This window comes from Tasmannia lanceolata, unplaced genomic scaffold (genome assembly GCF_043159265.1).
Source record: "Tasmannia lanceolata isolate RefF3 unplaced genomic scaffold, GAP_Taslan_0.1 ptg000008l, whole genome shotgun sequence".
Lineage (NCBI taxonomy): Eukaryota > Viridiplantae > Streptophyta > Magnoliopsida > Canellales > Winteraceae > Tasmannia > Tasmannia lanceolata.
In genome coordinates, this window is record NW_027518685.1 from 17,118,838 (window position 1) to 17,407,195 (window position 288,358).

The 288,358-nt window shown below is 38.4% G+C and overlaps 14 protein-coding genes, 1 long non-coding RNA gene and 3 pseudogenes across 32 annotated transcripts; 9 read left to right on the forward strand and 9 right to left on the reverse strand.

Moving 5' to 3' along the window:
* Positions 1–325: 325 nt before the first annotated feature.
* LOC143884615 (E3 ubiquitin-protein ligase RGLG4-like) lies at positions 326–19,940 on the reverse strand. Of its 2 annotated transcripts, XM_077388268.1 has the most exons (11): positions 19,443–19,939; positions 9,482–9,566; positions 9,194–9,334; positions 8,888–9,001; positions 7,805–7,902; positions 7,641–7,720; positions 1,471–1,576; positions 1,247–1,374; positions 984–1,143; positions 848–904; positions 326–745 (listed from the first exon to the last, which is right to left on the reverse strand). In XM_077388268.1, the coding sequence occupies exons 1-11, from the start codon at positions 19,611–19,613 to the stop codon at positions 659–661; spliced, it is 1,227 nt and encodes a 408-aa protein (XP_077244383.1). In that variant the 5' UTR covers positions 19,614–19,939; the 3' UTR covers positions 326–658. The 2 variants fall into 2 exon arrangements, with proteins under 2 accessions (XP_077244383.1, XP_077244384.1); XM_077388269.1 differs by lacking the exon at positions 9,194–9,334 and having other exon boundaries at positions 19,443–19,940.
* A 7,659-nt stretch (positions 19,941–27,599) lies between these two features.
* On the reverse strand, positions 27,600–29,993 carry LOC143883323 (transcription factor MYB26-like). The gene is made up of 3 exons (XM_077386673.1): positions 29,694–29,993; positions 29,480–29,609; positions 27,600–29,326 (listed from the first exon to the last, which is right to left on the reverse strand). The coding sequence occupies exons 1-3, from the start codon at positions 29,821–29,823 to the stop codon at positions 28,582–28,584; spliced, it is 1,005 nt and encodes a 334-aa protein (XP_077242788.1). The 5' UTR covers positions 29,824–29,993; the 3' UTR covers positions 27,600–28,581.
* A 6,493-nt stretch (positions 29,994–36,486) lies between these two features.
* Positions 36,487–39,857, forward strand: LOC143883324 (pentatricopeptide repeat-containing protein At1g33350 pseudogene; annotated as a pseudogene). The gene is made up of 2 exons (XR_013252362.1): positions 36,487–38,633; positions 39,444–39,857. The product of XR_013252362.1 is annotated as a pentatricopeptide repeat-containing protein At1g33350 pseudogene (transcript).
* Positions 39,858–41,304: 1,447 nt separating this feature from the next.
* Positions 41,305–69,570, forward strand: PNG1 (peptide-N-glycanase 1). The gene is made up of 17 exons (XM_077388270.1): positions 41,305–41,466; positions 41,553–41,606; positions 41,682–41,837; positions 41,928–42,026; positions 42,160–42,246; positions 46,691–46,773; positions 51,424–51,537; positions 57,236–57,290; positions 57,392–57,478; positions 60,512–60,567; positions 60,692–60,751; positions 62,740–62,827; positions 62,919–63,671; positions 63,780–63,840; positions 66,506–66,608; positions 69,056–69,190; positions 69,281–69,570. The coding sequence occupies exons 1-17, from the start codon at positions 41,389–41,391 to the stop codon at positions 69,363–69,365; spliced, it is 2,154 nt and encodes a 717-aa protein (XP_077244385.1). The 5' UTR covers positions 41,305–41,388; the 3' UTR covers positions 69,366–69,570.
* Positions 69,571–76,023: 6,453 nt separating this feature from the next.
* Positions 76,024–78,055, forward strand: LOC143883325 (AAA-type ATPase family protein). The gene has a single exon (XM_077386674.1). It carries the CDS (start codon positions 76,161–76,163, stop codon positions 77,829–77,831), a length of 1,671 nt encoding a protein of 556 aa, XP_077242789.1. The 5' UTR covers positions 76,024–76,160; the 3' UTR covers positions 77,832–78,055.
* A 5,963-nt stretch (positions 78,056–84,018) lies between these two features.
* LOC143882765 (disease resistance protein At4g27190-like) lies at positions 84,019–86,538 on the forward strand. The gene has a single exon (XM_077386192.1). The coding sequence runs from the start codon at positions 84,019–84,021 to the stop codon at positions 86,536–86,538; it is 2,520 nt and encodes an 839-aa protein (XP_077242307.1).
* Positions 86,539–90,074: 3,536 nt separating this feature from the next.
* LOC143884617 (pentatricopeptide repeat-containing protein ELI1, chloroplastic pseudogene) lies at positions 90,075–92,668 on the forward strand (annotated as a pseudogene).
* A 9,614-nt stretch (positions 92,669–102,282) lies between these two features.
* LOC143884618 (vacuolar-sorting receptor 6-like) lies at positions 102,283–109,822 on the forward strand. 2 transcript variants are annotated; one of them, XM_077388272.1, is made up of 13 exons: positions 102,283–102,776; positions 103,930–104,619; positions 104,735–104,823; positions 105,026–105,095; positions 106,552–106,635; positions 106,733–106,809; positions 106,928–107,009; positions 108,085–108,167; positions 108,358–108,421; positions 108,586–108,714; positions 109,071–109,174; positions 109,311–109,413; positions 109,543–109,822. In XM_077388272.1, exons 1-12 carry the CDS (start codon positions 102,485–102,487, stop codon positions 109,407–109,409), a joined length of 1,863 nt encoding a protein of 620 aa, XP_077244387.1. In that variant the 5' UTR covers positions 102,283–102,484; the 3' UTR covers positions 109,410–109,413; positions 109,543–109,822. The 2 variants fall into 2 exon arrangements, with proteins under 2 accessions (XP_077244387.1, XP_077244388.1); XM_077388273.1 differs by having other exon boundaries at positions 109,546–109,822.
* Positions 109,823–111,924: 2,102 nt separating this feature from the next.
* Positions 111,925–125,042, forward strand: LOC143882767 (uncharacterized). The gene is made up of 5 exons (XM_077386193.1): positions 111,925–113,554; positions 113,673–114,327; positions 114,494–115,044; positions 121,644–121,707; positions 122,177–125,042. Exons 1-5 carry the CDS (start codon positions 112,377–112,379, stop codon positions 125,027–125,029), a joined length of 5,301 nt encoding a protein of 1,766 aa, XP_077242308.1. The 5' UTR covers positions 111,925–112,376; the 3' UTR covers positions 125,030–125,042.
* Positions 125,043–126,841: 1,799 nt separating this feature from the next.
* Positions 126,842–129,911, forward strand: LOC143882768 (disease resistance protein At4g27190-like). Its single transcript, XM_077386194.1, has 3 exons — positions 126,842–126,871; positions 127,029–128,235; positions 128,425–129,911. The coding sequence occupies exons 1-3, from the start codon at positions 126,842–126,844 to the stop codon at positions 129,909–129,911; spliced, it is 2,724 nt and encodes a 907-aa protein (XP_077242309.1).
* A 7,381-nt stretch (positions 129,912–137,292) lies between these two features.
* On the reverse strand, positions 137,293–171,639 carry LOC143884619 (nucleotide/nucleic acid binding protein). Its single transcript, XM_077388274.1, has 15 exons — positions 171,451–171,639; positions 171,250–171,357; positions 171,032–171,146; positions 169,596–170,341; positions 169,340–169,471; positions 168,302–168,394; positions 168,024–168,147; positions 163,070–163,393; positions 161,458–161,522; positions 151,032–151,206; positions 149,325–149,429; positions 149,135–149,236; positions 148,871–149,044; positions 138,123–138,254; positions 137,293–137,557 (listed from the first exon to the last, which is right to left on the reverse strand). Coding segments are annotated over exons 1-15 (2,574 nt in total). The 5' UTR covers positions 171,453–171,639; the 3' UTR covers positions 137,293–137,380.
* A 5,001-nt stretch (positions 171,640–176,640) lies between these two features.
* On the reverse strand, positions 176,641–180,347 carry LOC143883326 (disease resistance protein At4g27190-like). The gene is made up of 3 exons (XM_077386675.1): positions 178,714–180,347; positions 178,403–178,468; positions 176,641–176,885 (listed from the first exon to the last, which is right to left on the reverse strand). Exons 1-2 carry the CDS (start codon positions 180,183–180,185, stop codon positions 178,444–178,446), a joined length of 1,497 nt encoding a protein of 498 aa, XP_077242790.1. The 5' UTR covers positions 180,186–180,347; the 3' UTR covers positions 176,641–176,885; positions 178,403–178,443.
* LOC143882769 (disease resistance protein At4g27190-like) lies at positions 180,256–181,305 on the reverse strand. The gene is made up of 3 exons (XM_077386195.1): positions 180,820–181,305; positions 180,398–180,664; positions 180,256–180,309 (listed from the first exon to the last, which is right to left on the reverse strand). Exons 1-3 carry the CDS (start codon positions 181,303–181,305, stop codon positions 180,256–180,258), a joined length of 807 nt encoding a protein of 268 aa, XP_077242310.1.
* A 2,675-nt stretch (positions 181,306–183,980) lies between these two features.
* LOC143883327 (uncharacterized) lies at positions 183,981–190,124 on the reverse strand. The gene is made up of 3 exons (XR_013252363.1): positions 190,007–190,124; positions 184,338–184,441; positions 183,981–184,245 (listed from the first exon to the last, which is right to left on the reverse strand). It is a non-coding gene; the product is annotated as an uncharacterized LOC143883327 (long non-coding RNA).
* Positions 190,125–194,272: 4,148 nt separating this feature from the next.
* Positions 194,273–196,207, forward strand: APL (Homeodomain-like superfamily protein). 11 transcript variants are annotated; one of them, XM_077386677.1, is made up of 6 exons: positions 194,273–194,573; positions 194,685–194,761; positions 194,867–194,933; positions 195,045–195,108; positions 195,260–195,350; positions 195,442–196,207. In XM_077386677.1, exons 1-6 carry the CDS (start codon positions 194,405–194,407, stop codon positions 196,087–196,089), a joined length of 1,116 nt encoding a protein of 371 aa, XP_077242792.1. In that variant the 5' UTR covers positions 194,273–194,404; the 3' UTR covers positions 196,090–196,207. The 11 variants fall into 11 exon arrangements, with proteins under 11 accessions (XP_077242792.1, XP_077242799.1, XP_077242793.1 ...); XM_077386684.1 differs by having other exon boundaries at positions 195,260–195,329; XM_077386678.1 differs by having other exon boundaries at positions 195,051–195,108; positions 195,257–195,350.
* A 5,676-nt stretch (positions 196,208–201,883) lies between these two features.
* On the reverse strand, positions 201,884–213,846 carry RUG3 (Regulator of chromosome condensation (RCC1) family protein). 3 transcript variants are annotated; one of them, XR_013253001.1, is made up of 7 exons: positions 213,282–213,846; positions 212,428–212,567; positions 205,483–205,677; positions 204,431–204,559; positions 204,063–204,218; positions 202,563–202,697; positions 202,361–202,496 (listed from the first exon to the last, which is right to left on the reverse strand). XR_013253001.1 is itself a non-coding variant. In XM_077388278.1 (6 exons), exons 1-6 carry the CDS (start codon positions 213,770–213,772, stop codon positions 202,303–202,305), a joined length of 1,305 nt encoding a protein of 434 aa, XP_077244393.1. In that variant the 5' UTR covers positions 213,773–213,844; the 3' UTR covers positions 201,884–202,302. The 3 variants fall into 3 exon arrangements, 2 of the variants coding, with proteins under 2 accessions (XP_077244393.1, XP_077244394.1); XM_077388278.1 differs by lacking the exon at positions 202,563–202,697 and having other exon boundaries at positions 201,884–202,496; positions 213,282–213,844; XM_077388279.1 differs by lacking the exon at positions 202,563–202,697 and having other exon boundaries at positions 201,884–202,496; positions 212,428–212,574; positions 213,282–213,433.
* ALDH5F1 (aldehyde dehydrogenase 5F1) lies at positions 212,448–282,744 on the reverse strand. 3 transcript variants are annotated; one of them, XM_077388276.1, is made up of 21 exons: positions 282,539–282,744; positions 280,662–280,775; positions 278,180–278,279; positions 274,454–274,502; positions 269,890–269,977; positions 269,657–269,767; positions 255,286–255,348; positions 255,084–255,194; positions 248,871–248,936; positions 248,637–248,714; positions 243,398–243,475; positions 240,542–240,608; positions 229,732–229,817; positions 229,342–229,374; positions 229,128–229,160; positions 226,315–226,415; positions 218,547–218,632; positions 217,381–217,487; positions 217,184–217,261; positions 216,722–216,826; positions 212,448–212,574 (listed from the first exon to the last, which is right to left on the reverse strand). In XM_077388276.1, the coding sequence occupies exons 1-20, from the start codon at positions 282,641–282,643 to the stop codon at positions 216,788–216,790; spliced, it is 1,593 nt and encodes a 530-aa protein (XP_077244391.1). In that variant the 5' UTR covers positions 282,644–282,744; the 3' UTR covers positions 212,448–212,574; positions 216,722–216,787. The 3 variants fall into 3 exon arrangements, with proteins under 3 accessions (XP_077244391.1, XP_077244390.1, XP_077244392.1); XM_077388275.1 differs by lacking the exon at positions 212,448–212,574 and adding an exon at positions 216,346–216,631; XM_077388277.1 differs by lacking the exons at positions 212,448–212,574; positions 248,637–248,714; positions 248,871–248,936 and adding an exon at positions 216,346–216,631.
* A 1,950-nt stretch (positions 282,745–284,694) lies between these two features.
* Positions 284,695–286,424, reverse strand: LOC143882770 (NADPH-dependent aldo-keto reductase, chloroplastic-like; annotated as a pseudogene).
* Positions 286,425–288,358: the final 1,934 nt, after the last annotated feature.

Sequence of the window (288,358 nt, forward strand, 5' to 3'; positions counted from 1 at the left end):
TTTTTCTGTAATGGCTAAGCACAGCTCCATGAGACTTTTTATGCTCGTTACCAACTGGGTTGTACCTAATCTTCAACATTACCACTTCTATGGGCTTGAATTACAATACCACATTCATGTCCATATGAACAAGAAATGACATTCCATATGAAAGGTTTTGTGGAGACGTAAATACTTTTTGTTTGTGGATGGTTCTCATTGTTCCGGATGTAAGTACACTGATAGAAATGATTATTGCACCAGTGAAGCCAATTTCCAGGTTCTGATTATCAGTTGCGGTTGTTTTAAATTACAAGGTGGAGAATGGTCAGCGTAACCAACCAAGGAGAAATCAAAGGCCAAACAAAGTTTATTTGAACCAATAAATAATTACATGACAGAGTTCTTGATATACATATGAACTCAACGACTTAACAGTACATAGACAAATTTTTGAGAGATACCTCCTTTTGTGAGGAATACAATAGTGCAATAGGAAAACCTTTCTAATGATGGCAATATTATTCTTTTCTTACATATGCTAATGTACAAAGCTGTTACCAATACAATCATCTAAAGGAGGAGCTAATGTACAAAGCTGTTAGCAATACAATCATCTGAAAGAAGGAAGAAAGGGATATGGAAAGTATGAGCAAGGTTAAGGGAATGCACGGACATGTCACCCTGTGTATAACCTCAAACGTGACCTAATGGTTTCACGGCATATGGGACATCTGGATAAGCTTTGCCCACATTCTCTACAAGTCTGCAATTGGGCAAGTGTTTCACAAAGTCACTAAACCAAGTACCAGAACAACTGGAAGCCATTCGTAGCTATGATGCAGTTAAAGATGCTAGGGTATCTTACCATATGCCCACACCCAAAGGCCAAATCTTTTGTATTTGTCAGGCAAATTGGGCACACCTATTTGGACAAAAAAGGCATCAGAAACAGAACCCAGACATTGAAAGCTACAGCACTTGTTAAATTTTATTTTCTTTACATGATTTTGTTCATCTGAGGTCGATGGTGGAATGTTGCTTGGTCCATTCGATGGTTGTCGTTGTGGCTGCGTTAAAGGAATTGGAGGAGGGCGTTGTTGCTGCGAGTAAGAAATTGGGGGAGGACGCCAATTTGCACTTTTAGCCTTCCCTGTCACATGTCTTTTAACCAATAAATGCATTAACATACACAATACATCCAAGTTTCAAGCTTAAAGAACATGAAATCCAAGCCAAGCCAAGGAAATGAATTTACGCTTCCTACCCAAGGAGACCGAGTTCCATGGTTGCTTTGTACTGAATAGGAATCTCCATGAGTGCAGCAAGAGCAAATGCTGCTTCTTTTTCGGAAGGGGTCAAATTTTTAGACATGAGAGCAGTGAAATTAACGAACTGCATAAGTAAATTTCATCAGCATTCATTAAAAACGCATGGTTAAAAAATCTCACAAACTTCCAAAAACAATCACATAAGGTGCTTCTGTGTTACCTGAAAATTATCAAATACACGAGCAGGGATCTTATCATCGAATTTCTGCATGTCTTCCCAAGGTCCATCGCCGACTCCGATGAGTACAATTGATAGAGGATAGGAACTGTCAATCAAAAAAGCTTTTCAAGGTCTTCCATGATTGGATCACACTAACAGAGCTCTCACAAGGAAGAAGCATAAAAAGGACTATAAGCTACAATAGCAGCTAGTTATATGAAAAGGACCTTTATTTTCCAAAAATATTGTCATATCGAATAAATATCGACTTTAAGCCACCTTGTCAGTAGTGAAGTATTGAGCTAAACCAAGTTAGCGTGATTATATAAGTTAACAATCCAAGTTGTCGTTATTTGATATCATGACAAAAGTGCATCATCAAGTGTACTGCACAATGTTTTTGTAAGTCTCCATCATGCTCAAATACAAAGCCCAACAGCAACCACAAAAGACCATGTTCAGGTGGATGAAGTGTTAGTCTCATAGTTTCGAATAATACAAGTTATGAGAACGACATATGCCTACAATGCAGTTAAAGGATTTCTTTGAGTAAGATTAGGAAAATTATGGCCAGGAAAGGATTACATTTGTGAACATTCAGGTCTTTATGAATAGGACACCCTGATTAGTACTAAGATTTACATTTATTCCGAGGTTCTCTATCTGGGTATATATGTGGTTGATCATGTTTCTGTTTATGTTTACATCAGATCTCAATTTGAGAAGAACTAAGTTTGTACCTACAGCTCTTCTAAAGTCTGAAACAAAGGACCTCTAAATTTTGGTAAATGGAATTCTATTTGACCAATAATTAGTGTCGAATGAGTTTGGGATCTCTGCTCCAAGAACTTTCATCCTTCCTGTCCAATTCATCTAAATGTTGTTCTTGTTCTATTATTCAGTTGCGATTATTTTAGCAGTAATGTTTATATTTCTTTCCGCAGGTAGTCGTTAAGGGTACACTTATTGACTTAGACAATTCAACAATGAAACATTCGTCCGCAACACGACTAATTAGTCATCAATACCGAAGCTTGGAAGCTGACCAAAATCTAGGTCTCATAGAATTGTGTCGTTTAAGACAAATACTGTAAAAAGTCATCTAGTCAATAGCCACATCATTTTAATGTCATTAACTGTGGTTTTGTATATAAACCATTAAGTTGATTACTAATATAAATCAAATTTTTATGGGTTGGGTTATACAAATTCGTTTTTTATTTGCCCCTTTTACTTTCACTTACCTGGTGGGATTCACATTTCTTAAGAAATTTAAGATACTCTGTTCACCATTAGGAAACAGTATAAGACTATAAGTCTAAAGCTTCGTTATGGTGTACCATCACTATACTTTGATTACAGAGGTAGACTTTTGTGACCATGGTTTTAAATTTCGACCAAAATCCGGATTTGGTCAATACCGAAATCGAAATCGGTAATACCCGAAACCTTACTTTATTTCGACCGAAATTTCGTTTTCCCGAAATTTAAGGAATTTCACCAAAAAATCACGATTTTATTCATTATTTAATATTTCAGCCGAAATTATTGAAATTTTGGCCGAAATTTTGTACGGGATAAAATAATTGTTTTTTTTCATTGGATTTTGGCCGAAATTTGGTTTCGGTGAGGAGAGAAATGCATTCTGAAACCGAAATTTGAAACCATGTAGGTGACGTCGTTGATGTAAACCCTCTTTGGTTAATCTAGGAAGAAAAAGAATTAACGAGAGAGAGAATTTCTATACACAGAGTTGAAAAATTATGATAAACACAACTTCAAAACCATACAAGCATTGTGAAGAAACGTTGAACCACTCTAATCTTATTCATATGATTGTAACTTCTTTATATTTACACCATATAATGATTTAGACGAAATCAAATTCTAGCCATCCTAGATAAACAGTAACACCTCCAAGCTAATCTATTAAGGACTCTTATGAGTCAGTGGTGATAATACTTCACAATTCCCCCCCTCAACACCGACTCGCCAAACTATTCAAACCTGTCGGCCCGGCCCCTCCAACGCCGTGCATGAATCAGTGATGACTCTTGCACTCCCCTTCAGCGTTAACTCTCGACAAGCAACCCTAAGTTCCTTCCGAGAACATTTTCGCGATCTATCAATTCGCCACTCCTTGACATGTTTTGTATCTTCAAAAAATACCAAATCCTCTACCTCAAGCCAAATTTGTGTACTTCGGATTCATCTTTGGAATACGCGTCGATCTCCGTGGCTTAGACGCACTAAATTCACGCTCTTCAAAATCTTCAAGTTGCGATGGTCGCAACTCTTCTGGTGAAGCTGGAACATCTTTTTCACACAACGGATTTTTCCAGTCTTCCATGGATTACAGCTCTTGCTCGTCGAAGTACCATTCTGTGGGGTTGCCGTCAAACCTTGATGTGGCGCCTCCTGTTCCGACTCTGACACATCTCCATCCCTCTATGAGAGATCAATTGTACTTTTCACCCATTGGATCGAATTCGGGTTTGCTACACCATGATTTTCCAGTGGTAGCACAATTGAATCCAATCTCTCTTTCAAACTGCCAATCAAATCTGTTGAGTCCGGCATTGCGGTGTTTTCTACGGACCACCGAGATGACGCTTCATCGAACACCACATCTCTTGACACATAGACCCTTTTCGTACATGGATCCAAGCATCTCCACCCTTTCCTTTGTTCATCATAACCAACGAACATAGCTCGAACCGTCGCTTTCTCCATCTTTGTCCTCATTTGCTTTGGCACAAGCACATAGCAAACACAACCAAACACTTTAAAGTGTCTAACTGACGGCCTTTTTCCGATGAGCTTTTGGTAAGGCGACTCATAACCAAGTCGTTGTTGTGGAAGACGACTAGTTACATATACAACTGCGCATATACACTCCGCCCAATATTGATGACGAACATTCCTCCCATGTAACATACTCCGGCACGTCTCAACTAAGTGCCTGTTCTTTCTTTCCGCAACTCCGTTCTGTTGTGGAGTTTCAGGACAAGTGAATTGCCTTTTGATCTTATGATCTCTTAGATAGGTAGAAAGAAATTGAGAAGTGTATTCTCCACCATTATCGGTTCTCAAACAACCAATCTTAAATCTTGTTTCAGCTTCTACATGTGCACATAAATCTTTGATCTTTTCAAAGACTTCAGATTTCTCCTGTAGAAAATACACCCAAACATATCTCGAAAAATCATCAATGAATATAAGAAAATAACGGTTTCCACTTACAGATTTCTGCTTCATTGGACAGCATACATCGGAGTGAACCAACTCCAATGGTCGTTTTGAGTAAAACTCTGATCGAGGAAAAGGTTGATGGTGTGCTTTTCCAAACTGACACCCAGCACAAACCGTATTTTCCCCGTTCTCGAGAAGTGGTAAGCCTCTCACAAGGTTTCATTTCGCCATAATTTTTAACTTATCATATGCGACATGCGCAAGGTGCGCATGCCACAACTCTGGAGTTTCATTACGGCGAGCTTTATCAACATAAGCCGTTCCTGCTGATAATACGTACATTGTCTCCATCCGTTTCCCACACATGATCGGATTGCCAGAAATTTCCACTTTCTCGAACACCTTTACATCTTCTGGTCCAAATAGCACATATCTGCCCCCTGATGTGATCTGCGCTACCGATATTAGATTCTTCGCTATACCCGGTACGTGATACACATCTTTGATAATGCTATTTCCCCCACGACGCCGTGAGGTAACCGTCACATCACCCACATCCTTTACAGCATGAATAGAATTATCCGCCGTGACAACCGCATGATTTCTGTTATATTTCCGCAACCACATAAACTTGTTTCGGTTTCCAGTCATGTGGTGCGAACATCCAGAATCAATCAACCAATCGTTCTCATAGTCAATAGTCTTCTTTCCTGAAGAACTACTTGCACACACTTGACTCTTCACAATAGGGGATTCTGCAACATTCAGTGCAAAAGAAACCTCCCCCTCAAAGTCATATTCCGTAGCAGTCTCTTCCACTGCCACATCACAAGCAAAAGAAGCTTGTATATCCCATTCACCATCGTCATCATCCTCTTTGTCTTTGGATTTGACGATAAAATTCCCATCATCGGTCTCAATCCTAGCCCGACAATTTCTTCTAATATGACCAGGTTTTCCACATCGATAACAATAAAAGTCATGTTTTTCTTGTGATTTTTCATCGTTATTAGCCCGATCATCTCTCTTATAGCCATCCCTTGGCTTCTTATTTTTCTGCCACTTCCGCTTGCTATTCACCGCAAGTGCTTCCTCACTTTCTTTCACAGACAATCCGACCATCTGTCTTGCCAACATCTCTTGATTAATCAAGAGATTCTTCAACTCCAGGAGAGACGGTTGCGTTGGCCAACCACGAATAGCAGTAATAAAACCGCTAAACTCAGGCCTCAAACCGCGGATAATCATTCTCCGCATCCGGCTTTCACTAATCCTAGACTCCTCGTCTAATTGAGATATCTCATTACACAAGTTTTTAACTTTCATAAAATAATCAGAAACAGATAAATTACCTTGTGTTAATGAGCCGATCTCGTTCTCTAAGAACTGCAACCGTGCATCGTTCGCCCGTGAAAAGAGAGATGAGAGTACCTCCCACGCTTCTTTTGGAGTTTTCGCATCTCTAATATGCTCAATCAACTCCTTTTGTAATGACGCCTTCAATACGTACAACGCTTTTCCAACACAGATCTTCCACTTCCGTAGTGTATTCACTCCTCCCTCTACTGGTGTTTCGGTGTCGTTGCCATTCACTATCTCCCATAGATCCTGGCCTTGAAGATATGACTCCAAGCACGACTTCCAATAGATGTAATTGGTATTGTTGAGCTTTTCGATCCCCACCAACATACCAACACTTTCAGTCATCTCTTCTTCCAACCTCGATATCACCTCGAAGCAACCAAAGAACAAACCGGTATTCCCACTTTGATATCCCCCTTGAAGCAAATCCAAGAACAAACCGGTAATCCGATCGAACATCTGCTCTGATATTACTTGTAAACCCTCTTTGGTTAATCTAGGAAGAAAAAGAATTAACGAGAGAGAGTTTCTATACATAGAGTTGAAAAATTATGATAAACACAACTTCAAAACCGTACAAGCATTGTGAAGAAATGTTGAACCACTCTAATCTTATTCATACGATTGTAACTTCTTTATATTTACACCATATAATGATTTAGACGAAATCAAATTCTAGCCATCCTAGATAAACAGTAACACCTCCAAGCTAATCTATTAAAAGCCCTAAACTAATAAAACTCTAAAAGAAAACAAAAGATAAGGACTCTTATGAGTCGGTGGTGATAATACTTCACGGTTGATGGGCTAAACAAATAAGATTACATTCTGTGGAGAATAGTCATGTCATCAATGGAGATACAAATTTTTTTTTTTTTTGAAATGGCGAGATATATTTGATTAAAAGGAACCGAGTTGGTCCTCAGCATACAAAGGGAAAACATAAAGAAGATAAAAACATATCAGCTATACAAAATACAATTAAGTTGGGAGATCATCAAACCACTCTAAACCCTTATTGATAAAAACATATCAATGAAGATACAAAATTTGATTGTAAGGATGGGAAGGATTTAGATTGTATACTCTTAGGCAAATATATTGGTAAATACATTGGCTAACTTAAGGCATGAGCATCACAGTTATTGTAATGGGAATCATCACTTCATATGGAAGGAGTCCAAGTAGTAGTATTTTTATACAACAGTGAATTTTGAAATTGCCAAGAAATAAAATGGGTCTAAAAATATAGTATTTTTCCTTCTTTATTTATGTTTGAGTTCCAAATCTCACTTAATTTTTTTTACCATTTTTTTACCTCAATAAATTCGAATAAGCTGATTTATCATCAACTTAACCAAGTACACTAGCCCAAATTGGTTTGCAAGATACCATTTATTGCATTCACACAAAAGATGATGAATTTAGGCAGAAACCACATGTTAAATCTGGAAAACAACCTTCTAAGCTGTTGATTCAGAAAGAAAAAATAGTAAGTTCCTAAAAATGATGAGTCATTTTCAAATTTACAGTCACTCAAAATGGCTAGAGAACTATAACATCGGGGATCCTAACAATCTCTAAGATATTAAATCCAACAGTTTACTAGGCTATACCTTGCAGCGACTATTGACTTGATTGTTTTCTCTTCTTGGGGGCTTAGATCTCCAATCTTTGTATCGACACTTCTTGTAACCTACATAATACAAGAGAAGTCTACATCTAGTTCTTTGTAAAGGGTAAAAGAAATAGAAAAAGGATAAGTATACATCCACACAACCTGACCATCTGCAATGATAACTAGCACATGATATTGTCCACCAGTTCTCTCAACAATGTCTATTGCAGCCTCAACTACTGGTGCGAAAGAAGTTGGTCCTTCCAAACAATGAAACAAACTATCATTCTGCGATCCTTACGATCAAACATATTGAATATAAAGGAAATCATGGCAAAAAATTTGGAGATAAGTTGAAAGTTGATACTAATTAACGGTCACTGAAAAAAAGAATAATCATGTCACAATTCAAGAACAACATTGTACAAACTTAACTGTGTGAGAAAGCTACTTAGAAAAAAAATGGAGAAAAAGAAAATGCCCAATGCATCCCATTTAGGTAGAATAAACAACAGTTACGTTAAAAGAAGAGTTCAATTTGTTATAATGATGGAAAATTACTAGGTGGGTTGTAACTTCTAAGTTGAAATTATACAACTAATAAAAGTCCTAAATAAATTCAATACAACCTTTAGCCTGGAAAAATTATCATGTACTTAAATTTATTCCTCCTAAAGTAGAACTTCAACAACAAGGATGTATCGACACATTGGACATGGTTTTGATATAACATCTTTTTTCTGAAATTAATGTATTTCAATATATAACCCCTTATAGCTGCTATGAGGAGTTTGGACTATTCAATTCCTTTCAAAAAATCTACTAATTAATATATAATAAACCAGGCAGAAGTTAATCCAAGTTGTTTCGTTCCTCTTGCTTCTACTTGATTGGATAAAATATGTTCAATTTAAGCATAATTTAGGAACAACAAAAGTGTCATAACATTTTGTACATATAGAGCAATTCCTATAGTTTTATGCAAGGATCCTGTCCTATCATTGTGATAATAAATGTCAAGTATCCATTGGAGTCTCAATAAAATTGTAGAATTCTAGAATTTTATCAGGAACAATACTCGGACCAAAACAATTTCAGAAAATGTTACATAACTTGATGAATAAAAATAATAATAATAATAATAATAAACTCTATTCAGTGACGCCGTTCAAAAAAGAAAAAAAAACCTCTATTCAGCGACGCATATGATGAAACAAACTGGAAACAAAAAAATAAAGAACCAACCTGACAATCTCAGGTTTGGAACAATCTTCCGATAGCAGGCGAGAACTTCTTCAAAGCCATGACAAGGTGTATGATCACTGTGGAAGCTGAACACTGTGTCATCATGAGTGGTTGCTGCCATGTGCAAATGAATTAAGTCAAACGGAAAAAGGTTCATATAACAAAATATAAATCATGCCTCCAAGTGAGTAATGACTTTGTTTTAAATTAAAAATTCTTATTGATAAAAAAGATAGAAGGAAACAAAACAATTTGTAGCAGAGGAACTAGTTAAATACATCCCACTAAAGAAGAGCACAGACTGACCATCACCAAACCCAAAACAAGGAATTAAATTGTCTTCATCAAAAGGAGACAAAGTCTTCCCAACAATAGAAATGGCTTTCTCGTATGGATTAGGTGTGGCACCAATTGCGTGCAGGCTCTGGCTGTTGAATGAGTGTTTTCCTTCAAGAAGAAGAACACAATAATTTCCAAAGATAATTTATTCGTGGAAAACAACAAACCCGATTATTAAAAAATATGCTAATGGAAAAAAAAGAAAATAAATCGCAGGTCCCCATTAAATCAGAATATTAGTTCACTTCAGCAAACCTGTCCATTCATTGCTTTTAGTGAAATCAATTCCAACTATAAGGTTTGATGACTCTAGACCAGCTTCCCTCAAGGCAGTTGTAACCTGTAAAAGGAAAACATTCAGTCAGGACTTGCTGACGAGGATATGATTTCTTGGTTTTAACCCTACGCATAAAAGGAATAGGAAAGGCACATAGAGAAATATTTAGAAGAATAAAGAGGCAAGCATTTATCAAGACAGTGTAATTGAAATAATTATATAACCAAAGCATTATGTAATGGTAAAATCATGAAAGCATAAAGTTTGACAGAGTCAATGCAGAAATGAAAATGTAGAAAAGAACTTGAACTAATTCAGTTGGAAGAAATGCTATTGTTTCCAAATGATTCTATTTTGATTCAAATTGAAGACGTTCAATGACAAGAAATAGTTGGTTTAAGAAATTTTAAATCGCTACAGATTAGGTGAATTTTAACTCTTAAGTAGTTACCTACAAGCCTAAAAGAATGGTGTTATTTCTAAATTTTGCAACTCCTCGCAATGAGCTCCCTTCTTTCTCGAACAGGTCAGTCAACCACTTCAAAATAATGATATGGCCATCCAAGTAATCAATTTTAAAGTTAGATTTATAAAGAATGCAAATTAAAAATTTTATAGTTACTTATCTTCTCCGTCCAATATTTCTTTTATTCACAACTTGGGGCATGAAAATGACCGTTCAACCCTCATTATCAGAGCTTGAAATCTAGTACAAAACTGTTGTGTTGAATTTGCTGCAAGTTCAATAACTTTCAGCATACTATTTGACCTGTGATGGCAAGTAGAAAGTGTATCTTCAACACAGCTCATCAATAAATGCTTCATGTTTACTGAAGGAAAGGGAATTGACAAATTGATTATTGAATTCTTCTCAAATATTTATGACACTGAATGAGGAGTTGACCCCTTGATCGAGGGGGATTTTTCAATTTTAATATCTTAGGGGAGCTCCACTTGGACGTTTCATTCCCCTAGGAGATTAAGTGTTCATTATTTTCAACCATTGTAGGTGCAGAGCCTCTGGCCCTGATGGTTTCTCTATGGTATTTCTGCAAGAGTTTGAGATGATTTAGAACCTAAGAATATTTGCATCTTACAAATGAAATGTTCTTACAATATTAGTTAGCTAATGCTTCTTTCATTGTCACATCTACGAGAGTGCTAACTACCGGTCACGATTACGCTCTTCGCCTATTAGAAACTTTGAGCATTCATCTTAAGATTACTCTCTCATAGATGTAGATCCAATAATAGAACACTCCTAGTCTTGACAAAAGACTTAGAAAGGTTGTAATATGTTTACGTCTCAAATTCTACCCTACGTATCTTCCTATGGCCCCCTATGATTACAATGGGGCCCTAAAAACTCAATTGGGGGCCGCACCCTAATAACTCGGTTCTCCCTCCCCTAACACCCCTGGCTGAGTTGCCTGAGAGTCTTTGTAAAATCCTTTTCCTCGTCCTAAACTTCCACTCGACCATTCTATCTGGCCAAGCTGCCTGAAGTCTCCACTTCCTCTCCACACATGATCAGGTCCAAGAAAAGCTTGAACTTGTTCACTAGAAGATGCCTTGTCATCATGTGCATTGGATATTATTTTGTACTTACCTTCTCCAAAGAAATGACGTCCTCATATGATTTCGTGAATGAAATGGTATCTGACATCAATATGCTCCGTCTTCATTCACAATACTTGGTTCTTTTCCAAATTAATAGTGCTTTGGACAAAACCATGCAACATAGGCATATCCTCCCATAAGCCAAGTCACCCACCAGCTCTATCAACCATATAGCTTTGTTCACTCCCCCAGATAATGCCATGTAGTATAATTTTGTCATAGACAATGCAACCGTTGACTATAAAGTTGACTTCCAACTAACAATACCATCTGCAAGAGTGAATAAATAGCTCATAGCAGACCTCCTTCTCTCCAAGTTCCCAATATAATCAGAATACAAACTCGATACATCTTGTAGTGCCACTATCCCTATCAAAGTCCAGACCACCACTTGGTGTACCTTTAAATAATCGAGTATCCATTTCATTGCCTACCAATGTCTGCTCCTTGCGTTCTCCCTATATCTACCAACCATATCGGCTACTTGTGAGACTGGGCAAGTATGAACCATGGCATACATGATGCTCCCAACTTCATTCATATATGAGACACGAGAGATGTCATATCTCTCATCATCCTTCCTCAATAGAGCCATAAAAAATCAGACGTGAGGTGCTACAAGAGTATTTAGTGGCTTAAAATATTTCATTCTAAACTGCTCGGAAGAATTTTATTGATGTGCTTTTGGGAGAAATTCACCTTGCCCAACTTCCTAATCCTCTGAATATCCATACCCAAAATCTTTTTTGCAGCACCCAAGTCTTTCATATAAAATTTCTTTGCGAAGCTGATTCTGCAATGAGGCTAAAAGCTCATCCCCCTAATCATCCACTCAACTGAAGATATATGTCCCTCTTATCATGTTTGACTCTTATGTATGTGGAAACACAGGTTGTTGGAGGTTTTAGCAATCCTCTACCACCATTTCTTGAGGTGATCTTCGCTAAAAATTTGCAGGTTCCAAATATTGAGAACCCATCTCTTTAGATTTCAAGATGGTATTTTTGTAAACTCAATGACCTTATCAACTTGGTCATACAAGGAGATCCAAGGGCTTCCACTTTGTTGAAGATTTCAATGTACATGATACCCGAAAGGTCTACGATTGAGACCTTATATAGATTCCCAACTCTAATCCTTATACAACAATTTCGATCAATCGAAGGTAGAGACCACTATAAGTAACAGTGTGTGTACCTCATCGTAATTCAATAAGATCCCACCTAGTGTTTCAAACTCAGAGAGATTTGGCCAAAAGAGAGTTGACTTGGATAAATAAATGGTTGACAAGGTCAGTTTTTCCATAATTAGGATGAGTCAACGGAGTTTTGATTGAGATTTTATAGGACAAAACTCTTAACATAATGAGAAAACAACCAACATAAGACCTAATTGACTTGACTCATGATTTGACTGAGGGAGTTCAACTCCGGTTGAGCTCTGAACTGTAAACCTTCTTTGGTGTCTTTAGAAGAAAGAAATTGGAGTAATAAGGGATATGAAACAAAAGTATATATTTGAGATGTGCAAAACCCGTGAAAAAGCACTCTACTTTTATTCCCATGTTCAACTTCCTTTATATACATAACAGCTGTGGTGTGAATCGGTAACCACAAAAGAAACCCACCTAAAACAAACTCTTCCAATACCTATCTAATATACTACCCATAAAACCAAACTCTAAAAACAAAACAAATATTAAAAAAAAAGGACTCTTAGAAAAGGATAGAGTCGGTGGTGAAAGACACGTTCACAATTCTCCCCCTCAACACCGACTCACAAAACTAACTACGATTCAAACCCGTCGGCCCGGCCCCTCCGACACCGTGCATGAGACATCAGTGACTCTAGCACTCCCCTTCAGCGTTAACTCTTCACAAGCCACGCGAAGTTCCTTCTGAGAAAATTTTCGCGATCTATCAATTCGCCACTCCTTGACGCCCTTTGCATCTTCAAAAAAATGGCAAATCCACCACCTCAAAAAAAAAGCCAAATTTACATACTTTGGATTTGCCTTTGTTACACGCATCGATTTCCGTGGCTTACATGCACTAAACTCACGCTCTTCAAAATTTTCAAGTTGCGACGGTCCCAACTCTTCTGGTGAACCTAGAATATCTTTTTCATGTGACAGATTTTTTCCAGTCTTCCATGGACTAGAGCTCTTGCTCGTCGAACTACCATTTTGTGGGGTTGCCGTCGAACTTTGACGTGGCACCTCCTGTTCTGACTCTAACACATCTTCATCCATCTGTGAGAGATCAATTGTACTTTTCATCCTTTGGATCGAATTCGAATTTGCTACACCATGATTTTCTTGTGGTAGCACAATCAAATCCTATCTCTCTTTTAAAATACCAATCAAATCTGTTGAATCTGGCATTGCGGTGTTTTCCACGGATGATTGGATTGCTAGAAACATCCACTTTCTCGAACACCTTTACATCATCTGGTCCAAACAGCACATATCTGCCCGCTGATGTGATCTGCGCTACCGATACTAGATTCTTCGCCATACCCGGTATGTGATACCATAGTTACCAGGGTGGGAAACGGAAACGGGAAACGAAACGGGAAACGCATGAAAAAAAAATATAGGGGAAACGAGAAACGTGAAACAATAGAAAATGGTACGAAAAACGTCTTAGGAAATTATGTGTGTTTTCGAAAATGATTTTCGTATGTTCCACACATGTTTCCTATACGTTTATCACGCGTTTACACATTATTTACATAAGTTTTCCATATGTTTCCCATGTGTTTTAGAAATATTTCTCCAATTTTGTATCATATTTTGAAAACGTTTCAGAAACGTGTTTCCCTCATTTTAGGGGCAATGAGTTTCCCAACCGCGAGAAACACATGTTAAGGGAAACAGGTTTCCCACCCGCCCAAGGAGTTTCCAGCAACTATGCGTGATACACATCTTTGAGGATGCTATTTTCCTCACCACACCGTGAGGTAACTGTCACATCGCCCGCATTCTTCATAGCATGTATAGAATTATCCGCCGTGACAACTGCATGATTTCCATTATATTTCCGCAACCACATAAACTTATTTTGATTTCCAGTCATGTGATGCGAACATCCAGAATCAATCAACCAATCGTTCTCGTAGTCAATAATCTTCTTTCCAAAAGAGCTTGTTACACACACTTGACTTTTCACAACAGGAGATTCTGCAACATTCAGTGCAAAAGGAATCTCCTCCTCAAAGTCAAATTTCGTAGCAGTCTCTTCCACTGCCACATCACAAGTAAAAGAAGCTTGCATATCTCATTCACCATCATCCTCCTCCTCCTTGTCTTTGGATTCGACGACAAAATTCTCATCATCTGTCTCAATCCTAGCCCGACAATTTCTTCTAACATGACCAGGCTTGCCACATCGATAACAATAAAAGTCACGTTTTTCTTGTGATTTGTCATTGTTATTAGCCAGATCATCTATCTTATAGCCATCCTTTGGCTTCTTATTTTTCTGCCACTTCCGCTTGCTATTCACCGCAAGCGCTTCCTCACTTTCTTTTACAGACAATCCGGCCATTTGCCTTGCCAACATCTCTTGATTAATCAAGAGATTCTCCAACTCCAGGAGAGACGGCTATGTTGGCCAGCCACATATAGTGGTGATAAATCGACTAAACTAGGGCCTCAAGCCGCAGATAATCATTCTCCGCATCCGGCTCTCACTAATCTTAGACTCGTTTAATTGAGATATCTCATTACACAAGTTTTAAACTTTCATAAAATAATCAGAAACTGATAAATTACCTTGTGTTAATGAGCCAATCTCATTCTCCAAGAACTGCAACCGTGCATCGTTCGAGAGATGAGAGTGCCTCCCACGCTTCTTTCGGAGTTTTTGCATCTCTAATATGCTCGATCAACTCCTTTTGTATTGACGCCTTCAATACGTACAACGCTTTTCCGGCACGAATCTTCCACTTCCTTAACGTATCCGCTCCCTCTTCTGGTACCTCAGTATCGTTGCCATTCACTATCTCCCATAGATCTTGGCCTTGAAGATACGACTCCAAGCACGACTTCCAATAGATGTAATTGGTATTGTTGAGCTTTTCAATCCCCGCCAACATACCTACACTTTCCGCCATCTCTTCTTCCAACCTTGATATCACCTCGAAGCAACCAAAGAACAAACTGGTATTCCCACTTCGATATCCCCTCGAAATAAATCCAAGAACAATCTGGTATTCCGATCGAACAACTTGCTCTGATACAACTTGTAAACCTTCTTTGGTGTCTTTAGAAGAAAGAATATTGGAGTAATAAGGGAGACGAGACAAATTATATATTTGAGATGTGCAAAACCCGTGAAAAAGCACTCTACTTTTATTCCCATGTTCAACTTCCTTTATATACATAACAGCTGTGGTGTGAATCGGTAACCACAAAAGAAACCCACCTAAAACAAACTCTTCCAATACCTATCTAATATACTACTTATAAAACCAAACTCTAAAAACAAAACAAATATAAAAAACAAGGACTCTTAGAAAAGGATAGAGTCGGTGGTGAAAGACACGTTCACAATTCTTCCACCGACTCTCTCATAGGAGTCCTTTTTCTTTTTGGTTTTGGTTTACCCAGTTGAATAGATAGCTATTAGAAAGTTTATTTATAGTAGGACTTTTAGATGATTGGTTTAGAAGAGAGTTTGTTTTTATGTGGAAGTAGGTAGCCTGATTGATAGCAAAAACAAATTACTCGATGGTCAATAAATAGAAGAAGAAAGTGGAAGAGATTGAGCTTCTAAGTTTTTAATCTTTATATAGTGTAATCACGTTTATATCAGTGCTATTCCTTTCTCTCTCTTTTCAATAGTGTATTTTTTCTTCTTCCAAAGATTACCAAAGAGGGTCCACATGAACTCCTCTTAAAAAAATAAATTATCCACAATTGAAACAAAAATGTTTACGGTGAAGACAGTTTTCCGCAAAATCTTTCCCTTTACAGCGGAATGTGGGTAAAGGCGTTTTAAGTGAAATGCATGAAAACTGAAAAGGTGTCGATGGAGGAAAGGGAGAAAATATATCCCTTACGTCGTAATTGGATACGTAGAAAAGTTTGCGCCCTTTTTACGTTAAAGCAGGAAACACATAAAAGGAAAGGTGTTGAATAAAGATTTGCATGGAAAATGGATATTTTGGGTGGAAAGTGTAAAAAAGAGTGGAAACGGGAATTTTATACGGGAATGCTGATACGCATCTTTTTGGCGTGGAAAATGAATGAAGCTTTGTAGTCCATTTCTCTTGGAGGAGCTAGGGTTTTGCTAGTGGTTTCTTTCTATGTTACTCCTTTCTCTTCCGCTGGATTTCTACGTTTACCTGCAACTGTCATCTCCGCTATTGGGGTTGTTTTAGTCCAACATTTGGTATCAGAGCTGCAGGTTTTGTAGGTCGGTGGAGAGGAGTGTTTATCTTGTTGTAGATTTGTCCCTAATGGCTGAAAAAGTGCAACTAAATTTGAGATTCCAAGGTTTTATGGCACAAACTTTGCATTTTGGAAACTAAAAATGCATGCTGTGTTAGTCAATGATGGTTGTGCTGTTGCGCTTTTGGGGAAAAAGAAGAAACCAAAAGAGAAGAAAGATGAGGAGTTTGATGATAACGATCAAATAACATGTGCATATTTGCTTCTTGCCTTGGACGACATCATATTGTTCAATGTTTCAACTGAGACAACTGCAAGGGGGTTGTGGGAGGAGTTTAAGAGTATATACAATGGAAGGTCATTGGCAAACAAGATCTTCTAAAAAATGTGTTGAAGAGTATGTAAGGGTGGTTTAGATATTATGTGTATGATGATAGGTATTGTAGTCTTTGTACAAGGTTGCCCTAATTTAGGCTTATATATACATAATTTACATGGGAGGACTCCTTAGTGGAGAATCCTCACCTTCTCCCTCACTCTTCTCCTTCTTCTCCTCTCATCCTCATCTCCTAACATGGTATCAGAGCAAACATCCTAAGAAAGGAAGAAAGGAAGAGTTCCCATCATCATCTCCCATTCACGTGCCTCTCTTCTCTACTCTTCTTCTCCTTCTTTCCTTATCCTTATCTATTCTAACATGGTAACAGAGCAAAGATCCTAGGAAGAAGAAAAGAAGAAGAAGAGTTCCTCTTTCACACGCCAGTCTCTCTCTCTTTCTCTCTATTCTCCCAAACTCCTTTTTTTCCTTTATTTTTCTGTAACCCCGCAACCTAGTTGTGCACTCCCTGAAATCTCTCTCAAAAACCCTATTTCCTCTCCCACTAAAATCCCTAAAATCCCTCCAACTCTCTGTTTTTGGCACATCAGCGCCAATCCACTCCCATATTCTTTCTTTTTTTTTGTCTTTTCCGTAACCCCAAACCCTAAAATCTCTCTTGTATTCCTTCTCTCTTGCCTATCCCTTGCCAACCCGCTCTGTAATCTCTCTCTCTCTCTCTCTCTCTCTCTCTCTCTCTCTCTCTCTCTCTCTCTCTCTCTCTCGTGGCTCCCCTAACTCATATGGTTTTGCCATAAACCATCATCTCCCCCTGTTTTTAGTAGATCTACAACCCCAAACCCTAAACCTCAACCCAAAATCCAAAACCTAAATCTTTCCTTTCTTTTTCTTCTGAATTCCCATTTGAGAAGAAATACTCTTCCCAAATCCCTTTTGGCATCCTCAAAACCCTAAATATCCATCCAAAATCCCAAATCCATCCATCCAAACCCTTTCTTTTGGGTCCCTAAACCCCAAATATTTTCTTGTAAGTACCACTTGTAGATTCATCCATCTTCCAAAACACCCAAAAAAAAAATCCCAAAAGATCTATTATTGTACATTCTTTTCCCTCTTTTCTCCATCCAAATCTTTCTTTTCTTGTTCATTCTCCTAAATCCATTCTTTTTCTTCTTGTTCCTTTTTTGTTATTCTTGTTTGAAATCCCTAAATACGTTTCTTTTCTAAATCTTAATACATTGTTGTGTTCTTTCTAGTTCTTCCTAGCTCTTTAAACCCCTCTCATTATGGTCTAAATCCTTTCTTCTTTCTCTTTTGAGTCTTATCCCCCATCCACTCCATCTTGCTCTTTGTTTTTCCTACTCTCTATCCGTAGTGTTTAATGGCCTTTATGTTGTTCTCCAAGGTGCACACCAAGTGTTTGGTAAAATGTCCGAGAGAGGTGTTGTGCCTTGAGAGTAATCTTTTCATTGCAAGTTGAAGGCCTTCGGTTGTTGTCTTGTTGTTGTCGTGTTGTATTGTTGTCATTTCCGCATGATATAGTTTCGTCTTTTTTTGTTGGTATGATTCCTTATGTGATTTGTTGGTCGGTTGGTTTCTTCTTTGTGTTGCTCGTTGTTTCCTTCCGCTTAGCATTTGTTGTTGTCTCGTTGGCTGCTCCGGGTTGATGTAGGTGACCCCTTTTGTTGGTAGTTCTTTGGTGACTTATTTGTGTATTGATGGTAGTCTGTTGTTGTTGGCATATGTGGTTGTTATTGGTGATGATTGTTCGTTGGCGGCGTTTATAGTGGGTTTGTAGTTGGTATTGCTGGTGGTGCATTGTCGGTGGATGATTCATTGCATTGTTGGTTGTTGTCGGTGCTGTTTTGTTGGTTGTATTGGGTAGAGCTTCTCTTAGACTTGAAATTGCTTGATGATGACAGCTTGTGGAGCTTCTCTTAGGCTATTGACAAACCACGCGTTGTCTAATGTGTGGTTTGCTTTTGGTTTCTTTTGTTACAAACCCAAATCAGTTCGCAACGTGATTGATCTTCTTAAGGGAAAGATCAGCCTCTCGACCCACTTCAAGGGAAGGGTCAAAGTCCTCTGTGTGCAAAAAACACACAATTTCCAGGATAAATTTCTTTAGTGATTTGAAAAAAGCTAATTAAGATTATTTATACCAAATAGAAAATCCACTCGCAGCCACTTAACCACTTCCTCTAAAACACCTACCACCCAAGCTAATCTAGAAACCCTAACCCTTATCTCTAATAATCTCCCCATACCAAACAACTAATAAATCAAACTCGAAAACCCACAAAATCTAAACTAATTTATTCCACCCCAAATAGGACCCATCTAGGCATGTAACATCTTCTTTGCTCGACTGTTTTAGCCAAGCAAGAAATGGTCAATAAATAGGAAAAAATTATAGAAGTTTTTGTTTTTTTACCATGGGTAATACGATTTAAACCTCATAAGACATCTATATAGTAAGAACCCATAACTTAACTAGCCCCAACCACTCCCAATGTGCCATATGAACAACAGATAAGAGCAGAGGCAAAAACAAACCACATTTTCGAAAGAAAGAAAAAAAACCCACCTGTTCAAGAGAAGTGTAGTTGTCTGGAATGAATTCATATTTCCTAGAGAGTTTCCTCTGTGGAGGGAGATGCCTTTGTGAGAGTGAGGACTGAGACATGGTACTTGTGGGGCTCAAATCCCTCTCTACACTACGAGGCTGATGCCTTAGTAAGCGTAAGAAATTGCCCATCTTATTATCTTCTTCTCAGAGATTTAAGAATCCAACGAAAGGGAGAGAGAGAGAGATGATATTATAAGAGAGCATCATCTTGATTGCGTGAGACAGAGAAACGTAAGTGGGATATGAGAGAATACGATTCTTTGATGAAAAATATCTGAAACTGAACCTTCCTCTTCTTTTCCTCGCCCATTTGCTCTTCCCCTTTTTATTTTCTTGGCCTGAGATTGGTTCTTTTCGTTCATTTATCGAATCAGATACAAAGATGAGGTTTAGGCTGTGTGTCTTTTCTTTTTGTAAAGTTTTGATGACGATTTAGGGCACTCTGGGCTGTTTTTATCCTTTCCTTTTTCTTCTGGTAGGAAAGGTAGTGTTAATAAGACCCCACTTGAAAATGGAAGGAGTCCCGTTTTTAAACGGCTTCTTTTTGGGGGAAAAAAAACACGTTTTTTCGGTTTGCCATTTAACACTCGGTTTAAAACTTTTACAGTAAAAATAACTCGGTTTTGTATTTTTTTTTTTTTCGAAACGTATAAAGAACAGATATATTAAAACAGGAAGACCAAGGAGGTTACCCTGGGAAGAAACAAGAGAAAAAGAACAAGAAAAAGATAAAATAACTCGGTTTTGTTAAGGAAAACGTTTTAAACAAGTTCTTTTTGGCCAAATTTCCAATTTTACCCCGCCATATTTTGTAAATGACAAAATTTTAAACGGATTTTTTGTGTGTTGGTGTTTTTTTTCTTTTTTCTGAGTTTCTTTTTGAACCAGTACCGTATTAAACTCGATTTTCCCCCCCATCCCGGTTTTTTTGTTGAATCACGTTTTTCTAACTATGGTCTTCGACTCTTAGTCACGATCTGCTCAATCCAAGCTTTTCAAGATGCTTTTCGGATCTACTTTGTACGTCTTGGGTCACGGATCCATTTTGAATTCTCTAGAGTGAAAAGAGGAGAGAATAGTCATTGCAACGAAAAGACATGAAACCCTCTTTGTTGTTTGAGTAGGTTTTTTAATTTACAAAAAATGACCCCAGACATAAGCAAACAAAAAAATAAAGGAGATTTTGTACACTCGTGCCTAGACCTGGCAAGAAGTGACCTGGACACGCGGGTCGACCCGGCCCACCTATAATTTCCGGGTCCGGGTCCCAAAGTAGTGACCCGTTTCAGTTTGATCCGCGGGTCCACCCGGCCCATCAAAACTGATCCAGGCTGAGTGGGCCCGCGGGTGCCCGCTAAAGAGTAGAATACTTTTGGGGGGAGAGGATGTGACGAAAATACGTGAAATTTGTGAGGGTATTTTCATTACATCACTTAAATCCCAGTTCCCAAATGCTTTTTCTTCCTATAGATGGTCATCTCATGTAGATAAGGATTACCTTGTCCCGGGGCAAAAATGGAAGCAACATGCGTGGGTATCGAGAAAAACACAAGAAAAGAAAGAATAGAGTGAAAGCTATTAAAGAGGGAGAAAGAAAAGAATGAAGAGACTGAAGGTTTTCAAATTTCAAAGGATGTGACACGTGCCAAAAAGTTTTTTTTATTTTTATAAATAACAACCAAAATTCTTTAAAAAAAAAAAAACAGGTGAACCGCAGGTCAACCCGGCCTGTGCGGGTGGGGTACGGGTCCACCAAGTACTGAACCGTAAAATTCCGGGTCATTTCTTACCCGGCCCGTATGACCTGGACCAGTACGATTCGGGTGAAACCCGGCTCGGCCCACCCGTTTGCCAGGTCAACTCGTGCCCTCCACTCTGATCTAGGAATAACCTTCACGATCCAAAATGCCCAAATTCTATTGGTTAACATTCGGATTATTTGGATCCATCGGACCATCTGGGTCCATTGATCCCTTGATGTGTAGAAACTCCTTTTTTTTGCCCACTTGGCTGACTCTCCTTTTATATTGGGAAATGATAAATGTGCCCCTTTTCATCACATGGGACACCCAACTGCAGTGTATGTGGGAATCAAATCCGTTGAATCCTTCCGACCTGAAGTACATCAGCCCCTATGCAGTCATTGATACGCTGATGGTGGGTGTCTCAACTGATGAAAAGGGACGCATTTATCATTTTCCTTTGTATTTTGTAACCCCGGCACACCACATAATGTCACCACTTATCTTCTCATTTATTATACATGGGTGACAAATGATGGCCCCACCCATCAAAAGAGGAGGTGCAAATAAGAGAGCCCCATATGAGGTGTGAAACGACGGAACCTACCCCATAAAAATATGACGTATGGAAATGGGGGCCCATCATATGCACGGGTTTGGGTGGAGATGGTGGGGCCACACCCATCAAAACATGATGAGTAAAATAGTGGCCCCGCCCAAGCTATGCATGAAATGGTGCTCCCTACGCCATTTATGGGTTTGGGTAAAGATTGTGGCCCCACCCCATCAAACCATGAGTTACAAAAATAGGGGGTCCTAGCACATTAAAACATGTGTAAAACAGTGGGCACCACACCATCAGAACATGTGTAAAACGGTGGGCTAGCTGCAAACCATAAAAGAATATGATGTGTAAAATGGTGGGCCCCACACATGCATACACGTGAGTATAAAATGGTATGCCCCACCACATCAGAACATGTGTAAAAGTGTGGGCCCCACCCATGCTTTGCATGAGTTTTAAATTCTATGGAATTTAATAAAGAGAAATGAGGCGGGTGGTTTTGGGTGTTAGACTGTTAGTTTTGATTTTCCCTGCCTAAGACAGGAAACCCAAGAATAAGGATAAAGTTTTTGGGGATGATATTCACGTTCCCATATTTGATAATGGCACTCCTTCCAATATATTAGGACTTATGAGTACTCTACTAACTCTATAGGCTGTGTGATAGTTCAAAAAACTCTTATCAACATTCAGTCAGATAAGTGTTAGAGAAAGATCGAGTGACATTATCAAAACATCAGAGTGCAAATATTGTTCTCCAAAATTTATCGGCGATAAATGTGAATTCACCAAAACCCGATCTATCAATAGGTTTATCTTGGATTTATTGGTTATATCAGTCAACAAATATTCAAATTTACAAATATCACTGCTACTGATAGTCGCGGACGGCCGACTATGGTAAAATGACCCGAAGAAAATTGTATCAGTCTGTTTTTCCGATTTATCAGCTGAATTCTTGGATTTATTAGGCCATAATTTCTGTAAAAATCTCTAATTATTAACAAAAAACTTGCCATTCAATAACTTGGACTCATATCAAATTTATATGTCTTGGCCAGGGTCCTAAATGTCCTACATACTGGGCCCAGGGGCGGAGGCACATAGAATATGAGGGGGGCCATGGCCCCCCCAATGACTTGGAAAACCTTTGTTGTGGGTTTTGGCAGTACAAGCATTATAAGCTAGTTTAGTGGCCATGCCCCCCCCTCCAAATGACCATTGCAGGCAAGTATAAATTAGTTTGGCCCCCCAGGTGTAAATTCCTGGCTCCGTCCCTGACTGGGCCCATTCAAACCTTTGAATGATCGTATTCTCCCATTTATGCCCAAATTGACTCCATGAACTAGATAACAATTTTACATTCATGTAGGGGGAATTTGCTCGATTTATTCCTGAAATGCATCATCTTCTTAAGTTGTAGTACCATTCTAGACATAAATTTAGGAGATTAATAAACTTATGAGTATATTACCCATGCAACCCTCAACGGGCGAATGCATATTGTATTGCCATGCTTCCTAATTTCTATTTTCTATAACTCTATATTGAGCCTTTCTATTATAACATAATGATTCGGATGGGTGATGATATCACCTGTCACGGGCTTTTACTTTTTTTTTCTCTTCATATGATAAACTTGTATGGCAGCATATGCATATGCCAAAGCCAATGCCTCGAAGGTCCTACTCGCTTGACACCATTTGTTTCTTTGCTTATGCTCACGATCTCCAACCCATATGACCGGTTCATATAAATCAAGGTGACCCATGTGCATGTTAGATGAAATCCCGCAGATCGTGAATTATGAATTTCTTAAGGGTATTTTTGTCAAAAATCCTACATTCTGGATTAGGGCTAATGAGCACTTATAAAGACTAATGTTTAGGTATTCTTTAACAGAGAAAACCATAGATCTAAGAGGAGATGGTGATATGGGAACTCAAGAGCCGCCGGAAAATATTTTGGGCATTGAAGAAGGCGATCCAAGGTAAGGAACACATTTAAGTTAGAGTTCTTGTATTAACTTCTCCGATTATGTTGATTTCATAAAGATTACAATATAATTCTCCTTTATTTTCTCTTTCCGGAAAAGTTCCGGCGAGGTTTCAGTGACTTTTATTTTCTCTTTCCAACGAGTTTAGCCATGCTCAATTTCGATGTAAAACGAGTGAGATAGAGCCTTTTAAAGTGCCAAATCAGTGAAAAATGTGTTGCAGGGAAAAACCCAATCCCCGGTGAGTGGACGACTAGCCAGGGGCAGACGTCCACCCGAACCAAACTAGAATCGTGCTGGTTATTTGTCAGACATCTGGCTCAGCGCAGATGTCTGCATGCCAGTTTTTCCTGACGGTAGTTGAAACTTCGAAAAATCATAATTTCTTCGTTTCTCATATGATTTTGGAGTTCTTGGGCTCTCCAGAAAGCTAGAGAGGTCTAGTTTCCATTAAAAATGATTCCAAAAATGTTTAAGGACTTTATAATGTGATTAATTTAATGATACTAAGAGGTACCCTAGGACGACCTACCATCTTCTTCCCGATTAGGCATTATATAAAGAGTGTTTCATACCTCTTTGACATAATGTATACCATTATTAGACATTTTTATGATTATCTAAATGGTTATTGGATAATAGGTGATTGAATATTCAGAGTTCGAAATGCGTTGGGTCTTCGTCCGAGGTACGTAGTACCTTATTACTTTAGTGCTTTGACCCTCAAAACTTCTTAGATTGTGATTCCCTCATTCCCTCGTACTCAGGATCATGGTTTTAAATTTCGGTTTTGGATAAAATTTTGAACTTATCTAAAACCGAAATTTCAGCCAAAATCCCAAAATTTCGGCCGAAATTTGGTACTAGCACACGGAATGCCTTTTTTTAGGACAAAATTTCGACTGAGAAATTTTGGTCGAAACTCCTAAACGGAATAAAAAATAATATTTTATAACAAATTTCGATGAAATTCTCGAAATTAACAAAATTTGGTAAATTTCGGGGATTTCAGTTTCGGAACGCTTGGGTTTCGGTCCTCATCGAAATTCCAAAATTTAGAATTTCGGTCGAAATTTCAAACTATGCCCAAGATCTGGTTGTATTTGGATAAGTTGTACAACCCTGTGAATTGCTGATTTTCTCTTGGGATTCGAGTCTAGCATGCTTGTGTTACCGTGTTGCACGTTCTTTGAACCCTATTCTTGACTTCTTGATATTGAATATCATACTGATAAGAGTATTTTTGTAGGAAAAAGTACAGATACACCCCCTCAAATTTCTGACATATCCAATGATAAACCTGACATTTTGAAGTCATCAACGACACCCCCTTAGTTTTCAATAATGCTTGTTACATAACGGGGTGGACGGGAATGAAGAAATTGCCAGGGGTGTCTTCGATGAATTTTGAACTATAGGGTGAAAAGTCAGGGGGTCTACTTCATGGACGGTGAAAAGTCGTGGTGTCGCTCATGACTTCAAAAGTCAGGGTTATCGTTGAAAATGTCGGAAAGTTGAGGGGGTGTGTTTGTATTTTTCCCTTTTTTTATCATATTTTATTCGGTTATGATTGTGATGAACATATGTTTCTCTTGCAATTTCATATTTATTGCATGCCTTGTGAACACTTCTTGTGGAGGCTTATATTTTTTAACTGTGAACCGCCCCGCCAATGAGGCAATAATGCGTTGGCAATTATGTGAATTGTGATCCTGCCAATGGGGGATATACGTTGGCCTTGTCGACATGTATATGTATAGGAACGAGTTCCGACATCGTTGACCGCCGGATATACGTTGGCCTTGTCGACAGGTATATGTATAGGAACGAGTTCCAACATCGTTGACCGCCGGTGAAAAATAGTGTCTTGTGAACCACAGTCCTTTGTGGTATTATGTGACTATGCCGATGATCCTGAAGTGTTATTGATACTCATTGTGTGATCCATTTGACTATTTGATATTCTTTGAACTTCGAAATGTGAACCTTTGGTCACCTTTGTATTAAGTAACTTACTTTGACTGTGCTTGTGACATCTTTGATCTCTGATTCATGAATTATGAAACTGTATTTCTTGATTATCCGTGGCATGCTTAGACCTAATGTACTGGGTGTTAGCTCAATTTTCACATTTCAGATTTTAACCCCCGATTAGACAACGAGGGAGTGGAAACCTAACTCTTTCAGTTTCGATTTTATTTCATTCGAGTTTATTGAGCTGTGAGTATTGATTCAGATACTGTAGAAACTTGAGAGATACATTTATTATTTAAGTTTTGGTAGAGAGAGAGAGAGAGCTTGACTTTATTTATGTGTTACCTTTTTTGCTTTGGAATAATGATATTGATGGTTCTCAATATTTTCTGCTTAGCCTTGCATGCTTGTAGTGGTTACTTTGCAGTTATGTGGTGCTGTCATATCCCAGGCCATAATTACGGTTCGAAGAGTGACAATAGAGCTAGGAAGCACAATAATAAAATGCATCCAGTAAACATTGGATGCATTGTCGAGGAAACGTTGAGTGCATTGTATTGCTCGATGTATCATATTCCCATGCTTCATAGTCTATCACGGGTTCTTACACGATAGTGCTCCAATATTTTTCCAAGGAAATATGAACGGGTAAATGAAAAAGTGGGGGCCACTTTTTCAATGGTTGAAACCATTTATTTCCTAGGCCTTGCTATATGGATGACCATTGGAACCCTCCAATTTGTGGAGGTATTCTGCTGGCAGTTGATTTTTTTTTTTTGTTTTTTGCACCGTTCATCTAGTGTCCACAAATTGGAGTGTTAGAATTGTACAATGGGGTGGGTTTTCCTCCTGGATCCCACTTATAAGAATCCATTTGTCATATATTTAGCGGCCCACATTGATTAATATGTACCTTTCTCATAGTGGGCTCACATCCTCAATCTCCTTTTGATCGTACATGTTTATATTAGTTTTTTTTTTTAATTTTATGGATCTTGATCAGACAGCAAACCACTCAATGTGGGTCTACCCATAGTTGCATGTGCGAGAAGCAAAAGTGAGAAGCAAAGGCCCACGGGAAGGCGAGAAGCGTGAAGGACTACGGAAGCGATGGGGAAGGTTGAAGGGAGGCAATGAGGAAGCGTGAAATAAATGAAAAAATTTACAAAATTTAAAAATAAGTATTACGGTTTCCAACTAACATTAGCAATTTGAATCCAACCATCAGAAATTACATGCAACATGTACTTGAAGGAAAATCACGTTGTCAGCTGAAATGCCTGTGTTGACAAGTGCCTGATTACATGAAAATTTATGTGACCAAATTATGAATTTTTGAAATTAGCAATATACCTCATCGTTTAGAAGTTAAGATTTTTACTCCGCAATAAATGACCTAAAAATGTTGGATTATGTAATATAATTGTAAAATTAATTTTGTGTCATTTTAGATTTGTGTCTTGAAACTATTTTTAATAAATCCAAATTGTGGTATTTCCTTATTCATATGTAAATCTTAAGTAGACAAGCATTAAAATAAACACTAAAGATATTGACTCACCTTGGTCCCTATATTTCTCTGTAATTCTGCATCCCTGAAATTTTGTAAATGATACAGAACAAAGATTGGGGAAACTCGGTTCTCAAATTTTTTGGGAAACGCGGCATTCCTGCTTCTGACACGTGCTTCCCACCATTCGGGGCGTTTCTGGTAACTTTGGGTCTACTACATGATGGTTTAGATCAATCATGATCAACACAAATGTATGGATCGAAAAAACTATGAAACACAATATAGTGTATCTATGATAGATCGAATCATTCCCACGAGAGAGGGAGAGCCTAATTGCACTTTTATTAGCGAAAGATAATCGTATTAAATGAATACATGTGTAAGTCAGAGGGCAAAGTTTTCCCAGTATACAAGTAATCCTGCAAATTGATCTTTTGGCACTCCTGGGAATATGAGACACTCCTATGAATATGGACAAAAGAAATAAATCGTTCATCATAGATTGCATAAATTTCATCCAAAAACCTAGCTAACCTCCGATGACCTACACTCTTACCTTGATCCCAAGAAATAACATTAGACGAATCACCCTCCACCTACAATTTACCTTCCGTCAGCTTCCTAAATATGCTCAGCAGCTCAGGCCATGATCGATGGACAGTCCGAACCTCAGCATCCGTGGAGTATATTAAGCCAATCGGGCCTGAAAATGCATAAATGATGACCTCATTGCCAACTCTAAGTACACCCCCAATTCTCTTCTGGCCAGGTTTGCCAATGGAGTAGTCAACATTGAGTTTTCGTGTGTTGGGAAAGGATGTTTCCACAAAGCTGATGTCTTTTTCTTCGCAGCGGTGTCCGACGAGATCGTCTTCCAATTCCTAGTAATGCCCTTGACGTAATATTTGTGATTAAGAACCCAGAATAAATACCCATGCCTGAGCCCGGCCCAAGCTGTACATCACATCAACAGCTCAATGATCTATAAATCCTCACATATTTGTAATTGTACAAGCTTGGGTTCTTAAACACGTGAAGCCCATATTAGCATTAGGAAAACAAAGTGGAAAGAACAAGGAAAAAAAAATAAAAATCCCCTGGCTATCCTCAATTTATTGAGCATGAATGCCTTGAGAAGAAGCTTGTCATGAAAAGATTGCAAAGGGGAGGGAAGGAAATCTAGAACTAGTAAAATGCAAATCACTATAAACCTATGTGAAGTGAGTCAAATACAACAAAGTCTCCTACCATAATAAACCATGTATATGCCTAGCGATTAATGTTAAATGAACCCAAATACAAATGACCTAGCAATCCCATGCCAACTGTTCCATAGAACTTATATTGCAGTAGATTCCAGAAGTCATCAATGTAGAGTCCATGAATTCAAGGTCGAAATTCGGTCGGTTGTATGCGTTTTCCATGTCTAGTCTCTTCTCATCATTGCTTTCATTGAAATCCATTTCATACATCTTGGGCTGTTGTTGTTGATCTTGTTGTGGATGCTTTTGTTGTTGCTCCACTAAATCCAGTTTTTGCGTTTCCAAGGGTTCAACACAACTAGCCCACAAACAATTCTCATCTAGAAAACCAAACCCAGATGGATTGAATGAAGAGGAGATGGGTGGATTCTCCAAGGAAGATGTGTGAGAAAGATCCATTGTTGCATGTGGGTTTTGATCTTTGATACTCCATAAGAGAGTGGAATTGGGGTCTGTAATTCTTGGATCTTCATATTGAAAAGTAGTGGGGATCTCAATGGGTTCATGCAATGAAGGATGAGAAAGAGGAGGAGGCAATGTGATAAAAGGTGGGTTCATCTGTGCAGAGACATTTCTCATAGTTTCTCCAACTCTCATGTGGGAATTAATGGTGAAAGGAGTACAAGTCTGAGCAAGATTGCATGCATTGTTTTTAGTGTAAGAAGGGATGAGATTGTGAGTCTTTGGATCCAACCCTTGAGCAATCAGTTTCTTCTTTATGCATGAATTCCAAAAGTTCTTCACCTCATTGTCAGTTCGCCCTGGCAGATGCTTTGCTATCTGAGCCCATCTGCAAACAAAAACAAAAAAAAACAAAAGAGAGCATTAAATGGAGATGTAAAATAGTAAAAGAGCTTTAAATGGAAAATGTAGAAAGACAAAAGTTGGTTTTTGCATGAATGTTTTTAGGGTTTTCTTTTTCTTCTGGATGTTGTGAAGGCACCTGTTGCCTAGAATCCTATGCACATCTATGATGGTTCTTTCTTCTTGAGCTGAAAAAGTACCCCTCTTGAGGTCAGGCCTCAAGTAATTAATCCATCTCAGTCTACAGCTCTTTCCACACCTCTGTAGCCCTGTAATCACAAATCAAAACCCGTCCATAGATGAATAGAGGAATAAAAAAGAAAGAAAAGAGAGAGAGAGAGAAAGATAAAAACCTGCATGTTTGGGAACTGAACTCCAACAACCATGGCCATGGGTGGTGATGTATTTTACCAGCTTCTCATCTTCTTCAGGAGACCACAACCCTCTCTTAACTTTCTGCTTGCTGCAGCAGTGATGGCCCATCTCATACACTACCCTTTAGCAGTAGAATTGATTCTCTCTCTAAATATTGATGTCAGGTATACAAGGGTGGTATACTCTATTTATATGTATGAGATGTGTATGTATAAGAGTAGAGCATAGAGCATGTTTGAGAAGTGTTGGATTTAACTTTGTCTTTACTCATGGATGACCACTCTCATGAGTGTTTCAGTAGGCTTCTTCCAAGTCTTTTCTTTGCTCTTCAATTTAAAATATCAATTTCACTATATTTAATTGAGAAAAAACATGAATGTTCAAAAAAGTGAAAAACTGCATAGATAATAACCTACCAAAAAAAAAAAACAGCATAGATAACCATAGGAAGGGTGCATCAATTAATATAATAAAAATGAAATACATACTCTAGAAGAGTTAAATTTCAAGGATTTGGGGACCATTGTTTTTTTTTTGAAATTTTAGATGTAGAAAATAACCCATAATATAAAAGAAAAGTGTCATCTATGCATGCTTTGGACAGAAGGATTACTAAAGGAAGGAAAGGACATGATTTTCTTGTAACCATATGAAGGGTGCATTAATGAATATAATAAAAATGAAATAAATACTATAGAAGAGTTATATTTCAAGGATTAGGGGACCATTTTTTATTTTATTTTTGAAATTTTAGATGTACAAAAATTACCCATAAGATATAAGAAAAGTGTCATCTATGCATGCTGACAAAAACAGGACTAGTAAATGAATGAAAGCCATGATTTTCATGTGGCCGGCCTAGTGAATGATTATGAGGCCATTAGAGGAAGGGCTAAAGATTTTGGAGAGAACCCACATCATTTCTTGCATTCAAATTTAGCATGCAAGATCTCAAAACATAGATCACTAGAAAGAGTTCATGGGTACATCTCTTTTTTTTCTTTTTCTTTTTTTCTAATTTTAGGCGTGAAATGAATGAATAATCCATCTGGGTATTTCTTTTCTTCACTCAACCGTTGCTTGGCAGTGTCAATTTCTTGGTGTCAACGTTGTGGGTGATGATTGGGATATGTTTCATCCATGATGATTTCCTTCCCTTTCTCTTTTTTATTATTTTACCATCTAAGAAGAAATGCTTTTTACAAGGAGTGTGAGGAAATCACGTGGAAAAGCAGCTGCCAAAAGTCAGATACAAAGTGTCACTTGTTCTTAAACTAATGTCATTTGATTACACATTAACATCTTTGACAGAAGGGGGGTGAAAATTTCTATGTTGTTTATTCCTTTTTCTTGTCTAAGGATAGAAGGTAGAGGCCACGGGGCGTCGAGAAGGAGAAGGCGATATCTTACAAGGCAGAGGGATTATATTCAGTCCTCACAACTAAATTTAAAATTACTCACATGTTCCATGTTTGGATAGCTCCAATATCTGGAAAAGAGAAAAATATTTCTAAAGTTTACTAATATTTTTAAACACACAAAAAGATAATTAGAACCAACCCTGTACAATTTTTACTTAAAGGGACCTTTAATTTATGATAATATCTCACTAAACTAGCCATAAGCATATCATTTCCCTCTAAATCTGGGAGTGAAAAAAATTTCCAAGAAAAGATTTTCCATCAGAAATGTTTTTCTTGCAATCAAAATAGGTAGGGAAATGTTATTGTAAGACGCATGCACTCATATGAGACTCTTGTAAGTGGGCCCAATGGGGGTCTTCCAAAAATACCCCCCAGCTTTTCATGAGAGCTTGGAGAATAGAGAGGGTGTCCTCGTGCTATGTTATTACATAGCATACCGAAATTACCGCTCATGTTTAGCTGGTACATACTAAAATATGAAAGGCATTTTGATTTTTTTTTATCTCAAAATTAAAAAAAAAAAAGAATATATATTTATTGATCGATATATCCTACACATTTCAAATTTCTCCTTTTTCGCCAAAGTCTAGGTGAGAAATATCAGATATAAACCACTTCAAATTAACCTTGAGTAAAACTCACTACTTAGAAAATGATCCTAACCATGCATCTAACCAATGGTCTATAAACAAGTTCTAGAGTTTAGGGTTTAGGGGATTTAATTAGGAATTAGTGTTTAAGGTTTTCAGTTAGGGTTTAGCCTGGTTATGTTTAATTTAAATATTTTTAACATATTTACTTCAACTAAAAATCACGATTTATTAGAATTGTACTGCAATAACAACTTATTGGTTGCATGAGTGTCTACTTGTCATTCCAGTTCTTACTACTTGATCTAAAATTATAGGAGCAATTATTCTAACTGAAGAAATGATCAAATAAACAATAAAAATAAGTAGCTCACTAAAATAACTGCGTAGGTCTCATGGTTTGGAATTAATAGTAAAAATAGATACATAAGTAAGAATAAGCATACAAATATAGATCTAGGTCAAATTTCTAAAATATCAAACACAAACAATTTAATTATTAAAACTAAAAAATATAAATACATGTAAAAAGTAAAGATTATTTTAAAAAAAAAACCATATAAACCTATATATATATATATATATATATATATATATATATAAAAACCTATATATATATATATATATATATATATATATATATATATATATATATATATATATATATATATATATATTCATAACATGTGGATCTGACTATATAAGAATTAAAAAAATTGCATATGCTAAATAAATTAAAAATCAGGAAACAAAAGCAGGCATAACTTGATAGATCCAGTTCAATAGATGTACAAAACAACCAAACAGTACATTCCATTACGAGAATTTATATGATGCCCGATCGTCAAAGCAACAAGGGCTAGCCCTTGATTTTTCATCTGGTCAAAACTCAAAACAGATGAAAAATCAAGGGGTAGGTGGTTTGCCACCTAGCCCTTGTGATTCTCACAGTCGGGCATCATATAAAAACTCTTCCGGCCAGAACATACTAGCAAAAAATTAATTAAAGCACGTGAAATTGCGTTCCACATCGATAGAGAGGGAGAGAGAAGAGGTATTAAGATAGTTTTTTAATATTTTATTAGGAGGTAAGAGGGTTCTCGGTCCTCCTCCACCCCAAACTTAGGAAATCAGTTTTAGTAAGACCCCCTCTCAAAAAAGAAAAGAAAAGGTAGGACGTATCTATAGTAAAAAGTCTATCATTAAAAGATGAATAATTATGAAATGATAGAAAATATAGAAAAAGATAAACAGTAAAAATCACATAACATATATCTTCAAATCTTTTTCCACACATGCATATCAAATGAATCATGCATGATTTTGATGTATTACAGCTAATTCATAAATAAAAAAAGGATTTATCTTGAACCAATAATACCAAGGCTTGTTAATATGACATTGATCCATTTGATTTAAACTTCAAATTTTATTTTTTCTCTTGATTCTAGTATATCAATATTGATTTTGGGAAATTTTATTTCCCCCCCTCTGACGGTTAAAATTAATCCCCCCTTTAACGTTAATCGTTAAGTTTTAAAGGGAAAGAAAAACGTTAAAGGGGGTGAATTTATCCTCAAGCAGTGAACCGTTCTCACAGAAACCGTTAAAGGGGGGGAGGGGGGGATTTTATCCGTTTAGGGGGGTTGGGGGCGGGGGATATCATTTCCCTATTGATTTTGGTCTTAATTATAACATGCAATTAAGCAAAACCCCTTTTAAAAAATTTAAAATTAAAACTAAAGTTCAATATATTCACATGACCATGATACAATATGAACCCCATATTAGCCTTATATCCGTGCATAGGCCCCATATTGATAGTGTATCAATATTGACACTCTTAGCTGATATGCTTGCGATTTTTTATGAGCACAGATATTGTGGTCTCCATAGTTCGGACCCGCCTATATAAGCATGTATCAGCTGATATGTATCGGTATGAGCCCATACTCGCATTTCCCCCAAAACACAAAACAAAAGCGGAGTGAGGTTAAACAGTATAAGTTAAAAGTGCTCCAGTAGAGAAGAGTAATTATGTACTTAGATTTTCATCGTTAGTGTACAAAGCTTCCATTTTAAGAAAGTATAATCAAAAGAAACCAGGTATTAAATCAAAGTAAAGTAATGAAATCCCTTAAAAAGGAAGAATTTTCAATCTCTCTCTCTTTAGTACACATGAAAATTATCGTTTACTCAATACTTATAAATTAATGTAATTCTCTTTAACATGAGGATCATGACCCCAGGCCATTCCCTCAAAGTTTCTTTCTTCCCCCACCACAAAAAAACAAATAAAAAACAGGTTTTGATAGTATGAATTAGTGCACTTATGAAAAGAGTTTTTATATGCTGCCCAACCGACAAGTACTGTCAAAACGGTACCGCCCTTGATATTTAATCCAATAGCAGCGCACTTTTTAAAATGCATGCTGTTGTTGGATCAAATATCAAGGGTGGTACGTTTGATGTACCACCTTGACGGGACTTCACAGTCGGCCACCATATAAATTCTCCTTATGAAAATTATCATTGCTTTTCTACTGGAGCACCAACCAAAGTCCTTCAATTCATATTGTTTGAGTCAACACTTCAACATGTTCTTATCTCGTACAAAGGCAAGATTATTCAATATTTTTTCTAGAGAAAGGATGAATCTCTAGGAGATTACTTCAGCAGTTGGCTTTTCTCTAGCTGTATAAACTTTCTTTCTTTTTCTCTTACTTTGTCCATCTGTTACTCGCTCTTTTGTTATTCTATTGGTTGTCTACGTATTTTAACTTAAGTATAACTAAATTCTTACCCCCAAAATAATAATAGCATATAACTAAAAGGAAAAGAAAGAAATTCTCTTGGTCGATAAAGTGACACGCATACTCAAAATATAGATTATCGACGTGTCCTTTTATATGAAAAAATATTAAAAATAAAACTAGATATATTGTACGCATAGGGCAGAGAGAAGAAGAAGAAGAAGAAATGTCAAAGTGGATTATTTAACAATGTTGGTATTGTAATTTTCTGTCGGGCCTATGCATGATCTTCACGACATATACACCATGAAAATGGTAAACCTAGCACAAGTCGCACAATGAAATCGAGTTTACATGGTTCGGGAAGATTGCTTACATCCACCGGAGAGAAAACGTCTTACATTATGAGCAACAAGCACAAACGATTACATAATGATAATTGTCAATCCCATAACTCAATCCTTACACGCTCAACACTCGTAAACTGGAAGATAAAATGTAAACTATCCTCATATCTAATTGAAAACTCACACGTCTCTCTTCTCCGCGTGAAGAACTCTCTTTTTCTTTCTCTGTCTCTCTCTATCTATAGTATATACTAAACTTGTCTCTTTCATCTGTCATTCATCTTCTTTCAATGTAAATTTTTACAAGATTTTTCTATTGTGGATATTTTCTACGACTCATGCATAGCATGGGTGGGACACATCATTTTAAAACACATGTTTTTGATAAGGTGAGGCCCATCAATTTACAACACATGTTTTTGATAAGGTGAGGCCCATCAATTTACAACACATGTTTTCGATAAGGTGAGGCCCATAATTTACACCCATGGATACCGTGGGTGGGACCACCATCTCTACACAAACCCAAGCATATTGTGGGACCAACCACTATACACCCGTGAGTGGGCCACCATCTCCACCCAAATCCATGCATTCATGCATAGAGGTGGGGCCCACCATTGTACCCCTCAAGTTTTTTATGGGGTTGGGCTCATTATTTTACACCCATGCATAGCATGGGCCAAGAATGCTGGTCTCTTTGTATAAGGTATAGCACTACCACGGATTGATTTAGGTTTCCGGCCTAATCATAAATTAATCTTATTCTCTCCATGTCTCCAGGTCTAACTAGGAAACAATCAAGTGACAACTCCTCCGCGCTCACTCTGAAACTTAAAGAGATCGCACAAAGACAGCCTCTCTCTCTCTCTCTCTCTCTCTCTCTCTGTGTGTGTGTTCTATTGGAAAAATAATACTCGAGAAGACTCTCCACTAGCATAGAAGCAAGAAACCAATCCCAATAATCTCTACCTTGACTTGTTTTCTAGCCACCCTGAGAATTTTTTGTTGACCTCTCCACCTATTTGTCATTATTGCAAATAATTATTGGCCTAGCCACACATGTAATTGAATAATCCTGGTCAGTGGTCATGGCTCTACTTGACCCGATCAATATATACGACCAATGCACATGTGTAGCTTGCCCCAAGTAAGCTCTCATTTTGTTGACTCTATAGAGAGGCCTCAACCCATTCTGTTGACGTTATAAGTTGACTCATCACCTAAGGACACAAGCTTGCCTACTCTTCTAAACAACGCATGCAATTCAAATCTAGGATCATATCATCTTGAAAAGTGAACACAAGCTTGCATACACAATTAAAATAGTAAACAGACTACAAGCCACACGATGAACACAAGATTGCATGATTCGGCAAGAGTTAATTTTTTTTTTAAAAAGAAGATTTGCTAGACAATTTTACGGAAAACCACTTTGCGGCCCACTTTTGCAGTAGAGATCAGCCACAGAGGCATACCTTTTAGAAGATTTAGTCTTATTCATTTAATTCATTTGAGGTGGCTATTCTCTACTGCAAAAGTGAGCCCCAAAATGACTTTCGGCAAGACCATGTGGGTCACCACTGTGTGTTTTACATATTTTTTTGGGCTAGGTCCCATCCAAGACCATCTGGGTCACCTCCTGATATTGTACAAGATCAATGGTCTCAATCACACATCCATCCCCCAAATCATGCCCAAAAATAGTGATTTCAGATTAGAACCACAATTTTGCCCTTCACCATTGATAGTAAAAATGTACTCTTTTGTATGTAGACTTGGAATGGAATAAAGGTTGAGACAGGCCAAAAAATAATGCATGGTTTGTGATTCTAATCCGTGGGATAGATGGGAGCAATAAAAAAACATGCTACTCCTTTTCTATTATCCAGAGGCCATAAATTTTGCTCGTTTTTAAAACTGCACAACTCCTCCTTTGCACGGGCTTCTTTTGATGCCATAAAAAACGCCTCTTCTCCACAAGAAGCCTTACGTCTCTACGCCCAAAGGCTATCCCTACGCATCCCAGTCGATAGTTATACCGCTTTGTATACACTCAAAGCATGCTCTCGCCTCCCTAACCCTTCTCTCATTCGCCACCTCCACACCCATCTCTTCAAAATTGGTCTCCATTCTCACCTCTACGTCGCAACCGCTATCCTAAATGGTTATGTTATCTCTTCTTTCAATGATGCCTGCCTCATGTTTGATGAAATGCCTCAGAGAAACATAGTTACTTGGAATGTCATGATTACTGGTTATTCAAAATCTGGGGATGTTAAAAATGCACGCTTACTCTTTGATGGAATGCCTAGAAGAGACCTAGTATCTTGGTCTGCCATGATTTCTGGCTTCATGGGGATTGGCCAGTGGAACCAAGGACTAGCATTGTTTAGAGAAATGACGAATAATGAAGGGTTGAAACCTGATAAAGTGACCTTGGTGACACTAATTTCAGGATGTGCACACATGGGTTCTGTTAGTCTACTCGGCAAATCAATTCATGCCTATGCGAAGAAGAACCAGTGGGAACTTAATGTGGCAGTTGGGACAGCTCTGGTTGACATGTATGCCAAATGTGGATTCATGGAAAGTGCTTACCGAATTTTCGAGCGAATGACCGAGAGGAATGTCATGACTTGGAGCTCCATGATATGTGGATTGGCCTCGCATGGCCGCGGGGCAGAGGTGCTCTCTGTGTTTGAGAAGATGATCAAAGCGAACGTTAGACCCAATGAGTTCACCTTCACAGGAGTCCTCAATGCTTGTAGTAATGCGGGCCTGGTTGATGAGGGCCGCAAGAATTTTTACAGAATGGTTGAAGAGTTTGGGTTAGAGCCTAGGATCCATCACTATGGGTGCATGGTTGATCTATTGGGAAAAGCAGGGCTGTTGGAAGAAGCTTATGAGCTAATTAAGACAATGAGAATTGAACCCAATATTGTGGTTTGGGGTTCTCTATTGGCAGCTTGTAAGTTGCATAGACAATTCGAGATTGCTGAGAGAGTGATCGAACGGGTTCTGAATGTGGCGAAGCCAGAGGAAGATGGTGGAGTGTATACTCTTATATCTGATTTGTATGCTTCAAGTGGGAAATGGGAGAATGTGGAACAGGTGAGGAAGTTAATGGCTGACAGAAATGTGAGGAAGGTTTGTGGGTCTAGTTTCATAGAGGTGGAACAGCCAGGACGTTGCGCTAGCTCTTTCTCTTGATGCCTTTAACTGTTCTGCCTTATGGCGTTCAGTTCTAGCCAGCAACAATTACATTGATCTAAATGCATAGCACTTCAAGCTTCGAATTGAATTATTGATGGTTCAATCAATCTTTCTTGGGTGAAACAGAGGATATCTTGATCAGGGGGAGAATGGGGAAATCCCATAGGACCCACTGATTGGTATTCTGCACCCTTTGATTGATTTACCTGAACAACAAAACAAATGTGGATCGCTTCCACCTATTTTAGCATTTCCAATCGAACATCCTTCGTTATCTTACTGAAGAAGGATTGGAAGCCAATCCAACATGAGAGGGGGGAAGATGGGAGTAGATGAACTTACTTCAGTTCGTGAAATTCAGCAACCTCCAACCCAACATGAGAGGAAGGAGGAAGAAGATGAACGTACTCTTCCAACATGAAGGAGGAAGGAGGAGGAAGATGAACTTACTCTTTTAAGCATGTTGACTCTATCTTGCAGTCCATCTTACTATTGTCATGGTCAGATATTTCCATGAGTGGTGTAGGAAGAAGTGGCCCAAAATCCGCCTTCCTCAATTCTATCAAACAGCACAGTTCTATTGCTATGGTAATCTCTGCAAACAAAATGATTTCATCATAAGTAAAAAAAAGGAATATATGATTGAAAAAAAAAAATAGGGATTCCACCAGTGACAAGAAATTTCTCCTTCTCAATACCATCTAAGATATATAGTATTCCAGAGGATATGCAAGAGTTTCTTTTAGCTATATCTGAGAAGAAGAAAAATCTTCAGAAAGAAACAAAATAACAGGAGACAAAAACTGATCCAAGCATGATATAATTCCTATTACATCCTCTCTCCCTAACAGATCCAAAGCCTAATTAGCTTCTCACAAGACATGAAACAAGGAAAGATCAGCTCCTTTAGTAAGCATCCAAAATGCTGTAATGTGAGCTGAGGACCCAAACTTTGATGGAGTTCCCTGGATATTACATCTGAAGAATCCTCCTCAACCCATAGGCTAGCACCCATCCCATTAAGCAAGGAAGGCCAGCAAGTGCAGATCTTTCTTTTGATTCGGTGGCCTATCAGCCTACCTTTCACAGAACACATTTTTTTATCCCCTAACATGTCTTTCTGAAAAAGGGCTCTTCATTACTAGTCACCCAATTAAAAGTAACATCAATATTCATCTTACCACAATCATCTCTTCCATGTTTGACAATGGGAGTACATTGATCGACCCTTCGTTCTTTGGTCCACCGTTCAACTTTTCACTGCTATGTGACTTTGGTTTCTAGCTCCATCACCAACTTTCAACTGGTTCGGATGGTTATTTAGTCAACTTTAACTAGATTAGGTCCATTCCCAATATGATCTTGATGCAAGGGATCAATAATTTGTATTTTGTGCAGTGGCCCCTAGCAGAAAAATCGTCAACACAGAAAAAAGAGAGCAACAGAAAAATCAACAAAGCGTCAAGAATGGGCTCTACAAATGGCAGCACCACAACAAGCTCAGTCCTCTCCACGCCCTCCCTACAAGTGAATCTACCATGAAGCTGGGGACGTGTTTGATGCCCAAGCAACCATATTGTTTTGTTGAGTCTCAATATAAGGCAAACCTAAAAGGTGTTCATTGAGAATCCAAAAGGCGGTTAGTAAGGCCAAGGTTTCAGCTTCACTAGTCTAATCTGGCATAAAATCTCCTATGGTATTACTCTCAATGTGCACTACTTATCTGCAAGCATGTAAGCTTCTGAATTCTTTGATATGAGCACATGGAGGAACCAAATGCAATACTCAAATCTTCTAAAACCTCTTCAAATATCTCTGGTAGTCGCCATGGATAACCCATTCCCTCTCTACCCTATCTAATCACAATTAATGAGTAGCCTTCACCAAAGGATTCTTTACTTTGGAAAGGAATTAGCAGTTCAACCCGTGCCTAATTGCTACAAGCTTCTCTTCAGTCGAGGAAGGTGAATATTCTTGTAGTACCCCTTGTTGGTCCCAGGGACGGAGGAGGCTAGGTTAGCCGGAAGACGGTTATCGGTTCAAGGACGCAAGTCCTTTTCACCCACCAGACTAGCATAGATTAATCTAATGACACCACTTTCGTCTAGGGTGACAATGGATCCAATTTGGATCCACCTATGTCTTGGTCACGATCCATTCAGATCCCTTATCAGCCCGACTCTTTTTCAAAGTGCTTTTTGAAACTTGCTAAGTCTAGATCACAATCCATTTTGAAACAGTCTAGGTCACAATCCATTTTGAATCAGTCTGCCCATCGAAGATTCTTCGGAGTGTTACATGCCCTTACATTTTATAGAGGTAGGGCTTTGGGTTAGTGAAGGAAAGAGGGAAGAAACTTGCGAGAGAGTAGATTCGTAATCGAAAAAAGCGGTAAAAATGAATTATTTATTGTAGTTTTGAGTGGAGTTTTTAATATTATATAGGCATTTGCTGGGACCAGAAAGGCATTTCGCGGAACGGCTATCGCATGACAGAGCAGCCATGTAGGCTCACTTTTCAACAGATTTTGTCCTTATTCATTTAATTGATCTGAGGTGGCTGCGCTCTCATCCAACAGCCGTTCCGCGAAATGCCTTCTGCAATGGTCCCTAGCAAAGTACCTCTCATATTATAAAGGGTATTTTTGTACATAGGTGCTCTCCCTTCGGACATAGGACCGATGCTCCATCAAATTTTGTGGTCACCTCTGGGTAAAGATCTGAAATAATTTCAGATCTTATGAGATGGATCCAGGTGACACAATCGGATTCAACAGTTGTGCCCACATCCTATACGTTAACATTCGGATCCCTTTGGAGCCATTGAAGGATCCATCGGACCGTCTGAGTGCCTTGACGCTTCTACTCTCGCCTCTACGATGTGGCCTAGATGCTCAGGAATTTCTTTGCTAGATCCCTCAAAATTGAAAACGGGATTCCGTTTGGAAAATAAAAATAGGACTGATGTGGCCGTTGATTTGTTCCTTTTAAATGTATACTTATTGCTTTATGGGGATTGAGCTCTCTCCATTTGTCCGTTAGTGAACGTGGCTCAAATGTTTGAAACCCCTTTTTCCCCAAAACGGAATCCCGTTTTCCTAGCAGTGCTCTCCTTTTTTTATGTTGCCCAAAGGGGAATCTTCAATTTAGGGACCCAACCATGCATGGTTCCAAAGAATTTTTTAACCCTAGAACTAAAGTCCAACCCCCATTAAAATATGAATAATATATGTGGCGATTTATCACAACGGAAGAAGGAACAGAGGTAAAACATTAGAAGACTAAAGAAGCGAGTGCGAATACCTTTCCCCTCTGCAAACAAAAAAGCTCCAAAACCTCCAAAAATGGTGGCTCGCAAATTCCTGGTTCACCACAGCGACTCTCAATTTCATCTCGATTACGATACTGAAGACGGCCTCGATGTCTCTCTCTGCAAAATTCTCTCTCCTTTTGTTCTTATTCTTTGTTTTTTATTCTTCTAATCTTCTTCTCAATCCACTTTCTTCAGGTTCTCAAACTCCAGCTCTTCTCTCTCACATCTATCCTCCCTGACGAACAAAAGGTCTCTCTCTCTCTCTCTCTCTATTTATGTATATATTTTTCATACTCATTGATGATCTCTTTACTGTTACAAAAGATATTGGGGGAGGATAATCAGCCTGTTCTAGAAGATTCAGATCTCGAACGAGTCGCAGAGAAACTCCGATTGGTATCGATCGAGGATCAAGATTCTGTCGATCCTTCCAATGCTGAATTGGCCATATCTGATGAAGAATTGGCTCGGATTTTGCAGGTAGAGTTATCCAAACCAGAAAAAGAAAATTAGGGTTTATGATATTGGAGCTGTTGTTGAATTTTATTCTTTGTTTTTCTTCATTGTTAGGCTGAAGAGGAGGCGCTTTTCTTCCACCAATTCCGTGCCGGAGAAAATAGACAAGAGTTCGCGCAGAGGATTCAACCCTATGTCAAACAAGTTCTCCTGGTAAATTGTAACTCTTTTTCTTGTAATTCTTATTTTATCTTTCTTTTTTATTTTGTGAGGAAAATAAGGTAAACAAAAAATTAAATGAGAGGAATGAATGTGATGTTTTTGGGATGTGTACTTGTTGATGTAGTATGAAGACCCAGTTCACCAGGAGGCGGCCCGCAAGACGGTTCCCGTGGATGAACTTGAAGAAAAGGCATTGGTTTCTTTGGCCAAGGTATGTTTGGGGTTTTTGCAATGTGGGAATTTGCGTTGTTGTTTGTTTAATGTTGCTTTGAATCACTGGCATTGGGTTCAGATCACTATGCTGCCACTCTTATTTTGCACTAGAATGCATAGTTTCAAAACTCCTGTGTCATCATGGGCTCCCCGAGTCGGTTCTCTTTTACTTTGGCCGCGTTCTTGTTAAGGGAACACCCCAGAGCCAGAACACAGGCGCCGTCCTCTCCCCCACCAGCACAAGTGAATATGAGAAGATCACGTCTCGTTAGGTGGCAGTATCAGGCGCCGTCCTCTCCCCCACCAGCACAAGTGAATATGAGAACATCACGTCTCGTTAGGTGGCAGTATCACCGTCTACACGTCGAGTCACGAGATCTCAAGTGCAAGTACTCGACGCCGTGAATCAACAAATTCGGGTGATAGACGAAAGCGCGTTGGTCCAAGTCCGTGTTTTGCCCTACAAAACACGGACTTTCGATCAGAAACACTTTCCCCGCTAGGGACTTTCGCAAAAGGAATTTCGCGGATGAGTGTTGCATGTGAGAATAGCCACGCAGGCTCACTTTTCAGCAGATTTTGTCTTATTCATTTAATTTTATCTGAGGTGCGTGGCTGCTTTCACATGCAACAGCCAGCCACGAAATGTCTTTTCTGCGAAAGTCCCTAGCAAATCCCTATATATATATATATATATATATATATATATATATATATATATATATATAGAGGAATAAGATTGTGCGGTCGACCGCAGAGGGCCCAAAAACATGGGTCCCACATTTTTTGTGCTGATCAAAACTATTCATTTGCAAGGCCCCATCATAGATAGGGTGTCTACAAAAATCAGGTCCGTTGGACATTCCTAACCCCTCTAACAATGGAGGGAAAAAATGGGCAGATTTGTGGCAAACGGTGTCTGTCCATTTTGACCTCCACAAATGGATGGGTTAGGATGATCCTAAGGAGCTGATTTTTTGTACATACCCCATCTATGTAAGGGCCTTTCAAATGAATGCTTTGTCGGCCCGTGCATTGCACGGGATTTTTTACTAGTGTATATATATAGCAGAAGAAAAAAAGATAGAATTATTTGAATTTCTCCCAAAATTCTAATAGAATTACACATCACTTTTTTTTAACGAAGGCACCTACTCAACCCTCATATTTTCAATCCTACCCCCTCCTTTATTCTTTTTAACAAAGGCACCCATTAAAGCCACATAATTTCAATCCTACCCCACTCCTTTATGCTTTTCTAATAAAAAAAGTGGACAAAGTCAACATAGTGACGTTTTTTCTTTGCAAAATTGCAGGTTGGGTACATATGTTACATAATACTACGGATTTTTATGAACATATTACATAATACTACGGATTCAGGACACCTTTCAAAATATTGACGAATTCCGGGCACCTTAAGAGGAACCACATATTATGGAAACCTCTATAGATTGGAGGGCTAAGATCAGCCTATGGAAATATTTTACGGGCACAACCTATTTCTGTTGTGTTCCATCGCATGGACGGTTTGGATCAATCTATGATGTGGTCCGTACAGTTCTTTGTCGGCCCGTGCATCGGACGGGGTTTCTTTACTAGTATATATATATATATATATATATATATATATATATAGAAAACATTTCCTACACACTTGTGTAGGTAAGTTACCTACACACTAGCTTAAAATACAGTGGGGGCCCACATTGTTTGGGTGATCCAAACCATTCATTTGAATGGTCCTCACAGAGATAGGGTGTCCACAAAAAATCAGATTCATAGGATCATCCCAACCCCACAATTTGTGGAGGTAAAATGGACGTGTATACCTTCACAAATTAGTCCATTTTTTGCCTCCATAGTTTGAATGGTTGGGATGATCCTATGGATCTGATTTTTTGTGGACATCCTATCTATGTGAGGACCATTCAAATGAATGGTTTGGATCACCCAAACAATGTGGGCGCCCACTGTATTTTAAGCTAGTGTGTAGGTAACTTACCTACACAAGTGTGTAGGAAATGTTTTCTCATATATATATATATATATATATATGAAAATGATTGTGAGCTTGAAGCTCATATAGCTTATATGAGCTTGAGGGCCCAAACACATATGGGCCCACATTGTTAGGATGATCCAAAGCATTCATTTGAAAGGCCCTTACATAGATAAGGTGTGTACAAAAAATCAGCTCCATAGGATCATCCTAACCCATCCAAAAGTGGAGGGCAAAATGGACAGACACCGTTTGCCACAAATCTGCCCATTTTTGCCCTCTGCTTTTGGAGGGGTTAGGATGATCCAATGGAGCTGATTTTTGGTACACACCCTATCTATGATGGGGCCTTGCAAATGAATGGTTTAGATCACCACAAAAATGTGGGACCCATCTGTTTGGGCCCTCAAGCTCACAATCATTTTCCTCTCTCTCTCTCTCTCTATATATATATATATATAGAGAGAGAGAGAGAGAGAAAACGGTTCCTACACATATGTGTAGAGAGTTCTCTACACACTAGCTTAAAATACAGTGGGGGCCCACATTGTTTGGGTGATCCAAGCCATCCATTTTAAAGGCCCTCACATAGATAGGGTGTCCACAAAAAATCAGATCCATAGGATCATCCCAACCCTACGATTTGTGGAGGTAAAATGGACGTGTATAAACCTTCACAAATTAGTCCATTTTTTGCCTCCACAGTTCGAATGGTTAGGATGATCCTATGGATCTGATTTTTTGTGGACACTCTATCTATGTGAGGGCCTTAAAAATGAATGGTTTGGATCACCCAAATAATGTGGCCCCCACTGTATTTTAAGCTAGTGTGTAGATAACTTATCTACACATATGTGTAGGAACCGTTTTCTCATATATATATATATATATATATATATATATATATATATATATATATATATATATATATATATATATATATATATATATATATATATATATATATATATATATATAGGATAGAGTTGCTGCGCTCGAGCACAGAAACAGGGTGGGGCCACATTTTGGGTGGGATTCAAAGCATTCATTTGATGGGCCCTTTCATGGGTAGGGTGTCTACAAAAAATCAGCTCTATTGGATTACCTTAGGGTGTCCATTTGTGGGGCAAAAAATGGACAGATTTGTGAAGAAACAGTATCTGTCCATTTTTGGCCCCACAAATGGACACTCATTGGTGATCCAATGGAGTTGATTTTTGGTAGGCCCCCCATCCATGATGGGGCCTTCCAAATGAATGGTTAGGATCTCCCCCCAATGGCTCCACCCCCTGTTTTTGTGATCGAGCGCAGCAACCCTTTTCTCATATATATATATTATATATATATATATATATATATATATATATATATATAGTAGAAGAGAAATAAGAGAATTATTTGAATTTCTCCCAAAATTCTAATAGAATTACACATCACTTTTTTTGACTTTTTTTAACAAAGGCACCCATTAAAGCCACATAATTTCAATCATACCTCCCTCCTTTATGCTTTTTTAATAAAAAATCTATAGGGTGATCTTAACCATCCGATTTAAGAGGAACAACATATTATGGAAACCTCTATAGATTAGAGGGCTAGGATCAGCCAATGGAAATGATTTTTGGGGCACAACCTATTTATGTTGTGTTCCATCACATGGATGGTTTGGATCAACCTATGATGTGGTCCGTACAGTTCTTTGTCGGCCCGTGCATCGCACGGGGTTTTTTACTAGTATATATATATCTTTGGTCCACCACATTTTACCCTTGTCTCCTTGGGTGTCTTCATTGATTTTTGTTGTGCTGTGTGGACTCACTGACTACATCTAGTGATTCTGCCTGCCTCTTTTTAAAATGATGATTCGGACTACCTTTTTTGTAACACGTTATCTGTTTTCGCATGAGAACCCTAGGCCTTGGTGCTCCATTGATGGACGTTAATGCAATGTCATGTCATGTGATCTATTTAACTCTATCTCATATAAAAGGCAACTCTGTTGTTTAAAGCACCAGCAATGTTCTCCTTCAATCTTGGGAAAAGCTTCATCCTTCCACTTGAAGAAATGTTGGGGAACTAAAATGGATTTTAATGTTTCTTATCTAATAGGCTGTTTTATTTTGCTTCTAAATCTGTATTTTAAACCATAATATTGTGCCCATGAGGTTTACTCAAAGCTGAGTTATGATTATAGGAGAATTATTTCCAAAGTTTATACATTTTGAATCGTCTGTACTCTTCTTGGGCGTTCATATCTGTAATGTTGTGCTTGCATTTAATGCCATTTTGTTATTATGGGGGCTACTCGTGGCTTAATTCATATTTGATGAATCAAACTAGTGTGTAGGTAAGATGCAAATGGGCACCCTTCCAGAATTTCTATTGCATATATGCTTAAGCAACCAATTTGCTGAAACCTCATTTTGATTTCTTTTAACAGGAGGGAAAGTTCAAACCTTCTAAGGTTGAGGAAGATCATGCCTTCTTGCTGCAATTGCTTTTCTGGTTCAAAGAATCATTCAGGTGTCATTCTTTACTTGGATGTTTTCTACTACAAACTTGGTAACAAATTTAGGAGGTTATGGTAAACAATTTTCAAGCCCTTTTTTTTCAAGTTTCCCAATGGAACAGGATTGGGTCTGTCCACGCTTGATCCTATTATTAACATGCCTGGAAATCCAGCCCTGTGGGTATGATTGCCCGGCTTGAACCTGTCTCGGGGCAGAAGTATTTGGGTCCAGTAACCACAATGGGTTGGGCCAGTTCAGGCCAAAAGACTACCGATACAGGTCAGGCCTGTCCAGTTCACTAAATGGATAAATCGAACCCATAAGAGTCCAGACCTTGGAAGGCCTGTCAGACAGTCCAACCTATTTGCTACCTTATTAATATGAAAAAAATTTGTTAAGAATTTCACGTAGTGATAATTCACTCAACTGGAAGCGCTCTATCATTGATGTTGGTTATTGGTAAAACTGAAGTAGACAAGTGAGAAATGTGATTTACGGAGATGAAATTAGACAGCATTATTCATTAGATGGGAAAGCAAGGAATGCGTTTACGTGGTTTAACCAGTTATTAATCATTAAATATTTAAGGAGGGTTGCTAGGAAAAAGGGATCCCGTGCTGAAAAAAAAGCAGGGGATCCTCTGTTGTGACACGTGCGCATAAGTCAAAAGAAAGAGAGCGCATATCCCCACAAAATAAAAATCACGTGAAAATCGCCAAATCGTTGGGCCATTTTCACCCCTTCTTTATTTTCAATACGGGATCCCGTTTTAGAAGTCGTTTTCCATATTTAAGGATTATTGCTTTAAGTGGAAGGCCCATGTCGAAAGCCCTCACAAGATGGTCACCTCCTCCCCAAAATGTAATCTAGTTGAACTTTAAGTGGAAGGCCCACGTCGAAAATGTATCCATGGAAGGGCCTTCCAAATGAATGCTTTGGATGCCCCAAAAAATGTGGGGCCACATGTGTTTTTGAGCTCGAGCTCAGATAAGCTTATCCAAGCTCGAGCTCAAGATCACTTTCCTCATATATATATATATATATATATATATATATATATAGAGAGAGAGAGAGAGAGAGAGAGAGAGAGAGAGAGGTTGCTGCTAATGAGTGCGTAAAACAAGGTCAGGCCCACATGTTTTGGGTGATCCTAAGCATTCATCTCAGAGGCCCCATCATGGATGGGGTGTGTGCTAAAAATCAGCTCCATTGGATCATCCTAACCCTTCCATTTGTAGGGTGAAAAAAACGATTAGATTTGTGGAAAAACAGTATCTGTCCATTTCCCCACCCACAAATGGACACCCTAAGATGATCCAATGGAGCTGATTTTTGGTACACACCCTATCCATGATGGGGCCTTTGAGATGAATGCTTAGGATCACCCAAAACATGTGGGCCCAACCTTGTTTTATGTACTCGTTAACAGCTATCTTAGCTGCTAACGTTAGCAGCAACCCTTCTCTCTCTCTCTCTCTCACACACACACACACACACAGATATATATATATATATATATATATATATATATATATATGAGGAAATAATTTGTGAGTAATTGCTCAGATAAGCTTATATGAGCAGAGCTCACAAACCATAGGGGGCCCAAATTTTGGGGGTGACCCTAAGCATTCATTTGGAAGGCCTCATCATGTATGGGGTGTGTACCAAAAATCAGTTCCATTAGATCATCCTAACCCTTCCATTTGTGGAGGGAAAAAATGAGCAGATTTGTGGACAAACGGTATCTATCCCTTTTTCCCTCAACAAATGGACACCCTAAGATGATCCAATGGAGCTGATTTTTGGTACACACCCCATCCATCATGGGGCCTTCCAAATAAATGCTTAGGATCACCCCCAAAATATGGGCCCCCCTATGGTTTGTCAGCTCTGCTCAGATAAGCTTATTTGAGCAGCTGCTCACAAACCATTTCTCTCTCTCTCTCTCTCTCTATATATATATATATATATTCGCGTGCGCGTCTCATGTCTCACTCAAAAACAAAAGAGAACAAAAAAACACCGACTTCACTTGTTTTGTCGGTCTAATGGCGAAGAAGGTCCAGATGTGATGCCCACTATCTAGGAAGCACGGGTACTCTCCCGGGGCTCCCGCACCCGACATGTATGGGGTGCGTACCCCATTTAAAAAAAAAAAAAAAAAAACTAGTTTTGGTGGTTGGGTGCGTGTCGAGTGCGCACCACGCGTACTCGACACGTCCTGCTTCTCATGTAAACCATTTAAGTAAATGTCTTTACTATTTTATTGTCCATTTACTTAAGATTTACATGTAAATAACGGAATACCCCCCTTTTGGATTTATTAAAAATAGTTTTAACACCCAAATCTAAAAGGAAAAAAAGTCAACTCTCCAGTTCTAGTACAAAATTCAAAAAAAAAAAGGGTCGGGTCAAAATTTTAACTTTCTTAACTTCCAAACGGTGGGGTATTTTTCAAATTTTAAAAATTCATAAAATCTATCGTGTCCAAACATTATTAAATCCTAAAAGTCCGGTAAAAAAAATCTCATAATTTGGTCTCTAAAAATTATTCATCTTGCCAGGCACTGGTCAACACACTGGTGATAGACTTTTTTTCTAATGAATGATGTATTGATGCCTCATGTTATGAAATATGGAACTTAATCACTTATGGAATGAAGAGTAATATTATTTAATTGCTCTACAATTATTATTTTTAATTTTTATAAATATATAATAAAATATTAAAATATATTATTATATTCGGCGTACCCGAACGTACCCGCACCCAGTTTTTTTGGCAAATCACGTACCCACGTACCCGTGTCGTGTCGTACCCGCACCCCGTACCCGTACCCGTGCTTCATAGCCCACTATTCCTATCATCTTTTATTTTTATGGACGTATAGGAATGATTTCTAACTTGGTAGTCATGCACGTTATTAACTGAGTACCATTTTCCCTATTTTGACCATCTAATAATGTTTATCCTCAGTTCATTATTTATGTTTTCAAACATGTAAGGTGCCTCTATTCAGATGATCTTTTGCATGTTCAATTTTGACTCACCTTATCCGTAAACTGAAACTCAAATGCCAATGTTTTATGTTAGGTCATATCATTTGCTTAACTTCATCGTTCAAGTAGAATCATGTGATTTTAAGTCTCTATCACTTTATGCCTTTATCTAGCACACTTTCTGATGCAGTTCCAACTTCATCTCCATATTCAACTCCCAAAAGCCCTCTGATGGGGATTGTAGACGTCCCTTACGGGTTTATTCTAGGCGGGCCGCACTCATAGGGCTTCGTAGGGATTTTTTATTGTTCGTTGGAATATTTTAGGCATTTTTTATTTTGTTAGGGTTATTTTGGTCTTTTAATTGATTTTAGGGACATTTGTTGGTTCCCTGTATATATGTATATAGGCCAGTTGTAGACTTTATAGTCACTTTTGATACTCTTTGATTGATTGACTGACAGCTTCTGAGATTTCTCCCTACTTGTGGTTTTACTCTATTCTTCCCCTTCTCTTCTTCTCCTCGTCTATTATTCTCCTTTTCTCTTATTCTTCTCTCCCGACCCTCCATCACCCTCAAGTGTCTCCATCATCATCACAAGGAGGGCAATTGAAGGAGTCGAAATAAGGGTTGAGATTGACCCTTACCGTGGAGGTCTAGTGATATCAGCAAGTCCAAAGACCCCAGTTGGGTTTGAACTTGCAACAAGATGCCATTTTTAATTTTAAAGGGGATATCATGAATTTTGTTTGAATTTTTGGACTTGTTTGTATGAGTTTCCAAAGTCCATATTTAGAAACTCTGGGAGTGGTTTAGGGACAAAAACTTCTACTTTTTATTGTAAGACTTCAATTTAGATTAGGAAAGTGCTTTTTGAAAGGAATGGGTTTGGAAGTGGATATCTTTTATATATAACGTTGTTATTGATAAATTTTCTCTGTTTTTGGAAATTATTCCTAAATCGAGAATGGTTTTTTGAAGAAAAGGTATTCAAAGAAGAAATTTTTATTCCTTTCATGATTTTTGATTATTCAGGATTAGAGGAGTTTGATCTAATCTCGAAAGCATTCTTTGGAAAATCAAATTGTTCGAATTGGAGTGTTTCTCCAATAATGATGGGAGATATTTCAAATACTTGGAAAAAATAATGAGTCGAAGTAATTTTGTACTGTTAGGTAGCAAAGAATGAAGGAAAATTCAAGATCATTAAGTTCCTAGTTATGCTTGGGCGATGCTAGCTTGAGTCACAAAGGAACTCTTAACTATCTATGACTAGAAAATGTTCTTTTGATTTTATTGTTGGCTCCAACTTGTGCAGTTTGTTTGGAGTTCATCTTGATAATAGAATTATATCCATATGGATGATCTCTACAGCCTCTTTTAATTATTTCCATATGGCTGATCTCTACACCATCTTTTAATTTTACTAATTTGTTAGTGCTATATGGCAATCCCAAGTCAGCATCAAATTGGTGATCAAGTGGGTTACGTCAAATAAATTTTTATTTGTACTGTTTCGTCTTATCATTGTTTGTAGTGTTTGTACTTAGATTTTACTTCATAAATTTTTTCATTTAATTAAATATCTTATCAGTATTTTTAGCTCTTAATGAAACAATAATTACTGTGAGCCTTTGTCTGCTATTTTTAATATCACAGGTGGGTTAATTCACCTCCCTGTGATGGTTGTGGTAGTGGAACCAGCCACTCTGGCATGGGTGTTGCACTTCCTCATGAGATTCAATTTGGAGGTGCTCGAGTTGAACTTTATAGGTATGCCGATATGATATATACCCATTTCCATTTTCTGGTCTCTTAGTAGTAAATTGGTATATGGTTCCATTTAAGACATTTTGATTATATCTTGACGCTACTTCTGTTTTTTCCTTCCATGCACGAAGAAATTGTAGGAATTTTGGCTGGGAAGGCATGCTTCCATTTCTTTTTTTCTTTTTGCTTTGCGACCATCTATGTTGGCCGTACTCCGTAGGCTAGATGTAATTTTGTATTATTCTTTTTTGTTCACTAAGTGATACGTGTAGGTTTCTTTTATTCTTGCTTAATAGCTAACACTACATTGAGCACTGGTTAGTGCATTGTAGGCTTTGGCCTGTTTTAGTCATCACTGGTTTGTGTTTTGGTTACTACTGGAGTTATGTAGTTGACAGCTTGCCACATTTGATTCATCACATAATTGTGTGCCTTTTCTAGACACAAGTAATCCTTCAATGTTAGTCTACAGACGGCTTTATCACATGATGTGTTACTCTGCACTTGTAACCCTATGACTGTAAGACTAAGTACTTTTCACAAACATATTTGACACATACACTATTTTCGCATGAGCCTTAGTATAGTATTGTGTCTTTATCTTTTTCCTACGTTTGTAGTTTCTGGGTGTCAATCGTTCCTTAATTGAATAGTATTAGAACGTTAATTCCTTCTGATTTTCTGTAATCCCTTGATCTACATCTTATGTACCAGCGTTATCATTGGAATGGTTTTTATACTTGTACTTCAAATAATTTTTTCCTTCATTTAATTTTTGGCATATATTAGTATCTGGCATATATTAGTATCCATTGGCAAGCTCATGAACGTTTGATACATGTTGATTTGGAACATGAGATAGTGCTTATTTCACTTCATTCATGTTTTTTGTAAATACACATTTGGTTTCTTGATTCTTCAATGATTTTTTTATCCGTTCATCATGAAACTTCACGGGCTGAATCTTTCTAATTTGGAAAGTTTTTAAATTGAGGAAGTGATATATTTGGGCTGTGATAAGTAATTTAGAGTAATGGAAGAAGTTCATTGAATTTAGCCAGTCGAGATTCTACTTTTAAAATTTGATTTTTTTTGTTTTCTTGAGGAGCAACATGTAATATACTTCATATTTATTTTGGGCTGCTTTAAAATAGCAATTAGGTTTTATTTTCGTTGATCTTTTAGGATCCCCTTCAATTGTAATAAGTCATAGAGATAGAAGAAGAGAGAAACCACTGAGTCTCAACTCAGTTCCTTGCATTATATTATAATGTCAAATATAGAATATGCTCATACACACACACACACACACACACACACACACACACATATATATATATATATATATATAGGTTGGTCGAAATGAGCAAAATACCTCTGACATGAATTTTGACTAATTCTAACACTCCCTGCCAACATGGGTCCTCTAGACATGTTAAGCTTGTTTACAAAGTGATGATGATCAGCTGTAAGCCCCTCAATGAAAAATCCGTAATTTATTCATGGCACGTTAGCTAGCGTCGTGGGTTTGCTCCCCATAGATGCGAGTTCAAGTCCCCTCGGAGTTACCTGATGTACGTGGTTTACAGGTTATTCCGTGCATTCATAGGGATTAGTCCCGCCCTAAAATGGGGTGGGGAGACCCTATGTCATCAAAAACAAAAAAAATGTAACATACCAATTGAATACTTCACTTCCACTCTCTACAAATGCAGTGGTAGTCAATATCAATATGTTTGGTTCTAGCATGGAAGACCAGGTTTTGTGATGGTTTGATGTCTCTCTGGTTGTCATAAAACAGCACATCAGTATCTGACCTGAGATGGAGTTCTGCATAACATGTCTCAGCCATGTGAGCTCTGCACTAGTGGTGGCCATCGCTCCATACTCAGCTTTCACACTTGATCAGGATACATCTTCTGCTTTTTGCTGCTCCAAGAGATCAAGCAATCATTCATCAATATTCAATACACAATATTCTGTAATAGTTCTTCGTGTGTCTCGGGGTCACTAGCCGAATTTGCATGTGGGTAACCACATATCCTTACTCATATCTTGACCAAGGTTTCAAGTTTCAATTTCAATATGCGCGTTTTAAGTCATGATAGAAATGGAAACATATTAGTTTCGGATGGAAATTTTGGTGGAAAACCTATAAACTTATGGAAACGTATGGAAATGTATGCAAATGATGCACATTAAAGATGAAACTTCAGAAAATACCAGAATAAGCACAAATACACACGAAAATATCTTTCTGGATGTAAGTGGTGTTCACTGCATCTTCTCAAAGATATCTTTCCAGATGTATTCTTGGAAGCAGAGAACAAGGAGGCTTTTCTTAAAGATTATATGGACCATGGTTTTAAATTTCGGCCGAAACGAAATATTTCGGTTTCGGTGGAAAACGAAACCAAATTCACAGTGAGTCGGAAAAGTACCAAACTTCGCTGAAATGTTTCGGAAATTTCGGCCGAAACGAGCGAAACGTTTCGTTTCCGTAAAATTTCGGTGAAACGTTTCTGTGAAGTACAAAATTTCACTCGAAATTTCGGTGAAACGTTTCGGAAATTTCCGAAATTTCACCGAAAGTGAAATTTTTACAAGATTTCATCGGAAATTTCGTACCGAAACCGAAACCGAGATTTAAAACCTTGATATGGACAAGAGTGGAGATTTTATAGAATGGAGACCATTGTTTAGAAGGATTTTTTTTTGAGAGAGATTGAGTCTACTGCCGGGCTTTTCCAATTGGTAGAAGAGCTTTATGTCAAAAGGACTGGCGAGGATAAAGGGTTTTGAATTTGGAATTCATCGGGAGAATTCTTTGTGAAATCTTTCTACTTTCACCTTGTGACCGGCCCCGCTTCTACCGATATAGCCAGGATTTGGACGGTCCAAGCCCCTACCAGCGTATGTCTCTTCGGCTGGGTGGTTCTTTGAAAAAGAATTCAGACTATTGATTTCCTACGAAAGAAGGAAATGTTGATTATAGATCACTGTCCCCTTTGCATTGAGGCAGGGGAGTCAGTGGACCATCTATTTATCCATTGTCGTTTAGCAATGGAAGTATGGAGAATTATTACGCTGGTTTGGTATTTCTTGGGTATTTCCTGCTACCTCATGGATCTCTATTTGGGTTGGCCTCTTGTTCCTTGGAGAAAGAAAGGTAAATCCTTTGGAACGTATCCATTTTAGCTACTTTATGGGTGTTATGAAAAGAAAGGAATGCTAGAGTCTTCAAAATCACGCAAAGAGGTCAAACTAAGGAAGCAGGAAACACATACCTCGAAGGGGAATCACGTTTCCCACGTTCTGAAGCGGGAAGTGTCTTGCTTCCCCAAAAAATGGGAAACGTGTTTCTAAGTCGTGGGAAACGCGCTTCCCCAAAATGGGAACTCGCTTCCCCGTTGCTTTCCATCGTTTTAATTTTATGGGAATCACAAAAATGGGAAACACGCTTCCCCGCACTTCCCTGACCCTTCACGCTCCCCGCTTCCAACCATCTTGGAGAGCCTTCGTTTCCCGCTTTCGCTTCCTGCCCTGGCAACCTTGGATCAAATTATCTTTTCATCAAGTTGGTAGCCTTGACGATTTCCTGGGTTACAGCTATCCCTTGCTTCATATTTGTATTGGCTTTCTATCTAAGGAAAGCGTGGAAAGAAATCTATCTCAGTGTGGAGAGGAAATAGAAGATCGTGCAGGATTGGATTCCTCTTGTTCCAGGCTTCTTAAAGCTTAATTTTGATGGTCTAGCTTGGGGAGTCCAGGTCCAGCAGGTATTGGGGGCGTTCTAAGGAACGAGGCTGGAGAAGTTATATGGACCTTCGTTGGCCCTATGGCATAGCCGATGCTAGTGAGTCGGAGGTGCGTGCTGTCCACCAAGGATTAAAGTTATTGGTCAAAGACAGGCTTGACGATCTAGTGGTGGAGGGGATGCTTTAAATGTGCTGGATTAGCGGGGTCCATCCCATCCTTTTTTTTTTGAATGGTAACGGATTTCATTAAAAAAGGGAAGACTGAGAAGGTCCGCCCAAAGATTACAAAGAGAACACAGATAAGAAAAACATAAAGAAATACATGTAGTCCGGCATCGCCAATCAAGGAGGCAAAAAACAAAAAAGCTCCAAAGCCTGCTTGTGTACCCATCCCTAGCAAGTTTGTCTGCAACCCCATTAGCAGATCTTCTCACATGCTTAAAAATGATGGAAGAGCCTGCTGTTTTATCCTTTATCTCATCAAAGAACTGAGCAAATCTCCTAGGAGGAACTAAAGAGCCTTTGAGCCACCTTATGACATTAAGCCAATCGCCTTTCACTATTGTAAGGTTCAAACTATCTTTTTCCACAAGCAAAAGGCCTTGACGAGCCGCTCTAAGTTGAACTAGAGCGGAGGAAGCCACTGTTGAAGCACCAAAGGGCGATTTTCCCTGCTGTTACAAATCACTCTCCAACCCTCCCAAAGCTCGAAAGCTGTGACAAAGCAGAAAAGAGGGAGGGACTAGGGTCTCCCCATCCTTGGAGATTTGATTGGTTCTTTGACGAGATTTTTGATTGGACGGAATCCTCTTCTATTGTCTTCCATCATGTAGGTCGCTCAACAAATGTTGTTGCATACAGGTTGGCCAGGGAGGGGGTGGGCAAGGCATCGTTAGAAGTGTTTGATTCATTGCCTTCCTGATCTCTGTTTTCCTTTATCCTTTGGTTTGTACTTTCTTAAGTTAATGTTCCGTTCTCTTCTCTTCCTTTTTTCCTTTTGGTGTATTGACCATCTCGGTCCCCGCTTTTATTAATGAAGCTGTTGCCATTCTAAAAAGAATAAGAAGAAGAGAGAAATCATAGTCTCATCTCAATTCAATGCATTCACTAAAAGGTAAAATACCATATACCTTGATATTTATATGAGATTGGTCAAAATGATCAAAGTACCCCTGACATGAATTTTGACCTGTACTAACACAGAAATGGGGGTTGAAGCTGATCTTTTTTTTTTGTTTGAATGGTGAAGAATTCATTATATAAAGGGGACCGAGATGGTCATATACAAAAGATCGAAAAGAAAACGGAGGATTCAAATCCGACCAAATACAAAAAATATCGAGAGAGGAAATCACATTGCTCTAGAGCTTCCAGATAGAACCCCCCGCCCCCCTAGCTAACCCGCCCGTTTGTCGATCTTCTAACATGACGAAAGCTAATAGAAGAGGAACCAACTATGTCCAGTATTCCCTCAAAAATCATGAGCGAAGCGCCAAGGATAGTCTTAGAGACACACAACCATCGGATAACATTATAAGAATCGCCCTCAACCACCACCACCTTGTTAAGGTCCGCTCCCTCCAATAATTTAATACCATGGAATACCTATGTTTAGGATTAAATTAGGGTTTTAAGGTGTTTTGGACCTCAATATAAGACGTATTGATGAGGTTAATTAATAGTTACATCTTTTCTCTATTGGGTTTTGGATTTTACCATATTTTGATAATTTGTATCAAACTTGTTATTGTTTTATCTCACTTTTGCATTGTTGTGGAGATATATTGGATTGCTTATATTATTGTTCAATTTTCTAGCATATTTCTATTTTTGGCAGATTCCTAGTAGTTTACTTGAATCACGTTTTTTCTGTCCACATTACTTCACCTCCCCATTGTTTGTGTACCCCATTTTTCTGAATCAGATTTTATAACAATCTCTAGGTGTATTACCTGCGCAAGAATTATTCGCTTTCCACGGTACAATGATCCACTAAAGGTATCAATGCGTCTTTATTTGGTAGTGGATAAATTTCAGATCTTTTTTTTCAGTAGTTGACTGTTTAGTTCATTAGCTGGATCTTTTCCTTCTGTGTGTAGCTTCTGGAGACAAGAAGGGGACGTTGTGGAGAATGGGCCAATTGCTTTACACTTTATTGTAGAGCTTTTGGTTATGAATCCCGTCTGGTTAGTCATTGACCTAGAGTTTATTATATTGTTGATATGACTACGGCTACTGCTACTTCCACTACCGACTTTTCGAACTTAAGGTTAATCTGAATTTGTTGCCCTTGCTGGGTGTGCGTGCTTGCTGCAATAATTTTACAGTTCTTTTTTTTTTTTTGAAATGGAATTTTACAGTTCTTATTACATAGAAAAAGATACACATTACATAGCATAGAGAAAGGAAAGCCGAATTGCAAACCAGGGATCCACCCAATCAAAAACAGAAAACCAGTGTCGTTGAAAAAATAGAAAAACCAGATTTTATCTAGGTGAGAGGGAGACCGTGACTCACTACCAATATTTCTCTATTCACTCCCTCATTATCAAGGTCGTCTGCCAATTCATTTGTGCTCCTTGCCTTGTAAGTCTAACCTCAACAGTTTCCTTGCATAATTTGTTTTCCTTCTGCCACAACTCTAGTATAATCTTTCCAAGGGTGCATTTCATTGGGAAAAGATGCAAATTATCCCCCAATTAGTTGCTACTTTCTTGGTGTTCGGTTCAATAACATGCTTCTTGGAGGAACAACTCCCAGCATCTTGCTTTAGTGTTTCATGTTCTATGTAATATAAAGAATAACATGGAAGAGTAGATTCAGAAAGTTTGAAATATTTTTAGCACATAAATTAATAGCATTATATGTGATAACTCTTTTTGTTTTAATAGATCCATGCATGTATTATGATATGAAGTGATGTACTGCAGCATATCGACCATTTGTGAAAATCCTGCCCAAAAAAAGAACCAAATCCATATGCTAGGACTCATCTAAACACTGATTTTCAAAAGAAAAGGAGAAAAAGAAGAAAAAACTGTTTCTACATCAGACTTTGAACTCTCAAACCATTGGTCAGTGGTTTTTCCATCATTTCTTAAGGAACTTTTTCCCCCAAAAGAGTGCAAATCAGTATAAATGTGGATAGTAAGATCAAATGTCATGGAGAGTAATTGTCAGTATGAAGTGCTAACGCAAACATAGCTATGCTAGCAACACATGACGTGGAAGTTGGAAATACCCCATGGGTTTGTGTCTTAGGAACTTAGAACTCGTCCAAGACTAAGTCTCACTTGTTTTGAACTTGGAACTAATCCAAGGCTATGTCAACTTGTTTTTGTTTCATTGAACATGACTCGCCTGGATTGTCACTGATAGCTCACATGAGTCTATCTGTTTTCAATTTATTCTGACTCAGCTAGTTAAAGCAGAATGAACTTGAATGACTGACCAACATGGTAAGTCCAAATTCCCTATTAAATACCCCATGTATTTTTCGCAGGATTTCAGAACTCATCCAAGACCGTAGTCACAAATATCTCTGACTTTTTCAAAATATTGCGATTTTATCTCGACATTTTAATAAAACTATAAAAGCTCGAAATAATCTTTAATCATTTTTTTGAATAACTTTATTTTTATCAACTACTGGGGAAAATCATGATAATATCACGATAATTTTTTTGTATTTTTTATTTTATATTTTTCTTAAATACTACATTTTCATTTATTTTTAAACATTCTGTTTTTTTCCAATTCCCCCCCCCCCCCCCCCCCCTCCCCAATATAAACTTGAAAGTAACAAAAAGAAATTTCAATCTCCGAGGCAAAGAAATTGCTCATTTCTTTGATGAGATTTTTGATTGCGTGCGTGGATCGTCTGTAGTCTTCAAGCAAGTCAGAAGAATGCTAATGAAGTTGCTGATAGGTTAGCTAAAGATGGTGTGGGAAAGTTGAGTTTGGAGTTGTTTGACTTCCTTCCTCGTTGACCATCCCTTCTTTATTTTCTTTTTTCCTTCTAGTTCTTTGTATTTTTCTTCGTTTTCTACTTTATGGTGGACCATCTCAGTCTTCCTTTTCTTGGAATGAAATTGCTACCATTCAAAAAAATAAAAAATCTCCCAAGAGATACACTTTCCGAGAAATTCCCGAGGCAAATAGTTGTGACTATCTCCAAGACTAAGTCAACTTGTTTTGAACTAGAACTCATCCGAGGTTAAGTCAACTTGTTTTGTGTCATTGAACATGACTCGGCTGAGTTGTCTCTGATAGTTCAGGTGAGTCTATCTGTTATCATTTTTCTTTTTTCAATTTAGTCAACTTGTTTTTTTTGTCATAGAACATGACTCGGCTGAGTTGTCTTTGATAGTTCAGCTGAGTCTATCTGTTATCATTTTTCTTTTCAATTTATTCTGACGTAGCTAGTTCAAGCAGAATGAACTTGCGACCACCATTACCCGATGCGCGTGGACTCCGGGTGCCTGCGCGCATCCCTAGGTAATAGTCCTGCACTCCTGCCCTACAAAGTGGGGTGGGGATACCCTATGGAAACAAAAAAAAAAACTTGCGACCATCATGGTAAGTCTATTTTCTATATAGAGCTGAAATTTGAATCAAAGTTCTCCAATATAATTGAAGGCTATTAAAATTTGTGTTGTCTATATTCAAGGAACAATAATGTTCTTTGATAGATTTCATTTGCTATTTTCTTTTTTCTTTTTAATTTCATTTAATAATGTATGCTAGGTAGGTTTGGTCATCATAACAGTTCCATATATCAACATCCAAGCAACGCATATCTAATACTCTCCTAGAGTATATTAAATAACGTGAAAGCAGATGTGTCACTTGCAATGAATTTGATTGCACAAATGTCATTTTTATGCCAATTGGTGATCTAATAGCAAGCTTTTGAAAATATCTATAGAAATTAATATGCTCTCATTAAATAGCCTTGATGATTATTGTTTGAACATCTCTTTCAAGAGAAATTAAGCTTAAAGTAATAAGTTTATTTAGGGGCCTCTATGTTCTGTTTTTTCTGTAATTTCTTATGATACAATGCAGCTCTTTCCAATAACTTTCCTTTTTCTACATTATGTCAATAGATGGAAAGAGACGGTTTGATATAAACCATGAATCAATGATGTGGAAGAATCTATGAGGTCTGAGGGTAGCAGTCGTTGTCTTTGTTTACTTACACATTCTTCATTTTTCAGATCTTGGATTTCACTGATCACGTCTGGACAGAGTGTTTTTCTCATTTTCTTGGAAGGTAATGTTTCATTTATCATTGTCAGTTGATTTGTTGTCTTGTTTCTAAAATTACATATCAAAATTTGTCTCCCTTATTTTACTAATTTTTTTATACATGCTAATTGACATATTTGACAACATAGATGGATGCATCTTGATCCTTGTGACGGAGTATATGACAACCCATTGCTATATGAAGCGGGGTACTTTCTCTTCCCCTATTTTAATCGTTATGTTCTGCTAATATCTCACTCTATTTATCTTTTAGAATTTTTTTACTTTGAGGTGAAAAACTGATGGAACTCTTAGCAAGAATAATGCTCAGAAGTTGATGGGTATCTTTTGGATCCAAATTTGTAACAATATAATCAAAGCTTTCTTCGAGAACTTTTCTTGAAGAGAAAAAAGACTACAAAAATTGCCTGCGCTGAAATAAAAAACTACTTCCTTCTATTATTTCAACATCAAGTGTCTCCGAAAGTAAAGAAAACAATATATATAACCCCTCACATAGTTGTCAAACTCTTACGAGTCGTACGAGTCAACTCTCGAGTCGAGTCGAGTCGCCCATGCGAGTCGCCTCAGTTGAAGACTCTTACGAGTCGTTTGGTGTCTTACGAGTCACTGCGAGTCGAGTCGAAAAGTAAGACTCTTACGAGTCAAATCGAGTCGCTGGGCCTAGGCTTTCTTGATTTGATGGTTGAAAACTTGGAAGTTCGAACTTAGAACTTAATTATTTTTGTGCATGCAAGTTACACGCATATTGTTATTTACTAGTATAGTAGTATTCAATGCTATGCTATGTGTGGGTGTAAAATGGTGGGCCCCACACCATCAAAACATGAGATGTAAAATGGTGGGCCCCACACCATCAAAACATGAGATGTAAAATGGTGGGCTCCAGTCAAATGCATAGGTTTGCTTAGGGGTGATGGACACCACCTCGTCAATAAAATTAGGGTTAAAATGGTGGGCCCCACCTTCAGCATTGGTTTGGGTAGAGACGGTGGGCCCCACTCATCCTAGGCATGGATGTTAAATATTGGGCCCCACTATGAGGTGTAAAATAGTTGGTCCCACGATAAATGCATGGGCTTGGATAGAGTTGGTATGCTCACCGGATCAAGTGTAAAATGGTAAACCCTACCCATGCTATTCTTGGTTATAGAATATGGGCCCCACCCCATCAAAAGTTCAAAACATGGTGTCGGGGAAATTACTTTCCAGGAAAAACTTTTCCCGAAAAAGGCGAATGACATTTGGATTGTTACGTGCTTAGTAAATATTATAGATAGATAGATAGATAGATACATATTTTTGGCTTAGTGCTTTATCTATGTGCAATTGGGTTATATTTTTTACATGCTTCGTCTTTTGAGATATAATGATATTTTTTTCAACTAAATTTCTGTTTTTGTCAAAAACTCTTATGAGTCATGAGTCGAGTCGAGTCGAGTCACAAGTCATAAAATTAAGAAATCGAGTCACGAGTCGAGTCACGGGTTGACAACTATGACCCCTCAAGTGTTCCAACCAGTTAAAAATTTAAATAGAATGGACTTAGCTAAAGAAACACTAACAGTCCTGTTTATTCAAACTTTTAAATTCAAATGGCATAAAGGACCACTTTAAACCCGTGACTTAAACAAGATGAGCCCCATCTGAGTCAGAACTCTTCGTCCTCATCTCCAAACTCACGAGCACAGCAATGGGTTCCATTTATGTTAGAAAAACCTTCAGGACGAACAGCAATAATCCCCTTCTTTCCCTGGTGCTTTTGCTCTAGTTCCGGGTCACGAGCATCCCTTTCTTTTTCTCTTATTTTGTATGTTTTGATTACCTTTGGGTGTTCTAGTTGTTGTACAAGGTGTTTCACTTCATCTCAAACCTCAACATGAGGTTGTATACTTGTATTACATCAGTCAACATCCGTTGAAAAGAACTCACCCTCGAGTTCTCTCTTTTTCTCTTATATGATATGATTACCTTTGGGTGCTCTAGTTGTTGTACCTAATGTTCCGCTTCATCTTCAACCTCAACATGATGTTGTACTACATTAAGAACCTGGACTGATTTGACATTTCATTCCAATTCAAAACTTTTCTGACTTTGTGAATCTTAAATGGAGCTGCTACTGAGTTTTGTGTTATGCTGTATTTTGTTTAACTTCTACATAATGTTTTTATTGCAGCTGGAATAAGAATTTGACGTACACAATTGCTATTGCAAAAGATGGAGTTCACGATGTCACTAAACGTTATACTAGGAAATGGCATGAGGTGAACATCAATTAGTAATGATTCCAGTATCTCCATTACTCCCAGAAAGAAGTAGTTTGTCATTTCTGCTTATAGGATTTTCCCATTGCAGGTTCTTTCTAGGCGTAATATTACAACAGAGGCCATTGCCTCCTCTGTTCTTTCTGACATAACTAAAGAATGCCGGAAAGCTCATTCTTCTCAAGCACTTGCCATGCTCGATAATCATGACAGGAAAGAAGCAGAACAACTTGAAAGAGAGCTCCATTTCCAAGATGTTGCTTCAATCTCATTACCAGGAAGGCAAAGTGGATCTAAGGAATGGCGCATAGGGCGATGTGAATTTGGTTCTGACTCTTTGAGCTGTTCATCGTGCCCTGTCCGTGTGTGTATAGATGAACATGTTGGATGCATTTACACTGCCTTTGCTCTTCTCTTGTCTCAATTTGTTGATAGTAGTTTTTCCAAAGATGAAATTGTTGGAAGTTTAGAGATACTCAAAAGGTTACTGGTGGATCTTAGGAGTACCTCTTTTAGAGTGCGCAAAGCTTTTGTAGATTCAAATGCAACCGACTCACACTTTCCTATGCTTCAAATGGTTCCTTCTCTAGATGGGTTACTTTCTGCCCTTTCCCTGAAGAGAGAACCGGAGAACGAGGGAAGGCTGTACATTTGTTTGGCCGGCATTCCTGTCAATACCTCTTTAGCTTTGCCAGTGGCTTTGGATGCCCTTGATGATGTCATTGATAACCTTAACAATAGTTACAACTTTGGTAGAGAATCCCTCTTTCTACCTCTCTTGAAATGGAACAGACTATCTTCTGGGTCAGTCCTTGCAAGTGGCGAAGAGCTTCCTTTTGGAATTGTAAGTAATGTTTGATTGAAGGCTTTTGTTTATTTTATGCTCAGTTATCAATACAAGGAGTGGTGCAAAGGTTTTGCTATGATACCATCTTCGACAATGAATTTTCAGGCTACTTCAGCATTTGATGGTCTTCGTATGTCAAAATGGGAAGAACCAAATGGAGCCAAAGGTATTACTAATTGAAGAATGGGAAAATGTTGCTTTCCTAGAACAGAATTATCATTCATTGAATGCTATTCTTTTCCTGTTCTTCTCTTTTTTTTTGTGTGGTAAAGTGTTCATTATTTGCACATATTTTTTATTGGCTTATCTATTCATAATGCATATGAAGCGTTGAAGTCTTGGTACCCCCATGGGAAATCTTGAACAGTATTACTGAGCTTAAATCTAGAGAAATGATGTTCACACCCCTTGTTTCATTGTGGCACTCCTCACTTTGTTAAATTCTTTCCTTTTTTAAACAAATTTACTTAACCACCATGCCACATCCTTTAACTTATTAATTTCACACTTCTATTAAAAAAAATTCTGATTGGTTGTTGATAGCTTTTTGGGAATTATAAATGTCTTTTAACAGTCTGCCCCTCTTGTTATTTGCTGTTCATCTGTTTTGTTGCTCTTTCTTAATAAATTTCATCATGTTTTGAAAAAGGAAAGTGTAAAATAAGGTCATGAGTGCCATTACTAAACAAGGGGGTGTGGATATCATTTTCCTGAATTTATTTTCACTTCAACTTTAGTAAGTCTCTGAATGGTTGTTGGAAACTTGGAATTACAATTTATAAGGGGAAATGATTTTAGCACTCCACTGTTTTGATACATCAAGAAAGTAGTCTGTTTTTGTGTCTCTAGTTGGTTACTGGGTGTTGTCAGAGCTTTTTGAGAACTGTAAATAACCTTTAAACACTAAAAGACAAGAAGCTTTCACTGCCTATCAAAATAGTGGAGTGCTAAAATCATTTCCCTTTTTTGTTTTCCCTTTGAAACAATAACAATACCTTCATTTACTGAAGGGAATCACAATGTAAATTAAATACAATGGAGTATTACAGAGTTTCTTGCATGGATTCTTTGCCCTCCTATGCCGAATCGTGTGTCGACATATTTCGACCCTTACAATTTTTTTTTGTTTTCCCTTTGAAACAATAACAACAGCTTCATTTACTAGAGGGAATTACAATCTAAAGTAAAATACAATGGCGTACTAGTGACTGTGGTGCTTGGATTCTTTGTTCCCCTATGCCGAATCGTGCGTCGACCCGTTTCGACACATATTCCTACATGGTTTTCACGTGGGGCGTGGCTGGATTTTGACTCTAGCTGTGTCCCGTACGAATACTGTTTTTTCGGGCGAATTCGACACATCATTGTCTCTCTCTCTCTCTCTCTCTCTCTCTCTCTGAAAATGTACATCATTGTCTCTTTTAAAATGCAAATCCTATATATTTCTCCTTTAAACATTTTTTCTTAGCTTTTTTTAAAAGCACAACCCATCCTCAATAAAAAACCTAACACCTCGACCTTCCACCCTCGAACATCGATCCTCTCCTTCCACGACTCTTGATTGCCCCTTTCCCCCCTCCCTCCTCTTCCTATCCCTACTCTGTGCTCGACCCTTGACCCTCAACCACCGACCACCTTCTCCTAATGCCCCTCTAACAAAAATTCCTAGCTTCGTCGTCATGACGGAAAATCCCACGCCTTGTTCTAGTATGTTAAATGGAATTGCTTATTGTATTTTTTTTTCTTTTTTTATGTACAATTTTTGTTGCTCAAATTTTGCATTATATATCTATATACTATATAGCAGAAGAGAAAAGAGAAGGATTTTTTGAATTATTTGAAAATTCTATGAGAATTACACATCACTTTTTTTGACTTTTTTTAACAAAGGCACCCATTCAACCCACATATTTTCAATCCTACCCCCTCCTTTATACTTTTTAATAAAGGCACCCATTAAAGCCACATAATTTCAATCTTACCCCCCCTCCTTTATGCTATTTCAATAAAAAATCTATAGGGTGACCTTAACCATCCGATTTAAGAGGAACAACATATTATGGAAACCTCTATAGATTGGAGGGCTAGGATCAGCCTATGGAAATGATTTTTGGGGCACAACCTATTTATGTTGAGTTCCATCACATGGACGGTTTGGATCAACCTATGATGTGGTCCGTACAGTTCTTTGTCGGCCCGTGCATCGCACGGGGTTTTTTACTAGTGTGTGTGTGTGTTTATATATATATATATATAATTTTTCAAATTTATTTATTTTTATTTAATTTAATAAAAATTTCCAAATCCATGAATCCTACTTTTTGGGATTTGCCAAATCTGACACCTTGAATCCTGTCGATCCCAACACACGAATCCGAATCCATGCAACACAGATTACAAACCTGAAATTTTTCTTAAACTTCAACTTCAATAACACACAATGGTTGTTACAATTACAAATTTTTATGATCAATATATTTCATTGAAACAACAACAGCTTTATTAAAAGAAAATAAATTTACCAAAGGTAATTTAAAATGGAAATAAAATATATTGAGGATTGAGTATTTGTTAATTGTTAACTAATACGAAGCCTTGAATTCACCAAAGAGATTATGATTTGTGTATGTGTTTCGATTTGAATATCTCGGTTTATCATTGTATAAAAGGTGATTTAGTTCTAATCAAATGCGAACCTTGAATTTTCTCTATGATCCCATATAAAATGCAATCACAATTCTTAGAAGTTTAAATTTATTAGTCTATTATAGCCATGATTTTCACTACAATTTTCTCCTTTATACACCCTCTAACCTGTTTTAATCTCACAGGTTGTTGGATCATATACAGAGTGACGAATGACCAGATGCATGATCTTGAGGCATATGAATTGATGTCAGCCAATGATGCTCCAGAGAGAGATCCTATGGATTGGTAAGATACTATGTTAGAATATTTAACCACTAATTTTGAGCTCAATTTGATTATGAAATATGAATCAGATATGAAATTTTGCATATTTCTGTATTTGCTATAAATACAATTTAAATCTTAACATTGTTATTACTTTTCTACATTAATATCATTCTTTGCCATTAAAAAAGCATAGTTGTTATTGAAGAGTTTATGTATTGGGCTTAGCACCATGATATAGGTCCTTAATAAGCTGCAATTATTCCATGATTCGAAATTTTAACTCCTGCAATTTATTGCAAAATATTAGCTCTTAGTTTGGGAAAACGAGTGACATTTCTATGTCAATGAAAAACTCTCAATAGGTGTGTGTATATATGTAGATCTTCAGGTAAACCTGAATATTTGAAATGTCAGTTGACTAAAACAGTAATTTGGTAATAAATTAGGGAGTAGAACTGATTAAAGTAGGTAAAAGTGATGGTTTGCTAAAAAGTAACTAACATAATGGAAATGCCAGAGGTTCTTTGATAACAAAGTTTTCTGGTTGGTTTCTGTCTATTTCCTAGCTGTCATCTTATATTACACCTCCAATATGATAATGATTTTGACTGATTTCTTAGACATAATGATTTCTTATAATTAACTTATATGCGATCAAATTATTAAAACATAAGAGGACGTTATCAGATGGGAATGCGATTACTGAAAGCTTGGATTCCTTTTCTATAATGCGTTTTTCCAGAAGAAAATCTCCCATTGGAACATGTCAACATTCTTATGTTGGGAATTGTTTGGAGAATTAGAAAAGACTAGCCTGTTGGAGGGGTGGAACCGTCCCCAAAACAAATTAGGCTGCCATGACCGATGTTGCACCTTCTGCAATGCTGATATATCTCATGATGTATTTTATACTAGGGTAAAATTGCAGATTGGTCCAAGTTTGAAGACGTGTAGCCCTTCATTCAGTTTTTCATCTAAGTGGCATTAACAAAACAAGGGTAAATGGGACTCCCTTAAAGATTTTTTTTATTTTATTTTTTAATTAGCAACGGTCTAAATGAGTGGCAAGGGAACTTCTTTGGAAACATCCAAGCTGAAATTTCAGACATGAGGATAGATAATGCAGAACAAATGAAGAGAACTGATTCAGTCGACAGAAAGAAAGAAAAAGACACTAATGCGGAAATGCACCGTGATACTGCATCGTTTGGGTGCTCCCTAGCTCCTCTCACTTTCTGGTGGAGTGGTCTTTCCGTCACTTCGTTACAAAAAGCCACATTTGGGGTATGGTTTCTTTTGTGTTGTCATCAAATGTTTGGAAGGAAAATAATCATTGAACATTTCATGGCAAAGAAGTTCAGTATGGGAGGTTAAAAGTTCAATTTCTATCGGGCCGTGGAAGATGAAGAGATGCACGGGTACTCTCTCCAAGAGCTTGCCTAGAGTTGGGAGGTCATCATGGTGGATAGAAGATCTGGTGGTGTGAGAATGGCAAGATGGTCCCTCCCCCACCTCAGGTTCTCAAACTTAATTTTGATGCCATCTTTTGCGAAGTTGAGCAGCTTTTAAACTTTATCCTTCTGATAATATCTAAAAAACAGATTATTTGAAAGTGACAAGTAGGACACAAGTAGTGACATAACAATCCAATGCTTCAATTATTTAATCGGCATAATTTTTCTCTACCCTGGGAACATAAAAAGCATGGGACAAATTAGGTGCATGTGGTAGACACATTTCCTACTCCACCTACCATCGAAAAACATAGGAGGGGATTTGAAACCTGCAGTTGATCCATACATTTGGTTCTTGTCTCCAGCCACATACCCATGGGAGATAATCTGGAGAAGGCAAGATAGTTATCTTGTTACAATTTGTGGCCTGGAAATACATTTTCCCTTCTGCTTATGCTTTGCTACACACGCACACGCGTCCGCATTTTCTAGTGTGTCGGATCAGATAACTTATCTGGTTTGTGGTGGTTTAAACCCGTCCATTTTAACTTCCACAAATCAAAGGGTTAGGATGATCCTATGGAGATGATTTTTTAGCACACCCTATCTCTGTCTGGGTTGATCAAATGAATGGTTGCATCACCCAAAAATGTTGGGCCCCACTCGTTTCTGGTCGACAAACCAGATAAGTTATCTGGTCTGATGGACCAGAAACACTTTTCCATATTTAGATTTGGGTGATGATATTTTCAACCCCCCCTGCAGTACGCATGTGCCCCCCTTATGACGTGATTTGACATCAAAAAGCGTTAAAGTTGCCCACTGTTCATGCCAAATCACGTTATTAGGAGAGAGAGAGAGAGAGGGGGGGGGGGGGGGGGGGGTGGGGGGTGGGGAGGATATCATCTCCCTTAGATTTTCCTGCATGTAATTTGTAATTCTTAATTGATTTGTATTTACTAAAATGAATGTCGCTATACAGTGTTTGAACAATCAAAAATCTTGTTTCAGGATTGTTGAGGGAAGCGATGATGGGGGCTCCAGCTGGAATATTCTGGACAAACAAACTTCTCAGATGTTTGAAAAGCGCTTCCAGCGGAAAACATTTAAGATAGAGTCAGTGAGGCGTATGTCAAATGCATTCAGGTAAGTATGTTATTAAGTATTAACAACCATGTCATAGGCTTTCACATTGTTCTGTTTCAATCTGATTTTGATCACGAGGAGGATTGGCAGGTTGAGGTTTCTGAAGGTTCGAGATAGTAACACAACATCAAGATTCCAAATAGGTAGCATTGATCTTTATGCAAAAACCAGTTAGTTTCATTTGTAAGTATTTCTTAAAGTGAGGTCTTAATTGTCATGGCTTTAATATTATTGTAAACTGGTAGAAGGTGTGGTGTAATTTATGTACCCAGTTAGGGGTATTTTTTATTTTTTCATATGCAACCCTAGCCACTCATATATAATATACTTTTGTGTGTGAGAGAGAGAGAGCTATTCTTCTCTCTTCTCTTTTCCTTCTCTCTTCCGCTTCTCTTCTCTTCCTCTTCTTCTTCATCTTTCCAATGGAACCTAGTTCGGAGCTATATTGATCGATTCTTCTAGAAGTGAAGCATCAACAAAAAAAGGAATAAAGCAAAAGAAAATGGTTAGAAAAAGCCTGGCTTGCCTACACTGACACTGGGAAAGAAAATCAGTGGCTTCTTCCCCCTGCAATAAACAATATAACAGAACACCTCAGATAAACATTAGATTACCCTGGTTGATTGCCAAAAACCCAACACTGCATTGCATTATTGAGTGGATTGACACAGATGTACCTTGAACTGATTCAAGATGATTGCTACAAATTTAGGTAAATTTTCTCAGTTTTCACAGATGAACCTTGAACTGATTCAAGATGATTGCTACAAATTTAGGTGAATTTTCTCAGTTTTCCTTTGCAAATAACTAATTAACTAATAAGATTTCATTATGAAAGTAAACCGAAACATAAACAAGGATGGAAATTGATTTTGCAAGCTTTAGTCCAACCCTGAGTCAGTGTTGGGCATCAAGGATTACAATGCAGGAGATGATTTGGTGAAAGATTCTAGGTCTGTTCTGTTGCCATTTCTAAAACCTCTGCTGCTCTTCCTGCAATGAAGTTGAAGCCAGTGGCCATTGGCGGCTGTGGTCGCTCGTGAAAGAAAGATATGAGGGGATTCTTGGGTGGGGGAGACCCTGGACCAAGAGATGAAGCCTCTGAGAACCAATTTTCCGAAGAACCCAGTATATTGACTTAGAGATAACCGACTTCAATCATCAGAGTTACCACTGCCTCTCTTTTATGTTCCATGAAGCACTACATGATTTCTCTAATCAAATCAGATATTCAGACATACAGTTGTGGTAAAACAGGTGCTATGGTTCATTGGCTACAGGCTACTGCATTTCAGATCTACTAAAGAAATACCAACACGCACTTCTGCATCCGTCTATAAATCATCATTCAGTATCACCTCTGTTACATGGATTCTTCTGAATGGGTGACGTACGCTTGTCGGATTCTAATATTTCAGGATTCTCTGCAGCACTACACAATCACTTATATCTGTTTTTATGAATATTATTATCACATTTTTTTCAATTTATCACATGTTTTCACTTTATCCATCCTAATAGTAAGTTGTTTATATGGAGATAAAACATTATATTTACTTATCCGATTAAAATTGTAAATATATTATTTATTATATTCATATTATTGTGTTAAAAATTAAATTTTGATAATTGATTTAAATATTTTAGTGAATATGTGAATCTTTCTTTTTGAAGTTTTGTCGAATCGACACTCATACCGATGCAAAATAGAACATCACCATTATCAGGTAAAGTTAGAGATAACGGGAAGCAATTATATAGAGGAGGCAGAACATAAGAAAAGAAACAGCATACTCAACTGCTCTTAAACTTTTAAGAAGAGTAACTTCACCTCCTTTCGACCCCGCACTTCTCACACCATATCCAAGCACTGGAGGAAGCTTTAATTTACGTTTCCCACCTAAAAAAAAGTTTGTTCGCTGACAGATTATATAAAAGGGATAAAGCATCTTCATATTTGCATGGCAGAAAGCATGTGTGGAATTCTATCACCACCTAGAAGACCCTGATCTCACCCCTTGATGACCTGCAAGCATTGTTGACAAGAGAAAGGAAACCAATCAGTTCTGAGAAAACTCACTGAGAAACATAAATACAGAAGCCAGCTAAAAGTGAGTGCTAACACTACCCCACATACAAAAAATCTCCATAGGATGATACTACCCCTTCGAGATCAGTAGACGATGGAATTTTCAGTCCCTGGTGATTGGATTTTAGCCGATTGAGAAGAAGAGCGGAAAATCACTTCTTCATTGGGCTCTAATGTCTTTCTCAGATAGAAAAGGCTTTTCTAGAATGACATGATGCCAAATTATAACTCTGACACGCAGAATGTGAATGACTTTCACTAAACGCCGATGCGCGCACAACGCAAACGACATTGTCGATGCACCTAGAATGCAAACAACTCTCAGGATCAACGGGTATCTTATTAACCCTCTAACACAGCAACACAAACAAACACCGGTGCGAGAGATATGGAATTAAAGAAAAATGGTCACTTAAAAAGATGAATCAATTATGTCGTGTCTTTAATTCAAGAGGACAAGCTGTAGGTACGAAAAGTAGGGCTGCAACTTGGGCCGGGTTCCACCCGACCCGACCTGAAAATAGCTTAGGTTGGGTTCATGTTTCTCAGGTTTTGGGTCGAGCCGGGTCTACGATCCAAAAGCCTGCATGAATCTCGGGTCGAGCCAGGTTTGAAGAGGCCCGACCCGACCCAAGTTACTTAAGTTATAGTATGTATATATTTTTTTCTGAAACTTTGTTACTTTAAAAGTGAAAACTTAAAAGTAAAACTCACGCACGCACGCAATCACAGGGGCTCTTTCCATCTTCTGTTCGTTTCCCCCCTTTTGCTCTCTAGGGTTTCAAGTTTCAACTAAATGGTTAATGCACTAAATAGTTTGTTGTTTATCTCATATGAGTATAATCGTTTTCATTTGGTAATGCATCAATTTATTCTCCTTGGACTAGTTATTAGTTAATGCACTAAAGAGTTTGACATGCTTGAGTTTTTCTACTTCTATGAGTTGAGTTGCCTTGCCAAACAAGAGTTTTCCTTTAAAAATTGCGTCAACGTAAAAAAAAACCCGAGGCGACCTGAGATTTATCATGGGTAGGGCCGGGTTTGGGAATCATGGGTTTTCCTGAAAAAAAACCTGACCCGAGATATTTCTCAGGCAGGGTTGGGTTCTGCAAAACCCGACCTGCCCAACCCGAGTTGCAGCCCTAACGAAAAGTAACTGACAGTGCAGAAAAAGTAAAGATGAATAATAAAATGTGGACAGCGATAACCGCCCACACCACCCCCCCCCCCCCCCCCCCCCCCCCCCCACGCCCGTTTGGATATACTAATGGGTGGAGGAGCAACCATTAATTCCAAAAGCATTAAAAGTGAACGATTGCTTTCTTCTTTGTGTGTGTGTGTGTGTGTGTGGGGGGGGGGGGGGGGGGGCGGGGGCACACACTTTAGCCTTCAACTTTTATGCGTTCCCTTGTTGGAGAATAATTGTTGCCTTCATCTTCTAGAAAAGTGATAGCTGGCGTGTTACTGCTTTGACTCCAAAGAAAAAATAAAAAAAAATGGGTGCAAATAGAAAGGTGTATGTAATGGGAGTCTTAGACAGTAAGAATTTGAGGTGAGCTAGAGGAATCCTAAGGGGTTTAAAGAATCCTAATTTACTTGTAATAGGAGTTTAATGTCAACGACGATTTAGTAGTTAGATATAATAGGAGTCGTAATTAGATTAAGAGTTATTTTGCAACAAAGATTTTATTTTGTTTTCAATTTTCATATAGCTTGCATTGCCTATAAATATAAAAAGTTTAGCGGCTAAGAAAACAAATGAATATGAATAAAAATTGATGATTTTTTATGTTAATAGACTGTGATGGCTTTTTAAAGTGTGATGCTTCGCATCAGGTCAATAGTCTTATATTGATAGATTGTAATAGGCCACATTAGTCCTTGTTGGATTGCTTGTGGACCAAAAACATTGATCTAATTAAATGATCATAACCATCCCATCTAGGTTATAATATACTTACCAAAGTGTAAAAAGAAAAGATAGATAAATACATAGGAGATAGATAATCTAAAGGTACATTGGTGCCCACTTCAGACGATGATCTAAACAGTTCATTTGTTGGGACACAATGTAAATAGTTGTGCCCCGTAAATCATCTTCATAGAATGATCCTAACCCTCCAATCTAGAGGTTTCTATAATACTAGTATTCTGGTCCCATGCTATGCATGTGTGTAAAATGGTAGGGGCCGACCCTAATGCATAAGTTTGGATAGAGTTGGTGGATCCCATATCATCAACAATATTAGAGGTAATTTGATGGGCTCCACCCTATGCATAGGTTTGGGTAGAGATGTTGTGGGCCCTACCCACCAAAACCTGAGCTGTAACATGGCTGGCCCCGTCCCATACAAAATATTGGGTGGAGATGGTGGGCCTGTCACATCAAAACATGAGGTGTAGAATTAGACCCGGCAAACGAGCGGGCCGGGCTGGGTCAAAATCACCCGTAAAATTTTACGGGTCACTAAGTGTGGGCCTGCAACCGACCTGTACGGGCGGGTAGACACGCGGGTCACCCTATTTTTAAAGAATTTTTGTATTCTAAATGCCCTGAACCGAAAATGATATTTCCACCCTTCTTGCTTTTCTGATTTAGAAGAGGGAAAAAGGGAACTTACGTTTTGTGATGGACTGATGGCTGGGTTTAAAAACAATTTTTTATTGCACAGTTTTCCACCTCCAATTAAGTCCTTTTTTTTAATTTTTTGATGAGTGAGCTGGGGTTAGGCAGGACCCCTACCAGATTCATTAGAAGAAAAAAGGAAAAAGATTACAGCTAGGAGGGCTCAGAAGCCAACAACTTGGGAACAATAACCCAGCAGCCACAAAGAAGAAGCAAAATACAAATGGGTCTCATGGGAAACGCAATAAACCGAAACAATCTATAATCTAGGGTATAAACAATCTTCATTTATGTGAGCGAAAGAGATGTTGTCTCCTTTGATCGGGAATGATCTCTTGGAGAGGATGTCTGCAGCTGCATTAGCCTCCCTCCACGAGTGACTAATCTTCCAGGATATGAAGCCATCCAAGGCTGTTCTGATAGCTCTGATTCTATTCGATTGCTTCCAGGGATATTTGGTTTTCCCTGCTACTGATTTAACTACAAATAGGGAGTCTGATTCGATCCAAAGGTGTTGGGTACCGAGAGCTAATGCTAATTTGACGCCATTTTCAATAGCAAGAATTTCCAGAGCAAATATTTCCTCTCGATCAGTAAGCTTGGAGAACATAGCAATGCAGGATCCGTCACGACGGCGGAGAAGGCCTCCAATTCCACCACCAAATTCTTCCAGCGAAGCATCCACATTGACTTTAATTTCATTTGCCGATGGTAGGCCCAGGAACAGATTCTAGGAGCAGAAGATTTGGTATTGAATATGAATCCCATATTATCTGCAATGGTTGACCAGTTTGACAGAAACACCTCCAATTAAGTCTAGTTGAGAGAGAAAGGACTGACAAAAACAATTTTTTATTGCACAGGTTTCAAAAACAATTTTTTATTGCATAGTTTTCCACTTTCTCGTTCAGGAATTTATGATGGAAAAACACTTTTAAAAAAAAAGTTCCTCTTTTTCACGGGCACCTGCGGCCACCTGTGGGTCAAACTTAAACGGGTCACTTCTATTGGACCCAGACCCGGAAATTACGGGCCGTCCGGGTCACTTTTTGCCAGGTCTATGTAGAATGTTCGGCCCCACCCGTCATAGCATGAGGTGTAAAATAGTGGGCTCACCAGAGCAAGTGTTAAATGGTGGCTCCTCCCATGGTGTGCCCAGGTCTAAGTGTTAAGCTCCACCATATGAAAACAAATCAAGAGTATAAAGAAAGGGAAATGATGCTCCAATGTTTTGATAAACATGCGCTCACTTGTTTGTCGTATTTAAAGGGCTTTAAGAGCTTTTTGAGAACCGTAATATCCTCTGACATCTCTTTAAACACTACACGACAAACAAGTGGAGCGCATGTTTATCAAAACACTTGAGCGCAGAAATCATTTCCACAGAGAAAAGCTTTTGCAATAAAATTTTTCTTGGGAAGAAAGCATATGACAATAGAAAGAAACATAGTTAGTATATAAGGATTTGCTAGAGACCATAGCAGATAATTAAATGAATAAGACAAAATCTGTTGAAAAGTGAGCCTATGTGGCTGCTCTCTTGCAACAGCAAGCCTGTGGAATGCCTTTTGTTATGGTCCCTCGCAAGGCCCTAGTATAATTTAAGGAATAATACACTTAACCCCTAATGTTTAAAAAGTAACAAGTAGACCCCCTGTGGTTTCAATTTGTATAAGGTAGGCCCCGTCGACGGTTCGTCCACAGATTGAAGGGTTAGGATGATCCGATGGAGCTGATTTTTTGGGCACATCCTATGGGAAAGTTAGGGTGATGGAGATGATTTCAAGAATTGAACTGTTTAGATAATCCTCTGAAGTGGTCACACTCTGATTTCCGAAAAATTTCTACTCCACGTGCACGCACGCATCATAAAAAATCTCTCGTAACATATAAATGACAAGAATTTAGTTTCCCAAGAAACCCCACTTCTTCCTGTACAGATCGAAAGGTCAGAAGATCCCAAGGAGATGATTTATGGAGTAAAACCTATTTACAATGTGGCCCAACAAATCAACAGTTTGGATGATCCTCTGAAATGAACCACACTCTACTTTCAGAAAAATTTGGGACTTCACGTGCCCGCACGCATTACACATAAGATATAACCCCGCCATTTCTTAACGCACCACAGTACACATTTCTCCATTTTCCCGCGAACCCCACGAGAATAACAACCACCTCACTGCAAACATAAATTTGCAAGGCTCTCTCCACTTTCAATACAAAATAATCTCTCTCTCTCTTTCTCTCTCTAAATGCACGAAATGGAGCAGCTTTTGAACATGGGTTTTCCCCATGAACTGGCAACCAAAGCTTTATCAGCCACAGGAGGCAAATCCACCCTCAAAGCCACCGAATGGATCCTCAACAACAACAACAACAACAGACCCCCTTCTCCCTCTCCCTCTTCCCCTTCCCCATTCCAAAACCGTCTCGACCTGTACTTTCACAAAAACCCATCCGATCCCCAAAACCCCAAAACCCAAATCCCCTCCTCACCCCCCAAATCCTCCTCACAAGCCCCCCTCTTCAAACGCCCAAAACCCTCCCCCAAATCCTCTCCTCCTTCCCAACCTTTATCTGAACGAATGCGCCCTCACACCATCGACGAAGTCCTCGGCCAAGACCACCTCCTCGCCCAAAATTCAGTACTCCGCTCCGCCCTAAATTTAAATCACTTGCCTTCTATCATCTTGTGGGGCCCGCCCGGTACTGGTAAGACCTCAATCGCCCGTGCCCTAATCAATTCAGCTCCTACATCGTATCGATTCGTTTCTTTATCAGCTGTTACAGCTGGGGTTAAAGATGTTAGGGAAGTTGTAGATGAGGCCAGGAGATTGAAAAAACAAAGTAGTACTAATGGTTCTGTAACGCGGACTGTGCTTTTTATAGATGAGGTCCATCGATTTAACAAGTCTCAACAGGATTCTTTCTTACCTGTGATTGAAGATGGGACTGTGGTTTTTATTGGGGCCACGACGGAGAACCCATCGTTCCATCTCATCACGCCGTTGCTCTCTAGGTGTAGGGTACTCACCCTGAACAGATTGCAGCCTACCCATGTCGCGAATTTGCTCGAACGTGCGGGGAGAGATGAGGATAATGGGTTAGGGTTAGGGTTGAATTTTAGGGTTAGGGTTAATCCTGATGCTATTGAATTCCTCTCCTTACATTGTGAGGGAGATGCCCGAGTCGCGTTAAATGCTTTGGAGATTGCTGTGACCACGGCCGCTGCGAGAATTGCCAATCCCCAATTGAATTTTGTTGGTGGGAGTGATGGAACTTCTATAGAGAATAGTGAGATTGTTGCCATTGTTACACTGGATGATGCTAAGGAAGCACTGCAATGTAAGCATTTGGCCTATGATAGGGCAGGGGAAGAACACTATAATCTTATCAGTGCGCTACACAAATCGATGCGGGGAAGTGACCCGGACGCTGCAATCTATTGGCTGGTGAGGATGTTGGAAGGAGGGGAAGAACCTCTTTACATTGCACGGAGATTGGTTAGGTTTGCGAGTGAGGATGTTGGATTAGCTGACCCGGCGGCTCTTGGGCATGCTGTGGCTTGCTACCAGGCTTGCCATTTCTTGGGCATGCCAGAGTGCAATGTGAATTTAGCACAGTGTGTTGCGTACTTGGCATTGGCGCCGAAGTCAGTTTCAGTGTATCGGGCGATGGAGATGGCACAGAAGGTGGTGAGGGAGTCGGTTGGGCAGAATGAGGCAGTGCCTCTGCATTTGAGGAATGCACCAACGAAGTTGATGAAAGGGATTGGGTATGGGAAAGGATATGTTTATACTCCTGATCACCCTTCTTCGTCGCAGAAGTACTTGCCACCCTCATTGGAGGGTTACAAGTTTCTCGACTGGCCACCTTTGACGTCACCCGATGATAAGCTATTCCCTTTCAGCCAACGGAACTGAAGTTACAATCCTGAATTTGGAGGCCATTTTTGTCTATATTTTGATGCCAATTTACACTTTTTTGTGAAGTCGTCTATGGAGAAAAAAGAAGAAAAAGATGTCACCATCAAATAGTGAAAATCCCCATTGGGGGCATGCTTGGTTTGGATCTATCTGTACTAGCACTTTGAAAAGGCTTGGGCTCATCTTATATTAAGAAGTGAATATATCAGTTTTAACTGAAAGGGTCTTTTACAAAAGCCATCTTGTTAATCCCTTGTTGGCATTTTCTCAGGAGAAAAAAAATCATCTTTCTTTGGAAAAATCCTCTTTTTTGCCCCTTTCAGAATGGTGCTTGCTTAGCCTTTTCATTATGGATTGCCTTTTAGAACCATATCTAACAATTGAAAACAGGAATTCGTTTTCCATTATTTACAGATTGCAACAGAAGAGAAAGATGGCAACAAAATTTGCTGGTATGTTTGCATCTCTTGATTTTATAGTTGGGATTTATGATTCTTGATTGCTAGGGTCCATATCTCAAATGCTGTAGCTAATGAAATCATTTGTGTGTGTGTTTGGAGCATGTGCATGGAATTTCTTCTATTTATTTAAGGTTTTACATGCTTTAATTGTAGATATCAGTTATTAAGGATAGCAGCATAAAGTAGTTACTGCCAATACATTCAGTTAGAGTAAGGGCCTATGCCGCCACCCAACTAGCATTAGATTTTGCATATTATGGTAGAACCAAGTGTTATTAGTAGTCAAATGAGTTCATATGAGCAACCACTTCAGCAAAATAATGTAATAATAGTTTGTTTCTTGTGAGAGAGCGAAGATGCTAATTCAGGGAGCAGCTGAGGCTGTTACCTGCTTCTTTGTTATTCTTTCTCACAGTAAGGAATTTTGCTTGGATACCATCTTTTATGGTTCAGTATGTTTTGTATACCAAGCATCGAAGGAACTCATACATTTCTTTGGGACATAAGTATCCAAAATATTTGGTAGGTGTAATAATGGTGTAGTTATCAAGTCTCATGATGTTGTACATTTATGCATGTCCTTATGGTTGGATGCCTCTATGGGATAGCCTACATGAACAAAGTCATATGCAGTAGCTGCTCATGTGAGCTTCAAGGTCTTGGACATGGTAAAGCACACTAGTCACTGGCATGTAGTTAGATAATGTGATTGTTGATCACCAGTGAAATCATTTTTCCCTAGAATAATTAGTAGTATGACTAAGGCAGGTGCATATGTTTATACAGTCTTAAACCAGGGATAAGTTCATTGCTGAGTCAAATACAGTGGATTAGCTATGGGATCCAGAGCAGTACGGTCACACAAGAATGACAAACATCCATGTCCCCTACTAGATACAACTCTAGCAGAACTGATACTGAAAATAGTGCAGCATTACTTATTTTATTATTTCTTATTACTGCGTGTATCCTAATCTCTGAATTATGTTGCATGATAATCAGAATATGAACTCATTACGGACTCATTCAAAAAATCAGCATCCATATTTTTAATTCCAGCTAGTGTTTGTTCTAATACATGGTTTTTAATTGAGTATCATCATAGATACAAAAATAGTGTTATAGTCCATATTTAAGGACTGCTTAATCTAGAAAAACATGAGACACGGGATTTTGGTCTTGTGTGAGTTTAGTAAATAATTCAAGTGTTGTGGCTTGAAGAGGAGTCACATTTGTGGTAGTTTGAGTTTCACATTGCCTGGGTAAGCCCATGGAGACTGATATAACTTTGAGATCCTTTGCTGTGTCAGGGACTCTACAGTGTAAAGGGTTGAGGTTTGTAACGTAATTGAGGTTCCCATTCCTGAACTAGAAAGTTTGTTTAGTCTCTGTGAACAGAACCCATTTGAAATGCCTACCTGGGACTGGGTTTGGATTTTTTTTTTCTTCAAAATATGACAATTTATGAATAAAGATATGAGTGATACAGAGGTTGGGGACCAAAGTAGCCCTCCTAAACTAAACTGCAGAGAGTACATAACTGTCAAAAGTGCTAACCGCTACCAAAATGGGAATGAAAACAGTCTATAAGTAGAGATAAATAGATACAAGGGTATAGGGGCCAAAGTTGCCCAAACTGAAATACCCGAGTACGTAACAGTCAAAAGAAGTAATCTCTACTAAAGTCAGAAAGAGCCTCCAATGCATAAGGATGGCCGCTGATTCTCTCTGTTCTTGACAAAAAAGAGGGTGATAATTCTATTAAGATCAATAACTTCTGATAGTATATTGGCTAGCTTTCAAGGGTCAGGGCTCAATCTTTGTAGCCCAACTGCCCAAAGCAATCATATTAGAACAGTCGCCTTACTATCGATAACCTCCTAAGTGCTCCTTAAAAATATGCAACCCAGTGAGGAGAGGAGAGCCCATCCTTCTACATTAGAATCTTTAACATGGGACTAAGAGCGGATGGAATCCCAGAAGTGGTTGCCCAGTCTAATCAGATGATCCATTTGTATTACCTTAATTTTTTTTGACAATTTTGTAGTACCTTAATTTAGGCCTGCTATATTGCAAAACAGGCCTCTAAGGTGAGATCAAATTGTAACTGTTTTGAAGATGCATTGTCCATCATAACTGTGATTGTGAATTATTTTGTAAATGACAATAATCACATGGAGCCCGTCCAGGTTTCTGAAACAGGAAGCGGATTAAATATCTACACTTTCCTAGTCCAAAGTATCAAACCATTTTTTCTCTATTTTTGAATTTCCTTGTATAACCATCTTTACTATTTATGAGTTTTTTTTACTTCTCAATGAAAGTTTAATCGTTCCCTTTTCATAAATTCTTCCTGTGTGATCATTGAAAGGATTTGGCTGGTGTGAACCCCACCCTTTTTTTGTTTTGCAAGTCCACATTGAAGTCAGTGAGGTTTCACCCTTAGTAGCCCTCTAAGCATCACATCACAGTTGGCTTTTAGTCGTAGAAAGGATATTAAGTTGAATCAAAAGATAGAATTTGCTTCAGACTCTTCAAACCCTGTAGCCCTGCTTGAGGGCTTCCAAGTCTGTAGGCCATATGTAGGACCTCTCATTGGATGTGTGGAAGCCAGAAGGCCCTTACATACCTCCAAATGGAAAGTTTCACCTAAGCGGATGGACCATGAATAAGTAGGATAGTGGTGTCATCTATTGTATTTATGCAGGGCAATTCATGGTCTCTGTATTCTTCATAAATTTACCTTCTTTCAGAAGAATTCAAGATCATTATACAAGTTTACGTTACTGTTGTTCTTGTGGGTACCTTCCTTGGAATCAGCAATGTGATCTGGATGCTTGAGGTACTTTTCAAAGGGATATTTCTAACAAATTGCAATGTGTTTCTTGTATACAAATTAACATTTCTTGGATGTTCTTCTTAGTATTCAGTTTTAGTTCGTCACTTAAAAGATGTTATAAAGTTAATTCATATTATGTGCCTATGATGGTTTTTATATGATAATTGTAGGCTATCTTGCTTCTTTTTTTTCTTGTTCCATTTGTAAATTGTCAAACTAGAGGGACTGCTTTTGCAAAAATCTACGATGGGTAATTTGATCACAAATTGATGGCAAGACCGGTTTGCAAAACCCATTCAAATGTGATGACTCTGTTTGTAAATTGTAAAACTAGAAGACTGCTTTTGCAAATGAAGGAGACTTCGTTGTTGAAGGTTGAAACCCATTTATTTGTTGCGCTCTAACATAAATAGGTTGTACCCCAAAAATCATCTCCATAGGATGATACTCTCTGAGATTGGTAGAGGGATGTCACCATATATAGAAGCAATCACCATAGAAAGGTATTACGTGGCTGGGTGTTGCATGAGAGTGCAGCCACCTCAGATGAATTAAATGAATAAAGACCCAATCTGCTGAAAAGTGGGCCTGCGTGGCTGCTCTCTCATGCAACAGCCAGCCCCAAAATACCTTTTTGCGAAAGTCCCTACCAAGTCCCAAAGAAACAACTATTGATAGAAGCTTTTCGTTTTAGAGGGTGATCCTTGGCGCAACGGCAAGGTTGCTCCATTGTGAACTAGTGGCCACGAGTTCGAGTCGCGGAAACAACCTCTCTGTGAAAGCAGGAGTAAGGCTGCGACGCTGCGAACATCTAGCCCTCTCTAGACCCCACAATGGCGGGAGCCTCGTGCATTGGGGTGCTCTTTTTTAGAAGCCTTTGTTTATGCCATGTGGCGCATGGATGGTTGGGCTCCCATATTGGCCATATTCCCGTTTCCATAAATTATTTTCTCCAATAATCCAATGTTGAGGATAAGGTTGATTTCAAGGGGGGGAGGAATGTTATGTGTCCCACTTGGGATGGAATAAATTAGTCTGGATATTTGTTATTTTAGATTTTGACCACTAGTTGTTTAGTATAGACAGGAGTCTTAGAGATTAGGGTTTTCTAGATTAGGGTTTTTCTATAAATAGCGTGTACCTAGCCTTTATTAAATTATGGAAGAAATTTATCCAGAAATTGTGTTTGTGCACAAAGGGGACTGATCCTTCCCTCGAAGTGGATCAAGAGGCCGATCTTCCATATAAGAAGATCAAAACCGTTCGTAACAAGAAATCAGTCCCCTTCTCATGCAATTATATTATGTAAAGAAGAGGAATGCTAAAGTCAGGGGTGCCCTTGCAAAAATCAGATAAAAGGGCACCCCCATTGGTGGAATGTCACTAAAGTGCATTTAATGTTCTTTGACTTTTATATGTCATAAAGGCACTTAGGTCACGTTCCACCAATGAGGGTGCCCTTTCATCTGTTTATTTCAAGGGAGCCCTTGAGTTTAGCATTCCTCAAGAAGGAACATATTTATTAAGCGAAAACCATATTTCCTGTGTTTTTAGTTTTTAAAATTTCTTTAATTGGTCTTGTTTTGCCTGCTGGGGCTGATGAATGTGAGCCACTAGGCAACCACCCCATTTCGCCTAGATGTATAGGAATCCTTGGAAAAGCTGTTCCTGGTTTTTTTTATTGTGCTCAAGTTATCTTGAAATGATCTTGTCCTCTGTTCACCAATTTTCTTCGAGTAAATGGTGTATCCAAGAACAATGGAAATCCAAGCTTTCTTAAATAACTTCCTCAATCTCGCAACTAGCCACAAAAATCTTGTAGCATCTTCCCACTTAAGCTTTTGGCTGGAAATCCTCTAATCTCTTTCATCCCTTAAGTGAGATGAAAGTAACGCAGAATCCTTATTAATTCTCTAGCAGAAATCCGTAATCAACATCCAAATTTTACTCCTAATCAATTCCTTTTTTCCTATAGAAAGCAAAGGAGAAATCAATTCCTACTTTTCTTGCAAGAAAGCAAAGGTACTTTATCCTGAGGTTTGATATGATGAGTGCACGGGAAGTCTAGTATTTTTCAGAAAGTACAGTGGGCCCAGTTCTTAGGACGATCCAAACCGTTAATTAAATGGGCCACAAAGTAAATAAGTTGTCCCCCCTTGAAATCATCACCATAGGATGATCCTAACCCTCTGTAGAGGTTTCTATAATGTGCAGTCTCATTATAGATCAGAAGGTTATAATCATCCTATGGAGATGATCTACAGGACAGCCTATTTACATTGTGGCCAGCCCATCAAATGAATGGTTTGGATCTATCCTTATTCTTGTCAAATATAAACGTTTTAATCTCCTCCCCCTTCTGTTGATAGGAATATAATCACCCAAAAAATCCCAAACAAAATTAAGAAAGTTTCAGGTTTTTATTTACTAGATTCTTAAGGGTTTTCTCACTTTCTTCTCCGGGACAGTTTGGATCCAAGTCATGAAACAAATTCAATCTGGCTTTTTCAATTTCCTTTTCCACCGAGGGGAGGCAACCACACAAAGCCTGTCAATATCTGAGGAAATTAGATTTTAACGAACCAAGCAAACCTACAATGCAGGTAACATACTTTTTTATACTTTAGAGATGAACAAAGCAAGCCAAACATATAACTCAAGTAACATCCGTTATATAGTTGAAGAGATTCAAGTACAGAAAATGAAGCATTCCAAACTGATAATGCAAGCAACATACTTCATACAATTCTAAGAGATTGCTGGGTTTTTTTTTTTTAATATATCCCTCTGAAAATTCAAGCCTAAAAAAGTTGTTCTCCAAATAGCCATCGTCTTACCCATCAGACAAATAGCCATCATCTTCAGTTTCATATCCCTGGAAAGAATGGCTGCTGAAGCTGCGACTTCAGCTGCCATCGATGTTGCCAAGGAGGTTGGGACGACCGTATGCAGCTACCTCTACTCCAAGATCGCCATCACCTTCAAATTCCAAAGAAATGTCAACTCTCTCAGAGAAAAGATGAGTGAACTTACAGCTTCCAAGAAAATTATAGAAGAAGATCTTGAATCAGCTGATAGACAAGGAAAAGTAGCAACACAGCCAGTTAAAGACTGGCTAGAAAAGGTAAATAGCATCGAAGGCCAAGTGAATTCAATGGAGAAAGATATCATTGCCAGCATTCAATATCTTTGTGGGTGTTGCCCGAATTGTTATTTACTTTATAAATTGAGCAAAAGTATCATGGAAAAGATCCAAGAGGTGAACCGGCTTATAGATTCTGCCAAATTTCCCGAAGGGTTGATTGTTCCTAATCCTCGGCCAAAACCCATCGAGCAGATACCAGGGCCATCAGTTGTGGATCAGATAGCTGCATCAACATTGTTAGATCATCTTAAGAACCTGGTGATGGATGATCGCATCAGAAAGATTGGAGTATATGGTATGGGAGGAGTAGGTAAGACTACTCTGGTAAGTAACTTGAACAATATGATGGGCACTAGCTCCTCAGCACAACCCTTTGGTATTGTTATATGGGTCACAGTGTCAAGTGTGCTGAACTTGCAACGGATTCAATCTCAAATTGCTGACAGATTGAAATTAAAGGAGATGCTAGAGAAAGAGAACAAGGAGAGATGGGCCATCATTTTGTTAGAAGGATTGAAGAAACAAAGGAAATTTCTCTTGATCTTGGATGATGTTTGGGAGAAAATCGATTTAGACAAGGTGGGCATTCCACAAGGAGAAGATCTCAAGGATTGTAAGATCATATTAACAACAAGATCTCTGAATGTATGTAACCAGATGGAGACGGATGCAAACATTAAAGTCGAGGCTCTAAGCAAAGAAGCGGCTTGGAAGTTGTTTAGTAAACATGTCGGAGAGTTGCATGATATTGAAGAGATACAATCTCTTGCAAGGGATGTAGCTCAAGAGTGTAAGGGTCTGCCACTGGCAATTAAGGTTGTCGGTAGCTCTATGAGAGGAAAGAAGAGGGTTGAGTTGTGGAGGGATGCCTTGAAAGGACTTAGAAGGTCAGCGCCTAGTATTGAACATGTAGAGGAGGAGGTATTTTTGCCCTTGAAATGGAGCTACGACTCGTTACAAGGTAAGAACATCCAACCCTGCTTCTTGTATTGTTCATTATTTCCTGAAGATTCTTCTATTGAAGAAGATGATCTCGTACAATATTGGAGAGCTGAGGGATTAATAGATGAATCGATGAATCTAGAAGAATCCTTAGATAACGGGGTTGCTCTCATAGAAAAGCTCAAGGATTCTTGTATGCTGGAACCTCAAAATTTTGAGAGAACAGTAAAAATGCACGACATTTTCAGTGATGTCGCTCTATGGATCGCTTGCTCCTCAAAAGATGGGAACAAATTCTTTTTTCAATCCAACAAGGGCTTAAGTAAGATCACAGAGGAGGGGTTGGATAATTCACTCAAGAGAGTTTCATTAGCCAGTGGGGAATTAAGGGAGATTCCCAATTATTTGGCAAGATGTTCTTGGCTATCAACTTTATTTCTACAAGAAAATCCTCTTAAGAAGATCCCTAAGGAGTTATTTCTAGGTTTGAAACAACTTAGGGTCTTGGATTTAAGTCGCACACTAATAAATTATTTACCAAAAGAGGTGGGTGAACTTAAGAATCTAAGGCTATTGAATTTATCTTGGACGTTGCGGTTAAAGAGCATTGAAGACGGAGCGACATCTGGGTTGTCTAGTTTAGAGATACTAGACATGCATGGGAGTGGTTATGAGTGGAAGCAGATAGGCGAGGTTGAAGAGGGAAATGCGACATTGGATGAGCTAGTACGCTTGAAGTGCTTGTATTATCTTCGAATCCGAATAAATAGCCATGCTTATCTTCCTCTGGCTGTGGCCTGGTTGAAAAGATTGAGAAGATTTGTCATTCGCATCGGGGATTGTAGGTCAATGTCTGCTACTTATGATCTGATCCTAGGACTGAATGAAAGGGTTGTGGAAGTTGGTGGTGATGTTGAACACTTAGCCAAATGTGCTGAGGGGGTATTAAGCATTGCAACTCATTTAACTTTGATGGATGGCATTATAAATGGGATATCGGAACTAGCTAAGAATATACAAATGCAGTCCTTAATATCACTTACTATAAGCCGTTGTGAAGTGAGAAAGCCAATGATAAGAAGAGAAGATGTCCAACATTGCATGTTACCAAATCTTGAGATATTAAAACTTCAAGATATTGAGAATGTAGACAACATTTGGGAAGAATTAGTCCCAAATGGAGGAGGAATCATCTGTCCTAAATTAAGAAGGATCGATACGTCTAATTGTGGGAGGAATTTCATCCCCGAAGCTATACGTCAACAACTTCAAGAAATCCTTATTATTCCCAAAGCTTTACCTCCAATATATCTTTGAGGTGATCATTATGTAAGGCCTCTTTGGATTCCACCAAAACTGGCCCTTATCTGTGTAAGATTATTTCAATTTATTGATATTTTCACTCTACTCTCATTTCAATTCAATCTTATTGCCAAAAATTATATGTAGCTTCAAATGTATTTTTCATATATTATAGCCAAATAACTTTAGAAAAATCCAAAATAGGCACATAATCTCAATTTGATAGTAGGGTTCTTATACGTGGAAAACTATGTTAATAAGTTGACACTACTCGCACGATGCCATAGCACATAGCACGGCCCAACAAATAATTGGTTTGGATCATTGAACAACTGGCGCCACTTGTACTTGTACCGCTCACATTTTTCCATCTTATAAGAGCACTTGGGAAATATGGGGAAAATCCAGAATTTCCGGGCGGGGGGCTCCGTGTGTCATGGGAGAGTTGCGTACACAGTAGAAGATGCCTAAGTCAGATGTGGCAACAATACGAGTTGGGCTCTATGAGAACTCAAGAATGTGAAAGTGAGATGTTAGATGCGTATCTTGAAGTTTGGTTCACCTTGTATATGCTAGTCCTCAGCTTTTTAAGAATCTTACCTTTCTGTGACTTACCTGAGCTGGTTCTTGGAACCTTGGTTTTTTAGTTTATTGTGCTGAAGTGGCTAGGGTTTCTAGGGTTTCCGGAAGCGCGGCGAAGTTGCCCTTTTACTCTCAGTGCCTTTACGTCTGTGCATGCCACGCGTCAGCTCCTCATTGGGTGGTGAATTTTACCTCAACACAGCTTTTCACTATGTTGTGAAAAGGGCTAAGATTTAAAAAAAATAAAATGGTTTTTTAGTGAGATTAATCTAAGCCCTTCAAAAAAAAGGGAAACAAAGAGTGAAAGGCTGATTTCTCTAATATTATATGCAAATAATTTTAATGGGAAGGCGTAACATATAATTGGTTTGGATCGTTGAATAATTAGGCCCTACTTGTATGTATACTAGCTCATACATATCGATCAAGTAAGAATTAACCCTTGATAATTACTATTTTATTTTCCCTTCTCATTAAACTTTTTCTGATTAGGCCCGGTTTGGATTGCAGGAATTTTCTGGAAAAGTTTGGGAAGGAAAAATATTTCTAAAATTTCCAACGTTTTTTTATGCATGAAAAAAGATAACATAAACTAACCCTATTCAATTTTTTCGTTAGAGAGGACCTTCAATTTATAATAATATCGCTCTAAATTTTGCATTTCTTAGACAGTTTAGCGGCTGACTTTTCATAAGAGAACAGCCAAAAAGTTTCACTTTTCAGCAGATTTCGTCTTCTTCGTTTAAACCTGAGCTGGCCATTCTCACATGCAAACGTCGGCCGTGAAATGATTTTCAGCGAAATCGCCTTCCAATCCCCTCTAAATTAATGATAATTTTAGGCTCTGTTCACTTGCGTTCCCAGGAAAGCAAATCCCTGGAAAACAGCTTATTTTTTTCCTGACAAGACCTCGATAAGACACAATTCTGGTGTTCACTTGCTTTTTAGGGAAAATAGAATTACACATGTGGAATATTTGCAAAAAGGTTTCCCGGGAAAACAAGTGAACAGAGCCTTATGCTCTGTTTGGTTGCCGGGTTTTTTTTGTTCCTGGGAGTTTTGTGGGAGAGTAAGTTAAATTTTGGTCCCATCCCATGTTTGGTTGCCTTTTAGCACTAGGTTTATTTTAATCCCACTCTTGTAATGATTACTTGTGGGGTGAATTTTTTAATCCCACTTTTGTAATGATTGCCTTTTCATCCCATCCCAAGATAACCCCAGGAACAAAAATAAACTCAGGAACCAAAAATAAGCTTGAGAAGAATTTTTTTTCTACCCAACAGTTCAAGCAACCAAACAAAGGTTTTTTTTTTCCCACCATATCTCCCAGGGTATTTTTTTCTCCCACTTAACCAAACATGGGATTTTTTATTTTACCAGGATACTTCCAGGACTTTTTTTTTCCCACCTATCTCCCAGGGTATTTTTTTCTCCCACATAACTCTGAGGAACAAAAAAAACCTGGCAACCATACAACGGGATTTCATTTCCTAATAAAAACACACGGATTTCGTTTCCTTGGAAAACTAGTGCAAAAAGAAAGGCAAGCAGTTTCCCTGGAAACCTTTTCCAACGCAAGTGAACAGTCTAGGGAAACTTTTTCCAGCACAGATTCCCTGGATTTCTTTTCCTAATGCCACGTCAGATTCCCGGGAAACATTTTCTTTTCCTTTCCCGGGAAAACAAGTGAACAGAGCCTTAAGGAAATAATAAATGCGCCCCTTTTCATCACTTGGGATACCCAGCTGCATTGTACATGGCAATTAGGTCACTTCTTTCCTTCAAATGTGAAGTACATCAGCCCCTTTTCAGTCATAGATACACTGTAGCTGGGTGTCCCAAGTGATGAAAAGGGGCACATTTATCATTTCCCTCTAAATTGTGAGAAGGAAAAAATTTCAATGAGAATTGTTTTTCTTGCAATCCAAACATGGCAAGAAAATAATTTTCTTATTGGATTGCATGACCTTCCTGAATTGTGGGTACATCCCAATCTTCACCATACACGTGTCCAAATTGCAATATGTCACTAGGAGGGCATATTATAAATGGACCTTGGGCTAAAAATTACAAACTATGTGCTGACTCTAATACACTGCCTTCTCATTTTCATGGACTGTTGCTAATATTTTCTTTTCTTCATTCATCCATTTTATCATATGCTAATTCGTTACAATCATACTAGAAGATATAAGATGGGCCCTAGTAGATGGAGTGCCAGGATTAATCAACAATGGCCCCACCTATTACATGTGCGTGCACCTTATTGACTTAGTGTAAATTTGTAATACAATGAGGATGCACCTGTGTCCTGGGCCCCACTATGGATGACGGTTGGCGGGTCACTGTTACAGTCCTTCCTAAAACACACTGATTGGACCCCACTTCTTCCTTGTGTACAAGGATCAAATCGGTAATTATAAGTCCGGCCAAATTCTACCGAGAACAACTTGATCGACGTGATCCTAGGCCCTTCATCCATCAAGTCTAGTTTAGGGTTCCGTCGAGAAAACCTAAACCGTTGATTTTATTTTTATTTTTTTCGCAGTTGGAGTTTGCTCGGGATGAGATCATGACCATGTGGGTCTGCTCATGATGTTCTACAAGATCAACGGTCTTGGTTTCACATACACTTCCCCCAGTACCTGAAACTTTGATTTTTATCATTAAACGTGAAAGCAACTTTAGGTGTACTAGTTCCCATAGTGGCATACCGATCATTTACTGTTTTAAGTAGGGGTGGCAATGGTTCGGTTTCGGTTCGGTATGACCCCTAAATCGAACTGAACCGAAATTTGAATCGGTTTGGAAACTGAATGTTTGGTTCGGTTTCGGTTGAGTTCCGCCAATTTTGCCACCCCTTACTCATAATCATTGGAAATGTCAAACCAAACCGAACGAAATTTGAATTGGTTTGAATTTTCGGCTCGGTTCAGTTTGGTTCGGCCAATTTTGCCACCCCTACTTTTAAGCCTCTGATTTGAATGCTAAAGATCATCTATGTTATCATTTTTGGTCTGCATATATAGGACCACCCATAAGATGGACGGTTCAGATCACCACTCACCAACATTGCAACGTTTTAATCATATTGCCAACCTTTTTTTATTCAACATCCATGTCATAGTCTCATAGACATGCCACTTCACAGTGGCAGATTTTTGCCACTAACAAATAACCCTCACTCTGTCCACCCTTCCCCTCACATTCTCTTCCATTCTCTCCAATTGCAGGAATCCTCAACACCACCAAAATGCAAATCCCAAATCCAAAACCCCGACTTTTCCACCCCAAAAGAAGACTTCTCCTTTTCAATCACCACCCTCTTCCGAAACCTGAAAGAAAACCCACCTCAGGTGCTAGCCTACGCACGCATCTTCCAATTTTTAACCGGCACCCACTGCCTCAAACAAGGCCAACAGCTCCATGCCCACATGACCCTTCGAGGCCTCCAACCCAACTCCTTCCTCGGCGCCAAAATGGTTGCAATGTATGCAAGTTCCGGAGATCTTTTCTCTGCCCACCAACTGTTTGATGAAATTCCCCACCCATCTCCTCTTCTTTACAATGCCCTCATTCGTGGGTATTGCCGATTTGGGCACCCTGAAAACACCCTTAGAATTTTCCACAGGATGAATTCACAAGGCCTTCCTCCCGACAATTTCACTTTCCCGTTCGTACTCAAGGCGTGTGCTGACTTATCGGGGCTGACGAGTGGGAGGTGTGTGCATTTGCTGTGTTTGAGAAGTGGGCTTGAGTTTGATTTGTATGTTGGGACTTCATTGATTGATATGTATGTGAAATGCGGTGAGATTGGTGATGCACGCCGACTGTTTGATAGAATGTCTGTCAGAGATGTTTCATCTTGGAACGCTTTGATTGCTGGTTATATGAAGTATGGAGAAATTGCGAAGGCAGAGGAATTGTTTGGTGGAATTCCTAAGAGAAACATTGTTTCTTGGACCGCGATGATTTCGGGGTACGCACAGAACGGGCTCGCCGACCAGGCATTGGGTTTGTTTGAAGAGATGTTGAGGGATGGTTCAGAGGTAAAGCCTAATTGGGTAACAATCATGAGTGTTCTTCCTGCTTGTGCACATTCTGCTGCTCTTGAGCATGGGAAAAGAATTCACAATTATGCGAGTAGCATTGGTTTGGATTCAAATTCTTCAGTACAAACTGCACTAGTAGCTATGTATGCGAAATGTGGGAGCCTCATTAACGCTCGTTGTTGTTTTGAAAGGATAGATGAAAATCAAAAGGGTTTAGTTGCTTGGAATACTATGATCGCCGCTTATGCATCTCATGGGCATGGAGTAGAAACAGTAGTGGCATTTGAGGATATGATACGAGCTGGAGTTCAGCCAGATGAGGTCACCTTTACGGGTTTGTTATCTTGTTGTAGCCATTCAGGTCTGATCAATCAAGGTTTAAAATACTTTGGGCTTATGAGTAAAGTTTATGGGGTGGAACCAAGAGCAGAGCATTACGCCTGCATCGTTGATCTTCTGGGTCGTGCTGGACGGTTGGTTGAAGCTAAAGAACTGATCAACAAAATGACAATCGAAGCTGGTCCTAGCATTTGGGGTGCCTTATTAGCCGCTTGCCGAACCCATGGTAATTTGGAAATTGGAGAGATAGCTGCAAGAAGATTGTTTATATTGGAGCCTGAGAATACTGGGAATTATGTGTTACTTTCAAACATGTATGCCAAAGTGGGGAGGTGGGAGGAGGTGAACAGTTTGAGGGCTTTTCTTAAGGACCAAGGTCTTAAGAAGAGCCCTGGGTGTAGTTGGACTGAGATCAATGGGAAATCCCATCTGTTTATGGGAGGTGATATATCTCATCCACAATCTAAGGAGATTTATATGCTGTTGGAAGATTTGCCTAAGCAGATCAAGGTGGCTGGATATGTACCGGATACTAGTTTCGTGCTGCATGATGTTAGTGAAGAAGAGAAGGAATGTAATCTTACTACTCACAGTGAGAAACTGGCCATTGCTTTTGGGCTTATTAACACGAGTCCTGGCACGGTTCTTCGTGTTACTAAAAACCTTCGCATCTGTGGCGACTGTCACACTGCTACAAAGTTCATATCAAGAATCTATGCTCGAGAAATTATTGTGAGAGATGTGAATCGGTTCCATCATTTCAAAGATGGGTCATGTTCTTGTGGAGATTATTGGTGATCATAGTGACAATGTTATAGCTATAACCCTAAAAGGGTGGAGGTTCCCAAGCTTCTTGCTTTCCAACCTTTTCTTTTTTTTTTGAAAAATGACAATTATATTAAGTAATGGTTGGGACAAGTTGTCCCCACCAAGATACAAAAGGAAACGGATAAATCCGATTACACGATGGAAGGCAAATATTCTGGTAAGCGCAAGACAATTAAATTCTCAACACCACCCACTGACTGGATTCGTGGTAACTATTGCCTCCTCCCTAAGCACTCCTGCTTTAGCAAGAACATCCGCCTCCTCGTTTGCTGTTCTCCTCCTGTGGTCAATTCTTGACTGCAAAGCCTTTATGAGATCTGGTATCTCTGCTATTATGTTCTGAAGGTGCCACGGTCCTGGCTATCTACCCGGTGCCACGGTTCTTGCTTTCCAACCTTAAACCGACAAAATTTTGGTTTCAACATTTGGTTGGAATATTGCGCTAGAGAGGTTTTGCTCAATGCTTTGTATAAAAAAAGAACTCAATCTACTGTTGCTTGCGAAGCTCAGGTAAAGGAAACTAACATTTTCTTTTTGAAAGATAGCAGAACTTATCTCTTTTTGGTATTTTAGGGTATGCCCCGAAATGCCTTGTCCGATACTATGTAATGACAATTGGGACTCCTAGTCCCAAATGTATCTTTCATGGCATCAATGAATATAAGACAATTTTCAAAAAAAAAAGAAAAAAAAAATGAAAAAAAGATAGCAGAACTTAAATACTATAATGAAGTTACAGTCTGGAAGCTCTCAAACATCAATTGTTTTCTATTTTTTAAAAGATTATCTGATCCAATTCTGGCTTGAAAATTTTAGCATTTTTTGCACTGCTGCTTACTATTGTTACTGTATGGTGATGATGTTACTGAATTGTATATCTTTCTCTGCAGCATTTGTAATGCACCTTATTGTGCCCTCAGCGTGATATTTAATGTCTGAAAGCAAGAAATGACCTACTCAGGAAGTGATATATTCGGGCCACCAGGGTTGCCCAGGGAAGAAATGGGGCCGAAGCTATCATTTCCCTTTGCAGAAAGGTAATTTTGTCACAACTGTCTAAGCAAAGGCCAACAACCGAGGTGATGCCGAAGAACTCCAGATCTTTATGATGCGATGATTTGGCATGTTTGGAAAGAGAGGAACAACTGTACATTTGAGGAAAATGAGAGAAATTTAGGAAAAATATTCTACCTATTTCATGCTTGACATTCTTAGAAATTGGTGAACCATTATCAAAGAGTAAGGAATAAAGAGGAAAGCTAAGCTGATGTGGCGGCCGCACCAGTTGGGTGGGTCAAACTCAATTCCGATGGAAATTCGAAGGGCAATCCAGGCTGCGCAGGATTTGGTTGGATTTTCCGGGATTTAGAGGGCTGAACTCTTATCTCATTTTGAGGAATGGCCGAAATTTATTATGTCAATAATGCTTGAGCTACGGCGCTTCTTTGGGGATTGCAGTGATGGGCAACACAAGTGGTGAGTTCTCCTCTAATTGTTGGGGTTGATTCTTCAAATGTGATCAGCTGGGCATCAAATAAAGCTTGTGGTCCGTGGAAAATAGCTCGTGTAATTGCTGAAATCAAGGACCTTAGTGTCAAGATTGGCCTGCAAATGGACAAGCAGATGCCCTAGCGAAAGTGGGTGCAGACATGGACTAAGTGATGGAAACTATTGGGTTGGGGTTGTCGTAGGGAGGGTGAATAGTAAGAATAGGATTAGTTGGATGGGCTCTGCTGTATTTTTTTGTTGGACTTCTCATCCCTTTGACGGCAACTGTTTAGTGTTTTTCGGTGTTCAATGAAATCAGTCAATTATAAAAAAAGAAAAAGGTTATTTTGCTATTGCAATGATCCAGGCTTTTACTACTTTCTGGTCTGTCTTTATCCATTGTTTACATATTCCAGAACTTGATACCTAGATGTGTTCACATTATATATGCCAACTGCCAACATATGATGGTCAGTGCTTATTTACTGCTCCAGAACATTTCGCAGTTCAATATAGAAGGTATACAAGGGAGCAATCTTCAGCAGGCAATCTCTATAGCAGGGACGACATAGAAGGATCAATGAAACTATGATCATACTTCAGACCATTGTTCAAAACTTGGGCTTGGCCTAGAACTCATCCAAAGTTCAATGATTGACACATGCAATTTTTCATTGACTCGGCCAAGTCAAACAAGTTTTGTACTGTTTGGGTAGAACTCAGACACCGATCAAGGGTCCAAGGTAGAGCAGAGTTGACTCGGGTAAGCCAATGATTGAGTTTGGGAGTTTTTAACAGTGCTTAGGCTGTATCTTAAATTACTTCAAGCAACAGGTCAATTTAGGATTAGTGGTGACTTCTCACTATGCAACAAGTGATTTTGGATGATGAGCCAAGATGAAATAGAAATGTTGGGAACACCCAGGACTTCTTACTTTTTATTTATACTTGAAAAAGGATTGGAATGTACCTGAAAAATTGAACTTGTAATTCTGCAGCCATATGCATTTTCTAAAGCATGAGATTCAATCTGGACACTGCATTAGTAGGCAAAATTGCCTGGTTTTATCTGAAGAAACCCTTCATAATAAACGAGGGTTTTATCTCATGTTCATCATCAGAGGCGCCCTGAAGACCAACATCATCACTCAGACTCTTGTATCACCCACCAGCAATCAGCTTCTCTTCTTCCCCCCTCTTGCGGCAAAGTAACTGTTCAATGCCAAAATTAAGCCCTAAATCCCAGATTTCAAACTTGCTTTTGATCACTTCTATATACATGCTGGAGAGCTATGATTGACGAACTTGAGAAGAACCTCCAGCTCCTGAGCTCCTGCCCATCTGGACCGTGAAGACATCTCCTAATAGTTCAGAGGTCGATTGTATTGATAATTATCCTGTGCAGATCATGGATGGCTTCACACATCCAGAGTCTCACAGCAAAAGATACTTTGATTGATGCAATTATTTATCGAGCATGCTTGGATCTCTTTATGAATCTTGAAGACATTACTCATCTAGGCCACCTCAATGGATTCTTTGAGGTTTCCTTCCCCTGTTTTCTTTTTTTTTTCGAATGAAAGGTTTCTGTCCCTTGTTATTCTTATGAAAGTCATAATGTTTACTTTCCCCTTCTTCTTGGTTTATCTTTGTCTATAGTATGTGTGCGAGTAATCTCTATTCTTAGATAGTTATTCATGCACCCTATCGATCACTCCTCAAACTTTCAAAGTTGTATACTTATTATGTTCTCTACAGAGCTTCATGGATTTTCTATCGTGGCATAATTATTAAGTGTGTCATTTCATTGTTTTTACTTTTTTCCATGTACAAGAGATTGTACTTGAAAAAAGTAAAAACAATGAAATGACGCCACTTAATAAGTATACAACTTGAACTTGATTAAGTGGTGCCATTTCATTGTTTTTTACTTTTTTTCAAGTACAATCTCCTGTACCTTGAAAGTGTTAAAAACAAAGAAATGACACTACTGACTAATTTATGTCATGATAGGACATCCAGGAAGCTCTCCAGAGAACATAATAAGTATATAATTTGAGGAGTGATTGATAGGGTATAGCAATAGCAATCCAAGAATATAAGTTTCTTGCATACATACTACATATGAAGACAAACCAAGAAGGGGAAAGACAACATTATGAGTTTCATAAGAATAATGGGGGAAAGAAACGTCGGCAAATCCATTGAGGTGGCCTAAATGAATAATGTCTTTAAGATTTAAAGAGATCCAAGCTTCTGCTTGATAAATAATCCATAAAAGTTACTTCTGCTGTAGCTGTTGATGAGTGAAGCCATCCGAGTTCTGCACAGGATAATTATCAATGTAATCATCCAATGGACCATTAGGAGATGTCTTCACGGTCCGGAGTGCACTCCCAAATGTAATTTTGCATCCTTCCGTTGGTCTTAATGTAAGCTAGCTCATACAAGATGGAACTAGAGGATGTATCATCTTGACCATCAGATCCTTGGACCATGCCAGTATTATCTTGCTCCACACAGTGGGAGGCCTTATCGTCAGACTTGCGACGCTTCCTGACAATGTCTATCAGCTTGTAACGTGGATCATGCCAGTGTCATCTTGCTCTCGGTAGACACAGCAACGCCTATGAGCTTGTACTTAGAGCGGTCCGCCAACGCGAAACAGGCAATTGGATATAAGCATGGACTTATATTGTTAGGGAACTTAGGTTCGATTCGAGAATGGATGCAGTGAAATGCTAAGAGGATCTAAAGACGATGAGAGAGAGAGAGGTTTTTGGTGATGGTTTTAGGTGACAGGTAGAGGGATTCATAATCAAGATGGTGTTTGGTTTTTTATTTTTATTACTTTTATAGGGATTCAGAGAGTAATAAATCTCTTTAAAACCATTGCCCAAAAATTGCAATATTGTAGGCGTTTGATTTTTATTACTTTCTGGATCCCATTGCTTTCATTTCAGTATTAAAGGTACCATGTGTATATGGCGATCAGGACCGTTGGTATTGAGGGTCACACACCAAAGAAGATAAAAGAGCTTTTGTCGATCCTACCTGCTTCTGCAACAAATAGTTTTGCTAGGGAATTTCGCGAAAAGGTATTTCACAGTTGACTTTTGCACGGGAGAATACCCACCTGAGATGAATTAAATGAAAAAGACAAAAGTGAACCTATGTGGCTGTTATCTTGTACAAAAGTCAGCCGTGAAATGCCTTTCTGCGAAATTCCCTAGCAACTCCTGCTTTATAAATATTACTTTGTGGAGATTGACACTGGGCACTATCATATTTCAGTATGATATGATAGTTCCAAAAATCCTTCATAAATATTTCCCCAAAAATCATTTATGGAATCTTCTACAGATCGGAGGGTTAGGATCATCCTATGGAACTAATTTTTGGGGCACATCCTATTTACGTTGTGCTCAAACAGATGAACAATTTGGATCATCGAAAAAAGTGGGCCGTACCTACTTTTTTTAGACTTCACGTGTTTTCACGGCCACCCATCATATAAATTCTCCGTATTTTGATAACAGCAGCATTCATTATAGGGAAATGATATCTGCGCCAGAGTGTTTTGATAAACATGCGCCCCACTTGTCTCTCGTGTAGTATTTAATAGGGCTGCAACTCGAGCAGGGTTTTACCCGACCCGCATCGACCCGACCCGAAAATTGCCTGGGTTGGGTTCAAGTTTCATGGGTTTCGGGTCGAGCCGGGTTGAGCATTCAAAAGCCCGCATGAATCTTGGGTCGAGCCGGGTTTGAAGGGGCTCGACCCGAGTTACATAAGTTATAGTATGTACATTTTTTTCTATTGTTAGTTAAAAGTTAAAAGTGAAAACCCACGCACCCACTGTTATTGTATGTGAGTGTAATTTCTGCTTCTATGAGTTGAGTTGATTCAAGTGTTTGCTTCAGCATTGTTTGATTGTAATTACAACATTGTTTGATTACAGCATTGTTTGATTCAAGTGTAATGCGAGTGTAATTACATCATTGTTTGATTCAAGTGTAACGTGAGTGTAATTTCTGCTTCTATGAGTTGAGTTGCCTTGCCAAACAAGAATTTTCCTTAAAAAATTGCGTCAACGTGAAAAAACCCGACCCGACCCGAGATTTATCATGGGTAGGGCCGGGTTTGGGAATTGTGGGTTTTCCGAAAAAAAACCCGACCCGACCCGAGTTGCAGCCCTAGTATTTAAAGAGCTTTTTGAGAACCGTAATATCCTCTGACATCTCTTTAAATACTACATGACAGACAAGTGGAGCGCAGGTTTATCAAAACACTCTGGCGCTGATATCATTTCCTTCATTTTATTGTAATTTGATTTCCACTCATGTTGCATTCCCCGCCCCACGGCATTTTTACATTGACACTACTCACATTGTTTTAATTAGCTTTTACACCTTTTTAACCTCCACCAAGGGCGCCTAAGGCCTGTTTGGATAAAATTTTCTAGGAAAGTTTGGAAAGGAAAAATATTTCTAAAATTTCCTCTCTTTTTTATTTACACATGAAAAAAGTAACTTGAACCAACCCTATTCAAATTTTATTTGTAGGGACCTTCAATGCATGTTGACTCCCTCTAAATTAACCATAATCATATCTTTTCCTTCTAATTGTGGAAAGGGGAAAATAAATTCTGAGCAACAATTTTCCGTTAATTTTTTTTTCCCCTTGTAATCCAAAAATGAAGATGCTAAGAAGAAGAGACCATTGCGCTCCTTCCACAATACACTTATTGGGTCCCACTTATGCCTCGTGTAAGTTATCTTATTCGTTGATCTGAAACGACCACCCTAAGTCTAACCAAATTCCTTTGGTTAGATGATCGTAGCACTTGATTCATCAAGCCTCGTCTAAATGTCCCCCAACAGAGGTTAATTCATTGATTTAAGTAGTCCTTAATCTTATGCATAGGACGTCCTTTTGAAATGGGACAAAGGCCATGTGGGTCATCTTTTGATGTTCCACAAGATCAACGATCTTAAGTACTTTTCACCATTGAAATCTTCTACGGGCTAGATTTTATACCCCGTGTGCGTGTTAAGTCCATTATCTTTAAAAGGTACTTTGGGAACCACTTTATAGGATGATCCAAGCCATTCATTTGTTGGGCCACAGCGTAAATATGTTGCACGCTGTAAATCATCTCCACAGGATGATCTTAACCCTCCGATCCATAGAGGGACTGGACATTATAGGACTTCTATGGATTGGAGGGTTAGGGTCATCCTGTGGAGATGATTTTGAGGTACAACCTATTTACGTTGTGGCCCAACAACTGAATGGTCTGGATCATCCTATTAAGTGGGTCCCAAAGTACATTTTGAAAAATTAGGCGCACAGCATATAAAATCTCATAAAATATTCCTTCTTTGGAGAGATTATATAGTGGGCCCACATTATTTGGGTGATCCAGACCTTTCATTTTTTCATTTAATGAAATGTAGGTGAGTTGTAGAAGCGAGACAAGTTGTTCACCAGATATGTGTGGGAACCAACCATAAACCTTTGTAATTAAATAGTAGTTAAGAAAGGTGCTTTGATTTTATTTATTAATGAACTCTTCCATCTCCCTAAGGGTCCCACCAATGCATGTCACATTCATATAATGATCTGGACCATTTATTTGGGAGGCTAACGCACTGGAAAATACAAAAATCACAAAGGTTGAATATCAAGTCTTCAACCTCAAGCAATACCTTGAATCTACAATGAAAAGAAGGTAAAAATTGAATTTTATTCCAAAAATATATGAATCCCAGACTCCCAGAACCCTAACTAACCCTAAACATTAAAATTTATAAAAAAATAGAAAGAAAATTCAAGCACACTTAAAACTCCTCGTTTGACCTTGGTTCTTTAAATATGACTTGTAAAAAAATTCCTTCATTTCATAGGAAATTACAAAAATCATTAAGTGGAGTATCACCTCTTCAATCTCAAGCAACAAAATCGAATTGTATTACAAAAAGAATACTTTGTTTTGGTTACAGTGCAATAGATCTCAATATACCTTACCTTATAAGGATTAAAATTTACCAAACGTAGGAAACAAAAAATCCTACCCACTCACCCATGCAAAAAAAAAAAAAAAAAATCCTACCCACTTAAAACTCCTCATTCGGATGGCTTCAAGTGTTCATTTCAAAGTTTTGTGTATAGAAAATGAAAAAAAATAATAATTCAGAAGTAGAATATCAGGCCTTCAACTTCAAACAACACATTGAATCCACAAAAAAACTATGAAAAATCAAAATATATTCTAGAAAAAAAAAAATAACTTCATTTTGGATACAATGCAATACATATGAGAAGCAGATCCGCAAAACTCTAGCCTGCCCAAAGAAACTCCTCATTTGACCTTTAAACACAACTTCTAAAAAATGGAAGAAGAAAGACTCTAAATCAGCTAATATAGAAATTTACTAAAAATAGCAAACTAGATTGAAAATTTAAATTTATCTCTTGAAATGGCCATTGAGCATACATCTCATTAGCCACAACCTGACTGTCGGATCATTCAAAATAAGAATCTCCCAATTGTTTTACGATGCTTTGAGACTTGAACCCAAGACCTAGAGGTGTGTGAAACGATAAGTGCATGCAATATGATTTTACAGTTTCATTTTCTCCATGTGATTTTCAACCGTTCATAAAATTTGGGTTCGAACAACTCCAAATTATGGTTCGACTGACTAGAATTGGGTTCAAGTTGCACCAATTTGAGTTCGACCAAATCTGGGTTTAAGTTGTGCTAATTTGGTTTCGAATAAACCGTCGATAATTTTGAACCCACTTAAATTATTCCTATATTATAATAGGTGCAAAGTATAGATATGTAATAATTCAGAAATCTGAACTGACTAATTGTTCGTTCTCTGATAGCACCTGTTCCAGTAAAGAGTTCTTGATTTTGATGTGTATTAAAAGCCTTGGTTAGTATAAAAAAAGTGGAATACTATAATTTTGGGATTGAATTTCATATTTAAATGAACCTCGTAAGCCTAAGAAGCAGGTTTTTTTATTGATAGGCCTTGACTTATCACATGAGTCTGAATTTTATATTTCCGGATGTCAAAAGATCTAAATATCTCCATATACCATACGTTTTTTAAGTTGCGCCTTCGTAATTATAGATTTACCATGACATATAAGCTACTAGTAATGTATCAAAAAGGTTTTTCGTAGGAGTTCGTTCTCAGCGTTGGATCAAAATATCAAATGGTGATAATCCAATTGATGCCAATCAACACGTGTATGATCGTTCATCAAGATCTAAACTTTGATACAGGCAATAAATAAATATATAGATTTGAAGAAGAAGAAGAAGAAGACTTGATCTAAAGCCTAAAGCGCTATAATTATAAAATGGATTACTAATAATTAAAGTAAAATTAGCATGAGATGCATGTAAGGCTGTGACATAATGAAATGGTGACTAGATATTTCATAACCCAATGAAGCAAGAAAGAACATAAATATGAACTAATACTCATATATTTTATGAGATTTGCTAGGCAAATCCTCATAAAGCCAATTTGCAGCTCACTTATGCAGGAGAGGAAAGCCACACAAGCTCACTGTTTTGCAGATTTTGTCATTCGTTTAATTCATCTGAGGTGGCTGCTCTCTCCCGCAAAATTGAGCCGCAAAATGGCTTTCTACGAAATCGTCTAGCAAATCCCGTATCTTATCTATTAAGAATATTTTGTGGTGAGAGTAGGTCTCATTGACCCCATAGGGATTGAGTAAGGCGTGTTTAGCGGTCAATTAATGAAGTATCCTATTCAGAACTTCTACCTTGACTTGGAAGAGCAGCTTCTTGCCCATCTGATTATTTTCTCGAAAGCCAAAACTACCCTTAACTTCTGAACAAATGACAAAATTGGAAAATTTCTAAGCATATATATGGTTTTTGAGAAAGGCTGCCGATATTGGCACTACCATGTTTTGATAATTGCACAACTCAGCTTGTCTTTTCCTTTCTAATTGTCTTCAAAGTGCTTTTAGGAGACTGTAATAACCTATATTGACTGTTTCGATAATAAAAGACAAGATGAATTTGTGCAATTATCAAAACATGGTAGTGCCAATATCAGTACCCTGGAAAATGATATCAGCACAACCATCTGTTAATAATTGCACTAACTCAACTTGTCTTTTCTTTTTAATTGGCTTATCAGAGCTTTTTGGGTACCACCCTAACAACTGTTTTTTTTGGTTGGTAAGCTGGGATCAACCTGCGACCTCAAGGTTGAGAAACAAAGCCTTTACCATTGAATCAGGCCCAGCACAGTAACAACCTTTGACAGCTCTTTATACAATAAAAGACAAGATGAGATAGTGTAATTATTAAAAAATGGTTGTGCTGATATCTCTTCCCTTCGAAACATTATAATGTGGTTTTGAGGAGATTACAAGTGCAAGTAAAAAAAAACGTTTGTTCTACGTAACACACAACGTAAGAACCAAGGAATCTCTCTCTCTCTCTCTCTCTCTCTCTCTCTCCACCTGTTGACCGTTGGAAGAAGTACCTTACACTCGTCCTCCTCTCTTTTTCTTCTTCTTCTTCTTCATCTTCTGAACCCATATCTTTCTCTCTATTCCTTCTCAAAACCCAGTTAATAGAATCAGGAAAAAAAAAAAAAAACTAAAATTCAATGGAGAATTATGGGAAATTCAGTTCCCTGATACTGGTATTAAACATGGTAATCTCTGTCCACTGTAGATTCGTGGTGGAGAAGAGTAGCATCACTGTCCTTTCGCCGGATAATATTCGCGACAAACACGACAGTGCAATCGGGAATTTTGGAATTCCAAATTATGGCGGGAGTATGGTTGGAACTATCGTTTACCCACAAAAAACATCCTCCGGTTGCAATCCATTCGACGGTGATGATGCTTTCAAATCCCCGTCTCCTCGCCCTATCATTCTTCTCCTTGATCGGGGAGGTATTGCTTTAATTTCTCTGTTTTCTCTCATTTTTTGTGTACTTTTATGATGAAAACTTGACAAAGAGTTAGTTTTTGGTGATGGGTGCAACTTTGTGTCTGTGTCTATAGTACTGAACTCTAGTTTTGTATCTGGCTATCTGGATAGAGAATTTGAATTGGACAAACTTTAGCAAGTGAAATGACCATATTCATATTGTTTTGGGCTGCTTGGATCTTGACTATGTGTTATGGGCCATGACGACCCAACCAAGCCTACTGTTGAAATACTGGGTTACCTTAATATATTGAATTGGTAGGAAATTTTCATATCAAGGAGATGGTCTTTTGTAAACTTTTCTGAATTTTCAACTATAGGCACGCGGTTTGGGAAGTGTGTGTGCTTGATTCATTTGATGGTTTGCTAATTTATATATCAAACAAATTGTCCTCTGTGAAAATTTCTAATTTTTGTACCGAATATCCATAATTTTGAGTAATGAGTAGCCCTTAATTTGAACAGCTTGAAGATTTACACATCAAACATATAGTCTTCTGAGGAAATTCTTCAACTTAGCATGACAACCACAATTTTTCTTAATTGGTAATTTTGTCAAAAGTTTGTGGATTTTACTCTCAAGAAAGAGAAGACAGTTATCAGTGATGTCTATTTGTTGTCTTATGCTTTTATTTTTCATTTAGATTGTTACTTTCTTGGTTTTCCTGTTTTAGTACCTTCGGAACTTTAAAATCGTTTCTTCTTCTCTTATTTTCCAAAAACAAGCTCTTTCCGATTATGGGAATGGTTTATTCTGTCATTTGATTCATTTCTTGAACTGATCCTCTGCTTTTTTATAATTCAATCTTCTATGAAAAAAATTGGAGAATTTGACCATCTAGCAGATGCCCTTCAGAGGAATGGGTGGCTGCTAATTTCTCTACGTTTTGTGCCTTTTGATTTTTATGATTAATTTCTAGAGTTTGCTTTTCTGTGCCTTTGGTTCTTCTAGTCCTGAAAATTTTTATAACCATTCTGTATAAGTAAACAGTCTTCGACAATAGTTACTGTTAGTTTTTCGTATTTTTTACAAAATTTTTTTAATTTGACCAAGAAATAAGATCACTTCATAAATGGGTGAATTATATGTTGATTTATCTTAATTTTCCAATCTAGTGTGTTACTTTGCTTTGAAAGTATGGAACGGGCAACAGGGAGGAGCCGCAGCAGTTTTAGTCGCAGATAATATGGATGAGCCTCTCATAACAATGGATACACCTGAAGAAAGCAGCAATGCAGAAGGGTACATAGAGAAAATCAGAATCCCATCAGCTTTAATCAGCCGCTCTTTTGGCGAAACTCTTAAGAAAGCCTTGAAGGATCAAGAGGTTTTGATAAAACTAGACTGGACTGAGTCAATGCCTCACCCTGATGAGAGGGTTGAGTATGAACTTTGGACCAATAGCAATGATGAGTGTGGGATTAGGTGCGATGAACAGATGAATTTTGTGAAGAATTTCAAGGGTCATGCTCAAATTCTTGAGAGGGGTGGTTATACTCAGTTCACCCCACATTATATAACTTGGTATTGCCCTGAGGCCTTTATTCTCAGCAAGCAATGCAAATCTCAGTGTATAAATCATGGGAGGTATTGCGCGCCTGACCCAGAACAGGATTTTGGTAGGGGATATGATGGGAAGGATGTGGTTGTTGAGAACTTGAGGCAATTATGCGTGCACAGAATCGCAAATGAGAGTAACCGTCCATGGGTTTGGTGGGATTTTGTGACGGATTTTCATATCAGATGTTCTATGAAAAAGAAGAAATATAGCAAGGAATGTGCTGAGGAGGTTATCAGGTTTGTTGGTGAGTTAGCATAGGAAACTTAAATTGAGCTAACGCTGTGTTTCTTCTTTTCTGATTGGCTTTTCTTGAAAATTTGATGATCTATTGTTCTTATTGTTTCAATCTGAGCCATCAGATCTGCCACTCGAAAAGGTTAAGGCATGCATGGGTGATCCTGATGCTGATGTAGAGAACCAAGTGTTGAAGGCTGAGCAAGATCTCCAGGTATTTGCTTCGCCTTTTGTTTGGTTTCTGCCTTGAATTAAGTATTCAGGGTCACTACATAGTCCTGATCACTTTTACAAATTTTTATCCAAAATTTAACACATTAAGAGATCACCAGGTCTTAGAACATACAAGATCCACATTTCCCGATTTTGGTTATTTCCTCGCATTCGAACTCAGCACCTTTGTTAACAATTTCTAGGTTGGACGAGGATCCCGTGGTGACGTGACGATCTTGCCAACTTTGGTTATTAATAATGTGCAGTATCGAGGTTTGTTAGCCTATTCTTGCAACTTTTTTTGTAAGAAATGTATTCATGGTTTTATAGATAAGTTACTATTATTAATTATTAAGGAAATGATATCTGCACTCTCATTTTTAATAACATCTAACATCGCTCCTCCCTTCATTTTACAATTTTCTAATTTGCTGCAACAGTTCCCAAAAAGCTATAAAAAAATGTTCTTCATAAAGTGATAAGTGCCATTACAAAAATAAGAAACTGCAAATATCATTTCACTTATTCTTGTTATAATTATCATTGTTTATGGGAGAGTTGTCATTTCACTTATTCATGTTATAATTATCATTGTGTATGGGAGAGTATAGCTACTTATGCACCCTGCAACTTCGTTGGCTGCTTTTGCATATCACAGTCACCATGTCTCTCTGAACAAACAAATTTGTCTCTTTTTTAGGCAGCATGATGGTTGTGATATGCAAAAGAAGCCAGGGTGAAAGTGATTGGAGTCCATCTCTCTATTATTTCTCATTATCACCATCGATTAGAACCAGAATCTTTTCATGTAACCATAGAACTTTCCCATTGCTTACAATGCTCTAGAAGTCCGTAAGCAGATTCTGAAGCACCAAATTTCTTGGGATCCAACTAACGGGCCTTTAACATAAAGGGCACATTTAGCTGCCGGGAATTGTGTTTCTTAATAAATCTGGCGTCTCCAAATGGAGATGAGGGTGAGATTGCTAAAAGTCAGGAAAGACAAGCCCGGAAACTACTCTCTCTAGTGATGAGAAATTGCTAAAAATCCGGAAAAGGTCGTTCCGGTTTTGAGTAGAGCTTTTGGTTTCCGGATTTTTAGCATCTTCTCATCACCAGAGAGTAGTTTCCAGGATTGTCTTTCCTGGTTTTTAGCAATTTCACCCTCATCTCCACTTGGAGATGCCGGATTTATCATGAAACACAATTCCTGGCAGCCAAATGTGCCCAAAATGTCTAAAACTGAACAAAGCGGCTAAGTCAATTTATCAACTGTGAATTTTCTGTTAAATTCTCTTGATTGATGATCAAAAGAACCTAACATTAATAGTTTAGTCATTGCTGTTCTTATTTTCAGTTCTATAATTGATATTTTTATTACTTCAATACACTCCTTTATCCCACCAGGGTAACATATGATCCAGAAGGTATAAAATGCTAGCTTACTACTTCTAGCCCTCTTCTCCTCTTCCCATAATTGTAGATCTATCTCCTTTCCAAAATCTATTGTTACATGTAAAGTTCCTAATATGTTTGCTACCCAAAATTACTCTCGTTCTATTTTTTCATATTTTAAACTATTTCCCCATTTCTATCATCTTGTTCCACTCAGCTATTATCCACATTGACTCGTCTGAGTCATCTCACCAAGCCTCTGCACGATATTTGAGTTGATCAGTGAGATATTGAATAATGGATTGTAAAGGTTCTTAATTTTCTTGCTTTGAAGGCAAATTGGAGAGAACTTCCGTGCTGAAGGCCATATGTGCTGGGTTTAAAGAAACCACGGATCCTCCAGTTTGTTTGAGTGGAGGTTTGTACTCTATGCTTTTCTAATCAAGACTGCCTACCGAAACTTCTATTTTGAAAATCTGCATTGTATCTTTGTTGCCTTTCTGTTATATTTACAGATCTCGAGACCAATGAGTGCCTTGAAAGGAATGGTGGCTGTTGGAAGGACTCTCGGTCTAATATAAGTGCTTGTAAGGTATTATGTGTTCAGAACAAGATCTATGCTTCCAGTTGAGAAAGCATTTTCTAGAAGTGGATTTATAAGGAGACATTTTCACTTTTCACTGATCTATGGATTGCTTTCTTTTGTTTAGGACACTTTCAGGGGCAGAGTTTGTGAGTGCCCTGTAGTGAATGGTATTCGGTATCATGGAGATGGTTACACATCTTGTGAAGGTACGCCTTTCTCTCTCTTCTCGTTTACCTGCGATAGTCAAGCCCCCTCCTTTATACAGACGAGTCTCCACATCATAATTTCATATTCTATGTGGAAAAGCTTACTGGCTTACTTCTTAAATTCTTATGAACATAATGCATGGTAAAGAAGCATAAGGTACACAGAATGAAAATTAAAGGCTGTTTTTGTTTGTCAGTATTTGTATATTTGTATAATTCACAATACCGACATTACAGAAAAATATGAAAAACAAACATCAACTGTAAACCATCTCTCCTAAAGTTCCTCTGTGAACGAATGTTCTCAGGTATAAGATGAAACTTTATAATATATTGCATGGAAATTTGGTTTTTAGGGTTGGCATATTTTTATCGCAGTTTTCTAGGGAAGAAATCAGTAAAAATGTGACTCAATTCTATAAGAGCCATCCTTTGCAGTTTCTTACCATTGTGCTATTGGTTTTGGGGCATTGCTTACCTGCAGAAAGGATTGTATGCAGTTTTGCATCTACTTTTTGTCAGATATACATGTGCCTGAATTTTATTCTTAACATTTCAATCAGTGCACCAATGGCTCTATATCATTGGATGTTTAGTGCCTGCTTTGTGGGCTACATATATTTTGTAGGTTGGTTAGCATTTTCATCAGCAAATATGAATTCCTTCAAATTCAACAAGTACATACCTTTATGAGGAAGTTAAATCTGCATCTTTATTTGTGAATGAAACTCATTAAAATATATTAAGACTCAGTTTTATTATGTCCAACTAGACTTCAAACAAATTAGGTATGTCATCTCAAGTTATAAAACTGAAAAAGATCTTTAGTAAGGAAGCAGTACAGTTCATTATGAAATTAGAGTTCTCTTCACAATTCCTGGGAACACATTTATAACAGGTTTGCCACATAATTCACGACTAAATTTGGAAATATTACTGATGTTTAAAGAGTTGTAATTTCTAATTTATGATTTTCCCACGATGGATACCAGCTTTTAATGTTTGAATGCTAGAATTGTGATGCCCCTGTTTCTAGACTCTTAACTGTGAATCTTTTTCTTCTCTTAATTGGCAGCGGTGGGGCCTGGAAGGTGCACAATAGATAATGGAGGTTGCTGGTCAGAAAATAGAAGCGGACAAACCTTCTCAGCTTGCTCAGTTTCGTGATGTTCTATCCTTGGCCTTTTTATAGTTTAATTGTGTCCCGCATTTATTATTCAGTTATCCTTCAATATTGCAAGTAAACTCATTACGCCATCTCTACTGAACTAGTATCCCTTATGCACAATGCAAATGCCAAATTCTGTTTTCAGACATTTTTAATTAATTTGTTTCTTGATGTAAAAAGGAGTTCGAGTTAAAAGGGTGTTACTGCCCACACGGCTTCAGTGGTGATGGTTATAAATGTGAAGGTGTGTCGATCCATTTGACTCTTAATGAATATTTTCTATTCCATATCTTATATATTTATATACATTTTCTATAACACAACTAGTACGGCTATATATGTGATGGTGTGTTGCTGTTCTATTATTTTTGTCACAAATTAAACATCTTTCTCTTTATTTTTTGACAGATATTGATGAATGCAAGGGCGGGCTTGCCTGTCAATGTGATGGTTGTACTTGTAAGAATACATGGGGAGGATATGACTGCAAGTGCAAGGGAGACCGTTTGTACATAACGAATCAGGATACATGCATTGGTAAGGATATATGCATCTGTGATTTCTGAAATAGATTCACATTTATGTGGGAAGTAGTTTATAGATTTGTCCGAGTATCTAGTCATAGATTTGCATCCTGTTTGTGCTCTCATTTACGTACAAAAATGAATATTTGCTTTGATATTGATGAGCTCAAGGATTTCAATCTCCCAGATTGAGGTATTCACTTAAACCTGAGATCTAATGAAGCCACTTAAATCTTAAAGATTGTTGAATTTTAATGTAGGTTGGGAGTAATTTCAGACTTCCCAGGGATACATAGTTAGACTGCCCATGGTTTGTCAACAAGTGATAAGTACTTATATTTGCTTGATCCTTGTTTGTCTTTCATACAGGCAGGAATACATCAAGATTTGCGTGGTTCCTGACACTCATAGTTTTATCTGGTGTTGTTGGTGCGGGCATAGCTGGCTATATATTCTACAAATATAGACTCCGGGTATGTTTAGTTTAACTAAGAGTTAAGAGCATGCTCAAATGTATGATCCATCAATGGAAGTTCTGGGACCAAGAAATGTTCCCATGTGTTGATGAGATATGTGATGATATATATATATTTCCTTTTTTTTTTGCAGTCTTACATGGACTCAGAGATCATGGCTATCATGTCACAGTACATGCCAATTGACAACCACCCGAACGAGGCCCAACCTCTGCGACAAGGTTCTGTATAAGGAGGTATTCTTCTTTCAGGAAACATTGTTGTTATTTTTGCATTCCTCTTTTTCTGTGATGATTAATTGTTTCAAACGTATGTACATTCTTACCTTTCTAATATTGTGCAACTGTTCTGTTTGTTTTTGCTAGAAGAAGTGACGCAGTAAATTAAAAGTTAACTAAGTTAGAGAGGCCCTCTTAGGTGGGATGGATGGTGTTTCTGATTGTAAACTTAAAGCTCCATTAGACAACTGTCTCCTCCAACATAAGGTCAAATTTTTCTCCTGATGTATCCCATATATGAAAATAATCTTTTTTCTATTTTGCTCTGTACATGAAACAAATCTATGTAAATTTAGCTAAAAAAATAATATGGGTTTGATACAAATAAATGCAAATGAAATAAAGAAAGTAAATGCAGCTTTGTTCATCTGTAAGGAAATGAAGCAATTGAGTTTTGCAGCCTTGATTAGGATGAGTTCCATCATTATCACCCAAAAGTTGCAGAAAAGAAAATTCAAAAGTGGCTGAAAATGCTGTGATATCAGCCACAATCAGAAATGGTGAACGAACATCCAACCATCCAATTAGTGGACTTTTGCTTATTGAATTTAGAAGGTTGAAAATCAAAACACTTCTGTTTTCAATTCTCTTTTTGTAGACCATTGTTCATATGGTTAAGATAGTCCAATCAATGTGATTTTGAACTATTGCTCAACTACAATTGGGCCTACCAGATGGATGGTCGAGATCATTTACATTGGTATTCTGCAATAAACCAGGATGTGTTTGTCTTCATGAAACTAAAACGCCACCTTTCAGCATAGATTCATAATGGTCTTTCTTTCTTTCTATATTGTTCAACTACTGTATCATAATCATAGTACACTTACACTGCACATTACAGGAATTTTGGTTCTATATATAGATGGGGTTGTCATATGATGCACGCTCACAAGGAAAAGTGCAAGTCAAATGATGATCCAAACCATTTATTTGGACCTTGCTATGATGGGCCATACAAGAAAAATCCACATCCATTGTGCGATTCCAAGGCCATGTTTGGCAACCATGAAATTCTTTTACATGAAATATTAGTTTATAATGTGGTGAGAGAGGGGTAAGGAGGGTGGGAAGAGGAGGGACTTGAGATGGATGAGTGAGGAGAGACTGAGAAAATGCTAAAAAAAAGCCGGGAAAATAAATCATATTTTGAATAGAGTTTTTCCTCTTGTTTTTTCACCCTTTTCTCGTTCTCTTCTCATTGCCGCCTTTGTAAACTAACCTGTCGGATTGCAGGAAAAACATTTCTTATGAAAATATTTCTTCTTCTCCATTATTTAGATTATTTAGAGGGAAATGATATGATATGATTATGGCTTATCTAGAAAGATATCATCATAAATCGAAGGTTGCACTAAATAAAACTTGAACCTCATTGATTCAAGTTACTTTTTCCTTTGTAATCAAACCAGGAAAAGTAAGAAAATTTGGGGGAAAAGATTCTTTTCTAAACTTTCTAGAAAATTCTTGCAAACCAAACAGGGCCTCACCATGAAAAAAAATCATGGTTGCCAAACATTGCCTAAGCCTTTAATTTGTGGATGCTTTCCTGGGGATTGAAGACAGTTTCTCTTTATGTATGAACCGATAAAAAAGGAAATTTTGCACCCTCTTTAGCTTGCCTTTTCCTTAACAAAAATGCAATCAATTTTAGGAAAAGACAAGCAAAACGAAGTAAAAATATCATTTCCCCAGCAAAAATGATGATAAACTAAGTAAAACTCCTAGAACTCGGGAAAAAAAAAACTAAGTAAAAAACCCAGCAGCCCCTTATCCAAATCAGCAAATTGTCACAGCGTTTTCTTCAATGATAAATTGTTATTTTAGCAAAATTTGCCTTCAAATCCTTAAATGTTCATATTAAATCCTAATTAACCATCAAAAGATGAGATTAGTTAAAGAGAACGACTAAGCAGAAAGTCACTTTCATGATCAATGGTAAATGGCAATTTTTGCATTGGGACGGGGGTTATGTGAAATCAATACCATTGATCTCGTAGGCCATCCCAAATGGAGATCTCATGTCTAAGATGAAGGCCTAAAATAATCAACGGTCTAGCTTTTGTTGGCAGAACCCTAGGCAGGCCTATATTACAGAGATGAGGCTTGATGGATCAAGGGTTTGACAGCATTTGGACAGAATTATGACTGCCGTTGATCAGAACAATGTAAATGAGGGAGAGGTAGACCCCATTAGTGCCTTTTAGACAGGACTGTAAAAGTTCTTTCATTTTAGCATATTCCTTGGCTAAAAATACATTTCATGGCAAAGTGCCTTTTAAAAGTAGCTCTATATTCCCTAAGTTGTCTTGTCTCATTACTTAATTCTTCGTTCTAATCCCAGCATCACTGCCCTCTACACATGCCGGCTTAATCACTATCGTCGGCTACACCATTGGCACTCTCACTTTATCTTAAAACCTAAACCCTAAAACCCGAAAACCCACTTTATCTTCCTAAACAACCGACACACAGAGACATGAGCTCCCTCTAAATGGGACCAAAAGCTAGTTGTTGAATTATTGGCGTTGTTGCAAAGGGATTTGTAATTTTGCTGCTATTCCTTGGAAGAAATTGCATGCACATTTATCATAAATTCACTATAGCCTTTACTTTTGGTCATCATAAGCATAATTTAAAAGCCAAAAACTGGGCTAGATTTGGAAAGAGAGTTTAATTAATTGAGCGAGTTGAGTTAACCAATTCGATCGAGTTACACGTGAAGACAATAATAGAGTTGTTTTTTAGTGAGTATGTATTGTCCTTCTTAGATAGGGAATTTTGCTTATACCGCTTGTTTCGGTGTTTCCTTTCTTCATCAGTGCTGCTTGTATCCTCCCTCTAAATCTCAAAGCCACAAAACAGTTGCTCTTCAAATATCCTTTCTCCCCAACAATTCCTTATCTTTGTCATTGGAAAGAATGGCCTTTCCTGGGGAGTCGGTAGTTGTCGAAGTTGGCAAGTGTATATGCAATAGCATCTGCACAAAGATCACCACCTTCTTCAAATTCCAGCCAAATACCGACTCTCTTCGAGCAAAGATGAAGGAACTCTCAGATTCTAAGCATAACATAGAAGAATATCTTGAATCAAGAGGTAAACAAGGAAAAGTAGCAATACTGCCAGTGAAAGAGTGGCTACCAAAGGTGAATAACATGGAAGGCCAATGGAACTCAATGGAGGAAAATATCAAAGCCAGCCAGAAACTTTTTTGTGGGTGTTTTTCAAATTGCTATTTACGCTATAAATTAAGCAAAAGTAGTATGGAAAAGATCCAAGAGGTGAAGGAGCTTATAAATACCCGGGCCAATTTTCCAGAAGCGTTGGTGGTTCTTAATCCTCTGCCGAAACTGGTCGAGCAGATACCGGGGCCGTCAGTACTTGTGGATCAGAATCCTGCATCAAGGTTTGATCATCTTAGGAACCTGGTGATAGATGATGATCGCTTCAGAAAGATTGGAATATATGGTATGGGAGGAGTAGGTAAGACTACACTTATACGTGAGTTGAACAATAAGATGGCTGACGGATCCTTGAAACAACCCTTTGATATTATCATTTGGGTCACTGTGTCAAGCGTCATAAACATGCAGGGAATTCAATCCCAAATTGCTGACAGATTGAAATTTAAGGAGGAACTGGAGAAAGAGAGCAAGCAAAGATGGGCCACTCTATTGTTGGGAAAATTGAAGGAAAAGAAATTTCTCTTGATCTTGGATGATGTATGGGAGAAAATAGATTTGGACAAAGTGGGCATTCCACAAGGAGATCTGCTGGGCTGTAAGATTATATTGACAACAAGATCTTTGGATGTATGTAACCAGATGGAGACCGATGAACCCATTAAAGTCAACACTCTAAACGATGAAGCAAGTTGGGAGTTGTTTAGCAGACATGTTGGAGAGCTGCCTGATGTCGAAGAGATAAAATCTCTAGCAAGGGAGGTTGCCAAAGAGTGTAAGGGCTTGCCACTGGCAATTAAGGTTGTCGGTTGCTCTATGAGAGGAAAGGAAAGGGTCGAGCAGTGGAGGAAAGCCTTAAGAGGACTCCGAGTGTCCCAACCAAGGAATATTGAATGTGTGGAGGAGGATGTATTTGGGCCTTGAAATGGAGTACGACTCGTTACAAGGTAAGAACATTCAACCCTGCTTTTTGTACTGTTCATTATTTCCTGAAGATTTTTCTATTGAGGAAGATGAGCTCATACGATGTTGGAGAGCTGAGGGATTAATAGACGAATCATTGAATATCGAAGAATCCTTAGAAAGTGGGGTTGATTTGATTGAAAAGCTCAAGCATTCTTGCATGTTGGAACCTGGACGAGGTGAAGGAACTGTAAAAATGCACGACATTGTCCGCGATGTTGCTCTATGGATTGCGTCCTCATCAGAAGATGGGAATAAATTCTTTGTCCAATCTAACATGGGCTCAAGCAAGATCACAGAAGAAGGGATGCATGAATCAATTAACAAAGCTTCATTTGTTGGTGGGGAATTAAGTGAGATTCCTATGTTTTTAGCGAGATGTTCTAGGCTATCAGCTCTATTTCTTCAAGATAATCCTCTTAATAAGATTGCTAGGGATATCTTTCTAGGTTTGAAAGCACTTAGGGTCATGAATTTAAGTAGTACAAAAATCAAATCACTGCCAAAAGAGGTGGGCGAACTTAATAATCTAAGGCTACTAAATCTATCAAACACGTATGAGCTAGAAAGAATTGAAGCCCACACGATATCAAGGTTGTCTAGTTTGGAGGTACTAGACATGTATAAGAGTAGTTATGGGTGGAAGGTAAAAGGGGAGGTGGATGAGGAAAGTGTGACGTTGGAGGAGTTGCTACATTTAGAGTGCTTGTACTATCTTGGAATTAGGGTCTCTAGCTTTGGTTATTTTCCTTTGGATTCAACTCGGTTGAAAAGGCTAAAAAGTTTTCATTTTCACATGGCGCCTAGTAAAGAAACGACTTATTGGTTAAGAAGTGCAACTGGCCAAATGTGCTGAGGGGATGTTAAATATTGCAACTTGTTTATCTATACAGGATTGCTCTGTAAATAGGATAGGGGAAGTAGCTAAAAGTGTACCGAATCTAAAGGAATTATTCCTTTTTTATATTGTGGGGTCAGACAACATTTGGCAGGGAATGGTTAAAAGTGGAGGAAGAAGTAGCTTTCCTAAATTACAAAATATCACGGTGCTTTTTTGTCATGGATTAAAGAATCTCATCCCCCATGATTTGCTTGAACAACTTGACAACCTTGAAGAAATCATTGTAGCCAATTGTTCCAATATGAAGGAGATATTTGGAGCAAAGGTGGTTGATGAGAATACATCGGAGATAGTCGCAACTTGCAGCGTAGTGGACAATAATGCATTCCCAAAGCTACGATTTTTACAACTTGTTCAATTACCGGAATTGAGGTACATTTGCCAAGAGGCATTTTCATGGCCCTCTTTGGAGATTATTCAAGTATCAAAGTGCCCTAATCTACGGAGGCTTTCTTTTTCTACCGGTAATGCAAAGAAAATACAAGAGATCGACAGAGAATGGGAATGGTGGAATGAATTAGAATGGGAAGATGAAGAAACCAGGTTGAATCATCAAAGATGAAGCTACGAGGTTGAATCTTCAAAAACATTTCAAAGAAAGGACACCATGGTTATAAGCAGGGACTCTCACAGGTACTCTCGCTCTGTCTCTGTCGCTTTCAATTTGAATATGTTGTAGCTTTTTGTATATTTCTTTCTTAATTTTTTATTAACCTTTTGTGTTATTGTTTTTCATATTAGTGAAAAGCGGGAGGGGAGAGAAGAGAGGGTGGGCAAAAGGAGAAGCATCTTCTTCATCTGATAGAGTCCGAGAGTTGGTGTACCAAATCAAATGCTACATATATATAAATGCCATGTCCAAGTGGGTTTGTCTCTTTGACTTCATGGAGCAATCAACACGGTTGATCTCGGGGAACATCATCAGATAAGGCCCTATGAATTTTTTGTTTATTTGTTTCCCTTGTTTAGAGAGATGATGTATTTATTACTTTTTTATGATATCATTGTAAATTGATAGATCCCATCTGATAGCCATTTTTTTGGATGATGCACAAGTCGATCCTAGTGATGGCTTCTACTTGATTGCTTTCGGCAGAAGCCGTGAGATCATGTTCTTCGCTTAACTAGTGATCTCATGAAAAGCATAAATGTCTATTGCCTCTCTAGAGAACGAAAATCAAAACATATCTCGTTCATCTATCTCTTGTCTATTGCTTGGTTTGCGAATGGCATATTTGGGAATAGGATCTTGTCTAACCTCGGTTGATTGGTTCCCGTTTAACATTTCTGATGGAAAAGTTTTTCTTTCTACAATTTAGAGGGAAATGATATGATCAGGGATTCATGGTTAATTTAGACAGGTATTTTCATAAAGCAAAGGTGCATCTAATTAAAATAGGATAGGATTGATTCAAGAAGAGCCATGTCCAACAAGATCACCACCACTGGATATTCCTAAGCGTCTAACTGGTGACATGCAAATTGACAACTTCAAGATGAAATAAATCCAATGGTTCGCATTCTATGTGAAAAATTGGATGGATGGGGTAGTCCAATGGCGGAATCGATTGGGGCAACGTGTAACCCATGAGTGGGTCCCAGCATTGTATAAAAGTAAACTAGCAAGGCAAACATAATGGGCTGTCTTACTTGGTTCGAGTCCTGTGCCTAATGACCATCCTATCTGTAAGATTAAGACCCACAAAAATCAACGGATATTCTTCTCTTTATAAAAACAAAATTGAGGTCTTATTGATCAAGGGACTAGGATAATCTGATCAAGGTGGGGCCTATGGCAATGTGCCATAGTTGCATTTACCAGCAGGGCTCAATGGGCCCTTTCACATCCACACAGCACACAGGGGCCCGAGGGCTTTCCTTAAAAAAAGGCTAAAAAATTATGGAACAATTGCCAATGGGGGACAAAAATTAGGCAGGATCCATGCTTTCAGAAATTATCAACAAGGGACAAAAGAGGTCTTGTCAATAAAAGTTGGATGAAAATGCCCTTTTCTTAAGCAACACGTTTTGCTTTTCCATTTTTCCCTCCTCTCTTCTCCCACTTTTTTTTTACTTTTTTCATTTTCAATTTTTTTTTTATCTTATCAGTCATCTTCATCATCATTTAGCCACCATTGGAGGTGGGAAAGCTCGAAAATATGAAACGTGAGTTCATTCCCATCCATCTCTCTATATCTAGGATGCTAGAATTATTTTGGTTCTTGGGACTTTTGTGGAACAAAAAACTTCTTGGGAGATTGGTGGGGGAAAAAACTCCCTGGAAGTATCCCGGTAAAATAAAAATCCCATGTTTGGTTGACCAAACTATGGTGGGAAAAAAAATCCCGGTAAAATAAAAATCCCATGCTTTGTTTGGTTGCTTGAACTGTTGGGAAGACAAAAGTTATTCTTTTGGTTATTTTGGTTCTTCGGATTTCGTGCGGGGTTATTTTGGTTCTTGGGATTTATTTAGTTCCTAGGCGCTGATTCAAGCAAAAACAAGTGAAATTGGGAGCTATAGTGCAGGGCAATTTGGGAAAAAATATCTGACATAACCTATCTGAGACAATCAAAGGCACCGAATGAGCAATTGACAGGAGGCCAGATATTTCGTGAAATTCCAAACCCAGATGCCTGTTTTAATTATTTGCAGTCAGTCTCAGGTGGATCAGCTGAAAGGTTACTGAGGATTCGTGTTATTTTCGATTGGGTTTTTCATAATTCCAGGCATTTGATGAAGGAAAATAATAACTAGCAAGTAAAGCACTTACAGGCCTATTAAATGCATGGAGATTCATCTTTCAAATTTGGTCAGACCCATTCTCACTCTAATCACATCACACAGACAGTCTTCAGAGAACAGATCATAACATTTCCTGCTCCTTTTGATATATCTTGAAAGAAATTTGATAAGGCTTTACAAGGAGATGCAAAGTATTTGTTGAAATCAATAGAAACCTTGCCTCAAACAATTAGGAGATGCAAAGTATTTGTTGAAATCAACTGTTTTGAGGAGCAATTTGGGCTTTTCGAGTTGTGGTTTACACATGAATTTGCAATCTACAAGGCGCGACTTGCACTCAAATTACAATTTGGGTGTACATAACAATACGCCCGAAGTTGTTTTAAGTGGTAATGTACTACATATCAAAGTAAAATAAAGAAGGATTGTTTCCTAATTGCTTAAGAAATGCACTTACAGATATTCAGCCTTAATAGCCTTTACCGTCAAATACTAGACAAGATTAATTGGCCATTAAGAATAATCACAAGTAAATCAAGGAATATTTCAGGATCATACGATTACCAATTTTGCTTAGATCACCTCTCCAACACTCTGATTTTGCAAACTAGTTAGCAAGTTTACGCTATATCTCTTAATTTCAAATCTTTTCCTTCACCCTCGCTGCTCCTCGACCTTACTGCAGCAACAGCAAGATGTTCCTCCCTCCCTCTCAGTCTCTCTCGTACAACATGAGCATGAGGATGATTGATGTATTCTGTATCCAAAACTCAAATCCAAATCCAAATACAAAAGCATGAGGTATCCAAAAGTGACCTAAAGTTGTAAAATATTTGCTAAGCAAGACATAAAAAGTATGTGCATCTGGTTTTCACCAATTCCTCCCAAAACCAACTCAATGCTAAGAATTGATGACATTTAGACATCGACAAATGTATTCTGACAAATAAATAACCGGGTATCAAAATTCAAACACATGCGTTCATGAGCATCATAAAATTGAAAAGTGTATGTAGTGAAATTATACATCCATAAACAGTTCCAAAAACCCTATAAGTCATAAATCAGCCCTAACTATCCAAAGTAAGCTCTCCGTTACCCTTAAAGAATATCAAACCAGCCACCTCGTGAATGGAGATATTCAATTAAGTAACTAGAACTTTCTTGATTCTCTACTAACCTATCTTAACACATGTTTCTGGCCATACCCAATTTGAATCACCATAATGGCCTACTTTCATTTGAACAAGCATAACTTAAAATTTCCTCTCCAAGCATTTTATGCCTAATTAATTTCCTCGATTATCAAAATCCCCTCCCCAGAATAATTAACGGTGTAATGAAATTTTAAGTTGACAAACAGAATCTTACTATTCTAAAAGAGAGATGATATCAGCTCAACCATGGTTTGTTATTTGCACTAATGCATCTTGTCTTTTAGTTTTAAAAGGAGGAGATAAGCTAGGACCTTACAATTATTGAAACATGGTTCTGCTCATATCATTTACCTTCTTCTAAAAGGTAAATGAGAAATGATGATAGTTACAGAGGACAAGCGGACGAATCACATAAAAGTATGAAGAAGACCGGATGAACTTGAAAATGACAAATATACCCTTGGCATTCGGACACTGTCACTGTCAGATTGCCAGATTCAAAATTTGAAAAATTAATGTATTTTTAAATGTCTATATACGTATGGCCGTATGGGTCAGAGGGCCTGTCTTTCAGAGAAGGCTGTTTTCGTAATATTTAAAGGAGATGAGGCTAGAGTTCTAGTGAGATCGTAGAGGAAAAAAATAGAGGAAGCCAGCAGTAAAGTAAGGAACTGTTGACAAGACAATTTTAGAATTCGAATTTCACTGAACCCATAACCCCACTCACGCTTCAATCTTCTTCTCGGCTATTTCTCCTATCCTTCTTTACATTTCTCACCCTTGTAAGTCTTAACCATCCTATGTCCACTCCCATTTCTCAGCCTTGTAAGTCTTAACCATCCTTGTAATAAATGGGGCACACATACACACACACACACAATGGGGCCCAAAGCAATTTGTTGAATTATTGGCGCTGTTACAGAGGGAGGGGAGACAAGAGAGGGTGGGGAAAAGGAGAAGCATCTTCTTCATCTGACAGAGTCCGAGAGTTGGTGTACCAAATCAAATGCTACATATATATAAATGCCATGTCCGAGTGGGTCTGTCTCTTTGACTTCATGGAGCAATCAACACGGTTGATCTCGGGGAACATCATCAGATAAGGCCCTATGAATTTTGTGTTTTCTTGGATGATGCACAAGTCGATCCTAGTGATGGGTTCTACTTGATTTGAATCAACGGTCAAGATTATCTCATGATCTAAGTGTTGGCTTGATGTAAAAGGGTGTGTGATCTTTATGGTCTTTATTTGATTCTCGATCACGTCTGGAGCTATTGTATGGTTCGATCAAGATGATGGAAACCCCTTCATCTGAAACAATCAATTAAGATCATCTGTCTCACGTAAAGAAGGGCCAATATACTTATATATAGGGAGATTTTATATGGTGATCTAAACCATTCAAGATGAAATAAATCCAATGGTTCGCATTCTATGTGAAAAATTGGGTGGATGGGGTAGTCCAATGGCAAAATCGATATGGGCAATGTGTAACCCATGAGAGGGTCCCAGCATTGTATAAAAGTAAACTAGCAAGGCAAACATAATGGGCTGTCTCACTTGGTTCGAGTCCTGTGCCTAATGACCACCCTATCTGTAAGATTAAGACCCACAAAAATCAACGGATATTCTTCTCTTTATAAAAACAAAAATGAGGTCTTATTGATCAAGGGACTAGGATGATCTGATCAAGGTGGGGCCTATGGCAATGTGCCATAGTTGCATTTACCAGCAGGGCTCAATGGGCCCTTTCACATCCACACGGCACACATGGGCCCAAGGGCTTTCCTTAAAAAAAGGCTACAAAATTATGGAACAATTACCAATGGGGGACAAAAATTAGGCAGAATTATCAATAGGACCCATGCTTTTCAGAAATTATCAACAAGGGACGAAAGTTGGACGAAAATGTCCTTTTCTTAAGCAACACGTATTGCTTTTCCATTTTCCCCTCCTCTCTTCTCCCTCTTTTTTTTACTTTTTTTATTTTCAATTTTTTTTTTAACCTTATCAGTCATCTTCTTCATCATTTAGCCACCATTAGAGGTGGGAAAGCTCGAAAACTTGAAACGTGAGTTCATTCCCATCCATCTGGTTTCATTTGGATGCCAGAATTATTTTGGTTCTTGGGACTTTTGTGGAACAAAAAACTTCCTGGGAGATTGGGGGGGGGGGGGGGGGGGGGGGGGGGAACTCCCTGGAAGTATCCCGGTAAAATAAAAATCCCATGTTTGGTTGACCGGATATGGTGGGGAAAAAAAAATCCCGGTAAAATAAAAATCCCTGCTTTGTTTGGTTGCTTGAACTGTTGGGAAGACAAAAGTTCTTCTTTTGGTTATTTTGGTTCCTCCTCGTGCGGGATTATTTTGGTTCCTGGGATTTATTTTGGTTCCTAGGCACTAATTCAAGCAAAAACAAGTGAAATTGGGAGTTATAGTGCAGGGCAATTTGGGGAAAAAAATCTGACATAACCTATCTGAGACAATCAAAGGCACCGAATGAGCAATTGACAGGAGGCCAGATATTTCGTGAAATTCCAAACCCAGAAGCCTGTTTTAGTTATTTGCAGTCAGTCTCTGGTAGATCAGCTGAGAGGTTACTGAGGATTCGTGTTATTTTCGATTGGGTTTTTCATAATTCCAGGCATTTGAAGGAAAAATACAAACTAGCAAGTAAAGCACTTACAGGCCTATTAAATGCATGGAGATTCATCTTTCAAATTTGGTCAGACCCATTCTCACTCTAATCACATCACACAGACAGTCTTCAGAGAACAGATCATAACATTTCCTGCTCCTTCTGATATATCTTGAAAGAAATTTGATAAGGCTTTACAAGGAGCTGCAAAGTATTTGTTGAAATCAATAGAAACCTTGCCTTAAACAATTAGGAGATGCAAAGTATTTGTTGAAATCAATTGTTTTGAGGAGCAATTTGGGCTTTTCGAGTTGCGGTTTACACATGAATTTGCAATCTACAAGGCGCAACTTGCACTCAAATTACAATTTGGGTGTACATAACAATACGCCCGAAGTTGTTTTAAGTGGTAATGTACTACATATCAAAGTAAAATAAAGAAGGATTGTTTCCTAATTGCTTAAGAAATGCACTTACAGATATTCAGCCTTAATAGCCTTTACCGTCAAATACTAGACAAGGTTAATTGGCCATTAAGAATAATCACAAGTAAATCAAACACTTTTCTGATTGGCTGATTATAGCTTGCTGGGAATTATCATAGCCCTGCATTGGCTAATCAGATTAAGAATAGCATTTGGAGTGCGGATGATGGGCTGGACTCATCTGTACTGTTGATTGACTTGATTTTAATTATTTCATGTGAATTACACAGTTGATTTTCTTCGATTTACGCATGTGGGCCTGTGAATGTTCCGATTTTCTCTAATTTTGAGCTGATTGTGGGCCATCCAGGTGCTTGGATAACATGTGTACCCTCCTTGATTCAAAAGATTCTTTGTGGTGAGACCCCCCAGCTTCGAGAGGCATAATGGGAATATTTACAGAGCAGGATGTATTAGAAGTAGATGAATTGGGTCTGCCTGTCACCCTAATCAAGAAGTGTAAAACGAATTTGGAATACTAACGGGACCCTGATGCCAGCTGTATTGCCTCTTCTTTTGTACCGAATCTTGTCTTTAGCTTTGGAATAGTAAAAAATGGTGTTTCAACTTTCAATCACCTAGAAAAAGCAATTTAGTGAATAAGTATTGCCGTTCTTATACCACTTGTTTCGGTGTTTCCTTTCTTCATCAGTGCTGCTTCTATCCTCCCTCTGAATCTCAAAGCCACAAAACAGTTGCTCTTCAAATATCCTTTCTCCCCAACAATTCCTTATCTTTGTCATTGGAAAGAATGGCCTTTCCTGGGGAGTCGGTAGTTGTCGAAGTTGGCAAGTGTATATGCAATGGCATCTGCACAAAGATCACCACCTTCTTCAAATTCCAGGCAAATACCGACTCTCTTCGAGAAAAGATGGAGGAACTCTCAGATTCTAAGAAAAACATAGAAGAATATCTTGAATCAGCTGGTAAACAAGGAAAAGTAGCAATACTGCCAGTGAAAGATTGGATACCAAAGGTGAATAACATCGAAGGCCAATGGAACTCAATGGAGGAAGATATCAAAGCCAGCCAGCAACATATTTGTGGGTGTTTTCCGAATTGTTATTCACGCTATAAATTAAGCAAAAGCAGCATGGAAAAGTTCCAAAAGGTAAAGGAGCTTATAGATACCAGGACCAATTTTCCAGAAGAGTTGGCGGTTCCTAATCCTCGGCCAGAATCTGTCCAGGATATGCCAGGACCGTCCATTGTGGATCAGAAAGCAGCATCAGAGCTATTAGATCGTCTCAAAGAGCTGGTGTTGAATGATGACATCAGAAAGATAGGGATCTGGGGTATGGGAGGAGTTGGAAAGACTACTCTTGTAAGTAACTTGAACAATATGATGGCCGATGGATCCTTGGCACACCCCTTTGATATTATTATTCCGGTCACTGTGTCAAGCATCTTAGACTTGCATGGGATTCAATTGCAAATTGCTGAAAGATTGAACTTCAAGGAGAAATTGGAGAAGGAGAGCAAGGGAAGATGGGCAACTCTATTGTTAGAACGATTGAAGAAAGAGAAGAAATTTCTCATGATCTTGGATGATGTATGGGAGAAAATAGATTTGGACAAAGTGGGCATTCCACAAGACCTGCTGGGCTGTAAGATTGTCCTAACTACAAGATCTTTGGATGTATGTTACCGAATGAAGACAGATGTACAGATTCGAGTCAACACTCTAAACGTTGAAGCAGGTTGGAAGTTGTTTAGTGAACATGTTGGAGAGCTGCCTGATGTCCAAGATATAAAATCTCTAGCAAGGGAGGTTGCCAAAGAGTGTAACGGCTTGCCACTGGCAATTAAGGTTGTCGGTTGCTCTATGAGAGGAAAGGAAAGGGTCGAGCAGTGGAGGAAAGCCTTAAGAGGACTCCGAGCGGCGCAACCAAGGAATATTGAAGGTGTGGAGGAGGATGTATTTGGGCCCTTGAAATGGAGTTACGACTCGTTACAAGGTAAGAACATTCAACCCTGCTTTTTGTATTGTTCGTTATTTCCTGAAGATTTTTCTATTAATGAAGATGAGCTCATACGATGTTGGAGAGCTGAGGGATTAATAGACGAATCATTGAATATCGAAGAATCCTTAGAGAGTGGGGTTGATTTGATTGAAAAGCTCAAGCATTCTTGCATGTTGGAACTTGGACAAGGTAAAGGAACTGTAAAAATGCACGACATTGTCCGCGATGTTGCTATATGGATTGCGTCCTCTTCGGAAGATGGGAATAAATTCTTTGTCCAATCTAACATGAGCTTGAGTAAGATCACAGAAGAATGGATGCATGAATCAATTAATAGAGCTTCATTTGTTGGTGGGGGATTAAGTGAGATTCCTACGTTTTTGGAGACGTGTTCTAACCTATCAACTTTATTTCTGCAAAAAAATCCTCTTAATAAGAGTCCTAAGGATATCTTTCTAGGTTTGAAAGCACTTAGGGTCTTGAATTTAAGTGGTACAAAAATCAAATCACTGCCAAAAGAGGTGGGCGAACTTAATAATCTAAGGGTACTGAATCTATCTGAGATGAGGGAGCTAGAAAGAATTGAAGCCCAGACGATATCAAGGTTGTCTAGTTTGGAGGTACTAGACATGTATCGGAGTCTTTATGGGTGGAAGGTGAAAGGGGACGTGGATGAGGATGAGGAAAGTGTGACGTTGGAGGAGTTACTACATTTAGAGTGCTTGTACTATCTTCGAATTAGGGTCTCTAGCACTGATTATTTTCCTTTGGATTCAACTCGGTTGAAAAGGCTAAAAAGTTTTCATTTTCACATGGCGCCTATTCAACCTAAAGAAAGGACTAATTGGTTAAGAAAAGATCATGAAAGAGTGGTGGAGCTGACTGGTGACGCTGAACGCCTGGCCAAATGTGCTGAGGGGATGTTAAATATTGCAACTTGTTTACGTATAAATGATTGCTCTGTAAATAAGATAGGGGAAGTAGCTAAAAGTGTACCGAATCTAAAGGAATTATTCCTTTTTCAAATTAAGGGGTCAGACAATATTTGGGAGGGAATGGTTAAAAGTGGAGGAAGAAGTTGCTTTCCTAAATTACAAGAGATCAGGGTGATTGGTTGTCATGGATTAAAGAGTCTCATCCCCCATGATTTGCTTGAACAACTTCACAACCTTGAAGAAATCTATGTAAGGAATTGTTCCAATATGAAGGAGATATTTGGAGCAAAGGTGGTTGATGAGAATACATCGGAGATAGTCGCAACCTGCAGCGTAGTGGACAGTAATGCATTCCCAAAGCTGCGAAATTTACAACTTCGTGAATTACCGGAATTGACGTACATTTGCCGAGAGGCATTTTCATGGCCCTCTTTGGAGATTGTTCAGGTCTGGGGTTGCCCTAATCTACAGAGGCTTCCTTTTTCTACCGGTAATGCAAAGAAAATTCAAGAGATCAAGGGACGAGAGGAATGGTGGAATGAATTAGAATGGGAAAATGAAGAAACCAAGTTGAATCTTCAAAAACATTTCAAAGGAAGGAAATAGTAAGCAGAGACTCTCGCAGGTACTCTCGCTCTGCCTCTGTCGGTTTCAATTTGAATATGTTGTAGCTTTTTGTATATTTTCTTTCTTAATTTTTTATTAACCTTTTGTGTTATTGTTTTTCATATTAGTGAAAAGCGGGAGGGGAGAGAAGAGAGGGTGGGCAAAAGGAGAAGCATCTTCTTCATCCGAGAGTTGGTGTACCAAATCAAATGCTACATATATATAAATGCCATGTCCAAGTGGGTTTGTCTCTTTGACTTCATGGAGCAATCAACACGGTTGATCTCGGGGAACATCATCAGATAAGGCCCTATGAATTTTTTGTTTTTTTGTTTCCCTTGTTTAGAGAGATGATGTATTTATGATATCATTGTAAATTGATAGATCCCATCTGATGGGTTCTATCAATTTGTTTGGATGATGCACAAGTCGATCCTAGTGATGGGTTCTACTTGATTTGAATCAACGGTCAAGATTATCTCATGATCTAAGTTTTGGCTTGATGTAAAAGGGTGTGTGATCTTTATGGTCTTTATTTGATTCTAGATCACGTCTGGAGCTATTGTATGGTTCGATCAAGATGATGGGAACCCCTTGATCTAAAACAATCAATTAAGATCATCTGTCTCACGTAAAGAAGGGCCAATATACTTATATATAGGGAGAATTTATATGGTCAACGGCCGTGCCTGAACTTGCAGCCAACAAATTCCACATTGTTTGGGTGATCTAAACCATTCATTTGCTGGGTCCTAACAGAGATAGGCCGCGCCCAAAATTTTACTCCATAGCATGATTGTAACCCTCCGATCTGCAGAACTAATAAGGCTCTCAGGGCGACGCCAGAGGGGGTGCAGTTCCTCTTTTCTCTGCCAGGGATCTCACGCTTAGGTACCCGCTCTACTAGATTGCTTTCGGCAGAAGCCGTGAGATCATGTTCTTCGCTTAACTAGTGATCTCATGAAAAGCATAAATGTCTATTGCCTCTCTAGAGAACGAAAATCAAAACATATCTCGTTCATCTATCTCTTGTCTATTGCTTGGTTTGCGAATGGCATATTTGGGAATAGGATCTTGTCTAACCTCGGTTGATTGGTTCCCGTTTAACATTTCTGATGGAAAAGTTTTTCTTTGTACAATTGAATAGGATTTAGACAGGTTAATTTAGACAGGTATTTTCATAAAGCAAAGGTGCATCTAATTAAAATTGAATAGGATTGGTTCAAGAAGAGCCATGTCCTACAAGATCACCACCACTGGATATTCCTAAGTGTCTAACTGGTGACATGCAAATTCCTAAGTGTCTAACTGGTGACATGCAAATTGACAACTTCAAGATGAAATAAATCCAATGGTTCGCATTCTATGTGAAAAATTGGATGGATGGGGTAGTCCAATGGCGGAATCGATAGGGGCAACGTGTAACCCATGAGTGGGTCCCAGCATTGTATAAAAGTAAACTAGCAAGGCAAACAAAATGGGCTCTCACTTGGTTCGAGTCCTGTGCCTAATGACCACCCTATCTGTAAGATTAAGACCCACAAAAATCAACGGATATTCTTCTCTTTATAAAAACAAATATGAGGTCTTATTGATCAAGGGGCTAGGATGATCTGATCAAGGTGGGGCCTATGGCCAAATAGGCCCCACCTATTTGCGGGTATGGGTTTCATTTTGCAAGGTCTATCTCAAACCTTGGATGCAATTCTGTTGAAATTTCACCCAAGTAACTTTGTTAAAAATTTGTAATGGAGGATGTAATGGAGGTACAAGTCAATGGTTTTGAATAAACCAGCCCATGGTTTTGAAGAAATGGCACTAGTGCTCAAAAGCTGCCAAAAGGTAAAAGCATTTTTAATTTCACTGAAAACAAATGAGCGAAGACCAAATAGACAAACAAAAGAGCAAATGGAATCTTCGCAAAAGCAGCAATAGCATCTACTCTTTTTCCTACTTTATAGAAAAATCAATTTAATGAATTATTGTCGTTATTGTATAGGGATTGCTTATATCACTTGTTTCGGTGGTTCCCTTCTGTGTCAGTGCTGCTTGTATCCTCCCTCTAAAAACTCAAAAGCCAGAAAACTTTGTTCTTCAAATATCCTTTCTCCCCAATTCCTTATCTTTGTCGTTGGAAAGAATGGCCTTTCCTGGGGAGTCGGCAGTTGTCGGAGTTGGCAAGTTTTTATGCACCACCATCTACTCAAAGATCACCATCTTTTTCAAATTCCAGCCAAATACCGACTCTCTTCGAGCCAAGATGAAGGAACTCTCAGATTCTAAGCAAAACATAGAAGGATATCTTGAATCAACTGGTAAACAAGGAAAAGTAGCAATACTGACAGTGAAAGATTGGATACCAAAGGTGAATAACATCGAAGGCCAATGGGACTCAATGGAGGAAGATATCAAAGCCAGCCAGAAACATTTTTGTGGGTGTTTTCCAAATTGTTATTTACGCTATAAATTAAGCAAAAGTAGCATGGAAAAGATCCAAGAGGTGAAGGAGCTTATGGATACCAGGGCCAATTTTCCAGAAGAGTTGGCGGTTCCTAATCCTCAGCCAGAATCTGTCCAGGAGATGCCAGGACCGTCCATTGTGGATCAGAAAGCAGCATCAGAGCTATTAGATCGTCTCAAAGAGCTGGTGTTGAATGATGAGATCAGAAAGATAGGAATTTGGGGTATGGGAGGAGTAGGAAAGACTACTCTTGTAAGTAACTTGAACAATATAATGGCCGATGGATCCTTGGCGCACCCCTTTGATATTATTATTCTGGTCACTGTGTCAAGCATCTTAGACTTGCATGGGATTCAATTGCAAATTGCTAGCAGATTGAAAATTAAAGAGGTACTCGAGAACGAGAGAAAGGAAAGCTGGGCGGCTCTACTGTTCCAAGGATTGAAGAAACAAAAGAAATTTCTCTTGATCTTGGATGATGTATGGGAGAAAATAGATTTGGACAAAGTGGGCATTCCACAAAGCCTGCTGGGCTGTAAGATTGTATTAACTACAAGATCTTTGGATGTATGTTACCAGATGAAGACGGATAAAAACATTCAAGTCAACACGCTAAACGATGAAGCAGGTTGGAAGTTGTTTAGTGAACATGTTGGAGAGCTGCCTGATGTCGAAGAGATAAAATCTCTAGCAAGGGAGGTTGCCAAAGAGTGTAAGGGCTTGCCACTGGCAATTAAGGTTGTCGGTTGCTCTATGAGAGGAAAGGAAAGGGTCTAGCAGTGGAGGAAAGCCTTAAGAGGACTCCGAGCGGCGCAACCAAGGAATATTGAACGTGTGGAGGAGGATGTATTTGGGCCCTTGAAATGGAGTTACGACTCGTTACAAGGTAAGAACATTCAACCCTGCTTTTTGTACTGTTCATTATTTCCTGAAGATTTTTCTATTGAGGAAAACGAGCTCATACGATGTTGGAGAGCTGAGGGATTAATAGACGAATCATTGAATATCGAAGAATCCTTAGAAAGTGGGGTTGATTTGATTGAAAAGCTCAAGCATTCTTGCTTGTTGGAACCTGGACAAGGTAAAGGAACTGTAAAAATGCACGACATTGTCCGCGATGTTGCTATATGGATCGCGTCCTCTTCGGAAGATGGGAATAAATTCTTTGTCCAATCTAACATGAGCTGGAGCAAGATCACAAAAGAAGGGATGCATGAATCAATTAACAGAGCTTCATTTGTTGGTGGGGGATTAAGTGAGATTCCTACGTTTTTGGAGACATGTTCTAGCCTATCAACTTTATTTCTGCAAAAAAATCCTCTTAATAAGATTCCTAAGGATATCTTTCTAAGTTTGAAAGCACTTAGGGTCTTGAATTTAAGTGGTACAAAAATCAAATCACTGCCAAAAGAGGTGGGCGAACTTAATAATCTAAGGGTATTGCAACTATCTGAGATGAGGGAGCTACAAAGAATTGAAGCCCAGACGATATCAAGGTTGTCTAGGTTGGAGGTACTAGACATGTATCAGAGTAGTTATGGGTGGGGGGTGAAAGGGGAGGTGGATGAGGAAAGTGTGACGTTGGAGGAGTTACTACATTTAGAGTACTTGTACTATCTTCGAATTATGGTCTCTAGCACTGGTTATTTTCCTTTGGATTCAACTTGGTTGAAAAGGCTAAAAAGTTTTCATTTTTACATGGCGCCTAGTAAATACAGGACTACTTGGTTAGAAAGAGTTGATGAAAGAATGGTGGATCTGAGTGGTGATGTTGAACACCTGGCCAAATGTGCTGAGGGGATGTTAAATATTGCAACTTGTTTAAGTATAAGTGATTGCTCTGTAAATAGGATAGGGGAAGTAGCTAAAAGTGTACCGAATCTAAAGGAATTAATCCTTTTTCAGATTGAGGGGTCAGACAACATTTGGGAGGGAATGGTTAAAAGTGGAGGAAGAAGTAGCTTTCCTAAATTACAAAAGATCAGGGTGCTGGCTTGTAATGGATTAAAGAGTCTCATCCCCCATGATTTGCTTGAACAACTTCACAACCTTGAAGAAATCCAGGTATACTATTGTTCCAATATGAAGGAGATATTTGGAGCAAAGGTGGTTGATGAGAATACATCGGAGATAGTCGCAACCTGCAGCGCAGTGGACAGTAATGCACTCCCACATCTACGAGTTTTAAACCTTTATAACTTACCGGAATTGAGGTACATTTGCCAAGAGGCATTTTCATGGCCCTCTTTGGAGATTGTTTATGTCAGGCGTTGCCCTAATCTACGGAGGCTTCCTTTTTCTGCCGGTAATGCAAAGAAAATACGAGGGATATGGGGACGAGAGGAATGGTGGAATGAATTAGAATGGGAAGATGAAGAAACCAGGTTGAATCTTCAAAAACATTTCAAACGAAGGAAATAGTAAGCAGAGACTCTCGCAGGTACTCTCGCTCTGCCTCTGTCACTTTCAATTTGAATATGTTGTAGCTTTTTGTATATTTCTTTCTTAATTTTTTATTAACCTTTTGTGTTATTGTTTTTCATATTAATATGAAAAACGGGAAGGGAGAGAAGAGAGGGTGGACAAAAGGAGAAGCATCTTCTTCCTCTGATAGAGTCCGAGAGTTGGTGTACCAAATCAAATGCTACATATATATAAATGCCATGTCCAAGTGGGTTTGTCTCTTTGACTTCATGGAGCAATCAACACGGTTGTTTCCCTTGTTTAGAGAGATGATGTATTTATTACTTTTTTATGATATCATTGTAAATTGATAGATCCCATCTGATAGCCATTTTTTTGGATGATGTACAAGTCGATCCTAGTGATGGGTTCTACTTGATTTGAATCAACGGTCAAGATTATCTCATGATCTAAAAGGGTGTGTGATCTTTATGGTCTTTATTTGATTCTCGATCACGTCTGGAGCTATTGTATGGTTCGATCAAGATGATGGAAACCCCTTCATCTAAAACAATCAATTAAGATCATCTGTCAATTTGAATAAGTTTGTAATGCATGATTGATGCCTCTTTTTTTTTGCTTTTTAGAGATAACATTTGCAACTTTATCAGACAAAAGAGAAAACATTGAACCATAACATGGGACAAGATGTTCCAAAAAACAAGAAAAATTACAGCAAAAAAAGCAAAACTGTGTCCATGCTCACTACAATGGAGTCATGTTACTAAATAACAAGGCCAGCTCCGCCCATGCCCATGCCCATCGTCTCAATTGAAGATATTGGAATATGTGTAAACATCGAGGAAAGGCCCCTACTAAAGATTTGGCACCTCCATGATGAATCACACTAATCTCCAAGCCTGGAAGATCTTGTGGCCCACATGATTACATTTTTTGCATCCTCTTCCACCATCAATGTACAAATTAATTACACATTAAAAATACGCAAACCAATAAGGGGAGACCTCACTTTTGTTTCATTTGAAGCTGAACTACCATTCAGACCGGTCTTCCAATACCATCATCTATCGATAATCCCCCAAAATCTTCTTCACCCTTGCCCACCTAGTTATAGATATTTTTATCTCTGTTATTATCACTCCAACAGATTTTATATTCTCATTGAAGATTCAATTTATTTCTATCCACCCAAATAAACAAAATTGTCACGTATGGGATCACTTTCCTAAGGGTTCACAAAGGCAGAGCTCAAAGGGTGCATCAATGACGTAAAACGAATGTACAAAAGCTTGATTGAGCGCTTTGGATTCGCCAAAGAAGATATCAGAGTTCTCATTGACACTGATCAATCACACACACAGCCGACTGGAGTCAACATTCGATAGGCGCTTTCTGATCTCATCCGCTCAGCCGGGCCGGGAGACTTCCTCTTCTTCCATTTCAGCAAGCATGGGACCCGACTCCCAGCCGAGACCGGCGAGGATGATGACACTGGTTATGATGAGTGCATTGTCCCTTGTGACATGAATCTTATCACTGGTATAATTATTCTCCTTATTTTCAATTATTTTGGTAATTAAACAAGTTAATCAATCAAATACTTGTGGGTGATTTTCAATTTCATAGAAAATAAATAAACATATTCTCATCATCTACTGGCATATATCAGATCCCATAAAATGATTGAAAGAACAAATGGATGTTAAAACTGCATTATTAAATGGTCAACTTGATGAAGAAGTGTACATGGAACAACCTGAAGGTTTTATTTTACCTGGTCAAGAGCATAAAGTATGTAAATTAGTCAAATCTTTGTATGGCCTAAAGCAAGCTCCTAAACAATAGCATGAAAGATTTGATAAGGTAGTAGTCTCTAATGGTTATAGAATTCATGAGTCAGATAAATGTGTATATAGTAACTTTAAAGGTGGTAAATGTGTCATTATATGTTTATATGTTGATGATATGTTAATATTTAGTACTGATATTGAATGTATTCAAAGTACTAAATTATTTTTATCTCAAGATTTTGATATGAAAGATATGGGTGAAGCAGATGTGATCTTGGGTATAAGAATCATAAGACATAACAGCAGTTTGATTCTGACCCAGTCACATTATATTGAAAAAGTTCTTAAAAAGTTTAATCATTTTTATTGTTCTCCTGCTTCAACTCTATTTGATCATAGTGGGAGGTTATATCTTAATTTTGGAATGACTATTTCTCAACTAGGATATGCAAGTGTGATTGGTAGCCTTATGTATGCTATGACTTGTACTAGGCTAGACATAGCATTTGCTGTGGGTAAACTTAGTAGGTTTACCAGTAATCCAAATTTCTTTCATTGGAATGTAGTCTATAGAGTATTAAAATATTTAAAGAAAACTATAGACTATGGATTATGTTATAGTGGGTATCCAACTGCAATAGAAGGATACACTGACGCTAGTTGGTTAACTGAGCGTATAGATCATACATCAACAAGTGGGCGGATTTTCACCCTTGGTGGGGGAGCAGTCTCCTGGGCCTCTAAGAAACAGACATGCATAATAACTTCAACAATGGAAGCATAGTTTATAGCTCTGGCAGCATGTTGTAAAGAGGCGGAATGGCTTCGGAATTTGTTATTGGAAATTCCATTATGGCTTAAACCTATACCATCGATTTATGTCCACTGTGATAGTCATGCCACACTATCTAGGGCATATAATCATGTTTATAATGGTAAGTCCAGAATATAGGACTTAGGCACAGTATTGAGAGAGAGAGTTACTTACTAATGGAGTAGAAACTATTGATTATGTGAGATCAAGTCAAAATTTGGCTGATCCATTCACTAAAGCTCTTGCGAGAGATCTGGTGTGTAAAACATCATTAGGGATGGGGTTAAAGCCATTACCAGATAATCACCAATGATGGAACCTCGACTCAACACTGGAATAAATATTAAGTCTTGAGTTCACTGAGTCAAAGTACATCATATGGAGTGATTGCAAGCACTATAATATATTATGTTTACCATTCCAAGGTAAAGTGCTTGGTACCTGTAATGTATAAAAGGAAAAGGCTGAGCATTTGAGCTCTTAATAGACTTATAACAAAGTGTTGGAGTGTTATAGTTACATGGGCACTCTTGATAAGTCTACCTATGTGAGTGTGGGAGTGGTGCCGCTTCTTATGAGACCTGGCAGTCTCTAGAGCGCTCATGAAACCAAGATATCGACACAAGGCCAATACATGTGTCGGTCTTTTAGAAATTGCGTAAAGAGATGAATTTTTATGTGTGAGATGTGTCCGGTTAACCAAATAGAATTGCCAGTTCAAAGACATGTCTACTATGTAATTTTGGTTAACTTTGATGTGTTTTCACTAAGTAAAGGTTCAAATTGAGAGATACATTTATTTATGCATAAGAATTCCAAGCCTAATGGAAAAACTTTCTTTGATTTTGCAAATGGTAGGGGTTTGTTAGAGATTTTTCAAAATCAAGTGTTTGGTGGTCAAAACAAGTTTTGGAAAATGTTTTCTCTTAGTTGATTTGGAAAAGAAAAACTCTTCTTTGGAAAGTTACTTTTTGCTTTTGCTTTTGGAAAGAGTGTAGAAGTGCATTGAAAAGATAGTCCCACATTGCTCCGGAGAAAAGTTGGAGATGGACATATATTACTTCAATGCACCGTCCGCGCACGCGCGGCGTGGGCAATGGGCTATAGGCTATAGGCTATAGGGCGCTTTATTGGCGCACTTTGCACGCCGCATCGTAGTGATTGGAGCCTTTAATTTTTCCATATTTGATCTGGACCGTTGGATCTAGATGAAGATGAATCGATCAGATGGGTGGGCTGAATGGTTCGTAGGCCCATCAAGCCCAGTGCCAATGGTTCGGCTGAGTTGGGCTTCGAGTCGGGCCTAACGAACGGCCCAGCGGGCCCAGTACTCCAACGGTCAGTGTGTTGTGTCCCTTCCCCCAACGGTCAAAAGCCCGGGGGTTGAGATCCGAACTGTAGAGTTGCGATCGGCCATGATCTAACGGTTATGGGGGAGGACGGGGTTTTAAATATCCCAACAGTCACTCCAGGATTGATCTGGATCATTGAATCGTGTATGGACGCGATCTAACGTCCAGAATTCAAACCGAACTGCGGCGTAGCGAGGAGCAATTGGAGCCTTTAATTTTTCCAGATTTGATCTGGACCGTTGGATCTAGATGAAGATGGATCGATCAGATGGGTGGGCCGAATGGTTTGTAGGCCCATAAAGCCCAGTGCCAAATGGTTCGACTGAGTTGGGCTTCTAGTCGGGCCTAACAAACGGCCCAGCAGGCCGAGTACTCCAACGGTCAGTGGGTTGTGTCCCTTCCCCCAACGGTCAAAAGCCAGGGGGTTGTGATCCAAACCGTAGAGTTGCGATCGGCCATGATCTAACGGTTATGGGGGAAGACGGGGTTTTAAATATCCGAACAGTCACTCCAAGATTGATCTGGATCGTTGAGCGTATAGGCGCGATCTAACATCCATAATTCAAACCGAACTGGAAAGACACTATACATTGGTGCTTTCTACACTAAGAAGTCACCAGAGCCTCTATAAAAAAGTGTAGAACCCAGCCATTTCAATACAGAAACGAATTTACCCATTTCTGGACAAATTCTAAAAGTTCCAGTGCACTTTGAACACTCTTTTCTATCCCACCAAAGTTATTTTTCTACTGTTTTCATTCTTGTTTGTCTAATTACTGTTATACTGAAGAAACAGTAATTAGATTGATTCTCTAAGGCTTGTTATTCTCTAAAGGGCATTTCGGATTTGACTCTGCTTGTGCATAGCATCGTCAAATATAGTAGGAAATGCCTACTGGCTTCATTGTATCTTAGAGGCAGTTCGCGGATCCCCTTAGCACACTTCTAGTGGGGGCAAAATCTGTCTTAAGGAAAGCGATTACGCGCCTTGAAGCAAATCGGTTTTTATTCTTTTATCTCCAACAGATACAAATTATTTCCAACATATAGCCGCCCATGTCGGTGCACATCAAGCTCTTATATGCTTTCCCTTTCTTTTTTATCATTTTTATCTGATCAATTCTGGGACGGGATTACTGGGCGAGGGTTGCCACTAGAAACCACACCATCAATCCTGTTTTTCATCTTAAATTATAGATTAAAATAGCCCATCTTCTTGCATCTTAATATATATAATTAGAGAGGAATCCTTCCAAGTAAAGGAAAATATGTTTGTTAAATTATTGGGAGATGGGAGGCTGTCATGACCTTATATTCTAATCCATAATTAGCGGAGAATCTGTCTAATTATCGTTTAAAATAACCCATCTCTCTCTCTTTCTCTCTCTCTCTCTCTCTCTCTATATATATATATATATATATATATATATAATTTAAGAGGAATTTGTCATCTTCGAAGAGAATCATAAAGAAATAGCAATTTGATGAATTATTAATGTCGTTGACTTGTTGCACATGGATTTGCTCCGACCCTATTTCTCTTCTTTCTCATTGCACCTTTTTTCTCCCTATGAAAATTTTGTTAGAGGAATTAGGTAAAGCAAGAGGTTGCTTGAAGCATTACACCCAAGGTATCTAATTTGGAATACCAAGTTTGTTGCCTCCAGCCCCTATATATAGAGATACACTAGGGTTTTAATAGGTTAATGGGCTCTAGCCCAAGTAGGCCTACTACACCGGTCCATTATCTTATTGGGCTTATATTAGAACATAATAGGGTTATATTATATACCCAACAATCTCATCATATGTTCTACATATAGCACAATCCAATAAATAGTTAATGTGATGTCCAAACAAAATTATTGAATCATCCATATCACCATATCAATAAAGATCTGTAATCCAACTGAAAACAAGAATACTTTATGATTAACAAAGAGCTTGAGATACAATCCAAATCAACCAAAGGCAGTTTCACATATAAGTGAACCTCACTGATCTGATCTTAGAGGAATTCATTCATGGGGTATGATTCTCATCGAGATTCAAAATAAAGTTCCACAAAAAAGTGAACTCGATACATACTGAAATGAAAGCATAGTCTTTATGACTTTAGAAGATTTACTCATCAAGTAAGTCATCCTCAGGCACACCACCACCCTGTAAAACCTTTGGCCTCCGGCCTCCGTTGACCTTCGCCCCCATAGTTCTTTTTGCCATCGAGATGAAATAAACCCATCTTGGGTGAAATAAACTCCTCTTCGAACATGTGCTTAAAGAGTTTATAGTGAACGGGCTAAGAAAAACTTGTTAATGGATGCCACGCACACTTGTCTTTTGGATTGTCAATGGTCCAAAACTCACAATGCTCGGATGAATTGCATGATTGGTTAATGGGTGACAAATGGAAAAAAAAATGTGAAATGCTCAAAAAATGGCTGACAAAGTGGTGTTTATCTACAGATGTGAGATTTATATCGTGTGGGGGCCATTTAGTACAGTATTTTTCAAAGAGCGCTAGGACGATCCGAACCATTCATTTACTGGGCCACAATGTAAATACGTTATGCCCCAACAATCATTTCCATACGATTATACTAACCCTCCGATCTGTAGAGAGTTCCCTAATATGTAGTCCCTTTAGAGATCGGAGGGTTAGGTTCAACAAATGAACGGCTCAGATTATCCTATAAAATGTGTCATGATTAAAGATTTGGAAAAAAATCGCAGATTTTCATGACCAAATCTGTCAATGAATTAAGGGACTAATTATGTGGTGGCAAAACCTATTTACATTATGGCCGCACAAAAAGGCAGTTTGGATCTTCCTATGGAGCGGGCCAATTAATGGACGGTTTGGATCATCCTATGGAGTGGGCCTACAATACTTTTTCAAAAATACTGTACTACACGGCCACACATCATATAAAATCTCATTCTCCGCAAATAAGTGCTAATTTTGTAGGGAAATGCCACATTCGCCCTTCTTTCTTTACTTAGGGCAGCCCCCTCTAGTATAATTATGCATATTCTTTTACACAAGAGGGGCAAACCCGAAAACCCGAAAACCCAATTTATCTTGCAGAGATAAACGTTTTAAAAAATTTCTAATTGGCTCTTAGCACCAATATAGGAATTGTAAGTGTGTGTGTGTAAAAGGAAGAGAGGAGCGCACGGTAAAAACAAGGTGAGTGCAGATTGAATACAAAAAGCAATGGGCCTCATCCCATCAATGAAAACTTGCTGGCAATTTGGGCCTCAGAACTTTGAAAACCTTCCTTTCAAGAGAGTTCAACCTTAAAAGGAAAGAAAAGGCAGAAATGCAAAACCTCACATTTTCCATCAAGTTTCTTTTACCGCTAGTGAACACGTCAACCAAAGTTGGTGAAAGAAAAGGGGGGTAAAAATGTGGTGGGACATGACATAATCACGAGAAATTATTTCATAAAAAGAGGGAAATAAAACTAATTTCCCCCTTGATAAATACAAAAAACCTGTTCCAAGCCATTACAAACCTGCAATTCTTTCAAACTTAACACTTCCTTCATCTAGAATGGACGAGTGTTTCCTTTTCTTTGACAATTTTGATGAGTTCTGGAATCCATTCTGCTCATCGGTGAACTGGGCCGCTGTTCGCGCCCGTAATTCTTCCAAGCTCTCCCCCTCCTTTGCTGGTTCCAGGACCTGGAATTATCAAACGGCATTAGTTTGGCTTCTGAGCTCTGTGTGCATATCTAGTTTTTTTTTTTTTTTTTTTCCAACTGTTATTTTGGGTTGAGATGGCAAAATATTTTATAAGAGGAGAGATTATATAGGGGGGCAGTATGGACTAAGCTCTTCGAGTGTCCACTACATCATTAACAGATCTAGGGATATGCAGAAATAAGAAATCTTCAATGTGTAAAAGTATATTGATGATGTGCTCAAATCTGCATGGGTGATTTGTACTCAAATCTAAATATATAAGTAGCACCCACTCCAGCTTAGGTGGACTAAGTTCAACTTTTATTGAAGGTCAATAGGCGATCAGGGCCAAGCTGGAATTGGTGGAGTATTTCGCGATACTGCAGTGTGCACTCTATTCCTTTTATGGCCAGCCAGGATTTGTGATTCTAACTAGACAGAAGTGAGATCCCCCTTTGGCGCTTAAAATGGTTTGTTAAAGGTAGGGATACCCCTTTGATTGTTGAAGGGAATTTAGCAAATATTGAGTGATGTGGTGGCATTACAAGATCTACCATCATCTTACCAGATGTCGGCCATATAGATGGGTACTTGAAAGGGCCTGTAGAGCATTCTGCGCCTCTTGCTTTGTAACGTACTCAACAAAAGCAAAGCCTCTATGCCCCCCAAACTTCATCGGAAGACGTAAACTCTTGATCTGAAAAACAAGAACATTGTGTGGTTAACAATTCAGCTTGAACTAAATAGAACAGAAAATTATCCTCCCATCAAATTGGGTATGCATGCAGTTAGGAGAAGCAGATTTGGATCTTAACACCTTGAAATGGTGACCATACAAAAATAAATATAAGGTAGCAGAATTTCCAGAGAAATATAAAATTCATTCTAAAGGGCAAGGCAAGGAGTGTGTAGTTTCATCAGCAAAAGATGCAGGATCCAATAATCACTGAACAGCGGACAAAATAGATGTAAATATGCAATGGGTAGGAGGGTAAACTGGACTCAATATATGCAAGATTTTTAACACAAAAATAAGAAAAGAAAGAAATGCACCCATTGTCAAAAAGGCCCTTTCAGAAAAGGTTTATACGAATGAGATTCTTCTCAATGATAGGGAACTTGGAAAACAGAGAGTTGCAATCTATGTTAACTATGGCCCTGTTCCTTTCAGATCGTGACAACTGATGGTGAGAGCCCCAACCGATTATTGGCCCAATACAGTAACTTCCCCCATCACTTTGAATGATACCACTTACTAACAAATCCTACAGCTGGCTAATCAAATAAATACAGCTACACTTTACAATCAAATAACATCAAAGAATGAATAGAAAACAAGTACTATATCTGAAGCAATCAATATTAAAAGAAAAAACTAGCTATGAGAAAAGTGTCGTACAGAAGAGAAATATGGGTGGCATGACTGGAGTTTTCATGAAAAAAGTCAATCTGAACTGACCATCGTAAAAGATTGATGGTGGATGAGGATGAGGATGAGGATGACTTCTCTTGAGACTAGGATACATAACTCATGCACTTAATTGGAAAAGGGGAACCAGAAACATTTGACCCCATTCTCATGTTATTTTTTCCCGAAACAGAAAAAATTATTCAGAAATAAAAGGAGATACAATAGGGCAGAGTTTGCCCACATATAAAGGGAGATGATATTCCACCCCTCTGCAGTATGCATTCGCCCCCCTTATAACGTGAACAGTAGGCAACTTTAATGCTTTTTGACGTCAAATCACGTTAAAAGGGAGGTGAATGTATACTGCAGGCGGGGTGAAATATCATCGCCCCATATAAATCATCAATACATGCCCCCTTTTGATGGGGCATCCTGATGCAGATATTATGATTTATTTCCGCATTATTTAGTTTCTAGTATTTTTATTTCCATGTTATTAGTTTCTAGGATTTTATTTTCCATGTTATTTTTAGGAATTCTTATTTTAGTAGGTTTCTATCTTTTAGGTTGTTTATTTGCCTATATATAGGCATCTTTAGAGCTTATTTTGTAACTTTGATTGATATTGAATAAAGATTATTCTCCCCCTAATTCTGGTTTTCTTCTTCCCTCTTCTGAGTTGTTTATTTGCCTATATATAGGCCTCTTTAGAGCTTATTTTGTAACTTTGATTGATATTGAATAAAGATTATTCTCCCTCTAATTCTGGTTTTCTTCTTCCCTCTTCTGATTTCTTCTCTTCTCTCCTTAAATTCGTCTATTTTTCTCTTCTTCTTCTACCTCTCCCTAAATTCGTCTCTTCTTCGGGTTATTTTCATCTCTTCTTCCCCTATTCATCTAATTCTATCCCCTTTCATCTATTTCTCTCCCCTTTCCTCAATTTGTCTTCACGGTGCTACATCAATTTGGTATCAAAGCCAAAGGTCCACAGATTCTTGTGTTTCGCCGAAAAATCAGCAAAGGTGTTTACCTTGCTGCTAGGTTGACTCACCCAGTCAACTAGGTTGTCTTCAACCTTTTGAAACCCTAACCGTCATTTCTTTAACCCAATCATCCTTCAAGAACCCTAACTTTCAGCCATACCCCGCCCCCACTTGCATCTATGTATTGCAGATTGAAGAAAAAAAAATTCAGTTTTGAAAACCTGTAACCTACCCCTTTTTCTTATCATCTCTTAAAACCCATCTTTACCCTCTGTTAACCCATCTCATCAACATCACCACCACAAACATGCAAACCCATAGGCTAATTCTCTGCAAACCCATCTCATATCTTTGCAAACCCATCTCAACATCACCACCACAAACCTGCAAACCCATCTCATATCTCTGCTTCCACGGGACTAATTCTGGAAATCTCAGTTTCTGGGTTGCCATATGCTAACCTTCCTACCAAAGGAAGCTATTGCATATTTCAGAAAGCGGTGTGTAGTGGATTCGATCCAAAAAAAAAAAAAAAAAGAGGTCTTCACCATTCCCCGTGGGACCCATCTTGGTAAAGGTAAGTTATAAGTGTCTTTTTTCAAGTAACTTACACAACAAGGTAATGCACTCAAGTACGATACCTAACTCTGAAAACAAATAGTTACATAGTAACTTGACCATTAAGTTACTGGTGGTCGGGTATATTAAGCTACCTCTATTTTTTTCAGGAAAGTTGCTTTATTAGATATATGACAGTCATATGGAATTTAATAAAAATAAAAACCTCAGCTATACTGTCATAGTGGAAAGTGAAGCAGCACTTGCCATTTGTTACTTGATTAGAGAAAAGAAATAGCTTTTGGTCAAAGTTACCTTTTTCAAAGGGGTTACGTTTTTGAAGAGTAGAAGTCACGTGAGTTAGAGAAATAAAGAAAGGTTAACTACCCCTCTTATTACCTTAGGCACCCCTTCCTTATTAAGAAACACCAATTAACCCCGCCTTATTTTACTTTTAGACACTCCAAAAAAAAAAAAAGACAGAAAAAAGATTGCCGATCATCTAGAGAGTGAGCTTCACTCTTCTGTGGCAGATATTGTGGCAGATCCACGTGAGGCTGATCCATTGCCCGAGTCCGAGCCAAGTGACCTGACTATTGAGCCATTACTTGAGATGGATGTTCGAGAGCATATTTTTGAGGATTGCACTATCTTTGAGCCAGTTGAGAAGATTGTCGAGATTTGTGCTGACACAGAGGAGCTTGTTACGCAGATTGATCAGGAGAATTGCCCGCTTGACATCACTATGCCAGATACGATTCTAACATATGACTTTATTGTTGATTCCATTGCGCCAGATGTGATACCAGCGGATAATGACCTTATTGAGGCTAGTCATGGATTGGTACTGCCCATAGCTGTTATGCCAATCCCACAATTCCAGGAGGTGTACGTTGCTATCTTTCCAGCCAGTTTGCTTCTTCAGCGTGGGTTGAATTATTATGATTCTACATGGGCGATTTCTTCACTCTTATTCCATCCGCATTGCAGATGCTTCTCACGATTTTCACGCGTATTATACATGACAGAGTTTGATGTGTTACTACTGCTATTGCTCGAGTTGCTCACTTACATATTTGATCCAGGTGGACTAGAACTCGAGGTCATGTTCTTTTCAAGCGGAGGAGAATGATGCAGATATTATGATTTATTTCCGCATTATTTAGTTTCTAATATTTTTATTTCCATGTTATTAGTTTCTAGGATTTTATTTTCCATGTTATTTTTGGGAATTGTTATTTTAGTAGGTTTCTATCTTTTAGGTTGTTTATTTGCCTATATATAGGCCTCTTTAGAGCTTCTTTTGTAACTTTGATTGATATTGAATAAAGATTATTCTCCCTCTAATTCTGGTTTTCTTCTTCCCTCTTCTGATTTCTTCTTCCCTCTTCTGATTTCTTCTCCTCTCCTTAAATTCGTCTATTCTTCTCTTCTTCTTCTACCCCTCCCTAAATTCGTCTCTTCTTCAGGTTATTTTCGTCTCTTCTTTCCCTATTCTTCTAATTCTATCCCCTTTCGTCTATTTCTCTCCCCTTTCCTCAATTTGTCTTCACGGTGCTGCATCACATCCACTACATCATTAACCATTTTAGGAACATGAGAAGGTAACACCATATCCTTACAACTATGAGTTCAAGTATCAGCAAAATTATCTCAGAGCACAATAGAAACTGCACGAGTAATACTAAAATGGGCAGCCCAGTGCACGAGGCTCCCGCCATTGCAGGGTCTGGGGAGGGCTAGATGTACGCAGCCTTACCCCTGCTTTGCAGAGAGGCTGTTTCCATGACTCAAACCCGTGACCACCAGTGGGGGTGTCAATTTGGGCTCGGTCCGGGGTCTGGGGAGGGCTAGATGTACGCAGTCTTTACCCCTGCTTTGCAGAGAGGCTGTTTCCGTGACTCAAACCTGTGACCACCAGTAGGGGTGTCAGTTTGGGCTCGGGCTTGGAAGCTCACTCGAGCTCGGCTCAAATCCTTAACGAGCCGAGCCCGAGCTAGGCCAGGCCAGGCTCGGCTCGTAAACCAAAAAACAAAAGGAAAATACACCAAATGGGGCTGTCCGGGAGGAAAAAGAGGGGAGCAAATATTCCATTTTCCTTTTCTTCAAGATAGTCACCCCCCCCCCCTCTTCTTAATTCTTACCCAGGCCACCCCTCTAGAGTAAAAATAATGGTAAAAAAATATTTTACTTGGGGGGCTGTCCAAGGAAGGAAGGGGGAGTGAAAACATCAATCCTTTTAACAAGATAATCACACCCATTTTTTCACCTAGACTACCCTTATGATATGAAAAGTAGACTCATATTGTTTACTAGGGGGCTGACCAGGGGAAGAAAAGGGGGGCGAATTCATCATTTCCCTTATTAAAAAAAGGATTCGATTAGGGTTTTGGGGGATCCCATTTCGTTAAAAAAAAAGGGAGAAGGGGGTCTTCTTCTTCATTAGAGCATCGGGGGGGGGGGGGGGGGGGGGGAGAATTTCAAAGAGGGAGCTCAAGCTTCTCCCACCTCCGATTCCTATCACCACGCTCTCCACCACCTCGCCATCACCAGAAAACAACAAAAAAATCAGAGAGAGGGTTTCTAACACTTGCATAGAGAGAGAACGAGAGAGGAAGAGATCAAGAGGGGAGACCTCGGATCTAGAGCCTGCACCTTTTTCTCCGGCTAGATTGCAGGAACTTCGACCAACACCACCACCATTAACGAGCTCGGTAGGCCCGCGAGGCGCTCGTGAGCTTGGCCAAGCCGAGCTCGAGCCTGGTTCGAGCCCGAGCTCAGGTATTGAGCTTAACGAGACGAGCCGAGCTGGGCCAAACTTGGCTCGGCTCATTTACACCACCTAACCACCAGGTCACAATGGAGCAACCTTACCGTTGCACAAGTAATACTACAAACGAAATTATTCCCCTCTGAAGTTTGAGGATTTCTGCAACTTCAAGGGGATTTTAATTCCCAACAAGCTTCAAAATCTTATTTGACAATTTGGAGGGATTTTGTCAGTTGAGGTGTTTCTGTCTTCCCCATTAGGAGAATGATAACTGAATGAGTTGAGGTACATAGGGATAGAGCTCGGTCAGCTCCAAATGTATTTTTTATATGCATTTACTAGATTTTGTTTCTGCTTAAGATGACAGCGTGGGGTTTTCCATAAATATTTTAGATGCCAAAGCTAGCAGATGGTCTTTGGATCTAGCATGTAAGACACGTGTACAAGTTCATAAGGTGTCAAAAACACATGTCCAACCCAAAACTAGTGTCCATGTAAAATCCCATCCCCTCACCCCCTCCCCCTCCTAAATTTCCCTCCATCCCTATCTCATGACAACTCATAGTGGGAACCCCTTTTAACCAATAACTGATATAAATAAGGGCCAGCACTGTACAAAGAAACATTGCCCATCACAAACCCTCCAAATACCCAGTGCCCTCTCCATGCCCCACCCTGAACCTAATATCTAACATGATCTCACTTTTAACAAGACAAATAGATTGCCATTCTAATGTACCTAATCTCAAGCCAGCCACTACAATCACACCCCTCGATCCCTTCCCCACATTTCCTCTTAATAAATCTATGATAACGGACGTCCTTGTCCCTCTCGAATATTTGAAGCCAAGTGGCTAAAGCTCCTTTCCCCCCTTTAATATTTGAAATCGCTTACTAAAAGAGCTTTGTTCCTTAACCTAAGATTCCCAAACTATTCTGCTAAATTTTTTGGGCAGGCGCACTTTCCCCTTTAATAGATGCTGAAGCCTCATTCCTTTTTCCCTTCCCAAAGAGCTTCTCTATTTTGTAGGCCACTGCACCCGAAATTTTGAATAGAGACATAAAGAAAACAAAAGAACCAGAGAGGGCAGCTTTGGTAATAGTTCTACTTCTCCCCAAAAAGGCAAATGCTTCTCCAAAATACAAGCATGCTTTCTTTCCTCTCTATCACTAGATTCCAAAGGGCCTATAGATCGACACGAAATCCATGGAACAACCTTCGACAAATACTCTAATTAGCAACCCAATATGCAACATAAGACTTCAAGCTCTCGTCAACATTGACCCCGACCAAGGTACTTTTTTTTTTTTTAAAGATAACAGATTTCATTCCCAGAAAAAAATGATCAGATTACAAAATGAAGGGGGCAAGCTGTCCCCACATAGAACCGCAGGTCATGCAACAGCCTGCGGCAAAGATACAGAAATTAAAAATAAAAACTGATTGTAGAATGTAGTAAATTAGAAAGACCAAAACAATGGTATCTAAGGGCGCAGCCATGAGACTACCCGACGCCTTCGTGAGGGATGTTTTGAAACACATCAACCGTAGCAGGTTTACCCCATCATTAGCTAAGCGATCAGCCTTCTCATTAGCGGATCTTCTCATATGTTGGATTTTAGGACAAATGACATGCACCAAATCCGGGATCTCAGTAGTGGTATTTTCAAGTTTCCATGGTCCCCTACACTTGTTGGAAGCCCAATCTAATGCATTCAATGAGTCACTACTTTTCTGAAGGTTAACAAGCCATATAAGAACTGATTTGATATTTTTTTTTTGAAAATTGACAATTTCATTGATGCTATGAAGATTACATTGGGGACCAGGGGTCCCTACTTGTATTACATAGAATCAATTAAGGGTGACCAGGATCATACTCCTAGGCCAGTAAAAACCAAAAAAAAATTTATCATCTGGGTCCACCATTACAGTGAGGTCCACTCTTCCATGCACTGCCACCATGTCGAATAACTATATCGCTTTCCTTTCGAAATCTTCATCTACTACTCAAGCCAAGAGCTTCAATTGATAACCCCTTCTAAAGCCTTTAGAAACCTCTCCAAAGCCCTTTATTTCTTGAGGTCCCGTTCCCCTCTTTTCATGAGGAAAAAGCAAGGCATTCATCAAAACAGACTTATCATCACCATCTAGATAGTCATTCCGTTTGTACTTTTGGGCAAGACGCCAAGGCCAAAACTTTCCACCTCCTCCACAGTATACTGGGTTTTCCATTCCTTTTTTGATAAAGGTAGAACCACTTAGGATACCCTTTAATACCAATTCCAAGGACTTGAAAACACTGCTCCTAGAATAGAGCGCTAGAGCAGTATTGAAAAGACGCGAGATGAAGGCCAGCTTTCCAACAACCAAAAAGAGATAAGGTAATATATGCATCCGCATACGCTTAAAACACTGTAACCTTCCACCATAGGATGATGCCAGACAACGGGCACCCCCCATCCCCAAAAAAGTCAAAAATTACCATCGTCCAGGGGTCAAAACTACTGAATTAGCCATCAAAGGGGCCTATCCTACCAGATTTGGAGTAGAATTTTAGGAGGTTCACCAATCTTCTATATATCTTCTTAGACCCTAATTTTGTAACTAAGATATTCTCCAATATATTCATAAAAACATTTTCTTGAGATCTTGGCCCCCTAGCCAAGGGATTTGAACCATCATAATAGCGGCCAGGGGCTCGATAGTCAAAGCTCTTCCTTGCTCTTGGGTGAAAGCCAACTGACTTGCTATTGTTAACGGGTGCACCCAGCCAGGCAACTTTCTGCCTTGGGGCAGGGTATTTTGGCTTAGATGTCTCGGGACTTGCTAACGGTATACCTGATTGATTGATTTTAGGTCCCACCACACCTTCATCGAGGCGAGCCATCGGCACTTCCTTGGGCGGCAAAACCAGTGGATTTGATTGGTTAGATTTGAAATTTGAAATCCAAACGGGATCCAGAGGCTCACCAGGAGACCACCCCTAACTCGCCGGCGGACGATACGCCGATGATCGAAAACCTGATCCTGAAAGGCCCGAGGAGGATGTAGGAAAAGGAGATCTTTCTTCCCCCGGGAGCTCAACCCCAATAGTATAGGTCTGGTCAAGAACTTTGGTTTTAAAACAGGATCTAGGGAAGTGCCAACGGAGTAATCAAACAAAAGGATGCTGTCGGCAAACTATATAATGAGAAATATGATCAACAACATCACCAACTGCAAGCCCGCCAATTAAGCCCTTGCCTTGTGCACTATCTGACTCAGAGCATCAACAAAAAATGTAAAAAGAAAAATAACTACGCAGAAAGCCATGGTGGAGGAAAGATACTTGTGTGGTTTGGGTTGCTTGGAAGAACAAGTTTAATGTGGCTTGTTGGGAAAAAACTAGTAAATAGTCTTGGGGATATTTGTTAGATCAGATTCTTAAGAATTGGAAGACCAATTTGACGGGAAGAAGTCGAAGGTTTAAATTGGCATTGTCCTACTCCACCTAAATCCATTAAGCTGAATGTCGACAGTTGCTACCTTGGCAACCCCTAGTGGGACAGGTATAGGTAGAGTCTTTAGGGACAATGATGGTTGAATGCTACACTATATCTGAGCCAATTTTTTTTGTTTTTTTTTTGAATGGTAATAAATTTCATTAAATAGACCGAGATGGTCATATAAACAAACAACAACGCAAATGATCAAGGAGGGAGGAAGTCGTATTGCTCCAACGATTCTAAATACACTCCACTTTTTCTGAGCCAATTGATCATGCTAATTTGTCGAAGGATGAGGTGAAAGCTTTGCATTTTGGCTTACACATTCACTAGTCAGATGGAGAGAACCCTAGAGGTGAAGGGAGATTCCTCCAACATGATATCTTGGCGAAGGGGGCAAAAGATTGTTTTCTCTCATATTCCGAGGAGTGCTAATGATCTTGCAGATAGGTTAGCCAAATCAGAAGCGTTTAGAGTTTAGACCTCAGCCACACTCTCGACTGCCTTTGCCCAATAACGTGCAATTGTAATCTATTTTTAATTAATATAAGTTATGATATCTTCATAAAAAATTGACAAAAGACAATTTTTAGGTTCTAAGGGAGAACATGTAATCGATTATTTTACTTAATATAAGTTATGTTATATTCATAAAAATGGTAAAAGGCAATTTTTAGGTACCACTGGAGAACATTTATATAAAGTCAATAACAAGAATTTTTTAGAACATCATTAGACGATCCATATGGTCCTGGACCCATCCCGAACAGACATCCCATGCATAAGATAAAGAACTGCTAAAATCAATGGTTTACCTTTTCTTGGCGGAACCCTAAATAAGGTTTGATGGATTAAGGGCCTAGGATCTGATCAAGGTGATCTCAACAGCATTTTGCTAGACTTATGGCTGTCATTAGGATCAACGGATCTGACTCAGTACATGAGGCGAAAGTAAGGCCCAACAATTGCCTTTTAGGAAAGAACGTAACAATCCTTTCTTTTTAGAACTTTCAACATAAAAAAGGTAGGGAGAGAGGATCTCCTTCATTGAAGTCCCATGAGCTACTGCAGAAGCCAATGGGGACTAGCTTAACACCACTCCAAACAACATGTACTTCTGTTTTTGTCACATCGCAATCACTGCAAGGATCTACAAAGGATAGAAATTTCCTAGAACTAGGGTTAGAGAAAACCTCCCCGACTCCCACCTTTCGAACAGTAGAATTATCCCCTATAAAAAAAATTTGTAGGTGCAAACAAAAGTCCGCTTTATCCAACCTTCAATTGGGGCAGCACAAACCTAAGGAGGCCTCACCAGGGGTGAGTACTCTGCACTAATCAGCATCCAATTACTAATTATATCTTGAACTTCAACACCAACGAACTATTTAGTTTTAAAAGTGTGTTCAGAACCTCAACAATCATCCATAATTGATTTTGTTAAGTTGTTCGGTAAATGCATGGGAGATCATAGGAAATGATAGCATAGCGAATGACTTCTATATGTGGGCCTATAGTAATTATACACATTTGATATAGTTAATCACATATATCAAAAAGGTACAAAGTCAGGTGAGTAAAAAAATTGGTGAAGTCTCTACCGAGCTGTGTTTGACTCATCATAAAAATTGATGCACCTCGGTAACGAGCATGAACCTAAACAATTCATTACTAGTTTTCAGGTGGAATAGAACCAAAATAACCCATTTTCAAATCAAGCTGTCAAATCTTTTAACCAACTGACAGATAGTAGCATATGCTGGTAATCCACAAATAGTAGTACGTGTGGGTACTAATCAATGCATGAAGACCATAGCCATTAATTTGCAAGGAACTGCAGAGGATTACAAGTGGGTTTGATACTAGGAAAAAAATACAGCAAACATCTATACTCAACTCAACTCAACTAAGCAAACATCTATAAACAAACACTAAACTTTCCACTCAACCCTTAATCATGGTGTGATGGAAATGAAGTATTTCTAGCAGGAAATGAAAAAAACACAAACATTTCAAATAAAATACTTTCTTATCATTTTACAAGCAGGCATTCCTCTTTATGATCACTAGAATGCCTCTGAGAGTGCAAAAATAACATGTACCTGACCAAATGGATTAAAAAGCTGCCTCAGATCTTTCTCTGTTGCCTCAAAAGCAACATTTCTCACAATTACTTTTGTTGTACTCTTATCCTTCTGAACTTTTTTCAGAACCTCGTCATCCTTTTTGGCATGACAAAGTTGTAGAATAAGAGCATGTCCTTCCAAAACAGTTCCCTGCAAAAATAATATTAAGTCTCATTTGTTGACTCGATTAAAGGAAGACAGATATTCACCAGAATTAGTTTCTATCCAAGAAGTATTTACCTGTAAATCCCGGCAGACATTTGTAGCTGTCTCCAGAGAATCAAACTCAATGAATCCAAAGCCCATGGATACATTCTTACCATTTTTTAGGTGCTTCTTTATCTACACAGGGTTAAAACTATAACATGAGAAGATAATATCAACAGAAAATATATTGCAAATAAAATGCACCACGATGACTGAACCTTACCTTGACACTATGGATTACTCCCTTCTTCAAATTTTCACTAAAATGCTTTCTCAAAGACTCATCAGTTGTCTTGAAATTCAGGTTCTTGACAAACACTGATCGTGACTGCAATGAGAAGAGAAAAATACAATAAGTAACCAAACACCAAATAAGTTAAAATGGCAGCATCAGAATAAAAGTACAGTTACTGAATTATCTATGCTTTTACAGGAGCATTCAATATTGAGACCGTGAATAAAACACAGACAGATTCCAATAACTAAAATTTATCATATTTGTAATTATTCCTTTGTTAATTTTATTGAAATCATGGTGGTTGTTTTATGAGCAAAGGGCCCTAGAACATAAGTTGTTGTATCAAATGTAGAATGTTCATTTAAAAAGACGAACAATAGCATTCCAAATAAGAGGACTGGAACAATTTAAAAAATCCTCATTAAGATAAATTTTAGACTGATCCTGTATCTAAGAATAACTGTATACATACTAGTAACGATAAGGAATTTCTTCACCTGAACAAAAAATTTATCCAATCCAGGAAACTTGTCTAACTCATGACATCAGCATGGCACTTGGCCAGCCACATCTATGTTGATTAGGGGTGTAAACGAGCCGAGCCGAGCCGAGCTTGGACAGGCTCGGCTCGGCTCGGCTCGTTAAGCTCAAAAGCTCGGCTCGGGCTCGAACCACGCTCGGGCTCGGGCTCGAACCACGCTCGGGCTCGGGCTCGAACCACGCTCGGGCTCGGCTCAGCTTGTTCAGGCTCGGCCAGGCTCGCGAGCCTTACCGAGCTCGGGTTATATTAAGTTCACACCCCTCTTCTTCCCTGGACAGCCCTATCTAGTGTAATTTGACTACTTTTTTTACACTATGAGGGGTGGTCCAAGTAACAAATGGGGTTCAAAAAATGAGGTGACATATTTTGCCTCCCCCTTTCACTCCCTGGACAACCCTTTTAGTGTATATATTAATATATAATATATATCTTTAAATATATTAAATTCTTAACGAGCCTTAACGAGCCGAGCCGAGCCTAGCCTAAATCGGGCTCGGCTCGTTAAGCTTAACGAGCCTGGCGAGCCGGCTCGGCTCGGCTCGTTAAGGATTCGAGCCAAGCTCGAGCCGAGCCCGAGCCAAAATTGACACCCTTAATGTTGATGATAAAAGACAGAACAATATGATAAATTTTAAAGACAGAACAATATGATAAATTTTATAAGTGAAAGGTAAAGGATAAGTACAGGACAATGAAAAAAGGGACCAAAATTTAGATATATTTATTCCATCTCAGATATAGGGGTGCAACTCAGGTCATTTCGGGGAATTCGGGTTGAGCTTTTACCTTAAAATCGGGTAGGGTTCGGGTTGATTCCAGTTCACTTTTTAGCAAAAGCTCAACCCAACCTGACCCAAGTTGCACCCCTATTCAGATGGTTATTGTACTGTTTAAAAACTCAAATCACTATCCCAAACTAACACTTCTGCTCAGAAATGTGTAGGCTCAAGTTAATCAGAACTGGTTTCGGAGACTAAAACCTAAGTTGAAAACTTAAAGTGACTTTGCAAGTCAGAAGTGACTCGAAAGGCTAAGAAGCATGGAGGAAGTTGCAAACACTTCATAAGCCCTAGTTTCAAAACAAGAAACTCATAGCAGAAAAATAAACTGATAAATTAAAAAAAGGAAGGAAATTAATACAAATGTCAAACCTCAACCCTATCAGGATCAATATCCACTTCGGAGATTCCCTGCACATGTTGCTCTAGTAACACTCTGGTGACATCTTGTTGACTGACAATGACATTATTCTTTCCATCAGTCTCTGTGGTTGAACTCGAACAGAGAATATTGTCGGTAGCCCATTCTAAATACAACGGAGCATCTCTACAGCAGATAAAATAAAGTAAATATCATGGCTTTATAAAGTGCAAGGTTTGATAGACAAATAAGTCATGAGTTAAAGCCTGTTAATATCAAGAATGATGAAGTCAAAATCCATTCATTTCATGCATGTCCCTGCCAACAATGAATATGATAGGGAAAAAAAAATTAACTTCGTAATATTAAAACACATACAACTGAGAGCCATACAAAAGAAAGGAAAAGGAAAGAGAAAAAGAAGAAACATCAAAATGCATATAGCAAATAAACTAATAACTCACTGAACTTTTGAGTTGTGAACCTTAAAGTAAAAGGTACAGAAAATAAGCAGCAAAAAAAATTCGCCTAACATGATACCATCACAGTGGTTCTGAGACTCGGCCTATGTTCAATAGGTACAGGTAGAACAGTCGAAATCCAAAATGAACAGGAGTAACGAACTCAGAGAACTCTGATATTCAGGATTCATGAGCTTGGCAGTATTGTATATCAATTTTAGAATTTTAATTCTTTTACACAACCTAATATTTCTGGGAAAAACTAAGTTAGACAATTTTAAGAACTAATTAATCTTCAAAAACCTTTAATATATGTGAAGAATCACCAAGAACAAATAAACTAGAAAATTCCATGGCCAAGCTAGAGGAATTATGAATGTAAACTGCATTCCAAATTTGTAAGATATAATAGTCTTGAACAGCATTTTGTAAGCTCCATTTTATCAAGTGAAATTTTTATTTCATTTGAACAAAACTTGTGGGTGAAATAAGTCCTAGCATATCATATTTCGTAGTTGGTGACAGAACATATAGGCCAATTTAATGTTTGAACTTTCTATTTTGCTAGGAAGAGAATGATTGCCATCCAACTTATATACCTAGATTACAGCTTGAAGTTGAACAAACTAAACCAACTATGAAGTTAAATAAGCTAAGTAAGAATCCAATTGGCCTAGTTGATCCACAATCTCATCTGAACAAGACATCAACCCATATAGGGGTTTCATTTGAGTAGTAAATGGTTAAATATCGATTGATATTTCCATGTATATGTTGTCCGCTACATATTCAGTTCATCATGTGTGTTAGTTGAGAGAGGTCATTTTGTACATGGACCAATCAAATCATCCATTCAGAAACCAGCATTAACTAAAATTCAGGGCCTGATGACGAAGCAAGAACATAAGCTCTTGATGATTAAAGATAACATGTAACATTAGGTAATTTGGATGATTGGTAAGAAAGTTTATGATATAGGCCCTCCAATTTTATTTGGAAAGAAATGCCTTACAATCAGACTCCACTGTAGTACAGCTGCAACACTGCACAGCTGTATGCCAGTTGTAAAGAATGGATAGTACTCTCATAAGAGTAACCTCAAAACAGAGCATAATTATAGGACTGAAACTATATTCACCAGAATTCTTGCACTGCTAATACCAAAAGCACAATAATGTCACTATAATTTTACACCTTCCAACTTTTACAAACTTCTGCTGTTATTATGGCAGTAAGTGCAATCATATCAATTTTAGCATCGGAAAGGTCCACAACTCCACTTTTTTTTTGCAATGGCAGCAAATTTCATTAAAAGGACCGAGATGGTCAATTACAACGAAAGAATAAGGCGAAATATCAATAAAAAAAAGGAAGAAAATCAAGGCGGCAACAAGAAATTAAAAAATTTCCTACAAGTCTACCATCTTCTTCAACTCAATCCAAGTCTATTTTGGAGCAAAGGGAAGGCATACATTCAACTTACCACTACAAGAAGTCAAGAACTATTTCCAAAGGCTTATTTCAAGTGAGTGAAGGCTAATTTTTTCTTCTTCTCTTCAACTCAAGTTCAACCTCAAGGTTCTCTTTATTTCTTTCCATTTCCTTTCTTTTATTTCTTACTTCATGTGTCCCCTTCTACTTCATTTTTTTGTAATTTGTTTCAATTTTCTTTCTTCTAATTCATTTTTCCCCTTTTTCTACTTCATTTCAGAATGAGTGGGTCGGGCTCGGGACCTTCTGTAGGAGCATCCTCTATTGGTTCGGCACCCGCTAGATCGGATGACCCAGCATGGGCTTACGGTACATTGGTTCCGGGTCAAAGAAATAAAATAACTTGCATATTCTGTGGCAAAGTCATATCGGGTGGAGGTATAACCCGCTTGAAAGAACATTTAGCGGTTGTTCCTGGTGAAGTAGCATCATGCAAAAAAGTGACTGAAGATGTAAAATACCGAATGAAGCAACTTTTAGATGCAAAGAGAAAAGAAGGGGCTAGGATGAGCCTATCCAGAGCAGAGGTTGGAGGTTTTTATGGCACACGAAACGAAGAAGAAGAGCAGGATGAAGAAGACATTGGCACACAATTGCCTCAAGTCCCTCAACGAAGAGGTAAGGAAGTTCTTGTAGAACCGAGTAGTACAAAAAGGAAGAAGAAGGGAATCACAGGAGGGATCAGGAATTTCTTTGCACCACGAACAACCCCTGCAGCCCAGCCAAGCATTAAAAGTGCTTTGGCTACTAAAGAAACAATGGATAGAGCAGACATGGCGGTTGGCATGCTTTGCTACGATGCCAATCTCCCTTTCAACGTTGCCAATTCACCTTTCTGGCAACCTATGTTTGATGCTGTGAATGACGTGGGTTCGGGTTATAAGGCACCTACATATGATGCTTTAAGGGGTCCTATTTTGAAGAATACAGTGGATGAGGTAAACAACTACTTGGAGGAGATTAAGATGTCATGGAGATACACTGGCTGTAGCATTATGGCAGATGGATGGACAGACACCAAACAACGTTCCCTAATCAACTTTTTGGTGTACTGCCCTAAAGGAATCATATTCCTCAAATCCATTGATGCATCTGGCATAGTGAAGAATGCCGATGAATTATACAATATCGTTGCAAAGATTGTCGGAGAGGTGAATCCGGAATATGTGGTGCAATTTGTAACTGACAGTGAGCCAAGTTACAAAGCTGCTGGGAAAAGACTAGAAGCCGCGTTTGGTACATTCTTCTGGACTCCGTGCGCAGCTCATTGCTTAGATCTCATCTCGGAGCATCTGTGCAAACCGACTGTATTTCCTCACATAGCAACCACAATTGAGAGAGCTCGGACGATTACAAAGTTCATCTACAACCACGGAAGCCTCTTGAATTTGATGAGGAAGAAGTTCACAGGTGGGAAGGAGTTGTGCCGCCCTGCTGCAGCCAGATTTGCTACAAATTTCATTAGCATACAAAGTCTGGTGTTGAATCGGAAAACACTTCAGCAGATGTTTGTGTCTGATGAGTATAGTACTAGTAGGTTTGTCCAACACCCACTGAGTGAAGGGGTAGTTAGTACTGTGTTGGATAAATTTTTTTGGGACCAATGCAAGTACATTCTAAACATCAGCGAGCCTTTAGTGAGAGTGTTGCGTTTGGTAGATCGGCAGGACAAACCGGCGATGGGTTACCTATATGAGGCCATGGATAAGGCCAAAGAGAACATTAAGGAGAGGTTGAAGAGAAAATCATATTACAATCCCATCTGGAGGATCATCGACCAAAGATGGGATAGGCAACTCCACAGTCCCTTCCATGCAGCAGGATATTTTCTTAACCCTGCTCTCTTTTTCACTCCTACCTTCTCTAGGCACAGTGAAGTAACCAGAGGCTTGTTGGCATGCATCACTCGACTGGTACCTGATGAAGGTACACAAGACCTCATCACCAATCAGATTGAGGATTATCGAGAGGCTAAGGGTATGTTTGGAATGAAGCTTGCAATCCGCAACCGAACAAAGTTGGGACCAGGTATATTTGAGTTGTTTGTTTAATTAAGTATAATTCATTTTAACTTTCAGTTTCTCAACAAATAATGATTTACTATTTGTTACTTTACAGTTGCATGGTGGAATCAATTTGGAGGTGACGTGGAAGAATTACAGATCTTTGCGATCAGAATCCTCAGTCATACCTGCAGTGCGACTGGGTGTGAAAGGAATTGGAGCACCTTCGAACACATTCACTCTGCAAAGAGAAATAGGTTGGAGCACCAGAGATTAGATGACTTGGTGTTTGTCCATTACAATCTTAAGTTTCGAGAAAGGTATACAACGTAATATAATGTTTTCAACTCTCACCTCATCACTTTAAGCTTTTAAGTTTAACCTTTGACATTAAACTTAATGTATTCCTTTTCAGGGACTTGTTGAGGAAATCATCTACCACTAGTGACCCCTTTGAGCATAGACCATCTGGATGTCATAATGGATTGGGTTGCAGAAGAAGAAGATGTCATATTCACGCCGGAAGACATTGTGTGGGAAAATCTTGAAGCACCTACTGCTGTGGTTGGGGCCGGGGACGACGACGACGACTTTCTCATGCCTCTTGAAGAAGATGTCCCTACTGGTGGTCCAGGTGGTGATGACGGCAGCGACGACGACGACGAAGAAGACATTGAGTATGATCATCCGGGTTATGACGACTGAGAGTTGTTGCTACTAGCTATTGTCTATGTTTCACTTTCATGTATCTATTTTTTTTTATGTTTTTCTATGCATCAGACTATCAGTTGGACTTGTGCAAGACTTTATGTGTTTAAGTGATGAATATGCCTTTTGGGACACATATTTTGGACTATTTATTAGTTTTTCATCTTTTTCTATTGATTTTATATTTTTTTGGATTTTTCTCATATTTTTTAATATATTTTTTGTGTGAACGAAAAGTTTCGACCGAAATGCACCGAAATGACCGAAATTCCATTTCGGTGGCCAAAACGAAATGGCGACCGAAACGAAATTTACAACTACGGTTGGGGCAAGTTGTCCCCGCCACTATACAAAAGCAGATAAATCCAAGTACACCATAGACAGCAATTATAAATGTAACACCAGTACAATTTTCAACCAGATGTATCAACTAGAATTGTGGTAACTATGGTCTCTTCCTTTAGCACCCTCGCTTTGGCAAGAACATCCGCCTCCTCATTAGCCGTTCTTCTCCGATGCTCAATTCTTGGTTGCAAGACCTTTATAAGATCAAGCACTTCAGCTATTATATTCTGAAGGTGCCAAGGTCCCGGCGAACTACCCGAAGCCCATTCAACAGCATTCGTTGAATCCCCCTCCACAATCAGGGACCTCAAGTTTTTCTCATAAGCCCACCGTAGTCCGAATAGTAGAGCCTTGATTTCTGCCTCATTTGCATCGCACTGGCCCGTTGGGCCTGAAAAGGACATAATAATCGTTTTGTTGTTATCTCTAATTAGGCCTCCGATCCCTCCCCTACCAAGATTACCCATGGAGCTTCCGTCAAAATTCAGTTTGAGCCATCCTACCGGCGGAGCCATCCATTTCGGTTTTGGTTTGGTTCGGATTGTCCTTTCCCAAATTATTGCCCACCAATTCCGTATTAAGTCCCCCACACCATATGGTAGCTTTCTTTTATTCCTTGCCCATGAGATCAGTTCCACCTTGATATCCATAGCAATTCTTCCCACCGACCTCTCTTGGTCCTCAAAAATTCGCCTATTCCGCTCCTTCTCCATATGTTCCACATGATAGCATAGGGAAAGGTGAGCCAGAGAAGTTGTCCAATCTCTCCAAAAGGTCCTCCCGTCCAGTGAATAAGAAGCGAAGAAACAGATTTTGGGCACACCCAACACATCCCAAAAGCTCCAATAGAACGACCCCAGATTTGATAAGCGAAAGGACAGTGCAGCATTAGGTGGTCCAAGGTCTCCTCATGTTGACGACAAAGAACACAAATACTAGCAAGACTGAAATGTCTCTTTTTCAAGCGATAGCAGGTATTGATTTTTCTGTGAACCAGCGTCCACCCAAAAGCAACCACCCTTGGTGGGGCCACTAAGTTCCAGATGCGTCTCTTATCGAATTGTTGCACTGCTAATACCAAAATCACAATAATGCCACCATAATCTAACACCTTCCAACTTTTACAAACTTCTGCTGTTATTATGGCAGTAAGTGCGATCATATCAATTTTAGCATCGAAAAGGTCCACATTTTTTTTTGGAATGGCAGCAAATTTCATTAAAAAGGACCGAGATGGTCAATTACAACGAAAGAATAAGGCGAAATATCAATAAAAAGATTTTTAAAAAAAGGAAGAAAATCAAGGCGGCAACAAGAAATCAAAAAGCTGCAAATCATCCCTTTCTACCCCTTCCCTAGCAAGCGTGTTGGCCACGCTATTAGCGGAACAACGCACATGCTTATAAACAATAGATGAGGACCCCACTCAATCTTGTATCTCATCAAAGAATCTAGCAGAAAAGGATGAAGTCCTTTGAGCCACCGAATCACATTCAAGGAATCTCCTTCAATCACCACTTTGTCTAGGCTATTTTTATCAAGCAACTTGAAGCCCTGATACACCGCCCTAACCTCAGCTTCATTAGCATCCGCTACACCAATGGGACCCGCGAAAGCCCATATCACCTCCCCACTATCATCTCTAAGCACTCCCCCCACTTCAGCGGGACCATGGTTCCCCAAACTAGACTCATTAAAATTGAATTTCAAAAATCCCGGAATCGGAGGCTCCCACTCTTGCACAACCTTCGGTTGCACCTCCTTACTTGACACGTCTCTTGCCACCCAAACATAAATCATAGGACACAAATCTAAAGATAGGAAGGGTTTTTACTCAAGAAATCACTGGAGCAACAACTTTGCAATATAGGAAATGAGAACCCTTAGAGGATCCTTTGAATACTCTAGCATTACGCTCTTTCCACAACACCGATATGGTGGCTAAAAAAGATACATCCATAGAATATTCCCTTTTTTCTTCCAACGAACCATAGTCCAGTTGAGAAAGAGATCCTCAAGTGTGGCGGGAAACACCTAAGCAATGCCAAATCTAGCCAGGATTTTGCTCCAAACCTCTCTCGCAACTTTATAGTGAAAGGTCCACATTGTAACCAAACAATCATATTGATTTCTTTTCTATGGTTGCTTGCACATTTCAGATCTTACAGAAGAGAAGGAGATGGTAATTTCCAGGAGCACTATTGAGGCACAGCATTTGACAAGTTCTATGAGTTTATTCAAGCACGTACCATATTAGCTATATGGATATTTCCACCAGTTGCATGTGAAAAAAAGGAAAAATATGCAAATCCCTTAACTTTGACCTAGTTGCAAATTTCAAATTGCAAATTGCAAATTGCAAATTCTTTGTAGAAGTCAAGTTTGGGGATCACAAGAGAAAAAAATCTTCATTCTTCCCATTTCCATCTTACTTATTCTCCCTCTCATATCTAAAATCCAAAAACGGAAAAGAAAATTCCATAAACAGCTCTTTTCAAAAACAATTTTTCTTCTTTGCTGAAAATCAGATCCGAACTGCCAATCGTGTCTGTAAATGGACCACTCATCTTATTGCCACCAGCACATGTCAATAGGAAGATTACAAGATAGTTATCTCACGAGCATTCAGTCACATGGGTCTATGAGCTGTTTGTAATTGTGCCGTTCTTAATGGCATGGCCATATGAGCTCAGACCTCAGATTTGACATTTCCATCCCTCCTCACGATGATTATTAACACAAATCCTTAATCCACTTCTAGGCAAACAACGGGACATTCATGGCACAAAATTTGAGTTTTCATAGGTGAGATGGTGGGCATTTTAGGCTTTGATGCAAGACCAATAGGGAAGAAAAGTAGTTCTTGTAAGGAATGATGTGATGATTGGGAGTGAAGTGGATGGCAAAGAGGTTTTTTTTCTTTTGAATGGCAGTCCGAAGAGAATTTTTACTAGGAGGAAACAGAGATAAAGCAATTTCAGGATTTTGGGGGTGTCAAATATCAAAAATAAGACTGCCTAAGAATTTCGTGGATGGTCCAAGAAGTATTGGATTTGTTTGAAATTAAGAGGATTGATAGTACTCAGCTCATCGGGTTTGGAAGATCAATCAAAAATCCAATATAATGGAATCGGTTCCAAATCTCAATCAATCAAATATCCAATATAATGGAATCGGTCCCAAATCTAAACTGATGCAAACTCGAAGGAGAATAAAAATCCAAGCAATTTGACTAGATGAAAATCCAATAATATTCAGTCAATCAAGTAATTCAAATGTAATTTACAAATATAATCAGATCTAACCGTTGAATTCAAAGATAATGTCAAGCACTTGAGTCAAAGAAAAAAAAACACCTAGATTCATCTGTTGGGTTTAGGATCAAGTCAATCTATACATTCGATAGTTGAGGAAATTGATCAAATCCGTTTGTAGGATTCAAGATCAGATTCAATCACTCGAAACTTAGCACCTTCTAAGCCAAAAACAATATTCGTGGGAACTTTCGAATCTAAAAAACAAGAATAGAGATGATTTAAGTTTCCAGCAAGTAGAAAAAAGATGAATGCCTTTGGAAAGAATAATGGAAGAAGTATAAATACCAAAGGCATCAGATTGATGGTCTACCTAGGAGCATCTGAGCATCTCACCTCTGGAGTTGATCAAGGCATTACACCAAGATTGATGGAGAATAACACATCCATGGTTTGCGCAAGCAAAGCTTCAAAGTTATACTCATCATCACAACATGTCATAGCTTTAAGGCTTTACATCATAAATATAGACTTCTCTCCACTTCCAGACCTTTCCTACAACCTAAGACTTGTGGGCCTTCCAGGTAAAACCCTAAACTCATGAGAACTCCCACTTCAAAACCCGCAAAAATAAGCAGCCCCATCTAACTCTAAAACTTAACTCTCTCTCCCCAAGTTGGGGATTTAATGAGACCTATCTTATTTCAAAAACTCACTTAGGTGGCTGAAGAAGGAAAATATTGAAATACCCCTCGGACTTAAAAGTGGTACAAATGACTCAATTAAAGCCCTATGACTAAGAAAAGACAATTTAGCACTAATGGTAGGCCCCGTCATCAAGTTTAACCTCTTTTTTTATTTGTGAAGGATGTTATGGTAACCTTAGAAGCAGGAACCTTCTCTCGGGGCGCCGCTCCCACCTCGGAACCTCGATGCGGCGCTCCTTAGGAAGGGAGCTTCCAGGGAGCGCGACCCAGAGAGACAGGAACCGCTCTAATGACGCTCCCATCCTGCTTCTATTACTCTATAGGTCCCACCATCACCAACTTCCTTACATGAAACTCCTCCAACTCTTCACAGTACTTCATTGGAGCAGGCACAAAGGCTTGTCCATCTTCAGAAGGCACAAATGAAGATGGTTAGAAATTAGCTTTTAGATGTACTTAAATTTTGAAAGATACATATGAATATGGTTAGAAACTATTATTTTTTTATGTACTTGAATTTTGAAAGATATATAAAGAAAAAATTACATACACACTCCCATGGCGCTCCCAAACTAAGACTCTTCTAGACCCCACGCTTCCCCGCCCCCGCTCCCGCCTCCGCCTCTGCCCCCGCCCCCGCACCTGCTTCGTGCTTCTAAGATGGTAACCATCATGCCTTTGGGAGGATGTTCAGTTAAGGTTGGGGTTGATCGCTGAAGATGAGGGAGGCAGTAGCGATGCATACAAAGGTCAAGAAGAAGCGGTGACATAGACAGCTGGAGGGAAGTTAGTGAACACTACATCACAGGTAATGTGAAATGTTGAAAGAGAAGATGTTGAGAAACGGTACATAAATGATTTTTTTTTTTAATGATAAGGTACACAGATGAATATACTGCGTAAATGAAGTAAAAATATTATTTAACGACTTGTGGGACTGTTAAGGTTAAAAATAAGGATGAGTCGAGAAACTAAAGCTTAACTTGCATTGGTTTGCAATCAAATGGTTAACGAGTTTTTCATCTAAGAAATTTGACCTTAGAAAATTTCCTTGTGTATGTGTGTAACAGCATTCAGGGCCCACATTTATAAACCACTAATTCCAATCATGTGTCAAAGTTGTTATTCTTGTTTCAATCAACCCCAACAAATGAACACAACAAAGCACATGCTTGACAAAGTCCTGATATTGTTGTTGCCTAAGAAAATCTGCAATAAGTTTATTTCCAAAGTAACATCTACATATGAAGGATCAGAGTGAATATGGGCTACTTTATTCCAATATTCACTCTGGAGCCAAAGATGTAGCATAGAACAAGAGAGTTATATTCCTTGTACACCTTAAGCTAGATGTAAGAAAATTAATATCTTCTGATTCCCACTAATGATCATTGTGAAATAGTGGTATTGGTTTGCCACTCTCTTGACAATATTTTTTTAGTTGAAGAGAGGAGAAGAATTAACTTACTTGTAACGCTTATATGCTAAGGCCTTGAAAGCTTTACGAGCCTCAGCTGCTTCAAGGAAAATAACCTGAATATCATGTGAAGAGCATCACTAAAATGGCCTACATAAATTCTTTTTTTTCCTATTTGTTAACAGTTTACTGAGTTTTCTAAAGTTCATTGAAAAGACAAGAATAAAAGTTGAAATTGATCCTGGCAAAAAGGAAAGTAGACACCAACTAAACAACTAAAACTTGGGTTTAAAACCATTCGGGAAAATGCTCAACCCCTATCCAACATCATTAGCCACCATATAGCATACCTTTCTTAAAAATTCTATTACTCATTCAGGATGATCCTTTAAATTTGTAGTAATAACAAGGGAAAAGGTATACAACATAAAAATCATGAAAATGGGTTCACCTTAAATAGAAGGGGGACAATGCTCACCACCTAAATGAAAAGGACAAAATTACTAGCCAACATGAGATAGAGCTCATAAGGGACATGAATTTTGCAGTAATAGAAGCCATATCTCTGTATTCTACCTTTGCACTAGATTTTACAATTGTTTATTGTCTCTTGCTATTACTACATGGGACTGAACAATCGTTATCCATGAAACAAAAGCCTGTAACTGACCTCCTAGTATTAGGATCTCCACCGCAATTGCATTGGAAAATTCATGAACCTAACTCCATTACCATTAAAAAAAATGAACCTAACTCCATTCCATTGAGCCCTATAAAATAGTCCATGATCTAGAGTGCTTGTAGTGTACATCATGATCCTTTTGGTCAAATAAAAATGTTTCTCCCTCGGGTCATGAAGAAGCCAAGAAAATTTGACTTACTGCAAAGTAATATCAGGAATGGTGAATGTAAGGTATCCCAAGGCTCCCACCAGGCTACGATAAGTTTGTGGATCTCTCACCTTTTTCTCCTTTTTCACTTGTCTTATTACAACTATTACTATGCTATGCATATCATTGACTAATAAGTATAATTCAATTCCAATGTCCTAAGTATAACTCTCAATGATTTGCAAAAATAGTGACTTATAAAAGTTTGACAAGAGAAAATTTAATGCAAGCCAGCCTGACATATAACACGTTAATTAATTCCATGCCACTTCTTACCTTTCCAAGTACATCCAAGGAAGAGCAATACAATCAAGTCAACTAAAATTATGAGAGATCAATAATAAAAGAGCTAAGATGACGAACTTTTTCACATGATACTGAAACAATTTCACCTGTGAAATTATGATATTATTTTAGAGAAATTACACAATCCTCCTGCCACCATGATCCCAGCCACTTGGAATTCTAAAAGTAGATGCAAATGCATAACAATGGCACCCTTGAAATGTTAAAGAAAAATATGACACTACGTAAAATTTTGTGGTGGCCCTTCAAGGCATATCCATTTGACAGAAATATTTTCATCATGATTATGACAGATCTATACTTCGCCCAATTATTTCATAGAACACAATGACCCTACAAAAAAATGCAATTTCCTTCCAACACTTGTCAAAATCCTACTACCATATGACACATAATGAATGCAACTGATAACTACATCATCTAAAGTCTCAAGTAATATCGATAAGAATAACATCATAAATGTTTACCAAGGCCAATGTTTTCGTTGGGGGGAGAATAATTTTGTCCAAACTTCCAAATTTCTCAAACATCGTAGCAAGATCTCCTTCACAAGAACTGTACGGCAAGTTCTTCACCAAAATCACATGATTGCTTCGGCTAACTTTATCAGCTTTTCCAGAAGCTAATGTCTCTAAAGCGTCTATGTTGACTCCAGCATTTACTAGAGCTTTCTTTGTCTCTGCAATCACGTGTGTTTCTCCCAAAGCAATACGCACAGCAAGATCATCCGCTTCTCGGTCGAGTAAATCACTTTTACTGACACCATATTTCCTGGCAATGTTTTCAACAACCTATTGAATAAGAAGTGCAAGTCAGAAGAAATTTTTCAGAACAGGGCAAAGAGGACAAGACATACAAAAGTTTGAGCAGAGCCTAATCAGAGATTAAATAAATTTTCTTTTTTATCAATATAAAAAATTTATTAGGAAGATGATAAGTCAAAACAAAACAACATTAAATAACAATGAATTTTAAGTCAATATTAGTCCACATAAGGACAGAAACAAAAATGAAATAAACAAGTATGAATATACGCAACAATAATTGAAAAAATTAGACCTAATATGGTTATGAATCATTTGTATCTATACAGATGTAACTGAGCCAAACAATACCTAGAATAGCAGAAGGCATGCTATACAAGTTACCTCTTATTATGAATTTGATGAGACAGAATTGAAGGCCGGGAAACTATCACACAAACAACAAATAATTACGTTGGCTACATACTTGCATATAAGGAGCACTTACGACATGGCAACATCAAAAAACTCAATTTTAAACGTTCATTATTTCTATACACTACTATAAGAAAAGTACCAATTTAAATAAAGTTAGGCAATTAGATTCTTCTCAATTTATCAAATTGTGACAAATCTGTCACATGTCACGTGGTACAAGAGCAAATGATCTACATTCCAGTGCAACTAGGATTGTCAATGAATTCCTTCCACATTATTATTTCCGATCAAAATTTCCGAAATTCGATAGAAATTTCTGAAATTCAACCGAAATGGTTGGAACAGCAAAAAAAAATGGAATACGCTATGATTTACATCGTATAAAGCTATTTTTTCTCAAAACCAAAAAAAAAAAAAAAAAAAAAATTTGTTGCCCTAATATGCTGTAAATCAAAAAAAATAAGACTCCAAATCAAAGGAACACATTTTTCTACATTTCCATGGAATTTTTTCTGAAAACCCTTATAGAAAAAAATTAAGATTTTAAATTTATGTCAACATGCTTTGTCTGCCTATCCTAGTTGAATCGAAGGCGGGCCCACTTTTCATTTCAATGTGAAGTCATAGGAATTTCAAATTTCAAAACCCAAGTATCGTACAAATGATGAGTCTCTGACTAAGCACTAAAAAGGGAAAAAAAATTGATACCATTTTACTTTGCATTTCCGTTCATTTCACTAATGTAGAGAATGATATTTGGTACTACACAACAAAGTAATTGTATCTTATGCACGGCATGTCAGACTGGAATGTGGCCAATAGTAGCTCGTAACTCTGTGGTATTGACAGAGTTGGGGTCCTTGATAGAGTCGGGGTCCTTGGATAGGAAACTGGTCATTGTACTTGCTTATACTTCATTACATTTTTTTTAATGGATCTTTTGTATTTTCTTCTTTCTTGGCAAAGCAGTGATTAGGGCTTTTCAGACGCAAAAAAAAGAAAAAAAGAACTCCTATTTTTATTTTGTCTTTTGTTTTCTTCTTTCTGTACTTATTTGTATTTTCTTATACTTCATTACATTGTACTTATTTATTGACTCTACTGTTCCAGACATGTGTGACAACGCATGTCACTAGGGGTTCGATGTGATTAAGCCATTATGGGTGTCTTCCTTGCTTATGTGACTGTCTAAGTATGTATTTGTGATTATTCTAACATTTACCAAAGTTTCATCTTAAAATATCATCATTTACATATGTTTTCATACGTTTCCGTGATTTTACAAGATATCTACCAAAATTTCCACTGAGACCGAAATCTTTCTGTTTCCGTGCCGACCGAAACTGAAACCAAAATTTAAAACCTTGCATGCAAGCAAAGAGTTCACGGAGGAATCCCCCAATAGATATGTAACTATTAAGAATCATGTATTCTCGATTTGTCTCTACCTGTTATGATAAAACAATTTTTTTTTTTGAAAAGGTGTTATGATAAAACAATATTATAATCATCTATCTTCTCTTTGTATAAATAAAATGGCTTCTATAAACAATTTCTTTCCAAACTCTTGTTTGTATTCTCTTAGTTCTTCTTAGGGTTTGTTTGGTACGCCAGAATAGGGAATCAGAAGCGGCATCTGATTCCTTGTCAGCCTATTACGACGTTCTCTCTCTCTCTGTCTCTCTCTCTCTCTCTCTCTCAACATTGTAGGGGCTGTGTAGAGAACCCAGTCACGCCGCTCTCTCCCTGCATATCGAGTCTCTAAAGTAGGTTTCCACACACATATATAACAGTTTTACCTCTCTCTGAATATCCAGTCCCAATAGCCTATTTTTATTCTGTCTTTTGTATTTTCTTCTTTCTTGGCAGGAGCAGTCAATAGGGCTTTTCAGAAGCAAAAAATAAAACAGAACTCCTTTTTTTATTCTGTCTTTTGTATTTTCTTCTTTCTGTGCAAGAGCAGTGATTGCAATCCCTGAATTCCAAGTTAGAGTTCCATGGGTCTTTTCCTTGCACGTAGTTCCATGGATCTTTTCCTTACACATTTTTCTATGGGCCTTTTCTCATTTTACAATGCCATGTTCTTTCTTCAGTATTTTACAGGGAGACAAATATGGCAATTTTGGGGATTCTTTCATAGAAGCGAGTCAAAGAATGGAAGAAAAGTTTGTGAATGCAAGCTGATTTTGACATAGTTGTAATAGCTTGTAAGTGTAAGCTTTTTTTTTAAATGGCAGCTTGTAGCCTCTCTTTTTTTTTTTTGAATGGTCTTGCCGTGGAAGATGAACCCTAACACATCCCACCCAGATCATGCCAACTCTTAACCAGATAAAAAGAGTTGGAATTGAGATTCAGTTTCCAGGGTGAATTCAGAATAGGAATGGCAGCTGATGTCAATTCTGATTCTTGATTCTGAGAATCCAAATGCACCCTCACGGTAATCTTTTTTTTTTTTCAGATCCACCCTTTCACTTTGTCATTGACAGATTCTCCTTTTTTTGTCCTTTCTATAAAACAGCGGTATCCCCAATAGTATTGGCCTTTCTTTCCTACCAGTTCTAAGAAATCCCATTTCTTACTATTCAAAAAACACATGCACATGTGTATGTTTTTGTGTATAAATATAAATTTATATATATCAGTGTTTAAAAATGCAGATGTGACGCGGAGCGCGGCCAAGAAAAATCCCCGTCGACTCAGCGCAGAAGCGGCCAAGAATGCAGTTGGGACGGTCATAACTCGGGAGTCGAAGGAGTTTTTATTGTCTCTAAGAGCAAAAAGCGGAATGCGGCCAAGGTAAAAGAGAGTCAACTCAGACGAGTCGAGTCAACGCGGTTTTAAACAATGACACACACAAATACATATCCCAGTATGAAATCTTAATATTCCCATTGAGAAGCTTTTAATTCGTTGACTTACCTCCTCCAGCTTCGAAGAAGACCACCACTCATCAAGCCATGAAAACCTAGTAAAGCTTCCTCACCACATTCTCAAAGAACAACACCAGCCCCAGGACTCGAACTTGGAATCAAGGAAAATGATGCAATATGATTAGAAATAGGACAAGGCAAAGATCTTAGGAAGGTCCTAGTGAATGGGCCTTGCGAACCCTACAGATGAGAAAATGGCCAAAGTGTCTCATGATCAGGTCATCTCATATGTGTTCAAGTATCAACCAACTAGTATCTACCGACATTCATAAACACTCGTCATTCTAGACCTTATTTGGCTTCCCTACTTCCTTCCATGGGAAAATCAAATAAAAGGAAGGCAGCCCAAGCAACAAAAAAGATCCACAAACATTATGCACCTGTATCTAACTCTCTCCTAATGAATTACACATCATTGCCCCGTCATTAAGCTACATGCATACGATTGCTGAAACCGTAAAGCCCCTTTAGCACCAACTTGGGTTTTGCTAGAGCCAACAATTAACTTAGCCAATCCTCAAATTTAGGATCATGTTACGGTTCCACAACACAACAATAACATTCGCCGGCCTCATTTGGACAGCATACAAAGGGAATCAACCATAAGCACCCCCCCCCCCCTTCCCAACACTTTTTCCTAAATTTGATAGACACCACAAACCAGTCGGCCATGCTGCTGTACCTGACCAACTGGTCTGCATCCCTCCCAATCACTCAATTGCTAGTAGAGAAACCCAACCAATATAACCCGGACCGATATCGCTCAAATCAGCCAAGATGAACAGCACCTTTCTTGGTTTCGACACCATTGGTTTCTTTCTATCCTTAACACTTCGGACAAAACTATCCTTAGAACTGGTCCACCAACCCCTTATATTACATGAAAGGATACTCATTAACAAATTTTGATATTTCCTCTTTGTTCTCCCCATTTAATGATTATTTTGAGTCGTAGTTGATAGAGGTATTCAGTTTCTCAAACTCCCTTTCTACCATTCAAAACTCTTTGTTCTCCCCATTGAATGATTATTTTGAGTTGTAGTTGATAGAGGTGTTGAGTTTCTCAAACTCTCTTTCTACATTTCAAAAAAAATCTAAGATAAGAGCATCCAACATTTCTTTATCATTACAGGGAACAATAAAAAGAGCAAAGAAATGTTAAAGCGGCGAAGAATGAAAGTAACAGCAGCGGTCCAACAAATAACGACTGTGGGAGAAGTTAAGCAAATTTCTTATTTGTGGAAACTATCTCACAGGACAAAAATCAGAGGTACAAGAGGGCTAAATGTGACTTATGGAAAGGAACATACTGTGTCAAGACGCATGAACAAACTGTTCCATGCTCGTGTATCACCACTAGCTTCAGATGCCTTCCTCTGTTCCTCCTTTTGTTGCTTAAGACTCTTTGAACCTCCAACAGCAGGAGGATTAGACCTGCAGATTGTGTGCAATCAACGTATAGTATTTACTCATTACATGATGCCGAACTCACAAAAAAAGAGAGAGGCTTACTCTACTTACACTAGTTTCTCAAGAAAATTGGTGAACCAAACTCACAAAAAACCTATAATGGCTCAGCTCTACTTACTCTAGTTTCTCAAAAGGGGCTTTTTGCTGTTTTGCTGGCATAACATGTAAGAGTCTACCTTGGAAAATTGAATTGTCCAATTCCTCCAAGGCCCTGCAACAAAATCGAGTATAATCATCATATACACAAATACTACCTCAGATCATGAGCATCAAACAGGCAATTAAGCATATCATGCTTAAACAGTCCATATCATTTGGAACTGTGAGAAAGTTATGGGAAGGGACTTGCCCGCAGAAACCTTAAAAAGTTGATATATGCAGACATAATAATGCACATATGAGATGAGTAAGGCTGCCACATATGGCATCAGCTTCATCCAAGCCAACATTGAAGAAACTGAAGTACAACAATCTAGTGAGTGAAGTGGCTGAAAAGCATTATCACGTCCAAAGATAATGATATGATAACTTTCTCCTCATAAAAATCTAGTGAATGAAGTGGCTGAAAAGCAGTACCACATCCAAAGATAATGATATGATAACTTTCTCCTTATAACAATCTAGTGAATGAAGTTGCTGAAAAGCAGTGCCACGTCAAACGATAATGCTGTGATAACTTTCTCCATAAAACAGTTGATGCTGAAAGTAGTCATTAGAGGCCTATAAACAGCGAAGGGAACCAAATAGACATGTTGGACAGGTAACATTTTCAAGTTTATTTTATGGAATGCTGATAGGGATATAAGACAAAAGCTGCCTGAATGGGAGTAGATTGTTAATAAAGGTTACACTGAAGTGGTTTAGCCATCCTTGCAATGGTAACTGTGCATTTTAAGTAATTTAAACAACTAAAATATCAATCCAAAATATAAAAAGATGCTAAACCACTTGTACACAGATATAAGTCACTTCTTGTTGGAAAAAATGTTAATTTTGCATTCAAATAAAGGCATTAAGCAACGAGGGGTGAAAATGGAAGAACATTGAATAATTGAACAAGTAAATCAAATTTATACCAGCTCAAATGTTATAGAGATTTGTCGCTTGTTCATACAATAAAGAAAGATGTATGAAATTTAACATTGAGAATTATTACCTAACTGCGGATTCTGGAAGTGTGTACAGAACATAACCAATTCCTTTGGATCGTTTTGTATGTTTGTCGACTACAAGATGGACCTGAGAGACATCACCGAATTTGCTGAAAAGCTCCACAAGGTCATCTTCACTGAATTGCATCAACATAAAAAAACCGAACAGCACAAACAAATCAGTATATTCTCCAAAGAATTTAATGTGACACAGTCATTTCACCAAATCAAACTTTATAGGAAGGAACAAAATTCACCTACTTTGACGTGTAAGGAAGATTCCGAACGAAGAGACGGCCTGTCTCAAGAACTAGTCCCTTCTCGTCACTTAAAGCTGAGGGTGGGCTCTCAGTATCATCATTTTTGCCTTCAGGATCTTCAGAGAGACTCCCCCATTCAATCTCGCCTTGAGAATCTCTGGTATGAGCAGGATTGGAATCTTCCGTACCTACTTCATCAACCCTTTGACCACCTATACTTCCATCATCATCAACTTCTGAATCTGACCATTCGTTCTTAACTCTACTTTTGAAATAATCCATATCTGAAATGGCCTCATCACGAGCTGGATCATGGACATGCTCTGTTCCAGACGACTCCTTCAAAACACTCGATAAAGTTCCTGGCACCACTTCACCCTCTCTATCATTGCTTTCATGAGCTGACGATTGGTTCTTCTTTCCCTTGGGATACTGGGTTCCTTTCCCATCAACTTTACCATTTTTGTCAAGATGGGAAGCAGCAAGAGTAGTATCATTTGCCCACAACTGCGACTTAATACGTGGCTGCATAACGTGGAGAAATTCTTGAAACTGAGGATCATTGTTCTCACTGCCCTTTTTAGACTTCTTTGCATTTTCTTTATTTACTCCTGCTCCCTTAGAATCTAGAACACTTAAACTTTTAGAACCTAAGCTTATTGCATTGGCTCCAGTCAACGAGCCCTCCTTTACAGAATGCCGACTCCAAGGACGAGGAATATTTGCATCCCCAACTTTACGAGCAACCTGTCAGTAAACAAATGGGCATCCATGATATGCTGTTTTCCATGTACATTCCTTGATAACATACATCAATGTTGCAAGACCCTTAACTTTAAATATAATTATAAAATAAATGCCATTAAAAGGATATTATTTCGCTTGTAAATGAAACAATCAAAGAAAGAGAGTACACGGAAGTGAACTAAAGTTCTACTTTTCACTTGTTTATGACACAACTAATGAAAGAAAATAGACTGAGGGTGACCTAAACCTCCCTATGTGTTATGCACAACCGAAGAAAGAGAGAAGAGCGTGAACCAAATCCCTTATGTGCCGATCAACGGAAATTCAAAACCAAGTTTCCCATGTACAAATAATGGGTACAAAATAGAAACAGCTGCAACAATTGAGCAGAAACTCAGAAATCACGGTATGGGAGCAAGATTATCTAGGGATGCAACTTGGGTAGGGTCGGGTTTAGCTTTAGATAAAAAAAAGAATTGAATTGGAATCAACCCGAACCTGACTATATTGTATGGTAAAAGCTCAACCCGAATCCTCAAAAAATCGACCCGAATTGCACCCCTAAGATTATATCTAAACAAGCCACATCCAATCATAACCAAGCTTATTCCAGCAATACAATATCAAGCTATAGAGAAACCCCACAGAAGAAAGTAAAATTCCGAAATCTCGAAACGTAAAATCGCAAACCTCGCAGGTGATTCTGCAGGTATCAAGGTACGAGTTGTTGAAGAATTTGATAGCCTCATCGGCCTCTTCCTCAGTGCGAAATCCGATGAAAGCGAATTGCCTGCTCTTACCATCACTGTACAAATCAACAAACATAGAAGAATAAATATTTGAAATGCATCAGTGTTTAGACAGGAAAAGAAGGGGAAATTAATGGAAGAAGAGAAGAGAGAAATTACTTAGTGCGCATGATCTTGGCATCTGTGATTTCTCCTTTCTGAGAAAAGAAATCTCGGAGGCGATCCTCTGCAACGTATCGTGGCAAGTTCTTCACGCATATCCGAGACCTAAAATCAACAAAGGTTAAAAAATTGGAAAAAAAATGAAAAAATGAAAAAATAGTGATGATTTTTGCCGATTAAGTGAGGGGAAATACTCACATTGTCTTCCTTGTTTCTTGTTGTTGAGATTGAAATTCAGGATGGTAAGGAAACCTGAAAGACGTTTGAGGATTCGAAAATCCGTGGAGAGGAAGAAAAAGAACCCTAGAAAGAAATTGGGAAACAGTTATAAAGGAAGTGAGGACTGTGAACTTGTGAAGAGACGAGAAAGCTGTGGTTTTTGTTTTTTAGGGCACAAGATGGTTTTTTGCGTCCTAATTTTCTAAGGGTGGTGATATTAGCACTACCATGTTTTAATAGTTGCACTAACTCATCTTCTCTTTTTTTATTTAAACAGTTGTAAAAGGTTATTACTACTTACGAGGCTGTTTCAGGTGCGTCTCGACGAACCGTTAATTGCTTCGTCGCTTGTCTCAGAACCGTAGGATTTTTTTTAGGGTTTAGATTTAATGAGAAGGAAACCTCCTTAAAAAGTTAACAACCGGTTATCTTTTTTGCTTCTTTCCCCTCTCACATAATGAAGATCTCTATTTGGCACATCTTTCCATTTCCCTCTTTTTTGAGCTTAAAATCACATAATGAAAGATCCCTACTAGGCTGTTTCAGGTGGGTCTCGACCAAGTGTAAAAATATTATTAAACAGGAGTAAGGAAAGGACTCTTAACAATATACAGTTATACACTAAGGCCGTATCACCCAACAAAAAAAAAAACAAAAGGGGAAATGATATCTGCGCCGAGGTGTTTCAATAAACAAGCGCTCCACTTGTTTGTCGTGTAGTATTTAAAGGGATTTCAGAGGATATTACGGTTTTCAAGAAGCTCTTTAAACCCTTTTAAATACTACATGACAAACAAGTGGAGCGCTTGTATATCGAAACACCTTGGCGCAGATATCATTTCCCAAAAAAATATCATGATTACTGGATCCTTCAAATTAATTTCAATATAATGTTGAAAATTCTTGATCCTCGGGGCTGTTTGGATACGCGGATTTTAGAATCATGGATTTTTTCAAAATTGTAGCTAAGAGACGGGAGAAGAAGCGGACCAGCCGTTGTTTTTTACTTATTTTTCACTTCTCACCCTTCTTTCCGTCAACAAGAGAGTAGCAGATCCTCCCAGCGGCAACAGCTTGATCATGAACCATCTTTTACATTGTTTTCTAACTAAAAATAGCATATCCTCCCAGCCGCAGTAGCTTGATCATGAACCATCTTTTACACTGTTTTCTAACTAAAAACCTAGATTCTAAAATCAGCATATCCAAACGACCCCTTCTTCCTTTTTGAAATTTTTGCTGATTAGTCCCTACTTGGCAAAATAATTGCTTTTAGTCCCTAAGAAAAGCATATTTTCTTATTAGTCCTACTTTTTGAAAATATTTGCTAAAAGGTCCCTAAATCTCACCATGTCAATTTTCTCCGTTAAAAATTCTAATATGGCAAATTTATCCCCAAACCAATTTAATTGGTTTTAGCCTTTTTTTTCACTTCCATTATTTTCGGAAAAAAACTAGGAAAGAAGCAAAATATTATCTCGTCCAATATTCTCTTGGAAAATCCTTCAACAAAAAAATCATTTTACAAATTAAATAAATTGAAAATCTCTCTAAAATATTAAATAGGGTCGAAATAAAGTAAGAAATTTTAGGAAAAAATTTCATTTCTAACTTTTCCATAATTAAATAAATTGAAAATCTCTCTAAAATATCAAATAGGGTCGGAACAAAGTAAGAAATTTTAGGAATATTTTTCGCTTCTAACTTTCCCAAGAAATTCCTGTCTTTGTTGGATTGCAAGAAAATAACGAAAAAATTTTCTATGGGAATTTTTTTCATTCAATGATTTAAGAAGGAAATTATTTCTCATATCAGACTTCACTTTTGAAGCAAAAGGACCCTTAATGATTCTTTACAAAACCAAACGAAAACAAAGGGTCTACAACATGAAGATCAACCCAAGAAGTAGGGGTGCAACTCGGGTCAGGTTGAAGCCGACCCGGGCAACCAATTGCTCAACCCAAACACAAACCGAGTTCCAACCCGACCCGACCCGAGTTCAAACCGAGATTTTAAGCTTGAAAAATGTCAGGTTCACTCGGATCGGGTTGCCCAAGCCCTCAACTCGAACCTGACCCGAACTCAACTTTTTTCGGGGTCGAGCCTGCCCAAGTTGCAACCCTACCAAAATGGAAGAAAACACTCATGTCGACAACCAATCTCAAACACTTGCGGATCTCAGTGTTCTCGATCACAGCCACCGGTTGCAATACAGTAGGGTTTTTGTTTTGTTTTGGGAATAAGGGTTTAGCTTCTTCTTAGCAGAAGAAGAAAGGAGAATATCAAAGAAAAGTCAAAAATGGGCTAAAACGTTAACAATCTCTGTTTGGTTGCCGGGTTTTTTTTGTTCCTGGGAGTTATGTGGGAGAAAAAAATACCCTGGGAGATAGGTGGGAAAAAAAAAGTCCTAGAAGTATCTTGGTAAAATAAAAATCCCATGTTTGGTTGACCGGATTATGGTGGGAAAAAAAAAACTTTTGTTTGGTTGCTTGAACTGTTGGGTAGAAAAAAATTCTTCTCAAGCTTATTTTTGATTCCTGAGCTTATTTTTGTTCCTGGGGTTATCTTGGGATGGGATGAAAAGGCAATCATTACAAAAGTGGGATTAAAGGCCACAAGTAATCATTACAAGAGTGGGATTAAAATAAACCTAGTGCTAAAAGGCAACCAAACATGGGATGAGACCAGAATTTAACTAACCTCCCACATAACTCCCAGGAACAAAAAAAACCCGGCAACTAAACAGAGGATTTTACAAGATTTTCTAAGAGAATATTGGAAGAGATAATATTTTGCTTACTTCCTAGTTTTTTTTCGAAAATAATGGAAGGGAAATAAAAAATCGCTAAAATAGATTAGATGGGTTGGGGGGTAAATTTGCAATATTAGAATTTTGAACGGAGAAAATTGACGTACGTGAGTTTTAGGGACCTTTTAGCAAATATTTACTAAAAGTATGACTAATAAGATAATATGCTTTTCTTAGGGACTAATAAGCAATTATTTTGCCATGTAAGGGACTAATAAGTAAAAATCCTTTCTTCTTTTTTCTGTGTGCACGGTGAAATATATCAGAGTCAGGTGGTTGTGAACTTGTGATGTCAAGCATTGATCAGAAAAGTGGCAGAGGTCAATGAGAAGTCTTCTATTATGAAGGCTTTTCCTGTGTTATCCGGCGAAGAAGGAGATGAGAGGTTTAGTGAAAATGAAAATATGCATTTCGCAATTTTCGTCCTTAAAAAGGGAAAAGAGGAAACTGGGGTAACCGGTAAATAGGTTTCCATCTCATTTAATCTAAACCCTACAAAAAATCGTACGTTCCAGACAAGCGACGAAGCAATTTACGCTTCGTCGCGTCGCACCTGAAACAGCCTCATTACTTATTACAGGTCCCAAAAAATCTAAAAATGCCGATTAAGAATGAAAAGAGAAGTGTAGTTCGTGCAAATAGTAAAGCATGGGGTGCTAATATCAGTAGCCTTTTTTAACTTTTAATTTTTAAGGGAATTTTTCCAAAGAAGTCCTTAATTAGTAAAATATTTTCCAATTAATTAAAAAAATCTTGTATAGGACTAATTTCAATCTACTTTAATTTACTTTTTAAAAAAAAAATTATTGTTTGCTTCAATAGGCGTTACCCCTTGTAATAGAATGGGCCCCAGCTTTGATCGGTTCACATTGTTCATCTAATAGGCCCTAACTTGGATCTCTAATGGCACGAAAATCATGCCAATTATCAGTTTGGTTCGATTGAATAAAATTATAGAAAGAAAATTCCATTGAAAATGAGAGGAATGATTGACTGAAGAGCGCCCTTGCAAAAAAACCCAGTTATAAGGGCACCCACATTGGTCCTTGTCTACAAATTGCATTTATTGTTGCTTTAATTTAATAGTTGTCAACGGCCTTTCCGGTTTTTTCGTGTGCACTTTCTTGAGATGTACCAATGGGGGTGCACTTGTAACTAGTTTTTGCTAGGGCGCCCTTCATTCTATCATTCCTCAGAAAATAAAATTATGTAGAAAGCTTGCAATTTTCCTTGAAAACTAGAAACATTATTTTGGAGAAATTTCCATTAAATATTAGCTTAGCAAACACCCGAATATTTAAGTCCATTGAAAATTTTCCAATAAAAATTTTCCTTGCTTCCAAAAAGCCCTTAAGGCTATGTTTGGTTGTGGGTATTTACTTCTGAGGGTGGTGGCGTAAGCAGTCAACAAAGAGGAGACATGCATTGGATTGACATGAAACTCACCTGGGAGAGTAGTGGCATGTAGTGAGAATATTGGCAGGGGCGTCACTACCAATATAGGGAGAAGAAAGGGAAGAGAGGGAAAAAGGAGAAAAACCACCATTCCCAGGAGGTGCCATCACCAAAGGAATATAAGTTAAAACCTTTTTGAACTAGTTCAGCAACACTGATCCAACGGCTATCATCATGAACGATTTCGACGCATTTCTTCCTTATTCTGGACGCGGTCATGGCCATGGTAAATCAAGAAGTGATTGATATATTCAAGATAATTACTTATTTACCTTTTTTCCTCTCCCAACTTGATGCCAGATACCAAGGCATCATGAAATTATTTTGTACAAAATGTCATTTTTTATTACAGGATAATGGTTTTGATTACACATACAAACCACACCATACCGTTGCATTAAAATTAGCTTTCAATTTTTTATGAAGGGTCGAGATTAAAAGTCAATTGTGTAGAGATCTGATCTCAGCCACCAAAAATGCAGTTCACGTGTAATGAAGTTAGCCGCTGAGATTAGATCACCTCTCGATTTATCCTTCTAATGGCATCTCATTATAGCTGTTTGAAGACACACTCATCTCCCCTTAACTTAGTACGCATGGCAACATTAGGATGGCTGTTTTGAGACAGGTATGAAACTCTGAAACGACCAATTAATCCTAAAGCTTAAGCTGTTGAAGATGGTGTTATTTAATCTGTTGTACTTCAACCAAAACATGTCTTATATTACTTTCCAATTTGTAATACTAGTAAAAGTGAACGTGCAATCCATTAAAAAATTAAACGAATTAGAGGGTCTAAAGACAAAACTTATGGATCGGATTACTTGAGAACATACAAAGGTCTAACATATAGTAAAAGAATATAATTCTTGCAAGACCCACCATAGTCTATATGGGTAGGTCTCAAAAGAAGAAAATGCCTATAAAAGTCAGAGAGAATTCAAAATGTACAAAATGTAACATATGTGCATGTTACACAAAACCATATTAATGCTTTTCAAGGTGGCTGTAGAACCAGAGAAACCAAATGAGGATAAGCGGCACGAACAGAGTAGACCTCTCCCATACAGGTACCCTCTGCGCTTTCCCACAATAGCTGCTGCTGAGAAACATCCAATGGCTACAACAATGCTCAATGCTTGCAAGATTTCTGCAATTCAGAGGCAAACCGAAAATTACATCAACTCCTCCTAGCGTTGAGTCTAAAAAATTCAAACCCACTGAGGTAAGTTGAGGCAAAGTAGGTTGTGAAGAACCATGCAACTGAAAAAGTAGACTTTAAGTACAATTTCTGAAGCATATCAAAATCCTTTGTTGATAAGTTGACAAAAGGGACATTTTCTATTGATCCTCATCCCAATAAATCCTTAAAAGGATTAAAGCATAAATAAATAGGTGATATCCATTAATTATTCATTTTAATATACCATGGTGCTGAAAAAGAAAGTTCCCAGAAATAAGATAGGATAAGATAAGTGTATCAGAAGATAAGGAGGTCATCTCACAAGCATTGGTAAACCAGTGCACCTTGTAAACACGCAAAGCTACAAAACCATAATTGAAAGAAGGTTGAAGATTAAAATCTAGCTTAAGATGGTTTCAAAATATCATATGGAAACAAAGATACACACTGGATCAAAAACATATAATTTATGCATATTTTATGGAATTTATGTGAGGAAAAAAATGAAGATCAATAAAAGATGATACTTCAATAGAGATGATTAGAAACCAAACTCAATTCATAAAAGATTGAAGAATTCAATTTACATCAGAATTATCCATCCCTAGTCAATAACTTTCAATCTCAGCTTTGCCACTTTAGATTAAGAGGCAACTTCTACTCACTGCTATGTTTTCCCATTTTTTCTATGAAGGAAAGTATGGTTTTTGGTACACAAGTTGTAAACACGCAATTGGCGCTCATGCGATCATGAAAACTGTAACATTTTAAAGGTATAGAATAGTCTTAAGATGTTCAATGATGACGGCTTACCAGATCAATGGCTGATGGCCAACAGACACACCACATGAACATTGAGCTTGGCAATACATAAATGATCTTATGAACATCATTATGGCTAGAGATATTCTCCAAGGCCCCATTTGTTTTGGATTTTGAGAACCAATTGTGAGTCCAAAACTGATTATTGGATGCAAAATTGCCTTTAATTTTGAGTAAGTTGCAACACCACAGTTATTAGAATTTCATGAATTGGGTTTCCTCACTAGTGTCGCATGCGACAGAAAATATGAGGACCTTGAGGGTGGTGTAAAAATGAAAATCAACATATATTGTACCATGCAAGTAATAAATGAAAAAAAAATGTAGAGCTCTGTTTGGATTCCAAGAATTTTCTGGAAAAGTTTGGAAAGTAAAATTATTCCTAAATTTTCTTACTATTTTACACACACAAAATGATGACTTGAACCAACCCTATTCCATGATTACTCAAAGGGAGCTTCAATTTATGATAATATCCCTCTAAATTAACCAAGTTCATATCGTTTCCCTTTAAATTGTAGAAAGAAGAATTATTCCTAAGCAAAAAAATTTCATCAGAAATGTTTTTCTTGCAATCCAAACGGGCCCTGAAAAAAAGCAGTAATTATGAAAATTGGAGAGAAGTAAAACATCAAAAAAGGAAAAAAGAAAGAAAGAATTACCTGCGATTCTTCTCATAAAACAAAGATCATCCGACCTGAGGCTAGGGTATATCAAACGGAAGCATCCTGAAAAGAATATTCCATGTCATAATAGTTTGGAAAAGATGAAAAAATATTCCATTGAATAATAGTGGGGCTAATTGTGAGAGATGGGTGGAGGAAGAGAAATGACAGGTGGATTGAGGGAAGAATTAAAAGCCCATGAAAATTTTGCAAGGATCATAATATCACTCCTAAGAAGGCAGGCACTAATGCATACGAGAGAGAGAGAGAGAGAGAGAGAGAGAGAGAGAGAGAGAGAGTCCTCGTACCGTTCAAGTTGTGATTTATAGGCTTTGAAATGTTGTTGAAAATGTAGTTTGGTATCATCGTCTTCCCATTCTAATCTCTCCCACCATTTCTCTCTTCCTCTAATCACTCTTAATTTAATTGCATTACATGTAGAAAGAGGAAGCCTCTTTAGCCTATCACTTTCACTCACTTCAATACCCTCCAAAGAAGGCCATGTCAATGCATCTTTACAAACACACTTCAAATTAAATAACCTATGTAGACGTAAGATCCGTAGCTTTGGGAGTATATTTGTGTCCACCAAATTGGTTGCAACTATCTCTAGTGTATTTTCGCCGGCCACCTTCGCTGTAATTATCTCCTCCATATCGGAACAATAGTCTACGCTGATTTCTTCAAGGTTGTCTAGTTGTTGAAGAAAATCATAGGGGATGAGACTCTTCAACTCATGACAATCGAACACGGAAAACTTTCTTAATTTGGGAAAGCTTCGTCCTCCTCCATTTGAGACAATTCCTTCCCAAATGTTCTCTACGTCTGTAACACGTGCAAAGCTTAGTTCTTCTAAATTGGGTAATACACAATGTTGGATAGCCCCTCCTCTTCCCACTAATCTTTTCACTCTGCATTTCTCAATAGAAAGTGATTTTAAGCGATGTAGTTGTATACTCTTAGCTACTTCCCATATCCCATTCATAAGGCATCCCTCAAAATATAAATGAGTTGCAATGCTTAACATCTCCTCACCACATTTAGATAATTGTTTAAAATCACCACCATGACCATGTAGTTCCACCACCCTTTCATTCCGTTCTTGGAACCTATGAAGTCTTAAATCATCAGTCCAAATATAAATATAAAAACTTCTTGGTCCTTTCAACCAAGTCAAATCCAAATGAAGAGAAGCAATGCTATTTACACAAATTTGAAGACTAGACAAGCACTCCAAATGTACTAGCTCCTCCAACGTCGCACTTCCCTCTTCGACCTCCCCTTTCAGCTTCCACGTATAACCACTCCCATTCATGTCTAGTACCTCTAAACTAGACAACCTTGACGACATTGCTCCAGCTTCAATGCTTTTTAGTTCCCATGTATCAGTTAGATTCAATAGCCTTAGATTAATCAGTTTACCCACCTCTGATGGCAATGATTCTAAATTTGTACGACTTAAATCCAAAACCCTGAGCTCTTTCAAACCTAGAAAGAATTCTTTAGGGATCTTTTTGAGAGGATTATCTTGTAGGAATAAAGTTGAAAGCCTAGAACATCCTGCTAAATAATTAGGCATCTCGCTTAATCCCCCATAGGCAAATGAAACCGTCTTAATTGATTCCTGCTTCCACTGCCCAATCATCTTACTTAAGCCTATGTCAGATTGAACAAAGAATTTGTTCCATCTTCTGACGAGGACGCAATCCATAGAGCAACATCGCGGACAATATCGTGCATTTTTACCGTTCCTTCGTATTTTCCAGGTTCCAGCATGCATGAAGCCTTTAGCTTTTCAATCAAATCAACCCCACTATCTAAGGATTCTTCTATATTCATTGATTCGTCTATTAAACCGTCAGCTCTCCAATATCGTATGAGCTCATCTTCCTTAACAGAAAAATCTTCAGGAAATAATGAACAGTACAAAAAGCAGGGTTGAATGTTCTCACCTTCTAACGACTCGTAACTCCATTTCAAGTACTTAAATACATCGTCCTCCACACGTTCAATATTTCTTGGCGCTGACGTTCGGGGTCCTCTTAAGGCTTTCCTCCACTGCTCGACCCTTTTCTTTCCTCTCATAGAGCCACTGACAACCTTAATTGCCAGTGGCAAGCCCTTACACTCTTCCGCAACCTCCCTTGCTAGAGATTTTATCTCTCCGACATCAGGCAGTTCTCCAACATGTTTGCTAAACAACTCCCAACTTGCTTCATTGTTTAGAGTGTCGACTCTAATGTTTACATTTGTCTCGATCTGGTTACATACATTCAAAGATCTTGTTGTTAATACAATCTTACAGCCCAGCAGATCTCCTTGTGGAATGCCCACTTTGTCCAAATCTATTTTCTCCCATCCAAGATCATGAGAAATTTCTTCCCTTTCTTCAATCGTTCTAACAATAGAGTTGCCCATCTTCCCTTGCTCTCCTTCTCCAATTCCTCCTTGAATTTCAATCTTTCAGCAATTTGCAATTGAATCCCATGCAAGTCTAAGATGCTTGACACAGTGACCGGAATAATAATATCAAAGGGGTGTGCCAAGGATCCATCGGCCATCATATTGTTCAAGTTACTTACAAGAGTAATCTTTCCTACTCCTCCCATACCCCAAATCCCTATCTTTCTGATATCATCATTCAACACCAGCTCTTTGAGACGATCTAATAGCTCTGATGCTGCTTTCTGATCCACAATGGACGGCCCTGGCATCTCCTGGACAGATTCTGGCCGAGGATTAGGAACAGCCAACTCTTCTGGAAAATTGGCCCTGGTATTTATAAGCTCCTTCACCTCTTCCATCTTTTGAATGCTACTTTTGCTCAATTTGAAACGTGAATAACAATTCGGAAAACACCCACAAAAATGTAGCTGGCTGGCTTTGATATCTTCCTCCATTGAGTTCCATTCGCCTTCGATCTTATTCACCTTTGGTAGCCACTCTTTCACTAGCAGTATTGATACTTTTCCTTGTTTACCAGTTGATGCAAGATATTCTTGTTTTGCTTAGAATCTGAGAGTTCTTTCATCTTTGCTCGAAGAGAGTCGGTATTTTCCTGGAATTTGAAAAAGACCGTGATCTTTGAGTGGATGGTGTTGCATAAAAACTTGCTAACTCCGACAACTGCCGAGTCCACAATAGAGGCCATTACAAAGATAAGGAATTGGGAGAGGAAGGCTGGTTGGAGAACAATGTTTCTGGGCTTGAGTTTTCGAGGGAGTGAAAAAGCATCAATGATAAAGAAGAGAAAGAGGTAGTCTGAGCAAATCACTGTATGCAAGGACAATAATTCAGAGATTTCTTTTTCAACAATGTAGGAAAAAAGCTTAAGTAGGAAGGACAGAGAACGGAGTGGACGTGGCTCCAATGATTCATGCCCCCTTTCCCCAAAACAGAGTCCCGTTTTCCTAGCAATGATCAAACCATTCATTCATGTTGGGCTAATTTTTCAAAAAATTAACAATTTTTTTTTTAAAATAATTACCCAATTTTTTTTTAATAATGCCCAAATTTTTTTTGGAACGTTTTGTAAAAAAAATTCAAATAACAGTGTAAATTTGGGTAATGCTACTTATATCTGCACCACCATGCTAATTAAAATTAAAAAATAAATAAAATAAAGAAAAAGAACAGGCTCCTTCCCCGGTATATTTCTTCTCCTCTCGAACTTTAGGGCTGCAACTCGGGCCTGGTTGAGGCCAATGCTAACCCAACCCGAGATAGCATTGCCTCAACCCTAGCCCAACCAAACCCGAGCCTCGGGTTGGGGATGGTCAACCCTAACCCAACCTTGCCTCTGAATCTCTCTACCCTAACCCAACTCATCTAACCCAAAATCAGGTAGGGTTGAGTTAGGTTGGTTCGGGTTCACTTTGGGCCAAACAGAAAAATACAATAACCAAATGTAAATCAAGATAAAATTAGACGACGGAGGTAGGGTTCGGATTGGGTCAGGTTGGGTTGTCAATGCCTCAACCCTAACCCAATCCAAAATTAAACCGGGTTGGCTTTTCCCAGCCCTAACCCAACCCAACCCAACCCAAGGAAATGCTAATCCAGCCCGAGCCAAAATCGGGTTGAATATGTCGGGTTCAGGTTGATCCCAACCCAAGTGTCACCCCTACCCAGCTTTATGTCCAGTACAGACTACAGTGGTCACGAGTAATTCCATCTAATCAGATAATTCAACTCTCTCAATTAAACTTTATAACCGAGTCTAGCCAAGTTTCCGGGCTTTTAAATTATGCTTATGATAACCAAAATTAAGGACTATCGTAATTAAATTATAATGGATTTGCTAGGGACGCAGAATGATCTGTTGCATGAGAGAGCAGCCACATAGGCTATTTTGTCTTTATTCATGACATGGCTGCTCTCTCATGCAAAAGACCGTCTACAAAATGCCTTCTGCGATGGTCCCTAGCAAATCCCAAATTGTAAATGTGCATGCAATTCCTCGGAAGGAATAGCACCAAAATTACAATCCTTTTGCAACAACGCCAATAATTCAACAAATAGCTTCTGGCCCCATTGAGAGAGAGAGAGAGAGAGAGCTTATGTCTCTCTGTGGAATTAAAGCCCACCACACAAAGGGCGTCTCTTCAAATGTATAAACTTTAAAAAAATCTAACCAAAATCCCTGTGCAACAGCGCCAATAATTCAACAAATTGTTTTTGATCCCATTGAGTGAGAGAGAGAGAGTCCTTCTTATGTCTATTTGTGTGAAATTAAATTCCACCACACAAAGGGCATCTCTTTAAATATATAGAAGTTGGAAAAAATCTAAAGCGGGTAAAGAAGCAATTGAGAAGGTTGAAAAATCTACATCAGTCACCGAGAGTCTTGTATAATGAATGCACATATTTTTCCAAAGGAGTGAGGGTCACTTGCTCAATAACACAAACCCTTTATTTTGGTTAGCCTTACGATCAATGGGCCATATACTAGTACGATGGATGGGTCAGAAAGAAAAAAACCCGGTTCTACTTTTTGAGGATGGGTCACGATCAATTTTGAATCGGACTGTCCATTAGAGTTTCTTAGGTCGGTCTTATGTTATGCACACTTGGGGCTATTGTTAGGGGAAGAGGAAAGAAAATGTACTGGCACAGGGAGGGACCATCATCAAAGCAAAGCGAAATCGGGGAAATAAAATGTTGTTTGACATCTTGAGTAGGGCTTTAAAATATTAGAGCAGTAGCCCTCATGAACCAATATAACTGTGAGATCCCGCATAAGAAAGGGAGGAAAGTTTACGGGCTATATATGTGGATACTCTCCCTTTCTGTGTAGACACGTTTTCAGCATCTCAAAGGGGCTTGGTCATGTGCGGTGACTCTAGCATGGCAGTGTTGCTGGACCAGCTGTTGCATGAGAGAGCAGCCACATAGGCTCACTTTTCAAAAGTTTTTGTCTTATTCATTTAATTCATATGATGTGGCTACTCTCTCATGAAACAGCCGGTCCGCGAAATGCCTTCTGCGATGGTCCCTAACACGTTCCCATAAATTTATATTGCCTTTACGAATTATAATCATGAGAAGACATAATGAAATATCTAGATTGGTTTTGATTGATTTATAATATTTTTTAAACAATGCACTGGCAATAAAATGTATGATACAAATGACAGAGTTCATGTATATTTACAAGAGGAAAATCTAGAATAGTTCGATATTTGTAGTAAAATTAACTTTGGCACAAGAAGATGTCATTAATGTAGGCTACTGATATTGGCACTGCCATGTTTTGATAATAATTGCACTAACTCACCTTGTCTTTTCTTTCTTTAATTGCCTTTTGAGACCTTTTTGGGAATTGTAATAACCTTTGACAGCTGGTTAAATAATAAAAGTTACGGTTAAATATGAGCATTTATCAATCAAGATGCTATGATTAGTATAATAAATTCATGAAGAGAACCCTTACTGTTGTAATTGAACTCATCCGGCAGGTCAGAGATATTGAACTGATAACAAAGAATCCAAATGGATTTTTGAATTGCCAGAGAATTGTATGACATCCCAAGGGCTCTGCAAGATTTTCCAAATGAGGAAACCCCGTGAGTGAATTCATCACCTAGATAGGAATTCATTCCTAAAATGGTAGAATTTATTTTTACTAGATGGGAACTGAAAGATGTCATCATTAAGAATTACAAACATTAGGTCATTACAAAAATGCAATGTTGGACTGACTGACATGTAATGTGCTGATGTGTGAGGGATGGGGATTCATTTTAGGGTTTTTTAATGATAAATTCATTGAAAAAACGGAGACCGAGGAGGTCCCGAAGATTACATAGATAAAGAGGAAAAAGAACCAAAGAGAAATAATAACAAAAGCAACAATAGCTAGGGAGAAAGAAAGTAATAGAGCTCCACTCTCTCCCTAGATACACCCTTTCTAGCAAGCTTGTCAACTTCTCCGTTTGCTAATCGTCGTATGTGAATCATTGATATCGAGGAGGATCCAATCCTATCATGTATCTCATCAAAAAAGCGGCAAACCAAGGAACAGAGTGTGAGTCTTTTAGCCACCTAATGACATTGAGAGGGTCCCCTTCTACCACCACCCTATTTAAGTCTTCATTTCGAAGATACTTAAATCCTTGATGAATGGCTCGGATCGACTTCCGCCTCATTAGAGTCTGCCACCCCTATTGGGCCGCCGAAGCCCAAATCACCTCCCCATTCTCATTCCTTAATAGTCCGCCAATGCCTGACAGCCCCGGATTCCCCAAGCTTGAGCCATCAAAATTCAGTTTGAGGATCCCTTGAGATGGCGGGCACCATACTTGGACCACTTTAGGATTGTTACTAGATGCGTTACATATCTCTCTCCAACCATGCCACAAGTCATATGCCGAGACAAATATGAATAGTTCCAACGTTTTCACCCATGAAATAGTTAAAGCAATCACCTTATTGAAAAAGGAACTGAGCTCCCTTTGAGTAAATGGATGTGTCCGCCAAAACATCCTCCCTGAGGAAATAACAACACAGTTACTAACTAACTTCTGACATAAAATATTCTTTTAAATAAAAAATGTGTTGCTAACTCTAGCCACTTTAAAATGATCAAGTGACGAGGGATGTTCAAATGCCATGATAAGAAAAGGCCAAACTGAGTGGCTTCCATATTATGAATCTGAGTACAAATGTAGGCTTTCCAGAGTCGAAGATAGGTATAGGCTAAGGTTTTAAAACCTATTTGTAGTAGGGCACCTTCACCTTTGTAGCTATTGATAGCAACCACCTAGTAGCTAGGAGAGATTTGGGCACAGGATGCACAGAACTCTTATTGCTGAAGTTATCAACCAACTCTCCTTGTGAAATAATAATAAATAAAAAAGAAGGATCCTTAACTTAATCTTTTCATTTAGATAGGTTGCCACCTTCTCAAATGTTTTGGTGTAACTATGCCTAACTACAGTTTGGCTTTTGAGTGTTTCTAATTGAAGGATACTGAAAAACAATTGAAGGATATCATGAATGATATGTAGCAGGAGACGTAAAAATGTCATAGACCGGAAATCAAGAACAATTTTCAAGCCCAAGGCTAAAGGCGGCCTATTGATGCTGTGGAACCACAGCAACACCAATTTCAAACTTGTGACTGGCAAAAGATAGCAATGGAAATGAGTAGTATTGGACGAGAACCCTCAAAGAAAAGCATGACTTCAACATGGTAACGGTATTATGCATGGGCCCCATTGATCATGTGCATAAACATGGGCTCCACGCTTTGCTGTGGACTATCCAAATCTCTATATGGCATGCATCCATCAAGCCCATTGCATCATGCCAACTACGCTGTATACTGTTTGTGCCACCTGAACTCTACTCACTAAGTAGGCTATTTCTCGAGTGATTTATAAAGATATTGGTTTGATTTGGAACTTAGTTTTTCTTCAAAATAACATCGTTTCTTACTAGACTGAATGCAAGGCCAAGCCACATAATATATTGTTCAATCGTAAGCCGCTAGTAAAGCCACATGACATATTGTTCAATTGTAAGCTGTTAGTAAAACCACATGGCATACCCTTCAATTTTAGGCCGCTAGTAAAGCCGCACAACATTCCCCGTGTTGCACCTGTCATTTGGGTTGTATGTTTACATTTTAGAAGGAGCATAAAGGGATTTTTTCAAGATGAATTTGAGCCTTTTTGAGTTTCTTCTCTATCAGAAAAAGTTTATACTTAGCATTCTTCCATGGATATGAGGATTTATGCAACATAATTGCAAGGTTTCTTCTCGGTTAAGTTGTTTCTAGGATCGTTTAGGAGAGGGTAAAAGCTTCTCACCCGTCGTTAAATTGTGGAGGTTCACATACCTATTAAAATCTGAGCCTTTTGTTGCAAGGGACTTTGAAGAAGATCGAAGCTCTTGAGAAGATAAAGATGCAAAAGTCCAAACTTGCTAATAAAGCATAATGTCAGAAGACTCCAAATAACCAAAGAAGTTGAATAAGTGCCTCTTCATCCATTGCAAGGTACTGCAAAGTGTTTGAATGGGGTGCACAAGTGATTTAGTTTTGTGTGGACATTTCAAAAGTCCTCTTTACTTCTTCTCAAAAAGTAGAAAACTGAGCCTGTCAAGGACAAAGATCAAATCCTCTGGATAACTGATGTAGCACATTTGAACTGGAAGGACTCGAAGAGTTTTCAAAAAGAACATTTCCTCCCTTCAGTTAGATCATCAGAAATATCAATAGTATACACATTAACTCGCACTGGAAAAAAATTTGCAAGGTGGTCAGTTCAAGATTGTTTTGAGTTTGGGCACTATTATGAAGATTCGGGATATGAAGGTGAAAAAAGAAAAAGAAAACGGACTCCACCTCCCAACATCATCAGGTAAAATTCTGATGGGTTCTTTGAGCAATCAAGGTCAGCAAAAAAGAGAGGTTTAGGAATGAGAATGGGGATGTATTGAAGGAGTTTTCCTGCTTGATTGGTAACAAAGAATCAAATGAGGCAAAAGTTCAAGCTCTTCTTACTAGGCTTTGAATTTTCTAAAGAAGTTGGGTGAGGCTTTGAGTAGAAAGGAACTTCGACAAAAAAACAAAAAAATCGTTAGGACCATGCACTGAAAAGTTTGAATCTTGGCATCTTGTGCATCGTCACTTCATTCTCTCTGTAGAGAAGCCAACATTGTGATTTAATTTCTTGAATACACTTACTAGAAGAAAAGATTAGCCACAAGTAGGCCCAGTGGGATTGATCTTTTTGTCAATATTGTTTAATTTTCCAGAAAAATGTGACTAAAAGAGTCTTGCATGAGGTATTGAAAAAGTTCCAAGGTGGAAGTAGAAGCATCCAACTCCTTCACATGGAAGCGAAACTGCCTAGTTTATCATTTTCCAAAAATGTGTATGCATGCGTTTCAGGCCCATCGAACCTCTGAATAGGATAAGTTTGACACTGCCAAGGAAATGATGGATGCATTGAAAATAAAATTTTTGCCGACATTTCCACATTGTGCAGCCAATGAAAAGAAACAGATGGTAAGCATATTTAAATGAAAAGAAAAAAAAATGAACAGAAAACAGATGTTGTTGACGAGTCATGATCAGTGGATCGTCCTTCTTAATATCGTGAGATGGTCCGATTTATCCCAAGGATCCGAATGTTCATAAAGGGAGTATCAGTTGGATCAGACGGTGTCCATTGGATCCATGTCCTAGGATCCAAAATTATTTTAGATCGTGAACCAAACGTAGCCAAAAATCCGATGGAGCTAGGGGTGTCAATGGATCAAGGGTATTTTAGTAAAGATAAGCCATATCTATTTTTAGAGCACTTTCTATTTTCAGTATTTTGTCATTCATATATCCAAAGTCTTGAGTGAGCCTCTTCTTTTCCTTCTCTAACCATTCACTTTAAGTCTCTAATCTCGCCGTTGCAACTCGCCCTCGCGCTCTTTTGATATGTACAATGTAAGTAGGACCTACTAGGACACTCCGATGGAAGGTCCGATTTGGAATGGATCATTAATGAGACATGGGAAATGGGCTCCAAAGAACACTCTGAATCCAATCCACCTATAAGTGATTTGAATGGATCGTGACCAAGACATAGGTGGATCCTATCCGAATGGAGGTTGCTAATCTACAAAAATACCCTTCATATTTTCATTTATTTATACCTATTCATGAGGGATATTTCTTAGCATTTAAACACTATTTAAAATCACAAACAACATTTTATTTTTTCTTTCTTTCTCCAGTTTCTTCCTTCTTCCATTATCTAACTCTAAGCCTTAGTTGTCTACAACATAAGTAGAACCTAGGACACTTCGATTGACAATCGGATTTGAAATGGATTTCTACTTCGATGGACGGTCCGATTTGAAATGGATCGGACCTAGATTCCAAGAAAAACTTTAAAAAGATCATAAAGAATATGAACGAATTGTGACCAAGACATAGGTGGATTTGATCTAAAGTGGATCCATTGACACCCCTACTAAGAAGCGATTTTGATTAGGGGTGTCCACGGATCCACTTCGGATCAGTTCCACCACATCTATGTCACGATCCATTCAAATCCCTTAATTGGCCGGATCAGATTCGGAGAGTTCTTCGGATCCTACTTCCCATGTCTCGGTCACGATCCATTTCAAATTGGACCGTCCATCGGACTGTCCTAGTAGGTCCTACTTACGCTATACACAACTAAAATTACCAAAAGAGGGAGAGGGCGAGTTGCAGCGGGGACAGCATAGTGGATTAGAGACTTAAAGTCAATGGTTAGAGAAGGAAGAGAAGAGGGAGACTCAAGATTCGAGACAGATGAATGACAAAATACTAGAAATAGAAATAGCTCAAAAAATGGATTTGACTTATTTTTGCTCAATACCCTTGAAATAATACTTAATGTACTAAAAATTCGAGGGTATTTTCTTAAAATAATATAAAAATATCGGATTTAGGACTGTCCCATGGACTTATATTAGTTACCTGGATCCGATCGGTAATTTTTTCAGATCCTATGATCAGGATCGGATATATGTCCTTGGATCCTAGTAGTATGTTTAGGTCCTGTAAATAACTTCTGATTTTGATAGTCCATCGCACTGTATGGGTCCATTGACACTCCCAAAATCAAGCAATTATTAATAAAAGAAAATAACAAATTCCTAGAAACCCCAAGCTACTAATCTAAAAGTAACAATAACAATAACTAAAGTAACAAAGGAGAACTCTTAGCATTTATAATGAGAAGCCACAGTTATTACGGATTTGCTAGGGACTTTCTTAGAAAGACAATTTGCAGCTGGCTGTTGCATGAGACAGAAGCCACCCCAGGTGAATTAAATGAATGAGGCAAAATCTGCTCAAAAGTGAGCCTGCGTGTCTGCTCTCTCATGCTACAACCAGCTGCAAAGTGCCTTTTTGCGAAAGTCCATAGCAAATCCCCAGTTATTATTATCAACAAAGAAGAAACATGGATGATATCAACCAATAAAAATCCATGTGTGACAAATTTAGATGGGAGTTTGTATCACCTCATAAAATGGATGGCATATTTTTTCAAGGAAAAGTATGGACTGATAAAAGTACAAATAGGGTCATTACTCAATGATACAAACCATTTATTTCCAAGGCCTTGTTCCGGATTTGCTACTCTCTCAAATAGCCCCGTTTGCACATGTAAGTTCCCACATCGAAAGGGAGGGAAAGTTCTCGTGCTATATATGTGAACCCTCCTCCTTATGTAAATGTGTTTTCAGCATCCCTGTGGGGTGAGTCAAGCATGGTTAGTGCTATTGGAAAACAAAATTGGGACTGGTTGAGACTTAGAGCCAAACAATAATTACACAGTGTATTCGGGGCGTGACAGAATGGTATTAGAATCGTACCTACCGTAGTACGATGTGCCCGTGAGGACGCATCGAAAAAGGAGAGAAAGTTCATGGGCTATGTATCATGTATGTGAGCCCTCCTTCTCCCTGTGTAGATGCGTTTTCACAGGGAGAACGATACTAACCCTTCAATTTGAAGAGGCTTCCTTGATGAATGAAAGCTATTGCTTTTTTTCTTCTTCTCACACCTCATTTAGTGGACACAAATTGGAGGGTTAGAATCGTCCAATGCGGACATATTTTTCTCTGTGGCCCATCCTAGCAAAGCCTTATGAAATAAATGAGTTGGGTCTCCGAACAAGTCCCTACTTGTACTTTTGTTCGCTCATATTTTTCCTTGAAAAAAAATGTGGACATCCATCATATGAGATTGGGTTCATACGATGGATGGGCATATTCTCACTAGGACAGAAATATTGGAGCGAGTAATTACAATGGAGGCCCACTTGTTCAGTGATCCAAATCATGTATTTGTTAGGCCTTATCATATCAAAATCTACTCTTGTCATACAATTCTGACCTTCCAATTTGCGACCGTTAGATGGACGGTGAAAAAATAGAGAATGTATTTATGGCCACAAATTGAAGGGTCCAGATCCTTCCTATCCTCGTTATCAAAGGATGATAAGAAAAGCAGCTTTGTAGGAGATGGTCTGACTCTTGAATGTTTATTGACCATAGTGTAACATGATTCATCGATCAACAAATCCAATCCATACATTTGACATGTGTACGTCCAGGATCAATCATTAGTCAAAGTTCTAAAAATACCCCTGCATGTGTAGGGCACGTGCCTTTCTCTAATCTTATTAATCACCTTTTTCCTTTCACTAATCTCGTTAATAGCCTTTTTCTTATTGATTCTAATCGCTAGCTGTACTAACGCCCACAAGGAGAAGAAAAGGTGATGGTGGCTCCTGCCGTACGCATTAAGATGGGTCCCACTTAAACATACCTCAAAAGGCATCACTCTATCCTAAGAATCATTCTCCAAAGCATATCAATGCTTAAAATTCAAGCTGACATTTCCCTTGGACCAAACTCTAAAAATTAGGGCCGACCTTAAGAAAGATATGTGTCCCAATCAGTTTTATTTTCTTCTTAGTGTTTGAATTTTGAAAGAGACAAAGTCCCCAATCATGTTAATTTATCCAAAGAAGAAAGTGATCGGGGTTGGACACCCATTGGAAGTAGGCCCATTTGCTGCAATGGTTTAAGATCATAGGATCGAGTAGGGCCCACTTCTTAGCATCGTTCGATCAAGACAGAATAGTAACAACCATACCCAATTTCCATTGGGCAATGTACAAAATTATTGGGTCCCTCTTGAAACTACCACTTTGGAGGAATGATTTGATGTTTGACACCGATAAAAGAGGGCCCGGTATCATCATTTGATGAAGATCAAACGGTGATCGACCACCGATCGTAAAGTTTCGGTGTGTTACAACAGATTATTTCACTAACTGATCATGCAAAACCCACTTGCTAATGCTACATGATTTGAACTTTTAAACATAAATAATTAGCTAAAGTTAAATACCGACTTTGCAAAATGTATTTAAATGAGCCAGCTATGTAGGACGTGGAACTTGTGAGGGATTTTTTTTTACATGGTTAAGTAGAATAATACAAAGTACAAAACATGGATTTAAAAGTAAGAGACAGGTGTTTCTCAACAAGAAATAGGGTTTACAGTGTAGATGCAAATGAAAATATAGAATTTGGAGCACAAACCCAGTTTAGTTTTTATGCATTTAGAGTGGATGAAAAAAGGAATCTTCCTTTGTTTGTCAAAGAAGAAAGCATCTATTCCTTCATGGAATAGGGTAAATGGTAGGCATTTTCCTCTTTAGCTTTCTTTGATCGATCTCCATGAGATTTGACACCCTTGTTGCATTGAGCCAGAGAGAGAGAGAGAGAGAGAGAGAGAGACTTTATATTGTTCTTACTCATCCTCTCATTTCACTTTTTCTCTATAGATGTGGGACCCTAGAGTGTTTAAGATATTGGGTTTGACCTATTTAAATTTGTTTTGTGTGAATATTGATGGAATTGCTTTGATGACATGAGCAAATGAGAGACAATCTTCTATTCCACAAAAGCCATAGGTTCAGGCCCAACAAGCTTTAGAAGACGAAAGGTCCCCCCACCCGCCATAAGGCTCCATATACATGGCCTTTATGGAAAGAGATGTTCACATCCTCTCATAGACCCACCACAAAACTAAAGGTTCCATATAAACAGCCGTTTTTTTATAGTGCTCTCTCTCTCTCTCTCTCTCTCTCTCTCTCTCTCTCTCTCTCAGCTAGTTTAGACTGATATTTTGATTATTTCTTGTGCTATATATTTAGATGACGACTGGAGATATGTTATCTTAAAACCCATTTTCATGCAAATTTATCAAACTCGATCCAAGAAACACAATCTATTTATTATTTATAATGAAGAGAAAAACTTAGAGCCACTTTGGATGCCAACAAAATTGGTCCCTATTTGTAAGCAATATCATTTTAATTTAATCTTAATTGCAAATGCGACAATAAGATCTATTTAGACGCTATAAAATATAACATTTCTAAGACTATTAAAACCATTATTTGCAGTACGACTATTGTCGACCCCAACTAGTTTGGGACAAAGGCTTACTTGAGTTGTAGTTGATCGAGTAAGACTATTAAAACCATTATTTGCAAATATTGATATTTATAACTTAAAAAATACTCATTTGCATTTAAGATTTTATATATGAATATCATTTTAGAGGTATGCAAAGATATTTCCGTTTCTTTCAATGTAAAATGGGCATAAAACAAATTTAAATGGGCGTAAAATTTATTTTACCCCCGTTTTACCTTGAAAGAAACAGAGCCTAAATAACTGAGGTTTAATTAAATCCTCAGCTCTATTTAATCACAAGAACCCATTTGCATTTAAGATTATATGCAAATAATTTTAGAGGCATCCGAAGATATCCTTAAATATATAACTGATGTTTTAGTAAATCCTCAACTCTATTTAATCACTAGATGCCTAGCTAAAACCTACATAAACCCATGATCTAGACTCCAGAGGTCTATATTCCTCTCTTAGTCATCATCTTATTTACACCCTTCTCTAAACTTTTTCTTTGCTAGAGACATAAAAACCTTGGCAAGCCTTGGCACATGTTTATACAATCTACAATCTAGACTGTGAGCCCCATCATGAATTCACCATAGCTAAAAAAATTATAGCAATTCTATGTCCACTCTATTTATTTCAACCTAAAATGGATGTAAGACAAATTTTATGCCCACTTTTAAGTGGAAAATGGTTGTGAAATTTGTTTTACGCCCATCTTAGGTCGAAAGAAAAGGAGCCAAATTTACCCGTTGTGGACCATTGCCCTTTTTACTTTTTACACTCCAATAGCAGAACATCCGATGAAATGGACCGTGGGTCAAGGTTTCTACATGTGTCACGTATAAGGTACTAGTAGGCTACTAGCACTAAACCATTAACTATATATGTGGAATATCTTCACCGCCGCGGGAGGACAGTAGTAGTAAAAGCCGTAGTTTTATTTAGGGCTGCTGATGTTGGCACTACCATATTTTAATAATTGCACAAACTGAGCTTGTCTTTTGTGTTTTAAATTGGCTTCAAAGAGCTATTTTGGGAACTGAAATACCCTTTTAAAGCTGTTTAAATACTAAAAGACAAGAGAAGTTAGTGCAATTATTAAAACATGGTAGTGCCAATATCAGTAACCAGTAGTAGTAGTAGAAGGGTGCAAAACCAATATATTATTGCATGAGGTTCTCTCCCGGTTTCCCTGATTTTGAAAAAAAGTTCCTCACAATACAAGAATAATACTACAAAGAAGAATAATACTACAAAGACATATTCTCTCTCTCTCTCTCTCTCTCTCTCTCTCTCTCTCTAGAGTATCTTTTGGCAAAGGAAGGCCTGCGTGATGAAGTCGGTGGCTTTTTTTTAATAGGGATAGCATGACCACTCGTGTATAGCTTTCTATTAGAGAGAGATAGAGAGAGAGGGGGGTTCTCCTCTTCAAAAACGCACCATATTCCTCATCCCTATATGCTTTTGTTCTTGAATCTCTTCCAGAGCAGCTGAGAGAGAATGTTCCATCCCAAGAAGCCTACAACTATGAATTCACATGATAGGCCTATGTGTGTTCAAGGTGACTCTGGCCTTGTCCTCACCACTGACCCCAAACCGCGCCTCCGATGGACCGCCGAGCTCCACGAACGCTTTGTCGATGCCGTCACTCATCTCGGAGGACCAGACAGTATTAGCTCAACTCTCTTTGTTCTTCTATTTCTTCTTGTCATTCATTTTTCTTGTTTTTTAATTTTGTTATCTACATATGAAGCTTTTTAATTTATGTTTGAATTTGTAGAGGCCACCCCAAAAACCATCATGAGAGTTATGGGTGTCAAAGGTCTTACTCTTTATCATCTCAAGAGCCACCTTCAAGTATGTATGAAATAGACATGTGTTTCTTTCTTACTGCACTCTTAAATTGTTTCTTCTTCTTCTTCTGCTTCTCTTTGTTGATGTCTTGGGTGGTGTTGTCGGTAGAAATTCAGGCTTGGGAAGCAACCACACAAGGAATTCAATGATCACTCTGTGAAAGATGGTGAGAGAGGTGATTGCGCATGCTAGGATTGCAATAGATTGTGTTTTGGGATTCTTTCTCTTTTTTATTTTCTTTCTTTTGGATACTATGAGTAGGTGATTTATTTGATTTTAATGGCAGCGGCAGGGTTAGATCAACGAACTGTTGCTTCGTCATCTGGGATGATGGGCCGAAGCATGAATGAGTATGTAACTAGCATGGTCTTTATTGCACCCTTGAATATATGGGTTTTATGTTAAGGATTTTTTGTTGTTGTTTATATGTAGATCTTTCCTTGTGATTTTAGTTTTGTTATTGAGATTCTTTGGGCTTGTATTTGTTTGATAATTTAGTAGGAGCATACACGTCAATGAAGCTCTTAGGATGCAAATGGAAGTCCAAAGAAGATTGCATGAACAATTAGAGGTAAAGCTGCAGAATTTCAATGTGAGACAACATCATCAATTTTTTTTTTATTTCAATTTCGACATGGTTGAGTATATTTTGGCTAAAGGATTGTTGGGTTATGGGAAATCAGGTGCAGAAACACCTTCAATTGAGGATTGAGGCTCAAGGCAAGTATATGCAAACTATACTAGAGAAAGCTTGCCAGACGCTTGGTGGAGAGAACATGCCCTCTGGAAGCTACAAGACCATTGGTAATCAAGGCGTCATCGACACGGGTGCCATGAAAGATTTGGGTTCTCCCATCAATTTTCCTTCTTTCCAAGACCTAAACATATATGGAGAAGAACAACTTGATATGCAGCAGATGGAAAGGTCATCACTTGAGGGGATTTTCCCAACTAATGATAACATTTGTATGGGGAAGAAGAGGCCTATCCCATATGGTTATAATAGCAAGAGTCCAATACTTTGGGGGGACGATCTTCGCTCGCAAGAAATGGGAACTGCGGCAGTGCCATGTATGGGTTCTCAAGAGGATGCTTTCAACGGTCACCAACTTCAAATTGCACCATCAGGAAGCTCTGATATGGATTCCATGGGAGACATTTATGAAACAAAGCCAATGCTGTCAGCAGATGGTCCAGGTGAAAAGAAATTCGAGGCTTTGGGGAAGCTCGAGAGGCCGTCACCCCGAAGAGCACCACTTCATATGGAAAGGATTAATCCCATGATCAAGGGTGGTGGTTTACCCCCAACAAGAAATTTGTCTTATGGGTGAGTTTCAATCATTTGTATGTACTTTAGCTTTTGCATGCTTAAATGTTGGAGACATGAAATGAACTATTTCAAGTTTGGCTATCAATTATTATAAGAATTAACATCAGGATTTATCAATCTATTCCAGACAAGTTTTTTAGAAACTATAATCATTTACTTAATTGCTTTTGTTTTTCTGTTTTCTTCTTACTTTCTTTTTCTCCTCTAGATACTTCATATACTCATGCATATCAAATTTTTATCTTGGAAATCTACCTAGGAAGAAGAAGAAAGAAAAGCTAAGTATTTTATCCTAGGACTTGCCAAGTTTCTTCATGTGGGATTGCTATTACTTTGCAAGTGCCATGTTTTTTCATGTGGTTCTTGTTATTTTTTTGAGGTTATTCTTGTTAATGCACAGTAACCTTTTTTGGGCTGCTTTTAAAGTTAGTTGCTCCAAGTTAGTTACTCCCATCATTACAAAACAAAAACCATTGGGAATTGAAACAACCATGTCTCATATCCATGCAAATAATGGACTTTAGTGTGATAACAAACCCTAGAATCCCTCCACCCTCATTGGGAGATTGATGGGCTACTACTTTTTTTTCTTGGGATTTCCTTTGGAGGGCATCCGACAGGAAGTATCTCCAATTCCTTTTTCTTTTTCCGCACTTGATATTCCTTATGCATTAGAAGAATATAAAGGGCGAAGGGTCTCTCTACTTAGATCTATATATGTGATTAGATCCATGAAGAGGGTTTTCTTTTGTTGTTGAGAAAAGATGGTGGTGCAACCACCTTTATTGGTTGTAGGGAAATTTAGAGCGGTGCAAGTTGGCAAGAAAGCTCCCTCCAGAGATAGGGGGTCACCATTAGAGGATTAAAAAAAAAAAAGATAAAGGAGGGGGGCAGAGAATACTACGCACTCCCACGCGTGCAGTTATCGAGGAAGCTTCTAACTTTCAGTAGGCAAAGGTTGGGACGTATTAAAAGGTAATAGACATATGAAGATGAGTAGATATAGTTGTAAAGCAAAGTGATTTAGGGGCCCATGTATCAATGAAAATCATTTGGAAACAAACAAGCAACCTTGGATTCTGTTTGGTCTCAAGGCAATGTTGGGTTTAGGAGAGAATTTTTTTTCACTAAGAAAGTACAGTGGGGAAGCTTCTTTTGGCTACTCAAGAAGCTTCTTTTGATTATTCAATTCTCTCTCTAGCTTTTGGCTGCGGGGACTGTTGTTCGCGGCTTTTGTGGAAAGATTTGAGGGATGAGCCTGCAATTTTTTTCAAGCTGACACATTGCATTTCTCTTTTCATGTGACATCTTTTTTATATTTGCATGTGTATATGCCTTGGAATTGCCATCTTAAGTTGGAAAAATAATATGCCTTGGAATTGCCATCTTAAGTTGGAAAAATAATAACATAAAGCATACTATCTTAGCGTAAAAACATGTGAAATATGAGAGAGAGAGAGAGAGAGAGAGAGAGAGAGAGAGAGAGACGTATTTGAAGAAAAGAAGTGACACCATTGGCACCATAGAGTGGGTCTAGTTTACATGATACCATGATTGCCATGTATACAATTGGCACTTCTTCTCATCAGATGATGATTTACTGGTTCTCTTGATGCTATTATGAGGCCTGTTGGGCCCTATGAGGTTAACAAGCTTTAGTGATTAGTGTTTTGTGCTTATTGGGCCCATTAGGATGAAAGCATTCAGATAAAATTAAGTTTATTAGTACACTCTTTTCCAAGTGTTGTAGAACGAACTTATTGTTTAAGATGAAAAGGTCAGGGCGATCCCTGCAGTAGGCATGCCCCCCCTTATAACGTGATGTGACGTCAAAAAGAGTTAAAGTTGCCCACTGTTCACGTTAAATCAGGTTACAAGAGGGGCGCATGCGTAATGCAGGGGAAGTGAAAATATCATCTCCCAAAGATAAATAGCGTAGATATTTCTTTAAAACCGAGACTAATGACCTCACTGCATGTTTTGGAACATGTGTACATGGGCAGGCCAATATGTGCCTGCAGGAATCTCGTCCACTTCTAAAAATAGGTGGTGTCGAAGATGTATATGGGTATGTGCAAAAGGGAGATAGTTATGTACAGGGATTGCACATTATTATAGAAATAAGCATTATAGAAAATCATTTCCATAGGATGATCCCAACCCTCCGATCCTAAATAGGCTGTAACCATAAAATTATTTCCATTTGATGATCCTAACCCTCCAATCTGTAGAGGGACTACACATTATAAAAATCTCTATAGTACGGAGGGTTAGCATCATTATATGGGGGTGGTGCAACCTATTTATAAGTTCCACTATACTTTTTGAAAAAAAATGGACTTCGCATACAGGTTATTAAATCTCCAATATAGATATATACTAAAATAGTGAAGGATCACTTGGTAAAGTAGTATCCTTTGGCATTCAAAATGCAGTTTCCAAGAATAAGGTGAGAACTTAATTCTCCATCTACCTTCACTTCTAACCTTGGAACTAAGATAGGTTGAAGTAAAGTTTACATAATTCATATTGCCTTTTTTCTTCAGTTACTACCTGAATTAAGGTAGAATGCATGTAGATTAATTCGGAGAAAGAATCTAATGCCACACGACTGCACACATATATATATATTATGATGTGGCCTGTGGGCACGCCATTAGTCCAATAAATAAACTAACCCACCTTTTGATTTCGACTGTTCATCTGGTCTGGCCCCATTTTGGACTACATTAATGTTAGTGGGGGCCTTCCTAGGTATTGGACTAGTTGGGACCCAGGCAATAGTGGAAATCCAACAACCAAGAAGATATAGATCAGATCGTTAGAACCCCTTTCTGTAATAGTATAAGATACTCATGCCATTAAATAGGCCCACTTTTGATTGATCCAGACACTCCATCTGATATAGGATCTGAAGGGGTCGAAAAATCACATCAGCAATCCTCCAGTAATGTGTGTTTTTGGTTGTTGAATTCGGACCATTGCCCATAGTAATTTACCGTCCCCACTCAATTATTAGAAATCAATTAAATAGAAAATTGGGATTTTTCGATTCATGTGGTTTTTGGGCCATTGTAGATCCGAAATAAGGCCATATAGATGGAGGTTCAGATCAACTAAAGGTGGGACCTGTAAACTTTTCTCTGGTGTATTAGGAATAAGAATTATTGAAAGTACAAAAAAGAGATGATGAAAAAGTAAACAAAAAATCATGAGATAGGAAGAAACCGGAGATGCCTCTAAAAAAACGTGAGTTGCAAAATCATGAAGCATACTTGTGATGCTCGATCACGTTCAAACTTTTATCAGTAACCATAACCAAGCTATCTATCCAAACAAAACTCCTTTAATCTTATCTACGAAGAATTGTAGATAGATACAAACTCTTCCCAATAATCTATCATAAGTCTTAGATAAACACATCCCCTTTCTACTAGCTACCTACTTAGAGCAGACTCTTCTAAGTATTTCTCCACTTGGCTTTACAAAAGAAAAACTCTAATAAAGGTTAAGAACCAGCAGTCGGTGGTGATGATCTTTACATCTTTACAGGACACACTATATATAATAGTGGCATGACTCAGTAGTGTTATAAATTGAAGCACTCCCCATTGATATAAAAGGAAATGGCATGTAGTTCCATTCCCCGGAAGAGCAAAATCCTAACAAATTAAGGCCTCTTTGGAATTATTTTCACAATGTGAATCATTTGGCAGTCGTAAAATACCATTTATGGGTATTTCAATCGAGGTGCCAGAAGGAGGCATGCATTAGTTATTTCTCAAGCTCTTGATCATATTGGAATGGGATGATGAATCTATTTCTTCGCATTTATGCCAAGAAATTATTGTGGAAAATATAAAAAGATTTATGAAATTCCAATGACCATTGGATATGATTTGAGTGGGATGGGAATTGAAGTGGGGGGACTTCTACCTCTCCAGACATAGACTACGTACAGGCAGTACTCTTGTAAAGATAGATAGAAACTCACGGCATGAACATAACATTAAGTAAGGCCGATAACTGTTGTCAATTGGAGCGTCAATTGGTAAATAATAATTGACGAATTCTAGAGTGAAGGGAGCCCTTCCAAAAAAGAGGTGAAAGGGCTCTCCTATTGGCTACACATCACCATGTGTAGACTTCCTCATAATAATTATAAAGGTTTTGTAAATGATATATTTAGTGGCTTCCAAAGAAGCATGCCAATGCAAACAAAATTAATTTCAAATAATCTTATTTGCAAGTAAGGACTGATTCTAGTGGCAATGTCATTTTGGATACCGCTAAAAGTTATTTCTATATAAACTCCCATGCAAATGGGTTTGATGTTAAATGTAAGAGAAAACGGTTTCTACACACAAGTGTAGATAAGTTATCTACACTAGCTTAAAATACAGTGGAGGGCATATTGTTTAGTTGCTCCAAACCATTCATTTGATATTCCCTCACATAGATAGGGTGTCCACAAAAATTCAGCTCCATAGGATCATCCCAACCCTACGATTTGTGGAGGTAAAATGGACGCATATAAACCTTCACAAATCTATCTAGGTTTTGCCTCCACGGTTCGAAGGGATAGGATGATCCTATGAAGCTGATTTTTTGGGCACACCCTATCTATGTGAGGGCCCATCAAATGAATGTTTCGGATCACCCAAACAATGTGGGCCCGCACTGTATTTTAAGCTAGTGTGTAGATAATAACTTATCTACACTAGTGTGTAGAAACCGTTTTCTCTAAATATACTTATCTGCAAATAATGTTTATTATCTATGATATGAGCAATGATATATACTAACAGTGTTTCTTTTCATTGTCATTCGGTTTTCTTTCTAAGGAAAATCTTCATTGAAAAACCTTTTCCCATGGAAAATATTATTGGGCTTTTTTTCCACATGGCCCATCATTTCAAACAAATATTTTCATAAGCTGAGGCCCATCATTTTGCATTCTTTTATAGCATGGGTGGGACCCAACATTTTACACCTCATGTTTTGATATGGGCCTACCGTTTCTACCCCATGAATATGGTGAGGCTGACCATTTTACACCCATGAATGGGCCCACGATCTCCACCCAAATACATGGATAGGATGAGGCCCACCATTTAATACAATATTTTGATCAGTCGGTGACACTAACTCCACTCAAACCCATGCATTGCGTGGGGCTCATCATTTTTAACTAATGTTTCCACAAAGAGGCTTTCAATGCTAATAGCTTCAAAAAAGAGGCCTTCATGTTCCATTTGCCAATGAGTGAGTTCCTGTTTTCCCTAATTCCTTCAGCGACTTCTCACCCTCTCCTCACTCATCGCCTCTCAATTCTCCTTGCACCTCTCCCACTACGTGATAAACCAATATTCCATGGAAAAAACTTTTTCATGGCTGCCAAGCATGGCCTAAACGTTCTCATTTACCATTAGTACCTCAATAGTAATTCAGAATCATCATGCTTCGGCTTTTAAAGGCATGACCAAATCATAACCTCCATTGTCTGCCTAATTCTAGAAAACTATTGTTAGAGAGATATGACAGGAACTTGGTTCCAAAGAACTTTACACAGCTTCCCCTGCATCGTCTCTTTTGAAAATTTATCCATTCAATCCCGATGCATGTCTAAAAGACTTCCATTGATGTGGGTTTAGAGCGGTGTTCTCGGCAAGTCAGCGATGGACTGAGTTAACCTGGTTTTGGTCATACTCAGTCAATCCCAATCATATCTGTTAATACAGTTAAAAACAGTTTAAGCAAAAAATGGGAAACATTCACAATCAATTAGCCAAAAATAGCACCAAACAGTTAAAATTGCACCCACTTTCATTGCTGCTCTTTTCTCATCTGGTCTTTTTACCTTTCAAAAAAATGGTCAATGTAACAAAAAATGCTCTATTACTGTGATGAGATACATAATAAACAACAGACAATGGCACTTATAGTTCAAAATTGTTTTTTGGCCTCTAAACTCATCATCACATTATTGCAATATGATCAAGCAAAATAGAAAACATAAATTGAAGAAACCTTCTTTTTGATGCATCCAACCTTCTTCAGATTTTCCTTTTAACCGAACTTTGTTATGCATCATTGCAAATCTCGAATCTTCAATAACTTCAATATGCTGAATATGAGGTCCTAGAACTTGAGCTCTTGATGGCAACTGTAACCCAAACAGATTCAAAACAATCCTTTAAACAAGGATTCTAATCTAATTTCCGGGCCTCAAGACCAAGCACATGGCATGAGATGCACCAATTGCAATGGAAAGAACGTGATGGGGCCCCAATTGATCGTCATCCATAAGAAACTTCACTTCAACAGGCAGCGGCTGTATCTCAGGCAGTCCAGGAACGCCAAGTTGGCAATCCCTTGCATTTCCCCACATGTATAGCTTCCCATTATCTGCTATTCAAGAAACAATGTTTAATACCTCCATGCACAAAATCATAGAGAACTGTGATAACCTACCAATTTCAAGCATTGCTAATACCAACTGCATAAGAAGGCAAGTCAAAATCATGCTCCACGGAACAATCCAACTCCATTATGACTTCCAGCTGCCTAGTTACAGGTCACTCTTTGAATGGTCTCACTCCAATTCATCTTTCAGGAACAAAATGCGAAATGAGTAGCGGAGATTATCTATGGATAAAAAACACATTTATCTGCTACCATGTTCTTATGCCTCTAATGCTAGAAATTCATGTGGTGGTTCTGCTGAAATATCATTAGCATGCAAAATAGAAACTTAATTAAGTTGCAAGTAGACAAATAATTTCTTTAGGGTTTGTTTGAGTGTGCAATCTAATTGATTGTGGGTGCCATTTGTGTGAAAGATTGCAACCTAGGGTGTGCAATCTAATTAGATTATAGGCTAAAGTAGGGATATAATTTATTTAGGGTTATTAATGTTTTTAATAAATTTGCAAGTTTGGTCATGCAATCTAATTGGATTGTGAGAGCAAATTTATATCCATGATCCAATTAGATTGCACAACCGAACTAGCCTCTGGCTAGGGAAGGTGTAGGTGGTTTGGATTTCTGTATTGGCCTACTGGGCAACAGCTGCTCCTTACGTAATCTCTCCTCTTTCAATAAAGTTGTTATTATTCAAGAAGAAGAAATTGTAGGAAGAAGATTTTAAAAAATGAACAAATAGAATCGAGCATGAAAGTGGAATCAAGTAGATTTACGCACACATGTAGATAAAGCTGACGAAGACCACAATCATTGCTCCACTTCCTGTATATATTTTTTCCAATTAAAGAGGACATGATAGCGTGGGGTCGCAACTAGCAATGCCATGACTTCCAATATCAGATATTTAACTATTGGCATTTGCAGCCATCTAAAATGCTCAGCCAGTGAGTTCTTGTTTCCAATAATATTTAATAATACACATTACAACTACCCAATTCTGATGATCAACATCGCTTGAGATACATGTGGAACTTCGGGGCCAATAATATTTCACTAAGCACATACCCGCATCACCACTAAAATATAAGTTAATTATCAAATTAGAATTGGAAAAAATTGAGTCAAAAAGTACAACTGATTTTTTTTTTGTTTGAATAGTAAGAGGGGATTATACACAAGGTATCAACTATCAAGGTCACGACATCAAGCACCTTCCAGTTGAGCTACAAGCTCAACCCCAGTCAAAAGTAAATCTGAATCAAAGATCCAAAGTGAAGCCTGATTATTTTATAGACATGGAAGTGAGTTGCATCTTCACTATTGTGCTAACATTAAACTAAAGGAAAAAAAACATAAAAATATTGCATATTGATTTGCACAATCTCACCATCTAACTTCGAAGTTCTCTAGAACCAAACATAATTGTTCTAATACCAAATATATTGAGCAAGTGTGCAAGGATTGAAACATAGTTCTGGTTCTGAATTTGTATAGTGATACATAAAAGTATAAATGATTTGAGAGAGTAACTGATAATATAACCCATACCCGTGACAGCAGCAGAAGATGAGCCTCCACATGCAATTTGGACAACATGTTCCTCAGCTAAAGCCTCAATCACTACTGGAACCTTCCCACTTTGTAGAGGATGTTTACCCAATTGACCATGCCCCCCATGGCCCCATGAAAGCACTTTGCCATCATCTGAAAGATATCTCAACCGTTACGTCCTAACCACAAATTACGAAAAAATAAAAAGAAAAGCAAAGCAAATAAAAGTATAAGACATCTGCCCTGTTAAATGAGTATATATTCAACTGGTGGAGACGAGGAGAAGTTAGCTGAGTTCAGAAACCTGAAAATAAATGAACACTATGAGCTGCTATAACTATTAGGATCTCCTGTAAGGATTTTACCAGTCAATGCTAGAGAGTGATATCCACCACATGCTATTTGAATGATACGGACACCCTGGAGGCTAGGAATTGGTTGTGGTCTCCAATCACTAAACTTATCGCCCCGTCCTAGCTCAAAGTTGGAGTTAGCTGAAAAAGACACAAGGAAGATAACAAACATTAATGTCAAAGCAATAGGATGATATCATTCCTTGTCAAACAGGTGCAGACATGCAGGATAGCCAATCTAATGCTCTAACAGGTCCAAAAGCTAATACCACTATTGAGCAAGTCATTGTCGTACCAGCAAAATTCCATAGAACATCGTGCATTATGACTTTTGTTCTAAACTGAAGATAGAAATGCATAATGAAGTAGCAGAAATGGGGTTCTTCTAGAATAAAAAAAAGGAGGCCCAGTGCATGTGGCTCCCGTCATTGCGGGGTCTGGGGAGGACTAGATGTACGCACCCTTACCCCCCTGCTTTGCAGAGAGGCTGTTTCCGTGACGCAAACCCGTGACCACCAGGTCCAAACGGAGCAACCTTACCGTTGCGCCAAGGCTCGCCCTTCTAGAATACATATCCTCAAATGGAGGAATATAACTAGAGAATCTGATAAGGATGACCCATTTTTTAAAAAAATATAAATTTTTTTTCTGAGGATGACAAGATAGAGAATCAGAGTTGGACATAGAGTACAGTTGCAAGGGTTGCTTGGCCACGAATTTCGAACACACCAACCTTCTAAAATTCAAACACACAAGGAAGACTTTCAAATCCAATTTTTTTTTTTTTCGATTGGTCATTTGAATAAAGACTTTCAAATCCAAATTTTCAATAAAATCAATGAGAGAGAGAGAAAGAAAGGTTACAGCAACAGAAATTATCCAAAGAGCTCCAATGTGTGCAAGTGTTTGTAAAGAATGCTCAAAGTCAGTGCTCTTTACTGACAAGATACGGCAACCATTCTCCAAGTAACAAAATTGACAAGAATATATCAGTATTGAGACAAAGAGAAACTATTGAATACTAAATTTGAAGCATGAATGGCAATGAATAGCTTTGTCCTCACCTCCCCAACTCCAAAGCTGACCCTCTGATGTCAGTGCCACCGTGAAAAATCCACCACATGCTACAGCTGCAACAGGCACAGGTAAGGCATCTACTTTGGAGGGAGTAGCAAGTGCCCCACTCTCATCTGGACCACCACCACTGCCAAGTCCCAATCTACCCTCCCCCTCATCCCGACCCCAAGTATAAAGGTCACCTACATCAATCACCTTGGGCATCATATATAAATATAAATGTGAACTCGAGAAAAGCCATAACAACTAGATAAATTTAAACCGCTTATAATTTTACAAAGAAAAAAGCTGATGATAATCCATGTCGTTGAAGCAAAATAGCATGTCGTAGCATCTTACAAGTCTCAAAAGCATACGCCGGAAGAAATACAAATATAAAATTAGCAAAGAAAATTTAAAGGCATCCTAACAAAAACACAAGAAAATGGCCATGTAAGAACATACTAAAGTTGAAAAGTAAAACCTAATATGAAAATTCATTATCTTCGTGTAAATTTTAAAGGAATACAAAGTATTTCAAATTGAATGTCAATATCGGGGAAACACTCAAATAAACACCACTAAGATGTGGTGGACAGCAGCAACTTCTGGGAGACACTGGAAAGTATCATAAGCGTGTAGTCAAATCCATGGTGTATAGGGGAAGACTTTAACGTAAACAGATATATTGAGGAAAGGGCTAGAAGCAGTAGGATTTCCCCTAGCATGGTGGCTTTCTCTAACTTCATTACTGAGAATGAGATCATCGATCTCCCACTGGTTGGTGCCTAGTATACTTGGACGAGAAATCAAAGTAAAAGGTTAGACAAGCTTTTGATATGCCCTCGATTGAGCTCCCCGAAACCTGATTCGTGCCAATGTGCCCTAACTATGACGGCCTCACATCATTGCCCAGTTTTACCAGACCATCAAGTTAGCCAGCTTGAAATTCCTAAGATGAAGGAAAGGCTGGCAATTGGTGGAAAGAAGCTAATGCTTCAGGACCAGTTGATGTGGTGATAGGCCAAAAGAGAGATCTCAGGGAGGAGTATAACAGGTTAGTGATGCAGTAAGAAATATATATTGGAGGCAAGGGGGGTCCAGGTCTAGATGATTAAAGAATGCGCTAAAAACACAATGTACTTCCACGGGATTACCAGCACCGGAAGAAGGGGAAATCAGAATAGGTTTGTAGATTGAGGGATATAGGTGTGAGGAAAAGGAAGTTATCTCAAAGGAGATTGTGGAGTTCTATAAGGATTATACTCTGTAGAGGAAGGGTGTCAGTCCTAGCATGATTGACGATTCATATAGATACTTCTTAGAAAAGCCCTTAGAAGAAGAGGGAGCATGATCAGTTTATTTTCCTTGAGTTGAGATCGCATCCTAAGACCGGATGGTTTTTGCCTCACCTTCTTCTAATGTTGCTGAGAGTATGTGAATGAAGATCTCCTTGCCTTGTTTAAGGCCATTATAAGGGTTTGGTGTTAGATAAGAGCACAAGGGCTACTTTTATCGTGTTGATCCATAAATTTAAAGGGGCTGATTGAATTTCGGACTTTCGATTGATTAGTTCAGTGGAATGCATCTATAAGTTGCTAGAAAAAGTTTTGGCAGATAGGCTAAATAAGATGATGCATAAAACCATATCCATTAATCAGTCCGCTTTTATCCATGGTCGACAGATATTGGATGGAGCTTTGATTGTTAATGAGGCAGTGGAATACAATTCCAGGAAAGGGCACAAGGGGAATAGTATGCAAACTAGACATGTAGAAGGCCTATGATATGGTGGAATGGATTGCCTGGACTATCTAATGGGGCGTATGGGTTTCAGAGCAAAGTGCTAAGCTCGGATGATCATATGTATATCTTCAGCTGGTTTCTCCATTTTGATAAATGGTTCTCCTAAAGGGTTTTTAAATAATCCGGGACCTGAGGCAGGGATACCCATTATCTCCTTTTCAGTTCACGATAATCACCAAAAGTCTTGGTAGAATGCTTGATAAGATAAGATGTTGTGGTCTTACATAAGTTTTTCATGTAGGGTCCCTGTGGTTGGAAGTTACTCACCATTAATTCATTGATGAAATGCTGATTTTCAGCAAGGCAGATGAAAGCAAACTTTTGAAATTAGAAGTTGCAATCCGGTACTATGAAGTCATTATAATGCAAAGGTCTGACTTTCAAAAGTCTAAGCTGCTTGGCATCCATCTTGCGCATGATGAAAGAATGAAAGAGATAGTTTCATATATTTATTTGGGTGTTCTATGGACCAGTTTCCGACCAGCTATTTGGGTCTTCCCTTATATGAGCGGAGACAAAAGAAGAGGATGTGTGACTCGATAATTGAAAGAGTTGAAAAAGGCTATCTTCTTGGAAATGAAACCATTTCTCACTAGGGGGCAGGATAACTTTCATTAAGACAGTATTAGCAAAGCTTCCAATTTATTTCTTCTCTCTGTTCAGGGGCCTGGTAGGAGGGATAAAATGCATTGAGCAGCTTCAGAGGTACTTTCTCTAGGGGGCCTCAGAGGCTATGAGGAAGTTTCACATCTTTGTTTGGGAGGAGGTTTGTAAACCCATGAAAGTTGGTGGCTTAGGCTTTCAAAATCTCAGAGGCATGAATAAAGCCTCGCTCAGGAAATGCTTATGGAGGTTTTGGGAGGATAGGCACATCTACGGTCTCGAGTCATAGAGAGTAAGTATGGAGCCTGCCAAGAAAATTGGATCTCTGATGATAAGTACAAGCATAGCTTCAAAAGTTTCCCACGTCATCGTAGACTCCCCCGAGTCGACTGCCTTTGACCTTGGCTGCATTCTTGTTCAAGTCTAAAATGTTCCCTACACAGTCAATCAAAACTCCTTTCACTCAGTCTCATCAACTGAGTACTTGACCACATTGTGCCACATCGACTAGGTTTTGCTTTGGCTGCCTTTTGACCCACATCCGCATTTTGAAACATTGAGTACAAGATCTCCGGATTGATTGTGTGGAAGGATATATTGAGACAAAGACCTAAATTTTCACGAAGGATCAGATTTAGAGTCTACAAAGGGGATAAAATTAAATTTTGGAGCGAAAATGGTGCAAGGAGGTGCCTTTGATGAAGACGCTCCCTATCTTTTTGCTGCGACCACTAATAAAGAAACCAATGTCCAAGACTCTTTTGAGTGGCCAGATGGGTAGATTTCATGATAGGTAAATTTCCAGCAGAATTTGTTTGACAAGGTAGCTTTGTTCCTGAATAATCTTGAATACATATTCATAAAGAAGGAAATGATAGAAGAGTTTGCATCTCCTCCAGGGTCTTTAGTGTTTAGTCTTTCTATCATCATATTGTTCCTGGTCCACTAACCTCGCATTTTTTTTACAAAATTTGGTGTATTCCCTGCACTGCCTAGAGTGCGTGAGTTCAGATGGACCACTTTTCTGGATAAGATTATTACGATCAACCACCTACATAACTGTAAGGTCTTAATAGTCGAGCAGTGTTCCCTCTGTTTAGAGGCTACGGAATAAATAGTACCATATTTTCTTTCAAAGAAAGTTTAGCAAGAGATGTTTTGAGTCGTATTCTTGGGAGATTTGGGGTTTCAGGACTTTTCCCTTCTCGTTTTCCTGAATTACTCGATAACTGGTCTTTTGCTCCCTGGCATAGGAAAGAGACTATTATGGAGGGTGGTGTTGTTAGACACTCTCAGAGTTATTTGGATGCATAGGAACGCCCGCATTTTCAAAAATACTTTCAAAGGGCCGCATTACATATTCATGAAGATTAGGGTGAAGACTTTGCCTCACTTTTAAGTATATCAGTAGTTGCGATTTAAGGTGGTGTCGGAAGAAGATTTGCATCAGCGTGGAGAAGGTTGAGGTGTCCTAAACCCATTGGTCCTCTCCGAATCCAAGAATGATCAAGCTAAATTTTGATGGCTCAAGTATTGGTAATCCTGAACCGACTGGAGTGGGGAGAGTACTCAAAGAGGAGAATGACTCTACTAGGTGGGCCTTCTCTGACCCCATTGGAGTCAAGGATTCCAATGAGGCAGAAGTGAAGGCGGTTTTGTAGAACATCAAGCTCACCGGGAGTAGTGGCTTGCTATGGCTAATTGTGGAAGGAGACTCCCTCAATGTTATCAGATTGATGGATCGTAGTAATCCTCATCCTTAGAGGTTTGCAGATGTAATTGAAGAGATCCAGGATAATGTTGAGGGGTCCTCGGTTCAATATCGGCATGTGAGGAGATGAACTGATAGTGATGCGGAGAGGTTGGCTCAATCAGGAGTTCACTAGAGATTTTTTACTATCTCCCTCCTTGATGTCTATTCTTTGTAGTGTGTAGTCTCACCGTTTTTCTTATTTGATTGTACTCACCACTTCGATAGTGGGGTCCCTCCTTGATGTCTATTCTTTGTAGTGTGTAGTCTCACTGTTTTTCTGATTTGATTGTACTCACCACTTCGATAGTGGGGTCCCCCCCCACCTCTGTCTTTTAATGGAAATCTTTATCATTCAATAAAAGAACAGAAAAGCAGATGTATGCATGGAAAGAGCTGACACTACCCAAGAAAGAAAATACAGAAATGAGAAAGAAAATGGGGCCAAGAAACCTACAGCCCCCTTAATGTCTCAAAGGAGGCAATGCTACACACTTGGTCAAGAGTACCTGTCGTATCATTTTCCAAAATTGGGAAAGGAGCAAGCCAGCTCTCTACAGAGATCAACTAATTTCATAATGATGTTCCCAACAAGCCAGTTTCTTGATACCCACATATGTCTTCTTGAATGCTCAAGAGTGAGCTTCAACCCTTCAAGGTCATCAAACCTTCAATGAGGGCTCCACTTTCAGTCCCATTGGAATCAGTAGCATCAATCGGGCCTGAGAAAGGAAAAATAATAGAGCCCAAGTTGTCTCTGAGCACACCTAAAATGTTGACAGGCCTGGGTTTCATCACTTCCTAAGCTAACCGAGGTCCCAATAATCAATGGCAGAAAGAACCAGACAATCTGAAGCTCTTAAGAATAGCAGACCAGATCGCATGAGCAGCCTTGCAATGAATAAACAGGTAGTTTGGCGATTCCTCCACTTTCTCACACATCACACAGCTATTGGCCAGCCTAAAATTCCTTTTTTTTTGCAACACATCACACATGATGATGCTTTCCGAAATTGCAGCCCGTCTAAAAGACAAGAAAAAGCGAGGACACCGGGTGGAACCAGATCCTTCCACACAAAATCCATGTGGTGAGTATCGACTCTAGATAAAAATCGAAAAAAAGGAACTAATCAAGAAACTGCTTGGATTCCCAAATCCAGCACCTCTCATCCTTTTGGGAAGGAAATGCATAGATCTTTCCAGCCTCTCAACCATCTAGTAATGATTAGGAATCTGATCAACAATCATATCTCAAAGTCATAGTGTAAATACAAAGGCTCTTTTCCAAGCACAAGCTATCCGGATTCAATTTAGTTGCTTTCCCATTAATATCCAAGCCTGACCTAACCTCTAAGGTAAAGCATGCCCAAGTAGCTAAAAGTAGACCTTATCCTAGCATTGTCAAGGGTTTCTCACGGCGTAGGAGTCACACATGAGAGAAACTTTCAGCACAATGATTATGGAACAATCATTTCCTTGAAGTAGGAGAAGTCACCTATGGTATTTAGCACATGATAACAATCCTTGAACCAGGAGTATCATTGAATAATCCTACATAGGATAAGTCCTCACTGACTCGGTGGTTTTTTTTATCCACCTCAGACTTCCATCTTAGTCAATAAATAGTCTAGGGGTGTCACCGTGATCTCTTGAGAAATCGCGCGCCGGGGGGGGGGGGGGGGGGGGGGTTGTTATGAGTTGGTCTAACTCTGAATAACAGACTACATCCTTAACAATTACAATTTAGTTACACATTTAACTAACAAAGAAATGTAGCAGTTCAATAATATTGAACAATAACAACTAATATATAAAATAAGTTACAAAAAAAGTAACAGGGCATTCATCATTGTACATGCAATCATTCATGTAAAATGGCAAATATTCATACCATCATAGATCATACCCAGTGTTGCATGGATTCGGATTCGCATGTTGGGATCCAACACGTCTGATTCGGCAAACCCCCGAAAGTAGGATTCGGATTTGGTAATTTTTAAATAAAATAAAAAAATTTTAATTTATATATATATATATATATATATATATATATATATATATGAGAGAACTGTTGGTGAGCTTAAGCGCACCATTTTTTTGGTGCGCTTAAGTTGTTATAACACCTCCCATTGGTGCGCTTAAGAAGGACCCAAACATTTAAACGAATGGGAGGCGTTATAACAACTTAAGCGCACCAAAAAAATGGTGAGCTTAAGCGCACCAACAGTTTTCTCTCTCTCTATATATATATATGTGTGTGTGTGTGTATGTGTGTGTGTGTGTGTGTGTGTGTGTATGCATATAAATTCATGAAAAATTTGAGGGTAGAGAGTTAAGGCGAGTTTTGTATTAAGAGAGTTGAAGGAGGAAGGAGGTCGATGTTCAAGGGTCGAGACGCTAGGGTTTTTATTAAAAGAGTATGAGTTGTACTTTCATATAAAAAAAGTTAAGAAGAAAATATGTAAAGGGAAAATATACATGATTCGCATTTCAAAAGAGACAACGATTAATCGGATTCGCTCGAAAAAAACAGGATTCGTGCAGGACACGGCTACGACAAGAATCCGGATGTGTCCCACGTGAATCCATGTCCGATTTGGATGCGGAGACGTGTCGACATGGATTCGGCATAGGGGGGCAAAGAATCCATGCAACATAGATCATACCATTGTGCAACAAGGCTTTATAGTACGAAATAGGGAATTCTTACAATGCTCATGAATCTATCAATCCACATAAAATCTATGAGACATAAAGACATATCATTGACCAATTAATTAAGTAATGTATCAACCTGAATCAGTGACAGCCGCTGTATGGACCCCACTTGTTGCAAGATGAGAAACTTTCCCATTCCACGCACCTTTCACCACCCTAGGCAACAGCTCCCTATGATAAACAGAATGTCCAAGAGCCCCAAATCCACCATAACCCCTGCAAGCTTCAGCAAATGGAGTGGTAGAGTCATTGTGTGAAGTTCATATAACATCAGACCCAAGTTGAATTTCCATCACAAAATATAACCTCGACCAATTCGTGGCTAATTATCCAAAGCATATCGTAGACTCTCAAATGCACACAATGCTGCAACTTGAAGCACCAAAATAAAAAATTGAAAAGTGAAATTTAGGATGAGTTTGAAAAAGAAATACAACATAAATTTTACATATATTATACCATCAGCGGGATCATTCTACATGTCTGTTATGTGCCTAGATAAGTCCCACTTAGGGTAGAATAAATTAGTGTATATTTTTTTATAACTTGGGGAATTTTCTCTCTAGTTGTTAGGTAGGTATGGATAGAAGTCTTAGAGATAAGGGTTATCTAGATTGGTATGAGTAGGAGTTTTAGAGGAAGTGGTCAAATGGGTTTTCAATTTATAAATAGAGGAATGATAGATTGAAGGGCACACTCGCAAAAACAGGTTACAAGGGCACCCTCTAAGAAGATCAATCACGTTGCAAACTGATTTGGTTCAATCACATAGTTTGGGCTCCTAGAATATAATGACAAACCTATTTGATCGTATGGAAAGGCCCAATGAATTGGGATTTCCCTATTGGGATCATATATCCTAAAGAGCTCCCTAACAATGTGGTTCGATCAAATTGCAACTTATAAAAAGGGAAAATGAAATCTACTGACCATGTGAAGACCTCTCCATGCCGAGTAAGAGCAGAAGAATGCAGCCCACCAAGAACAACACTCCTAACAGAATCAAGATTAGGGTTTAGAGTAGGGACAAATGCAGAATTCTCATAGCCTAGACCAAGCCTGCCTCCATCACCCTTGCCCCAAATCCAGAATTTTCCATCGACGAGCAAGGAGGAGTGAAAGAGGCCGCAGGAGATTCCGATCTCGAAAGGGGCGGCCGAGGGCGCGGAGGAGGAGGAGGAGAGGCGGCCGGGGATTGGGGAGAGGCGGAAATCGGAAGGGAGGAGGAGGGAGGCGAGAGTGGTGGGATATAATCGGATCTCTTCGATTCCGCCGCCCAGTTGGCCGGAGCTTCCTCGGCCCCATGAGAGAAGTTGTACGGTTGAGGCTGGTAGGGTTTTGGTGTTCCATAGGAGGGGAATGGGAGACGGGGAAGAGGAGATATAGCGAGCCATGGGTGCGCACACTAAGCGCTGCGCCATGAGTGGGGTTTACTCTTTGGAGAAGGAGAGCGAGTTTCTATTCTAAAGCCCCCCTGCATTTTGTTAGGGTTTAGAGAGAGTTAGTTATTCTATAATGCGCGGGCTGTGGAGTCCGCGCGTAGTTTTTTCTCTCCCGCTGTGATTTGATTTGAAAGAGATCCACGGCTAGGTCTGATGGATGACGGAGATCTCTCGTTCATAAGGCAGTCTTAACTCTTAAGGGATGTTTTGTTTTTTTTCAGGCTTGATCATGGGTCTAGAATCGTCTGATGAAGGGGGGCCAAGGGATGTTGGCTGGAGTTTTGATAGGCAAAAATATTCATGGATCCCATCACCACACTAAAGGCAGTGGGACCATGTCATACAATGACGTGGCTCCGGCCCTTGCATAAAGAGGGCCCTTGCATCTATCATTCCTCAAACAAATTTTTATGCCCATTTTTTAGGTGGGTATTTAAGTTATTTCAGGTGTGAAGATATCAATCCACACCATCTAGCCGTGCTCCAAGAATTGAATCAATTGAAATAACGGCATCTGGTTTACTAAAACTAGGGCTGGCAATTTCACCCGAAAAAGCGGGGATACGCCCCGCCCCGCCCCGTTTGGGGAGGGGATTCCCCGATTTGAGAGGGGAAGGGGAAGGGGAATATAAAAATTCCCCGGTGCGGGAGGGGAAGGGGAAGGGGAAGGGGAAGGGGAAGGGGATGGAGTTGTCCCCGCCCCGCCCCGCTAATCAATGCCATTTTTTTTGTAAATTTTTAAGTGTTTGTTTTAAGGAAAACTACTAGAAACTCTGTGGATCGGCTACAAGATTCCCCCAAACATAAACTTAGCTTGTCTTTTCCTTTTAATTAGCTTCTGAGAGCATTTTGAGAACTATAATAACCTTTTCACAGATGTTGAAATAATAAAGACAAGCTGAGAGCTTGAGACGCTGAGTGTATGCAATTATCAAAAAATCGTAGTGCCAATAGAATTTCAGAGTTGGATTGCAGGTTTTGATTTTCAACAAGAAAAATTTAGCTACTAGAAATTTGTTTCATGTTAGCACTAGACTGATGCAGTTAAAGAAATAAGTCATTTGTTGATTTTGTTCTCTTCTCCATTCTCATTTCTCATGCTCATCTGGGGGTTAACATGCTATACAGAATGAACAATGAACATTATTTTGCGTGTGTGAGCGCCCACTTATGGACTTTTAAAGTTCATTGTGACTACTGAAATAGTTACTCTTTGCACATTGGCTGCCTGTTAATGAAGGTAATCCTGATGCTCATTTCTTATTTATCATTCCATAATTTATGCAGAAAATTGGTGAAAGATGAGGTCCTGTTGTTATTTATGTTTGTTGTCTCATCCATGCATTTCTGATTTTGTCCATCTGTTTGTTGATCACATGAATAGAATCATAGCATTCATTACAATATTGTCTGTAATGGACGTAAAAGAAAGAAGCTCTGTTTGCTGGTTTGGTTGGGTTCCAAAGAGGGGGTGGGGCGGGGCGGGGAGGGGAGGGGATTTTGTCCCCGAAGGATGCGGGGAGGGGAAGGGGAAGAGGAATAGATATTCCCCGCGGGGAGGGGAGGGGGATTCCCCACCATCCCTGCAGAGGGGAAGGGGAAGGGGAGGGGGAAAATTCCCCGCAGAGGGGAAGGGGTAGGGGACCCCAACATCCGGCCCCGACCCACCCCGTTGCCACCCCTAACTAAAACAATAAACTAGATAAGTAGATATCAAGTCCTGGTCTCTGAATCTGTAGTGTAGCAAATAAATACAGCGGAGTCCACATATTATTGGGTGACCTAAACCATTAATTTACTTTTTTTTTACTACTAGGAATGCTAGACTCAAAGGATACAGGGCTTTCCCATTGGCCAATTTCCATTTACTAGAAAATTACAATCATAACTGTTATAAATGAAAATTAACCAACGGGAGAGCCCTTCTACCCTTTCTTTTGCAAGGGCTCCTCTGTTTAGCGTTCCCGGGAATGAGGACTTATATCCGCACACAAATTTCTTGTAAACGCACTTCTTTCTTTTTTACCACATTTCTAATTAGCCTTAAGATGGATGGTGGAATTTCAAACAGGCAATCGGGAAAAAAAAAAATTAGTAAACATAACAACAAAAGGATTTTAGGATTGGATGAATGGTGCAATTTTGGGTTATAGGATATCCAAAGCAAGGCCTGTCAAATGAGCGGTTCGGATCAATAAACCCAACTCGTTTTGCATGTTTAACCAAATCCCAAATTCTGAATTACAAACTCGTTCCAAGATATTCTGTTCCAACTGTCTCACCCCTCTCCCAAAGTTGGAGAATGTGAAGGTAACCTAATTAGAAAGGAGCAAATAAAAAAAATAACCATTTTAAGTACGCGAATCACCGCCCATTTTGTCGATGTATGCTTGCGTATATTGGGCTTCCCAGTTAGGTTTTAACAGGTTTCTGTGGGGCTGGTAATGATATTACAGTTGTTGGTTTTGAGCATTTGTTTTTAAATGGGAAAAAAATTTGGTATATTTGGGAGAAATGGAAGATTGTGATCTGGGCTTTCTTCAAGACCATGAAGAGTGGTGACTCGCTGCCTATTTATAGATAAACTTAATATTAGCGAAAACATGTAAACGTTACTTAATCAGTGTTTCTTCATGCAGATGAACACCTGAGTGCAGAAGGAACAAACACCAACATGACCCGAAACGATGACAGTACAACATATCAACAAGAGATGCCCCAATTATTAAGAAGAAAGTAAGCTACCCACAAAGACTTTACCGCACAACTCCTAACAGATATTTCCCTGTGCGTTGGTGGTGGTGCATTTCTGAGTTACCTCCCCTATCGTGGAGTGAACTGACAGCAGGATAATAGACAAGGAAAAACAAGCGCTATATGAGCACTAGAAAATAGTATGAAGAGTGGAACATTGCATTTAGTTCTTACCTTATTGACTTGATCTCAACTTAGGCACGAACATAAAACTCTTATCAAAATTTGGATCCCACCACGTCATGGGCTATTCATGTTTCCCAAGCATACATATTTGATCTACATTCACATGGAGAAAGCATGTTAGCATATGTCATTACAAAAAAATGTGGAACAACCAATTACTCCAAAAGCTTAAGCCGTTGGAGAAGGCATTGTTTAATTGTTTATACTTTCACACTCCCCGTCATGTGTGGCCCTTCTTTTAAGGGTTGGCCCACACGTGGCACATGTGGCCCTTCTTTTGGGTTTGGCCATTGCATGTGGATATTTACTATCAAGGAGGTTTGAACTCAGAACCTTTGGCTCTGATACCATGTAAAACAGCCAATTACTCCAAAAGCTTAAGCCGTTGGAGAAGGCGTTATTTAATCTTTTATACTTTAACAGAAACGAAACATTAATATCTCTACTTACTTCTAGATACTCGTCCATCCCATACTTGGAGCCTTCCCGTCCAAGACCGGACTGTTTAACCCCTCCAAATGGTGCAACCTAAATGACAGAAAGATATAAAGATAGCATACATTTGATATTGTTCACAATTCCACAATTCCACATTTGCATTTCTTTGTTGGTTGAGGATCAATAAATGCAAATTTGGGCACCCTCACCTCTGTTGAGATTATTCCTTCATTGATGCCAACCAGTCCAAATTCAAGGGCTTCAGACACACGCCAAGAACGTGACATATTTGTTGTAAATATGTAAGCAGCTAGTCCTGCATATGTATATATTGAAAATTCTAAATAAAATCTATTTGATACTTATATTACTCATTTTTTCACACAAGACAATATGCATGGTTCTAGTGTGCATCAGGGAAGGTTAGGAAATATCCATAAAGGTTTGTAATCTGCCAAATCATTTTCTTAGTGAAACTCAAAGGAGTCTAAAATATTATAATATAAATGTCTAACTCTATTCGTCTAGGACGTAGAAATCATTTTAATCTATATCCTACAGATTTGAATTCAGTTTCACAAAACGTTACCAGTTTAAACTCTTGTAGATTTGTGACCCATTTGATCTAGATTTTAATAGTGAAAAACACACCTTCATGCCCATAATTTGATTAACTCAATCCTTTTTGTATACTTTGGGGAAGGAAACATTAACAAATTTGGATATAATAGCACACAACAGACAGGCAATACCGTTATTCTTCCAACAAGCAAAGAATGGACATATTTTGGTCATATTTGGTTAAAAATGTCTTTCCTATATTAAATCTATCTTTTTGTTGTAACAGAGGTACTCCCTAGAAATACCATGTAATTATTTTGTTTCTGTATCGAATTCTATTCTTTGAACAACGTCTTCAACATAGAAGTTCTCAGCTGGACCTGTCCCAAAAAGAATAGAAGATAGTAGAACCTAAAGAATGTGAGAAACAGGGTTTTAAATTTCGGACGAAATACTGAAATTTCAGATTTCAGTCCGGGCCGACACCGAAAGTAAACAGATTAGGTGCCGGCACAGATTTCGGCCGAAATTCCGGCCAAATTTAAATTTTTAATTTTTTTTCCAAAACTTCCACACTTTTTGCCGAAATTTTTATGAAAAACCCGAAATTTGTTTTTTTTACCTAATTTCAGCTGAAACCGAAATGGCCGAAACCGAATTTTCAATCCTTGGTGAAAAGTATGCTCAGCGATTTCAAGAAATACAAAGTAACAGAACAACGTCCAAGTTGCTGGATAGGCACAGTATTGATATTGGTGTTTCTCATCAATGTACAAACCAAAAGATGTTTCTACACCAAAATCTAGAAACGAACCTGCATTAGTGTCTTTAGCATTGCGAATAGCTTCCTCCTCAGTTTTAAAACGAAGAAGGGGTGCGACAGGTCCAAATACTTCTTCCCTGTTAAAGAGAAAAAAAGAAATATAAATGCAGATCTGTATACCAGTAAAATATGCTAACAAAAATACATAATCACAATTGATTTGCTACAATATTGATTCCTTCAACGAAATTGTGAAATTGATCAAAAGTTATATGCTATGGAAATGGCTCCAATATTAATACAGGACAATATTTATCACGTGTAATTTGCATTCGATTCTAGGGGACAGCTTTTAACTGGGATCCATTATTTCCAAGGGAGCTATCTTTGATTAAAGCGTGGATATCGAATGCTGATGATATCCTCCCTCAGGCATCTTATAGTTATACAGATCCTAGGGCCAAAGCCTCCCGTGCATATACCTGACACTACGTCAAAACGTGCAAGCATTGCACAAAATCCAGCTGTTAGTTTGAGTGTCTAATAAAATATAGCAATCCCTCCTTCCGCACTTATAAAACTTTTTTTCTGTCGAACAGAATTTTAAAGAGGTTTTCTTCGCAATTCACTCTTTTCACTTATAAACACTGTGAAAACGGAAAACCTAGAGATTTATTTTTTATGATCATAATTGTTGATTCAGCTTCTGTAAGCATGAGGAGTTTTCTACTGATGAGGCGGATAGAGTAGATGTAGCTAGTTTTAACACGAAAAAAACTCCTGTCCCACATATTTTCACTTTTAGATTCTTTCTCCAGACTTCTGCCTATGAGTAGCATTTTTAAAGGAATTCATGCCTAAAGCTTGGAATGCCATTTGACTTATGTGTACTACAATCGATTCAGAGATTGAAGCATACAAAGACAATCAATTGAAGCCAATAGAGCATCACTGTCATCATTGACAAGATTACCTTATAAGTTTTATGTCAGGTTATATCTCAAATTATATCCCACGTATAATCCTATGGCCTTGGAGTAACGTATGGTGGGTGGGTGGGTGGTGGTGGGGCGCGTGCGTGTGTGGTGGTTTTTTTTTTTTTTAGTTGGGGGGGGGGGGCTAGGTATTTTTGTCTTGTTAAAACCATATAGTTCCCATGTTTGGGTAAGGTTGGAATTCTGCGGAATCTCTTGGAATGGGTTTGCCTGTGGATGAGGTCAATATAACTAACCACATAAATCCCGTGTTCTTGAATTCTATTTACGGTCTAATTTTTATGTTTGTGTTTCCATAGAACCGTAGATCGGTGGTTTCCAACATTTCACCTCCACGATTGAGTACATAGTTTTTGCAAAATAAATGTCCAATAGAGAATAATCTTTAAAATGATCTGATCAAATTTGAAAGCATGGGAAGCAAGTATAAAGAAAGCTTGGATATATATATAGCATGCAATTTGTTTTGGAAAAGAAACATGGAGGTGTTTGTAGATTAAAGAATCAACTCACAATTGCAAAAAATATTTGGAACGTATACTCTAAAATGATAACTTAAATGAGCCATAACGAAAAATAAAATGTCAACTGCTTGAAAAAGAAAGATGCTCACATCCTACTTCGATGCTACTTGAGAGTGAGAGAAGGAAAGATCAAAGAAGTGCTAATCATTTGAAGGAGGAGAAAATAAATTGAGGACATGGACATAGGGACTACGGAGATCAAGGTTCCTACAATGCACTTGTAGGTGAGAACAAAAGAGAAATTTACAGTTACACCTGACGGTTGGGGCCAATGCAAAGAATCTCTTACATACTACCATAAGCAAGAAGACAAGATATTCGATGTACAAGCAACTTCTTCTGTTTTCGTAGTCAAATGGTGTATCATCTAATCTGTAAAAGGATCCAATTTATAATGCTATTTGAACTTGTGTTTGTTGGCCTCTCTGCACGAGTCTCTTCAAGGAGATGTTGACAATACCACAACCATGATGGCTGGTTTTAAGAGAACTTCAGCAAAGACAAGGATGTGGTATAACTTTAAATTGGTGGATCGATGGGATACTTGAATATTAACTATTTATCTTCTAAATTGGATAGAACATGCATTTTTTGAAAAAAAATTATGCTTCGTAAGTGTCAAAAGAAGCTAACATCTTACTAAGATTCTTCGACAAAGTTGTTAAAGAACTGGAAGCAGAAGTTGTTTCACAAGTTATCACCCATCATCCATCAAATTATATGGAGGTTGGAAAGTTACAGATGGAAAGAAAAGGGTTGCATTGCATCACAAGTTATCACCCATCATCCATCAAATTAAATTGAGGCTGGAAAGTTACAGATGGAAAGAAAAGGGTTGCATTGTATCTTCGTACATATCACTGGTTTGACTTAATTTTTTAGGAGATTGGGAGGTTCAGTTCAGACTGAGCATATGTGGTGACAAAGGCATAAGTCATGGAAGTACATATCTTTGCATGTCTAAGTATTGGATATTATTATATTATTATATTATATATTATTATTCGGATGTGAAGGTGACTATTTCAACTTGGGGGAGTCGTTTAGAAGATAATAGAATCAAGAGGGGAGGACCAACCCCTATTGCAACTTCAAATGGCGGAGCAGATGCCGACGATGTCAATCAAAGAAAAGGAAATCATCCCGCCCAACGGGAAAACAACTTCGGTGGGGGGTGATCCTAATGGGTGAAGCAAGGAAGTAACGGGTTGGTGGTATGGGGATTGGCATTGCTCAATTTGTAATTATCTCAATTTTAAACGGCGAAGTAGATGCCGATGGTGTCACCAGGGCAGGAAATCCACAACTGTTGTGAATCCTATTAATTCAGAAGTCTCAGCGATGAATGTCAGGAATGAGGGCGATCGGTGGCCTGATTCCGGGGAGGTCCATTCATCTATTGAGGGAGGGATTCCGACACTGACTATTTCGGGTAAGGAGGTGGTAGTGCGAATGGATACCCTAAAAGCATTTCTGATAGGAAGAAAGAAAGACATGGAAGGGACCTTAGATGATTTTTGGCTTTGGGCTAGAAGTTTTTGGGATATTCCCACCCTTACTTGCCCTATCCCCTAGCAAAACATGAAGTTCTTTTTATGTTTGAGTCGGAGGACTCCGCTACCAAGATCCTGGCCAAGGGCGAAGAGGCCGGGGGGGGGGGGGGGGGGGCGGTGGCAAATTAGCCTCTCTCTCTGCCTGGAATCGGAACTATTCTCAGGGGGCGGAAGCTCTATGGGTTAATTTGTACGAGATCCCACTTCATGCCTGGGCTATTTCAACGGTTGAAGCCTTCCTTTGGTCCGGTATTGGAGGTGAAGATGGAAGGGAATCACAAGCAATGTATGACTTTTGTATAGGCCAAAATTCTCGCTCCCCGATGGAAACTGGCTCCTTCCTTTGCTAGTCTCCAGATTTCATACTATTATTATTCAATTGGAATCGAACTCTAAGAAAGAGTTGGACCTCGCTTTGTTTCGCCTAATTGTGAGTCTCCCCATAACTCTAGCCTAAGATCGAGGGGGCTGGTGCCCTCGCTGGAGCTGGTTCAGGACTTTCCGGATTTGGAAAGGTCGTTGACGACCACTGTTGGGGGTCATCCGTTGTCATCTTGGGGGGTCCTGGGCGAGAGAGTGGATGATACTCTGGGGCCCATTATTTTGAATTCAAAATTCAAATTTCAACACTTGAAAGTAATAAAAGATAATGTTCAGGGTGTCACTCCCAAGAATGCTCTATCTTTGCCTCCCCTAGTGGCTGGTGATTACGCTTTGGGATCTGTGAGCAATCGTCTTGGGCAAACCTGCCTTTTACCTTACGGGTCTGGTTCCAAGGAGCTGGTGGGTCCCTGCCCCAAAAAAGTTTCTAACTCAATAAGTAGGTTTTCGGATTCAAGGAAGTTTTTGGGTATCCTTAAAGTTGGGGCATCTGGAATGGGCACAGCTGGATCAATATTTAAGACTCGAAAGCTCAACTTCGGCTTGTCTATGAAGCGAGAATTTGCTTTGGATCCTACCGGTATCCTTCTACGGAGGTACCCACGAGGAAAATTACTGAAAAGGAAGATGGAAAATTTCATAAAACCACTTTCGGAAAAGCCGAAGGATAAAAAACACAACCGAATCCCAAATAGCCATAATCTTCCCCTCCCTCTGCCCAGGGCATGCGCTGCTCAGGGGTCATTAATCCCTAGAAAATCTTTAATGGTCCCTCGAGCTTCAGTCAAAGTTGAAGCTAGGGTAGGGGGAGCGAGGGATTTTATTGATAAAGATTTGAAACCTAAAACCTGAGTGACTACTGAGAGGCAATAGATGAAAGGCGTGGTTGGTGCTAAGGTTCGGTTCATATGATATTGAATGGAAAATCATACGTAAAATAAGGTTCTATTTGGATGGGGCAGAGATGGCATTCTCTTCAACACGTGTTGATAATCATTACTCGGAGTGGATGATTAAAGGCTTCTCAGAAATGGGATCCGGTTCCCCAAAAGTTTTTACTCTTTGTGTTCATTATCTAATATTTTACTATTTCGGTTTACTGGGAGTCGAAGGGGTCGTTTCGAGTTTAGGCCAAAATGAATGAGTATTTCGGCTTCATAAATGCTCTGATTTGAAAGAAGGGATTTTCCAACACGCTATGGTGGGTGTAGGGGGCGGGTCTTTGGCCATTGGCCAAAATTAGATATAGAAAGACTAGAAGGCGATTGTGGGGCTATTCAGGGGACTTGTCATACTCTTGACTCTCTGCCTTCTTATTGAAAAAGATAAAAATGGAGAACCAAAGTGATATCTTCTCAACCCCTTCGTCCTCCTCTCTTGCTCCGGCTTCCGGGCAAGAAAGAAAACGACCCTTGGACCTCGCGCATATGGAGGAGGCTCTCTGTAATTTGAAGTCCTTGGTTTATAATGAAGAGAAGGCATCCAAGTTTTCACCAACTCATAGGGAAGTCATTAAGGATTTTCTTAAGAGGCAATGGGAACTTTTCAAGGAAGAAGCAAATCGGAGGCGTGAAGCTTTCTTCAGCATAAAAGGAACCTACAACGTCAAAGATACCCACACGCCAATGCACAAGCATAGTTTTTTCAACCAGTCCCTGGAGGACAAGAAGAAGTTGAGGCGTCTACGATAGGAAGCGGATAAGGTGGTAGGGATTCAGAAGTTGGAGGATATGGTTGACGGACAAAGGCTTCGGTAGAAAGGGAACTGATTGTCGAGGATCAATTGCCTATTGTGTCGGATGAGGAGGTTTTTGCATTCGGGATTGAGAGTCTTCTGACGGATTTGGGAAAATGTTCGTCTTGATGAGGAATCCACTTTCAAGATCTTCATTGGAAGATCGCAAAGTTTTTTTGATAAGTTTTAATCAGGGGTTTCTGAAAGGTTTACAATGTTTTTTGGAAAAGGGATGTTTGGTCGGTCTACCTGGCAGGCTCAAAATGTGGGGTATAGGGATTTGATACAAGGAATATTTTTTGTTTTCTTTATCTATTGTGGCCTGGAAGTACAATTCTGGGCCCTCATATGTTGTAACCAAGGGGAACTCCTAGTCCCTACCTTATGTAAGCTTCGTATGATTTATAATATAATTCTGACATCTTTCAAAAAAAAATATTGGATATTAAATTTCATGAGAAATGGACAAAAGAAATATAATTGCTGACACCCATATTAACTAGTTTTTGACTTCTTGTTTGACCATACGTCAGTCGAGTGAGGGAGTTTAAAACTTCCGACGAATGGGCCTGCAATTTTATTTTATTTTTGCAAAACAAGGGAGAAGGGAAGAAAATCTAGGGCATTATTTGCAATGACTTACCTTTTGGCATTAGGTATCTATAACTCGTTGAAGTTCTTACATCTTGTTGGTTTTGAAATGACCTACCTTTTGGCATTAGGTATCTATAACTCTTTGAAGTTATTACATCTCGTTGGTTTTGATGACAGACATGCAATGTGTTTCTAGCTTGAGGTCCCAATAGGGCAAAAGAATCCATTGGGAAGAAATATGGAAATCTCAAGAAGTACCGGGCTATAAGAGAAAGCATTGATAGGTGTTGCCATGTTGCGACGTGCATCTCAGACAACCTCTGAATAATTAATTGAACCCTCATTGTGATTATGAAATAAGCTTCAAGCTAAGAGAGGAAAGCGTGGCATTTATTACTCCATCAAGATCATGGTAGTACATAGAAGCGATTGTTAGAGAACACACTTCAACTATACGAATTTTAACGCAGCTGTTCAGCATAGCTGTAAAGATTAAAGATACTTTTGTCATTGTTTTTTTTTTTTTTTTTTGTACTTCCTTTTAATATCCTTTTACATTTATCGTTGTTTCCTTGGTAACTTGACTCATCAGGGGTATCAATATAAATGTTCAAATCATAAACAACAAAGCTCGAGAGAAAGGTTTGAAGGAAAGAAGCACAGCTCAAAAGTGTTGCTTGGCGATGTCATCATCCGTGTGGCTGATATTAGCAGCTGTACGACTATTCTAGCTTAAACCTAAAATTGATACAATCCGGTGTATATCATCCTGTTCATATTTAGACATACTTGCTTGGATACTTGGGGATAGATCATATTTTTTTCTTCCTCATACAAGAGTAGTTGCTCTTTATGGATATTAAATATGGATGTGGTTTGGTTCCAATCCAATTAGGACTGAGGCTGCTATGATGTAATTCTCAGTCATTTTCGATGTACATTTGCATTTTTGGTGATTTATCATAATTATCTAACATGTATGACCTATTTGTGAGTGTATATCAATGATTGACATTATTATTAGGGGGAAGATGGTGTTTGAAGGCTGAGTAACATGTTTATTTGCCTTTACATGGGTTTATGAGGTTGTATGGACAGATCTTGAGAAGTTTCACATAGACTTTTTCTTCCTTAAGGGTGTTATGCAGTCTCTCTTCTTATGGCTTGAAGGGTTGTTGTTTGTCCTGTTAGACTGTTTGGTATGGTTAGAACTTTCTTTTATTGATTATTTGAACAATGTTTGAGACTCAGAAGGAAGTTTTTCTGACTCCATTGTCCATAATCAGATGCATAGAAATTCAATGCAGTCCGAAAAATTCTGGCCATCAGATTATATCTGTGAAACTAAATGGGAACTTAGGTATTCAAATGGAAATATTGAGAAACCTGATCCGGGTTATCCATTGTTTTCCAGAGTGAACGGTTGGCAATCTCCTTCTGATGTCATGGTTCTTGAACGCCATGGAACCTGGAATTCAATCTCTGAATTCCACACTTGTCATAGCATTATTAATAATCACTGCACACTTGTCATTGCTTAGAGCACAATGTTACATTCCATGACTGAGCAACACTATATCACATTAAATTTCAAGTTGACACGAATGGTTAGAAAGTATACAATTGAGCCTGGAAGTAAAAAATCTGTTGGGCACGGAGTTGTTTAATTGATGTCTATGAAAGACACGCAAGATCAAGATGGGTTCTTCAATTGAGTATGGAGGGATCTTCGTTCTAATTTTGATGAATTCTCTCTCTCTCTCTCTCTCTCTATATATATATATATATATATATATATATATATATATATATATATATATATATATATATTAGCAAAGGTGGATACTAGATGATTATCCTTGCTCAAATTACGTGAGGATACAACTACAGTTCTCGACGACCATTATGATGATAATGAAGGCTTTATGCTGTTTACAAGAAAAGGAAAAAAAGATAATGTTACACCAATTGTTACACTGGTTAATATCTAAGCCTGCAAGCAATCATTTGACATAAAATTCTGCCTTAATAATTTACCTTGATATACGCATGTCACTATCAACGTCGGTGAGTACTGTTGGCTCATAAAATGTCCTCCCAAGGCTATGCCTTTTACCTCCAAGCATGATTTTTGCTCCCTTCGGAAAAAAGGGAATTGCAACATAAAAGGAAAAATATAAAATATCACAGTAAGTTATGTGATGTAAAATGCAAAAAGATAAAATATCATAGTAGCTATGTAATTATGCAAACGAAAGCTATATATCTCAAATCAAGCAACTCACCTTAGAAATTACTTACATGCGCTCTGAAAATTATATGAAGAAATCAAACTACTATTTTCTTCTTGAATAGGCTCATTATATTCCAATCCACAACTCCTCATTATATTCCAATCCACAACTCATTGTAAGCAGAACTCCTTTTCGTGTTTAATTTAACTCTCAAAGGATGTTAGACCAATGACTATCAAGAATTTGTAATGGAAGTTAACTCTCAAAGGATGTTAGATCAATGACTATCAAGATTTTTTAATAGGACCTTTCATTGCTGAGTCATTAGTATTACTATATACAAATTTATTTTTGTTTTCACAGTCAAAACAGCAGGATCTAATGTGATTTTGGCTTCAAATTTGAATCTCAAGATGAGTCGTAATGATTCAGAGCAGAACTTTCTAAATTGATTGTTTTTTCAGAATCATTATACTGCTCTACCAGTTTTGTATTTTGTTTTCTTAGGCTAGTTCTCACGATTTCCAGAACTGATCTTTCATCGATCTGATCTGAACTGAAACCGCTAAGTCAATTTCTTAGCAATATTTGAAAGAAGAGTATTCTTAATAATACTTTTATCACTAGCAAATCAACACTGCTAATAATAAAATGCCATGTGATTCTAGTGTATAATCAATTTAAAAATACTAGCCATGGACAACTGATAGTATCAAAGCTGCCGATATTATAGAACTTTGCCAAGACAGAGAGAGGTCCCTATAATTTAATAGTTAGGTGGCCAGTTAATTTGGTTCTCCATGAATATAAGAGGCACCTCGTAATTGAGCTACTGATAGAATATGACATTTCTCCTTGATTCCCAAACCGATCAAAGAGCACCTCGTAATTGAGCTACTGATAGAATATGACATTTCTCCTTGATTCCCAAACCGATCAAAGACCCCCCAAGGGGGAGCAAAAACTTGGTAAAATAGCCTTTAGTCTGCTAAAATTTAGGTCTTCATCCGTTAACAAGCCAGATCTCATAATTCAGCTACAGATAGAATATGGCATTTCTCCTTGATTCCCAAACCGATCAAAGACCCCCAAGGGGGAGCAAAAACTTGGTAAAATAGCCTTTAGCCTGCTAAAATTAAGGTCTTCATCCTTTAACAAGCCCAATCCATTCTTGTTTTGATAAGTATTTATCAACTCATCCAGAACCTTTTGTTATTTTATTGCCATTTTGCCCAGAATGAACCTTAAATGCAGAGTAATTATTTTGAATGGACAAATCCCTGAGTCAAATTTCAAACGTTCTTGATCAAGCTGATATTTATATTAGCAATGGAATCAGTGCCTGGCATTCTTTACTAAAAGTTCCATTTTTATAATAGATATGCCTACAAAACAGCACAAGTCGTTCCCCATGCTGAAGGTTCATTTGATAAACCTACAAGGCATGGTTCTTACCATTCAAGTTTCACTACAACTACCGAGGAATTGTCTGACGTCATGGAACAACCCGAAGAATTCCAACCAACGAAACAAGAAGGATAATACAGAAATTTAACCAGCAACATCAATAAATACACTATGCAATGATTGGGCAGTAGTCACAAATGAACAAATGGAAAAAAAAAAACAGATTTATAAGGTTATGAAATTTTAGGTTTTTATTAGCAGATGCCTCCAATCTCCAACGAAATAAGCAGAATCACCCTTAGAACCCCGAATTTAAACTCCAAATGACTAAAGATTTGTGCTCTGGACTAGAAACTGGTTTATTTAGATTTGCTAGCTCATGAGCGATAAAACTTGCATCAAACAGCGCAAAAAATCCAACAAAACTACTGACAATTTTGACAAGATTTAGAGCTCAAAACCCCTCAAAATTGAATATATATGGTGATGTTACCAGTAACACATGATGCAAGTTGTATGGCCCACTAATAATTAGCAGTAGAAAGGTTCAAAAAAATGAATATGAAAAGAAAAAAATCTCCCTCGTATGTAGACCTAAAATAAACGAGTTCTTTCTCAAAAAAATTCTTTCTGAATGATGGAGGGCATTCAATTCGGGACCGGTTAAAAAAAGGCTTTCAATTTAGGAAAACCCTGCTTACAGAGCTTTGACAGCAAGATAGACTAGGTAAGAATGCCAAATGATGTTGCAGGGATGGAATCCATAGCCACTGGAATACTGTTTGATAGTTTTGGGGTAAATGAGCTAAATAACGCTGGATATAATCTCGAATCTAATATTCCTAAACTACAGTGACTTAAAAACACTTAGTAATAATGCACCAGAGGTATTGACAGTCCTTCTAACATGTACTATATATGATATTCCAAAATACAACTTCTAATAAAAAAATGTATATAGGGTTTCATATTCTATATGTTAGTCCCAAAAGATCAAAAATTGTATTCCCAATTGTGCCAAAAAGAACATCATACTTGTTGTTTAAGGTGGTTGAGGTAGCCAAAACTGTTATCCATACTCAATACGCATTCTAATACAAATAACATATTGTTTAGGGAACCAATATATCAATTATAAAAAAGGAGACACATTATGCTGATAACAGTTCGATCAACAGCGATAATTTTATTATGGTTGATAAAATATACCTTTGAGGTGGCATCTTGAATAAATGATTCAACCTGTGAAACAAAATTCCAAACAAAAGTGAAATCCATGTAAAGAACTCAAAGAACCTCAAAACTTTGTCATTGAATACAGAGCTGATTAAAGAAAATACTATTTAGAAGTAAATTGTGAGTCTGTATTTAGGAAAATAACACACTTTTAAAATATATTCTCGAGTTAAAAAATAATTACAACCTTTTGTAGAGCAGCTACGTTGATCAGTGGACCCTGTAATAACAAATGATTCAAGCAAATATAAAACCATCAAAATCAAGGAACTAGTTCTCACCAAAATAATGAAAACACGATAAGAAAAAGCACTCCAGAATTGAAGCAGATAAAATACAGCTTAAATGCACAAATTAGTAAAAAAAACTACATCTGGAAGTCATGCCATATACCGAAGAAAGAAATTAATTCAAAATGACATCATCAAATGGAAAATTCTATTGTATTTGAATTAAATGCCAGTAATCAAATAAAATGTTTACCACAAACGAACCAGAAAGAGTCACCAAAACCGCACAAAATAAATCGTTTCAGATGTTTTATATTAAAGAAGTTGGGATAGGGTGGAAAAAAAACCTGGGCTACACCTTCCGCTAGGCCATTGCCAACTTGCAAACTTTGGACAGCACTAGAGAAAGCATTTGCAAATTTCTCATAAATCCCTGTGTATAAAGGCTCCGTATATCATACTAAAACAGAGAAGATATAACTATTACTTTCAAGATAACAAAAACTTATAGTAATCAATTAATCTATAGAAACTTTCACTTTGATAACAGACATACGGACATTATACAAATCATCCACTTCCAATCAGTGTAAAAAGTAAATTAGTATGTTACATTTACTATGACCTTACAGGTTAAAGTTTAAAAAAGTTAATAAAACAGAACTTAGGCTACTTTGACAGTTCATATCTATCATTTGAGAATTCAGATGCAGTGAGAAGCAACAAATATGGAATTTGGTAAGAAGCTCAAAAGGATGCCCATAAATGCTTCCAAAAGATCCCTCATTAAGATTTACATCTGCAAGTGCACTTGGCCTCTCCAAACGCAATTAAACAGGAAACAAACAACATTATGTAAGCACATGAGACTGAGCACAGAAGTCCTTTTTTAGATAGGCATCTAATCATGTCTACTGGTACAACCATGTTTCAATGGAACCTAAGATGAATACTTAGGGGGTGTTTGAATACGCGGATTTTAGAATCTTGGATTTCCACAAAATCTTGGATGGGAGACGAGAGAAGAAGAAGACTGTCCATCGTTTCTGATTTCTCGCCCTTCTTTCCGTCGAGCAAGAGAGTAGGAGATCATCCCCTGTTTCCAGATATTAGGAGATGGCAGAGAGATTTCTAAAACCTGGATTTCTTACTTAAACCCTTCATCTGCAACCTACCTCCCCCACATCTGCAACCTACTTCCATTGTAAAATCCAGAATATTACACAGCTTTCAAACTAAACCCTGGATCATAAATCCGCATATCCAAACATCCCCTTAAAGTTTAGTTTCATTTCTAAAATGGAACAAGTAGAAAAGAGTTTCCAACTCTTCTCACTTTTTCACGTGACTTGGGAGTCTTATAGGGACTCTGAAAACCTAACCTATCTTTGCTCCACACTTTGGACCACCAATAGTCCATGGTGGACCTCAAATGAATAATTGATGAACCATATTTCAAAGGCATCTTCTTTACTACTCTTCCAACCTTCAGGCATCTAGGGGTTATTCTGTCACCATGCTTAACCTAAGCAAGAAGCATTTGTTTTTTTTTGAATGGGACCAAAGAAAGAAGCATTTGAGGACATCTTGCCATAAACCAAAAGTAAAACAAGAAAGAAGTGACAAGAAGAAGCAGTAGCGGTCTGCACAGAAGGTAGCCACCGAAATGCCCACATAACATACTCATCCATGAGTATTGACAAAAATGCCATGTGCAAGGATTTATATTTAAGTTTCTGTTTCGGTCGCTACTGAAATGAAAACATTTCAGTTTTGAATGGAAATTTCAGTGGAAATCCTGTAAAATCACGAAAACGTGTGCAAACCTATGCAAATGATAGAATTTTAAGATGAAACATCATGAAAGGCTTGAATAAGCACAAATGCACACTTAGAAACCACCACATATGCAAGAAAGAAATCCATAATGGTTTAACAACATTGAACACCTAGTGACATATGCTGTCAAGCAAATCTAATAATTCAGCACATACACTTCACATATAATTTATATAAATATTTATGCACAATACATACACCACATTTCACATGCAATTCATACAAATATAATTTTGTAACAAATATTGATATAGTAACCCACTAATACAGTTATGGTTTTGGTTTCAGTATGCATTTCAATGGTTTCGGTTCAGTATGCTTTTCAATGGGGATGGAAACCAAAACATTTGAGTCTAAAACCATGGCCATATGATATATTCTCCCATTGAGTTTTAGGCGGTTTATCTTTTGCCTAAATAATAAATAAATAAAAATTATCCCATCACAACTATTATAATTGATGAAACCAGTTAAGAATAGAAAGTTTTTTAAATGAAACCACTTAGAATAGAAAGTTTTTTAAATGAAACCACTTAGAATAGAAAGTATTTGAGGGAGAGGTTGCAACTAAAAAGAGGAGAATAAGAAAAGAGCATTGTTACATGTATTCTTCTAAATGGGCAAAGAATCAGTGTCGGACACGTCTCGGATTTTAATACTGAATACTTATCTTTTATCTCTTTTATCTTTATCTCTGAATAGTGAATACTATTAGCGCAACTTTACAATTACCATATATTTTGAGATTTACCCATCCTAATATTAAGTTTCTTAAATGGAAATAAAATATTATATATACTTAACCTATTAAAATATTCAATATATTACTTGTTATAACTTATAAGTGGAAAAGAAGAACATTGGTAAGCAATTAAAGAATCCCTAAGAAAGAATCAATACATGAACTGTTCTGATCATCGTTACCAGAAACTTGTTCTGCCTTATGACTGATTAACCAATTGCAACATGGATCTGTGGTGGCTTCAGCCATAGAACAATGTATTAGAAACGACACCTTATGAAACCCACATGTTGTCATTAAAATTACAAGAACACCCAAAATGTGTGCACGATTATACTATAATATCTAAAAAAGGGGTTAGAAGGGTGAGTTCCTCGTGTTCCGACGGTGAGTTCCGGCGGTGAAGGAGTCCTATTCCGTCGCTGAATCCGACGATGTCTCAAGATAGAACATAGGACTTGGACTTCTGCTTCGGGGGGTTGGATTCGTTCTTTGGCGAGATGTTGGGGGTTGGAAGGCCGCTTGTAAAGCTTCAGAGTTGGTAGCTTCAGGTGAGTGTGGCCTTCGTCGGCAAGTTCCGGCTGGGTTTATGTTTGTTCCTCTTTCTGTGTTTGGAGTCCATTCCCCAGCTTCATTTCCCCTTTCCCCTTCTCCTTCTTCTTCTGCTTCCTCTTCAGTATCTATTTCTGATCTCTCTGATTCTGAATCCTCTGCTTCGTAAACATAAGGTTCAGCGTTCCCCTCTGTTGATTCCGTTTCTGTTTCTGACTCTTCATCTCAGTCGGAGTCGGAGTCTGAGTAGTTTCCCCATAGATTTGCTCTGCACATCTTTCTTTGAGGTGTTGGTTGGGGAAGTGTGAGGAGGTTATGATGGTAGCTCTGGAGGGTTCTTCTAGTGGCGTTTGGAAAGAATGCCCCTGTTCCAGGTGGGTGAGTGGGGCTAATTTGGTTCCTTTGGGAAGTTTGAGTATTTCTGGGGCGGAAAAATCTGTAGCGACGGGAGCAAATCTAGTTCAGTGGGGTCCTTCTGGTGGCGCCGGAGTGGAAGATCTAAATGGGAGGGCACCCGTATTTGAGGGGGTTTGGTCCTTTGTAAAAAGTAGGGCTGGTCGAAGATTAGATAATGTTTCCCGGAGAAGTAGTCTTGGGTTTTTGGGGGATTGGAGATGTTGTTGGTGTGGGTATCGGAACTTTCGTAAAAGGTTGAGATGCTGGGAATGTCATAAGTTTTGGTCCAGCTTGGATTTTAACTTCCCTTCTCAATCTGCTGGGAAATCGGTGGGTGTAGGAATTTCTGATATTTTGGGGAAGAAGCCTATGGAGTCCAGGAAGGAGAAGGTTTACCCTCTAACTTCGGAAGGGGTGGCTTTTAACATTGAGGTGGTTCCCATCAAATCTATTAGCAATGCAGATATGGGTATTTGGGGGAAGTTTAGAGAGGGGTGGTCTGGTGATTTGGGGGCTCTAGAGAAGTGGCTTTCTTGTAAAAGCAAAGTCTTTGCTGAAGTGGTGGTGTATAAGATTTATGAGCTTGAGGTTTTGATTGCCCCTCCTATGGGGATTGTCAGATCTCAGCTTATGACGGACTGGAAGAATGCCGTCAATTCTCCGTTTGTTGAGATTCTTTTGTGGGGGGTAAAATTCCAAAAGGAGGGATGCCCTATCTGGTGGAGTATCTCAGGAGTTCCACGTGAAGCATGGTGCGAGGATAATTTTAAGAGAATTGGTGAAAAAATCAGAAGGGTCGTCGAGTGTGATCCTTCCTGTTTTGCTGGAAAAGGTTATGACTATGCTCGTATTTTGTTAATTTCAGATGGAGTAGTAGGCAATGAGTTATCGATTCAAGTCTCTCTGGATGGAGCTATAAGGTGGGTCTTCGAGCTTAGTATTGTTGAAGAGAGTATTGACGGTGTTTCTGAGGATCCCGAGGATCTTAGCGGGGCCAGGGTAGAAGAAGAGGGGGTTTTCTTGTCGTTTGAAGGGGAGGAAGCTGGTATGATTGTGTCTTATCAGAGGGGATCGTTGGTAGAGGAGCAGGGTATCTCTGGGTTGAGGATGTTTGAGCCGACGATGCAAGCGCATGATAGTCTTCAATCTTATCCTGCGCTGCATGGGACGCATGTTAGTCCGGCTCTAGGTGGCGATATTTTTGAATTTCAAAACTCTGGGTCTCCTGTAGATTACAGATGGCGAAGCGTGTGTGGCTTGGCCAGTTCAGAAGCTGGCCAAGCCAGTTCAGAAGCATGTGTGGCTTGGCCAGTTCAGAAGCTGTGGTGGTGGGCCCATCAAATTATATTAATAGTTTCTTCGACAGCTGTACAACGATTTCACTGAGGACCAGTAGACAGCTGGAGTCTCCTAATTTGTTAAGAGAGGACTTTGTGGAGGTGGGCCTGTTTGTTTCTCCTCTTCGTGAGCTTGATGGGAGCGGGTGGGCCTGGGTCAATTTATCTATCGAGCCGTCTTCTGGGCCTAGGGCTTGGGTTGGACCGTAGGATAGTGACGGGCTTGAGTTCCTATATGTCAATAGATTAGGTTTTGTCTTGAGCCCTTTTCAGCTACAGCAAGTTGGTCTTCTCAGGGAGTCTTTATGTTATTCTCCTGGTAAAGAGTCTCTGGTTCCAGCTTTTGGATCTGAAGTTCTTCAATACCTCTCTTCTTCTTTATCGGTGGGGAGCTCGGACCAAGGTTCACGGCTTGAAGTTGGTAGGAGAAAGGGTCTTCATGAAAGATTTTTGTCGAGTGGTATTGTATCCCAATTGGATTTTAATGAAGTCTGGGAGTGCGAGGATTGCGGGGAGGATGAATCCATGATGGTTTGTGGGTCTTTGGGAACGTGGCCTTCTCGCGAAGCTTTGGTTGCGATTGGTTCTGAAGATTGGAATGTTTCTAAGATTAGTTGGCTCGGTTCTTGTGTTATTGTGTTTGATAATGCTAAGAAGGTGCTGATTGATCTGTGTGGTTCTTTTGGTTTGGTGAGGCCTATTTTTGGGTCTCAGAGGGAGCCTGCCTTTGGCAATCTAGTTGAGATTTCAATGAGGAGTTCCTTTCCAGTCTTGCAACTAAGTACGTGTAGGAAGATGAGATCGTCTCTTTCAGTTGCGGATTCGGTATCAGGATCAGTGGAAGCTTTCCAGTCTTTCAAGGGAAGATACCAGGGGTTTTCTTCAAGGCAATTTTCTGCGTTGAAAGAGTATCATGGTGCTCAGAACACCTAGAGGGCTTAGATGGTGGGAGTGTTGATGTCAAGATCTCTCCGGAGGGGAATCATTGCAAGAAGCAATGGGAGGGGTCACGAGAGGAGGTTTCTGAGTTTATGGTCGATCACACTTTGAGAGTCAGTAAGGAATTTGGCCTGATTTATACGGGACCCGAGGAAGAGTTCAGATCAGAGATTAAGTCTGCTGAATTTAGAAACTCTGAAAGTGTTGTTTTTACTTCTAATATCTCAGAGGTCTACTCGAGGAGAAAAGAGAGGGAATTGCTCAGGTTAAAATCGAATATCAATTATGATTCTAGGTCTTGTGGGCTCTCTTGTGCGAAGGTGAAAGGGCGGATTTCTAGTAGCAGGGAGGGGAAGAGCATCATCAACAAGGTGGTTTAATGAAGATAATATCTTGGAATATAAATGGCTTGGGGTCTCAGGAAAAGAGAATTCAAGTGAAGGAGATGGTCAAGTCTGCAAATCCAGATCTCTTATGTATTCAAGAAACAAAGATGGAATCTATCAATAGATTTGATGTGAGAAGCATGGGAGTAAAAGCTGATTGGGATTTAGTTTTTTTAGCCTCCAATGGGGGCCTCTGGAGGTATTTTGATAGCTTGGGCTAACGTAAAGTGGAGAAATCAGGACAAATGGCGGGGAAAATTTTCTTTATATGTATCTTTTAGAAAAGTGGAAGATAATTCTATGTGGCTCTTTTCTGGAATATACCGACCTATCCTTCGAGATGAGAAAGGCCTTTTGTGGGAGGAGTCGGGAAACGTTACAGATCTCTGCCTTCATCCTTGGTGTATTGGGGGAGAATTCAATGAAATCAAGGAAGTAGGAGAAAGATTGGGTTGTGAGAGAGTTAGCCAAAATATGAGGGCTTTCTCTGATTTTATTTCTGATTTTGAGATGGTTGACTTACCTTTGTCAGGTGCTTCTTTTACGTGGTCCAGAGGTCAGAGTAGAAGTAGACTTGATCGTTTTTTAGTTTCTGGTGAGTGGATGGACCTATATCCGGATGTTCTTCAGAAGGCTTTAGCTCATTCGGTGTCTGACCATTGCCCTATCCTTTTGGATCCCAGGATAGAATCTTGGGGTCCTCCTTTCCGGTTTGAACTAGCTTGGCTGAACTTCCTTAAATGGAGGAAAGACTAGGAGGTTGGTGGGCTTCTTGTCTTTCAGTGGGTCCGGCCGATGTGGTGATTGGCAACAAGTTGAGGCATGTGAAGCAGAAGCTGAAAGATTGGGTGAAGGAGAGAAAGGAGATGTCTATTGGGAGGAAGCTATGGTTGGAAAATACAATGTCTTGAGCTGAATGCTATTGGGGAGTGTGGCTTGAGCTCGGATGATGATTGGGAGGAGCTAGGGAGGGTGAAACAAGAGCATAAAGGGCTGCTCCTTCATGATGAAATAACTTGGCATCAAAAATCCAGAGTGAAGTGGCTTGTAGAGGGTGATAAAAATATTGCATATTTCCATGCAATGGCTAGTATGCGCAGGAGGAGGAATAGAATAGAATCTTTGGTTGTGGATGGGATTAGGGTGTCTGGAAAGGAGGATATTTCTAAGGAGATACTTGAATTCTACATGTCCCTGTATTCTTCTGACGAAGTTCTTCGTCCCATCCCTGAAGAGGTGTCTTTTAGCAACTTAAGCTTGGAGGAGAATGCTAAGCTGGAAGTTCCCTTTTTGGAGGAGCAAAATTGAGAAAGGTTTGTTTTCTTTAGGAAGGGATAAGGCTTCTGGCCCAGATGGCTTTTGTCTTGCTTTCTTTCAGGATTGTTGGGTGTATGTTAAGGATGATATTTTGCGATTCTTTAAGGAGTTCTATGATGGGCTGATTCTTGACCGAGGTACTGGAGCCACTTTCATTTCTCTGATTCCTAAGGTGGAGGGGGCTCCGAAGGTGACGGAGTTTCGGTCAATTAGCTTAGTGGGCTGTCTTTATAAAGTGTTGGCTAAAATTTTGGCGGATCGGCTCAAATTGGTTCTTGCTTCAATTATCTCGGATAGTCAAAGTGCATTTGTCTGTAATAGGCAAATCCTAGATTGTTCTCTTATTGCCAACGAAGCAATTGACTCTTATATGAGAAGTGGAGAGGGCGGGGTTTTGTGTAAATTATATATGGAAAAAGCCTATAATAGGGTGGATTGGGATTGTTTGGATTACCTGCTGGGGAGGATGGGTTTTGGTAATCGGTGGAGAGGGTGGATCAAGAATTGTATTTCAACAGCATGGTTTTCAGTTCTTATTAATGGTTCTCCTAACGGCTTCTTCAAATCTTCTAGGGGGGGGTTGAGACAGGGGGATCCTTTATCTCCTTTTCTCTTCGTGATTGTTGCGGAGACCCTCAATAGATTGATGCAAAAAGGAAGTGGTTTGGGTTTGTTTGAAGGTTTTCTCATTAGGAGGGATAGAGTGGAGGTTTCGCTCTTACAATTTGCAGATGACACTCTCCTGTTTTGTGCTCCTGAGGTTTCTCAGATTTTGAATCTTAAGGCGGTCTTAAGGTGTTATGAGATGGTCTCTGGTCAAAGATCCAATTTTTCAAAGTCTAGGCAATATGCAACTAATTTATCTTCGAATGTGGCATCTGGGTTTGCGAAGATTCTGGGCTGTGCTTTGGAGTCTCTGCCTGCATCTTATCCTGGCCTTCCGTTGGGGGTGGGAAGACCGATAAAGGAATTGTGGAATCCAATTGTCCACCGAATAGAGAGAAGATTGGAATCGTGGAAACGCAATTTGGTCTCTAAAGGAGGTAGGTTGGTTCTTATCAAGGCAGTGTTATCTAATATTCCAATTTATTTCCTTTCCATGTTAAAGTGCCCGGCGAGTGTGGTTTTGAGAATAGAGCAAATTCAAAGAAGATTCCTTTGGGGCGGGTCAAGCAATAAGGGAGGGATTCCATTAGTTAAATGGGATTCCGTTTGTTTGCCGATAAAGAATGTAGGTTTGGGTATCAGGAGAGTCAAAGGTTTCAATCATGCTCTTCTAGGAAAGTGGCTTTGGAGGTTTGTGGTGGAGCAATCTTCTTTGTGGGTGAAGGTAATTGGGAGTAAGTATGGGTTCAGGGAAGGAAAGTGGTGCTCGGTTGATGAATATAGGCCGAAAGGGTTGACTGTTTGGCGCGATATTTTGAAGGTGGAGCATGATTTTAGTAAAGGAGTCCGCTTCAAAGTATATGTAGGTGATCGGATTCGCTTCTGGTCAGATGCTTGGTGCTCGCCTGTGCCTCTCAATGAGCTTTTTCCAGCTTTATTCTTGGTTTCTTCCCAAAAGGAGGCATCTGTATCGAAGTGTTTTGAAAGGGTAAACTCGCAAGTGGTTTGGAGTCCTAAGTTCAGAAGAGGTTTCTTTGACAGAGAACTTTCCTCAATCCATCAATTGTTGGAACTAATTGAAGGGTGCTATATCAAAAGGAGTGGATTTGATAGAAGAGTGTGGGTTTGGTGTTCATCTGGTTTCTTCTCGGTTAAATCTTTATACTTTCACTTAGTGCTTAATATTGATGTATCTCTTTCATTCAAGATCTGGAAATTCCATTGCCCTCCTAGGGTGGCTTTCTTTGGTTGGTCTGTTTGTAGTGGGCGAATCCAGACCATTGAATTCCTAAGGAAGAGAGGAATGTGCTTGGTGGATCATTGTCCCTTATGTCTTTCTGCGAGAGAGTCCATAGATCACATGTTTATTCATTGTAAGGTTGCGAGAGAGGTTTGGGGCCTCATTCTATCGCGATTCGGTTTGTGTTGGGTGTTCCCAGTTCTATTTCAGATTTGATTAAATGTTGGGAGTTGTGTCCGTGGAAAAAGAAAGGAAAAGTGCTATGGAAGGTTTTGTCTTTTGGCTACTTGGTGGGTTATTTGGAAAGAAAGGAATTCCAGGGTGTTTGATGGGGTATCTAAATCTCCCTATTGGTTGTATGTCAAGATTATAGCTGCTTCTATCCTTTGGGCTAGAAGTCTACCTCTTTTTAGATTTGTTTCGGCTTTTGATCTATGGGACGGGTGGCAAATTATCTGTAATGAAAGTGGGAAGCCCCTCATGCAGATTTGGTGAAATTGAATTTTGATGGTTCGAGTTTAGGTAATCCCAGACCAGATGGTATTGGTGGCTTGTGCAGAGATTCTATGGGCGAGGTTTTATGGGCTTATTCTAGGCCTATTGGTTTCTTTGACTCAAATGAGGCGGAAGTGAGGGCGGCGTATTGTGGTATTAAGCACCTGGCTAGCGATTCTTATGACAAGGTTATTGTGGAAGGCGACTCTTCAAATGTTATCTGTTGGCTTTCGGGAGTTGGGATCCCCCCATGGAGATTCCTTTCCTTAATTAAGGAGATCTCTGATCTAGTGTGTTTGGTTCTTCTATTGTTTTTAGGCACGTAAGGAGGTCTGCTAATTGTGAAGCAGATTCTCTAGCTAGAGAGGGTGTGAGTATGTTGGGTTTGGAATGGTTTGATTTCCTTCCTCCCTGATGTTGTTTGATTTCTTCTTCGCCAGTTGTATATTTTAAGGACCATCTCGGTTCTTTCTTTTTATTATATTTTAAGTTGCCATTTAAAAATAATAATAATATCTAAAAATATAGTTAATTAATATATGATTGTCAGTATATGAAAAGTTTCAGGACATGTGTCTAATACATCATTTATTTCAAGAAACAGTGTCAGGGTCACATAACCAGATTTTGGCATCCACATATTCCAAGCATGGTTTTAAATTTCGACCGAAACCGAAATTTCCCGAAATTCCAAATTTTGGAATTTCAGTCCGAAATTTATAGAAATTGTAATTTTTAAAAAAAATATATATATATGTTACGAAATTTCGGAATTTCGGTCGAAATTTTGAAATGAATTAAATATTCTTTTCTAATTATTACCAAATTTCGACTGAAATTTCAGAATTTCGGTTTTTGGAATGTCCGAAACCGGTACCGAAATCGAAATTTTAAACCATGATTCCAAGAACCAGCATCATATGCTCAGATTTTCATTTTAACAGCAAATAGGGGATGTTCTAGTTAAGAACTCGTCAATTAGCAGAAATGTTTATCTAACTGTGACATTCAGACTAGTTGAAGACATTAAATGATCTCCAAAGATATTAATGTAAATAGAAGGAAACCATGCACACATTTGTCCTCCACAAGATAAAGTACAGAAGGGAACTGATTTTTGAATAAATCCCCTCTTTATTTTAATCTGGTTTCATTCACGAATGTACCTTCATGGGAATTCTAAAAGCGAATAAAAAAAGTTTAAAATAAAGAGGACTGTACCTCAAAATCAGCTCCCAATGCAAAAACCTATGTAAAGGAAAAGTGAAGAACCAATATGTAATTGAACAATCACTATGTTGTCCATACCTTCCTGAACTAATATTCTATTTGCACAGACGCATGTTTGTCCGCTGTTACGGAACTTTGCCGCAAGCTGTAAAATCAACCCACAGAATGTTTCAGCTTTATAGACATTATGTGAGACCAGCTTGAAACTAAGAATTTATATAGAAAAGGATTACGTAACACTTACAGAATAAGAATACCCATCATTAGGAAACAGAAAGAATTAAAAGTATCTCAGAAAAGATTGGGGTCCTTCTATTTTGTATATATTTCAATGCCCAGATAAATATTAACACGTTCACAAGATATTTGAACATATAATAATATTGGTGAGTCCAAAGTTAATGCTTCAATGGAGAAAACCAGAGGAAATAGAATGATAATTCAAAAGAAATTCTCAATTTTTTCAAATATCCCACAAAAGACTAGTAGAAGCTTAAACACCGACCCAAACTTCTCAAAGACCAAGGCTTGATTGAATCATAGATCAAAACCCTTTCCTTACAACCAAAACTATCTGAAAGTACCAATGGAAACGACCAAAGCCACTAGAATTAAAAGAAGAAAGAAGCCCCTTCAAAACTGGCCATATGGTCTAATCAGATGGGCTTTCCTAAGGCACATACAATTGCACGCTAAAAACCAAGTTAGAAAAAAGTATAAATCATAGAAATAAAAACAGCCCAATAATGATGATCTTCTAGGCAAGAGAGCTCTCTGGAATATATAAACCAGTTTCCATTCAGATATGTTTCATCGCATCGCTCTAGCAACTTGTTGAATTTTGGGCCTTCTTTTTATGATTATTTTAGGGCTTAAAAAAAAAAAAAAAACTTCAAACATTAACGGAGAGTGTGATCAATACAGAATACCGACAGCTTCATGCATCTGCAACTTGATTCCAACTTCCCAACTAGTGCTGATTTGTATTTACTTCCCAACTCAGTCTTAGATGATTAAATGCCATGATTTCCGTTACTTATGAGAATGGAGATTCTTTAAAAGTCATGGAATCATATGATAGTGTGGAAGATTAGGAAGCCCTGATGCAGGAATCGAGTTGATGTGATGCTAATTATTTTTCATTCAGCGACAAGCTGTATAGTAACTCTTACGGCACAAAACCTGTTGTCTAACAAGAGTTTTCGTAATGGTTGAAAGGGTTTCTTCTATATCCACCATAGCATACATTGACCCCGTCTCCTTTGTCGTCCTCAAAAAACTTGTGCATACTAAGAAGATATGAACCATCCCTTTTCGAGATTTTGGGTCATATTAGCCCTCATAGACAACAATACAGTCTTTTGTCCATGTTTTTTTGGAAGTAGTGATATTCTTCTCCCCCTAACATCTGAACATTGCCATGGCCGCATAAGCGATATGTAACAATCATACATCGAGGCTCTATCACAGCAAACACACTTCCATTGTCTTAAAAGACTTATGTTTAGAGGCCCTGAGGTGTACAGCACTACAGCCTATGAAACTTACATGTCAAAGGCCTGCTAATAAAGAGTAAAAGGATAGAGACTGTCCATAAACTCTACAGTGTGAATTGAAGGCAATTTATTAAATACTATAAATTGACCTAAGAAAGTCTCTAGGGTTCCATGAGGCTATTACGGTTTATTTAGGAGATGAAGGGCATTCTTATACTATAAATTGGTCCTATGGCTGCTCTAGAGTGTGAATTGAAGGCAATTTATTAAATACTATAAATTGACCTACGAAAGTCTCTAGGGTTCCATGACGCTTTTACAGTTTATTTAGGAGATGGAGGGCATTCTTATACTATAAATTGGTCCTATTGCTCCTTTTTTATGTACCCAACCCACTCGGATAACTCTAAGCGCTTTAATGGTCTAGGATAACCTCCATGACGCCTAGAGCCATTTCTACCCAAGAGGAGCAATCAGAAGATGGGCAAAAAGAACTATCAAAATTTCACCTCACTGGTTGACCATTACTACAAGCCAAAAGGAGTGATAGGACCAGGAGCAGATCAACGAAACAACAGGATTAAACAAAGGGAACCAAACAAAAGACCAGAGCAAAGACAATAAAACCAATGAAAATATTCAATCAGAGTAAAGTTCCCACAAAATCGGAAGGAACAATGAGATAAAGATCGTAAGAAACAAAGGAGAATCTCAAATTCTCAATGATCAAACCTGCAGTAGAGAACCGATTTAACAGGCATAGATCAAAACCTCAAGACTAGATATCTGAGAGGATTACAGATCTGTATAGAACCGATCCAGATCTGGAATTAACAACCAGCGAGATCAGAGTCCAATCCCACTGATAGTTTTTTCACATGATGTGCATATGAATAGAAACTAATGCAAGAACCTAGAAATAGTAACTGTATACAGATGTGATACCGAGAAATCCTATATTCCAATAATGCTTTCATTACCAACATATGTTTTGGAAATGGTATGCAAGTTGCTTGGGCAAATTACAATAGAAAGATGACATTTATATATACAAGTTGTAGTGCAAAAGAAAACTTTGGATGACCCATAAAGTTTTAAACAACAACAGGTATTATCACTCAAATAGTGTTACTCATGCATCCATGCCACCATCTTGAAGTGGATCGGCTATAAATTTGAGGGCAAATTAATGAAAAAGTAAATTAGAAAAGTTCAGTTCTAATTTATGTTTGTTTCAAGAATATTTGAATCATGGTTAAAGCACATAACCAATCTAATAAACATTTATACACACTCTAACAGATATATGAGCCCATAAATAACAACAAACAGTAAATTACAGGCATAAAATGTATCTATATAGAAAAAACTATTTAGAGACATAATAAGTGTCAGCAATATAGAAATGGCCAATAAAAGAAGAGTGAAATTAACTTACAGCTCCTTTCACTGCTACGTCCAGGTCTGCATCATCAAACACGATGCAGGGTGCATTCCCACCAAGTTCCAAAGAAACCTGGAAAATACATAATTTAAGGTAGCCTGGATAATTACCTTCCAAGTCCTAAACAACTCAAGGAGGAAGAGCACCTGGGCTTTCCAAGAAGGGAATGGAAATTTAGAAAATTCGGTAAAAATCTGCAAGCAGTATAGTGAGCACAGTTTGATGGAGTCCCCAGAACCGTTTTAAGTTGCAAATTATACAGTGACAAGCAAACCAAATTCATTACCTAGTAGAGGTAAATCCAATTTCCGAACATGGGAAAATAAAATCCTTGAAATCAAAGTTGACCAAGTTGTATAAATGCAAGAGAGAGAAGATATGAGAATCTGAGTTAGATCCAACCAGAAGACCAAGTAAAATTAAAGCTTCGAAATATCTTTAGGGAAATAGTTTGCAAATAGAGAAAAAATAAAAAATTGGAAAGAAAAAAAAATGAATATGGAAGTTCCTTGACATCAATGAGAGAACTTAGAGTTCAAAGAAATTTTAAGAAATAATAGGATACAATCTACTTAACAGTTGTGAATAGCTAGGGTAACAAGAACGGAAGATGGTCCCTTTTATACAAGAGAAAAACAAACCAAAAAAATTGCATTGTTACAATCTACTTAACAGTTGTGAATAGCTAGGGTAACAAGAACGGAAGATGGTCCCTTTTATACAAGAGAAAAACAAACCAAAAAAATTGCATTGTAAGAAAATTGGACTAGTGAAAACTGAATTTTCCTAATCCTGCTACACAACATATTCCTAGGACAAACTAAGAAAATCATGGAAGAAGGCACAAATGCCAATTCACATGGAAGATGGTAATAAGTAAATAAACTAGAAGATGGCACAATTAGTCAGATTAAAAAGAAATAAGATTTCTTATTGTGATTACAATTTTCTTGATGTACAATAAAAAAAAGGGAAACAATAGAAATGCGTCGTTCGTAACACAAAAAGAGAAGTTAAAAAGATTGTTGCTAGAAGAAGCACATTCTATCCTCATAATGATAGAAGAGTAATGAAGGGCACGAATTATAAACCTGAGTTCCAGGGCATAGAAAAGAGAAGGTAAACTGTCTGTGGGTAGAGAAACAAGGACTAAAACATAGAATAAGATAAAGTAGACGAGGGGTCCAGATAAAAGAGAGGGGATGATGACAGTGAAAAGAAGAGGAAGAGATTAAGCGAAGAAAAACATATAGCAGTTTAACATAGGAGAAGCCACTGAAATTGTGACTCGACAGCTAGATGTAGAGAGATGATACCTCACTTTTGTAATAGGGTCTTTGTTACTGTTGCAAGAGAAATTAGAAAGAGAGACAAGTGAGTTGGGCATCTCCCCCTCACTCATTTATTACTAATAATGAAAAGAGACGTACAATGACCAAACTGCCCATAGACTTATAGGCTTATTCTAACACTCCCCCTCAAGCTGGAATGTATAAATCATACATTCCTAGCTTGTTACATTTATTGCTCAGCTTGGATTTATTCAATGGTTTTGTGAAAATATCTGCCAACTGTTCCACAGAACAAGTGAATATAGCGCGTATCTCCCCTTTCTGAATCCTCTGACGAATGAAATGACAATCAACTTCGATATGTTTAGTTCTCTCATGGAAGACAGGATTTGTCGCAATATAGATGGCTGCCCTGTTATCATAATATAACTGTGAAGGAGAGGGAAACCCAATACCAATCTTAGTTAAGAGTGACCTCAACCAAATAATCTCAGTCGTAGTATGTGCCATGGCTCCATATTTTGCCTCTGCACTTGATTTCGCAATGACATCCTGTTTCTTACTTTTCCATGAAACCAGGTTACTTCCAACAAAGGTACAATACCCGGTAGTCGATCTCCTATCAGCAGGAGATCCAGCCCAATCAGCATCTGAGAACCCTTCAATCCGTGTATGACCATGCCGTTTGAATAGTAATCATTTCCCTGGAGCACCCTTCAGATACTTGAGAATTTGAACCACTGCGTTCCAATGAGATGTGCGAGGAGAGGTCATGTACTGGCTAACTACCCCAACGGCATAGGATATATCAGGACAAGTAACAGTAAGGTATATGAGCTTGCCCATAAGTCTTCTATACCTACCAGGATCTTTCAACAAATCACCCTCTTCTAGAACCAGTTTCACATTTGGATCCATGGGTGCAGCTACTGGTTTCACACTAAGATTTCCCGTCTCTTCTAGCAAATCAAGAACATACTTCCTCTGAGATAGAGATAAACCACGACCGGAGTGCAACTTCTATCCCAAGAAAGTATCTGAGACGTCCCAAGTCCTTTGTTGCAAATTCTTTTTGTAAGAAGTCTTTCAATTTTGAATTCTCCCTCAGTCACTGCCTGTAATAATGATGTCATCGACGTATACGATCAATATAATGCATCCTGCTGAGGACTGATAGCTGAATACTGAGTGGTCTACAGCACACTGTTTGAGACCAAACCTCATAACTACCTCACTAAATCTGCCAAACCAAGCACGTGGTGACTGCTTTAACCCATAAATCGCTTTTCTGAGGCGACAGACAGATGATGACAACTCCCCCTGAGCAACATAACCTGGCGGTTGCTTCATATACACTTCTTCAAGGAGGTCGCCATGCAGAAAGGCATTCTTCACATCTAGCTGGTGAAGAGGCCAACCATTATTAACTGCGAGGGGAGTAGAACACGGACAGAAGGTATCTTCGCAACTGGAGAAAACGTCTCATGGTAGTCAACACCGAATGTCTGAGTGTAACCCTTTGCCACCAGACGTGCCTTTAGTCGATCGTGCCATCAGGAAGATACTTAATGGAGAATACCCACCGGCAGCCAACTGGTCAAGAGCCGGCAGGTAGAGAGACAAGATCCCATGTGCTATTGGACTGAAGAGCGCCCATTTCAAGGTCCATTGCAGCTCGCCGGCCTGGGTGTAGGAGAGCCTCATCCAAAGATTGTGGTAACACAGCAGAAGACATAGACAAGACAAAGCTTTTGAAAGGGAGAGTTAGACGATCATAAGAAACGAAATTAGAAAGCGGGTGAGCAGTAGTAGAATGAGAACGAGTACGGGAAGCAATAGGAGAGTCAGATACCTGATGAGGGGGTAAGGAGATCTCTGCCTGTGAGGATGATTTCTCGGTGTGGGAGGGATGTGCCTGTTGTGGACGACGTTTATATTGGATTGTAGTAGGTGGACGATCCACCCTGGGAGCACACGAGTCGACCTGTCCAGGAGGGCAAGCAGGAGGAAGTGCAATAGGAGTAGTAGGAATAGGAGTAGTAGGAATAGGAGAAAGCTCAGGAAGAGAAATAGTCACCTCAGATTCTGATTTGACATGGGAAGGACTAGAGGAAGAGCAAAAGAATGGTTTTGATTCGAAAAAATGTGACTTCAGCTGATACATACCATCGGCGCAGACGTGGACTGTAGCAACGGTATCCTTTCTGGGTGCGAGAGTAACCCAGAAAAACACACCGTTCTGAACGAGGATCCAGCTTATCACGGCCATGACCCAAATGATGAACAAAGCATATGCTGCCAAAGACACGTGGCGTAAGTGGGAATGGGTCCTGATGTAGATAACCTCTGTGAAATGGAGAATCACCATGAAGCACCGAAGACAGAAGACAGATGGACAAGAAAAAAGCAGTGAGAATGGCGTCAGACCAAAAGGATTTAGGAACCTGCATCTGAAAGAGGAGTGTGCGAGCCACCTCAAGTAGATATCGCAGTTTCCTTTCAGCGACGCCATTTTGCTGCGAAGTATATGCACAGGATGATTGATGAAGGATGCCATGAGAAGAGAGATAGTCCTGAAAGCCATCAGTAGTAGAGAAAAACTCACTAGCATTATCAGTACGCAAGCATTTAAGATTTGTACTAAATTGATTTTTTATTTCATCATGGATTTTTAAAAGCAGAGAAGACCTGAGAGCGGTCTTTCAGAAGATACAACCAAGTCATTCGTGAGTAATCATCAATAAAAACCACAAAGTACTGGAATCCATTATTTAACGCGACCCGAGAAGGTCCCCATACATTGCAATGAACTAACTGAAATAAACTATCAACCCTAGTAACGACTCGGGAAGGGAAAGACACTCTATGATGCTTCCCGAGTTCACAAGACTGACAATGAAAATGAAAAATAGAACTACGAACTAAATATGTCTGTCGGAGACGCTGAAGGGAGGGGTGACCTAGTCGACAGTGCCACTGAAAGGCATCCACGGAACTATGTAAGGCTAACGAAGAAGGGTTGCAGTCAAGACGGTACAGGCCATCCACCTCACGACCCGATCCAATCGTCCTCCTAGTCGAAAGATCCTGAAAAAGACAGTAAGACGGATAGAATGACATAGAGCACAACAGATGTTTCGTAATTTGGCTAACAGATAATAAACTAAAAGGGGACTTAGGTACACACAAAACTGCAGATAGAGGGAGATTAGATGAAGGACAGGTGGTACCAATACCGGTAATAGGGGTAGTGGAACCATCAGCTAAAGTAATAGACTGAAAATCAGATGGAAAGGAGCGAAAAGAAGAGAGTTGTGATGAGTTACCAATCATATGGTTTCAGGCTCCTGAGTCAATAATCCAAGACTCAGAGCTAGATAGTAACGTAGTGTGTGAACTACCTGGCTGGGCAAAGCCTGCAGTGGCATGGGAGGCACGCTGTCGAAGACGCTGGAGCTCTTCATAGTCTGCCCTCGTGAAGGAGAATGAGTCATCAGCAGGAGTAGAGGCTACTGTGTCAGAAGAACTAGAGGCGCTGAGGGGGGAGGGGGCTGAGAGGGAGGGAAGGATAGGGTTTGGGTTTTTCGGGGGAAATGGCGGGGAGAAAACAGGGGTTAGGGTTGTCAGGGAGATGGAGAAGATGGAGGCTATGGATTTTCCCTGGGGATCAGAAACCCTAGGGCTCTGATACCATGTTGCAAGAGAAACTAGAGAGGAAGAGAAAAGTGAGTTGGGCATCACCCCCTCACTCATTTATTAATAATAATGAAAAGAGACGTATAATGACCAAACTGCCCATAGACTTATAGGCTTATTCTAACAGTTACCTTTCTGGTATGATGTACATATGTGGATCATGCTCAAACCATGCAGATCTAGCTCTCTAACAATTGAAAATAGCACATGTTAAATAAAATAGAAATTTCTATGCACCAGTGTACCTTTTTAACAGTCCCAGAAGCACCCGCCATCAACTTCTTTCCAACAGCAGTTGAGCCCGTGAACGTAATCTTCCTAACCTAAGGAAGAAAGCAAAAAGTATATTGCTTCCCAATATTATAACATGCATGTATCTACACTTTACTCCACAAGCAGACCACACCATGAAGTCATATGGAATGCTTTTTTTTGAAAGGTTATATGGAATGTGTTTTAGTAAGTAAAAGATAGAAAACCTGTGGACTTGCAAGTAGAGTATCCCCAATATCAGAAGCATTACCCATTACCACATTCACAACGCCCTGCATTACTTGAAACGAGAAAAATCAATGAATATGTAATAGATAATAAATTAATAAAGTGGGCCTGAAAAGGTGCAGAGTATCCATAGATGCACTGGATGTGTTAACAATATTAACCGGCTGGTGGTTAGAAGTCAACGCACGTGTTCGACCAAGTTAATGAAACATTAAGAATATATTCAACATACAAAGAATTATTTTTTTTGAAATGGCATATACATACAAAGAATTATTGCAATATAAGTAAAATATTATCTGAATACTACGGAAAAAAAAAGCCGTGTTTTTCAAAGTTAAACAAGCAATAACTAACAATGAAATGTGAACACGAGAGATCAATTGCAAAGAGCAGAATATTGCAACTATTTTGTACAGAAGCCAACTATTTGTAGATTAGATGACCAAAAAATAAGAAATTAGTGCTGCCTTGACAATATGGCAAACAAAATGAAAATCAATGTCAATATTTTTGGTCCGCTAATGGAATACAAGGTTACCCGTAATTTGAATACATTTGCATTACCGTGGAGAAAAGTAGAGTAGATAGATGATCCCAATATCAGAGAGAAACCAACAAGGCTAGATAATCATATAGGCAGTTTGTGTTATAGCCCTATACCCCACTTCAATAATGGAGTGAGCCACAACATCTTGCGTCTAGCTTTTCCAGGAGATGAGTCTCCAAGGAAAAAACACAGTAGCTAGTAGTAGACCTCATGTGTCATGTCAATCAGATCATTGGATCAATCTCTAACGGAATAGGCAGGCAACTAAAGCATGGAGGAGGAAAGGCGTAATGCATGTGAAAGAGTACCCACAGTACATTTTAAATTTCAGTCTGACATTAAAAAGGCAACATTTCGGTTTCAGTCGGAAATTTCAGAGGATACCTTATAAAATTATGAAACTATATGGAAATATATGCAACTGATCGACATTTATGACGAAACTTCAGGAAGTGTTAAAATAAGCACAAATACATACTAAAAGACTGTCACAAATATCTCCAACTCAACTCAACTCAACTAAGCCTTTGTCCCATACTAGTTGGGGTCAGCTAATGAATCCTTTAGAAAATTTTCATGAAGACCGTGAAAGGATCTACTCAGCTCAAACTGACTAAGCCTAATCCTGACACTAGTTGGGTTTGTCTGCGTGGATCATTTTCTTCCATTCTATCCTATCCAAGGTCATGTTCTCTGTTATGTTCCTACCCCTCAAGTCTTTCCTCACTGTTTCTACCCAAATATCTCCAATATTTTCAAAATATCGCATTTTTATCGTGACGTTTTTATAAAACGACAAAATCCTGAACTAATCCCGAGATTTTACAAAAATAATGATATTTTCTTTTTTATCATAAATATCCCGATAATATCGCGATATTTTTAAGATATTTTTTATTTTTATTTTTCCTTAAATTTAACATTTTTATATTTTTTAAATAAATTTATTTTTACTGATATAAACCCGAAAAAAAATAAAAACAAATAATATATCCTGAGATTTTCCCTTGCAGAGAAATTCCCAAAAAGGCATTTGTGACATAGCTAAAAGATCATCACATCAGCTAAAACACCACCCATAAAGGTTTGGCAACATAAGAAAAACCAGTGACACGCATTGTCAAGCATGTCCGGTAATTCAGCACATAACACGTTTCATATGTAATTCATATAAATATCTATATATAATATATATGCCACATTTCACTTGGAATTCATTTAAATATAATAATGTAACACATACCAGTATAGTTCACCACCAATACTCTTACGAGTCTGGTTCCACTATGCGTTCCGGTAAGGACGAAAATGGGAACATTTCGGTCATTTGTCGATTTAGATGGAAATTTAAAACTGACGCTTACACATTTAACAATCTGAAATGTAGATGCATGGTGAATTGTACAAGGAACATATTGACTAAGAATTTTCACATAAGTAATGTCCGAACGAGTAATAATGAACTAAACAAGACTAACAACCGATTATCAACACGTGGTGGAATGAGAGAGGCTCCCAGTCAATAGGAAGAAATTTAACATTAAGTTCTAGTCATTTATCAGTCGTCTTGTTGTCAGGTAGTCACACACGATAAGGTCCAAAGCAAATTTTAGCTAGGACAAAACATATCCATATGGAGAATCGGCAATCCCCAAACAAAGAAAAACAGAGAAGGCAAAGGTTCTTCATGTCAAAATATTGTTGAAGTAGTTTCTTCACCATCTCAATCCCATGAGAATCATCATGTATGATCATCTCATCCAAATACAGAGACAGGGCAACTCAGTCACAAGAGGATAAGGAGAAAAAAATTGTTGAAATCAAGCTTGGTACACGTAAAGAAAATTGTCTTAACCAGGATGCTAAATTTCTCAAACCAAGACCTAGGAGCCTGTTTGAGATCATATAAGTATGGACAAGATGCAAAGGATGTGGCAAATTAGGAAAACCAAGATGTGGCGTCATAAACCTCCTTACGGAAAACTTCGTTAAGAAAGGCATTCTTCACATCAAGCTGGAATATCTTTCCTTGACAGACAATAGCAATACAACAAGATATTGATTTTAAGGACATCTTTAATACAGGAGCTAAGGTCTCGTTGTAATCTGCCCCATTCTCTTAAGGCTTCGTTCGTTTCATCAATGTGGGGTTCTGACATATGAAGTTCAAGATCAAGATTGTGATGATCGAGATAGAAAATGAAATTATGGTGAGAATTGATTTTTTCGAGTGCAAGAATGGAATGAAGACTCTGGAATTGAGGTGGGAATACCTGAATTCCATGATAAATAGCGTATAGAAGTTTCTTTGCACGAGGAGCATACACTAGATGATTCTCTTACCAATGATCAAAATACGACCTATTGACCAATTGGTAGTAGATAATTTGGACAAAAGTGGAGCATTTGTTGAATAAAAATACATTCTAATGGCCTTAAAATATCATTAATTAAGAGGCATGGCAACAACCTCATATCTTTTGAATAAGATGTACCCCGAGAGGAAAACTATGTAACCTCCTTATTGATGAAAGATCCAATGAAACGATTGTTTCATGAGAGACTGTGTATAAATTACAATTGAAAGTAGAAAAGCACATCCAACCATAGAAGATAATGGCTCACAAAGAGAGGTAAGTTACTTTGTTTCTATCAATTGATTAATTCCGTTATCTATTGGACCCAAGTACAAAAAGGATGTGTGGCATGATATGGTCCTCAATGGATGCATGTCAGTTGCTTGAGAGATCATGGAAATACGATTGAGATGTAACTTATAGGCAAAACAAAACACATTCTTTTGTGAGGGTAGAAGAAAAAAATCACACGTTTTCTAATGAGGAAAGATTTTAAACCTAGATCCCGTGAAGATGAGGATTCTAGACTACTTGATTTGAAAACGGTCATGAAAAAAGTAAAATCGGGAATTGCAGAATACACTGGATTTCAAGGATGGTTTTCAAACAACATCGATTCACAACCCTGCAATGTCCTATCTCAAAAAATAAAAAAATGAAAACTTAGTACTAGAAAACAATGGAAACATGAAGCTGAGCACCATGAAATCAAAGGTGGTTGCAAAATTATAACAGATGGAATGATGCGAATGAAAGAACGATGCTAAACTTGATTTTAGGTGGTATTTTACAAAAAGGTCCTCTTGAAATAGAAATGGCACTTAAATCAAGTATGATTTTTGAGGAAAAGTTATTCAAGGAAGGAAATTTTCAACCCTTCCATGAATTCTGAATTTCTGATTCTTCAAGATCAGAGGAGCTTGAGCAGGTCTCAAAAAAATTGCAAATTAAATTTGAAAAACCGGTTTCATTTTTCAAGAATGATGGAGATATATTTCATATGGTTGAAAAGAAACAAATGGGAGAATTGATTTTATATTATAAGACCGCAAAGTAGAGCTTGAAGGAAAAATCAAGATCGATTACTCTCTAGTTATTCTTGGTCAATGCAACCTTGAGAATTGGAAACCTTAAACTTTTTCAAAGATGGTTGGTTCTTATGAATTGAGGGGCAATTAATGGAAGACCCAGCCTACCATCAAATGTTTGTCTTTTTCAAAAGATGACATGGAAAAGTTGGACCAATAAATTGTTGGCACATGAAGATGGAAAATCGAGAGCGAGTTCTCTAGAACCCAACCCAGTGGGAACTGATACAAGCTAGATTCATGAACAAACACATAATTTGGCAAAGATGATTTTCGAGAAGAAGATGATCAACCACAATCCAAAGGCAACTACATCATGCTAACGTCAATAGGGTGCCTTATAGAGCAATGTTCTTAACAAAACTGAGAGGCTGGGTCATTATAGTTTATGGTGACTTTTACTTTTTTGGGGGAAAATTTTAACGAAGTCTTCTTTTTTTTTTTGTGTGTGTGTGTGGGTTGGGGGGGGTGGTGTTGTAATGAAAATGTAAATAGTCTGTTTATGATAATAACAGATAAACAGGTAAGAAAGCCTTTCTATTTTTATTTTGGACTGCTCTAAAAATAGAAATTAGGCTATATTTATATCGATCTAAGGGCTGAAATTGATACTATACCAACGGTAAGGATTAAAGTATGCTTTTAAAGTGTTTGGATATATATATATATATATACACGTGTGTGTGTGTGTGCGCGCGCGCGCGCGCGAAGTTTTAATGTACTTTTTAGTAGATTAATGAATAGTTACGATTTTTCTCTATTGGTGTTTGGGTTTTACCCTACTATGATGTTGTGTTGATCAAATTTATTGTCATTTTATCTATCCATACCTTGTTTATGAAGATTAATTGGTGTTTGTATGTTTGTTTAATTCTCTAATAAGTTCTCTATTCTTGGTGGATTCCTTTTTTTTATAGGTAAGCTGGGATTGAACCTCTAACCTCCAGGTTGAAGAACAAAGCCTTGACTATTGAGCTAGAGTCTCAATCCTTGACTAGAAGGGTCCTCGTACGTACTCTTGGTGAATTCCTATTAGTTTAGCTGCATCACCTCCACAAGTAAAGTTAGTTGCCTATACAATTTCATCTTCTTATTTCTACGAATTTGAAGGATAGATGTCTTCATTTTAATAGGAAGTTACAGAGAAAAAGATAATATACATATTTTGCCACAATAAGGCATGTGCATTATCTAACACAATAATGGCAGTTTTGACCCTCAGAATTTTGCTTAGACTTAAATAATGGTTTATAAAACTAAGAAATTTTTTGAATGCTCCTCATGAGAATTTTGTTTAGACTTAAATAATGATTTATAAGACGAAGAAATCAGGACTTCCCTTTTCATCCTAAGTCTTCCAAGAGAGCATTATACAAATCCCTCAAGATTTCAAGGTCATCAGAGGCCAAATAACCATATATCTATCTCCCAAGCTCAACAATCTCATTATCAATGGAGTGAATAGCGAAAACGCGAAACCTATGGTTATATAACTTAGTCAGTTAATTAGTTATATAACATAATTTTAGTCAGTTAATTAGTTAATGACTCCATTGATAATGAGATTGTCTTCATAATTTTAGTCAGTTAATTAGTTATAATAAATAGTGTCAATTGTTTTCAAATTAGATTAGGGTGTGGATGTTTTTTGTAAATACTTATCGTAATCCCACTTTAAGGAAGGACTTTGCAAACTAGAACAAAACATCTGGTGTTTGAGTTTTGGAGGGAACCTCAGCAAGAGGTTCAGGTTAGTTCCACCCTCACAAGAGATCAAGTCATCAAGAGTCTCTGTTATTTATTTATGTTTTAAAATTAACGTGAAGCCTCAATATAAGTAAAGCCCTTAAGAAAATGAATTATTACCAACCAAGACTTGATCTGAATCTAGAACACAAAAAGCTTATTTTCTGCACGTAAACATGGCGATTAGATAATTCCAGATATTATAAAATGGAATAAGTGCCCATGAAACATTATAAAATAACTTAAGCATCAGGCCAGTAAGAGGAATCTGACTGCACAAACTCCAGATATGAGTTGAACATTCAAAACCAACAAGGTAATAAGTCAAATGAAAAAGGGCAAAGGATAATCCTTAAGCTGAAAGTTCATTCAAAGCAATTATAGGCAAAAAGTAGATCATATTGAATAATGAACTCCCAAAAATAATAAGTAAAAGAAAATAGGCATTACTGGTGGTATCCCAGCTTGAAGGGAAAGTTCAGCTGCTGCTAAAGCTGTCAACGGTGTAAGTTCTGAAGGTTTAATAACCACTGTACAACCACATGCCAGAGCAGGGCCAACCTATGAGAAAAAAAGATATGTTTTCAAACGCCTTGCAAGTAAAACTGGAACCAATCCATCGTGACCTTAACCTAATTAGGTCACAATTCACCTTCCGAGTAATCATGGCCAAAGGGAAATTCCAGGGAGTAATTGCCCCAACAACGCCGACAGGCTGCAGGGACACAGAACAAAGATCATATATGATTATATTGTATAATGAAATGCATAGTCATAATGAAATTTGAAAGAGAAAGATCTAGAATGAAAAAAGGAAGTAAACATAATGAATTCCATTGATGGACTCAGTTGATTAGCTATACAAAAGAACAAGGAAGAATTTAAAAATCCAAACACAAAGTATGGGAACACGTCAGTACAAGAATGAAGTACACTACTGGGACTACATAATCTGCAGAAACGAAGGCATGCATGGCAGCAGCCACTACAGATCTCAAAACCAAGGAAGCAGGATTCTTCCCTGGGAGCCTTCGATTCCTGCCTTCGATTCCCGCTTTCGATTCTCGCTCTGGCAACCTTGCTCAAAAACACCTTTACATATCAGTGAAATAGTCCCTAGTATTTAAATTAAAGGGTTGGTAGGAACTGTGCACCATCAATAACAAAAATGATTTGACCACCTTTTAGGACCTACGGAGTTTGGTAATGGTCGTCTTTGAAATTTTGAATTGCTTTTATGTAAACTCATAAAGATATCAACTCGTCATACAAAACCTAAACTAGACCATGACATTTGTGGTTTGGTACAATCACAATGTACCCAACCCAAGCATCAGAAAAGAGCCATATGTTTTACTAGAGGAAATTTTAACATCACTTTGTTTCTCAAAGGCTATTTCCATTGATTATATATAGTCATTCTTTTGTTGTACAAATATTCTAGCCATCCTTAGTTATTAGGTTATTTTAGTATTTTACCTCATGCTAGGGCATTACAGAGATTTTTTGTAAGATGTAAATTGTTAAAGTTGGGTTTACAAGACATATCAAAATTGTTGGCCTTTCAAATCAAACATGTTATGGCTTCTTTGGTGGCTACTAACAGAGGGTTCTGTAGCTAGTTGTCAGATTCTTGATGGAATTGATACAAATAACTAGTGCCTTGTTTGTTTTAGATTATGAGAACCGATTGTGGAGTCCCAACCGATTATTGGACCGAAAATTGCACTAAATTTGACTCCAATAATCGGTTGGGGACTCCACAATCGGTTGCCATAATCTAATGAGAACAGGCCCTAAGTGATTGACATTGTTAGGGAAGAAAGGAATGGTAGTTACATTAGACTTAGAAAAGGCCTATGTAGTATTGACAGGTTGCCTTTCATGTGAATCCTCCAAAGATGTGCTTTTGTTTTAAAGGGAGGAAGTTGGTGTGGTGGTTCAACTCCTCCATTCATTTTCAGTTCTTAAAAACGGTGGTCTAACACGGCTTTTTTTGCCTCTTATTGGGATCTCGGAGGATACCCTCTTTCTCTGTTAGAGTACCTTAAGGGTGTGTTTGGATTGCCGGAATCGGAAATCGGTAAGGGTATCCGATTCCAATAATCGCTATTCCAGTGTTTGGATTGGCTTGCGTATTGTAATGGGAAACGATACTGACCTCCCATCGGAAATAACGATGGAATATTTGGCGTTATTTGATACCCGCCCAAGGGGGTGGTATTCTCATTCCTGGAATGGGGAGAAAAAATAGGAGCGTTAAATCTCTTCCACATTAGGTTTTCTCCCTCATCCGGACTGCAAAGCTTGAACACATGCATCTTCTCCCTCCCTCCCTCCTCTATCCCTCTCTCGTCACTTTCTCTATATCTCTTTTTGTGGGAGAAACCTTCTCTCTCTGGGTGGAGACCGATCTGCCCAGATCGGTTTTCATCTCTCTCTCTCTCTCTCTCTCTCTCTCTCTCTCTCTCTCTCTCTCTCTCTCTCTCTCTCTCTCTCTCTCTCGGGTCACTCTATCTAACTCTGTTTAGGGCTGTTCACTATACGGTTAAAACCGAAATAACCGACCGAACCGAATTTGGTCGGTTATTTTGGTTCGGTTTTTTTATGCTTCGGTTCAGTTTCGGTTAACAAGTTGTACCAATTTCGGTTTTCGGTTTCGGCTTCGGTTTTTGTTAAAAAAAATCGGTTATACCCGATTAACCATATAGTAGCTTTTGTTAAGATTCAATCTGCTCTTTTGTTTGTCCTTTTTTATCTTTGCCCATTTGTTTTTAGTGAAATTCAAAATGCTTTTTGCCTTTTGGCAGCTTTCGAGCACTAATACCATTTCTCCAAAACCATGGGCTGGTCTATTCAAAACCATGGGCTGGTTTTTACATCCTCCGAGAAAGTTATGACAACCCACGTGAGTCGCCTGCAAGACTCTCTCTGCAAAAAGAAAGATGAGGGAGAGAAGCATAAGAAAACACCCATTTTTTCTGCTACTGTTTTTCTCCCTTCTTCCAAAAAACAAACCCAAACTAGCAAAGGCAAATATAGAGAAGCAAAAAACCCAAATTATCCAAAACCCCTCTTCTATTCTCCCTTGTTCCATAAAAAAAAGATAGAATAGAGAGAGATATGACGTCGAGGGATCATCAGGTAGGCTACCCACATGGAAGGAGAGGGAAAATAACAAGAGAAGAGAGAGGAAGAGAAGGTACAGGAGATGGGTTTATATTGATCCGTGATATTTGCATGGGGATAGTTTGATCTCTTTTGGGTTATGGAATTTGGGGTTTTGGTTTTGTTGTTGGTTTTTGGTTTCAATTGGGTTTTTCTGGGTGGTGTGGGAGATGGGTTTTAAAGATGGGTGAGATTTGGGTGGGGATAGACTGATAGTTTGATCTCTTTTGGGTTACGGAATTTCGGTTATAACCGAACTAACCGAAGAACCGAATTTTTTCCCGGTTTCGGTTCAAGTTCGGTTAGAAATTAATTCGGTTCGGTTTCGGTTATCTTTTTTCCCTAACCGAAATATTTCGGTTCGGTTACTTTCGGCTAATTCGGTTCGGTTTTAACCGAATGAACAGCCCTAACTCTGTTTGTGGGAGAAATTGTGAGAAGCTTCTTTTGGGCTAGAAGGTGTTGGGGGCAAGTTGGTAGGAGTCTTTGATTAGAAGTCTACCCGTAGAAATTGTATTTAAGGAGTTTCAGTGATGGAAGTTGTAACTTTTCTGCAGGTTACTATTCTTAATACTGGTCTTATTAATGTTAATTGAATGGAAATTTGTTCCGTTATAAGCTAGAGATTGCAGAAACAGTTCTATAGCTAACATAATCACATATTCTCCAAAGTACTTGATTAGCTATCATAATCACAAAATATGTTAGTGTCTGGATTCTCCTAAGCAACCCTCCAGAAAAGTTTTTGAATAAACACTTGAACATAATTTTCTACAGGGCAAAATCTTGTGGAAGTACTCTTCAAAATGCTGCAATGATGAAACTGAAGAAAGCAATGCCCACCACTACATGATCAACTCCTTAAGCACTAAACCTCTGTTTTGAGAGTCTTTCATCCATCCATGGCATAGACACAATTCACCAAACAAAAGACTGTTTAGGGTGGGATTATAGCATCTGGTTACAGTGTGGGATTATAGCATCTAGTTACAGTGTGCCGGACAGCTTGTCCCCTGTTTTTTATGTTTTTCAGTCCTGTTTTTTATGTTTTTCAATTTTTTTTTATATATTATGTATGAGAAATTATTGCATGCATTGCCATAGTTGCTATATGTGATTGCATTGCACAATTTCAATTTAAGTGATTGAACTGTGCTATTTATTTATTTATCCACTAAGTTGTGGCCTACCACATAAAAGATTTATATAGATCAATAGGGTAGCAGCAGCACTAATTTGTGATTTTAATGTGTAACGTGTATTTGTATAATTTTCTTATAGATAGGGTAGCAGCAAAACAAGTCTTATTGATGGAGATTGTATGAAATTTTTATTGAAAATTTGATTCCATTCCGACATTGGTCTGGACAGTACCAAACATTAGAACTGGAATCATGATTGATTCTCTAGAAGAATTCCAGTGCTTACACAAACACTAGAATGGAATTGTTATTCCGTTTATGGAGGGAATTGGAATTGGATTGGAATGTGATACCCATACCGATTCCCGATTCCGGCAATCCAAACGCAACCTAATAGTGGCAACTGTAGGGAATAGAAGTTGCTCAGACAGTTGATTGGTGTTGGTGCAACACTAACAGAAAAGAGGAGGGTGAGAGAAAACTCAGAATCATGCAAGAAAGGGAAGGCGGGTGTGTAACACTAGGTCACAAATACGAGGAAAACCAGCAAAATCTCCATGTGCAGTAAGTTCTATTCAATTCTCAAAAGCCCATTACAAATCATTTTCAAAAAATAACATCACACTACTCCCCTCAAAATGTGAATAATAACATGAATGGCAACTTCCATGAACAGAAAGTTGGGTACTGGGACCTACCTAATATGACTTCAAAAAAATCTTTAAACATAAAGTTTTTTTTATGGAAAACTTAAAACATAGGTTAATGAAATAAATAAAGCTAACTAAAATCCAAACATGGGGACACTTACTAAAGTCGACCAAGTTCATGGAAACCCTCCGGACACCTTCCATGAAGCGACAACTGTAAATTGTATGTTGTTGTCAAGTCCTTTTTGGGTGGTCCAACCACGCCATGTAGGCAGATGCAACTGTTGCGGCATCAATCCCCCCCACCTGAAAGAAACTCGACCTTGAGTTTGAACTTTTGTCTTTTGAGAGTCACCCTCGAGTCATTGTGGCGTTAAACGTTGAAGAAGCACAATGAGTTCACATGGTTCGGTAATTCAATCAATAAGCATTTTCGTTAAATTTCAGAATACTTTTGCAAAGACCAGTCATCCTAGGACCCAACTTGTCGTATGTGCCAGCTAGAAGCCTTTCCTTTGGTAGAATTGCCCATACAAAGGACTGTTAGAAAGATGCAAAAGCTTTTTTGATAAGTAATGGAAGGAGGAGGAAAGAGCTGTTAGAACTACACATGTAGCACAATCAGTATTGGACTCCAAAACGAAAAGGAAAAGGGCATATAATAGCTTTTTACAACTGATTAAACAATAAAAAAGGTCAGTTCACCCCATTATCAAAACATGGTCGTGCAGATATCAGTAGCCTTGTTATATTCAGTATAATCCTATATTTGTGGGCCATTTACAAATGGGATTGTCCAATGCCATATCCCCGGATCATATTCCAACTTTTACTACCAACCCCTTTGCAGTAGTCATTGGACCTGCCAATACACAACATACACATGTAGCACAATGATTTTGATTGTGAACAGTTATATAGCGAGGCCGACTGACCAAACGCATCACCTAGCAAAACCATCCTAGCCATTCAATGGGTACCCTGCAGACATATTGGAAGTGGGTCACCCATAATGGACCTCAGTGGAAGAGGTTGGACGGATCACTTTTGTATTTTGTCTAACAACTTAGCCATCCAAAAATGAAAATATAGAAAAAAGAATTTCTTTTAGAATGTATGCTACTGCCACTCACGTGTTTTGTTACTTTCAATACCCACCGGTGGGCATTGAAAGGACTTCTAAACAAAGAGACGAGCAAAAAAAAAATAAGAAAAATATGGGTGGCAATACCATTACCCATAGTAAAGCCATAGAACTAAGATTAAAAGGATTGAAGAGATGTCAATGAATCTCTTGCAACTGAAGCTCCTGTAATAAAAAATCACATCATAAAACCATCCCATAGCATAGCAGCACAGAAAACAGATAGGCAGAAGGAATACAATTCATCTAGAAACAAAATAATGAGGCAACCAAAAAAACCACTTGCCTTTTCGCGCTCCACATCATTAAATAAATATCAAAGACTAGAGATACACTAGTCACACATTGAATCGATCGTCAATTTGGAATGCTCAATTCTCTGACAGAGCCCTCAAAATGAATTGTCGCCGACTCAAAACTGCAATTGGCCTGCAAAAAATAAACAAAACCCATCGAGAAAAGGTCACCTTTGCTTCCCTTGGACTCCAAAAGACTCAGCTAAATTAGATTAGCTTTCTTCGGAAATCTGATAGTTCTGCAATAGTAAGGCCTTATTGATTAGACATAATCAAGGTACTTCTCTACGGCCCACTTGATGTAGAAAGCAAAGATACGTGACCCCAAAACCCACATAGGCATTAGCTCCTTTGAGACTTGGGCTCCATAAACCACATGGATCGCCAGGTACCATGGAATGCTGCAAACAATGCATCAGTCGTAAGTACGGAAGTTTCAGGTTTTTCTGATCTTTCCTTTTAAATTGCAAAGTGAATGATTTACAGTGCATTTTTAAATTGCAAAATGAATGATTTACAGTTTCAGGTTAGTGGGACCCCGTGCACCAAACATACCTGATACTCGTCTTTAATTAAAGTGTTTCAGTTGGCAAACCACTTTACGTTGAGCGTCCCTTCCAACTCCACCAACATGATGTGCTGATCCATTATAAGTTTTTCTGAGATGTTTGAACGTCGTATATTTGTAAACATCCATCGCAAAAATTTCGTTAAGAATATCCTCATACTGAAAACCTTTTTTACAGTATCCTTTTTCCCTCCACTTCATGAGTAATTCGTAGTCACCCATTACGGTGACACCTCGGATATTATATTTGGAAAGAAGTAGCATTACTTCATACAATGCATGGACCTCGCCGTTCGTAGAACTGGGTTTCGGCGAATTCATCACAGGTCCATAGAAAAACATGCAGACTTCCCTCATAAAATCCCAGAGTATGCCACCATACCCAGCTTTTTTGTCTTTGTAGGATCAGTCCAAGCTTACGTTGTATTTGTGTTGCTCGGGCGGAACCCAACCCTCTCATTTATTCCCCATTTTTTCCACCATGTTCTTTTAGACTGTCATTTGTCCTTTGGCGTTTGCAATTGTATTCGCCAAACCCTTCTCCTGAAGAAATTAATAAGAAAGTCTTCAATCACTGTTAAATGCAAAAACCAAGCCAGAGAGAGTGAAACATAATTAGAGGATTTTCAATAAGGAAAATGATAGCCGTAACAAACAGGAACTATTACCAACAAGAAAGCCTGCACTTTCTTGCTACCAAGCTTACACAGCAAAGACTATTGTAACCCCGAACATGATGAAGAATTGATTAAAAAAATGATGTATTCATCTCATTTTATCACTTGAACCCCCCTGTTAATAGTGCAAAAGTAGTCATAGATGTCTTAAAAGCAATCAGTACAAGCATAGATTAGAATCTATCACCCCCAAAGTAGTCATAGATGTCTTAAAAGTAGTCGTATCACCCCCACTGGTGGTGATAGATTCTAATCTATGCTTGTATTGGTTACTTTTAAGACATCTATGACTGCTTTTGCACTATTAGCAGGGGGTTCAAGTGATAAAAGGAGATGAATACATCATTTTTTTAAATCAATTCTTCATCATGTTTGGGGTCACAATAGTCTTTGCTGTGTAAGCTTGGTAGCAAGAAAGTGCAGGCTTTCTTGTTGGATATAGTTCCTGTTTGTTATGGCTATCATTTTCCTTATTGAAAATCCTCTAATTATGTTTCACTCTCTCTGCCTTGGTTTTTGCATTTAATAATGATTGAAGACTTTCTTATTAATTACTTCATGAGAAGGCTTTGGCGAATACAATTGCAAACGCCAAAGGACAAATGACCGTCTACAAGAACATGGTGGAAAAGATGAGGAATAAATGAGAGGGTTGGGTTCCGCCCGAGCAACACAAATACAACGTAAGCTTGGACAGATCCTACAAAGACAAAAAAGCTGGGTATGGTGGCATACTCTGGGATTTTATGGGGGAAGTCTACATGTTTTTCTATGGACCTGTGATGAATTCGCCCAACCCCAGTTCTACGGACGGTGAGGTCCATGCATTGTATGAAGTAATGCTACTTCTTTCCAAATATAATCTCCGAGGTGTCACCGTAATGGGTGACAACAAATTACTCATGAAGTGGAGGGAAAAAATACTGTAAAAAAGGTTTACAGTGTGAGGATATTCTTAACGAAATTTTCGTGATGGATGTTTACAAATATACGACGTTCAAACATCTCAGAAAAACTTATAATGGATCAGCACATCATGTTGGTGGAGTTGGAAGGGACGCTCAACGTAAAGTGGTTTGCCAACTGAAACACTTTAATTAAAGACGAGTATCAGGTATGTTTGGTGCACGAGGTCCCACTAACCTGAAACTGTAAATCATTCACTTTGCAATTTAAAAATGCACTGTAAATCATTCACTTTGCAATTTAAAAGGAAAGATCAGAAAAACCTGAAACTTCCGTACTTACGACTGATGCATTGTTTGCAGCATTCCATGGTACCTGGCGATCCATGTGGTTTATGGAGCCCAAGTCTCAAAGGAGCTAATGCCTATGTGGGTTTTGGGGTCACGTATCTTTGCTTTCTACATCAAGTGGGCCGTAGAGAAGTACCTTGATTATGTCGAATCAATAAGGCCTTACTATTGCAGAACTATCAGATTTCCGAAGAAAGCTAATCTAATTTAGCTGAGTCTTTTAGAGTCCAAGGGAAGCATAGGTGACCTTTTCTCGGTGGGTTTTGTTTGTTTTTTGCAGGCCAATTGCAGTTTTGAGTCGACGACAATTCATTTTGAGGGCTCTGTCAGAGAATTGAGCATTCCAAATTGACGATCGATTCAATGTGTGACTAGTGTATCTCTAGTCTTTGATATTTATTTAATGATGTGGAGCGCAAAAAGGCAAGTGGTTTTTTTGGTTGCCTCATTATTTTGTTTCTAGATGAATTGTATTCCTTCTGCCTATCTGTTTTCTATGCTGCTATGTTATGGGATGGTTTTATGATGTGATTTTTTATTACAGGAGCTTCAGTTGCAAGAGATTCATTGACATCTCTTCAATCCTTTTAATCTTAGTTCTATGGCTTTACTATGGGTAATGGTATTGCCACCCATATTTTTCTTTTTTCTTTTTTCTGCTCGTCTCTTTGTTTAGAAGTCCTTTCAATGCCCACCGGTTGGTATTGAAAGTAACAAAACACGTGAGTGACAGTAGCATACATTCTAAAAGAAATTCTTTTTTCTATATTTTCATTTTGGGAAGTGATATTTACGCCCCTTTTCATCACCAGGGACACCCAGCGTCAGTGTATCAATGGCAAAAAGGGACCTAATGTACTTTATGTCAGAAAAATCCAGTGGTTTGGATTGCAAAGTACACTAGCAAATGGGTGTCCCTGGTGATAAAAGGGGCGTAAATATCATTTCCCTTTCATTTTTGGATGGCTAAATTGTTAGACAAAATACAAAAGTGATCCATCCAACCTCTTCCACTGAGGTCCATTATGGGTGACCCACTTCCAATATGTCTGATGGGTACCCATTGAATGGCTAGGATGGTTTTGCTAGGTGAGGCGTTTGGTCAGTCGGCCCCGCTATATAACTGTTCACAGTCAAAATCATTGTGCTACATGTGTATGTTATGTATTGGTAGGTCCAATGACTACTGCAAAGGGGTTGGTAGTAAAAGTTGGAATATGATCCGGGGATATGGTATTGGACAATCCCGTTTGTAAATGGCCCACAAATATAGGATTATACTGAATATAACAAGGCTACTGATATCTGCACGACCATGTTTTGATAATGGGGTGAACTGACCTTTTTTATTGTTTAATCAGTTGTAAAAAGCTATTATATGCCCTTTTCCTTTTCGTTTTGGAGTCCAAAACTGATTGTGCTACATGTGTAGTTCTAACAGCTCTTTCCTCCTCCTTTCATTACTTATCAAAAGAGCTTCTGCATCTTTCTAACAGTCCTTTCAATGAATATAATCAGAAGTCTTGTGATGCAGCACCGTGAAGAAAAATTGAGGAAAGGGGAGAGAAATAGACGAAAGGGGATAGAATTAGAAGAATAGGGAGGAAGAGACGAAAATAACCTGAAGAAGAGACGAAAATAACCAGAAGAATAGACGAATTTAGGGGAGAAGAGAAGAAGAGAATAAATCATAAGAGAGAAGAAGAAAACCAAAATTAGAGGGAGAAGAATCTTTATTCAATAATCATCAAAGTTACAAAATAAGCTGTAAAGAGACCTATATATAGGCAAATAAACAACCTAAAAGATAGAAACCTTCTAAAATAAGAATTCCTAAAAGACTAAACTTCCTAATTCTAAATAACATGGAAAATAAAATTCCTAGAAAATCTAAAGGACAAATACACCTCTTATTTAGGCCTAAAATCTGCATCATTCTCCCCCAGTTGAAAAAGAACTCGCCCTCGAGTTCTAGTTCACCTGGGTCAAAGATGTAAACAATCCACTGAAGTAGTAGAACACGTAATCCGGCGGAAGCAATCATGATGTCTAACGCTCGAGACAATCGGGAGAAGCATCTGCAAGGTCAGCAGAAGAAGAGAGAAGAAAGTGCCCACGTAGACTCATGCAAACAGAATCTGCACTGGAGAAGTAAACTAGCTGGGAAGATCGCAACGTACTCCTCCTGGACAGGCAAAACAGCTATGGGCAGTATCAATCCATGATCAGCAGCAAGACGGTCATCTTGTGCACTGAAGTCGACGGGCTCGACCTCCATAATCATCTCGATCGGGGCATCTGCTGGAAAAGCAATGCTATCAGTGTGTTCATGTAATGATATGGAATCGGCATCCTCAATGATCAGCTCGTGATGTGTATGCTCTGGTAATGCCTCAACGATCGGATCACTCTGCTCAAACTCAGGCAATGGATCAGCCTCACGTGGATCTGCCACAATATCTGCCTCAGAAGAGTGAAGCTCACTCTCTTGATGACCGGCAGCTTCTTCTCGTCGAGCAGCTTCATGCATCAATTGTCTTTCATACCGACATGCCTGTATTGCATAAATACCTGTAAACTCATCACGGACATCCTCCTATTGATGGAAAAAAGAACTGCGATGACGGTCCGTGATTCGACTGATCTATAACCTCTCGGCTTGTTATCGTACAGTTTCTCTGGCTCGGTAGATGGTCGCTCGGTGATCATAGTCGTAGTACTCATGATATGCATCCAAAGAATTGATCCACCGTAGACATACAGTCTCATAATAACTATAGCGAGTGCGGTCTTGGAAATATTGATCGTCGTACCCGTCAAAATATGGAACATAGGGCAGAGCCATTGGGATCAGCGTCGAAAACGGAAATCAACCGTCTAATTTGTTTGTCGTGTCGAAAGGAACACAATGTCTATCGCGGATCTGAAATCGGATGAGTGAAAGCTGATGATTGGAAGAAGGGACGCGATCAACGGCTGAGATAGCTCTTAAAACTGTGCCAAAGACTGTTGTCCGCTGCTGAAAATAGGCTGAATGCGCTCTAAAAGTTGTCACGAACAACTTTTGTGTTGAGGTCGAGGGCCAATTTTGAGCAAAAATAGCCCAAGTGAAGAGAGAGAAAACAAGATGGGGAGAGGAGAGAGAGTAGGGAGAGAAAGAATGCTATTTTTTTATTTTTTTTGTGGGGGTGTGGGGGGTAATTAGTCTTTGCTAAAAGGAAAGGGGTGCCTAGGGGAAGTAAGGGGGTGTGATAAAAGTCCTCTTTTTTCTTTTTCTTTTTCTTTTTGCTGCTACTCACTCACGTCACGTCAAAATTAAACAAGAAAAAGAGGGGGTGTCCAAGAAGAAAGTGGGGGATTAAATTCCCTTATTTAAATATAAGAGGGGTGCCCAAGGAAAGAAAGGAGTTTGGAAAATAGTCTACTCACAGGTGGTTACACCACTTACTTGGCACCAAAGAAAAGGACTCGGGGTACATGTGTAATTTCCATAAAGTCTATGCCCCTTTTGCCTTTCTTGATTAGCCTCTAAAAGCTACCTTCCGAACCTTATCTTATACATATCCTTTTCAAGTTGGAAAGAATCTATTCCTTCTCTTGTACCTTCAACAGCTAAGGCAAGAAAGAAAAGAAAGCTTGCCTTTCTTAAGTAACCTACCACACAAAAAGGAAACTTGGTGGAGTCTTCTTTTAAAAGTAACTTATACTTGTCTTTATTTTGTCTTGCTGTACTTATCTCTTCCCCTTTTTTCTCTCCTGTAAATTGCAAAATTGGAGTGCGGCAGCAAGGAACCCGTCTACGAACGGAAACGGAAATAAGGCAACTTGCCTTACGAGATAGCTTCAATGTAGAAACTCTTGTGAGCTTCCTATTCCCTCACGAAACAAGAAATCAGCGGCCAGAAATCTCCGGAATTTTGTAGCCACAGTTGGATGTTGGGGGTGTGTTAATGAGATGGGCTAAAATTGAAAGAGATGAGGGGCTGGTTACTAAATCTGGGTTACTGTGGGATGGTGGATGGACTGAAAATTAGGTTTTGGGTTTGATAGGTACTGTTAGGTGTGAAATAAATTTCTGGGTTGCCAAATTGATGTGTCTACTGGAAGGATGTACAGGGATATATGGGTTCTGTTAGATAGGGAACAAAGGGTTTAGGGCTAGTTTCTATATAACAAAAAAAGGAGGTTTTGTGGGCTAGTTTTGCAATCGTGCTACCTTCAATAGAATCGTGCTTGTTTCTTATTGATGTCAGTGGAACACCAAAAATACTGGATGCCAATTGTCCTTCGGAGACTTGGATCGGGTCGTTGTTGAAGGCTCTTAGATCTTTTGCTCTGATACCAAATTGATGCAGCACCGTGAAGAAAATTTGAGGAAAGGGGAGAGAGATAGACGAAAGGGAATAGAATTAGAAAAATAGGGGAAGAAGAGACGAAAATAACCTGAAGAAGAGACGAAAATAACCAGAAGAATAGACGAATTTAGGGAGAGAAGAGAAGAAGAGAAGAAAGAAGAAGAAAACCAGAATTAGAGGGAGAAGAATCTTTATTCAATAATCATCAAAGTTACAAAATAAGCTGTAAAGAGGCTTATATATAAGCAAATAAACAGCCTAAAAGATAGAAACGTTCTAAAATAAGAATTCCTAAAAGACTAAACTTCCTAATTCTAAATAACATGGAAAATAAAATTCCTAGAAAATCTAAAGGGCAAATATGCCTATTATTTAAGCCTAAAATCTGCATCATCTTGTACTCTGCGTTACCCTCTTCAATCTGAAGGCACACTTGTTCATGAATAGGTTCCATGTGATTGGCCATCACTTCAGCCGTTTTATGCATCTTCTTAAGACTTCGGACGGGAGCAAGGTCGAGTACACTATTAGGATTTAGACCATACACCACCACCAACAGGCCAAACTGAGTGGTGAGGCTTTGGGATCAATTTTAAGCAAACTCAGCTCGAGGTAATTCCATTTCCCAATGTTTCATTTTATTTCCAACTAGGCATCACAAAAGATTACCCAAACTATGGTTCACTACCTCATCTATCTATCAGTTTGAGGGTGTGATGTAGGGTTGGGAAAGAAAATTAGAAGAAGAAGAAGAAGAAAGAAGAATTAGAAGAGAAGAAGAACAAAGAAGAATTAGAAGAGAAGAAGAAAGAATTAGAATTAGAATTAGAAGAGAGGAATTTAGGGAGAAGAAGAAGAACTCAGGGGAAGAAATCCCAATCAATTAATCTCAAAAATAATCAAAAGGTAACCAAAAAGCTTTAGCTTAGCCTATTTATTGGCTTTTAACAATCCTAAAAGTAAGAAACTTACTAAATTAAGAATCCCTAAAAGAATAAACACCCTATAGACTAAAATAACCCTAATAAATCAACTATGCCCCAAAATACTCCTAATAACACTAAAAATAACAAAAAGATCCTTAAGGGACACAAATATCAATAAAAAGATCTCTACGGGGCTCCTCGAGGGCGGCCCCGACAAGAATAAACTCGCAAGGGATGTCGATCCCCATCACAGAATCAATCACCAACTATCATCAAGAACATGTCTACTCAACAAATCACATGAATATTTCTTATGAGACACAACTAAACCTTAATGGAAAAGAGATAAAAATGTTAAATTACTTCCAACAGAGAATACTCCTAACCCGCAATATCTGCCCAAATAATAAATATGGACCACAAACAAGGTGGCAGGGAAGGTGCACTAGTTGAAACAGGACGGAGGTAACAAAGGTCCAAATATAACATTAAGATGAATAGCAAAAACAAATCATAGGCATCTTCCATAGAGAAAGTTAATTATATACATGCAAAGTATTGACAAGCAACATACATGCCTGAAGAGGAACCAAACTTTGATAAAAATTTGAAGGCATAAGCATCCAAAAACAGTAGACAACAGATCAAACATACAATGAAGATTATTTACACGAACCAACCAAAGGATAATATGCATTCAGAAATCATGAGATATAAATAATTGAGCTCCTCTGAGATATAAAATAAATGTAAAAGACGTAAAGTTCTAGTTTCTCCGAACAACAAAAAAAAGTGATAAAAGGACTGAATTAGAAAGTAATAAAGTTATATATATGCTTGCCTGCTTTAAAACAAATAACCGGCGATCAGCAAGTGTGGATGGAATAATATCACCATACACACGTTTTGCCTCCTCAGCATAGAACTCAATAAAGCTAGCACCATAGCTAACCTGTGAAGTCAATTTCCAAAATATAGTTGGTGAATTTGATTGATGCTTGATAGTAACCCAAGTGCATAAATGTAATTGCTGCAATTTAGAATTATTTTAAGACATGGTAGTGAATGAGATACCTCACCAAGGGCCTCTTTCAAAGGCTTCCCTTGCTCTAATGTTATAAGTTTAGCAAGATCTTCCTTGTGGGCAATCAGCAAATCATACCTTAAAAATTATTTGATGAAACACAATTACATTAGATATCCATGAAGTATAACACCACTACATCTAACATAGAAGATAACTTGGATACAAATTCGTGGATGAAACAGTATCAGCCTTAGTGGCAGAAACTCAAAATGAATAAAAACATGCGTGGAACCAATAGTAATGAGAATAGTATGACAGTCACCATGTCTATAAAGGATTAGAAATTTTTTCCACAACATGTAATATTGATTTTCAAATTCTGCACACTCCAACGCATGCTTGGTGCGTTAAAAAAATGGTTCAACTTTTAGAGTTGCCGATAAACTAGTGAAAACAATGTCAGAAGTACTCGCATGACCTTTTTATCCCTTTGATCATCTCAGAGGCCACTTCAAGATAAAAGTTAGAGATGCGTGTCTGGTGAGGGCGGAGGCAAGCTTCGGTTGTTGGTCATTGAAAAGACCGGCGCCGGAGGTGGAAAAATAGAAATACGCAAAAGATGAGAAGAATTAAGTTATAAACTAGGAAAGACAACTTTGGGTCTTGTCTGTTTTCCGAAGTAGGTTGTATTGGTTGTTGAACGTAAAGAGCTAGCTAAACGGGTGAAAAAATAATGAAATTATAAAATAAGAAAGACAACTCAGGGTCTTGTTTGTTTTCCGAAATATGAGGGAGATAAAAGATTTATTTTATTTTTTTGGGGACAAAGGCATAGTTGAGTTGAGTTGAGTTGAGTTGAGTATTAAAGATTTTTTTGGAGTTACTGATAAATAAACCAAACTGACATCAGCACTTCAGATAAAACAGCGTTATCTCACCATTCAATAAATTTCAGAGGTCAGAATCATATTATTGAGTCTGGCCTATCGATGCTCTTCCATTTAGGAACCCCACAACAGTTATGGACTGAGGCATTCCATATTGCCACTTATGTAATTAATCTAGTGCGATCAGCTATTCTTGGGGATATATCTTCCCATGATGCTCTGACTGGTATGCTTCCGGACTACTATAGTTTATGTTCGTGGGGGTTCTTATGTTATGCTCTTGTTCCATCCACTTATCAAAAGAAATTTGCTCCAAAGACTGTCACCTGTTTTTTTTTTGTTGGTTATAGTGATGAGTATAAGGGATACAGGTGTTATTAGCTAGCATCTCGTAAGGTGATAATCTCAAGGCATGTCACCTTTGATGAGGGTCATCTTCTTTTTTTTTTTGAAAATAAAGATAAGGGTCATCTTTATGATCCACCTTCTATTGGCCCTAAGCTGGTGTGGGGGGGGGGGGGGGGGGGGGTTGTCGTACTCTACGCCGGAGTTTGCTCGAACTCTAGATGTAGATCACCAAGAAAGCTGTATATTAGCCACGTCTTCTTTTATAAAGTACAATAGTGGCTCATGATGACAAAGCTCCCCTCACACACTCTCTCTAGATAGTTAAAGTACTCTCCCTCATAGCAATGTCCCTGCTTAGAGGTTGCAATGGAATGGGTGAGTTAATAAATTGGGTGATCATGCTCACCAACTGAAAACGTAGCAGTGAGCATGTTCCATAACTGCAAATAAATCCTTGCAATGGATGACTCCATCGAGCGGAATAGCCAACCAAGGATAATAGAGTTCTTGGCATCCCATTCGTCTACATCAATGGTGTCTGTCTTTGGCCTTGGAGTAGCCCCGGTAAGGAGCCCCATCTTCAGGTGGCCTTGCACATGGAGAGGAACAGCCCCTGACCATTGTAAATAATTTGAGGATGCCAGTTTACTACTGGTGATAGTAGTGAGGTTATTCTCATAGGCCAAGGATTTATAAGAATCAAGGGGGTTATGCTCCATGATGACAACTACAAAGACAAGCAAATCAGTTAAGAACACCAAAAAACACACCAAGAATCACAGTCACAAATGATCAACAAGTTGAAGCAATAGAAGGAAAGAGAGAATGAAAAAAAGGGCAGTATAATGTATGTTTTTTTTTCGATGAAAAAGGGAGATCATAGCTGAGAATACAGCCATGAAAGAAAAAAATTGTAGAGGCTGAATGATCAAAAAGAGCACCACAGAGTTGAAATTCTTCAACAAACTCACCAGCAAGTTGAAGCAACAGAAGGAAAGAGAAAGAAATGGAAAAAAAAAAAAAAAAACAATGCAGCATGACCCCTATTTTCTTTATGAAAAACTGAGGTCTTAGCTAAAAATACAGATGGAAAAGAGAAGGAAAAATGATGAAGAGGTTGGAGGATCAAAAACGGCCACCATAGAGGTGAAAGCCCTCTATAAACTCACCAACAAGTTGAAGCAACAGTAGGAAAGAGAAAAAAAATGAAAAACAGGGCAGTACGGTTGGAAGACCAAAACCGGCCACCATAGAGGTGACAGCCCTCTACAAACTCAGCAACAAGTTGAAGCAATAGTAGGAAGGAGAAAAAAAATGAAAAACAAGGCAGCACAACGACTATTTTTCTTCATTAAAAAAAGTGGGATCTTAGATGAAAATACAGCTAGGAAAGAAAAGAACAAATTTTTTAGATGTTGGTGGGTAAAAAACAACACAATCAAACCATTAAAAAAAACGAACACAATAGAAATAAAATCCCCCTACAAACTCCTCTTAATCAGGATCAACAAACAGATTTACAGAAATCAGGAACATACGAGCCGAAAAATGCACAGAACACTAACGGTTGGTTGTAGAGAGTTTGAAATAAGGACAAAAGTGACAAACCCTAAATTTGCATTGCAAGATAAAAAACAACCTTCTTAGATGTATTTCCCTAGGCTGTTGTCACTAATTAACACAATCATTGTTGAGAGCAATGAACACAATCTTGGTTGCTTAGTCTTGAAATGGAACTAATACTGTGATCCTTGATGGAATGAAGAGTGGTAATGGATAAAGAAATAAGGAAGAAGAAGAGATGGAGAAGAGACGAAAAGCATATGGGGAGAGAATCTTCTTTGCCATATATTAACATCAACGATAAACATTATTACAATGATGAACTACCATTAATGAAGGGAAAACAATAAAATGTACATTGAACACATGACAACAAGACTATCACTCTATAAATGAAAAGTGGAGAGTGGAGAAATATGTACCTTATTTATTAGAAACAAAGACCAAGCTTTGATGTCTTCACAGAGGTATTCTCAGTAGTGATCATCACATTTTTCTATGGACTAGCTACATGTGTACGAGAGCCCACATGAGCTTGAGGGGAGTGTTAAACGAGTAACATACACAACTTGTATGATGATACCCTTCATTAAGAGCATAAAAGAAATGTAGCGTGTGTGTGTGTGCCGTAACCCACAATTCAAATCAATGAGAATAAGTCCCACTTTGCATGAACAAAATTTTCCTCTTCTCCTCTATTCACTTCTCAACTTTTTGATCTAGGGCAAATTTATATTTATTTATTTTTCATTCACATTTATATTTTAACATTTTCATAAAACAGGATTTGAACATACATGGGTATTGCGTCACTCTCACCAAACAGTTATACTACCTCTAATCATCATGACCTACTTTCGTTAAGGAAGGCTGAAACATCCAACTGCTCAAGGTCTGACCTCAAAAACTAAGCATCAAAGGTGGAAAGCATGCTTTTTAGTCATTTGAACGTTCCTGGTATCCAGAGGAATTGTGTTGCTGTTCTGGTGAAGTGCCTAGGCTCCAATTCTCTTCCACAAAATATTATCAGTGTGGATGCTACACCAGAGCCTAATTTTTCCAGCATAGTCCATTTATGTCTTGGAAAATTTGTTTCTTCTGGGTCAAACCATGTACTACTCAATTATTTAATTCATAAAATAGCCAAATAATTAAAGAATTCTGCAAAACTAAGACTGCAGAGTGCAGATGCCGGTAATTTTGATGTACAGATTGTTAACAATGCAGGATCAGAATGGAGTTATGAAATCTTAGAGCAGCAGATGCCAATAATTCCGATGCATAGCTTGTTAACAACAACAGAGTGAGAGTGGAGTTATAAAATCCTAGAGCAGATTAGCATATGCCATACCAAAAGGTATTGATAGTACACTTACAAGATCCAAGCCAGCTAAGTTGTAACCTTGGAGTGCAATGGGGCAAGTGCATGGACATTATCCTAAATCTTCTAGATGCATTAACCAAATAATGGGAACCTATAAATTTTGTAAAATAATAATTGGAAAATAAGAAATTGCATGAATCCCTAAAATTCAAGAAACTAAGCAAACGAAAGATACTTGCTATCCAAGTTTGAAGAAATGAATTACCCCACCATTTTCTAAAATAATGTAAATGCATATGTTCTACTAATGAGTGCACGGTGTCCTCCGACCATTCTTTACCATGCAATAGTCTCTTGTTATAACTTCCCTAAAACCACATTGGTACAGAATATGCGGTTAACAATTTATCTATCACAAATTTAAAAGATAAATTCACCAACAATATCATCATCTGCAATGTTCAAGGATGATATCGATTCTCCATATACCATTTCCGTAGACACTTGCTCCTTTCACTTGCAGTGAGTTTGCTCCAAGCTGCAAGAAAAGAGACCATGAATATGATTCGAGTAAAGAATAGACACTCGAAAGCTACTTCAATTATCAAAGTAAAAGACAAGTTGAAATGAATCCCAAAAATTGGAGAACAAAAGTCTGATCATTCAAGAATGTGACAAATAATGTTCTCGGGAATTTCTCGTCTAGAGAAATTCTCGGAGATTTTGATGATTTAGGTTTTCTACGGGATATTATGAGGAATTAGTAGAAACCAAAATTAGAAAATTGAAAATAAATAAAAAAGAAAAATAAATAAATTACGAACATGGATAAAATGAAAAGCATGTGAAAACATTGAAACAATGTCTCAAAAATATATGGAATCTCAAGAAAATATATCTGGAGAAATCCCAAAAAAAATTAAAAAAGAAAAATAAATAAATTACGAACATGGATAAAATGAAAAGCATGTGAAAATATTGAAACAATGTCTCAAAAATATATGGAATCTCAAGAAAATATCTGGAGAAATCGAAAAAAAAAAAACATATGTAGATGATAAATAAATTTTTGTGCCTTCAACAATAAGAACACATCGCACACTATCCATTGACCAGATCAGATGCAAATCAATAGAAATTCTTCAACTACAATAAGAGCTAACAAAAATAAAAGCTACGATCATTAATTACTATTTGAAGAATAAAACTTGTTTCTTGAAAATATCTAAAGAATTTCAAAACGTTGAAGACAAATAATTATCAAAATATGATTCCCTAACACAAGATATAGGGTTTCCAACATATGAGAAATCCAAAGAAACAAATGTAGATGATAAATACAAATTTTGTGCCCTAAACTATAAGAACACAATGCATGCTATCCATTGACCAGATCAGATGCAAAGCAATAGAAACTCTTTCACTGCAATAAGAGCTAAGATCATTAATTACAATGAAATAGAAGTTGAGTGAAAAAAGATGGTCATTGTGAGACAAATAATTAATTACTATTTGAAGAATAAAACTTGTTTCTTGAAAATATCTGAAGAATTTCAAAACTTTGGAGACAAATAATTATCAAAATATGATTCCCTAACACAAGATATAGGGTTTCCAACATATGAGAAATCCAAAGAAACAAATGTAGATGATAAATACAAATTTTGTGCCCTAAACTATAAGAACACAATGCATGCTATCCATTGACCAGATCAGATGCAAAGCAATAGAAACTCTTTCACTACAATAAGAGCTAAGATCATTAATTACAATGAAATAGAAGTTGAGTGAAAAACGATGGTCATTGTGAATGTCCATTCAACGCCTTGAAATTTAAGGTAAAAATCATAAACTATTTCACTACAATAGGAGTTAATATCATTAATTACAATGGAATAGAACTCAACTCAACTCAACTAAGCCTTTGTCCCAAACCAGTTGGGGTAGGCTAATGAATCCTTTAGAAAATTTTCATGAAGAAGGTGAAAGAATCTACCCGGCTCGAATTGACTAAGTCTAATCCTTACAGTAGTTGGGTTCGTCTATAATGGAATACAAGCTAAAGTGAAAAAGATGGTCAATGAGAATGTCCATTCAACGGCTTGAAATTTTAAGGTTCTAAATCATCCAGCCATCGGCATTTCAATGACGATAAAAAGGAAAAAAGTGACACATGATGGTTCTCAGGAATATACCATACAAACTGCTAATATACTCTGTATGATCAATGAGAATGTCCATTCAACACCTTGAAATTTAAAGGTCCGATTTCAATGACCATAAAAAGGAACAGGTAACACATAATGGCCTCATGGATATAGCATACAAGATGCCAATATTCTTTTGTTTTTTTTCTTGAAATGGGAAAGTGAACAAAGTGCCAATAATCTCTGTATGAAAAGAGTTCATTTTGATATAAGTGACTTCATCTGTTAAAAAAATGCTTAAAGACATTTATTTCATATGAGACACTGCCCAACTTAAAAGAATTATCCAAGACAACTAAGAGCCAACAAATGTTTTGTGAATTGGAGAAACTGATAAACATTTCAGAAAATTATTCGCCAACAAAGTATGAACAACTAGTCTTTTTCTGGATGGTTACGAACAACTAAATTCAGTAATAACTCTACTTGAACATCATGTCTAAAATATCCCTCACTAAGGTCCACAACTCAAGTAATGGTTCCATTAAAGGCATAAAGTAAAACCACAAGGGAAAGAGCACCTTTTTATTTTGGATTTGAATTTGTTTTAGCATTGGAAAAATCTGATTTCAGCAATCTTTTAGAGTAGGAAAATTTCTAGCGTAGTTTTGATCCTGTTAGTAACTAAAGGAGATAGAAAACATCTATATGAACTTTATGCACTGTTTTGCGTGTGTTTTACGAAAATTATGATATTCAGTTATCTTCCACAATTGTGTGATGTGATGAGAATCTCTCGCGCTTTTGTTATTTCTGATTTCTTCTTGTATTCTTCTTCTATTTTGATTCTCTTTGAGTTTTAAGGAGCTGCATAAGTGGATAAGGTTTTTCGTAATTCAAAACACATCAGTAGCAACATATTGTAGAAGCTCCTGTCAATGACAATTTGAGCCATATAATGGCAATTATATGACTCATCTCCATGTCTTTTACACGCTTTGGTCTCAAATTTTACCACTGGAACCACTTAATAAACTTCATTTAATATCCAGATATGATTTCCCATGTCTGCTCTTTCCCTTTAGCTTTGGCAAATTGAAAAAGATCCTTAATCTACAATTCACTTTTATCATTTTGAGGACAGTTTATAGAAAATTAATTTTTCATAGGAAGAGCGCAATTGTCACTCTTTTGTTCGATAAGTAAACAAAAACTATAGAAATCCTTAGACCTTGGATGTTGTTTAAAGATGACATCGAGCAAGAGAAAAGAGAAAAGTGGATGCAACACACAAATGAGAGAGAACAAAGCCTAACAGCACCGAAAAATATGTAAGACTAACAACATGTAGTTTGGAAACAAACACCCATGTACTGCTGTATGCCAATACTTTTCATTTATATGATATTTTTGAAATACTGAAAGTTATATTGTTATATCATAAAAGCATGAGATGCATGGAAATGTACCTACATAAAGAGAAAAGCATGAAACTATAAGTAGTTTGTAACTATAATACCACCTACAGGAAAAAACAAACTAAGCTCCCCCTCACCCCAAATAGCTGTATCAATGTATGTCTGACTCCTCTGTTTGGCATGACAGTTTATTTTAAAAGTGGCGTCTTTCTTTGATACATAGCAACCACTTTACAGTACATAAAGCATGTACAACATCCACAATGGCCAAAGATGAGCTTCTTTATTTGAGCTTATACATTCCAATTAATAAAATTCAAAAGTATCACCTGTAATGATGGGGATAACGGTCAGATGCTGCATGCATCATGCACTCCTAAATGCCTATTTTAACAAGAGATTTTACCAAGATCATACAACATGAGAACGAATTCCTAATTTTCACATACCGAAATCTAACACCTTAGCAGTTGCTACAAAGTTTACATCTTAAAGCATTACATATGTTTGACAGTAATGTAATAGATAATGCAAGTTGACGCATGGCCATTATCATACAACACCAGCTGCCACACGCTAATGTAATATTACAAGTATGCCCCAATTCTAAATAAGAAAATCAGAACGAAATTCTATATGCAGTTTCTCACAATTGAATGTGTCATACGCTGAAGAAATTGCATCAGTTGTTTCCCTCCGACCCATGCACGGGACACTTGCTATCACATCACCAGTAGCAGGGTTGTGCACCTGCGACAATAACAAATAGCCTTAACCACCAAGCAATTTCTCAAGAGAACTATAACCTCAGAGAACATAAAAGGGTAGCTAACAAATCAAGAGCTTCCTTACAAAAGAGAGTTCCTGTATGGTGAAAGCAAATTGGAAGTTTGGCCTCCATAGTGCAGGAGATTCAAGCACAGCAATTGTAAGTATGTTTTAATTTGGTAAAACATTTCCCTGATGCGTAATGCGAATACATGTGGGCAAGTGTTGCATGGATTCAGATTCGCGTGTTGGGATCCGACACGGATTCGAGGTGTCGGATTCGGCAAACCCCCAAAAGTAGGATTCGGTAATTTTTAAATAAAATAAAATTTTTAAAATTTAAATTTAAATATGTGCGTGTGTATGATGGTCGGGGGGGGGGGGGGGGGGGGGGGGGCGGGGAGCATATATATTCCTAAAAAATTTGAGGGTAGAGGGTTTTGTATTAAGAGAGCTGGAGGAAGGGAGTCGATGTTCGAGGGTCGAGGCGCTAGGGTTTTTATTAAAAGAGTACGGTTGTGCTTTCTTATAAAAAAAAAGTTAAAGAAGAAAATACTTTTAAAGGGAAAATATACAGGATTCGCATATCAAAAGAGACAACGATGAATCTGAGGGTAGAGGGTTGAGGCGGGTTTTGTATTAAGAAAGTTGAAGGAAGGGGGTCGATGTTCGAGGCGCTAGGGTTTTTATTAAAAGAGTACGGTTGTGCTTTCTTATAAAAAAAAAAGTTAAAGAAGAAAACACATTTAAAGGGAAAATATACAGGATTCGCATATCAAAATAGACAACGATGAATCTGATTCACCCGGAAAAAACAGGATTCGTGCGGGACACGGCTACGACAAGAATCCGGGAGTGTCCCACGTGAATCCATGTCCGATTCGGATACGGAGACGTGTCGACACGGATTCGGCATGACTGCTCAAGATTCCCACTCCTCCCAGTTCCTGAGCTGCCATGGGCAACCACACTGCTTATATAAGGCTACCCTGATTTCTGCAAGATATTGATGGGCATCCAAAGGTCATCAACCCATCATTCTCTATAAAGAGAAACCCAGAGATTAATGATTAGTAAATATAGGGTTCTTCACACATACTTACTAGTTCAAGAAAAGGAGTTTCTATCAGAAGACTTAAAGTAGAACTGTCTCATGAGATTATCTAGAAATTATCTTCATAAAGATGAGAGGAGAACAAGACCACAGATGAATCTCGAGAGAGGCTAGAAGTCTTCTTATCCTAGACTATCTGTTACAATTAACAGAAGACTCAAGCTTCTAAAAACTTCTGGATTTTTCGAAATTGAGTTACTTGTGGAAATATTAATGTATTTTTTTCACTTACACTGCCAAATGGGTACCAGAATGTTTAGCTTAGATGCCCATTCATTAACAAAGTTTTATTGATAGAAAGAACTCCTTATCATTTATGGCATGCCCGTTCATTAGCTAAGTTATTTTGGAAAATATATTCTAAGAAAAAAAATTATGGATTTTATTCTTGAAATTTTTTCCTACTGATTGGTTGACATCCTTCAACTTTCTGGAATTTCAAATTCTACAGTTTGGCATTTAATTCTGATTGCCCCCGATTCTATTCTGGCATTTAGTTCAAAAAAGAAAGAAATCGAGAGGGCAGAATTAAAATGAGGGGAGGGGGTGCCAAAATTTGTTTCCCACCCCAAGGGGTTGTATTCTGATTCTGCCTCGGTCAGAATGAAATTTTTATTGAATTTTTTTAATTAAATTTTTATTTTAATTTTTCCATCCCGTCTACGGGCGAATTGGAATAGGAATAAGAATAGGATGCCGATTCCTATTCCTGATTCCGGCAATCCAAATGTAGCCCTAGGGTGATAATCCTCAACTTTCACTGCAGCCCCTATCTTGGGAAGAGGAACAATGGATGTCACATGAGTGGAAATGTGTTGGCAGGACAGCTGACATGTATAACGCTGATAGTGATATAGGACAATGAACCTAGAAAGGCATAATGAGTCATTACATATTAACAAGAACCAAAACAGTACCATCCAGGTTATTTGAAATGTTAAACGTCGAAAGGATTAAAATATCAATTTTGTTAAGGACATACATATTAGTTAAATTATTATACATACATACATGATCATACCCATTGAAGAACATACGGTGAATCACTGATCTACAAAACTAGAACATAAAGCAACTAACTTTAGTATATATCAGCATAAAGAGAAAGTTCGAAGTCAGGGGTTCAGTATTTGTACACCGATCTGTGCTGAAGGTTCTAGTGATCCAACGGTTAACAGCATCAAATCTACAAGTCAAAGAATAATAAATACTAATTACAACAATAGATAAGAAGTACGTTTCATGTAAACCTTTATGAACTTTCCATCATAAGCGTCAGTCCACTTCCCTCCTATAAGGCCCTGACTCCGTAAGAGACCAGAATCAATGAGCCGAGCAGCAGAACTTTGTGTGTCCATGCTCATCTGACCATAAAAGCAAACAAATCCCTCTTTAGATGCAAGTTCACAATTGGAAAATCTGCATATGATAAAAAGAAAAGCATGCAAGGGTATTTATTTTTGCAGGAATTGGTACAGGATAGACTTATAAAACAATGTCACATGCTACCAGCATGGTTAATTTTTATACGCCCTTGAAGCAGGAAAGTCTCAGTTTGCGTCATAGACCATGTTAATTTGAATTTCCATGTTAAAAAAAAATGGTTAGGGACAACATCACAAGGTATTCCACTTAAGTTCTGTTCTTAAAGGAGGCCTTGATGGAAATCTTATTTGAAGAAACCTTCCATGGGAAACGGTAACGCTAATATGTATAAATAGAACTAAAAGATGAAAAGGTAGTTGTACATTTTATCCACAATAAAGGAAACAGTTGAATCCTTTCTACATAATTGGTGCTGGATGTGTTTCCTTGGTACGTAATATGAATCCTCATGTATAACTGGATCTTCTTCTTCCCTCAACCTTCAGCCACTCAAATTCCGCTCTAAGCTCACGAAATCAAAGACCTCCTTGTTATTCTACCAACAATGCTCAAAACCCATGTTACATGGATTCTTCAAATGGACAAAGTATATGTGTCGGACACGTCTCAGATTCCAATACTTTTGGATTTACCGATGCACTTTTAGAGCTTTAGATATCTTTTATCTTCTTTCTTTCTTTTTTTTGAATGGTATCATTTATCAGTTTTTTTTTTCTAAATACTACTAACAACTTTACAATTACCGAATGTTTTGAGTTTTACCCATCCCGTTAGTAATTTTCTTAAATGGAAATAAAATATTATATCTACTTAACTTACTAAAAATTTTTATATATTACTTGTTATAACCTATTATTATGTAAAAGAATTAAAACTCTACGAATCAATTTTTTTGAGGTTTGCCGAATCCGACACTTGTACGGAATGTACCCTTGTAAATTTATCTTTCAATGAAAACTCACAAAGAATAGCAATCACAAGAAAAGAAGCAGAAGAGAAACAAAGATAGCTCCTTCGACTGATACAACAAAGTTGAAAAAAAAAATACCCTCACAAATCCTCTACCTTATAAAAGTCCTGTGGGAACTCCCACGTGAATGGCTGGTTATGGTTGATATCTTTTAGTTTAATTAGTATAGATAACTGCGAGTTTGGGTTGGAATAGTGAGTTATTAGGATCAGTGTTTCAAAACTCCGATGCATGTCCTAGTTGACTCGGCACGACGTGGTCGAGTACTCGGGTTGAAGCGGCCATAATTGAGGAGTTTTTATTGACTCTGTAGGGCAAAACGCAGAACGCGGCCATGGTAAAAGGGAGTTGACTCATGCGAGTCCACGATGATGCGGAGGAGTTTTAAAACTATGATTAGGGTACGAATGGTGATTAGGAAAGGAGCTGAGTACTTGTTCGTACGGGACCCTTATGGAAATGAGAACATTTTTCATTTGCTTTGCTCTTCTTCCAGATCAGGGCCGTATCTGATCAAACCTCTATAAAATTCAATACACAGACCCAATCTGAACAGCATGTAAACAACAAAAACTTACATTCTTAGATTACTCAATTCCCCCAACGCTAGCAAAAATTCATAACAAGCATGACATATATCGTAGTAACAACAAATGCATGCATTGTACGAATAACAGAGGACCGATTCAATAAAACCCTAAGTGATGAAATCTTGCTTATTTGAAACAGAGAGAAAATGAGAGAGAGAGAGAGAGAGAGAGAGAGATGTACCTTTCGTAGAAAGAGTGGAGGATGGTGTGTGGAGATGGAGAGGGGATTGTGTGAAGAGAAGAGGAAGTTGGAGATCCGAAGAGGCAACATGCGTGAAATAGACATATGTGAATAGAGAGAAGAGTTGGCACTCGACGCGTGACCTGAGGGGAGGAAACAAGTGCTTACTCTGTCTCTCAAAATGGTTTGTTTCCGCGCACTTACCAAAAAGATTGGTATGGAAACTGATATGGACACCCATTCCTCCCGTTGGTGACGAGTTCTGCCAGTTGTCTAATTATGCGTTGGAAATTGAACGAGATACACGTGGCAATTCCTATATGCTTGAATTTTATGGGGAGAGTCATATGATTGGATGGCTAGGATTGGGAGGTATGGGATCACTATGGTGGCACCTGCTAGATGAGTGATGAGGATTATATTGATATATCATGTACGTGAGCCCAACCCACCAGTCACGATCTCGTTCCGCTTTCGTTTAGGCTCTGTTTGGTTGCTATTGGGTGTTGGGGTTTGGGTGGAATTAAAAGTCAAACTGGATTTGGGTGGGATGTCAGTCAAAAAGGAGAAAGCTGGCATCTTTGAAAAGTGGTGTTTGGTTGTAAAGGCAAAAGGTGGAAGTTTGCTGGAAATGACAGACATTCCTGCATTTGGTTGTAAGAATATATTGAGGAGATGTGTGGGAAAGTTCTAAAAGTGGCATTTGGTTGACGGAATTTGTAGAGGAGCTTTAAGGAGAAGTTGTAAAAGTTGCACTTGGTTGGTTGAATATAGGTGGGAGACTATTCAATGTTATGTTTATTTTCAGTGCTTGGGCTTGGTTATTTGAAAAAAATATCGGCCACACTAATGGCCAAGGTGATGGTGGATTGCGCCCAAATTCCGAGTGGCGTGATGAAACTAGACAGAGAGTTAAGGGGTTTTTATGTAGGGATAAGAGAAATGAGCAGAGAGGGAGAGACTTGAGAGAGTGGGAGTGAGAGGAGCATGAAAAGCCGCTGAAAAAGAGCAAAAGAAAATCCCAATTTGAAGTCGTGCATTTTTTTTTTCATTGCTTTATTTTTTTAGGGATTTTTCATGCTCTCTCCACTCTTACCCTCCTAAGTCTCTCCCCCATTTCTCCCCCTCCCCAGCTCCTCTCTCACTGTTGGGCCAACGAATATTCCATGAAATATTTTTTATTGCAGCCAAGCATGCCCAGGTGATAGAAAGGGCAAGAGAGGGAGAGCATTTAGAGGGTGGGAGTAAGGAGATGGTACATAGTGGAAGAAAAATGGGAAAAATAAAACTCTATTTTGAGCAGAGTTTTTCCTTTTTTTTCAGCCACTCCTTATAATCGACTTACTAATGCCCTCTCAATTTTCTACCTCCCCCACCCTTCTTGCCCCCTCTCATTATTGGATAAACTAATATTGCATATGAAAACTAATATTGCATGTGAAAAAATTTCATGGCTGCCAAACATGGCCTAATGTTTGATAGGTTTTTTAGAAGGGATTTCGCGGAGCGTCTGTTGCATGAGGGAGCAGCCACATAGGCTTTTTAAGCCACTTGTGCGCATGGAGCTCCCTGCGCACGTGTACAGAAACACTTCTCTGTTTTAGTATATATTTTCAGTCTGCAAAGAAAATATAATGTGTTTCTACTATTAAGTATTCAATCACTTACAAAGAGTGTATGAGAAAACTACAGTTGATGGTTGTGATTAATCTTAACTACAGCTGATCGTTTAAAGGACCAAGATTAAAAAACATGTCTTCTTAGTTAGACTCTCTCACCTACAGTTGATGGATGTGATTAGTTGATCGTTTAAAGGACTGAGATTAAAAAACTGTGTCTTTTTAGTTAGACTCTCTCAACCATTCACAAAAAAAGAAAAAAAGAAAAAAAAATTTGTGAATAGGTTCAGGCCGCGTGACTGCACTTGTGGTATATTTGTTCATTAGAAATATAAGAGTTCAAAGCTTTAGTAGTTTAAATTTAAAACAACGACATTGAAAATGTGTTCAAAATAAGACTTCAAAAGCTGTAGGAGTTCAAATGTAAAACAGTGAACTAGAACATGTGTGTTCACAAAACTTCAACCTCTTCTGAGACACTAAAGCACGTATGAGAAACCGAAACTTATGAAAGGGAACACCAGATTGGACGCCTGCTTAGATTTCACCATCCCAAAGTTCTACGCTTTTGTAAGGACCAAGTTCATGAACAAGAAACTGACCATCAAATAGCCTTCTCTGCATCATTATAACATAAAATGAGTATTAGATGTCTTGAGGGCAGCAACTGTGAAAGCTCCTCGCATACATTCCATTGTAAGTATTGAATCCATATATATTTAGTAACTGATTTCTAAGGAAGAAAATCAACCAGATAACAAGACAATGAAATCAAATTAATAGGTAATGATAAGCAGTCTAAGGAAGAAAAATATTTATGTTGGGTTAGAAGTAAAGGATTAATGTTGAAGAAAAGATACACTTGCCTGTTTGATTTCAGAGAACTTGGCAAATATGTCATCAGGGATAGACCAATAAAAAACATCAAAATTTTCCTTCATCCTCGCTTCATTTGTGCTCTTTAGGCACTACACTCTGACCCATTTGAATGCCCCAATGAATAGCAACTTGTCCCGGTGTCTTTCCCAATTTCTCTGCATCCATATTCAGAACAGGGTTGCTAAGGACATCACTCTTGATCCAATTTCTGCCTGGAGAACCTAGTGGGGAATAAGCCTACAAAAAAACCCATTACATCAATCATAACATGTATGCAATTATTCAAGTACAAATCATAAATTGATATGAAATAGAAAATGAGCAATCTAATGATTTGAAAACTCACAGTCAGGTGAATTCCCTTCGATTGACAGAATTCGCGGAGTTTGCTCTGCTGCTGACCAGGGTGGCATTCCACCTGGTTGACAGCAAGAGGCACACGTGCAACTTTCAGCAAATCCTCCACTTTCTTGGAAGAAAAATTGCTCACACCAATGGTGCGAGCCTTTCCAGAATCATAAAGTTTCTCCATTTCTTCCACAATTTACAGATGACATTATTAGTGTGAGAAATTGTTGTCATCTCCTTCACAAATGGAACAATTCACGAACTGTACAAGACTCGAAACATACCCCAGAACTTCAATAGTAAAACATAGGAGTGAAACATATAACCCAATGGAGTAAATGTTGGGGTACCAAAACCATGTTCCACAATACCTAGGGATTGAGCATCACTACCTTCAAATCATGGTTGTGCTTCAAATTTCACACTACAATTTTTTATAATTATAAGCATAAGATTATGTGATGAATGCCTTTCCAAAAAATATATATTATATGATGAATGTGCATATTTTTCCAAGGAAAAATATGAGCTGGCAAAAGTACAAGTGGGCACCACTTACTCAATTGGTCTACCACAGACAGAATGGCACGGAGAATCTTATTAAAGTAACGACTTATGGTTTCTCCAGACCTTCGACAATACACTTTCATGCAACGGTTCCTCAGGTTGTGTGCAACTGTGTGCAGGAAAATCGCAACCTGTTCGTCAACATTGCAGTGAATAGTGTCCTTTAGGGTGCCGCTCTCCTTAAAAATATTCACGAATCGTCTAAATCATTCGACGTTCATCCTAAGGAGATTATGACAATGCTCATCGCTCTCTACTACATAGTTCACGAAACCGCGATCAGTGAGATAGTGGTTCTGGTAAGGACCCCTTTCTATGAAAAGCCCTTCTTCGCCCATTACCGTTATTAAAAATAAACACGCACCAACACAAACAACTGAGGCCACTTCGTCAACCAAATCATCTTCATCGTCACTACCTCCACTTCCCTCGGTATAGACTTCAGCATCTATTTCCCAGTCATCGTCATCCATCCTAATGTCTTATCGCAGTTGGATCAAGTCTAACATAAATAATTCTGTCAAAATTACTGCCGTGTTAGTAACCATTTCATGAGTCCAAAATCGAACCCAACATAACCGTGTCGTGTAATAGTTGAAAAAAATCACAAAACCACAGCTTCCCGTGTGTTGGATTCATTGATTAAAAATATAAAAAAACATGTAAACAATGCAATTCATGTGCACATTCGCATCAGAAGAGCCGTAATAGCACAAACCAAACTGATTTCCTTATTACGGTTGAGGAAATGCGAAAAAATCTAGTAAACAATACCATTAAAGCCTAAATAAAAAATTTCATTTCACCACAACCCAATCAGAGGGGACATGAAGCAACGGTCTTATCAAATAAAGAGAAATTTTTTTTTACATAATGCAAGGAATGGACATAAACGATCTACAAAAATAGTCATCAGTTAACAAGTTTTTTATTTTTGATGGGCAAGTTAACAAGTTCAGAGATTGAAACAGTAATAATGAAGCAACCACCTAGTAGAGAAGTTGGATGAGAAGAAAAATGTAAAAAGAGAAGAAATGATTACCCCAAAACTCCATTCAAATATTACTCGAACAGGGGAAGAAATGCGAAAAAATAGACTAACAAATAGCAGAAAATCCCAAATAAATAAATGCATTTCGCCATTTTAGGGTTTAATATGCGGAAAAACCCGAGAAGAGAGGGCACAACTTCGCCATTTCGACCAAAAAACCCCACAAAGCAAACTGATTTTTCTCACTAGGGTTTCAAATACATCGAACAATAGAACCCCCAAAAAAAATTAAACCAGTCGAATATCAGACATGCAAACCAAGTTACAGAGGGTTTCGTCCTTTTTTTTATGGGTAGGGTTCCAGAGAACAACAAAAAACCCCAAATAGAGAACCCAACACTTCACAATGCAAGAAAGCCCTCAAATAGATCTACCATCACAAAGCTTTGATTCAAAGGGGGAAAAAAATTGAAAAAGACGAACTTACCGGACTGGCCTTCCGCTTTTTGCTCCTCTACTTCAGTGGAGAGGGGAACGAAGAGGAGCTTGAGGAAGAGAGAATGGTGGTTGTGGCCATGAATGGTCGTCTCCTCTGTTTTTTTTTTCCTGCCCTCACGTCCTCTCGGAAATGCCTCGGGCAATAAGAACGAATCTTCAGTCATTCCAAATCCCATTCTCATCCCATTCTAAACAAAAAACTCTCATTTCTGGGTTTGCCATTCGGCATGGTGGAGAAGGCCACGTGGGCCGACATGCATCCAACAAGCCCAGTGGTCAAACAGAGTTTCAAAAAGAAAACACATCCAAACGGTGGTGTGGAACTTCATTTGGAAAAAAATTCCCACCCCAATGCCACATTTCTATTCAACCAAACAGAGCTTACTCATCCCACCCTTCAAAATGTTAATTTCATTATTTGTGTCCGTTGAGATTCTACATGGTGTGTGGCCGTGAAGTCCTTTATTTTTCAAAAAGTACAGTGGCCCGCTCCATGGGATGATCCGAACCATTCATTTTTGGGGCACTACAAGGAAATTCATCTCCATAGGATAATCCTAACCCTCCGATCTATTGAGGTTTCTGTAGATCAGAAGGTTAGAATCATCCTATGGAAATAATTTTCCCGGTACACCCTGTTTACGCTATGGCCCAATAAATGAACAGTTTGGATCGTCCTATGAAGCGAGGCCCATTGTACATTTTGAAAAATACCGAACTTCACCATATAAAATTCTCGTGTCTATGAAATAAGAACACTTAGAGAGATGTAAGTATGTAACTAGATGTCTAATCGAGAGCGGAATCCAGCAAATCCCTATTTTAAGAGAGGCAAAGATTGGAGTCCAATGTTGCTATAGGATCTATCCGTCCATCAAACAGATTGAATTTGTATTTTGATGGCGCCGGTTGAGGTTG

Coding starts and splice junctions, on each gene's coding strand:
- LOC143884619 (XM_077388274.1), bottom strand. Junction 170,342..171,031: donor CCTGCAGAATCACCTGCGAG/GTTTGCGATTTT, acceptor GTTTACTGACAG/GTTGCTCGTAAAGTTGGGGA. Junction 168,395..169,339: donor CTTCCAGAATCCGCAGTTAG/GTAATAATTCTC, acceptor ATTTTGTTGCAG/GGCCTTGGAGGAATTGGACA.
- LOC143882768 (XM_077386194.1), top strand. CDS start 126,842: ATGGCACTAGTGCTCAAAAGCTGCCAAAAG. Junction 126,872..127,028: donor TGCTCAAAAGCTGCCAAAAG/GTAAAAGCATTT, acceptor GTTATTGTATAG/GGATTGCTTATATCACTTGT. Junction 128,236..128,424: donor ACTGGCAATTAAGGTTGTCG/GTTGCTCTATGA, acceptor TATTTCCTGAAG/ATTTTTCTATTGAGGAAAAC.
- APL (XM_077386676.1), top strand. CDS start 194,405: ATGTTCCATCCCAAGAAGCCTACAACTATGAATTCACATGATAGGCCT. Junction 194,762..194,866: donor ATCTCAAGAGCCACCTTCAA/GTATGTATGAAA, acceptor TGTTGTCGGTAG/AAATTCAGGCTTGGGAAGCA. Junction 194,934..195,044: donor TGTGAAAGATGGTGAGAGAG/GTGATTGCGCAT, acceptor TTTTAATGGCAG/CGGCAGGGTTAGATCAACGA.
- LOC143882767 (XM_077386193.1), top strand. CDS start 112,377: ATGGCCTTTCCTGGGGAGTCGGTAGTTGTCGAAGTTGGCAAGTGTATA. Junction 114,328..114,493: donor TGTACTATCTTGGAATTAGG/GTCTCTAGCTTT, acceptor TTATCTATACAG/GATTGCTCTGTAAATAGGAT. Junction 115,045..121,643: donor TGGGAAGATGAAGAAACCAG/GTTGAATCATCA, acceptor GAATTATCATAG/CCCTGCATTGGCTAATCAGA.
- LOC143883323 (XM_077386673.1), bottom strand. CDS start 29,823: ATGGGCCATCACTGCTGCAGCAAGCAGAAAGTTAAGAGAGGGTTGTGG. Junction 29,610..29,693: donor TTCAGTTCCCAAACATGCAG/GTTTTTATCTTT, acceptor TTGTGATTACAG/GGCTACAGAGGTGTGGAAAG. Junction 29,327..29,479: donor CATAGGATTCTAGGCAACAG/GTGCCTTCACAA, acceptor TTTTGTTTGCAG/ATGGGCTCAGATAGCAAAGC.
- LOC143883326 (XM_077386675.1), bottom strand. CDS start 180,185: ATGCATGCTGGAACCTGGAAAATACGAAGGAACGGTAAAAATGCACGA. Junction 178,469..178,713: donor TATAAATCACAACTTGAACG/GTACGAGGACTC, acceptor TATTCTTTTCAG/GATGCTTCCGTTTGATATAC.
- LOC143882765 (XM_077386192.1), top strand. CDS start 84,019: ATGGCTGCTGAAGCTGCGACTTCAGCTGCCATCGATGTTGCCAAGGAG.
- LOC143883325 (XM_077386674.1), top strand. CDS start 76,161: ATGCACGAAATGGAGCAGCTTTTGAACATGGGTTTTCCCCATGAACTG.
- ALDH5F1 (XM_077388276.1), bottom strand. CDS start 282,643: ATGTCTATTTCACGCATGTTGCCTCTTCGGATCTCCAACTTCCTCTTC. Junction 243,476..248,636: donor CTTCTGGGACTGTTAAAAAG/GTACACTGGTGC, acceptor TGTATTTTCCAG/GTTTCTTTGGAACTTGGTGG. Junction 217,488..218,546: donor TGCTAAAGACACTAATGCAG/GTTCGTTTCTAG, acceptor ATACATATGCAG/GACTAGCTGCTTACATATTT.
- LOC143884615 (XM_077388268.1), bottom strand. CDS start 19,613: ATGGGCAATTTCTTACGCTTACTAAGGCATCAGCCTCGTAGTGTAGAG. Junction 9,567..19,442: donor ACTACACTTCTCTTGAACAG/GTGGGTTTTTTT, acceptor TTCCTTTTACAG/GTTACAACTGCCTTGAGGGA. Junction 1,375..1,470: donor GTGTATTTGATAATTTTCAG/GTAACACAGAAG, acceptor TTACTTATGCAG/TTCGTTAATTTCACTGCTCT.
- LOC143884618 (XM_077388272.1), top strand. CDS start 102,485: ATGGAGAATTATGGGAAATTCAGTTCCCTGATACTGGTATTAAACATG. Junction 104,620..104,734: donor GGAGGTTATCAGGTTTGTTG/GTGAGTTAGCAT, acceptor CTGAGCCATCAG/ATCTGCCACTCGAAAAGGTT. Junction 108,715..109,070: donor GAATCAGGATACATGCATTG/GTAAGGATATAT, acceptor TCTTTCATACAG/GCAGGAATACATCAAGATTT.
- RUG3 (XM_077388278.1), bottom strand. CDS start 213,772: ATGGCGCAGCGCTTAGTGTGCGCACCCATGGCTCGCTATATCTCCTCT. Junction 212,568..213,281: donor CATGGAGAGGTCTTCACATG/GTCAGTAGATTT, acceptor TGAAGCTTGCAG/GGGTTATGGTGGATTTGGGG. Junction 205,678..212,427: donor AGCGGCTGTCACTGATTCAG/GTTGATACATTA, acceptor TGATTGATGTAG/GTGACCTTTATACTTGGGGT.
- PNG1 (XM_077388270.1), top strand. CDS start 41,389: ATGGTGGCTCGCAAATTCCTGGTTCACCACAGCGACTCTCAATTTCAT. Junction 60,568..60,691: donor TTTTCTCATTTTCTTGGAAG/GTAATGTTTCAT, acceptor TTGACAACATAG/ATGGATGCATCTTGATCCTT. Junction 63,672..63,779: donor AAGAGCTTCCTTTTGGAATT/GTAAGTAATGTT, acceptor ATGAATTTTCAG/GCTACTTCAGCATTTGATGG.
- LOC143882769 (XM_077386195.1), bottom strand. CDS start 181,305: ATGGAGGAAGATATCAAAGCCAGCCAGCTACATTTTTGTGGGTGTTTT. Junction 180,665..180,819: donor AGGAGAGCAAGGGAAGATGG/GCAACTCTATTG, acceptor GTATGTAACCAG/ATCGAGACAAATGTAAACAT. Junction 180,310..180,397: donor TTGAACGTGTGGAGGACGAT/GTATTTAAGTAC, acceptor TATTTCCTGAAG/ATTTTTCTGTTAAGGAAGAT.